The following is a 288358-nucleotide window of genomic DNA, read 5'->3' as shown; positions in this document are numbered from 1 at the left end:
GTTCCATCCATGCTGTCCTAAAAGGTAAGAGATCCTTTTTTACAGCTGCATAGCATTCCATGGTATAAATGTGCCACAGCTTTTTTATCCACTCATCTACTGATGGGCACTTGGGCTGTTTCCACATCTTAGCTATTGTAAATTGCCCTGCTATGAACATAGGAGTGCATAAGTACTTTGTGATTGGTGTTTTGAGTTTCTTAGGTTATATTCCTAGAAGTGGGATCACTGGGTCAAATGGGAGTTACATATTTAAATTTTTGAGGAAACTCCATACTGTTTTCCACAGTGGGTGCAGCAGTCTGGATTCCCACCAGCAGTGTACTTTTCTCACCCTCGCCAGCACTTGTTGTTTGTTGACTTGTTAATGGTAGCCATGCTGTAAGGTGTGAGATGATATCTCATTGGCATTTTAATTTGCACCTCTCTGATGATGAGTGACATTGAGCATTTTTTTTCATATGTCTCTTGGCCATCTATCTCTTTGGAGAAGTGTCTATTTAGGTCCTTTCACAGTTTTTTAATTGGGTTGTTTGTCTTCCTTTTGTTCAGTTGTATGAGTTCTTTCTTTTCTTTTCTTTTAAAATGTGATGGGTTTATTTTATTTTACTCTGATGCAAAACCAAAGATTCCACTACAGCACAAAGACCAATATATTAAAAGGTCATGGAAAAGTGGTGTGAGACATGCAGGACGTGATGTATAAACCAGAGGGTTGGGCCATTTTCTTTATAACACGACACTACACTGTCACTGAGGAACACGTTTAAAATAATACTCTGGAACTGAACTGAAATGTGGCACACACATGACAACTTCCAGGCATATCTCCAAGGACCTCCCTTAGGATGCACTTGCCATCTCTAGACTTCAGTGTGGGGAGGATTACCATTCTTTGGAAGAATAAAAAGTTCACACTTTTGAAATTTCAGAGAAGAATTTTAAGGCCAAAACATAGTGGTTTCATATTTCTTCACCTCTAGGGAGAAATGTGAGGCTTTATTCAAAATTGCATTAAGCTTCTAGTTCAAATCCCATCCCAACCTTGTGACCTCCTGCATTGAAGTTTTCATCGATTAAAGCTGATAAGGTCAGTTTGACTCCTGGTTGAAGAGCCTGAGCATAACCCAATGCAATCAGGCTGGCATTATTTTTTAGCAGATAGAGAAGTTCTACACCCCAACTTGTATTTAGCAGTGATGCCAAAACGGGTGTTGTTACTGCCAGCTGTCCAAGCAAGGTTTATTGATGTTTCAATCTTCTCATTAACCTTCTGGTAGATAGACCCTCCAAATTAAGTGCCATCATTCACATGAGTGTGCAGCTAGAAGTCTGCAGCCTTGTAACCCAGGGCGAAATTATTCTGTGACAGTTTGAATTTGGCTGTGTCAAAACTCATCTGATAGCCAGCAAGCCAACCTTCAAAGGCTAACACAGCCCAGCCATAAATGGTTGGGCCAGCAAAATCTATGTCAACATTACTGCCAAGACTGAAACAATCCCATTTATAGGAGGCCTTCAATTTCCCACTCTTTTTTCCTGTGTTTGGTACAAATAGGGTATCAAGCAAGTTTATACGGGCAAAAAAATGAAACTAGACCACCAAGTTTCACCATACACAAAAGTAAACTCAAAATGGATAAAAGACTTAAACGTATGTCATGAAACCATAACAATCCTGGAAGAAAACATAGGCAGTAAAGTCACAGACATCTCACTTAGTGGAATTTTCACTGATACATCTCCTAGGGCAAGAGAAACAAAAGAAAAAATAAACATATGGGACTACACCAAACTTAAAAGCTTCTGCACAGCAAAAGAAAACAGCCTCAAAATACAAAGGAACCCCACGGTCTGGGAAAACATATTTGCCAAGGATGTATCTGATAAGGGGCTAGTTTCCAAAGTGTACAAAGAACTCATACTACTCAGCAAGAGGAAGACAAACAACCCAATTAAGAAATGGGCAAAGGACCTGAATAGTCACTTCTCCAAAGAAGACGTACAGATGGCCAAGGGACATATGAGAAAATGCTCAACATTGGTAATCATCAGAGAGATGCAAATTAAAACCACAATGAGGTATCACTTCATATCTGCCAGGATGTCTCCATCAACAAATCAACAAACGATTCGTCCTAGTGAGAATGTGGAGAAAGGGGGCCCTAGTACACTGCTGGTGGAAATGCAGACTGGTGCAACCACGATGGAAAACAGTATGGACATTCCTCAAAAAATTAAAAATGGAGCTGCCTTTGGACCCAGTGATCCCACCTCTCGTAATATATCCTAAGAATTCTGAAACACTAATCAGAAAGAATATATGCACCCCATGTTCATAGCAGCACAATTTACAATAGCTAAGATGTGGAAACAGCCCAAGTGGCCATCAGTAGATGAGTGGATAAAAAAAGCTGTGGGATATATACACCATGGAATACTACGCAGCTGTAAAGAAGAAGAATCTCGTACCCTTTGGGACAGTATGGATGGACCAGAAGAAAATTATGCTAAGTGAAATAAGCCAGGCAGAGAAAGACAAACATCACATGATCTCACTTATACGTGGAATCTAAAGAACTTAATAAACTGGTGAACAGAATAGATTCAATGACATAAAAGTATAGATCAGACTACCGAATGTCAGAGGAGGGGGGTGGATGGAGGGGGAGAGAGTAACCAAAGAATTTATATGCGTATATGCACAACCCAAGTACACGGACGATGGTGGGGAGAGGGACTGGAGAGGGGGAGGGGATGGGATGGAATGGGTCATTGGTGAGAAAAAAGGACATTTGTAATATTTTAAACAAAAATAAACAACAAAATAATAAAGTGAATGGAACCCCCCCCCAAAAAAAGTTACTCCTTCCTTTTCCAACTGCAAGTTTCTGTAAGCCTGGATTGCATTCATCTACTTCAACCAAAATAATACATTGAAACAAATTAAATGCAGGAATAGAAGTTCTGGTCAAGACTGCAGCATAGGTAAATGCGGTAGATGGAACCTACCACAACCACATCAAAATTATAACTAAACTGGAGAACAACCATCTTTCAGAACCTAAGTCCTACAACTAAGGACTTAGGATATAAAGAAGAAGCAACACTGAGACTACTAGGAGGGGCAGAGACACCGAATGCAGTGGTGTGCTGGATAAAATCTGGAGGGATAGCTTGGCTGTGAAGGTACCCCTAAGCAAGCAGGTCCCAGCCCCACACCAGGCCCCCCAGCCCAGGATTCCATTGCCAGGAAGAGAACTCCCCATAACTCCTGGCTGTGAAAACCAGTGGGGATTGTGGCTGAGTGAGGTGGAGGCTGCTGGAGTCCTAGGCAGTTCCTCTTAAAGGGCCAGCACATGGACTTACTCAGACTCACTCCCTTTGAGCTCCAGCGCTGGGGCAGCGGCTTGAAAGGTACCAGGGACATACAGGGAGGTACTAAATTGTCTGGCATCAGAGCTGGAGGGGCAGCTTTCTCCCAGACAGAAATTGGGGCAGAGGCTGTTGTTCCTTTTCTGAGATGTTCCCACAGAGCTGAAAGGTGGGAGCCATACCTCTTTCCATTAACCTGTCTCACATTGTTTGCCCCATCTGGTGATTCCTGCTCCACCCAAGCCATTTCCAATGGCTTTTCCATATAAATGGCTTCTTTTGCTTAATGCTTCTGACTTTCCTAATCTTTCAAACAAGCAACACCTGGCCTTTGTGTGCCCTGTACTACTTGCTAAGTGGCCCCAGACCCTGCATTAGTGGCCTCCAGTCTTGGTTTGCAGCTTGGCCTCCCCTGGGCACCTCAAAGCCCAGAACAAGTAGCAGCCATCTGCAGATTTCTCTGTAGCTAGTGCCAGGTGGTCCCAGGCATGGCACAAGCAGTGGCTGACCTTGCACATCCAGGGGGCCCCAGAGCCAGGGCACTCAACAGATAGCTTCAGAACATGCTGGATTACAACTCTACCACCTCCACAAGTGACATACTCAAGGGGAAGACTCAGGGGGCACCAAAACCCCAATGAAGGAAGTCCTGGTCCGTTGGATGGGACCCTGCACAGCATCTCTTCCTCTACAGTTGCAGCTGTTCCTTGCAGCCAATGGGCCTGGCTTCAATCTTTGCCAGTGACATGCCAAAGCAACCAAGGCTTAACTACAACAGGGCAGTCCACACAATGGGCACACCTAGAGCACTCAGCTCAGTTGACTGGGGAGGCTGCAGCACTGGACCCTACAGGACATCTACTACAGAGACCACTCTACCAAGTCTGGGAGATGTAGCAGCTCTACTACCTAAATACATAGAAACAAACACAGGGAAGCAGCCAAAATTAGGAGACAAAGAAACAGGTCCCAAATGAAAGACAGAAGAAATCTCCAGAAAAAGAACTAAATGAAATGGAGGAAAGCTAACTACCAGATGCAGAGTTCATAACAATGGTTATAAGGATGCTTGAGAAACTTAGTGAACTTCAAAAGCACACACACACAAAATATATCAAACATATGGAAGCCATAAAAAAGTACCAGTCAGAAATGAAGGATACACAAACTGAAATGAAGACTAAATTACAGGCAATCAACTGTAGAGTAGACAAGCCAAACAATCAGCAATTTGGAATATAAAGAAGCAGAAAAACACCCAATCAGAACAGCAAAAAGAAAAAAGAATACAAAAAAATGAAGACAGTATAAAGAGTCTGTGGGACAACTTCAACCAGCTCACATTTGCATCATGGGAGTGTCAGAAGGAGAACAGAGAGAGCAAGAATTTGAAAACCTATTTGAAAAAATGACATAAAACTTTCCTAATGTGGTGAAGGAACCAGACATATAAGTCCAGGAAGTGCAGAGAGTCCCAAACAAGATGAACCCAAAGAGGCCCACAGCAAGACATATCATAATTAAAATGCCAAAGGTTAAAGACAAAGAGAGAATCTTAAAGCAGCAAGAGAAAAGCAGTTAGTTACCTACAAGGGAGCTCCCATAAGAGTGTCAGCTGTTTCTAAACAGAAACTTTGCAGGCCAGAAGGGAGTTGCAAGAAATATGCAAAGTGATGAAAAGCAAGGACCTACAACCAAGATTACTCTACCCAGCAAAGCTATCATTTAGAATCAAATGACAGATAAAAAGCTTCTCAGACAAGAAAAAGCTAAAGGAGTTCATCACCACCACACCATTATTACATGAAATATTGAAGGGTCTTCTTTAAGAAGAAGAAGGAATAAAAGATCATAAATATGACTAATAAAGAGTCATAAAAAAGAATGAAATCTTACCATTTGCAACAGTATGAATGGCCCTAGAGGGTATTATGCTAAGTGAGATAACGCAGTCAGAGAAAGACAAATACCATATGATTTCACTTATCTGTGGAATCTAAAGAACAATATAAATGAGCAAACACAACAGACACAGACTCATAGATACAGAGAGCAGACTGATGGGTGGCAGAAGGAAGGAGGGTTGGAAGCCTGGGTGAAAAAGGTGAAGGAACTGAGAAATACAGATTGATAATTACAAAAGTCATGGAGATGTAATGTATAGCATAGGATAGGTAGTTATTAATATTGTAATAACTATGTATGGTGTCAGGTGGGTACTGGAAATATCAGGAGGAACACTTTTTAAAGTATAGGATTGTCTAACAATGATTCTGTACACCTGAAACTAATATATAATAATAATGAATATAAACTATAATTGAAAAAAAAAAGAAAAAAATGCACGAAAAGATATAGGAAAACAGCTATTCAAGAGATTTGAAAAAATATAAGACAATGTCTTTTATCTCACTAATTTTTTTATTTTGAAAATGTACTTATTTTCACACAAATACATTTTTTATGTGAACTTGTCGAAGATTTATTCTTTTAAAATACAAATTAATAGTATATGTTTTAAAAATGTCTGAGTTTTAATCTCAATTACGGTAGCTATTCACAGTTATACTCTACATAAACAAAAGCTCTTTGGAATTCCAAATAATTTTTGAGAGTGGAAAGGGTTCCTGGGACCAAGGCATTTGAAAACCTGCTCTGATAGATGCAAAGAGGGTGGCGACAGGGAGTGCTGTGTCTCCTCCCCAGGGTTTGGCCGTTTAGAAGAAAGAGGCCGATTTGAATGGCAGTCAGCATGGATGAGGGGCCAACCCTGGGAGAGTTATACATTTTCCTATGGGTTGAAGCAAGGCTCTAACGTTATGAGTCGAAATGGGCTTGTTAGAGGCCCACATGCCCATTTTCTTCAAGAGAGGTTACCGGCACAAAATAAATACACATTCAAACATTTCTAACTACAGAATGGAAAGAATGCTGCTCCTGATAGGCCGTGTCCTTGTCTCCCTGATTGTTAGATGCATTTGCTCTTTAGTGCTACACATATAACATATTTTCCTCAAGATTTCACTAGTTGGAAACTTTTGGAGATTTCTGGAGTCCCTTCTGTCCTCCCTCCCCACTGGAGTGGGCTGCAGCCCGCGCTTGTGCATGTTCCCTCCCCAGCACTGAGCTGGGCACTCAGTGGGTCTGCAGAACACGGCTGCCAAGCGAGTGGATAACCAGAGCTGCATTGCTATTCAGGATGAAGATGTTAGGCGTGTTTGTCACTTAATGTTTATTTTGCATGTCATTTCCCCCATTCAGGGGTTGCTGCTTTTGGGAACACAGAGCCCAGTCTCCCACAAGCCAAGACTCAGCTGGAAATTTCTGAGCAAGCCCTGGTCTTGGAGATAGGAGGCTGGGCATCTGGTCTGGGTTCTGCCCCTAATTAGCTGTGCCTTTTGGTCCCTTTCATTAGATGAAGATAGAAAATTAGATGGACATGTGCTCTCTGGATACAGGAACAACCACACAGACAAACATTTTGACAGCTTGCTTATCTGAAGTGCTATAGTGCCTGGGTTGTGAATTGGCCTTTAGAAAGGCTTATATTTCAAAGTTGAGAGTCAGGGTAAATTTTAAACACCATTGACTTTTGCCTGCATTTTCTAAGCAGTAAGTAAGTATTGTTGAGAAGCAAAATAAGACCGCAGTGGGACTGAGAAACTCCAATGTGTCTCACCTTGCCTTCAACCAATGAGATTTCTGTAGTCAGGTTACAGGTGTGTATTGATCACTGTGTGCCCAGGTGCCAGGACTGCAGCAGAGCCTGCTGGGTTCACTGGGTGAGCAGATTCTGCAAGGGCCTCACCTTCCCTGGAACTGTTTCCTTGTTTGTAAAGAAAAACTTAGAAAGCTTGCTGCTCAAGAACGTGCCCAGGTCAAACATCTGTGATTTTCACAAGCCAAGGAAACATTTCTCTGCTTCTCCTTTAACAACGTATTGAAATCTTGGGTAATGGAATTTAAATATTTTGAGATTAGACTAGATTTGAGTCCTGCAAAACTCTGCACTTTCTCAGAAGATGAACAATGAGATACTTCAGTAATGGGGGAAAGAACAAAAATTTTGGCAAGTCTAAAGATCCGTGTTGTGCATGGTTGCCTCAGCACCGAGTCATCTCCAGGCAGGACACATCGGGTCTTGTCCTCAGCTCTGAAGCTCATCCTGTTCTTTACGCATTGCTCCATTTGAGGGGCTGAGTGATCTTCATGCTTGCAGTTCCCTACTTAGCCCCATGCAATGACTTGACTGGAAAAGGCCTTTTATAAATCAATTATTTTTAAGTCCTACTATTTTATGAGCTGCTGGGACACCATGGATGAGGCTGATCATTAGTCTTGATGGTGAAGCAAAGCAAAGCACTCTGTGTTCTCACGAGCCCCTCCCCCCCTTCCTTCTTGGATGGCTTTGCTAGGCTCTGCCCTGCTTCCCATGGCATTTAGGATCCAAGATCTGAACATTTTTGAAGCAGCGTAAGAAGTTATGAAGTAAGGCATGAGAGCAAAGGGCTCCTGACTTCATGGAGCCAGGAAAGAATCTAGTTTCCAGAGACTGGTTTGTCACTGGCTTAAAATAAAAAAGTTCAGTACAAAGAATGTCGTTGACTCCCAGGGTCGACTCAAGTCTGTTCGGTGAAGTAGCTGAGCTTTTGAGGTCTCCGGAGGGAGATGAGTTCTGCAGACCTGAACCAACTTCACTATTTTGAAAGGACGCAAACCTGAGGCTGGCGCACAGAAGGGGAATTTTCTCCACCTTTTAAAGAGAAAAATGTTCTCCTTTGAAGTAGCATGTGATCCCCTTTAGGCCCCAGTCCCCTTAGTTCAATGCCAACATTTTTCCTGTTTATTTTCTTTTTGAACTTTAATGTTTAGATGATACCACCTACTGTTGAAGGACATGAACTGTGTTTTCTCCGTCTTTGTGTTCCTGGTTAGTCCAATATATATGGTACCTGGGAAGCTCTTTAAAAAATGCCAAAGTAGCCTGGCCGGTGTGGGTCAGTGGTTGAGCTCTGACCCCTGCACCGAGAGGTCACTGCTTCGATTCCTGGTCAGGGCATGAGCCTGGGTTTCGGGCTTGATCCCCAGTAGGGGGCGTGCAGGAGGCAGCCCACTGATGCTGATTCTCTTCCACTGATGTTTCCCTCTCTCTCTTCCTGTCTCTCTAAAATTGATGAAAACATACTTAAAAGACTTCTGGCTCTGTTTTCTAATATGGTGGCCCTTGTTTTACTGAAAGGAAACGCATGAGCAGTGTGGAATTTGGGCAGACTTAGACTCCTGATAACTTCCAGGTGTTAATTACAGAGCAAAAGCTGTTCACTCAGGTAACAGGATTCTGTAGAAAAAACTTAGCCTGTCTTACAACCAAGCTACGTAGCTTCGTTAGAACAACAACAAAATAATTGTTGCCGCTCACTGAGGGAGGTACTGCCTTTCCTGGAAGTAGCTCCTCTTCATCCATTTATCAAAGATTTAATGAGCACCGACTGTGTGCCAGGAACTCTGATGGGTTCTGAGAATGTAAAGTTAAGTAAGACATGATTCTTTCCCCTCAAATTAGGGTGCTGTATTAGGGTTGAAGATTTAGGAATTTAAAAAGTGCCCAATTAAATTTATTTTAGAATATTTATAATATAGTATAAACCCCATGCATATTTATATTAATTTTTTTTCTAGTGTATGTGAAACTCAAATTTAACTGGGCATCTTCTACTTTATTCTGTATTCCAGTGGCACCCACTGTAACGGTCACATGAATAGCCTGTTGTCTGAGTTCAGGGGACAGGCCCAAATTCTGCCTGAGGGAGCCAGGAAAAATTTCTCAGTCGTATTCAAACAGTAGGTATCAACTCACTTGATCTCCCACAGTAGTTACTATTCTGTCATTTTCAGATGAGGAAACAGCCAGAGGTTAAGTGACCTGCTGTGCTGGGGTTGATTGCAGGCAACCCTCAGTTCTTAGCCCTCACTGAACTATCCTGCTGCTCCAAGTCACCTGGCAGAACAATGTGTCCGTGTTACTTGCCATTCGAAGCATTTTTGTGCCTGTCAGCTTAAATCCCTCACATGACACATGGAGGGACTGAGAAACTCAGTGCCAAGACACCAGCCTCGGGCAGTGAGATGGATGTATTCACCCAGCATGTGATTCCCGAGCCCTGCACTCCTCGCAGCAACCTTGTAAGACCTGCTTGCTGCTGTTCCCCACTTGTGCAAATGGGGACACAGAAAGTAGGTAAATTTCCTTTCAGGACAAGTTTGTTATCTTAGCCATGCCTGGGACTCCTAGGCGAGGCCTCAATCCTACAGCAGTTCTGCCTGGTGGGTGCCTGTTTTTCTTTCAATAAAGTACAGGCAAAATGGAGGTAAGTCAAACTACTACGTGGAGATCTTAATATTCATCAAAGTGTAGAATCTCCTTCTTTTAGGCCTTTAAAAAAGAAAAATGACCTTCCTAGTGGGAGAAAGCATGGTGCAGGGCCTGGGCGTCACCCTCGAGTGGCCATCAGGTTCCCCTGGGAGGCTGGCCCCACCACAGTGTTTCTGAGTCAGCAGGTCTCGGGCCCTGGGAATGTGTTTCTGACCAGTTCTCGGGCTGTGCTGCTGCTGCTGGCCCGTGGGCCAGGCTGGGAGTGAGACCCACTCGAGCAGGGAAATGAACCTGTGAAGTCGGAAAGCCCGGGTCTGATTCCCAGCTTTTAGCTGTGAACTTGCCAACTTACGCAGCCTGACTGAGTCTCCGGTTCTTCATCTTACAGGCTTTTGGAGCCTTTCTGAGGGTTAAATGGCATAAAGTTGATGCTCATTTGTCTGCCCTTCCTCCTTTGGGGACAGCACAGCTGTGCCCCTGTGGGTGCACGTGGGCAGTGGGCAGTGCATTGCCCATGCTGACTGCCTTGCCTGCCCTTCTCTGAGGAACGGAGCCATTGGACGTGGTCCCTGACTGACTGGGGGTGGGGGAAGTAGAGGAATCTTCTTTGGCCTGTTGCTCGGCCCAGGGGAGAGTCCCAGGGTGGCTGGGGTTGCACCTGTGTCCCTGCAGGAAGTCCCTGGGAGGTAAGACACTATACTCTTGTCTGGGTTTCCTGGGAGCAGATTTAGAGACAAGGTGCAAACAGTTGTTTTCTGGGGTGACCCTGGGAACCTGGTAGGAGAGTGGGGCCGGCTGGGCAGGGAAGGCGGGCCCGGGGTGCAGGACAGCTCAGGGGCCACTGCTCGGCACTGGCACTGGCAGGAGGAGTTGCAGCAGTGTGGCGGGGCTGTCATCCCTGGTGACACCAGGGCCTTCCCAGCAACATTTCAGCCGAGCACATCGTGGGAAGGCAGCACTTCTCTGTTGTCCCCAGTTGTTCCCTCAGCTGTCAGCACCTCTCACATCCTGTCCTTGCCGGACTCAGCTTTTCCCCAAAGACGGGCGATCCCTCCCGCACCCTCTGCCGCTCCCTGTCGTGGCTGCGGGCAGCTGTCTCACAGAGATCTGGGGGTGGGGACTCCCCTGGGTCCCCCGGGCCCTCTGGGAGGATGACGGCACATCTGCAGCAGCCATGCCCCACCCCACACATCACGTCTTATCTTTTTTAAAAAAGTTATTTATTTATTTATTAAATTTATCTTTATTATTGAAAGCATTACAGATTTCCCTTTTCCATCACATCTTTCCCGTGGGGTTTGGCCTCGTGTTTATTATTGCTGAACTAAGGTACATATATTCTACTCTCTTTTCATCACCACAGCCTGTTCCCTTCACTTGAAAATGTGCCACAGCTTTGTCTACGTAACATGTATGTACAACTTCGGTGTGTGGGTCTCTCACGTCTCTTGGGCGCACGCCTAGGAGTGACATTGCCGGGTCCCACAGTAACTCTATGTCAAACTGGTTTTCCAAAGCTGTGGCACCATTTTTACTTTCCTACTAGTATGTCCTGAGGGTTCTAATTTCTGATACAGAGCTGAGCAAAGGTAGGCTTACAGGTGTTGGCTTGGGAAAGACATGCAGGTTACCATTAATACAAGAGCTTCCTGAGCTCAAAAGGAGGTCACAAGGGCACAGGAGACCTACCACTGCCCACGCCTGTTTCCACATCTTCCCCAATATTTCTTATTATGTGTCTTTTTCATCACAGCCAGTATAACACATATGAATTGGTAGCTGTTTGTGAAATTAAAACCACCAATTCCCATTCCTCAGAGATTAAAATTCTATTACACACAAAAATCTCAATTATTTTACGTGTAAATACAGGGTTTTCTTAAAAATTTTCCCTTTTAACTGATTCATTAGAACGCTTTGTCTTTCAACTGACATACATAGTGAATATAAGAAATTCCAAGTTCCAAATAATATTCCAAATTTTGGACATGAAGAATTGGACCTGATGAAACAGTCACCATCAAGCCAGCAGGGCAAGGTGCCAGGAACCTGAAACAGTAAGAAAGCTAAGGTTACCAATAAACATCAAACGTGGGGGGAGGTGTCAGCTCCATTCACCTGTAAATGGTTTATGCCCTTTCGCATAAACCTGGGTGTGACAGCATGTAGATATTTTTAAAACTGATTTTTATGTTTACTCGTTAAGTTTTGCATTTAAAAAACTAGTGTTTTCCAGCCACTATCTTAAACATAACATGCAGACATTTCTTTCCAGATTTGGTCATGAGTGAATCAAGGATTCTTATCATGGTTCTATCATAAGTTCAGTTTCAAAGTTAAAAATTAAAATGAAAGCATTGTATTTGGCCTCATAAACTTAGTTTGCTGGAACATGGTGCTTAGAAGGTCAGGGTCACATGTTCCTTGTCCATAAAGTACATGTAAGCTATTCCCTAAGTAATTATGAGTGTGATGTGACACTGACCCAAAATTCCCGGGACATTTCTGGACACTTTCTTACAGAGAAAGCCAAACTACCACCACCACTTTCCTAACTTACTTCCTTCCTTCCTTCCTTCCTTCCTTCCTTCCTTCCTTCCTTCCTTCCTTCCTTCCTTCCTTCATCTATCCATCCATCCATCCATCCATCCATCCATCCATCCATCCATCCATCCATCCAAGTAAAGGTCTTTTAAAGGAAACAAAAAGCAGATGGACTGTACTCATCTGAACCAATGACTTGAAATTTAAAATTTTAACTTTGTGTTAAAGGGAAATACCTTTCCCTTCACTTACCCTTTCCTTGGAGAGGCTAAGTAAAACAAGTACTCTACCTAGGTCCCAGAGGGTGAGAAACATCATTTGCATATATAAGATAAATTTATATTAATCATAGTTCTTTGTAAACAGAACTAAAATGAAAAGCTTCATACACACCTTGGTCAATTTTCCTGAGGTGAGCCTTGTGAATGCCCCTTCCCTTCCCTTTTGCTCATTCCAGTCCCTCTCCAGGGACAACCACATCCCTCTTTCCTGCCTATAAAATCCCCCCCATCCTTCAAGGTCTAGGTTCTCTTCTCCAAAACCTTCCTGAGCCTGTAATTAATTTCTCCCTCCTCTGAGCCTGAAGTTAATTTCTGCCTCCTCTGAGCCTCCGCAGGGCTTGGAGTCCCATAGCTGCTATGTTCTGCCACGGGGACAGTTCCCAGCAGCGCCCACCCCGCAGGGTGCTCTGAGGGTTACAGGAGGGGGTGCCCCGGCTTAGAGCTGCATAAACACAGGCCTTGTTACATGTGCACAGGTTTCTCCTCTAGCCCCATGTCAGCTCCCACAGTACCTAGGAAGAATGCCTTGCACCTCACAGGTGCTTAACTTCATTCAACAAAGGAACAAATACCTATTGTTTATCCTTCCAAACAGTTCATCTTTGCATCTGAGACCTTAGAAAACTGCACCCTAAACACCTCACACGCACAGACCGGCCACTCAGAACTGGGAAGCATCGTGTAAACACAAACAGCAGGAGCTCAGAGGACCACGGGGACTTCAGGACTTGTGTTCTAGACACGTGTGGACACACACAGCTCACAAGGGTGGGGGCCGCTCCTCTGCCACACCCGGTGCCCTCTCACTGAACCTCTGTCTTGCTTTCAGATCTTCTGATGCCACAGAGGGTTAATGCCGGTTCTTAGGGGGCAGTGACACGGGAACTCGTGTGGCAGGGAAGAAATACTAAGGCAATGAAAAGTTGGATGAAGAAACATTAAGTGAAATACACTACAGACAACTAATCTTATCAGAAGAACACAGACAACTTCTCCGTCCCTGCCCCCTGTAGGACTGACACAGGGTCTGGAACCCCCGGCCTCACTGCGGTCCCTTTCATTCCGGTCTTGAAGGTCCCTGGGCGGGATGTCCCAGTCCCCTAGGCCTCACCCTTGATTTCATCTGAAGAAAGCAGGGCTCTCATTAACACAGTGGGAGCTTTCATTTCTCAAAAATACTTCCTAAATGTTATCTTTTTGTTTTCAGCAGAGAGCACTTTTTATAATTGAACTCTGAAGTCCAATGAATTAGATGATTCATAGGAATTATAATTTTGTCGAGTCAGAAACATGAGTCAAAGTGCTCAAAGGACATTGAATAATCTAAAGATTATAATTGAAATCCATATTTTCTGTGCTAAACATAATTATGTAGTTTCAGAAACACACTTCGACAGCCTTGCCTTAGAGATTAGTTGCATCCCACCTGACGGGTAAAAGAAGCTCCTGTTTCATTCCATTCACTCAGCAGATGACTCACCCGGGAGGAAAGGTCCATGTTTGGGGCTTTTTAGGTTGCCATGTGGCTCTGACTATGAGAAGATTGCTCAAAACTGAAATGACATTTTCCCATTTGAAATCATGTAGAAAGCTCCCTGGAAGATCAGGAAGCTTCCACGCCCCAAACAGCTAACAATGACGACGCTGTGTGGAGCAGAGGGAGAAGGGATCGCTCACTTCTTTGTGCAATTCTGTCATTTCTTTCTTTGAATATCAAGGAATACATAACTTTTAAAATGATTAACAAGAAACAAGTTTTATAGGACTTATTTATTGGCTAATCCTCACCCAAGGGTATTTTTTCAATTGATTTTTAGAGTGGAAGGGAGGGAGGGGAGAGAGAGAGAGAGAAACATTGATGTGAGAGAGACATTGATTGGTTGCCTCCTGCATGTGCCCCGACCAGGTTTGGGGATGAACCTGCACCCCAGGTATGTACCCTTGACTGGCAATCGAACCCAAGACCCCTTGGTGCTTGGGCGACAGACTAACCATTGAGCACACCAGCCAGGACACAGGACTTATTTGTAAAACAGAAAAGGAACTAATAAAATGAATCAGACTCTGACCTTGGCACTAGTAATAAATGATATCAAGTGCAATACTTAATATCTGAGCCAGGTTTACCAGAAAAGTAAGTGACATTTCAGCTACAAACGACCTTTCAAGAAACGTGACCTGTAAGAGCATTTCATGTGTAGTCCATCACCCTGTCCCACAAGGCTTACAGCTCAGATACGCGGTTCCATCTTCCTCAAGATCTCAAGGCCCGTAAATTATATTCTTCTTGCAATTTATCTCTTATAAAATGCTACTGCTGAAGTTAGTCCCTCAGCATACATAAAACAATGAAACACAAAAGGAGCCAAAACTGTAAAGACTAATTCAAATTCTGTAAAGTTACAGCTAAAATTAACATCTTCCAAAGGAACAGGTAACAATTTTTATTTTCAATAAAAATATTTTAGTATAGCACTTTAAAAACTAAGTTTTAAAAGTAATTAGAAACATGTCATTTTAGGTCACATTCAATTCCCTGCCCTCCAAGTCCCTATGGTAGGCAGTTAGCCCAGTGGTTTTGCACATAAGAAAGTCCTATTTCTTTCAAAACCTAATACACATGAATTTATTTAAACTCTCCCTAAAAGAATATATACTCTTAGCATGGACTCCTTCTGAGTATTACATGGTGTTTAAGGTGAGGCTGCATTTTATTTATTCTAAGGTCCCAGAGAAGAGAGTTTGGAGCTAAGAAGTATCAGAGAAAATAGTGGCTGAAAAACCCCAAATCTGGCAAAAGACATAAGCTACAGATTGAAGAAGCTCCACAAACCCCAAACAAGATAAACCCAAGTAATCCACACCAAGATACAACACAAACTTCTGAAAATTACACACAAATATCTCGAAAACAGCGAGAGAGAAACACCAGTGCTATTAACTGATAGGGAAACAATTAGAATGACAGTGGATTCTCATCAGAAAACCCAGAGGCCAGAAGAAAAAACATCTTTAGTGTGTGAAGAGGAAGCAGAGAGATTCTCAGACAAAAAAACACTAAGAGCCGGCGGCCAGCAGCCTACAGGAAAGGTGGGTTAAAGAAAGTTCTCTAAACAGGAAGGACTCGACAAAAAAAAGGGATCTCTGAGCATCAGGAAGGAAGAACCATGGGGAGGGTCAAAATGACGGCGAGGCCCTGACAGTTCTGGCTCAGTGGTTAGAGCATCAGCCCTCTGACTGAAGGGCAGAAGGGTCTCAGCTTCGATTCCCAGTCAAAGGCACGTACCTCAGTTGAAGGTCAAATCCCGGGCCTGGTCGAGGCATGTGCGGGAGGCAATCAATCTCTCTCCCTCTCCTTCTCTCTCCCTCTCCTAACTCCCTTCCATCTCTCTAAAGTTCAATGGAAAAAAATACCCTCGGGTGAGCATTAAAAAAAAATTAAGGGTGAGAACAACGGCTTTTCTCTTGAGGTTTCTAAATTATGCTTGGTCGTTGAAGCAAAAATTATAATCCTGTGCGATGAGGCTCTCGGTGTATGTATGGAAGGCAACTAGTTGAGGTGATTCTATTTAGGAGGAGGGAGGGGAATGACAATTAAACGGAGGTGAGGTTTCTGTTTGTGACTCAAACTGGAGTGGTGACACTAGCAGGCTGGTGAGTCTGTGTGAACAACTAACACCCAGAGCAACCACTAAAACGCTGCGCGGAGGTCCCCTCAACAGCGCGACAGAGGGTTCAGAAGGGACCGTGCGAGTGCATACGTCCAAGCAACACCAAGGCCGGAAAGGAAACAGATGGACGAAAAAGAGGAAATAAAGAGAAGACCCCAGCAGACTAATGATTTCAGAGTCCTCTCCAGTAACCACCTCCTTTTAGATGCTTTTTGGTGCCTTCAGACAGTTGCTTTTTGTATGTCGCCAAAATTTACATTTGTCACCACTGGACTGGATGAGTTGTTCCAAGAGAAGCCTACTCAGCCACTGTTGGAAGCAAGCAGTGTCTCGTTAATCAATTTTACAAAAATGCTTTTTATCTGTGATGAGCCTTAGATTTATTAAAGTATTCAAGTCGATAGCTTCGGTATGTGTTCTATAGCTTCTCAATTTGGAAAGCTGACATAAATTGACTTCATATATTCTACTATTCTTATGTAACGTAACTTCTATTATTCAGGGTGAAAGTCCAATCTTTGTTTCATGTTCTCATACATGAGAGCAGGGAGGGGTAGAGGGGAAAGTGTCAAACAGATCCAAGGGGAAGGAGGCCATCCATCTTTTCTTGGGCACTGACGACACCTAGTGGCTCCCTCATGGCAGCGGCAGGAACTGTGCAGAGTGGACGTGAGGGAGGGTCCCTGGAACACAAGCTCATCTGCCCCAGTTCAGATGAAAGGGCAGCTGGAGCCAGGGCTACTCCAGGCAGGCTGGCTCCAGTATTGATTTTATGGAAGTGACACTTGCTGTCCATTCACCACCAGTGTGCCACTGCCGCCAAATGTCTACTCAGACATGTAATAGCTTTTCAGTTTAAGAAATGAGAGCTGAATGAATATTTAGTTCTCTGGATACCAGTTCATGAAATCAAATGCCATTTATTTCAATACTAGTACACTAAACAGACCAAATATGACATCTTTGTTGATTGCAATAAAATACACTTAATACAAAGAAGGCTCCAGGCAATACTAGGGTAGAGAGAAAAAAGGGCACTGAAATTCTGCACCTCCCCTCCCCACAAAACCTGCCCACAGTGGGGTCTTTTCTCCCCCCTGGAGGCTGTCTGGGAGAAAGGGACAAGTGGCAGGGAAACAGGAAGGGGTGACGTGCTCCAATGCGGCGCTGCTCTGCTAAAAAGTTGGAGAGGAGAATGTTTTTCCGGTTGGAACAGTCGAGAGAATATAAAATAGGCTAACTTTGCTATATTGCCGATAACAGAGTCCAAAATCCACCTTCTCTCAATGTCCTAACTTTTCTAGTAATTAAACAACTTTGGCACCACAATGAAATAAATGAAAGGGGGTTTTCCATCAACCAAGCCCCCCCCCCAAAAAAAAGGGCGCAGGAGCGGCAGCAATTCCTCGGGAGACAGTGAGGGGCAGAGGTTTGGGTAAGGAACTGGCTCATGGGACTGTGGGGCTGAGTCCACACCCGCAGGGTGGGTGGCGGGCTGGGGACCTGGGGAGAGGGGAGGCTGCAGCTGGAGTCCAAGGCATGTGGAGGAGATTCCTGCCTGCTCTGGATGGTGGTCTTTTGGCCGGAGACCCAGGCACATTATGGAGGGCGACCTGCTTTACAACCTAATGCTAATCACGTCTAAAAATTACCTTCCCAGCAACTCCTAGACTGGTGTTTGACCAATAAGCTGGGTGCCATGGCCCAGCCAAGTGGGCACATAAAATTAACTGTCTCCTTCTGCCAGAGTCTCCCTCTAGGGTCTGGGCCTGGCGTGTTCAGGGCGTTTTGGGTTTTTACCATCCTGCCTGCCCATAATTGTGTATTTAAACTCCGACCCCCTTCAGTCTGTTTTTAAAAATGGCCACAGGAGCAGTGACAGTGGTGAGTGCCAAGAGCTGGCGCTGTGGCCACACTTCTCACTCATGAGATGCTCACGTCAACCATGGGATGTGGCACCATTATTGTGCTCACTTCACAGGCAGGACGCCAACTAGTCATGGTGACACATCCAAGACTTAAACCCCAGGGCACCTTCTCCAGACCCTGAGTGACAGGATGGCTGGGCCCACTTTTGAGGTGTCCTGGGGAACCCCATGAGCCCACCTTTGCCCCCCCCTCCTGACTCTCCCAAGTCACAGCACCCTTTGTTTCCTTGATGGCCACCTCTGGTCACCTCACCCCTGGACCTCTGCATGCCTGAGGGCAGCAAACAGGCTGCAGACAACTGTGAAATCCGCCCACACTCCAGATGCCCACTCCAGGAACCCACAGACAGACTGAGTGGGGCAGGAAGGAAGCGGTGTGAGCCCAGGGCACTCCTGTTTGTCTCATCCCAAACCCACCTGCTTCTTTCAGCTGCTGGCTGCCCAGCTAACTCTGTCCAGGTGCCACATGCACCTGCAGACCTGCTGTGCCTCTAATGGTATCGGGTTATCTCCAGTCAGTCTCTCCCCTAATGCCCACCCAATCGGAGCCCGTGTTCACCCCTGGGAACCAGGATAAGGAGCTCAGAGAAGACCCCCAGTTTGTTCTCGGACTCTCTGGGTCCCCCATTGTCACCCCAACCCCCAGCACACACAGACCCTCCCAGGAACATTTGCACTGGTGCTGGTTGTTTTAGTGTGTGGCACATGTAGTCTCTGTATGTCCCCACGTGAGCCAAGATTTATGTGACTACTGAAAACTGACATCTGGATGTTGCCAAAGGCCGGCTCTCAGGGGCGGGGGGCGGGGGAGGGCCTGGGCCTGGCAGGAAGTGTGGGCAAACCCCAGTGAGTGCCGTGAGCTTGGCCATGGCATAGGTTCTGCACCTGGAGTCCTTATTCTTAGAGTAACTACCCCAGAGCTGTGAAGGCAAAATGAAATCCGTGGTCCTTTCAGACCGTTCTACGCTCTAGGGCAAAACCCCAGTGTTTCTGGGTGCAATTGAAATGGCCTGTCCTGGACCATGGCAGGAGATGGTCCCACAGGTACAAGTCTTTTCCAAACACTTGCTGAGTCTCCACCAGCCAATAGGTCTGGCCCGTGGCTCATCCTGTGTTCAGATCAGGTGAACTCCAGGTACACAAGTCACCTCAGGTCCTCATGAGTCCAATCTTTTGTCCACTCAAATTTTTCTGCCCTTGGCCCCTTCCTAGGTCCACAGCTTTTAATGCTGAAAGCTTGAGTTCCCCTGGGTTTCAGGAACCTGCTTGATTAAAATCAGTAGGGACAAGTTTAAAAAATATTGATGCCTAGCCCTGGCTGGTGTGGCTCAGTGGTTAGAGCATCAGCCTGCGCACCGAAGGGTCAAGGGCCTGATTCCCAATCAAGGGCATGTGCCTGGGTTGCGGGTTTGGTCCCTGGCCCCATGGGGGCATGTGTGGGAGGCAGCCAATCAATGTATCTCAAATGATGTTTCTCTCTCTCCCTCCCCTCTCCCCCTCCCTCCCTTCTATTCTCTCTAAAAATTCAATGGAAAAAATATACTCAGGAGAGGATTAACAACAACCAAAATATATATATTGATGCCTAAGCCCCAACCCAGAGCAACTGAGTCAGAATCTGTGGGTGAGGCAGACATCAGGATTTCCAGAAAATCCCAGGTGACCTGATGGGCAGCCAAGGTCTGCCCAGAGGCTGCCCAGCCCGGTCCTGCTCGCACCACCACCAGCCTGCAGCAACTCCATTCATTACACTGAGCTCCCACAGGGTGCTGGTCCCTGCCCGTGTAGTGGGGAAGACAGACAATAACTCAGAACCTATCACAATGAATCATTATAAATGTCACCAGCCCTGCAGAAGCCAATAATGAAAACACAAGGGCAGGGAAGAACCTGTTTGGAGTGGGGTTGGGGAGGCCTTTGTGAAGAGGGGCTTGTTCCCACAGAGACCCGGAAGATGGGAAGGAGCCAGGTGGAGTGTTCCTGAGGCCTTCTTTATGGTTGAACCCTCAGGCAGGGGCTGGGCGAGTCCTCCAACCACATAGAATTTTTAAACCAACTTCAGTGGGCAATCACCTTGCTCCTTTCCCCCTCCCAAAGCCCAGAACAGCCCCCAAACTCTAAGAACTGCCAAGGTCTTATCTGAAACTGCCAACGTAACCTGGAGAGATAGTGAGACCCCCTATAAAATCAGATGATGGCAGACAGGGCTCCCAGCATCTCCCTGCACATCCTGTCCAACTGACTCTGTGCTGGCCCTGGCTTGGGGACACAGGTCCCTGTGCTTCTGGTCCTGGGCTCTGGGCTTGATGTTGTGTTTTATAATCTGCAGAGTGGGTGGGAAACTCCTTGCTCTGCTGGGTGGGTCCACTGTGGCCCCACACTAGGCCGCTGCTGCCTTTTGGAAATGAGTCATCAGGAGTGGAGGCCCTGGGAGTCCCTGCAATGGGAAGGAATGGGAGCCATGGGAGGATTCTAAACAAGGGACAACACAGCCAGGCTCATCTTCAAGTCCCATTCTGGCTACTAGGAGGGAAGCAGCCCTTACTCATGTGTTCATTGTAGGTGAGGAGGGACCCAGTTAAACCAAGGCCCAGGCTCAGGTTGTCCACCTGGCAGCATGTTCCCAACTCACAGGCATTAAAAGAGTCAACCTGTTCAGAACCAACTCTGACTGCTAATTCACTGGACTTACTCCTAGGATACCTGGAAATTATTTCTAAAAATATGATGGAAAAACCTCATTATTGTTAATATAAAAAAAAAAAAATTGTCTTCTATTCAGCACTTTAAGAAAGTGGATCAGAATAACTTTCTAGATTTCTGGTCAAGATGGCAGCGTAAATAACCACAACCACATCAAAATTACACCTAAACTACAGAACAGCTATCATTCAGAATCGCCTGAAACTGAGCCGAATGGAAGACCTACAATCATAGAATTTAAAAGAAGCCACATCGAGACTGGCAGAACAGGCTGGCCCCACACCCACATGTGACCGACAGAAATCAAGAGGGGTATCTCAGCTGCGGAGGTCTCCTGAAGAGAGAGGGGTCCCAGCCCCACACTGGGTCCCCCATCCCAGGGTTTCAGTGTCAGGAAGAGAAGTTCCCATAACTTCTAGCTATAAAAACCAATGGGAATTGAGGCTGAGGGAGACAGAGGCTGCTCCAGTCCAGGCAATTCCTCTTAAAGGGCCCGTGCACAGACTTCCTCTGACTCACCCACTCTAGGCTCCAAGGCTGGGCAGCAGCCTGAAAGGCACCAGGGATACAGGGGAGAAAGTGAATTGTCTGGCATTGGGGTGAGAGATGGAGCACTTTCCCAGACAGAAGTGCTGGCAGAGACCATTCCTTTTCTGAGCCCTTCATCCACAGAGCCAGCAGGCAGTGCCACCTCTGAGACTCCATCAACCCAGCTCACACTGTTTGCCCCACCCTGGTGATTCTGGGGACCTACCCCATCCAAGCAGTTCCCACAGGCTTTTCCATATGAATGGCCTGTCCTGGCTCATGCTTCAGATTTTCCTAAAATCTCTCAAAGCAGCAGCATCTGGCCTCAGCATGCCCCAAACCTCTCACTAAGTGGCCCCAGGTCCAGCACTAGCAGCAGTCAGCCTTGGGTCACAGCTTGGCCTTGCTGGGCACTTCCAAGCCCAGCACAAGTAGAAGCCATCTGCAGATCGTTGTGTAGCTCATGCCAGGTGGCCCCAGGCAGGACACTGGCAGTGGGACCTGGTCTGCACCTCCTGGGAGGCCCCAGATCTAGTGCACCCAGTGGACAGCTTTAGACCATATCGAAGCACCACCACCACCCAAGCCTCTTTGCAAGTGACACACTCAATGAGCGGACTGAGAGAGCACCAGGGCCCTGCTGAAGTAAATTTTGCTCTGTTGAGTGGGTCCTGCACAGCTGATCCCCCAAGGTCAATGTTTTATGGTTGCAGCCAGTCCTTGCAGCTGATCGGCCTGGGGGTAAATCTCTCCCATTGACGTGCCAACAGCAATCAAGGCTCAACTACAACAAGAATGTGTACACAGCCTACAAGGGAGGGCACACCTCGAGTGCCCAGCTTGGGTGATCCAGGAGGCTGTGGCACTGCACCCTACAAGACACCTACTACATTAGACCACTCTATGAAGCCTGGGAGACTTAGCAGCTCTACCTAATACATAGAAACAAACACAGGGAGGCTGCCAAAATGAGGAGACAAAGAAACAGGTCCCAAATGAAAAAACAGAACAAAACTCCAGAAAAAGAACTAAACAAAATGGAGACAAGCAACCTTCTAGGTGCAGAGTTGAAAACATTCATTATAAGGCTGATCAATGAACTGAGAACTTCAACAGCATAAAAAGGGACGTGGAAACCATAAAAAAAGAACCAGTCAGAAATGAAGGATACACTAACTGAAATGAAGAATAATTTACAGGGAGTCAACAGAGTAGATGAAGTCAAGAATCAAATCAGCAATTTGGAATAGCATAAGGTAGCCAAAAACACCCAATAAGAACAGCAAAAAGAAAAAAAGAATCCTCCAAATGAGGATAGTGTAAGGAGCCTCTGGGACAACTTCGAGTGTACCAACATTTGCATCATGGGGGTCCTGGAAGAAGGAGAGAGAGAGCAAGAAATTGAAAACCTATTTGAAAAAATAATGACAGAAAACGTCCTTAATTAGGTGAAGGAAATAGACTTAGAAGTCCAAGAAGTGAAGAGAGTTCCAAACAAGATGAACCCAAAGAGGCCCACACCAAGACACATCATAATTAAAATGCAAGAGGTTAAAGACACAGAGAGAATCTTAAAAGCAGCAAGAGGATAGCAGTTAGTTAACTACGAGGGAGCACCCAAAAGACTGTCAGGTGATTTCTCAACAGAAACCTTCCAGGTGAGAAGGGATTTGCAAGAAATATTCAAAGTGATGAAAATCAAGCACCTACAACCAAGATTACTCTACCCAGCAAAGCTATCATTGAGAAAGGACAGATAAAGAACTTCCCAGACAACAAAAGCTAAAGGAGTTCATCACCACCAAACCAGTACTATATAAAATGTTAAAGCGTCTTCTTTAAGAAGAGAAAAAAGATAAAAAATATGAACAATAAAATGGCAATAAATCCACAATTGAATCTAAAAACCAAAATCAACAAACAGAACAGAAACAGATTCATAGATACAGAGAACGTTCTAATGGTTGCCAGATGGGAGGGGATGTTGGAGGGATGGGTCCGAAAGGGTGAAGGGATTAAGAAGTGCAAATTGGTTGTTACAGAATAGTCATGGGATATAAAGTGCAGCACAGGGAATATAGTAATTATATTCTACTAACTATGTACAGTGTCATATGGGCACCAGATTTATTGAGGTAATCCCTTACTAACTTAATTGTCTAATCACTGGGATGTACACCTGAAGATAATATACTATTGTATGTCAACTGTAATTGAAAATAAAAAATGGTTAGAGAAAAAAAGAGAATAACTTTCTAAAAATTATTTATTTGTGACATATGCCCTGCTTACTTCCAAAAACCATTTGAAGCTATTGTTATAAAGCATGAAAGCAACGGGACAAATTGAAGTTCTCCCTGGGAAAATGTTGATGGTATATTGTAGTGTATGTTACAGCATTACTTTGGGAGGAATACACCAACATTTAAGTGTTTTAAAAGCCCAATTTGTTTTAAAGGTGGAGTTTAGCTTCACACTCAGCCTCATCCTGGGCCAGGTCCTGGAAATGCCCTCACCATTACCCACTTTTATTTCTCCTCTCCCCTCTCCCAGTGCCTAAGAGCCCCCTTTGCCAGGTTTTGCTGCTCACTAGCACCCTCACCAGACACTGATCAGACAGGAAGGACTGAAATGAGCCTGGGTCAACCGATTCACTTCTTCCTCTAGGTGGCTTTGAGGGATGGTTTTTGTGTGTATCCATGAGTGAGCATGTGTGGAAGGGGGGGGTTTCTCTTGCCCTGGAATTGCCCACTGTGTCCAGTTATGGACAAAGAGGCACTAAGCGCCAGCCCCTCAGCAATGGGCCTGATCACTCCCTTAGGGCTTCTACATCCTAATCTCCACCCCCAACACTCACACTCAATAGTGGGGAGGGCAGAGTGGGAACTTTACAGAGGGGGAGCAGGATGGGTTCAGCCCTGAAAGGGGCATGGAGGGAGCTGCCTGGAAGGTGGAAACCAGGAGTGAGCTCACAGGACTTTCAATGAATGTTTGTGGGAGGAAGGAGTGAATGACTGAGCGACTGGCAAGTGTGAGCTCTGGAGAGCTGTCCCAGAGGGGAGAGAACCATGAGAGAGAGGCTGAGAGCTCCAAGGAGTGACTGGCCAGGGGTCAGATCCTGCAAAAGCCTGCACGGGACACAGCCTGCAGGTGCCGCTGGTCATTTTGGCTCAAAGCATTCTTGGTGGCAGTTCCTGCTGAGCAGTCGGCTAGAACAGACTGCAGAACCTCAGGAAAGGGGAAAGGAGGCACGAGGGGACACTTGTACAGAAGAGGTTTGGTGAGGAAGGAAGGGACATGGAGGCAGCAGCTGGACAGAAAACCATTAGAAGATTGGGCCCGGTGAGGATATTTACATGCCTTCCTCCCACCCCCACCTTTGAGCATCTATTCTGAGAGGCCTCCAAGGCCTCAACTCCAGATCTAGCTCTCCCTGGTGGAAGAGCCTTGGAAAAATCCAAAGGATGACTTAAAGCTGAGTTCCTGTTGTGAAATAAATCCCGTATCAAAATGGGATTAGACTTACAGGAACTTAAACACAGGTCCAGAAAAACCCGCTGCATGGTGAACAGGAAAACAGCACTTTCACATTCTCTGACCTTGTGGCAAAAGAAGCTGTGGATTCCAGGGTCCAGGAGACTGGGGGCTGACGCAGGGAGTCCCGAGAGCTCAGAGAGCCCGACACCCGTCAACGCTGCCAGGGACTAGCAGTGGGGACAACTAGGACTCAATTCCACTCTTTCTCATATTATTACAACTCCACCCTTGTGTCCAGCATGAGTGGCTATTTAATACAAACTCCAAAGCGCCCCTAAAATTGACCTTGTTAACATGCCCATTTCTTTCCCAGCATATGAACTCAAAAGGAAAAAATCTTTATAAAACCAAAACCACCAGGTTTAGTACGTTCAAGAAGAGCACCTTTAGTAAACAGGAAACTGTGTCAGGAACCTGGCCAAATACACACGGCAGCAGGTGAGGCTCCCCGTGGCAAAGTTCAGTGGAACATAACTATAGGGTGTCCCCCCAAAAAGTTTCCACAGTTGAGACTCCTGATGGGAGTCCTTTCAGGACACCGCGGGCAAACGGAAAGAAGGCCGTCGTCAGAAGGTGTGTGGGTGGTTTTAAGGCTCAGGAGCTGCTGGTCCAGGAGAGCATGGTACACAGCCATACTCCATACTGTTCCACACTGTATGTTGGCCCACCCGGCTCTGGGGACACCGGCCTGGTGCTCTTTGACTTGTTCCCATGACTGAAGTCCTCAGGGACCCAGCTGGCATGGGGAGCCAAGTGGGGAGGCCTGCCCGGGCTCCTGGCAGGGAGCCCCTCCATGGCCCTGTCCTGGACCCATCATGCCAGCTGTAGTAGGTAAAGTCCTGGAGCTGGGAGTTGCTGCCACCACCGCCAGTGGCAATGGCTGGGGCCGTGGTGGCTGCTGCGGGGGAGCCAGCCTCTCCTCCTTTGGGGGAGCCAATGAGAAGCACCTTGTGTTCAGTGGTCGGCTTCAGGGCCTTGGGCCCTGACAGGAGCTAGCAGTCTCTCCCACAAGTGGGGTTCTCTCCTGGGCTAGGCTGTGGGAGCTGGGGGTGTGGGGCTTTGTGGGTGTGGCTGCATATTTCCCTGTGCCCTAAGGTCTCAGAATCCCTGGATTCTCAGGGGGCTCCAGTTTGCAGGCCTCTGGACCACTGGCCAGAAGTAGGGTGGCTGAGGCCTGACTGAAGGCCCAGCTCAGGGACACACTCTGGCTGGCAGGCATGTGGGAGGTTGGGGGCACTGTGGCCTGCTGGGGTCTGCCCAGAGACAGGCTCTGGCAGGCTGGGCCTGCCTCAGGGGGCACTGGGTGGGGCCTCAGACTCAGCAGGTCTCAAGTTGGGCTTCACACGCTGCTCCAGTTCCAGTAGCTTCCTCTCGGAGGTGCTGACAACCATCTTGATGGTGGGGCCACAGAGCTGGTGGGCATCCCAGCCCCTTCCCTCCTGGCAGGTGGCCCTGGCTGGCCTCGGATGGTTGGGACATCGGCCTTTCTGAAGAGGTAACATAGCAGGTCATCCCGGCAGCTGAGAGTGTCCTACAGAGAAGACAGGAAGAACTGAGAGGCTGGAGCAAAGGCCAGGAGGGTCCTGGAAGAGTCTCATCCACCCAGGACACACCTGTGCAGGCCATGTGGCCAGGCCTGAAGTTTCTGGCTCCTGCTTGGCCCTTCCACCGCCTAGCATCGCCCCACCACACACACTGCCCATGGTCAGGATGGTGGGGCTGGGGCCATACACGGATCAGGAAGAAAAGCCAGGCAGCCCCCTAACTTCACCAGCAAGAAAACAGACCCAGAGAGGGAGAGGACTTTCCACAGACGCTTCCACTGGATGGGACGGTCAGGGCCGGAAGCCTGAGCACAGCAGTGGTTTCCATCTGTTCCTCATTCCCACCAAGCAGAGCCTGGAGGAGCCTGGTGGAGGTGTCTCCTGAGGCAGATGGACACCATGAGATGAGGAAAGGCAGTGAGTGCATGCAGAAGAGGAGTTGGGGTTCACCAAGGATGGAGTCAGACCCCGGCCCGCTGGACCCATGTCAGGGAGCGTCCGTCTGTGGGACGGCTCAGCAGCCCAGAACCACCTGCACCTACCAGCAACTCCTGGCCCAGGAAGACATCTGGACGCTCAACTTGACAGGGACACAATCTGCTATTTTGCGTGCAGGTTGGGAGTCACATATCCAGGGTTTTTGTACAGTGAGACCTGTGGTCATTAATATCAACAGGTAGCACGTATCAGCTGCTTCCCATGTGCCAGGCACTATGCTAGAAACCACAGGTGTAATCGCAAGAGAACGAAACCACCCCCCCTCCTTCCCCCCGAACCTCATTCAGTTCTCAAAGCACCCTTGCAAGGCTGTACTAGGACAACCTGTAATAGGTAAGGCAACGGAGGTTGCAGAGGTAAAGCAGGTCCCACATGGAGAGAGTGACAGATTGAGGACTGGAACCCACAGCTGTCTGACTCTGAAGCCGTCTTCCCACCACCCAGCCCCTCTCTGCACATTTCTAAACCTTTGACACCCAGCTTCATGAGTCTGCCCTCTCTGACCACCCAGAGGGCCCATCTTCTCACACCCCTCCCAGCATCAACACTCACGGAGTGGAGGCCTGGCACGGGCACCATTGTGACTTCCACGTCTTCAGGCCTGTTCAGAAAGGGGGGGCGACAGGTTAGTGGGGTGAGCACAGTGGGGAGATGGAGGGAGGTGGGGGCGGCTCTCAGGAGAGGAGCATACGTTTCCACAACCAGCTCCTGCAGGGAGGATGCTTTGGTCTCATTTAGGCTGAAAAGAACAAGCCATCATCGGGGCACTTGGCAGGAATGCAGATTCTCAGGGAGCCCCCCTCAGCGCTCCTGACTCAGAAACTGCAGGCCGGCCTGGGTCCAGGCAGCCCAGGGGAGTGTGGCTCAGGCCTGCGTGTGGGGGCCACGGCTTCAGACCGTGACCTTCCTGAGGGCAGGGCTTTGGTTTTTCTGCAGCTCCGGGCGCAGAGTGCTTTGTAGACAGAAACAAATGGAGAGCAGGGACCAGGATACATATTTCCTTTCAGGCTGACACAGGACCAGGCACAGGGCGAGTCTGTGATAAAACTTGCTGACGAGCCGGTTTACTCTGTTGTTTTGAGAGCAGGCATCCCCCGGGCTGCCTACACACAGGACACGCTCCAGAAATACCGACTGAACAGATACTTTGAATTCGCTGTGTCACTGGGCTCTACTAACGCAGGCCACAGAACTTACAGTGTGGCCAGAGAAGGTCCCACTGTGTGTGTTTAAGGGAATGAGACTGTAAGGCACGCATTTCATCCATGGGGTGACCCAGAAGCGGTGACCCCACAGCTCCTGGCCAGAACTGTGTGAGGTGCCCCTGCGGCTGCAGGAAGCTGCCCTGAGCCGGGAGGGTGTCCCCACAGCTGACGGCCGGGGGCAGAGCTGCAGCACAGACCTCAGGGCGCTCGAGCTGCGGCCACCTCTGGCTTGCGCCTTGTTTTTGTACGGCCTGTGAGCTAAGAACAGTTTTACATTTTAAATGATTAAAATATTTATTATCTGGCCCTTTACAGAAAAGATCTGCCAAACTCTGCTGGTGAAGGTTCAGAATAGGTAGGTGTTCACGCTCTGCCACACACCTAGTGGGAGAGGCTAACTCTCAAGCGGGTGCTGACCACATCTTCAGGGGAGCTCCAGGGGTGGGCGCACACCCTCCCACCCCCATGCTGGCAACACAGTTCTGCCGCTCACTTCACAGGGGAGGAAACAGTCTCCTGGTCTGGGCTGGCTGACAGCACGCTGTGATTTCCTGGCTAGTGGTTCTGCTCCCCATCTGAGCCAGGCTGCACCACCCCCAGTCCCATCCCTCTCTGTGACTTTGTTGTCAAGGTCCCTACCTCTGGTCCTGGTCCATCTGAGGGAGTGAGGGAGGAGAGTGCTCCCAGGCCTCTCACAGCAGCGGAGGAGCCCTGGTCACTCTCCTCCAGGAACTCCTCCAGGGTGAGCATCTCACTGCTCTGCTCAGGGAGGTACAGGGCTGCACCCAGGCCTGGGGCTGGGCCGCACCCCTCTTCTGGATGCCCTGCTGGAGGAGAGGTAAGTTCCAGGGTGGCTGTATTCCTGGCAGCTGAGGGCAGTGCGTCCTGGGGTGCTGGCATCCCGGGGCAGGGTGGCTGTGTCCCTGCTGGGAGTCAGGTCTTCATGCTGAAGCTCTTGGATCTGCGGTGGAGCTCATCGGAGGAAACTGGGTCAGGGGAGGCGACACAGAGGAACACACTTCAGTCTCCTAATCTCGCTTGCAGGCCTCCAGTGGGCTCTGTGCTGCCTCTGGCTCCCTGAGCACAGAGAGAGCCCTGCCTAGGAACCCAGAGCACACTTCTCCCACACTGGCATGGTGGGTGTCCAAGGCACTCTGGAATTCTCTAGAATTTACACTGGCATTTAAAAACAAAATAGCTTGGGATAAAAGTGGAAAGTTCCTTCTAAAGCTTAAATTATCAACAGCTGTAAGTACCATGCTCATTAGCCTGGGACAGTGCAGACCACTTTCTGCACCAAGAAACAAACTTTAAACATCAAAAAGGAATCAAAGTCACTCACTGTGTCTTCTGCCCACCATGGACTGGAACTGCTGGCACTGTCCCCATCCCGAAGCTGAAGTGACTCAGACTCAGAGGATGGGTTGTTTTCCCAGGTGCACAGAGCTGGTCAGTGGAGGAGAAGGGATTTGAACCCAAATCTGTTCAAACCCCCAGGCCTGAGCTTGAAGTTGCGTGATGTGGCCCTATGAATGCAAACGCAACGTGCTTTGAAGAACCTCATTAATTGTATTTTTTAAATCACACAAATAATATACACCCAGAACCAAAGATCCAGGTCCACTGAAAAGCACACAGCAGGCAAGCTGGACTTACCCTCAGGCTAGGAGGGGAACTGTCACTGGTCCAATTCCAGCTGCTCTCTAGGCTACCTGACCAGGGCACTGAAAGGAAATGACGACACTTAACCTACAGGGCTGATGCCAAGTACAGCCCAGACTAAACCATCCAATCTGGAAACAACTATATAACCAAATGATCCTGCCCAAGTTCTGGCAAATGGCCTCAGGAAGGACAGCCTTCGAGTTGCTCTCGACTCTCCCAGGAGGAGTCCAGCCTCACCTGAGTGCTGGGTACCACGCACAGTGGGCTCTCAGGAACAACAACTTCTATCTATGTGTGTGAGGTCTAGGGCTGTGGCCTCAAACAGTTTTGTTAATACAGAAAATCTCACATAGAACTCCAGTATAGACAAAAGGTCTGCTCTGGGTAAGCGAGGGGTTGGGGGTTGGGGGGAGCCCACCATTATTACCGCATGGAGCTTTCTGGAACACAGGTGGAGACACCCTGCCTAGACCAGGACAGTGTCTCCTGGTGAGGGCAGGAGCCAGGACATGGCAGGTCATGTGTCCACGTGTGGACAATGTAGCCTGTGTCGTGCACAGGCCACTTCCCCTCCGTGGTCCATGGGGGCGGGACAGGGCCCTCAGGAAGAAAGAAGTCTGCACTCTTCTTGGTTGTTCGCTGCTCTTCAGCTCCTCTCTGTCCCACGTTTACATCTGTCCCAGAGGGGAAAGAAATCAACCTTCACAGTGACGATTTGGGGGAACCAGGCTCACCCTCTGCTCCCTCGGGTCAGAGGGTGAGCACCAGCTGCAGGGAGGGGGCACCACCCCCACCAAAGGCAGGCTGTCCCTTCCAGGCCTGCAACCTCCCCTCCCGGCCCACTTCTCCAGCACACGCAGAATCAGGGGCCTGCCCCAGGTATCATCAGTGTCTGTCCTGCTGCACACGGACAGCTGGGGGACAGGGACACGCTTCATCGTCCCTGCTCACAGCTGGTGCAGAGCTGAGCTGCACTGAGAACCGGGGACTCACCAGGAGATGCTCTGCTTCCCGGCCCACCAAGCAGTCTGCTCTGGATTGACCGGGTCCACAGGGCACCCAGGTCCCAAGTGCCGGCGGGCCCCGCAAACAGCAGGCCTCTGGAAAACACCTGTTAGCAACGGCGCGTGGGGCTGAGCCCCAAATACTTGGTTTTCCTGAAGCGCATAGAAGCAGAGCAAGTCCCCTCTTTGAGAAGGGAAAGTTTCAACTAAAAAATCCACCTTTCTCTTTGAAAAGGACTTGACACTGAAAGGCAACCGCGATACAAATCAACGGGATCCGAAAATGCCTGTTTGTCCGAGCCCTTGCTGCAAAGCCCTCTGCTGCCTTCTCCTTTCCTCAGCTGATGAAGCATGAACCTGGCTGCTCGGGAAGCTCACGAGAGGGGAGGCAACTCCTCTGTCCTGTTACCCTCCACCCAGGGCCAGGAGGGAGGGCTCCGTGGTGTCCAGCAGTTTCACCAGAGCGTGCCCTTGCCGGAAGCTGTAAGTGTCTATGTCTGAGTGATCAGTGCCAGCACCATTCACCGCTGCAGGCAATGGAGAGGGCAGGTGAGGACGCTCGCTCCTACGCTTACTGTTGATCACTCCAGGAGCTGAGTCCAGTGTGAACTCTCTGAGGCTTTGTTTTAATTAAAAATTTAGCTTCCCACCCTTCTAGGAGTTTGTTTTTCAGAAATTACAAAAACCAAAGCAACTTAATTTTTGAGAAGGCTGGTCTAATTCACCATTTCCCTTCTGCAGAAATTGACAACATGCCTAAATCAGATGGCAAGTGTTTCTAACAATTTCTGAGATCGAATTTACAACTTGGAGCTACTCTGGGCACCTAAACTCCAGGTGAGGATAGCGTGACCTCCATGCAATCAGTGCGCTCTGCATGGGTCACATGACCTTTCTTCAAGCAAGGGCAGCCAGAGCCTTCAGAAGTAGGGCACTTGGTAGGTAGTGACTTCCCCATCACTGGAGGTATGTAAGCAGAAGCTACATGCTTAGGCCCATAGGAGGGCAGGGAAGGAGTGTTGAGGAACTGTGGGTCCCCTATTCCCACTTCAACATAACAGCTCCACTTGCACCTATTTTGTGTATGGACTTCCACACAGAACAGCTTGAAGGACAAGTCCTGTTGATGAAAACAGGTCTGAGAACCCAGGCTGAAGGGCACATGCACCAACTACTCACTGTGCTGCCTGTGGCTGGTGAACTTGAGCTCCAGGGACCACTCACAGAGCTGCCATCTGAATTCTAGCCTATGGTGAAAATAAGGCTCAGTCAGGGGACCTGGACCACCCATGGGGAAACTGAGGTCCTTTGTCAGAGGCCACCTCTGACTCCTGCCCAGCACCTGAGTGGTGGCTGTGTCCAGCGCCTGGAAGAGGGAGACCTGTGGACCCTTAGGACCTGCCTGTACTCTCGTCTGTACTCTCCCTCCCCCATTGCTCCTGCTGGGACAGCCTGGCTCTCTGCCTGTGCAATGACTGGGACAGCAAATGGAAGCAGTGTCTGGCCTGAGGATAAAGCAGCAGAAGGAGCTGATACTAAGTACCCTGGGAGCCCCACCAACAGGGAGGGGGGCTGCACCTAAAGCAGAGGCTGTGAAAGCAAAGCTCTCCCGGGGCCTTGTTCTCTTCAGGTGGCTGGAGGAAGCAGAAGGAAAGAATCCACCACCTGAGGGAGGATGCTGGGTCCCTAGAGAGGGAGCCCTGCACCAGCAGCTGCTAATCAGAAACAGACGGAACCCATAGGCCACCAGGCACTGCTCTTCCCTGGGAAGGACTACACTGCCCTGTGCTGACAGCAGCCCCGGATTTCCTCCAAAATGACACCGGGGTCTCCCCCATTTTGCAGACAGTTCTGCGTCCACCTGAGCATGAGAACCATGCTGCCAGGGAATCACAGTGGGCAGCGCTTTGTTTGCAGTGTGACAGGCCCTCGGACAGGCTCTGCAGGCATATGAACAAGCATGGGCTCTGGCTCACGGTGGGATCCAGGTGGAGACAGCCTTTGGGTGAGCCTGGAGGGCCAGGCCTGGAGTCCCACAAGCTGCTGCAAGTCTGAGGGGAGGTGGTGCTCCCAGCTCCTGCTCCAGCCAGGCAGGGTTTCTGAACCACAGAGCCTGGGACACTGGGGCAGACTGCTGACTGCTGACTGCTGACAGTGGACACCTGAGCCTGGCTGCCCAGCCATACATGGCAGTTTCCTTGACACCCAGCAGCAAGGGACTGCCGTTCTCAGTGTCTGGTCAGGAGTGCAGGAGGACTGCCTGGTTACCTGTGCTCACCCAACTCTTCTTCTCCCAGGGGTGCTTCTGATTTGTAAACAGCAGGGACCAGGTCCTGGAGCTAACCTAGGCTTGCCTTGAGGGCAGGGGCCCTATCTTTGCTTGGCTTGTCAAACCAGGGTTCTGCAGGCCATAGTTCCAAGAATCCAGTGGGTGGTATCATTATGAAAACTAATGCCCCTTCATGTTCTCATCAGTTTCTAACACCCCAGGGGCAATCATTTTCAGCTCTTCCTGCTGTCTTCAGATATTTTCATCTCTAAGTTATAAGCAGAGTGTCTCTTTCAGTTTTAAGCTTTATTTTTCCCTTTCTGTTTGCATATTTTAAGTGCTTTTCCCCGACTGTTCCATTTAATAACATCCAGGTGGAGTTCCTGGGAGCATCAGGACAGTGCTGCTCTGCACAGTGTCCTGCTCCAGGCATCTTAAAGCTTTTGTCTCTGACCATGACTCTGTCACCTCTCACACTGGTTTCTCTCTGGTGTTGCAGGTCCTCTGGTGTTGGGGTCCCTGAACCTTCATGGGCTTCACCTGGCAAGATGTGACCAGACTCTTCTGCTGGGACTTTCTCCATCTACTCAGGTGACTTGAGGAGCATTTGACTATCACATCTACAGGTGTGAACACGCATGGCTACGGCATCCTGGGAGACGTTCAAGTTGTAAACCCTTCCCTGAGTCCCCCCCATTTTTCAGTTTAGGACACCTGCCCTCCACTCTATCAACCGACCTCCAGTTCAGAGATGCTGCTAGGTCTCTTCCCTGGAGAATAAACCTCCAATGCTGCCTGAGTTTAGCCCAAACTCTGGCTCACCTCCGTTCTGGAGCTCCTTGGTGCCACCAATTCCTGTGCAGCGCAGGTGGGTTCTGGGCTTTCCCACTAGGGGCTGAAGACTGGGCCTCCAGATGGTGATGTTATCTGCGCAAAGTCACACAGCTGCAGGCAGAGCTGAGGTCAGGACCTGTGTCTGTGTGACACCAAACCTGTCCACAGCTTAGCCCATCTGCTGACCACCCTTCAGTCTGAGAGACCCCTCCTGCCTCTGGGAGCTGGGGTCTCCAGGAATGACCTTGGGCCCCAGATGCTCATGCATCTTGGTTCTGGAGGGACCTGTGACTCACCTGGGGTGTGGCCTGGTCCCAGGAGATGGGGGTGGAGCTGGAAGGGGTAGTAGTCATGGCTGAGGATGAGCAGGCCTGGGAGCCCAGCTCTGATGGCCGGGGCTTCATGGTGGGGGAGCCAAGGCCTCCGTGCGGTGAAGGCTGCCTCTGTGCAGGGCCACTGGCTTCGGTATTAGGTCCCTGGGGCCTGGGGCAGAGAAAGACAGTGAGAAATGGGGCTGCAAGATCCCATGCCAAGGCGGGGCTGTCACCCCGAGTCCTGACAGCAGAGGCAGCTGGGCACACGAACCGCAGGGAGAACAGCTGGGCTGCGCCTCGTGGGCTGTGGTCTGCACAGGAGGCTCAGGCTGCAGGCCTGTGCTGGGGTCCCCGGGAGGCCGGCCTCGGCTCCAAGGATAGATCCCACTGTGAGCCCCGAGCAGCTGGGAGAAAATAAAAGAACAAACTCAAGAGGCTCAACAAAACACTGTTAAAATCCAGCACATTAACCATTGGGCACACCTGCTGTGTACCTGTGTGTCACTTGAATCCCTGGTTTAAAAGGACCTTGACAGGTAGGTGTCTGCTCAGGACCATGGTCAAGGCCCTCAAGGCCCAGAATGTGCACCCTGCCAACAGGCATCCATTACGATCTGAGAGAGGAGTTTGTTGCCACCCAGTAACTTGTCTGAGGTGTCTCCATCTGTGCATGGTGACACCAATGTCTCCATCTGTGCATGGTGACACCGCCTGCAAAAATGACATTTACCTTGTAGTTGTGCTTTTCTGCCATCTCTGAATTTCCTACTGTAAACACATACTCTCCTCAAAGTTAAATAAAACCCTAATTTAAAAAAACATTGAGGGATAAAACAAAAAGATCTTCACTACCTAATATCAGGAAAGGGGACGGGCTCTCCAAGTACAAGTCATAAGTTTCTGCAGGTGGAGTTCCTGGGAGCATCAGGACAGCGCTGTCTGCACAGTGCCCTGTTCCACGCAGCCCATGGGCTGTGGACCCAGAGCCACGCCAAGATCAGGTTCCTGCCCCTCCCCACCCTCTCCCAGGGACCTGTCCCCGCCCCTCAGCCACTCAGTGTCTGGACTCACTGGGAAGTCTCAAGCACCCAAGTCTCACAACTTGAAATCAAGGGAAAGTTTGGATTTTGAAAGATAACCTTGGTGGGAAGCAAGGCAAGTCTGGTGGAGCGAGTCAGACAGGCGTCCACTGGGTGAAGGTGACACGAGGAGCAGAGGAGAGGCGGAGATGGGCAGAGGCAGCGATGGCAGAGAAACCGCGCACTTCCCACAGCTGCTGGGAGACAGGCGGACAGACAGGTGGACGGAGGACAGGACGCAGCAGCCCAGGAGCCAGAGCAGGTGCGTGAGGCCAAGTCAGCGCCGCTCGACTGACTTCAACATGGTGTAAGTCATAAAATAAGTTTAAGTGGCAGCGAAGAATCGATTGCAGGGAAAATATGTGAGTAATCACAGAGGTGATACAGACATGCCAGAAATCGCGAGATGGCACAAGGATGGTGACAGGAAACACTGCAGGAGCTAGTGGCCCCTGTGGACCGTGTCCCGGCCCTGACGGTGACCACGTGCTGATGCTCCGTCTGTCCCTTGCAGCTCTAACACCTGCACCCAAGATGTCAGGGGACCTCAACAGGGCCATACAGTCTCACTCCGGGCTGATCAGTTCTGCATTGCACACGGCCGGGCAGGACATACAAGCCGGCCGGTGGGAGAGAGGGTCAGCGCCTGGCCAGGGGAGTGACTGAGCATGGACATCCCGGCCCGAGGACCTGTGGGTGATGTCCCGAGGCTCCCCTAGCATTGTGCTGCGCTGGAGCACGATCCAGAGGGTGACAGCTCATCTTCTTTGAAATCGGAGTCCACACTGGCTGCTCTCAGCTTGGCTGGGAATTGGGGCCAGGAGGAGGGGTCCACTCTGTGTCATCTGGCCTTTAGGTACTGATGTGTCGGGTTTTTTGAATTTCAGAAATGAAGGAGGGGACATGAGAAGACACTGGTAGAGGGAAATATTGGAAATCTCCAGTGTCTGAGGAAGGGAGAGGCTATTAAGAGGAGGCTGGCAGGACAGAAGCCGACCAGAACCGGAGCCGTCTAGAGAAAGTCGGGCGGGCCGCTGGAGGCTTGTCTTTGTCCTTGGGTTTGCCTCTCAGAAAGGGACTCTTTTTGCGCCACGTTCCTACATTGTCATCCCCTGGATAAGCCAAGAGAGGAAGGAAAAAACACACAAAACGGCAAATAAATGAAATGAATAACAGCAAATGCCACTACATTAGCTAAGTGTGCAGGGAAATCGGAATCCCGTCCAGCCCAGGAGAGAAGGAAACGCCGCCCAGGGCAGAGCCAGAGCCAGGGCCCGGGGCCACTGCTGCCCGGGCTCCGTTTAGTGAGTTCACCGGCGTCCCGGAGCCTGTGCTTCACTGAGCAGCGAGGGGAACTCCATGTTCCCCAAGGAGCCGACCCGTTAGGCTATTTCCAGTCCCAATGTGCTGAATTACTGAATGAGAACGCATATAAATTTAGGACCTGACTTTTCCTTCTCATTTGTTTTAATGACAGGCTCCCTGACAATTCAGCTCACACACAACTGGCTCCTGCTCCTGGTCCAGACCTTGGAACACTTTGTGATATGTTCCTGGCCTGCTGCAATGAGAGAGTCCACCTGAAACTTTCTCTAAGAATTCTTTTTTTTTTTTTTTAATCCTTACCTGAGGAAATTTTGTTCTATTGATTTCTAGAGAGAGTGGAAGGGAAGGAGGAGGAGAGGAGAGGAGAGGGGGGGAGGGGAGGAGAGGGGGGGAGGGGAGGGGAGGGGAGGGGAGGGGAGGGGAGGGGAGGGGAGGGGAGGGGAGGGGAGGGGAGGGGAGGGGAGGGGAGGGGAGGGGAGGGGAGGGGAGGGGAGGGGAGGGGAGGGGAGGGGAGGGGAGGGGAGGAGAGGAGAGGAGAGGGGAGGAGAGGAGAGGAGAGGAGAGGAGAGGAGAGGAGAGGAGAGGAGAGGAGAGGAGAGGAGAGGAGAGGAGAGGAGAGGAGAGGAGAGGAGAGGAGAGGAGAGGAGAGGAGAGGAGAGGAGAGGAGAGGAGAGGAGAGGGAAACATCAATGTGAGAGAGACACATCAATTGGGTGCTTCCGGCAAGCACCTTGACCAGGGACGGAAAACCTGCAATGGTGCATGTGACCTTTACTGGGAATTGAACCCACGATCCTTTGGTCTAAGGGCCCGCACTCTAACCACCGAGCCAAACCTGCCAGAGCCACTAATAATTCTTGTACATCTAAAATAACTTCTCATGGCAAGATGAATTTGAAAATGATGAAAATACCTCCTTTTGATACCAAAACGCCCTCAACATTTAGACCCCTACGCATCCTCTAATCCAAACCTACACTTTATGACCTTTAAATTAGTCTTATCAGAGCAGACAATTGGTCTAACTTCCTGAACCTGGTCTAGCTTTCTGAACATGCCCTATACATTCACATAACTGATTTATCCCATTTCTGATTTAGGATTAAAGTCCATGGTGAAACCTCTTGTTTCTTTCTCCACAGCACCCCTGGTGGCCACAGCTCACACCACAGGATAAGGGACAGACTTCAATGCTGGTGCCCAGGTCTGTTCAGCATCTTCAGGGACCAAAGCAGCTTTAGCTGCAGGCACTGCCCACAGTGGTTAAGAGTTCAGGCTCCGTAATCTGTCAGACCCATGTTCGGACCCCGGCTCCAGCACATATTCTCTGGGCAAGTGCTTAACCTTGTCAAGAAGGGGATAGTAAGCGTGCCTGCCTCACAGGGCAGTTAGGACTGGATAATAGATACAGCGCATAAACGAGCTAAAGGGGTGCTGAGCCCAGAAAAAACACCCATTCCATGGCTGCTGTTACTAATATTTACCACTAACCTGCTCCCTCATGGACCCAAACAACAGTTTGGCTCAGTCAAGCATTTTTTTCTCTGAAAGTTTTGCTAACTCAACTAGGCTGCTTATAGTTCACTAGCTCACCTTAGACAATACACAAGTTGAGGTGATAAACGTAAAAAAATTTAAGTAGCCAGCATGAAAACCTGAGGCCACAGAACCGGTCTAGATAAAACTAATGCTAGTAAGCTTCAACCTGCAGTGAGTGTTTTAACCAGTTCATCTCCTGTAAAGACCGGGAATGCAAGCATTAGTCCCCAAACTGTGTGTTTGTGTGCATGTTTCACTTTTGCATTTTGAGTGACACACCAGGACTTGAAGTGGTGAATGTCATCTAGCAAGGCGTGTGCACATGTCACACTCAAGAGGCAGCTTGTCACCAGCCTTTGGGCTGCAATGTCAACCCCTGAGAATGCACTAGTCTCAGGCATGGGCCTGGTCTTCAGAAAGTCCTAGTGTCCTTCATAACATTTAAATTTCTCAGGGTGCACGTTTGGCAGGTTTATAGGTAAATTATCTATAAAATGATATTTAAAAGTAAATTTCAAAATTAAACCATGTTTAAGGCAATGGCTTTGTTTAATCGATGGTAAGATGCACATTGTTTCCCCAAGCCTTAGCCTCTCTGAAATCAGGACTTAGCTTCGAGCATGTCCTGCAGTCACTGTCGGCAAGGTGGCAATTCTGACAAAACAGTCGCTGCCACGACCAACTTATTTTCTTCTCATGTGCGCACAATTGCACGGCTTATAACTGACAGCCTCTTAGATTTAGTGAAATACACGCAGCACATTTCAGAACCTCTGGCAGACTCCGGATGACAGCCCTCAATGACAAGGTGCCTGCACCCCATGGTGTCAGGACCAGAAGACAGATCAGGTGGGAGAAGAAAACCCGACCTGCTCTTCACTGTGACGACAAGGTCAGAGCCACACATGGCCTTGCTGAAGACCTTGCGTATGTCCATTACGTGTTAAATGCACCGGGATCTCCCTTCAGAAACGCTTATTCTAGGCCTGGCAGACACGAGGAAACCCAAAAACACACACTATGGAGCCTGTCTCTGCGGTAACTTGTGGGCACCAGCTCTGGGTACTCACGTCCCTACCACAGTGCACACCGTGCGTGAGGCTTCTCATGCTAAAGTGACTACCTTGCTCTGGGACCGAACTGCCACAACACTGTGGTGGGTTTGTATTTCCTAATTCATTGTTAACATACCTAAGGAGCCAGATGTGCCTGCATGGAGCACACCCCCTTCAGGCTCCTACGCACACGTGTGCACCCCCAGCACGCCGTCCCGTTGGTTCTACCCTGCCCAGGAGGGGGGCCCGCGACCCTCCCCTTCACTTCACCTGCAGCGAGTCAGCCCCTCCTACCTTTTCTGGTGGGCTCGCTGTGGGCGTCTTGCTCTTCTGCCCAGTGTGAGCACGACGGGGTGGCCTCGAGGGGCTCCTGCGGACACGCAGCACTGTCTGGGGGGGACTTTGGTCCTTCTCTGGAACGCTTTTTCTTTGGCTTGATGAACTTGACAAAAGCTTTGGCTTTTGTCCAGCGGGTTTTCCTAGTTAGATGTAGATTTTTAGGTCACAGCCAACCCTGGCCACCCCTCCAATGGTCACTGGGTGCCCTACAGTGAGCTGGGATTTCCATCACCCGCCTGGGAAGTTGGCTGTTAATTAGGGGTTCAGAATGAGGGCCCTCTTTGCCATCACCACAATGATCGTATCTGGGGCTCAGAGGTGGAACCTAATTTGCCGTTAATGAGCACAGACCCAGGATGGGGAGAAGCGTTCATCGTGGCAGAAACCCACGCTAGCCTCTCGGGAGACAGAACCTCAAACACAGCCCCCAGCTCTTGGCTGCCTGTGCCGAGTACAGGACCTGGTTCTGCGCTAATCTAACCCATGTTTGCTCCAAGTCCCCAGCAAAATGCCACTTTCAGGAAGAGCCAGGGACCTTCTCATTTGCTGCCATGGTTAATAATAAGTGCAATAGGCTGGGATACTCTGCCCATTCCCGGCACTGAGGAATCTGGGTGGGGGGAGAGGCAGGGCAGATTGGGCCGTTTGAATTGAAAACAGTGCCCCTTGCCCATCCAGCGTGGCTCAGTGCTTAGAGTGTCGGCCTGTGCGCCAATGGGTAGTGGGTTCAATTCCCAGTCAAAGGCATGTACCTGGGTTGCAGGTTCAATACCGGGCCCTAGTCAGGGTGCATGGGAAGCAACCAATGGATGTGTCTTTCTCACATCGATGTTTCTCTCCCTCTCTCTCTCTCTCCTCACTCTGCCTCCCTCCTTCCCTCCCTTCCACTCTCTCTAAAAATCAATGAAAAAAAATCCTCGGGTGAGGATTAAAAATAAATAAAATAAATAAAAACAGTGAATTTAAGGGTAATACATTGCAGTTGACTGGAAATGGAGGCCCTCTGACCTAACAGAAGAACCTCATCTGGGTTTGAATCCTGGCTCTGCATGAAACAGCACTGTGTGCACACAAATCACTCTATTTCCTCATCGGTGCCTCAATTCCTGTCAACAGAGGGGTCAGGAGGAGGCTCTGAAATTCTGTGGTTCTGTGACTTCCACCGAGAGGCCTTGCAGGACTCATGGGGATCCGACTTCAAGGTTGGGCTGGGGCAGGGCCGTCTGAAGGACCAGCTCCTGGGGCTCAGGCCCGGGGCCAGGGGAAGCCCTGCTGGACAGGGACCGAGCCAGCCCACAACCAGCCTACTGTTCTCTGGAGAAAGGAAGTGTTTGTGGAAACCCCTGGGGTCCCATGAATCCAGAGGAATTTAGGTTCAAGGCCAGGAGGTTCCTGTGTCTGAAGATCATGTGTGCTGATTCAGGTGTCTGACCGAAGCTTCCTTCCCAAAACAGAAACATGGTTTTCTATGTCCTGAAATCTTGAGACAAAACCTGACACTCCTGCTTTAATGGCTCTAAAACCAGAGACCCCTTTCCCCCTTACACAGGCTCATGGCCAGCTGGCATTTGCCATCCCCCGTAGGATAGCCATGAGTATGGAGGGTGGGACTGAAAGAAACCTTAAATCCTGTCTGTGCTGGGAGGGACCTGCACACAGGTGACCTGTCATACAGTGGAAGACACGGGCCCACCCACTGGCCACCGCTCCAGGTGGCTACAGCGTCCCCTCCTCGTGAGAGAGAAAGCCCTCTCTTCTGTTTAAGTCACTGGAACTTAAGTCAACTCACTGCTTTGGAGCCGGATCAGGGAACTGATGCTGAGGCGTGAATGTCTCTTCTAGGTTTTCCCTTTGTCTCTCTAAGGCATCTATTTTGTCTCTAAATAGAGGAGAAAGAAAAAACAATCTGGCTTTTAAAATAAAACACATGAATTGACCCATCAGCCCAGCCTGGGACCTGGCCCAGAAGTGCCCGTAGTTTTCTGGGGTTCAGGCATCATGGTGCGCATGACCATCATGGTCGCAGAGGTGGGGATGTGTGAATGGAAGCGTCAGACGTGGTCCAGGAACCCTGACACCTGGAGGAGACCTGCTGGAGCACCTAGGACCAGGCTGTATGTCATCTTAGGAGAGCAAACCCCGGATCACCTGAAACTTCAAGCTTGGAAACCCCGAGGACTCTCAGGCCAGGTCAGTTCAGGAAATTGTGCACTCAGGGGCAGATACAGGGCTAAGCTGGCGCCTGCAGGTGCAGACTTACAAGACCTTCCGTGGTGGGGAGAGGTCTGCCCTCAGTCAGTTAGATGGGCGCGAAGGTTACAAAAGTCAGCTTAGCAAAGTCAGACCTCTGACCTCAACCCATTCCAATGTTGGTTTCTGATAACACTCCCACGGAAGCAAACTCAGAGCCTCTCTGGGGCCAGACAGAGGAGGAGAGGAGCAAATCGGGCCTGGAAGGACCAGGCAGAGCGCTCGGTGCTGCGTGGGACTGAACTCAGCCCCTGCAAAGGAGCGCTGCTCCCGAGGAGGCGGAACTTCTGGTCATTTTCCCAAAGGATCCAGAAACCCAGGGTGTGAAGCAAAATCTCTTAATATCTAAATGCTGGAAATCAGTTCACATTTTCAAAAACACAGAAAGGACAAAAGAGGGCACCCTGCTCATGGGGAGAGGGCGCCTGGCCTTCCTGAGGCAGATGGCCTGCTTTTGTTCTACCCTGTCCCCAAGTGGAGCACGTGGTGATATCCATACAATGCATCCCAGGGGGCTGCTGGCTCCTGTCCTATCCCTGCCTCTTGCAGCTGGTGTGGCCTTGGCAGCTCAGACCCCTGGTTTCCTTGCCTGAAAATGTGTCCTCTGGATCGAGGCAGCTGCTCAGGTTGCTCCAGTCATGAAGCTGCCACAGTCCTGCCTAAACCAAAGGCGTTCCCAGGAATTCACTGTGGGTGAGCACCCTTGAAAAGTGGTAGCTCGCAAGCCACAGGGCCCCCGACCATCGATCCTGCTCTGCTCCCAGCGCCCTTGGCTCCACATCTGCTATTCTCGTCTGTGTTATTCTGCTCCCACAGCTATGCTGCTTGGCCTTATGCTAGTGCGCTTTCCTGTCTGGGTTTGACGGCCTGCCCCCTGCCCCCCTGCCAGCTGCACAAACTCATGGAGGGCAGACACCGCAGCCCTCCCAGGGCTGGGGAACAGTCTGCTCAGAGCGGGCTCAGGAAGCCCTGGCCTCCTGCAGATACCCTCTAATGCAAAACCATCGCCAGATCATCCCCTTGGGTACCAGGTTCCCTCATGAGTGCCCCCCCCACTGGCTAGCCTTCCCCCATCCATGTCAGCAGCAGCACCCAACTCCCACCACCACACTTCCTTCTACGCCCCCATGGAGCCCCTCAACACATGTCAGGTGTGTATGTAGCTCTGCTCACATCCCGTCTCCCATTCTGGTTCCTGGTGACCAGGTAATTAAATTGGTCCTGTGCACCTTGTAGGGCCTCCGGCAAACCCAGGACCCTGTAGATATTGGCAGAGGGAGGACAGTCACAGCGCACCACAACCCATTCCACAGCCCATGAAGGAAAAGCGGACATAGGAAGGGCTCAGCCTTCGACCTGAATTCCTTCCCTGGGGGCCTCTCTTTGCTGCTGTCCTATTTTTTAAAGTGAACTTCATTCCAAAAGCAGATCACGAAGCATCTGGCAGAGGGCAGTGTCTTTGAAAAGCAAAGGCCAATCACCCCACTTGCAGAAACCTAGGACCATCCCAGGGAAAACGAGAGAAGGATGCCGTGGTAGCATGGTCTGTCCCCTAACCCTGGGGATGTGATGCGCCCCAGGGGTTCTCTGCCCTGAACGTCAGGGTCTAGGCTGGAGCTGGAAACCAGGACCCCTCTGTGGACAGGTGGCAGCCAGCCCACACCCCTTACATGTTCTGCTGCTCCTCATGGTACTGAAGTTGATTATCCAACTTCTGCTCCAGAAGCCTCAGGTTCTGGTCCATCATCTGGATCTTTTCCGAGAGGCAGTGATTTTCTTCCTCCAAGTCCCCCTTGAGATCAAACAGCATCTAAAACACAGATAGACAATGTCTCAAACGCCATGCTCCCCATGACTCGTGCTGGGAATCTACTTCCAAAGAGGAAGAGAGCCACGTGCACAAAGATGGCCATTTCGGTATTTTCTACGCCAGTCAGAATGACTAATACAGTCAATGATCTGGGGACGGCCAAGCCTTCTGCCACTGCACCGTCCAATCAGGCAGCCGCTGGCCACCCATGGCGGCCGAGCTCTCAAAATGCAGCCAGTCTGAGCTGAGATGTGCCATTAGGCAAAATATACAACAGATTCTGAGGACTTAACAATTTTAAAAAATAATGTTACAAATCTCATTAATATGCTGGCGGCTGGTGTGGTCCAGTTGGTCGAGGACTGTCCCATGCACCAAGAGGTCTCAGTTTGATTCCCAAGTCAGGGCACACGCCTGCACTGCAGGCTGGATCCCCAGTAGGGGGACGTGCAGAACTGACAGACAGGACCCGGGTCAGCACTGAGCAAAGTGCTCAGCTGGAAGACAGACATGAAGCAGTACTGGGCTGTCTCCATGCACTGCCCGACCCTGCAAAGAGCCACGGTCTGATGAAAGGTGTTTCCTAACACATCCCTGCCAGTCATGGAGTTCGTCCCTTCAAATACTCCTGGCTTCCCCTCGGCCTCTGTGTGACATTCACACAGTCTCTGAGCACAGACCCCAATGAAGGCCCATTCCCACCTGGCCGAGACCAAGGCTGTCAGCCCAGGGAACTCAGCCCGGCGTCCCGAGGCCCACCAGCCCCGGGCCTCACCTCGCATTGTTTGCGGGCCTTGGTGAGCGATGTTTCCGTGTCCTGGTGCTGCTCCTTCAGCTCGTGGTACCGGGCCTGCCAGCGGTCCACCTCCAGCTCTGAGCTGTCCAGGGAGGCTTGCAGGTCCTTGTTGCGGGCGCTCAGCTCCTCCTGCTCCCTCCTCTGCTCTTCATACTGAGCCTGCCAGCGGTCCACCTCCAGCTTGGAGCTGTCCAGGGAGGCTTGCAGGTCCTTGTTGCGGGCGCTCAGCTCCTCCTGCTCCCTCCTCTGCTCTTCATACTGAGCCTGCCAGCGGTCCACCTCCAGCTTGGAGCTGTCCAGGGAGGCTTGCAGCTCCATGTTATGGGCGCGCAGCTCCTCCTGTTCCTCCTTCAGCTCTTGGTACTGGGCCTTCCAGTGCTTCGACTCCAGCTGGGAGCTCTCCAGTGAGGTTTGCAGCTCCTTGTTGTGGCTCTGCAGCTCAAGCTCCTTCTTCAGCTGCTGGTGCTGGATATCGACCCTGGGGATGGAGAGACACAGGGGCAAGGGCTGAGGAGCACTCCCAGGCTCTGTCCCAGCTGTACAACCTTACTCAAAACCACAACCTCTCTGGGCCTCAGTTTTTCTCATGTGTAAATGAAGGCTGAACAAAATCAGCAGTTTTCAAATTGTCTGTTGGGGTTCTATAAGGCTGCCCCTGGTGTCCCACTGTTGGCTTGGGGGACAGGACAGGCAGGCTCGGACACCACTTCAACAGAGCGTCACTATTAGCATTCTTTATACTTAAGGCATTGGCATCCCTGCCTACCTGGATAAAGGGTTCTTCTATTAAAACACTTTTAAAAAACATTGAGCCAGAATAATTTTGCTCTAAAACTCTATGTCTATGCCCAGCTCTTCTCCCCAATTCCAAGTCCCTTTCTAATTTCAACTCCTGAGATAAATGAAATATGAGATTCTGGGTACTCTGTAAACCCAGTGAAATTATCATGGTCATCATAATTACCCCACTGGGTTTCCTGGGGGAAGATTTATACCGGAAACTCCAGTTACCAGAGGCTCATGGACTCAGTTTGAACACAGATGTGTCCAGTTTGGCCTACACAGTTGTTGTTTTTAATTAATTGGTTTATTAAGATTTAAAAATTTTTAAGTTTCACATCAACATTCAGATGTCTAGCTTCTTGAGGAAAAAAAAGCATAAACAAAAGCCCTGGGCCAGCCTCCCATTTGATGCCTTCAGATGGTGTGTGCTGTCCATGAGGGTCTGGTCTGTCGCTGACACTTCTCCCTCATGTCCTGGACCTGCCTGATCACCAGAGGCACCTGAGTTTGCAGCCCTTCAGGACGTGTTAAAACAAGGCTGTGGGGAGGAAGGCTTCCTACAGTCACGACTCTGGATTGAGACAAGACCTGGACTCGAAACCTGACTGTGTCAACTAGGAGCACTGACCTTGAACAAGTGACTTAATCTCACTGAGCTGTTTCTTCGCCTGTTCAAGAGCTCAGTCAATTCCCATGATTCCCAGCATATGTTCTATCATCACCGTGAACACAGAATCAGTGTACATTAAACCTGTTCCCAATGTCCCTATAAGTCTCAGGGCACACTTTTGTCAACTGAACAAGACATAAAGATGCCTGTGTAACATACTTACAGCAACAGCACTGTGACTCCTGCCTGCATGAGCCTTATCTACCACTCGTGTCCTCCCTGTGAGGCCCGGTGCAGCACTGCACATGGGAGCACTAGGCAGCACTCAGCACTCCATTTGGGGGCCATTTCAAACAGCAAAATTGCCACCAAAAAGCACAAAACGAGAAAATCATGGCACTAACTGGGCCATGAGCAGGACGCTCATTTGCAGTGTGAGCACTGGCACAAGGCAGGAGTCAAAGGCCTTGTCGGCCTCAGCTGCAAATGTGCGCATCAGTCAACACCAGTGTCCTGCCCTCTGGGCACATCCATGAAAGGCCACAGGTGCCAGTCTGGGGTTACAAGGACATTTCAGCCAGTAGGTGATTCATACACAGGGATTTCGTGAATGAGGACTGGCTCTCCCTCCCTCCCTCACGGGACCGATCGCTGGAGTTAGAGGCTGAAGGTGCCCGGGCCTGATGCCATCATCACCATCACCAGTGTGGGAGGTGAGGCTGTCCAAGCCCAGACAGGGCACCATCCCAGGTGTCCCTAGTCCTTCCATCCCAGCCACCAGCTGGAGTCCCCTTTTACCTTCTTACCATCCAGCAGTTAACATGACAGGGTTGGTAAAAATACACCATCACCAGAGGACTTTCTGGAGCTTTGCTCAGCGGGTGCTGAGTGAGTTGGTCTGAATGAAACCCTGGCAGACGCCGCTGCGTGGGGCGGGGCGGTTACCTGTCCAGCTCTTCCCGCAGCCTCCGGTTCTCGTCTGTGACGTTGTCGTTGACCCTCTGCTCCAGCTGCAGAGCCTCCCGCTCAGCGCTCAGCAGCTTCTCCAGCTGCCCCAGTGCCGCCCCGTGTCTCACCATGTCCTGATGCCTGTGGAGGGAACACACCCACTAGGAACAGACACCCCAGAAGACTGCAGAGCCTCCCCAAAGCAGCTTCTCTCTGCAGAGCTGAGGGGGATGCGGATGGGCAGGGAGTGGGGCTGGGCAGCTGAGAAATGGGAGAATGGCAGTTGGGACAGCCTGGGGCCAGCTCTGGGGGGTCTCCTCCAGCTGCGGAGCTGAGCTCTCCTCCTCCCACCTGAGGTGTCTCCATGGTCCCTTCTAGTCCCTGTCACAGCAGCCTCCCTCTGCTAGTCTGCTGAGAACACCACGACTGACCGGAGGCTTGCCTGGTGGGGCCCAAGCAGCTGCCAGGGGCGAGTTGCACATACACATGCACACACACAGACACATCCTGCTCCTCAAGGCACTGCCAATCCAGCCCTTAACCTCCCCCATAACTTCCCCCTCCGTTTGGGGCTTTTATTTTCTTCCTGCCTCAATCTTCATTACAGAACAGTGTCTCTGGAGGGCAGTAGAGCACAAGAGGGAGGCCCTGACCAGCCCTTGGCCAATCCTCTAGTGTCCAGGGACAGCCTGATCCTCCTGCCCGCTGGAACCTCTCATGCCCAGGGAACCTCTTGTGTCCAGGGATGGCTCAGGAAGCTCTCCCCCAGGCTGACCTTCCTGCCTGCTGGAACCTTCCAAGTCCAGGGATGGCTTGGGAGCTCCCCACTTCCAAGGTGTTGACTGAGTCGTCTGCAGCCCTCCATCCCCCGTCTCCCCCCCCCCCCCCATCAGCTGTCCTTGTACCATCTGCCTGGAGCCAACACTTGTGGAGACTCAAACTCGGAAACCTGCTCAGGCGGCTGTTTCAAGACAAATGTGCGTATGGCCTTTAGCCATGGGCAAAGGCTGCCCCGAGTGGGAAGTGAAAAGTGGGGGTGGGCTCTGCCTGGCTTGCAGGGTGGTGATCTTTCTCATCCAGGCTAACGATTCTGGAAAAACTCATCCCCATTTGACAAAGAGGGCCATGGACCATTAGGGTCCCGACTCCTGCCTCCCAGTTGTGTCTTGGACAAGCACACTGGTCAAGCATATTCCAACCATTAGTAATTGCCCTGCTGCAGGGAAGACACTGAGTGAGTCTTGCTCCCATTGAATCCCTAGTACGGGGTCTGACATCAGCCAGCGTGTGCTGGGGAACGAGTGAGTGTCCGTGTTGTGTCAAATGGAACGAATGCAGAGCCATCATCCCTGTCTTCCAGGCACCTGCACCACAAACTTGTAGCCCTGCTGCAGACATACCAAGGGGTCTCTAGCTATCTTTCCAACCAGCAAAACCTACAGAGTAGCACAGTAGGTCTGCATGTTTTATGGAGCAAGAAGCTACAGGAAAAACAGCAATGAACTCCTCCTTCAGAGCCAGTCAGATTCCACCTGCACAAACCTTCCCGGTCTGAACAGACATTAGGTACATCATGACACAAATATAACATTAGGTACATCATGACACTGTTATAAATATAACAGGACATTAGGTATATCATGACACTGTTATAAATATGACAGGACCTTAAGGATGAGGCCTGTAAGCACCTGGTGAGGGGTGGGCACTGCACCAGTTTCCCATCATTAGTCAGCTGGGTGCATTCCCGCCACATCTAGACACAGGACCCACATCCAGTAGATGCTCACTAAGCATCACGTGAACACAGTATGGGTGCGGGAGGAGGAGATGGAGATGCCAAGAGGCTCATGACGCTCATTTTGGCTGGAAGGAGCAGGCCTAATAGGAGCAGACATGCCAGCACCCCCGAATGATGGAGACCTGTGTGGAAAAGGGGGTGGAAGGCCCCAAAGAGAGTCAACAGGAAGTGCGAGGTAAGTGAATAAATGAGTGTCATCACCCCCAGGCTCACGACATCATCAGATGCCCTCACCAGGCTTGGCTGGCTTAGCGGCCTCCCTGGATCCCTGCGAGGGAAACTCCTGCCCTTCAGCTGCTCCCACTAAAGACCTAGCATCTGCTTCACATCTTGAGAGGCAGAGTCACGGAAAACACCGTCAGCAGGGACGTCTCACAAGCACAATGTGTGGACGACAGCTCCCTCCTGCGCTGCTCCAGGTGTCTGAGAGGATCCCCCCCTCTCCCGCCTTTGAGTCCCATGCACATCCACCTCCCCCAGGCTCTGGGTCCTGCTGCACCTGTCCCGGGGCCTGGCGCAATCAGGATCTGCCCGGCAGGAGCTCGGGTCATGTTGGCGGACTGCATGCACACAAAGCCCCCATTTGTCAGGAGCACAAAGTTAAGATTTATGCATTTCAGCATACATCAGTTTTACCCCAAAGAAAAGGCGCATGGAGGTGGAGAGGAGGTCACGATGAAGCAAGAAAGGCAGTGTTGACAAGGACTGAAGCTGGTGATGGCACACAGCGCTTTCACTGCACTATTCTGTGTATTTCTATCTATTCAAAAGTTTTCAAAATTAAAAGTTAAAAAAAAAAGCCCAGACTTTGAGATTTTGACAGGGAAGAACAGGCCCGGGAAGCTAGGGAAGCACATCACTGCAGACAGGCAGCTCGGTGAATGTCCCCCAACATTCTTGGTTTGGAGACAAAAGGAAGAGGGAGTAGGAATCCTCAGGGGAGCAGGGCCCCCAAAGCTGACACGTGGTTTCCCTGAGCTGGGAGTAGTGTGCACACCCTTCCCCCTGGGGACCCTCCTGCCCCTGTCTCCAGCTGCACAAAAGCCACACCGCTGAAGGTGAAGCTCGATGTACTTCTATTCACTGTGAAGCAGCAGGTCCAGAGGAAACTCGAGGGGCCAGAGCGAAGGGGGAAAGGAGCCCAGGGGAGCCCGCCAGTCTGCCCGTCAGCAGCCGGCACGCACCTATCCTTTTGAGACTTGTGCACCAGCTCCAGGGTGCGATGCAGCAGCGTCTTCTGGCGGCTATGCTCGTCCTTGAGGGCCTCGTACTCCCCTGACAGGTGCTCGTGGAGCGAGCCCAGGCACGTGTGCTCCTGCAGCAGGGCCTCATAAGCTGCCTCCAGCTGCGCCTCCTCCTCGGGCCTCCCCAGCTGCTTGGTGGCGAGCTGCTGGGCCTCCGGGCCCTGCTGCAGGGCCTGGCTTTCCGCCTCCAGCTCCCCAAGCTCCTGCTCCTGGGCCTGTGACTTCTGGCTGCTGCTCTCCAGGGTCTGCTGCAGCCTCTGGTTCTCCAGTATCAGGCCCTGGTTCTCACACTCCAGGGCGTCGGTGGCTGTCATCAGAGAGGACACCTCCCTGGCCAGCTTCTCCTTCTCCTTCTCCAGCTCCGCCACCTGCTCCACCTGCTCGGTCATCTGCTCCAGGTCCCGGTACAGCTGCTGCTTCACCAACTGCAGCTTGTTGAGGCTGGTGCTGGTCTCTGCCACCGTCTGGTGGAGGTCTCTGCTCCCCTTCTTGATGTCCTTCATGCAGGCCTCACTGGTGACCTGGGACCTCTGCCGCAGAGACCGGACCAGTTCGTTGAGACAAACCCTTATTTGATCAAGATCATCGATCTGCACGAAAACACAATGAAAAAGACACAGGCAGCTGTGTGAACACATTTCAGGGGTTTGGGTCCAAGCTGGGGGACTAAAGTGTAGGCCTGGAAAGACCACCCCACCGTGGACCCAACAGAAGTCCTAACATTTCCCAGAGGCCTGATATGGACACAAGGTGAAGGGCACGGAGATCCTCACTGAGACAGTTCAAGTCAAACACATGCACAAGAGCCAGGCTGGTTTAGAAACATAAACTACATCTCCTCCTACTTAACACAGTGAAAGTGATGTCCCTCGGTTCTTTCTATCCTGGTCGGCAGGGGCCCGAGGAGCTGGCCCACCCCTGTGGCGTCTCCTTAAGACACTCTCCCCACAGACATTGCATGTGACCTTCTCTCTGCCTTGAACACACACCGCCCTCCAAGCTCCGGCCTTCAGCATCACGGGCTCCTCTTCACCCTCCAGGGCTCAGTGTGCGTCAGCTCGTAAGAGAAGCCCTGCACCACTATTTAAATGTCCTGCACCTAGCAAGGCTCTCCCAGGACTCACGCACATTCCCTCAATAGCACACGTCTGAAGTTACCTGGCTTGTCACCTGTCATTCTGACTTCTAAACCATAAGCCAGATCAGGGTGAGGACCGCGCCTGCCCTTGCATGATACACAGCACCTTGTCAGCACCCTCTTCAACTCCATGAGAGAGGCTGAAACTCAAGTACTTTATACCGAGCCTCCCTTGCAGCTAGGGCTAGTCATGTGTTGGGTCTGGCCAATGAGATGTTGACAGAGGGTCCCGGGGAGACCTTCCCTCGTACCTTCACCCTCTACCTTCTTCCTGCCCATTTCTGGGGGAGGTACAATAGCCTCTGCCAAGACCAGCACAGCACAGAGAAAGAAGCCTGGCTCCTGATGGCCTCACTGAGACCCTGCCCCAGCACTGGACTGCCTACCCTGGGACTTCTTGTGGTGGGAGGCAAATCAGCCCTGGAGGTTTGCCAGGGTGACAAATGCTCAGTGTGACACTGGGCATTTGGAGAAAGTTCATTCTTTGTCCTGTGGGGCTGACCCATAAGCTGCAGGACACTTAGCAGCATCCCTGGCCTCTACCCACCATAGCCAGGAGCACCTCCTCCCTCCTCCAAGTCATGACTATCAAAAGGAAGATGGCCAGTGTCCCTGGGAAGCAACATCTGCCCCATCCCCCTGCTGTGGCTGAGAATTGCTGTCTGAGCTGCAGCTGAGTGAGGAAACCAGAAACCCATGGATCACTGATCAATTACCAGGACATGGCTATGATCCTGGACTCTCCCTCTTGCAGGCAGGAGCTCCAGGGGAGTTGTTCACTCTGGAGGACCTACCTGTCTGGCCTTGTCAGCCTTCAGGGTCTCCATGTGGCTGTGCAATCGTTCTCTGTCTTCCATCAGCTCTTCACTGAGGATTTCCAAATCCTGGCTGCTCTGCTTTTCTTTCTGCAGCTCCATCTGCAGCTCTTCAATCTGCAGAGCCAAAGACCCAGCCCATGCAAAAGTCAGTTTCATGAAGTGAACTGTGATTTAAAGCAAACCCCAAAGCAGTGACCCTATAGAACACTTTGTTATTATTTTTTAAATTTATCTTTATTGTTTAAAGTATTACAGATGTCCCCCTTTTTCCTCCATTGATCCCCTCCCCCCTGCACCTCTCCCCCCAGGCCTTCACCACACTATTGTCTGTGTCCATGGGTTATGCATATATGCATGTGAGTTCTCAGATAAATCTCTCCCCACCCACCCCGGCCTTGCCTCTGAGATTCGGCAGCCTGTTCCATGTTTGTATGCCTCTGGATCTATTTTGTTCATTGGTTTATTCTGTTCATTAGAATCCACATATGAGTAAGACCATGTGAAATTGTATTTCCCTGACTGGCTTATTTCACTTAGCATAATACTCTCCAGGTCTCACCATGCTGTCTCGTAGGGTAAGGGGTCCTTCTTTTTTATAGCTGCATAGTATTCCATGGTATAAATGTCCAAGAAGATGCTTGATATGATTTCAATATTCTTGAACTTGTAAAAACTTGTTTTGTGTCCTAACATGTTGTCTATCTTTGAGAATGTCCCATGTGCACCTGAGGAGAACGCGTATTCTGCATCTTTGGGGTGAAATGTTCTGTAAATGTCAAATCCACCTAATCTTGTGTCTCATTTAGAATCACTGTTTTCTTGTTGATTTTTTGTCTGGAAGATCTATCCAGTATAGTTAGTGGGGTGTTAAAGTCCCCTATTATAACTGTATTGCTGTTGATCTCTCCTTTAAAGTTTCCACAAGTTTTGGTTTTGTTTTTCTTCAGCCTGTGTGTCTTTTGTTCTGAAGTGGGTCTCTTGTAGATAGCATATGTTTGGGTCTTGTTTTCTTGTCCATTCAGCTACCCTATGTCCTTTGATTGGAACATTTAATACATGTATATTTAAGGTTATTATTAATAGGTACTTATCTATTGCCATTTTAATTCTTTATGCCTATGTTTCTCTCTCTCTATTTCTACTTCTCATTAAAGCAGTCCCTTTAACATTTCTTGCAATACTGGTTTGGTGGTGATAAACTCCTTTAGCCTTTTTTTTTTTTTTTTTATCTGGAAAGCTCTTTATTTCACCATCTATTTTGAATAATAGCCTTGCTGGATAGTGTAGTCTTGGTTTCAGATCCTTGTTTTCAATTACCTTGAATACTCCATGCCATTCCCTTCTGGCCTGTAGAGTTTCTGATGAGAAGTCAGCTGACAGCCTTATGGGAGCTCCTTTGTAGGTAACAGATTGCTTTTCTCTTGCTGCCTTTAAGATTCCTTTTCTTGAATTTTTGGCATTTTAATTATGGTGTGTCTGGATGTGGGCCTCTTTGGGATCTTCTTGCTTGGGGCTCTTTCTGCCTCCTGAATTTGTGTGATATTTTCCTTCACCACATTTGAGAAGTTATCCGCCATTATTTCTTCAAACAGGTTCGCTAACCCTTGCTTACTTTCTACATCTTCTGGCATTCCTATGATTCAAATATTATTATGTTTCATGGTTTCCCACAGCTCCTTTAACCTGTCCCCATTTTGGGTTGGTTTTTTTAAAATATATTTTTATTGATTTCAGACAGAGGAAGGGAAAGGGAGAGGGAGATAGAGATAGAAATATCAATAACAGAGAGTCATTGATCGGCTGCCCTTTACATGCCCCCACTGGGGATCGAACCCACAACCCAGGCATGAGCCCTGACCAGGAATTGAACCTCAATCTCCTGGATCATAGGTCAATGCTCAACAGCCGGGATATGCTGGCAGAACTGTCCTCCTGTTTTTTAATTGTTTTCTTTTTGGTTCTCTGAGTGATTTTTCCCTACACTGTCTTCTAATAAGCCTATCCTCAGCTTCCCCTAATCTGCTGTTTATTTCTTCCAATGATTTTTAAAAATTTCTATCTACTATGTCATTCTTAATTTCCTTCAATATCCATTTATTTCTCATGCTGTTGAGCATCCTTATGATCAGTATTCTGAACTCTATATCTGATAGATTGCTTATCTCCATTTCATTTAGCTCTTCTCCTGGAGAATTCTTTTGTTCTGTCATTTGGGGCTTGTTTTTTTGTCTCCCCATTTTGGCTGACTGTTTGAATTTGTTTCTATATATATTAGGTAGACCTGCTAGGACTCCCAGTCTTTTTGGAAGGTCTCTGGTGCAGGCCAATGTCAGACGCTGTTTGTGACTGGCCTTGAGTACCATGATTGAAGTTTTCCACACTCCACAACTTGTTGTTCCCGCTGCTGGGGCTGGATGTGTTTGGACAGGACCAGGATGTGCATCAAGGCCTGCTTTTCCAAGCCCTGGGTCCAGAGAAAATTTGGCAAAGACTCAAAGCACCCAGATGCTGATTGTTATTAAGTATCTTAATGAGCCTCAGGCTGTAGAAACTCCACAGCGTGGGGTGGGAGGATTTCCAACAGAGTGGGGCAGTTGCTTCTCCCCCCTCCTCCAGGCAAAAGCTGCTTGGAAGGCAAATGTCTGCCTGAGAAAAATGTCCTCCACTGTATGGGGAAATGATTCAACCTAAGAATACAGATGGCTGCCCTCTGAGCTCTATCCTCTAAGCCAGCACCCCTACATTCTCCTCACACAGCTCTAGTTCACTCTGCCCTCCCTCTGCCACAGCCCAAGGTGAGTGGCTGCACAGGAAACTTTGTGTGCTGGCTCTTTAAGAGGTGCCTGCATTTCCAGCTGCTTCTCACTGGCAGACAGAAACCCTGCTGGTTTTCACAGCCAGATGATATGTGAGCACCTTTTTAGGTTCTTGTGCTCCAGTCTGGGAAGCCCATCCTAGGGTTTAGACCCCAGAGTTCTCAGTGGAAAAACCCTACAGCTGAAATATCCCTCCAGATCTTCAGCTGCTGCCTGTGGGATCCCAGCCATCCCTCTCACACCTCCCCACTTCCTACCAGTCTCTATGTGGTCTCCATTTTTTGTCCTTGGTTATGAGGGTGCTCTCCAACTAGTCTTCAGTTGCAGTTAATTATTCAGGATGGTTTTTCTATACTTTAGTTGTAATTCCAGTTTGGTCCTGGGAGAGTGTCAGTGCAGCTTCCACTCAATCTACCACCATCTTGGAATCTCCCCCAACGGGCACTTTAACAGGCCTTTCTCAAGGAAAACCCTTCTTCCTGCCCATTTCTTGGGGAGGTACAATAGTCTCTGCCAAGACCAGCAGAGCACAGAGAGAGAAGCCTGGCTCCTGATGGCCTCACTGAGATGCTGCCCCAGCACCGGACTGCCTACCCTGGGACTTCTTGTGGTGGGAGGCAGATCAGCCCTGGAGGTTTGCCAGGGTGACAAATGCTCAGTGTGACACTGGGCATTTGGAGAAAGTTCATTCTTTGTCCTGTGGGGCTGACCCATAAGCTGCAGGACACTTAGCAGCATCCCTGGCCTCTACCCACCATAGCCAGGAGCACCTCCTCCCTCCTCCAAGTCATGACTATCAAAAGGAAGATGGCCAGTGTCCCTGGGAGGCAACATCTGCCCCATCCCCCTGCTGTGGCTGAGAATTGCTGTCTGAGCTGCAGCTGAGTGAGGAAACCAGAGTCCCGTGGATCACTGATCAATTACCAGGACATGGCTATGATCCTGGACTCTCCCTCTTGCAGGCAGGGGCTCCAGGAGAGTTGTTCACTCTAGAGGACCTACCTGTCTGGCCTTGTCAGCCTTCAGAGTCTCCATGTGGCTGTGCAGTTGTTCTCTGTCTTCCATCAGTTCTTCACTGAGGATTTCCAAATCCTGGCTGCTCTCCTTTTCTTTCTGCAGCTCCATCTGCAGCTCTTCAATCTTCAGAGCCAAAGACCAAGCCCATTGAAAAGTTAGTTTTATGAAGTGAAGTGTAATTTGAAGAAACCCCAAAGCTGTCAGCCCCACAGATACTTTAACAGGCCTTTTCTCAAGGAAAAACCTTCTTCCTGACCTTGGGGATGTCCAACGGCCACTGCCAAGGCCAGAAGAGCAGGGAGAAACAAGCTGGCTCCTGATGGCATCACTGGGCCGCCTCCCCGCATCAGGCCTTGTTCTGCAGTGATCTCCCCACACCCTTGACCACTAATTCTCAGCCCACAGATTGCACCTTCAGCTCATGGTAGAGAAAAAGTTCATGGCCCCCATCGGTCAGCTTCCCTCCCAGCTCACCACTCCTCACTCTCTCTGCTTCCATCTTAGGTCCTGTCTACTACTATCCTTGGAGCCAGGTCACATGTCCTGGGACCAGCAGCCACACCCACTGGATATCCTGGAGGTACTCCACCTGGTTGGGGATATTCCTATTCACCCAGCTTCTCGGAGTGGCCCTCTGCCATGTCTCTCCTTCCTCTCACCCTCCAAGTAAATGTGTCCCCAAGGCCTGTCCTCTTTCCCCATGTGGCTCCCTGCTCCACAGCCCACTGCCTGCCACAGACCACACCACCTTCCATCTTGCCTGGACAATGGCCCAGTCACCAGCCCCGCAAAAAGTTCTTCTGCTGGGACCCACCAGTGCCCAACCTCCCTGAACAGGAACGGCCAAGATCAGCACTTCTCTCACACTGTGCCTGACACCTCAACAACGTGATGGACAGAGACTCAGACTCAGGAGGCCAGGGCGGGACCTGAGGTTCCGCTCCCAGGTGAGGCCCATGCTGCTGTCCTTCCCATTGACACCAAACTCATCACCCGCTGGGAGGTGGGAGAAAGGCTTGCTTCCTGCTACCAATGTGACCACAAGTGGGTTTCCATAACTGACACAGGGCCAGCAAGCAACAGGCATCATCAGGAGCCTCTGTCAGTGTGAAGTGCTCAGCACACAGCTGGCAGGTGGCAAGCAGGAGGAAACAACTGATCCCTTGTGAGAGCCCTGTCCTCCCCCCCCACCAGGGCTTCTGACATAGTCGATTGGGGCTGGGGTCCAAGAATTTGCATGTTGACTTGTGACCCTGATGCTGCTGGTTTGGGGTGACTGCTCTAAACAGTGGATCTCCAAGGTCAAAGATGGTTCTCAAAGCCTTTAAAGACCCCAGGCCTCAGGACACCAATTAAAACCTCTAGGGGTAGGTCTCTTAGACCCCCAGTGACCCAGTGGGCAGCCAGGACCAGGAGCCTGCTCTCTTCACCTGTCTGGAGTGTGGATGGCACAGGTAGGTTTACAAAGCTCCCAGAAGGATGGCTGTTCTAATGTCAGCTCTGCCCTCTTGTCTGGGGGAGGGCCACCCTGCCTTTCTCTCACAGGTAAAGGTTTCTGTCTCCAGACTCCTCTGGAAACAGCAGCCAGGCTCGCTTCTTCCCCGTGAGTGGAGAGGGCCAGGCACATTGGGGCTCCCATTCATGTCCTCACATCCCCCTGTCAGCACACCAAGCCCCCTGACCCAACTTGGGGACTCTCCAATGGGGGAGCCTCATCCAGCCAGAGCCAATAGCAACATGCGCTACAACATGCCACGTGTCTGAGTCTTTCTCAGAAGAAAGAATGTCTTTCTGGTCCTTCCTCATCACTGCCTCACTTCTTAGCACAAGGCCTGGGCTCAGCAGGGAACCAGGCATCTCCTCAGTGGCAGGGCCCATACCTGAGAGTGGCTCTGAGGGGGAAGGCCCTGGACAATTGTCACCAACCATCATTCAGGGAAGGGTACGGGGTCAGAGAAATCGAGTAATTTGTCCAAGCCCCACAGTGAGGATGTGGCCGAGCTCCACTTACAGTGGTGGGCCGACCCCAGCCCTGCTGTCATTCAGCCGGGGCCTGTGGAGTATGCCCCCAACCCCCACCTCGCTCACCCCCCTTACTGTGGATACTTCACCCTGCCGCCCCTTCCCTCCCAGAGAAAGAACGTTGCTCCAGCCTTTGTGTATCTGACTGTTGTTGCTTCTGGCCTGAGATGTGACTGCCCCACGTCACACCCACACTGCTAGACACCCCCACCTTTCTCTCTGTCTGATCCTTTCTGCCCTGGACTGGAGCCCTTGTTCCTGTCGGTCCCTGAAGGACTCCATTCCCCTAGGAGAGCTCGCTGGGCTGAGATGAGAGCTGGTCCCACAGGGTTTCTCGTTCTTCCCAAAGACTTGGGCTCATGGGGTGAGGCTGTGGTCCCCAGAGCACGAAGGTGCCAAGGACCGGCCTACCAACCCCTGCGCTGCCCTACTGTTTCCATGACAGGCCCCCAAGGGGCTGCCTCTCTTCCTCTGACAACCAGGGATCCTGGTTGAAGAAATGAACTCTTGGGATATCAATGCAGTTAGATGTGGGAGAGGCACCTCCTCTAAGGTCCACAGAAGTGTCCTGAGTTACAGGGAAGAATGTTAACTTCGGGAACTGGGGTTTAGAGACATTCAGACCAAAGTGAGCCTACAACCTGGGTGATACTCTGAGTGGTGGGAGACCAGAGCTGGCACCAGGGGGCAGGGGACTCCAGAGCACAGGGTCCTGGCTGACCCTTTTCCCTCCTTCTTGGACACCTCCCAGAGTGGCCATGCTGTCTTAGATTTGTCAGAGGCTGTGCCTTCCATCAAGGGAAGCCCGCAGGATGGAAGGAGGAGCCCTCCACAGAGCAGAAGGACCGCCTTCCCAGGGCTCCTGGCACCTGGCACAGGGCAGCTCTGGTCTGGAAACTGTGGCCTTGCCTCTCTACCAGGGACTCTGAGCCAAGACATGGCTCCCGAGGGCTGTGACAGGACCACATGGTGTCCTACCAGGGAACTGATGCAGAGAGGAAGCATGGGTGGGACCCGAGAGATGGGGGGATAAGGAGCCGTGCCAGGGTGACGGCACCCACCGCCAGCCCTGCTTGTGCAGAGGAAGGACTGGAGTGGACCCCGAGGGAGGAGAAGCACCAGCGGCATCTCTCGGGCCTGCGGGCGCTGGGCCACAGGTCACATCGCAGGCCTTCTGCAGCAGACCCGGGAGGACCCGCCGAGTCGGAGGTCTCATCTTTCTAACGGAAAATTCTTGTTATCTCGGCAGAGGTTGGACTGCCATTTAGAGACATTTCCTGCGCCAGGCCCACGTGAGCCTAAGAACCCCACACTGTCCAGTGGCTTTCCCTGTGCGGGCTGCACCGAGGGACACGGCATGAGGCAGGCTTCCTACTGTCCCACAGAGAAAGGACAAACTATTTGCCAGCTACTGTGCTGCAAGGCACACAATGCCTCAAGGGGACAGGAGACTGAGTCATGGAACCTTGGATGTTCCACGGGAGGCCTGGGCAAACCACTCCACAGGAGGGGCTGCCCTGAGCCTCACCCAGAGATAAAGTGCCAGCAGAGCTGGACCCAGGTCTCCTGCCTGTAGCCCGTGTCCTTCCTGCTGCCGATGCAGCTTCAGCAAATGACACTGGCGGGACTCATGGGTAGGTTGGGGCAGACACCCAGACACCTGAAAGCACCAGTCCCACAAGGCGGTCAGCAAGCAAGAGTGCCCTTGCCCCCCCCCCCATCCAGGATGTGGTCAAGCTGTGTGCAGAGCCCACAGTGCCGCCCTGCCATCCGCAGCGTGGCTGTAGGAATTGATCCCCAGACCCAGAGTGGCCAGCACAGGAGGCCATCCTAGCCTCTCCCAGCCCTCCTTGCTGTGGGAATGGGGTCCTCCTGACTGTAGGACCAAGCCTGGTTTGTGAGCCTGCCTGTCCCCCAGATGTCCATGTTGTACTGTGCTGCTGGGGAGACCCGGGGGCTGTCCAGAAAGGAAATGCAGTCCAGCCACCTCCCCCCTCATCCCACCGACGGGAAGGGGAGTGAGCACGGACCTTGTTTACCCACAGCAATGCCCCGATACGGCCCATCAATGATCCCACACGCAGGTGCACATCTCCCATCACTGCTCCTTTCCCACGCCCACCCGGGGCTCTTGAACAGGGCGCTGCTCTCTTTCCATTAACCGCTTACCATGTGCTGGACCCTTCATCTACACTAACTCACACGACCCTCACACCACCTATTAGGTGGGTCCATAGTCAACCCCATTTCACAGATGAAGGCAACAAGGCACACAGAGGTCCATCTTGTCTGGTCACTTGCTGCAGGGACACATCATGATGCCTCCTGACTCTTCTCAGGGATTAATTGCCCTTGTCCCTGTGCTACCCCGTGGCTGCCCTGGATTCTGCATTTCTCACAGCTGCGCAGCCTCACAAGCACCTGGGGGCTCCACCTGGCCACCTGCTTGCCCGTGGGTTCCAGACACCACCCATGGTTACCTTCTGGCTGAGCTGCTGGTTCTCCCTCTCCAGCTCCTCGCACTTGAGGTTGCTCTTCTGCAGTGCCAGGGACGTGTCCTGCAGCCCCTGGGTGGAGCTCTGGAGGCTCTGGCTCTCCTCCAGCTTCAGGATGTTACTGGAGGTGCATTCCTTCAGCTCAAATTCAGACTTCCTGGAGGCTGAAGTTCAAAGTCGTGTCAGAACCCAGATTCCAGGGGCCTCCATTTCCCCTCTCTGCCCCTGGGCTCAAGATAGCCATCAGCCCGAGCCCTAGGCTTGAGGGGTTGGGATGGTCTCCCACAGGTCATCTGGGTACCCTCTCTTTTTCACAGTGTGCTGTTGCGATCAGCACCTGAGGGTTCCTCAGGCCACTATGGTCCCCTGCTGGCTCAGCTGATATCTCCCAGGGGGGCGACCCAGAGCTTAGGAGGAAAGCAGGTGACAGTGAAGAAGCCAATGCAAAAGTTCAAGGCCATGGAACTGCTGGAACCACTTTTACCAAGTTCTAACCTGACTGTCAAGTCAAGGATTTCAGGGACTAACAGAGATGGCAAACAGATGTCATTTTCTGTGCCAGCTCTGAGTGGTGGGAGTCTGGGTAGGTCAGCTGGGGGAGGGGGGGGCACAATAATTGACCATTATGTCCGCCAGGGGTGGTAGAGGCTACGGGGTACATATGCCCACTACTTGCCATCCCCATATAAGGTCCTTTGGACAGAGATTTCATTTTGTAATTTCACAATTACATTGGAAAAGGAATGACATAGTATATCTAAATTGCTTTAAAAATCCTAAGCGGATAAAAACATAAGTTAAAGATAGAAAACTTTACTTTGCTTTTAAACAGCTTAAATGCAGAATAGAAAAGGGAGCACAGATCCAAGGAGTATGGGGGTTCTGGGCCCTTCCTGCCACACCAGGTGCGTGAATTTAGGTAAGTCCCGGGGCTTTTTCAGGAAGAAAAAATGAATGTATATGAAAGCCCTCGAAGGAGGGGTCAGGGTTGTTCCCTCGCCTGTCCCTCCAGCGCCACGTGCTCAGCCCTGGGAGCCTATCACACTGTATTGCTAATAGTGCGGCACCTCCACCTGCTGCTGCTTCACCACCCTAGGGGCTGGGAGAACACAGGGGCGGCTTTCACAGCAGGCACATCAAGCTGGAAACAAAATGCGTGTGCCCAGCAACTCTGGACCATCACAAGGACAAAGTGTCTGCATCCCGCTCTGTTTTCTCATCTCCCAGCAAGGAGAGCAGGGCAGACCCAAGAAGCCAGAACATGCTAAAGGCCCAGCAGCAGGTAGCTCAGCAGGGCAGCAAATGAGCCGTCATGGTCCTGACTGTATCCCAGCGCTGACCACACACAGACACGCACCATCAACACAAGGAGACACGTGAAGGGCTTCGTCCTGACAAGGCTACAAACGATGTTAACCGACTAAAACACCTGTAATCCACACACTGCCGTCATTCGGACAGTACCTCTGCAGCATTCACTTTTAAAATAGCATTTTTTAAAACTGTGGTGAAATATGTTCAACACAGAGCTCACTGTTTTAACCACTTTTAAGCAAGCAGTTCTGGGGCATTAGATACATTCCCACTGTCCTGCAACCATCACCAATGCCCACCCCAAGCTTTTCCATTGTCTCACCCGAAGCTCTGCACTCATGGAAATCATTGTGAAGGTTCTTCAGGTACAACAATGGAATTCACTGCAAGCCTCATTTCCTCTCCCATAAAAGCCAGTGCCTCAGGCTATTATGATGACAGCAGTTTATTGGGAAGACAACCGATGGTTCTTTACTGGGTGCTGCGCTCATGAGCACCCCAAGAACCAGGGCAATGGGATATCTTCTACTAAGGCAGGGCGATAAGAGCAGCCTTCTTTGGTTGGTGCCCGTGGGCCAGGCACAGCGTGTGCTTTGCTGTCTCCTCTCAGAGGATATTCACAGCAACCCTGTAAGGCAGCTTCATTGCCCCTATTTTGCAGATAAGGAAACAGGTTTAAAAGGGGTCACCTAGCTAACAAGTGGAGGAGCCAGGACTCTAGGCCAGGCCTTTCTGCCTCAAAAAGTCACATACCACCCACGCAGAAGTACATTCCACTTTGTTCATGAGCTTCCAGAGAAGGAGTAGAAGTGGGAACATGGAGAATAAATCACTGCCACTGACCCGAGGGGCTCACAAACTACCTTGACCAGTCTGAGTCAGTGAGGCTTTCCAGCCCCACCAGCCACCCTGGTCTCTTACAGAAACACATTGGGTCTGAGATGGTCCCTGCCAGCTGGCACCACCTCTGTTTGCCTCCAGGGGACAGGGGTCCTCCCGGATGAACCTGAACTCCCAGACCCCGAGGGACTCCCTGTTTTCCCGAGGGACTCCTCGGCCCCAGGACTGCAGCCACATAAACCACAGAAAGAACTAACTTCTCACACAGATCAATAGATAGTTCGATGAACTGATTTTAGGTTTGGAACTGATGGGACCCCTGCAAGAGAAGAAATATCCAGCTGCTTTCAACAGCCTTTCCATTAGGCTTAGGACTGTTTATCAGAATTGAAAAAGCAGCCCCCTCCCCAAACCAGCCAAGAGCCCTCCTGCTCTGTAAAGTTCTCAAAAAACATTCCTTGCCCCCTCAGGTGCATGTTGCTATGTTTGAAACCAGGAACTGGCTATTGTTTGCCAGGCGCTGAGGCTTCCTGACGCACTGGCTGCCCTCCAGCCACCTACCCCTGGCCAACTCAACACCTCCTCTGTCGGGGGTGTTGGGCAGGGCACAGACACAAGAGGGAGAGAAAGAGGCCTGGGTCCCTTGAGAAGCAGCCACTTAGCAACCCCTACCCAGGGAGACAGAGAACAGACAGCATCCATCTTGCCCAATTATGCAAATGAACAGAGGAAATAATGCCCAGGGGACATTTATAGTGAAGATCAGTGACCCCTGGGATGTCTCCTGCCCTCCAGAGCTTTCAGTCACCCATGGGTCGATCTGAGACATTCTCTGCAGTCAGCTTGCTGTAGTCTGTGAGCTGCTGGCACTGTCCATATGGGAAGTGAGAAATCTGGCAACACTTTGTATTGCATGCCAGACCCTTCATGTTCTCCTGGGGAGAACTGTGAGGAAACAGTTCTAAACGACCCTTGAATAGAATCCTATGTCCTTGACATGAGGATGGGCTGACACATAAGACTCAGAGCCAAGGGCTCAGCTCCCTGAATGAGGGAGGCACCACAGCTGGGCTGGCTCCTGGGCACCTGGGGCTGCGGCCTACCCTCCGACAGGGGTGCGTCCTGGGGCAGCTGCTCCAGCGCCAAGCCCAGGTGGGCGGACTCACTCGAGCTCCCCCGCTGAGCAGTCTTGAGGACTGTGATCTCCTCCAGCAGCTCCTCGGTGCGCTTGTTGTGTGCATCATTGTCCTAATGCAGGAAGAGAGGTGGCGTGAGGATGCAGCCTGGGGCAGCCCCTGGACAGGCCCCAGTCCCTGTGCATCCACCCTCATTCCCCCAGATGAAGGGCCTCCGTGCACCTGCTCACTTCCCAAAACACAGCTGCACAGAAATGACTCCTGCAAGGCCCAGCTGTGAGAGTTACAACCACTAAGAGATGTTGAGCCAGGGACCTGGGTGATGAAGACACCTGAGGTCTCTAACTGAGTGGTGTCTGAACAAAGTAGCTACAGCACAGGCCTTAAAGCAAGTAATGTGATGAAGGCAGCTTTGAGGCCCCTGAGCAGGCCTCGGGCCTAACACACCTCGGAAAGGCCATGGGACTCACAAACCACAGCTCAGCCCGCATCACACACACCAGCAGAGACCCTTTTTGCAACAGACACCCATGTACATCCATCCTTACAGAAAAGCAGCACAGCGGTCAAGCCCTATCTGGTTGGGGGACCCTAAGTGGTGCCCACTCAAGCCGCTGAGCTTAGCAAGCGTCTCTCTCAGTCAGCGGGTCAGCTTGTCAGCAGTAGCACCAACCCAGTAGCTGAAAATCAGAGCAGGGCACCGCATAACCTGACACTGCCCCAATCTGTGTTACATGGGTCACAACAGCTCGTAATACCAATTCCAGGTCCCGCAGCTTCCGTGTCAGCTGCAGGTTCTTCTCCTCCAGCTGGTAAAGTTCGTCACGCTGGGCCCGAGCCGCAGCCAGCTGCTCCTTCATGATGGACTTGGTGTCCATCAACGTGAAGTTATCTTGTACCAGTTCCTGGTCAGCAAAAACATACACGAAACCGTCAGATTAAAGCCCTTGCTTCATGATGACAGCGTCCTTCCAGGCATCTGGGCCCAAACCAACAACCTAGGGATAAAACTGCCACCACAGGAAAAGTCTGTCTCCACTTTTGAGCCCCTGCACCTTTTCCACGAGGCCAAGCCAATGGACTTTCTCTATGAAAAAATCTATGAATCAAGAAGCTATTTAAATCCGGGAAGGAAACCCTTCCTCAGTGTCCCCTTTTTGCCAGCCGAGGTGTGAGAGTGTCTGACATGTGTAACCTCTCTGGTTGGACAAGTGCACCTGCTGACAAGAATAGGACTTCATTGAGCCTGGTTCCTTAACAAAAAAGGGCTGGGGCTAAGAGTTGCTCCCGGGTTTCAGGGCTGAGTCTGGACCTCTCTATTCAACATTCACCCCACTGATCTGGGTCCTGGAAAAAAAGGGCTATTCAGACAGGCTTTCGTTCCACACACAGTTCCTATTTGAACATTTTACACACGCCCTCGGGAAACCAACAGCTCTCCGCAGTTTCCTGGAAATGAGGAGTCTGTAAGACACAACAAACAAATAAGTACTATGGGCCTACTATGTGTCAGGCACATGCTGGGTGTGGAACACAAAGGCTTGTCCCTTGCAGGCCCCTCCCAGGAGGTGTCTGCTGGACTCACTCCTGTCTCAGGTGCCCAGCACATGGGGGAGCCGTTCAGTTCCTCCCCGCATCTCTGCTCCCTAACCCCGGAGCCCTGCCTTCACCACTCAGGATCTTAGGGGCACTGAGTCTCCCCTGAACGCCTTCACAGTCTGCAAACATGCATACACGGGAACCTGTCCCTTTCTCTCAGTGGGCAGTTTTCCAAGGCTTGCCCCACTTATGGGTTATAACAACTAGGAGTGGCCGGTAGCTCCTGCTTACCCGCCACCTGTTCATTTTCTCTGTGTGGGCCAGAATCCAGGGTTCTTAGTAGAGGGGAAACCATGCACCTCACCGTCAGTGGACATGGTTCTGATCAGAGCCTGGCAGCGGGGAGGGTTTGGTCATTAGGACTCTGGATTCACCAGAGTGCCCTCTCTCTGCCTGTCTTTGGCCCTGCACCAGGCATTCTCTGTCCCTGCCTCATCCACTCTTCACAACAGCCCCGAGAGGGAGGCAGGGACAGTCACTTCCTCCACATGAAGAGGCTGACTTGGGTAAATTAAGGAATAAGCCCCAAGTCACAAAGCCAGCAAGGGGTAATGCTGGGGCTTGAACTCAGGCTGGGGAGCTGAAGACTTGTGTTCTCTCCACTGCCCTCAGCTGCCTACAACCCATCCTTAAGGAGCCCACATGGGTAAGAAGCCCCAACTATTCGGCGATGTGAGCTGGAGCACATAGAGGGGCTCTAAGTAAGGAGAAGGCCCAGCTCTCCCATTTTGGCCACTGCCCCAAGCATTCTCACCTTGTGCTCCAGCTGGCCTACCCACCAGTACTCACCCCAATCACCATACTCTCAGGCCCTGAGCTCCCATAGCACAGCCTGCCCCTTTATCCTTACAACCAACTCCTACTCAGCCTTTAAAACCCAGCCAGAGTTGTTCCCTCTGAGAAGTGCTTGCAACTCCACTCTGTCCCACCCACTGAGTCAGATGCTTGGGCTCCCAGAGTGCCCACTATGAGGCAACACTGAGCTGGCCTGACCCCCCCCCCCCAGGCTAGTCCCACAGGGAAGGACTATTCCACTTCTGTTCTCGTGGGCCTCCCAGAAGTATTCAATGACACTGTCAGCTGAATCATGCCATGAGGGGCAATCAGAGGTGGCATGTGAGTTGGGCCCTGGAGGATCTGGAGACAGGCAGGGATGGACAAGTGTCTAGAAGCAGAACGCAACATGGAACAAAACGATTTATAGCCTGGCCAGGCGTCGCTCAGCCGTTGAGCGTCGACCTGGGATCCAGGCGATCGGGGTTCGATTCCCGGTCAGGGCACATGCCCGGGTTGTGGGCTCGATCGATGACTCTCTCATCATTGATGTTTCTCTCTCTCTCCCTCTCCTTCCCTCTCTCTGAAATCCATAAAGATATATTAAAAAAAAAAAAAAGATTTATAGCTACTATTCAAATATGTCTCAGTTTTCTGGTGGCATCAATCTTCACCATGTATTGGGCAACAGAAACATCTAAACTTGCTTTGGAAACCCCACCACCTCAGAAGTGAGGGACTAGACCCCAAGAAGCCTGCCTGAGTCCTAAAGTTGGCAAAGAGCTCACCTGCAGGAGGGAGGAGCCACACCTCTGGCAGCTGCCCACAGCCACCACCTCCCAAGGGCCTGACCCCAACTGAACAGGATGCTAGGTTTGACCCAGCCCAGCGAACAGCTGAGGGACTACATTTAGGAAGTCACAGGCCAGGCCTGACGGTTCCTGAGTGGCCCAGAGCTCTCATGGTGACTGGGAGTGACTGGAAACGTGGGCTGATGGGCTCTCACTCCTGGGCCTGCCACGTGCATGGTTAGCTGTGGGACCAGAAGCAAGTGCAGATCCCTGGACTGTGGATCCCTCCTTCCCACTATGGACATGAAAACGGGGCTTATGTGTGAAGATGTAACGCGACAATGCACGTGAAATGCCCTGCGCTCGGTGCCTGAGGCCCAGCAAACAGGCGGGTTGCCCATCACCGTCACTTCCTGTCCCTATAAGACACTCACCGAGCAACCATCTACCAAGCAACAGACAGACCCTCGTTTTCCGGGGGGAGATCAAAGAAACAACTGTTTCCTCACCACACCCTGGGCCACAGTACCCAGGGATGTCCAAGGTGTCCAGGGCAACCGAAAGCCAGCCCAGGGGTGTCCTCAGAGGAGGGAGATCGCCCCTCACTAAGCTCCACCTGCTCACCGGGTTTGCTGCCATGCAAACGTGGGTCTGTGAAGGACCAGGGCGTAAATCCTTCTGGCTTTTCAGGTCGTGAGTCTTTTACAACTACTCAGCTCTACGGGTGTAGCAAAAGAGGCCAGACAATATGTGGACAAGTGGGCATGGCTGGGTTCCAATAGGCCTTTACTCATAAGAACTGGTGGGGGCCGGGTTTCACCCCTGGACTGAGTGTGCAGCTCAGCCATCCCTGAGCTAGACACGTGCTGGCACCAAGAACTCGAACTCAAGGCCAAGAATACAGTCTCTCTCTTCAAGGAGCTCCTGGTGTGGGTAGGGACAGGCAGGAAGATACATCATGACAGCGCCACGTGACGACCATGCCTGGAGGTAAGGGATGAACAGGAAGCGTGAAGGAGGAGTCTGGGGGATGCAGCCTGCAGAGTTTCGCCCACCTGCCCCGAGCTGGCTTTGCACTTGGGGAGGTGGGGTGGGCGGAGGAGGCCTCAGTGGGCACCAGGACACCCCACGGGAGCTCGGTGTAGCTGGATCAGAGTGCCACTGGGGACTGGAGGCGGGTGAGTGCCAGACAAGGGCGGAGTGTGGAGTTTACCTAAGAGCACTGGAGAGATGCCTGAGGAGCTTAGCAAGGCTGCTCCGGCGTGAACAAGAGGAGACGGAGGCATCGTGGCCAGTCCAGGTATTTGCGGAGCCCCTGCACTAGCGATACTAAGGCTCCAGGGCAGGCACTGGGCCAATCTGAGCAGAGGACCCGAGGCCAGCGCCGCAGCCACACTCACTCTCCCAACACCTGCCTCGGGCCAGGGGCATGCTGGGAGATGGGGAGGTGGGCTCTGCAGGTGGGGAGCACCTGGACCCATGGGGTGGCACAGGGAGAAAGAACAACCAAGGTTCACAGGCTCCGGATTAAGTTCCTGGGTGGGTGGGTGGTGACTGCAGCTTAGCAACAGCTCGGCAGGTTTAGGGGAGGGTGACCATGCATTTGGACAGCTACCTTGGGGGGAGGGGTCCAGGCCACACAGAGGTGGGGAAGGGAGGCTGGAAGCACTCACTGGACTTGAATCCCGATCCTCAAGCCTGGCTGTGGTTGAGTGTGTGTGTGTGGGGGGTGGTGCGGAAAGCCAGAGAGGGCGGGGAAATGCAGGAAGCAGTGGTATCCCTTCCTCCCAACAGGCTCGGAGGGGACTGATTTAGCTGGGGAGGGACTGGGCAGAATGGGGACGGTTTTGTTTTCATTAAGGGGGGAATGCCTTGGAAATCTTAAGGATCCGATTGAAATCAACAAATATATCTTGAGCACCTTCTACTGAAGGTGACAGAGAAGGGTTTAGCTGTTGGATCCCCTGGGTGCAGTGCGTGACTATGCCTTGGCTGGAGGATGAGTGGAGCTGGGACCCCATCTCCCAGGGCCAGATGGGCAGGAAGACCAAGCCCACAGCACATCTTCCCTCCCAAACCTGGGCACAGGGGAGATTTCTTAAGAGTGTGTGACCATGCCCTGGCCAGTGTGGTTCAGTGTTGCAGCATCGGTCTGTGCACCAGAGGGTCTTGGGTTCAATTCCCAGTCAAAGACACATACCTGGGTTGCAGGTTCAATCCCCAGTTGGGGCACATGTGGGAGGCAGCCAATTGTTGTGTCTCTCTCACATTGATGTTTCTCTCTCCCATCCCACCCCTTTCCACTCTCTCTAAAATTCAATGGAAAAAATATCCTCACTGCTCGGGTGTGGATTGACAACAAAAAGGTGTGTGAGCACCGTACCCCAGGCCCCATCAATAACCCAGCTCCTAGCTGCCTTGCCAACAACCCGCCCAGCCCTGCCCTGCATGGATCAAATCCGGGGCCCCGTCTCTGTGGACAGGGATTTGCCAGGACAAGCTCACTAGAAACGATACCTAAGCTCCCACCTAAGCCACACGATACCAGGTGCGAGGTGCTCAGAGACACCTAGACCACCACTGCTTTCATAGATGGGGACAAGGCTTGCCCAACACCCAGCAAGTGGGGTGACAGCTGGGACTGTGCCCGGCTAAGTCACCGCCTCTGGAAGCAAGCACTCCCCAGGAAACTGTAACTGTTCCGGGGGGCTGAGACAGGGCCCCCTGGCCCTCACCCTGCTCAGGATGCACCTGGCACCTGCACGTCTGCCCTTTGCTCTCGGGAATTTCAGCCAATGACAAAACATGGGACGAGAGGACCCTTCCAGGCAATCTCTCTCTGCCTGTGTCCTCCAGCTTGTGCCCTGGCAGCAGAGGTGGGACAGCTGTTTGCAGAGGGAAGTCAGGGACCGTCCTGTGCACCCCACTTCCCACTGCGCCTAGGGTCGCCCAGGCCGGGTTGCTCGCTGCTCTGGTTGTTGTTTTAACCTTATGTAAACCAGACTAGGAGCCACACAGAAGCTGCCTGAAGGTTAAGAACAAAACAAGGGAATCTGAGCTCATTTTTCTAACCAAAATTAACCTTGTCCTGGCCCTGAACCCCAAGCTCTTTTCCTCCCACATGGTATCGACACCTAATCCCTTTCATGTGTTTCTCAGTGGCGACCCTGGCCAGGCTCTTGAGCAGGTCCCCGGGCCATCTGTGGCTCCCCCGGGACCTGGAGGAGGGCCCCTGCGTGGCGGGTGTCCACAGATGTGAGCCAGCTCGGCAGTGACAATCATGCTCGCTCTCTGCTCTGCTGCCCATCACAGGAACACTGTCACCATTCCCAAGGAGACAAAACCTCATAGCTTTTCCCTTTCCTGATCTCCAGGCTGCAAGTCTTTTCATTGCTGAGAGAGGGGTTTTTACTTGACTTGTGTGGTGACTACCACGCACCTTGTGCACCAGGCCCCAGGGACACAGTTGGAGACCTTGTCCCTGCCCTCAGGGACTTGAAGTTCACACAAGACATCTGGCCAAGCAGGGCTGCAGGGAGGGCTGCTGACGTCTGCAGGGCTGTGGGGAGCTTGTACATGGCTGTCTGTGACTCTCCCACCTGTGGCATTTCCAGGACATGATGTGGGCCATGTCCCAGAACCTGTCTGTGCTGAGATCTGTGCTTTTGTCACCAGCAGGGCCAGGGGACCATTTCCAGGACAAAGCCGAGAGCTGGCCTCCCACTCCCACTCTGCTCGGGCAAGGCGGATTTGGCACAGCACCCAGGGTGCCTTCTCCACAGGGGAAGGGCGAGTGTGTCACTAACATTTCTGGGAGACCAGACACAACTCTGAGTAGGTGGGAGAAACAAGCCCGGACCACAGCCATCCGCAACCCACTGTCACCTGGCCCAGGGACCCCAGGGCCTGTGTGCAGCAGGAGAGCATGTTGAGGTCTCGGCCTCCAGCCGCCGGGCAGGGAGGACAGCCTGTGCTCCCCAGACCTGTGTTCAGGCCCCTCCAAAGCTTCCTGGCTGGCAAAGGTGATGATTTCTTCCGATCCAACAGGCCCACTCAGTGAGCTGGCACCCTGACTTCACCCAGCTCACTCACACTGCCTCTACACCCTGGGATCTGAAAAGGGAGCAAAACTCCCAAATCTTTGGAAACCAGGGTCTGGAGCCAGCTGCTGACATGATGCAGTTGGGGTGAGTGGTCAAAGTGTCAAGTAACCTAGCCTGGGTCTCAGTCTCTGTCCCCCCTCAGCACTGACACCCTCCCCTGAAGGGACCCAGACCTTGCTGTCAGAGCAGGGTAACCACTGAGAGCTTAACATGGGGCTTGCCGAACACCAGGTATTTCACTGTAAGAGCCTCATGAAGTAGTACAATTATCTCTCTTTTATAGATGAGGAAACAGTCCTGCCAAGGTTTAGCCAGAGAAATTGCAAGAAGTCTTAGAAAAATAATTTGTGAATAGACAGATCGTCCCTGGGCCATGAAGCAGGAGAAGGAAAATCCTAAAAGAACCAGGGCCCTTCGACCATGCTCCCGCCCCCGTTCCTCCCACTAATAGGGGGAGGCCCTCGGGGGTCCCACAGACAGGCTGAGTGCAGGGAAGGGTCAGCTGGAGAGGCACTGGCTCCCCTTCCCTGGTCCAGGACAGGGATCTCAGGCGGCTGGGGCTCACCTCTATGCGGGCCTGGTAGAAATCCGCATCTTTCAGCTTCCCCTGGAGGTGTGCAAGCTGTGTCTCCAGCCTCCCCACGAGGCGCCCCCTCTCCCTCAGGGAGTGCAGCTCACCCAGGTGGGCACCAGCAGACTGGGCGCTGGCCGCAAGCTGGAAGTTCTGGAAGGTGGGCAAAGGCAGGGGTCCTCACTCAGGGCACCACCAGGGAGGGAAAAGGGGCCAAGTCCCTGCAGTCCCAAGAAAAGACAGTTCCCGGTGGCCAAGAGGCTCCAGCTGCAGGCCGCTGCATGGGGGCCCCCATGCTGTCACTAAAACACATCACCCCCACAGCAGCTCTCAGGACACCTGGCTCTCAGGCAGGGTTGCATTGAGCAGGAAGGAAACAGGTCCCGAGGTTACACTCCTGGACCTTGGGCCACAGTCACTGGGGTGTCCTAGCCCCCACCCTCTCCACACACGACAGGCTCCCGCTCACCTCCTGCTTGAGGTGCTGCAGCTCCAGCACCAGCTGACCCACCTCATGCCTGGTGGCCACCAGCTGCTCTGTTTTCTGCTCCCTGAGGGCAATTCAGAGGACGCTTGGTGAGGGCTTCCTCAGAAGCACCCAGAAAGCCCACTATCTTGGGAGACCACAGAGGGAAGGAAAGGGGACCTGGCTAATGGGGATGAGGAGAGAGCTTGTGGGGCTCAAAAAAGCTCCCGACTCAAATGTCACTTTTAAGTTTTCAATGCCTGCTCTCAGACTACACACATCAGACACTGAGTTTTCCTGTGAGGGTGCAGGACAGGCCAGGAGCGCCCAGGAGCCACTGTGCCCCTCCACCACCAGGCAGGCAGTGAGGCCCACTGGCAGGGAGGTAATGGTTGGCAGCCCCCCAAGACGATGGGCCAGGTGACATCACCAGCTGCAGGAAAGGGGAACAGGCTCACCAGAAGGGGCGAGACACTTCTCCCACCAGCCAAGGACACATACCAGTGTGTGGCCACTGGAGCCCCACACAGGGCCTGAGGGCAAACAGCAGGCTGCCTCTCTAAGCCTGTAATGTCTGGACTGGCAGGAGCCCAAAGCCCCCGAAGAACCCCTCCTGTGCTGCACGGGGTGGGAGCTGACTCGTCCCTGGTCAAACAGGGACTGAGCTCGGAGGAGGACCCAGGGACTCTGGGCTCAAGACAGAGTTCTCCTGTCCGCTGCACCGCATGGCAGTGACCCACATGTGCTAGAAACGTGCTGGTGACACACACACAAGAGCAGACAGGCCGGGGCACTGGAGGACTCACAGCTCCTGGCTGACGTGGGACAGCCTGGCCTTGGTGTCCTCCAGTTCCAGGGCCAGGTGATGCCCGTGTTCGCTGGACAGGACACTGGTTGGGCCGGGTGCGGACTCAACACTGGAGGCCTGGAGGGGGCAGGGCAGCTGCTGTGCCCGGAGGCGGTCCCGCTCCTGAGTCAGGTCCACGATTATCTGCAGCAGGGCAGAGAGGGGGTCTCAGTGCGTGCTCCTGTGCCCGGCACAGTGCCCGCTCTAGAACTTGGTGAAAAATGACCAAAAGAGAGTGAAAGAGAAGATGGCAGCCGACACCGACACTGCAAAACCAGGAGGGAGGCAGGAGAACAGTGCTGAAACTTTTAAAAAAGCGATGACATATTTAGTGAGACAGAGACGTGAATGGAGCAGGGTCCCCAAGTTCAACTTCTACCCTGATGCAGGTGATTCAGAGGTAACTGTGCACTGCAGGGAGAGTGCCCATGTCCTGTCCCTGAGGAACCTTGGTCAGGGGTTGGGGTGGTGTGCGGGATTGAGAGGGAGAGTGAGGGTGAGGAGAGTGGCCCATAACCAGGACCCCAGGCCCAGGCCCCTCCCCACCTGTCCCACCAGGCTGCTGGGCCCCCTGCAAACACACCTCCCTGTATTCGTCTCGCTCATCTACGAGCCTCTTCACGTGAGACAGCATGTTCCTCGAGGAGGCCTCCAGCTCCTCCCGGGACACATCTGGAACCTCCAAAATCTTCAGGTCCAGCACGTTCTTCTGGTGTTGGGTCACCTGAGAGCACACATGGGACGGTGCTGCAGCGGCTGGGCAGGGAGCAGCTGCGAGGGGCCAGGAGCACCTGCCTCCCAAGGGCAGCCCTGAATTTCATCATCCCTCAGGACTCTTTGGGCTGCATTCCAACCCCCTTTTATTACAAATATCCTACTGGCTGAGTAGAAAAGACAATGAGTGGCAGACCTAGTCCCCAGGTACATACATTTTCAAAACACGTGGACACACCAGGAAAATCAAAAGGCAGAATTGTTCTTAGGCTGACAGGTGGCCACTTGCCCACATGAATGGCTAAGTGTATTTACCACAGTGCTGACTTTCCCCTAGACTACAGCAAGCTGCATCCATCTCCTGCTCCAGTGCTGACTCAGAACCCAGAACCCAGCACCCATGGTGCCTGGAGGCTGGGGACCCATCAGCCCAGCCTGTCCCCGGCACCGGCATAGGGGACTGTGTTCAGCTGCCCCTGCCGGTCACACACCTGCTCCTATGTGCTCGTGCTCCTGTCTTTTTCATGCCTTCATCTCACCTGTCCAATCAGACTGAAGGCTGAACCTCATCTCCTAAGATACTTAAAACATACAAGGCTGCTTCTGGAAGGGAGGGTGTGGGAGTGTCAGGGAAACACATTTTCAGGTAGGGGCTTGCCCCACAGGCCCAGTTTCCAGTTACCACATCCGACAAGGTCAATGCAAAGGGGCCGTCCTCACTGCAGAGCCCTCCAGGCCCCACCCCAGGAGCAGAGTCTATGGTGACAGCCCTTCTGGGACCTGGTGGTTCCTAACCTCCCAGGTGGTGGCAGCCTGTTTCTCTCATGTCACTGACACAGAGCATCTTTCTCCATGAAGATCAACCATCTGAAGCAGGGTGATATTTGCCAGAATATATTTTCAGGGCCTGTAAATCAAATTTGGAGCCCAAACCACTTGACACTACTTAAAAGTAGTCTGATTCCATATTAGGCAAGAAGAGGAGGCAGTAGACTTGACTGAGGAGGTTTTAAAGAACGTTTTAATCTTTACCCCCATTTTATTTTAGCTTGCTGATGACTAACCTTCCAAACAGGATCCACATTTCTGTGGTGTCTGAAACCTAAACTTAGAAAAATCACCAATGGGTGACATAGTCTTTAAACTTTTCCCTGGTGGAGAGAGCCTACCTCCTGTCTTCATGGGAGCGGGGTCCACAGCTGAGCCCCACGAAGCCAGCGACACACCTACCTCCTGAATATGGGCCATGATCCCGGCCTGGGTCTCACTGTCCAGCTCCTGGATCCGGTTTATATACTCCTCTCTCCTCTCACACTGTGGAGGGTAACCCGTGTCAATGGGAGCATTTTGCCAGTGAGGCAACCTGGGCCCAGCGCAGCACAGAGTTTCCAGACCAACTGCCCGCCCAGCCCCCGGCTCCCTCCTGTATATTCCTCCGAGAATGTGTCCTCCCTACCGCCCCTGAGACGGGTTTCTCTAGAAGTTGCTCTGAATGCCTACATCTGAATCACCTGGGGTGCTTGTTTATTAAAAAAAACACATCAGGTTGAAGACATAGGGTGAAACACTAAAATATGCACGTGAAACGAGCTCTCCAAGAGATTCTTAAACAATAAAGATCAAGAACACTGGGTTTAAGCCTGGGAGCGGCAGCCTTCGTCTTCAAAGGGCTGGGTGGTAAAAGTATCTTGGAGTCTGCGGGTCGTTCGGTGTCAGCTCTACCGTTGTGGTGCGAGAGCAGCCAGAGGTAACACATGAAGAAACCAGTGGGACTCTGTTCCCATGAAAGTTTATTTTTAAAAACAGGGTGGGTCAGATTTGGGCCCCCAGGCTGTGTGTAGATTCTGACCTTTGCTCTAGGTGTCTCTATACTGGGGACAATTTGCTAATGGCACCCTGGGCTGAGGAACCCCCACCTGCTTGTTGCCAAAGGTGCCCTGGCACTAGCATTGACTGCCACCTATTGAGTGGTCCCTTCTCTGAGGAAGCCAGGAATGTGTCGTGTTGGGCTGAAGGCAGCTTCACTCCTACCTCACTAAGGGGGAGCTTTGTCCCCACAAACCCAAATACGAGGTTGCTGAAGGCAGGCCCCCTCCACCCCTGCCCAAGCCCTACCTGGACAGCAGAGCCCAGCACCAACACCAACAAGTTCTTGACTTCCTCCATGCTTCTGCCTAAATCCAAAGAGCAACATATTTTATTAGGCTTGTCTGTTCATAAAATCTCATTGGTGAGACACCAGTCTGCTGGGGAGCAGGGGGCGGGGGACCAGATAAACTTAAAAAAATCATTTCTCTACCCATGATTTCGACTTGGGTGTACACATTCCGTCTGTTTTCCATGTATTGGTTTGTATATTATTTAAGCCAGATGAGAACTCTGTACATAGCTATCTGTGGTCCTTTTCCACTCAAATCTGTCATCAATATTGTCCCAGGATAACCCATGAACTTCAGCATCAGCATCTCTTTTTAGTGAGTGTGGGAAGCAGCGCCCAGTGGCAGAGGCCTCTCCGCAGGGAACACTGAGCCGACTCTAGAACCGGGATGCGCACAACTCTGCCTTTCACCGTGCCCACTTCAAACAGACCGGCCCCAGGCCTGGCATCCTGCTCCGGCCTCCCCACTCTCACATCTACCCTGCCACGGCCTCCTCCCGCTTCTGCGTTTCCATGTTTGGCTGGAATGTTCCAAAGAAAACCCCAGACAACATACAGACATCACTTTTGATGGCCTCACACTTACATTGTACAAAGGCCACGGACTTACTCAACCAATCCCCTTCCAGAGGCTCAATTTTTCAATGTTTTAATCTAAATGATGCTAAACACCTTAGCGGCTAGCTAATTTTTAAGAAGAGGGAAGAAAATTATTTTTAAAAATATATTTTTAAAGCGAGAGGGAGAGAGAGAGAGAGAAAAGACGAGCATGGATGTGAGAGCAGAACATCAATTAGCTGCCTCCTGTACGCCCCCTGCTGGAGATAGAGCTGGAAACCTGGGAATGTGCGGGGACCGGGAATCGACACAGCAACCTTTTGGGGGCATGAGATGACACCCATCCAACTGAGCCACACTGACCAGAGCTTAAAGGCAAGTTTTTAATGCAGATTCTTATTTACTTCTTTAGGAAAAACTCACCCTTTAAGCTTCTCCTACTGCCAAATTGCCCCACAGAAACGCTTTACCATTTTACTGTCTCAAAAGCAACATGCTTATAAGTCCTATTTGCCCGGACCCAGACCAGCACTGTCTTGCTCCCCTTCTCAGCTCTGCCAAGCAGCCCAAACATGTCCTCTGTCATCATTTTACACTGTCTATCTGATTATGCATCTTCATGTGCTTATGAGAACCAAACACTTGATAAACAGAGTCAGATGCTGCGGCTCTAGACTTGGCTTGGTTAGCAGGAGCAGTATGACCCCAACAAGCTGTACTCTGTCCCCCATCCTCAGTTTCCCCATCTCTGAAATGGAGGCAGCTGGCCTGGGTGATGTGCAGAGGGGTTTTGGGGTAAAAAAAAAAAAAAAGTATAGTTTTCTAACTTTCTAATCATATCCTGCTCTATTTGGGGGAGAAGGAAAGTGCCAGAAATGGCATTGTCTTCTTGAAAGACTTACCCACACCCACTCACACTGTGCTAAAATGGCCCAAAGTATTGCCACGGACCCTGGGATGAAAAACACAAACTCATGTCCCTAAGATTAGTGCTGTGGGTCATTTAGGGTGCCTGGGTGTAAGGTGTGGATGGAGTAACAGGCGGCCTTGTCCCAATACCTCCCAAATGAGACATCGCTAAGAGCAACCTTCCTGAGATGGAGACACTATGGCTGAGTCTCAGAACTGAGGACTGGGCATTCACTGACCTAAACTGCACCCTCCTTGCTGTCTCCCAGCCTGGGGAAGGCGGGAGGAGTGGGAACCGGACCACAGGGTCCCTATGGACCATCCAGGTTCCGCTCTAGCATATTAGGAATATGCTGGATACAGGTGGGTGCTGCAGATCCATCCCCTCGGTCAAACCCTCGCCTTGCTAAGTGTAGAACCTCCTCAGTGTTAGGAATGGAAAAGCCTCAAAGACTCCTATGAATTCTTTTCCCTTGAGGCTTTCATTGGGCCTAGGAGGCTCCAATCCATAGTCATTAAAAGCCTCCAATCAGCCTCACCAACATCTTTCCCAGCTACAGTGCTAGTACCCAGCCCATATGCCCATGTGACGGTCCCTCCCGCACTATCAGTCCCCTCCCCTAAGCCCTTGGTGGATATTACAGGTACAGTCCCCTCCAGCCATCACCAGCTCCTCTCCCACAGTGATTCACCTTTCCCAGGCCAGGAACTTGGTGCTGTAACCAGCAGAGCTGATATAAGGGAGAAAGTGTTTGGAGGGCTTGGATCAGCCGAAAAAAAAGGCAGAGTTCATACAGAAAATCTTTATGTATTCTGTCCAGAGCAGAGGCCACGAAGGATCTATTATACCATACTTTAGAATAACTTAAACAGCCCTGACGACCCATTTTCCCAGCCACAACTGATGAAAACAGTATTAAAAGTGGAAACAGGTGTTCGGTAGGCCCACTGCTAGTAGCAAGAGCGTAAGCAAGGAGACTAGAAAAGCTGTACATACAGTCACACACACAGTTACACAGACACACAGACACAGGAACACAGACACACAGACACACACACAGACACACACACATAGACACAAGCTCAAAATTACAGTCTGAGGCTGCTCAATGAAAGAACAAAGGGTTCTGCTCCCTTAGCACCTGAGTCACATGCAGTGACAACCATGAGCCATGTATTCATTCATTCATTCATTCATTCATTCATTCATTCATTCATTCAGTTCATTCGTTCACTCACACCCATTAGGCATCAAGAGAAGCTAAATCCGACCCAGAGCACTGTTAGAAAGGCACGGAATTCCTGTTTGCTGAGTTTTGTTAGCAGAGGGGGAAACGGCTTAAAGGTAGAGAATTAATTTTAGAAAAATCTTCATGGACAAAAATTATTCAAAATAAACTCTTGGGCCATAAGCAAGGCACTAGGAGATTCTGCTCTGCCTCCTCTGGGTGGGGCAGCCCTGTGCTTGCTCTCACCAGGCTGCGTGAGTAAAAACATGCGCTTATCACAAACGCATCCTGTGATTTTTATCCCTACAGGTTCCTATGAAACTTACAAAAAGAGAGAGAAAAGCTGAAGTTCCCTCATTTCTCATGGGAGGCCAATGCCCAATTTCTCTCCAGGATTTCAGGAGTAAGAAAAAGTGCTATTTTCATAAATCTACCAGATTGTGGGTTTTGAATAGTTTCAAAACATACAAGAGACTGTCTACTGGGTTCCTGCCAGCGATATTGGCTCAGTGACACAGTTAAGCACGCAAAGAAAAGAAACAAACCTACTGATAACTCCCTTTCCAAGCACCCATGTGGTCTGGGTGCTGGGAGCTTTGTCATAATCAACACAGTCCTCTCAGCTCAGACCAAGGAAATCAACAATTTAAAAAAGCTGAAGCCCAGCCGGTGTGGCTCAGTGGTTGAGCATCGACCTATGATCCAGATCGCAGTTCGATTCCCGGTCAGGGCACATGCCCAGGGGCGTGCAGGAGGCAGCTGATCAATGACTCTCTCATCATAATGTTTTTTTCTCTCTCTCCTTCTCCCCTCCTCTCTCTGAAATCAATGAAGATATATTAAAAAAATAAAAACTAAAAAAAAGGTGAAAAATGCTAAGGGAACCTGGAAGGAGGACATCTAGTCTGCAGTAAGAATCAGGCAGGGCTTCTTAAAGGAATGACCTCTGAACTGAGACCCAAAGGATGAGGAGAGATCTAGGATGCAGGCGAGCGAGAGCATTCCAGGCACAGGGAACAGCATGTGCAAAGGCCCAGAGGTAAGAGAACGTGGTGTTTGTCCAGGAGCCGTGGTGCAGGCAGATGCTCACAATGCGGCAGGGAGGAGATCTGCCGCTCTGTTTAACTCACCAGGGAGCTACCTGACAAGTACAAATTAAGCTCCGACTTTCTAGAAGATGTCCAGGAGCACATTTCATTCAGTCTTTCAAGGTCACAGTGAGTATGCGAGACTAGAACTTGGAACCCTTGCCCTCTCGGGCCTCAGGGCGCAGTGGGAGACATGGCAGGATTCCTGGTGAGGCCTACCACAGACTGAAAGAGCATCACAGGGCCCGTGGAAGGGAGATGTGAGCTCCCTCAACAGATTCGCGTTTTTTTGTTAATCCTCACCTGAGGATATTTTTCCCATTGCTTTTTCAGAAAGAGTGGAAGGAAGGGAGGGGGGAGAAAGAGAAACATCGATGTGAGAGACACACTGACTGGTTGCCTCCCACATCCACCTCAACCAGGGGTAGGAGACAAACCCACACCCGGGGTAGGTGCCCTTCTTTGGGAATTGAACCCTCGACCCTTCGGTGTGAGGACTGACACTCCAACCACTGAGCCACACTGGCAGGGCCCTCAACAGAGTCTTACTTTCTTACCAAAGGGCACCCATCCCGTGACGGTGACATTGATTCCACATATACTAAGGAGGAGAGACCCTGGAGAGCCCACCGCAGCAATGGCCTTGCATGCCTCTGCACTTGGACTTGGTCTTAAGGAAGAAGTGTGCCCTTGGCTTCATGCCTCAGAGTAACAAACCCACCCTTTAAAATCGCATCGAAATGATGCCGTGTTTTCACTGTGCTGGCTCCAAGCTGGCAGCTGGAGCTCCGTGTCCAACAGCTGCCCAGAGCCAATGGCACTGCCAAGCACCCCGGAGGCAGCGTTCACTCACCAGACAGCGGGTCCTTGCCGATCACCACGACATCGGGCAATCTCATGAGGATCACCTGCCTGAGAACATCCTACAGAAACAAAGAGGAAAAGGTACCAATGAGAACAGGAAACAAAAATAAAGGACTAAGATGACCGGATGAGCGTGCAGCCACTACGCGGCGACTTTAACACACTATAGAAGAGGAAGGTCTACTTAGGATACAAACAAATGTGAAACGTCAAAGCTAATTCACGTCTGCCTCGATCGTAACCAGGCAAGCCTCATGTCTGCTTCTGCACAGAGACCTTGGGGAGAGAAGACACTTTACACATCAGGGTGGCAGGGGCAGGGGTGAGTGTCTGTTTAAAAGATGTCTTTATTTTTACGGTATGGTTTGCTTGTGGAATTGAAAATACAGAGTGAAAATGAGAGAGATGCTGCTGGGTCTCCATAGCCTGATGACCCAGGATGCTGGCGCCCAGCAGGTCTCTGGTACACGCTATAGATGCGGATACTTCCATCCTGTACAGCAGCGACTTCCCTGGGACAGGGATAGGTCACAGCTAATCTGCACCCGTCAGAAGGGTGGTGTGGGAAACAAGCTGCCTTCTGGCCCTCACACCAAGGGCCTTTGACAGCGGGGCCAGGCACTGGCCGTCAGCCATGCCCATGCCTGGGCGTCTCTGACAAGCCCTCCTTGGAGTGTGCGGGCTCGCACCCAGACCCACCACTGCGTTCCCAGAGCGCCTCCAGAGCAGGTTGTCTTCGCTGTCCAGATGGGCCTTGGTTTTTACAAAGCAGAAGATAAAAATCTAATTTTACAGGAGACGAGTAAGGGGGGAGGTTCCAGAGTATTCTTGGCCTTACGAAAGTGGTCACTATAGAAATTGTTGACCAAAAAATCTCTTCTTAAGCCATTTAAAAAGGTTTCCCACTTTCCTCAGGAGTCCCCCTATTGCGTAGCTCACTGCATCTCTGCATTCAGCATCCTGCCAGCGAGCACTGGTGAAGAAAAGGCCGATTACACAGCCGGCCCAGCGGAGCAGCCCAGAACTCTCTCTGGATCATCCGATGAGAATGGCAGCCTGGACACGCAGGCCGGGGGGATGCCAAAGCCACAAAACAGCTTGTGCATGGACTCCATCCCCCCTCTTACTGTCTTTCTGTGGCTCCTGTCTGCACCAGAACTTGGGGGGAGGGATGCTACACCATGAGGTGCACCTCACCCCAACACAACGGGCCCCTCTCTACTTGGTGTTGGAGGCAGTTTAACTTTATTGTCTGGGGTCGCATGTCGCCACATCGGAGAGGCTGGTGTTTTCCTAAGCATGTCTCACTGGTGAATACCTGGCTTGGACAGAAGTCTGAGCTGTGTAACAGCCTCAGCCCTCCTTCAGGCCTTGGGAAAATTCAACATGAGAAAACTGTCTCTCAAGTGAATGGCTCATGAAAGTATTCCACAGTCCCACCCAGGGCAAAACACGCACCACGAGCAAAATCAGCAAAATCCACTTTCCAGCTGCTCAGTCAGCACAAGGAAGGACTCCTGCCACATGAGCCCTGAGTCCTGGAGGCTCTGCCCCCCTCTTGCCTTCATACACAACTCAAGCGCTCAGCGCAGCTTCCAGAAGGCCCACGTGTTACCGATGCTTGACCACCCAGAGCCCCGTCTGGTCTTGGCTGCTTTCCCCGACTGCCCCCGTGCAGCTGGAGTTAGGAGTCTTGTCTCTGGCCCTGTCAGCACAGTTTGCCTCCCCTGGCCCTTAGCACAGAGCATCAAAAGCACTCACTCACCATGAATGGTGCCTGCAGCCAGGAATCAGGTGCCTTCCATGCCCAGGCCCAAGTTCAGTGGCAACACCACCCCCTTCACCCAGCTGCCCCCGCCCGTGGCCAGCACAAGGGCGGCACTAGCCGAAACCCAGCAGCCTATAACATCCCGGCCCTGAGTGTGGCTCCCCTTGGCCAAAGAAATGAAGCCACTTCAGCCCCACAGTCCCAGCTCTCCCAGGACCCACCTCGACCCCCAGTGCCTCCTCAGTGCAGCTGGCATTTCTAACTAAAAGGATGGGGCCGGCTGTAAGCCTCCTAGAGGTTGCCCAGGGAATCACGGTGCTGTGGTGCCAACAGGCCATGGAATGAACACAGCTGAGCGCTAAGAACAGGTCCCAGGCACAGTCTGGCCCAAGATCTCAGTGGAACCCCAGGGTGAACCTGGGACATGTTACTGAGCACTCAGTGGTTCTTGAACCATGTTTCCTGGGGTCCCAGGAACCCACAGAGATGCCCTGGAGGGAGAGGAGAGGGCTGAGCAGAAGGCACTAGGGTCCCCCAACCCCCACATCAATCAAAATCATTGAACTTCACCTCAGATCTTAAAAAACTTCATATGGGTGAAAAAGTTTCAGTGCCAAGAAAACCAGGGCCCTGGGGGACAGTTTAGGTCCATATTGCTTCAGTGCTGGCCATATAAACACCATAAACATCAAAGATTTCACCCAACCTTCCCAAGGCCCTTCCCCATCAGGCCCTCCTACCCACTGACTATCTGCTAATGAGGTATGGTGAGCACTGGACAAGTGGACACTCCACACGGTGAACTCTAGAGCTCCTGTGTGCAAGCTCAGGGCTCATCAGTTACAGCCCCAAACCCAACATAACCCTTCTGTGCTCCCATATCTCCTTCAACCCCTTGAATTGCTGCTGTACAAAGACTCACTGAGCTGTGGACAAGAACCACATCAGGGTGCCCATCCCAGAGCCCATTGCAACCACTCCCAGTGCAACTGGTGCTTGGGTCACAGTGGTACCTGAGGCTCATCTTTGGGGCTCTGTCAGCACCAGACACTAATACTCTGCACATCGCTTGAAGAAAATTCCCTGGCCAAAGTAAAGCAATCCAACACCCGACCCTTCTCACAATGCAAAAAAACAACATGCAAGTGAAAAAAACAAAGGAAGTGTCAGCACATAGGTGTCTGCCCTTGAACCCAATGTCCTCCCAGCTTCCTGTGGGGAAATCATGTGAGTGACAACACTGCCAGGGGCACAGAACTCCTGGGGAACTGAGAGCTGCCCTCACCTGGTAGAAGGTCTTGATATTTCTGACCAGGATGCTCAAGTTCTCAATCCGAAGGTTCGCATTGTTGTTGACATTCCGGTGGATGGGCTTCTTTCCAGGCCTGGGATCACTGGGGGAAGAAACAGGAGAATGGAAATGGCATCTCCCAGCTTTGCCACACCTCCCTGCCCGGTGGCGGATAGTCCTCTCCAAGTCTAGGTGGGTGTGAGGCTGTAACGAGTGTGGCTCCAGTAAACCTAATTCTGCCACTGCTGAGCCGTAGACTTGGACGAGCCCCATCACTCCCGCCCCACAACAAGGCCCTCAACCTCCTCAGGCCCTTAATCAAAGTCACTGCCATTCCCACTGTTAACAGCACCCACAAACCACCAGCAGTGCAGACCCCAAAAGTTACACCGTGTAAAAATCAATAACCTACCCCAAGATATATTTCAAGATTAAAAGGATTAAAAACTGAACATACCAAAATGTATGAACTATCAAGAGAGAAAAGGGGGAAAAAAGGAACATTTTCTGATTTACATCAGTAAAAATCATTCATGTTCCACTTCACATGAGTCCTCTCCTCTGTCACCAGCATGGGTCTTGGGCAGGTCCTGCCTGTGATTTTACATCCCAGGGACACAAGTCACCTGGAAGAACTGGCATCATCAGAACTGGGCACTATATGGTGCCCAGAGCAGCCTACGAGAAATGCTAACAGTAGTTGATGTGGGAAGCCCCAAAAGTGTCTTTTACTTTCCGCTCTCAGGCAAAAGTCTAGTCTGGTCGTGATGAGACTAGAAATCTGAATCAAGTGACTTATAATTCCACTCATCTGTATATGTGCAGGATATTCCTCAAAATTCTGTGTCAAAAGAAGGTTTCCTATCTGAAGAGAACGGGCTCAATAGGACCATTTAGCTGCCACATCTGCTTTTCATGACAAAGCCATCCCCCCACGTGACTGTCCCAAGACACAGGCAAGGATATCTAATTCAAATGAGGGCTGTGTTCACGGTTCCATCTGTCCTCCCAGCCCTGTGATAACAGTGCTGAGAAATTTCATAAGGTGACACGTGTGCTTCTTAACATAGCAGAACTTAGAGAACATGCAGGGCTTTTCTGTTTCGTTGTTACTGTCACCTCAGCTTCCCTTTAGGTCAGACGGGACCACCCCAGGTGTGCCAGGAGCCAAAGGGCCTCATCAACACACACCGGGATGCTGGCTGCACCTAAAAGACACTACACGCACCCAGGGTAGGGCCGGGCTCTGACCGCCTCTGCTTCCCCCATCAGTTCTGAAGGCAGCAGCTAACTGCAACAACACTGCAAAAGAGCCCCGCCATTTACTGTGCGAGAGGCCCTTCACTGAATTTAGCCTCAGGCCAAATGTGAACTGGCAATGAACTGGCATTTCTCAAAGGAACGGCCAGCAGGCTTTCCTGATTTACAGGCAAGTGGTAAAAGCTTCAGGAATTCCAAAGGTCAGGGAAGTGCCCGGCCGGGCATGGCTAAGTGGTTGAGCTTCGACCTGGCATCCTGGCAATCGGGTTTCGATTCCCAGTCAGGGCACATGCCCGGGTTGTGGGCTCGATCAATGACTCTCTCATCATTGATGTTTCTATCTCTCTCTCCTTCTCCTTTCCTCTCTCTGAAATCAATAAAAGATATATTTAAAAAAAAAAAAAAGGTCAAGGAAGAAAGAAACAGTGCCCGGCCTTTGTTCTGCCTCTGCCTGGGTGTAAAAGCTGAATGGAAAGGCTGGGGACACTGCTAATGTTCTTAATTAAACAGTCCTGGGCTTGGGTAAGGGCGGGTTGAAGTTTCACTCATCACTGCACCAATGGAATCCAGTAATTTTCAGGGCCTAACAGAATGGGGGGGGAGGTAGCCAGAACTGGACTATCCAGGGGACAACCTCAGGAAAACTCATTTTCGCCAATGGTTTTGGAGCAGTGCTGCCAAAGCTAATAGATATGTCATTTAGAACCTAATCACAGGCTTCTGAGAGCGAGACCTTAGTCACTCACAGATGCTCCTGACCCACCGACTCCTCTGTAACCAGACACTGTCTGTTACTCTTCCTGGATCCCCAAGAGGTTTTTGTTTTAATTTCATTGCTTAAACCACATTCAGTACCCGAGTTGGAAGTTAATTGCTCCACCTACACCAAGTGTTTGACAGTCCTTCAATTCCAAATTCCCGTCACCAAACAAGCTGCCAGCCGCTGTCCGGGAGCTCTTCTCGCCCCAAGGAGTGGCAGCAAAGGCACTCGGACTGAGACGCCCCCGGGCCAGGGGAAAGACCCTCCCATAGCAACCGCAGGTCCCATTTCTACACCCTTAAGGCAACACTTTCGTAGACAACTTACATTTGTAGCATGACCTGGTTCAGAAAGATGCCATCCACCAGTTTCATGTAGAAACTCAAGTTGTCGCAGTTGCCGCTTCGGAATGGGTCCAAAGTCTGAACCTGCGAGGAGGGGTTGGGGAGAAGGCAGCACAAGTCACCCCGAGCACATCCTAAAGCTCTGCAGACAACCACAGGCCTGCGGGCTGAAGGGGTCCCCCAACGCCCCCCATGCTTCAGTAGGCGCAAGGCCCCCTTTCCCCAGGGCCCCTCACTTCCTTCTCCAGGCGACAGACAGGAGGCAGCAGGAGGAACACCTTCCCCCCACTTTTCTCCAGCACCCAGAAGGGGAAAAACAAAAGTAAAGGGGACTTTTCAACAAATTTCTCCTGTCTCTGATCTATTGGAAGTCACTGTGCCCACCCCAGACTGTACACATTCCCACTCTGAGACCCCCAATCCCACCCATCACGGCCATTCAAGGGCTGGTCTTGGGTTCAAAAACTAACTACATGAGGATATTTGGGGAGAGTGAGCCCTATTCTTGAGTGGTCAATCCACAGGGGCCACGGCGACCACATCGACCCTGTCCACTCCTGGACTGGCAGCCCAGCACCCCGGTAGGGACAGGTGTACCCACGGGCCAGGGCTGGGGCACTGAAGGGTCCTACCCAGGGAGCACCGGCTCCAGAGTTGGAAACACCTCCGGACCCCAGGCCACTGTCCGGACCCCAGCTGGGAACACCTGCTAAGACCCCTGAGTCCCCGGACTGCCTGCCACCCGCAGCCCCCACCCCGGCGGGTCAGGTCTGCAGTGACCCGAGGGGGGTGGGAGAGGAGCCCGGGCACCAACACTGGGGCTGGGAGCCAGGGGCACTCACCCAGGTCACCAGCGGGCTCTGCAGGAAGAGCTCCATGAGCTCTGAGACGGTCACATCCATCCCGAGGCTGCGTCCAGTCGCTGCGCCCACCGGCTCTGTGCCAACCGGCTCTGCGCCTCGAACTCTAAACGGCTCTGCGCCCCGAATTCTAAACGGCTTTTCACCCCACATTCTAAACCGCTCTTCGCCCCGCATTCTAAACTGCCCTTCACCCCACATTGCAAATGTACAGCGGTTTGGGCCCAATGCCAAGTGCTTTGAAACATGCAAAAATCATGACACTCTCCCTATGAAACTTAAGGCCTATCTGGACACATAAAATATAAAGGTTACATATCTACTTTCTACATGATTATTAATGGAAATTAACCACAGACACCTAATTTTGTCTATCCCCATTTTTTAAAATTATTTTTTTCCATCAGTCGAATTACAGAAATGTGATCAGTTCCTTTGAGGCAACAATACACTCACTTTATTTTGCTAAGTCTTGCCCAGTATCTCAGCTTGGGAATTCTCCCCATCGGCAGGGAAAGGGGATGCTCCGGTTAGCAGTTCATCCGTCAGGACAGCTAAACTCCACCAGTCAACTGCCTGCAGAACAATGTGATAGAATAGTAACTAATATGTAATTTATAGGAAATAAAAATGAAAAAAATAAACCTGTATATTTGGAATATGTATTTTTTCCATTGCTTTTCAGAGAGTGGAAGGGAGACACACACAGAGAGAGAGAGAGAGAAACATTGATGTGAGAGAGACACATCAATTGCTCGCCTCCCACAAGGCACCCAGACCTGGGCAGGGGATTGAGCCTGCAACCAGGGCACGTGCCCCTGGCCAGAATCGAACCTGGGACCCGTCAGTCTGAGAGCTGACACTCTAACCACTCAAACTGGCTAGGGCTGGAAAATGTTTTAACAAAAAGATTTTGTACATAGCTTTCCATTTAAGGAGTATTAAATTAGCACATGCAAGGAAGACATTTAGAGAACAAATATGCTGGTACCTCAGAACAGAACTTAAACATTTAGGCCATCAATCAATGAGATAAAAGTGTTTTAATCATTTTCTAAACCAGTAATGGTTTTACTTTGGTTAATTAAATTTTAATTTAAAATAAATTTGAATTATTAAGTAAATGAAATCTTTGGACTTATGAGAGAGGTGAAAAAAGTACTGATTAACATTTTTATTAATTATCCAGCTCCAATAAATACTATAAAATTACTTAAAGTCAAAGAACAGAAATGAAAAAAATCCCACTTTAAGATGTTCTTTTTTCATAACCACCTAAATCAATTCCTTTTGTAAAACCTATCCCATAAATCTAACAGTCTTCATTTGCGGGAAGCATGATGAGATTTAAAATAATGTACATCAAAATATGATCCAAATGGGAAACAAATTTATAAATGTAGTTAAATCATTAGCTGTGAACTGAGGACACAGCTAATTATACCGCCTAGGGAAATGGCCTGAGGTTCCCTATGTTCAGCCCTTTTCTTGAGCTCCACCACTACCCTGAACTCCGCTCCTCCTGCCACATCCTTTGTGCCTCCACCTCCAGGCCCCTAGAACCTCCAGAAATCCCTGATTTGCCTTCTTCTGAGCTCACCCCCCTCCACAGGGCTGCCGCCTGGGTTTAACCCTTTCTTTACTTCAAAATCACAGGCACCTGGAGTGAGACACTTATTTAGCAGTCCTGCTACTATCAGAAACTGACTCATTACCACCCAAACCTTAGCATGTTCTCCCTAAGGGTGTAGTAAGTAGAAAGCCTGTTAGAGGAGTCCTTTGTGTCTGTTGTGAGCTGAGCACTTTGGGGATGCATTTTATCCAGCAGACAGCCCCAGACATCAAAAGAAAATTATATAAACTAGCCTTAGGACCCCAGGCTCCCGCTGACCAACTGATAGAAATAACTTCCAGTTTTTAACAACCAAAACAGGGCAGAGAAAGAGCAAGAAAGCCATCCTATAGCAACAAGCAACTCAGCTTTAAGCCATATGTCACCTCAAGGGCCATGCCCCCTCTGTCACAAGCTCGGCCACTGGAAGGTGGACTGTCTTGGGGTCTGGGAGTCCCCGGGACCAGAACCTAACCACACAATGGCCTTGAACTGACGGGACCCAACGATCCAGTTGGCCCCCCACTAAGAACATCATCTATGAAGGGATGGAGCCATAGGTGACACTTGATGTGACAGGTAAACCCATTACACTTTTATTTTATTAGACTGCTTGCTCTGCTCTGACCCACTCGCCAGGACCCCTTTCTTCCAAAACCTGTTTGGTCCCTGGGGGATGGGGATCCTCAAGGCTACTCAACCCCCCAACTGCAGCCTCAAGAATCTCACTTTTAGTCATGTCTTTCTAAGCCTCCAGATAATATAATTAAAGAAAAACTTATAAAAATAAGTCTCTGAAATGCTCCAAATTCTCCCAGAAGACCGGAGTTGCACAAGCTGCAGAAGCTGCAAAGAGGGAGGAGTGCCGCCCTCCCCTGGTAAAGGAGAGAAGTGTCAGCTTTAAATCCAAAGTGCAGGAGGCCTGGGAGCTGCAGCTCTCGGGACAAGCTGCCTGCTAGGCCTGTCTGCTCCTTCCCCTGCCTTTTCTTAATTTTCCAAAGTCTTTGGTAACTTAAAAACGTTGGAGCATTGCTGGGTTAAATAATAAAAGTTATGAAACATCTAGATATTTTAAAATAACATGAAATACTGAAACATTGATTGCTAGACAAGTTAAGTTCACCTGCTTTTAGCTTACCACACAAAATCTAAATGGATTTGGAACTGTTGATGTAATGTCTTGTGCTTTTTTAAAGGTGTGCTTGAAAATAAGAGTATGTTTAAGTGTATTCATACACGTCAATCTGAGAAATGCTGGTTGTTTACTTTTTGGTTATCATTGGGAAATTAAGGTTTCTAAAAATTAAGAATTCAAATTAAATGAGAAACATTATATGAATTTAATAATAGAAAGCACAAAATATAAAAACACATATTTTCAGGACAAGGATTGAAATTAAGTTAGTCTAATGATGGTTATTTCTGAATGGGTAAAATGTTTGTAAAAGGTTGTGAAGGTTGTAAAAGTTTATGAAAGTTTGAAGTCTGAAGGAAGACCCCAGTCAGGCCCTAGTACCCTCCTCCACCTAATTTCTCTCTGGTGGACCTAGAGTTGCTTTCATTGCACTTTCTCTCCCGCTTGTCGGTGTGGGGAAAACTTACCTGTCCAGCTACGGAGTAAGTCCTTTATGGAGACACACGTCATCAATGTGGAAGTGAAAGAAATCTGCCCTCTGGACACAGAGTCACCCGCCCACATGACTGACACCTGGGTGACGGGGCCCAGTGAGCCAGGACCTGATCACCCCGATATCGAAGGGACCCCTTCTCTCCTCATATTTCTAACAGCCCCACTCTTGTCATGTCACATCTTAGGTCACTAGGGCTCTGACTTGTAAGTTTCCAAAGCAGCCCTGCCCGGGCTCTCTCCTGTTGCTTAAGGCCTTCGATTGAAGCCTAGACTTTCTTTATTTCCACTGCTCATTCACAGTCCTTGACTCTTACATTGAAAGTCTCAACAGGTCTTCCCGCTTGGTATTTAGGAACTTCTCTCCCCTTTTCTAGCCTTCTTAAATGTTATCAGAGGCAAAGGGAAAATCTTATTTCTTCTCTACAAAAATTAATAATTTAAATCATGCATATGGTCTTCGTGTATTTGTCTGTATGTGATATATAATGTGTTTTCTGCCTCTGGATGGCACCACTAGGGTATAATGTTTTATTGGCCTACAGAGATTAAATACTTCTATAAATTAAATAGGATCCTATAGTCTAGACAAAATGTTTAATATCAAAACTGGTTTAAGTTTAATTATATCTTTTAAAGTTATTACCATAATATATATACATGTGTTTTACCTAGATTTACAAAAGATTTATAATATAATCTTTTGGTTAAGTATATTTAACAGGCTTCCCAGAGTTTAAATTTCAAAAGATTTTTTTAAACAGACAAATGACTTTGAGTTATTACAATGGGCCCTGAAATACCTCAAGGATTCATTTTCTCTCTTATATTTTTAAACTAATTAAGCCTATTTAATATGCTTGAAAATAACCTGGGAAGCTTTGCCAAATAAGAATTAATAATAATAATAATAATTATTATATATATATGATGAATATATGATGAATATATATATATATATGGGAAAATTGGACACATATATGCAAAAAAAATGAAACTAGATCATCTTCTTACACAATACACATTGCTCCTGCCCTCCCCCTAGAAGGCTTGGCTGACCCTGACGACCACCTCCACCCCCACCCAGAGAGTCCCATCTTTCTCAGAAGTCCCCGGGACCCTGAGAAATTCTGGCCTCAAACCATAAACAGACACACACAGATCCGTGGTCTGACCCAGCTGTTCACATGGGCGATGTGAGGCCAGGGCAGGAGAGGATGTCTGCAAGGCCTTCCAAAGTGTCACCTGTTCACGTATTCATTGGATGTTGAGGAGTGCTTCCTGCCTTGGGCCAGGCGCTCATCCCCACCCTCAGGCTCTTAAGGACACTGGAAGAATGTTGAAACTGATTTTAACATGTAGACACGGCCCTTGTGATATGCCAGGTGTTCCCACCGTTTTTCACACATTAATTTTTAACACTCTCCATAACCTCAGAGAGGGTAGGGTTTTTTTTATTGCTGAGTATCAGATGAGGAAACTGAGGCACAAACAACACTGCTCTCAAGCCTTGCATCTGTAAAGCACAAATGTTAACACCTCACAAGTGCTGTGGACCAGGCTTCTGGGCACGGTTTGGCTGGGTGCCTCGGCCTCAAGGTCTCCATGAAGCAGGAGATGGGTTTCAACTGAGGCTCGACTGGGGACATATTTCCTCCCAAGGTCACTCGCCTGGTGTTCATCAGGGTGCGGTTTGAACTGAGAGCCCAGGTCCAGCCCATTGGCCTGGGCCCTCCCTCGGTTGTCTCCTATGGGGCCTGTCCATAGGGCAGCTCAAACCATGGGCGCCTTCTCTCCCTGTTCCAGAGACATGACAGAGACAGAGAGACAGAGAGACACATACAGAGAGGAAGTGAAATAGAGGCTGAGAGAAAGGAAGGGAACTCAAGGATGAGTGTAGGAGAGAAGTGACGGGACCTGACATCCCGTCACCTGTGAAGGCCGCTGTGAAGGCTCCCACCACATGGACCCACTTGGTCTGATTCTGAGCCTAACAAGAGACCACTGGGCCCTGGCCAGTGTGGCTCAATGGTTAGAGAGTCGGCCCACGCCCAAAGGATCTTGGGTTTGATTCCCAATCAAGGGCACATACCTGGTTTGCAGGTTCGTCCCCGGCTCCCCAACACCCTGATCTGGGGTGCATGCTGAGGCAAGCGATCTATGTGTTTCTTTCACATCGATGTTTCTCTCTTTCTCTATCTCTCTATTTCTGCCTCCCCCTCCACCCCTTCCACTCTATAAAATCAATGGAAAAAATATCCTCGGCGAAGATTAACCAAAACAAAAGACAGCACTGGAAGGTTTTAGGCCAGTGAATGACAGTATCTGAATTTCCTGTCATTTCAAACCCTTAAAGGAGCAGGCTTGAAAGTGAGGCCAAGGTGAGCAGTGACTCCACCGAGACCACACGCTGGATCCAGGCCTGTTTTGCAGGGGGTTCCCTGCCAGGTCCCCTCATTCTTGTCCCTCTTCCACCTCTACCCTTGTGCAGCAGATTCATGGGAGGCCAGCCCACAGGTGTTAGGGACCTTGTGTCATGCACACCTGATGGTGTCCTTGGGAAATGGTGTTTAGCGTCATCCTCATTGTGCGGTTTGGGAGACTGGGGAGGCCCTGAGAGGCACAGAGGCGTCCCCAGGACACGGAACTGGGGGGAAAGGAGCTGCGAGCTCACCTTTACCCTCCAGCCGGGCCCTGGCCCATCCCCAGGGAGCTGCGGGAGGGCTGGGTAGGTGCTGGGGTGCGGGTGTGGACAGGACCTGGGAGAGGAGGGTGAGGGGTCAGAAGCCCAGAGGGGCTCTGGATGGCTCTGATTGGAGGAAGGGGACCACGTCACGGAACCTTGAGGGGTGACCTCGTTTCTTTGGTGGCAGATCCCCAACAGTAATTAGAACTCAGGTAACCAGGTATCCACATTCCAGAGATGTCTCTCTGTTGCTTCCCGTCCTTCAGAGGCTCTGGGCACAAAAAACCCCAGAGTGAGAGATGTTTCTGTTGCTGTAGAAATTGGTGCAAGCGTCACCGCCAACACCCTTTGCCCTCTGGCCTGAGGCCCCCTCAGGTAACCGCAGGCAGCCCAGAGCAGGCAGATGCCCCTCTGTGCCTGATCTGGGGAGTAGCATTTGTGGTGGCATCTCCCCCACTGGCAGTGCCCAGGGAGGCCCCTGACGCCCCTGGCCCGGGACTGGGCTCTGTCTCTGCAGAGCTCCAAGGAGGGTGTCATAGAGGAGCTGGCTGATGGGTTCACTTACGCCATCAACCGGTACCAGGTGCAAGAGCGCCAGGCCAGGAAAACCGTCCAGTTCCAGTGCCAGTGCGGGTCTGAGGTGAGAGCAGGCCCACAGCCAGGCTCCCAGGTGACTGGGGTGGGACCAGAACCCAGGCTCAAATCGGGGACCTCAATGTTTCCACTCCCAAAGAAATCTGTACCTCCAGCCCTCCCGACCAGGTCCCTGGTAGAGTAGAAATCCAGTCTTCACGTATCTGCTGGAACAGTGGAGAAAATATTCTTGCTGTCCTTGCATTTTGCTCCTTTCATTGTTTAACTCCCTGGGGAGCAGTCAGCTCAGCGGTCCTTGGAGACCTTCATACATCATCACACTTGACTGGGTGGTTTTAAAAAAATGGGAAGGGATGAAGGTACTGGATACATTTCTCTGCCACTTGTCCTCTCAGAGAGCATGGCCAACCAGTGTAGGAGTCAGGTCAGGAGCTGTGGCCTCACTCACCGCCCTCTATTCCCACAAAGGAGCAAGTTTTCTTCAGTGACCCAGCTTTTCACTGTGGTTGGACCGTGACATGGATCAGTTGTGCTGCTAGTTCAGCAGGGCTGCTGGGGACATCCTCACTGTGTGCTAATTGACAGCATGCTAGTTTGCTAGGCCCCTCATAAGATAGAACCGCAGGCGGGGTGGAGGGTTCCTGATGCCTCCTGGCTCAGTACCCACTCTGTCTTTGCAGAGCTCCCAGGAGGACATCATTGAGGTGCTGGTCCGAGGGCCCCACTACGCCACCTACCGGGTCAGGGTGCAGGTGCAGCAGGCCGACAACCCCGTCCAGTGCTGGTCTCAGGTGAGAGCTGGCCCAGGTCCATCTCCACACAGAGGACCCCAAGATGACCAGGGAGGGCCCAGAACCCAGACTCACATCTGGGGATCTCCAGAGTTTTCCCATCAGAGTGACCACAGTCCCATGAAAAGGAATCCGGACCTCCGCTCCTCCCTCCAGCTACCCAGGAAAGCGAAAAATCACTCCTCCCATACTTGTAGGAATATTAGAGAGAGAAAATCTATAGTTTCACTTGCCAGGAGGCCACGAGCACATTTACATTTGCTGTTTTCTTGTTTGAACTCCCTGCCTGGGTATCCTGGGGAGCAGTCAGCTCCAGTGTCCTTGGAGACCTTCTCTGAGCCTCACACATCATCACACTTGACTGGGTGGTTTGTCAAAAAGACGGGAGGAACAAAGTATTGGATACCTTTCTCTGCAACTTGTCATCTCCCAGAGCTCAGCAAAGCTCTGTAGGCCGGCTGGTCTGGAGCCGTGGCCTCACTCATCTCCCCATCACCCCATAAAGGACGTAGTTTTCCTCAGCGACCCAGCCTTTCGGGGCTGTTCACTGTGACATGGTTCAACGGTGCTGCTAGTTCAGCAGGGCTGCTGGGAGCATCCTCCTGTGTCCTAATAGACTGTATCAGTTTGCCAGGGCGGCCATGAGAGAGACCCACAGAGGGGGTGGAGGGTTCCTGATGCCTCCTGGCCCGGTACCGGGCTCTGTCTCTGCAGGGCTCCAACAAGGACATTGTCGAAGAGCTGGTCGGCGGGTTCAACTACTCCACCTCCCTAGACCAGGGGAAGGGGCATCAGGTCACAGACACCATCCAGTGCCGGACTGAGGTGAGAGCTGGCCTCGAGGGTCTCGGCACCCACAACCCCGAGACGACCTGGCAGTGCCCAGAACCCAGACTCAAATCTGGGGACTCCCCAGGGCCCTCCAAGGGCTCTCCCTAGAGTGTCCACAGTCCTATGACAAAGGAATCTGAACCTCCACTCCTCCCTCCAGCTACGCGGGAGGCTAGAAAGACACTCCTCACGCATTTGTAGGAATATTAGAGAAAAAAATATATATTGTTTCACTTCACAGTAGATCATGAACACATTTGCATTTTGCTGTTTGTGTTGTATAAACTACCCACCCAATATCTCGTGGACCAGTCAGTTCCTTTGTCCTTGCTGACCTTGTCCAGTCACAGAGGTCATTTGTCACAGCGATGCGGCCTTTCAGTACTGTGGACATCGCCCTAATTCAGTTCAGCTGCCAGGTCGGCAGTGCTGCCGGGAACACTTCAGTGTGTCCCTGTGGACTGTGCTAGGTGCTCGGGCTGCCAGGACACAGGACCACACTGGGTGGTGTGAAGAGCAGACATTCATTTGCTCACAGCTCAAGAGGCTAGAAGTTAGGGCTGAGGACATCAGCAGGGCTGTTTCCCTGAGGGGTCTCTCCTAGGCTTGTAAATGGCCATCTTCTTCTCTCTCTGTCACATGGACTCCCCTCTGTGCTTCCATGAGTCTCCCCCTCTTCTTCTAAGGACACTGGTCATACTAAATTAAGATCCACACCACTGAACTCACTTAACCTTAACCATGTGCTCAAATACAGGCACATTCTGAAGTCCTAAGGGCTCCAAAGTCATGGAATTTGAGGGACACAATTCAGACCACAGTGTATACGCTCCTCCACTGGAGACATGTGAGTGCTGCTGGTGGGAGGACATGCACAGGATTATTTTTATGGTTTACAGTCAAATTTATTCTGGGTTTACCTGCACATTTAACATTTTCGGTCCTCATTACTTTGATCCTGGATTACTTCCTTCTTCCCGGAGGGCCTGCATGATAGCTTTAGAATTATTTTCTGGGCAGGTCTACTGGTTGTATATCCTCTAAGTTTTGGTCTAAAAACGTATACATTTCCTTTTCCTTCTCAAAAGGTATTTTCACTGGAGAATGCTGGATTGACAGTGATTTCTTTCAGCAGATTGAAAAGACCATTCCTCTGGCTTCCCTCGGTGCTGTTGTATAGTCAGTGTGTTTTGAAAGTAGTCTTTTTTCTCTGTCTTTGGCTTTCTCATCAGTATTCTCTATTTTACATTTATCTCTGTAATATTTTTGGAAATTTCTTTTAACCAATAGTCCACTTCACTTAGAATCGAAGGACATAAAAAGAACTTTCCAGACAAGAAAAAGCTAAAGGCCTTCATCACCACCAGACCGGTATCACATGAAATATTAAAGGGTCCTCTTTAAGAAGAAGAAAAAAAAGAAAATTAAAAATATGAAAACAAAATGGCAATAAATACAAATCTATCAACAAATAGATTTTGAATCTAAGAAACAAAATGAACAATCAGAAGAGTAACAGACTTGTAGATACAGAAAACATTTTGACGGTTGCCAGACGGGCGGGTGGTTGGGGGGTGAGTGAAAAAGTGACGGGATTAAGAAGCACAAATAGGCTGCTGCAGAACAGTCCCTGGGATGTAAGGTTGGCACAGGGAATACAGTCAGTAATATTCTAATAATGCTGGATGGGTCAGATGGGTATGAGATTTATGGGAATGATCACTTAGTAAGTTCTGTAATGTCTAATCACTGGGTGGGACACCTATAGCTAATATAATAATGTTTGTCAGCTGTAGTTGAAAAATAAAAATAAAATAGAAGAAAAAAAAAGAACACAGAAAGATAAAGGCCAAATTATGGAAAAGACATACCAGGCAAATAGTAACCAAAAGAAGGCATGTAAGGAGATTTCAGGCCAAAAGCATAGAAATGAGGGACTTTGCTGCAGGATGATAAATGACTCCGTTCACTGGGAAGACGTATGATTCTAAATTTCTGTGTACCTCCTGAATTTGCCTCTAGCCTCTTACAAAACCAGGCAGACAGGATTAAAGGAAAAACTTGTCCAATCCATCAGCTTTTACACACTTACAGTAGATCACCCACTAATCAGTACAGCAAATGGATCCCCCAAAGGAAAAAATAGACAATGTGAGCCATGTAACTCTGGAACTCGAGCTAATGCACTTGACTGCCTCTGATGTCTGAGAAAGAAAGACACGCTCCCTTCAAGCTCACCTGGAGCGCTGGCCAAGGCTCACGCACCTGGTGACACGCTCCCTTCAAGCTCACCTGGAGCGCTGGCCGAGGCTGACAAACCTGGTGACACACTCCCTTCAAGCTCACCTGGAGCGCTGGCCAAGGCTGACACTCCTGGTGACACGCTCCCTTCAAGCTCACCTGGAGCGCTGGCCAAGGCTGACACTCCTGGTGACACGCTCCCTTCAAGCTCACCTGGAGCGCTGGCCAAGGCTGACACTCCTGGTGACACGCTCCCTTCAAGCTCACCTGGAGCGCTGGCCAAGGCTGACACTCCTGGTGACACGCTCCCTTCAAGCTCACCTGGAGCGCTGGCCAAGGCTGACACTCCTGGTGACACGTTCCCTTCAAGCTCACCTGGAGCGCTGGCCGAGGCTGACACTCCTGGTGACACGTTCCCTTCAAGCTCACCTGGAGCGCTGGCCGAGGCTGACACTCCTGGTGACACGTTCCCTTCAAGCTCACCTGGAGCGCTGGCCGAGGCTGACGTACCTGGACATAAAGCTGGGGCCTCAGTACACGCCAAGGGCCGGGGTCCGACCCATCCCATTTCCTTTCCTACGATGCAGTTAAGCTGGGAAACAAAGCCAACAAGGTAATTTAAAAATGCATTCACTTGAAAATCTAATACTTATAATCAGCTCATGGGTCAAAGGAGAAATTAGAATCAAAATCAGAATATTTCATCATGCAACTTTTCACATCCAACTTATGGGATACAATACTTGGAAGGCAATTTAAAGTGCTGGTTCTTTAAAAAATAAGGCTCAAAATGGAACTGAGACCTAATATTAAAGACCCATAGGTGCAGAGGCAAGGAAATTAAAAGAACAGAAATTCATGAGATAGAGAAGCACATAAAGAAGAGACCAACAAACAAAAACTACATGTTGGAAAAGATAAGATTCATTTTTTTAAAGGCACAAATAAATGGAATGAAAAAAAAGATCATTACCACAGATGCTACAGAGAAAAACAGATAAGAGGATATTAAGGACAATTCTCAACACATTTCAAAACATTGATATAATGGATGGTGACATAGACAGATAGAACTTTGCACAACAGATCAAGGAGAAAGACAAAATTAAAATAATCCTTTAACTGTAAAAGAAATGCAAGCAATAGTCAGACATTTCATCATGAAGAAAGCACCTCACTCAGGTGGCGCTGTCTGAATGGTGCTGAACGTCTGGAAAACAGAAAATTCCATTCTTACCCAGAGAATGAAAAAGAAAACATTCACAAACATGGATGCAAAGAACCTGGACCAGCACAACCCAACGAGATCCAACAACTGAAAAGTCATGATCCAGTTAGTGCATTCCAGTCATTCAGCTGATTAATATTATAATTTCATTGGTAAAACTTACTACATTAATTAAAAAGGAAAAGTTACATTATCTCAAGACATAAAGAATCTGAAATTCAACATCCACATATGACATTAAAAATTTCTTAGCATATTTTTAAAAGAATAGAAATATGCTTAACTTGGTGAAAGACATCTACAAAAATATAAAGCAAACGAAGTCTATGGGGCGACATGGGAGGCACCCCTCTGAGATTGGGAATGAAGCAAAGACGTCCTCTCGTCACCTTCTCCCTCCTAAACACTGGTGGAGGCTGAGCCAGCCCAGGGGTGGTCGAGAAGAAACAGGAGTTTTAGGGGTGGGAATGGAAATAGTGCAGCCGCCGTGGAAAATGTGTAGTGAGTCCTCAAAAATTAAACAATTACCGTATGATCCAATAATCCCACTTCTGGGCATGTACCCAAAAGCACTGAAAGCAGGGGCCCAAAGAGAGAGTTGCGCACCACTTTCACAATCGCGAGAGGTGACAGCAACCCAGGTGTCCATCAACAGACGGGGGGTCACAAAGTGTGGCCTATACATGCGATGGGGCATTATTCAGCCTTAAAAAGGAAGGAAATCTGCCACCTGCCACAACATGGGTGAACCTGGAGGACAGTACGCTAGTGGAATAAGTCAGTCCCAACAGGACAAATCCTGTAGGACCCCACTTATGCGAGGCACCTGGAATAGTCCGGTTCATAGACAGCGAGCAGAACAGAGGGTTTCGGGGCTGGGGAGGGGAAGGGGGTTGGTATCTAACGGGACAGTTCCAGTTTGGGGAGGTGGAAACGTCTGGAAATGGGTGGTGGTGATGGGGCACGAAACGCGAATCTAGTGTCTCTCACGTCGGAGTTTCTCCCCTAGCCCCCCCTTCACACTCTGAAAATCAGTGGAGAAAATATCCTCGGGTGAGCATTAAACAAACAAACAAACAAACGTGAGTCTACTTAGTGCTGCTGAACTGTACCCTGAAATGGTTAAAATGGCAGATTTTGTATTATGTGTGTTTTGCCATAAATTTTAAGAAGTTGTAAGGATTCCAAAGGAAGGAACAAAGTGACTACAGTGAGGTGTTACCATTGTCCACACACAGGCTCCCGAGCCAGCGCTTCCTACGGCCCAGGGGGCTCTGTGACCTGGCTCCTGGGTGGGGCTGGTTTCAGAGACACATGGGAAATTATGTGTCATTTTTCGGAGAAAGAACAAACACACTTCATTAGAACAGCGATTCTCACCTGCAAGAATTTCTAAAACTTGCAATACCTGACTGTTTAATCAGGGGCACTGACCTCGTTTCCCTTGGATTGTCAAATAAAAAAATGACAGCACCCAACAGCCAACACAATAGCTGTTCAGTGAGAATGAATAAAATCAGACCTATTTTTTTGTGACTTCAACAAAAAATATATTTTTCGGTGCACTGCAGAATTTCAGTAATTAGTTTCTGTGCCATGAGATGAAAAAGGCTGGAAATTGCTGCATCAGACTGTCAGAGGGGTGTGTGGGCCTCAGAAGTATGAGAGCCATTCTGAGGGGCTGCCCCCCCAACAGTTCAATCACCCCCACCCCACCCTACCCCACCCCACCCAGCATCCCTGCAGGCACCCAGCAGACTGTGACCAGAGGCCCCTGATCAGCGATGCCCCAGGGCCTTTGGGGCCCCCCATCTCCTTCCCACCTTCCTCACCCCCTCTCCCCTCCCCAATCAACTTCTCTCTTTTATGCACTCAGGCGATTGAAGTACGATGGGAAATATACTCTTAAATCTTTCTTGAAGTCATTGGACAAGGTTAATTTTTTAAAGATCAGCAGGGTTCTGAAATCACCCAAACTTCAGGGTTGTTTCTACCACTGTTCATGTCCTGATGATAACATTAAACAGGCCCAGCTCTGGCTCAGGGCCTGGAGCCCAAATGCCTACCTCTGTGACCTTAAAGAATGTTCAGCTGAGCTTCCTGGCTGGTTCTGTATCTTGCATTTAATGTGGACTGAATTTTAACAAAAGGAAGACCCCTGCTGAGTCCCAGGGTCGCCTGGGGGTGGTGACATTCTTAGAAGGTTCCGCTGGGGTGATGACAGAGAGAGGCCTCTCAGGTGACGCCTCAACTCTACAAACACCCCAGTGATGAAAACTGTCACCTGCTTAATTTTCATCCAAATCCATTCTGAGACTTTTCTTTTTAACAAAATGCTTTTATTGCTATTTTTAATGAAATGCACTGTTAGGTACTTGCATAAACTATCAAAAGGGGTTTATATTTGTTGTTTTAACTCTTCCTTTCTGGTCACAAAGTGGGCCCGAAAGAGTGGCTGAAGCAAAGCACAGCAGGAGCCTCTGAGCCGGGTTAGGAAGAGGAGAGAGGACCCTCCTGGCCTCTGCACAGACGGACACTGGTTAGTAGTCGTCATAATTGCCGCTGGCTCCTTGCTGAGAGCTGTCGGGGCTCTGGGGACCGACGGCGGCATCCTCATCTTAGTGACGGTGGTAATCCTACTAGTCGTGTCCATTCTGATCATTTAGCCAGCTGATGACACCTTCCAATATCTGGAGAAGAGAGGGAACCATAGAGAGTGGGTTTAGGCCACACCCTGGCCACATGTCACCCGGCTTTCTCTGGGGTGGTTTTTCCTCAGTGATTAACAACCCAGGCTGAGTCCCGCTGAAGGACTCTTGTGCCCAGAGGTCACAGCAGCCAGGACGGGGCTCACAGAACATTTTCCTCAAAGCAATCCACACCCATTCCCATAAAAACTTCGGTCCTAAGAAAACTTCTAGGCACATCTCATACGTCAACACTTCGCTTTTTTGGTAAATGAAATGGGCATCTGCCTGATACAGTAACAACTGGGCCCGATGCCTGGCACATGCAAGTCTGACTGTGGCAGACACTGTGTTCCTGTCACGTTCCTGGGCCAGGCCCACTCTGCAGGTCGTGGGGGCTTCATCACTGGGGGCTGAGTGACTCCGCATGGCACTGGCCCAGCGTGGCATGGGGCAGGTGGGTTTGGGTGCTCCTGACACCTGCGGTGCTGCTTAGAGCCCTCACGGGCCTGGTCCATCCCTCAGACACTGGTGCAATGGACACAGCGTGCAGCCATTAAAAACGGTCTCACCCTGGCCAGTTTGGCTCAGTGGTTGGAGCGTCGGCCTGCAGACCAAAGGGTCAAGGGTTCGATTCCCGGTCAAGGGCAGGTACCTAGGTTGCAGGGTTCGATCCCCAGCCCAGTGGGCGTGAGTTCAGGAGGCAACTAGTCAATGTGTCTCCCTCACATCGATGTTTCTCTCTCTCCTCCCCTTCCCTTCCTTCCACTCTCTCAAAAAAGTCAGTGGAAAAGAAGTTTCCTCCCGTGAGGATTAACAAAACAAAACAAAAAAACAAAAATAGAAAGGTCTCCTTGGTTCCCCAGTCCACTTTATAATCAGATTGTTTTATTGCTCTTGATTTGTGTGAGTTCTTTATATATTTTGGATATCTGCCCCGTATCAGAGGTATTGTTTGCAAATATTGTCTCTCACTCCATGGGATGCCTTTTTGTTTTTAGTTGATGGTTTCTTTTGCTGTGCAGAAGCGTTTTAGTTGGATGTAGTCCCATTCATTTATTTTTGTTCTGTTTCCCAATAAATTTAAGAATGATGTCTCTAAAGAGTTTGATTTGTTCTCACCAATTGCAGTATTTTGTATACACCCTTGATTGACAACATGAATCATGGCCCATGTGGAAAAGCCCTTCTGTTTGCTCTCGGAGAGGCGGCCCTTCATCTGCTCCCTGCTGGGTGGGGCTGAGCGCTCTGCACCCTGAGCCTCGCACACTGTGCTGCTCCCAGCGGCAGCCTGGCTGTCACTCTGCAGAATTCTGTGCACTGCCATCCCCACCTCCACCCTGCACTGTCCTACCTGCCCCTGGTCCCCAGCTGGGAGTCTGTGATTAGAAACATTTTTTCCTGTAATTGGGTGAATATGTCCACTCTCATTACCTGGACATGTGAACCGAACCATCTTTTCCTGTAAAAGCATTGACAAATTATCCCCAAAGCATTTGCAAAGACCCATCTCTCTTTAAAAGCCAGTTTCCATGTCCTTCCATTGTCCTCTTGGGTCTTCGCATTGACCTTGTTGTTTCTCACATTTTTTGAAGTAAAGCTGAAAATGTTTTGGGGTGGTTGTGAGTTATTTTAAGGACACCCAGGTAGAGTTGTTAGAACTATTCCTAGGAAAATCAGACTTGATGAATCAGTTCCAGCCAGTTTGGGCAGTGACTTCTCTGGAATTCCGCTTCCCAAACACGTTGGGAGGGCTTCCCATCTGAACCCAGTGTGATGGACAACTCCAGCTGCTGTCCCCATACTGATGGTCATGTAACCCAGAGCCTGGATAGCCTTGCCATGGGGGGGGGGGTGCTTGTCCTTTTGGAGCCAACAATGAAGCATTATTTTCTGTGCCTTGTTTCCCCAAGCTATCCCCAGCGCGCGCACACACACACACACACACACACACACACACACACACACACACACACACAGTGTGGGAGCAGATACCCACCGCCTCGTCGAAGCCCATATGGGGGAGCTGCTGGTTCCACTGTGGGTCCCACTGCGGATACCATGGTTGGTACCACTGTGGGTACCCCTGCTGGGTGTTGGACCAGGTCGGGTCCCACAGCTGCCATCTCTGTCGCTTCAGGCTGCCCAGGAAGTTTTTGGCTTTGTTCTCCTCAACAGCCAGGTCCGTTTTCTTTGGAGCAGGTGCTGAAAGAGCAATTCCCACCCAGAAAGGAAAGAGCATGGTTTGCTCTCCTGCTGGGCGAATCACTGTCATACATCCCACCAGGTGCCCAGGGGAAGAGTGGTCTGACTCAGCGTCACTGGTACATTGAGTCCTGTTAATAAGCTCGTCTGTCTGGGACCAGCCATGTAAAAGGGGTGGCTGACCCTCAGCTTCTCAGGCCCAGGGTGGAAATGAAATTCAGCTCATTCCCTGCAGCTCTCCCGTGCTCAGAGCCAGGCCTCACGCAGGGCTGATGGCTCCCCCCGGGCTCTGCATTCAGGAGACGGGTGTCTAGTCCTGCCCTGGTGCACATGCACTGTACACGCAACCAAGAGAGCACCGGGCTTGCTCAGGAAACCAGGGAGTGGAAAGGCCAGGAATGATGAGCCCTGGGGGCTGGACCAGGCCCAGCGCGTGGTGTGGCCAGTGCGCACCCAGATTGCTGGGACACACAGTGCCACCGTGGGCACCATCTGTGCCTCGGATCACTGGCAGCCACTGAGTCTGGGAGGGTCCCGGTGCTGCTGTCCCAGGCTGCCTCCCGTCTGTCTGCGTGGTCTCAGCTGCTTAAACAGCAGCCCCTCGGCAGGGAGCCGCCGAGCCACTGGGTCTGCCCGCTGCCTGGTTGAGCGGGTCCCTCCTATGAAGCTGGGCTGCCGTCCCTGCCTCTGTGCTGCTATGGAGGCAGCGGGGGTGATGGGAGTGAAGTGCCTGTGTGTTCGTGGTCAGGTGGATAAATACCGGGGGGTTGTTTTCACTCTTGTTCATGTCTAATTCCCTCCGGGCCTGTTACAGCGTTTGGTACACAGTAGGTGCTCCATCTGTATTTCTTGGCTTGAAGTGAATCAAAGTTGAGGATGTACACCCTCCGAGATGCCCCAGAGACTGTGGAGGGACCCGGGGCCGTGGGAGCGGCTGGAAGTGCTGGGCAAGATGCCCCAGGAGCCCCCGACCCTGAGAGGGGCGCCCGTGCCCAGCACCTGTGGGATCCCTGAGGGGAAGCTGGAGGCCCCTTTGGGAGCCCACTTGAACCTAATTTCTAAGTCCAGTTAATATTACAGGTGAGATGAAGTTCCAGGAGGGAAATGGCCTTCACAGACCACAGCGTTGGTCCCATGGACGGAGCTGATGACAGCGGGCCCAGACTGCGCTCTCCCTAGACCCTGCGCGGCTGTCCACCACGTTACCGAGGAGCGTCCCACCAGGTGTCAGTGAGAAGACGTCTTTCCAGCTGAGCCCCCCAGGAGCTAACTGCATGTGGGCCATCGGGACGGGGCAGTGCCTGCTGCCCCCGAGCTCTGCTGGCTCCAGAGTGTGCTCTGGATGAATGTGCTCTGACCGGCCCACGCTCCCGCACAAACAGCACCCGGGTCACACTGCAGCCGGCCGCTCTCATTTCCGAGTCCACACTGACAGCTTTCGGGAAACAACCTTCAGCCATCTCCTGGCAATAATACTCATCTAATGAAACATCGCACCCCACACCCACAGAATACGCTCTTTAGACTAAACACGCCTGATGCCCGAACACGAGGCTCCGGTGAGCACGCTCGGAGTGACCATTTCATTTAATCCCGGGGAGACCGCAACCCTGACCCATGGACGTGTATTTACCTTCCCGTCTTTGAAGCACCAGCCTGAGCGTATTTCCACTTACGGCACCTAAAGGAAGGAAGACAGAAGTCAGGTTGCGCCCACCTTGATCTGGCAGCTTGATAGTATCACACTGTTTAGGGCTGTGGCTTCCCTGTTGTGCAGCAAAAGCAGCTCAGGCTGCCCATGGCTCAGCCTGGAGACAGTGACCGTGGCTGACCAAGGGCAGGACAGGATGAGCTGGTCCCTGGGAAAGGTGACATTGTTCTTTCAGCCCTTACGTCGTGTTATGAGGGCTAGCCATCTGTCACAGGTGCCCTCCTGCAGGCTTTCTCTCTTCGTGGTAGAGTGGGTGGAAGTGCCCCCCAATTCATGTCCACCTGAAACCTCTGAATTGAACTTTCCTGGAAATAGGGTCTTTGCAGACATTTGAATCAAAGCCCTCGAGGTGCTATCACACTGAATCCAGGGCAGGCTCTACACCCCAGGACTGGTGTCCTCGCCCGAAGCCGAGAGGATGCCGAAGAGGTGCCGGCAGAAGGCAGGGGCGGCAGACGTTGGGAGCTGTGCTGCCACAAGCCGACGCCTTAGCTCTAGAACTCAGCCCGGTTTGTAGCTTATCCCGATCTCCTTATAAGCAGACGTAATTGCACCATTTGCTCTTATTTTTATTCACTTCTAAAAATGTTTCTCAGCAGCCCAGTCCTTTCAATGGAAAACAACGCGTCTGGCCTGATAGGACCCCTCCGGGTGTGAGGACCCGTCCACGCCTCTGGTCCTTAGGTGCACCTGTCAGCACAAGGCCTGTCCTCTGAGGGGAACAAAGCCCCGGGACAGCCCAGCCTCTCAGGTAGGGAGCAAGGTAGCTCCAGGTGTCAGGAGCTAGTCTGGCCCCAGGAAGGAGACAGGCACTGAGGGGAGGTGCGCACTTTCTTGGGCAGGTACTCAGCCTCCCTCTCTCTCCATGGTCAGGCCCAAGGCCTGGATTTCTACCTGCAAGGGTACAGTTTTCTGGGGAAAGAAGCCTAAGCTCTCCGAAGTGTCTGGCACCCACATGAGATTAAGGACCCTGCTGAAAGAATTTGCTAGGTAGTTCACTAGGGGAAAAAGAATACATTTGGAGGGAAAGGTCACAGATTGGCTGCCCACAGCTGAACTTTTCCTGCAGGTATGTTTTACTGGGATGCCCAGTGTTCACAGAATTTGAATTGAACATCTCTGGGTCTACATCACTCAGCACACCCCCTGGTCCCCAAACAGCCACTCTATTAGCCCCTGTAAGCATCTGAATTTGGGTGATACCCAGCTTCCTTTAGAGTAGGTGTGCCAGGCAGGGAGCCGGCTCGGGAAGACTCTCGAGACCACATTACAGCACTGGGGGTGCGGGGTGGGGAGCGGCTGCCCTGGTGTCTCCACAGGAGGGCTGGTGTCTGCTGCACAGTGCGCCCAGGTAGTAGCACAATGTGCGGTGGCCTCTGGAAGAACCCAGGGGTTTCCATCGTCTGTGCGCGCGCCAGTCTACGGTGATGTGATGGTTTAAAAAGCAATTGCCATTTTAGACTCATTAATGACACGGTGGCATCCTGCAGAAAGGAAGCACTTGTCCTGTCTCTGTTTTCTCACTGCTCTGATCAGACCACCCCTCTGTCATCTGGTTCAGTTCAGAACATGACTTTCAGAAGAGCCCAGAAAAACTGGAGTTGTGGTCAGAGGGAGAGTCCAGGGAGGACAAGGGCCCAAACGTGTTATATGAGACACAGTAAAAGAATTTAGATGTCTAACCCGGAGGAATAAAAGCTCTGGGAGGAAAGTGATGGCTCTGAGGGGCCACAGGGCCACAGATTAGGACGTGAAGTAAGGTTCCCAACACCTGGCAGCCCTGCAGCACTGGCATAGGTCGTGCCAGGAGGTTTCACATCAGGAGCCGCTGGAGGCTCCTGAGCATAAATAAGCAGAGAGGAGCCCTTGAGGAGGCTGCCGCAGGCGGGATTCCTTAGAGGGCCCGCACGCCTCTTACAGGAAGGAATCAAAGAAAACGCTTCCCAAAGCAGACAGCTGTGTTCCCTGGCACTAGTGGTAGCATTCAGTACGATCTTAACACTCCTCCATCTCCAACTCCTGTGGAATTAAGTCCCTCCAATGCTGGCCTTCTGTGAAAGCTGAAAACTGCTCTGATATCTTGGTACTTTTAAAATGTGTCAACTTTCACTCTCTTTAAGTGGAGTCCTTGACAAAGTTGCTCTACTGAGGTTACAACCATTTTTCTTGCAATGGTTTAACAGGTTCCCTCCGTTTCTTCTGGGAGCCGTTTGACAGATGCGTCCTCAAATGAAACCAATGTTAGAAATGCCGTCAGAGTTTCATCAAACTGAAGAGCAGGGAAAGGTTTGAAGAAGCCTTTGTAACCCATTTTGTCTTCTAGATGCAGAGCCCAGAGATTTTAGAACACAGGCTTTCCCTCATCATGGCCCCGTAGCCCTACTATGGAGGCAAATCTGTCTCTACCCTCACTTCAGGGGTCCATCCCAAAGGACCTGTTGGTTTGTCTGTCCTAAAGGGTTAGGACAGCAAAGTGGATGGACGGACGACCCGAAATTCTGTCTTAAGGGTCACGTCTGACTGGTAAGCACATTTTCAAAAACAAGCTGACGACTTAGTTTGCGCTGAAGGCTGGAAGAGGTTTGGGCCCCTCTGCTGAGCAGACCAGGCCCCTCTGGACCCTCACGGGCTGAGCCTGGCTTCAGTGATGCGCCACATCCATGAGCTGTTTCTTCTCGGTCCTACTTACCACAGATACAGGGGAAGACGCCTCTGATTTTTGGTTATGCACTCAGTGCTTTGCCCGGGAAAGGCAGGGAGAAACCGACCACAGGAGCAGCGGATCCAGTGTCCGACCCGTCTGCCCTGTGCTTTGCAGCACAGGGTTAGCTGCCCCGCCTTGGCCATTTGGCAAACCTCTGCTCGGGCTTTGAGACTTATCCCAAGCAGAGTGTACCCCACAATTCTCCTGACTCCCTCAGGCTGGGAGATTCTGCATCTTCAGTGCAATTACTTTCTTCCGCAAACCCTTACTACGGAGCAGCCTGTATCACACTATATGGCAACTGTTTACATGTTTGATGCCCTCCCCTTAAACTAGACACTCCCTGAAGACACAGGTACATTTTTCTATCCCCAGCACTAATTATAATGTCCGGCTTGCAGCTGTCTTGATACACTTTTCTAGAATGAATGGACAGACCAACAGCCAGAATCTGAGATTCTCTGCCTCTGCTCCTGGTGTCTGTGCCCTATTGCATTTTTTAAACAACAGTCATTTTTTAAGGCTCCCAACTTTGGGGACAGGAAGTCAGGCAGGCACAGTGGGCGCTGTCCATCCTGCCCCAGGGCGCCGGGGCCTCAGCTGGACTGGACCCAGACCTGGCCCTGGCCCAGACTGGCGCCATCCACCTGGAGTGCCAGTTCCGGGCGTCCGCTGGGTTCCTGGATTCTTCTCCAGGTCGTGCCTCCGAGGCCATGTTGGCTCCTTTGTTCCGATGTCAGGGGCCTGGCCTGTGAGGCGGGACATGTGAGACTGGCGGACCCCCCCTCACAGCGTGGGGGTGTCACCGGAGCAGACCACATGCTAAACCCAGATGGGTAGCCCAGTGTGTTTCATCTTCCTGGGACACACGTGGGTCTAAGGCTATGGGAAAGGAGGGAGGATGTGTGCTGAGCAACGCTCCTTCGGTTAAATATAAACTCTCATGGCCCGTGTCCTCACTGTCATCAGGTTCACTCGGACCTTACAATGGACTGTGCTAAAGTTACTGCAACCAGATCGAAGTCTTATGCACCACCTGGCACCCGAATTAGCCCCTTTTAAACTTAGTCTCTGAGGTTTTTTATTGTGTTATTTTTTATTTTTGCTTAAAAGACACTGGCCCTGGCCACATAGTCAGTTTGTCAGGTTATCATCCCAATACTCTAAGGTTGTGAGTTTGATCCCTGGTCAGGACACATACAAGAATCAGCCAAGGACGCCTAAATAAGTGGAACACAAATCCATGTCTTTCTCTCTCTGTGTGTGTGTCTCTCTCTTTCTCTGTCCCCTTTCCTCTCTCTCTCTCAAATCAATGAATTTTTAACAAAATAAAAAGCAAAAACAGATTTCTGCAGGTGTTTTCAGAAACAAATTTGCCATAGATTAAGTTTAGTTTGTGACATTCCAATTTATATATTTGAAAAGAACATACATCAGACTGCGAACAGGGAGAAGAAACCTTCCCAACATCTGCATGCTGAGAGCATCACGTTTCCAGTGGTTACTTAATAGAGCAACTCAGAATCTGTGGTATCGGCAAACAGGTTGTCCTGTGTAAAATGAAACCACTGCACAAAAGCCACGCTTTCACTGGCACCTTTCCTGCTCTTAACTAGAATTTCCCAGGGAAATGTGCACTGTGATGCTTTGCATGCATAAGCTAATACCCACAAAAATCTGATGATATAGTAAGAGGAAAGCCCCTCGGGAAACTCTCCCCTCAGGACCCGGCTGACCTCATCACATACGGATTCTGCCTTTTCCTGGGAACCAGGGGATGAGCACACTATCTGCTGTGGCCTGTTGTGAACAAGGTCTCTGCCCTTCCCCAGAAGTACCTGGGGAGGAGTCTAACATCTGCAAAGTCTGCTCAGCACTCTTCTGGGTGGAAACCATGCCCTCCTGACATTTCGTGTCTCTGTACAAGGACAGAGAGAGACTGGCCCCTCAGAGTCGTCAGGGAAGGAAGAGGGCTGTGACTAGGAGCCATTGTAACCAGGAGTCTGGGGGAGAAAGACAGGAACAGGGTCAGAAAATCCATGCTCCCTGCTGGTGCCCCCAGGGCCCCGACAGAGGGCCAGTCACTGAGTGAGCCGTGCCAGTTGTGAGATGCAAGAGAAGTTGGATAATTAATTATAATTAAGTATTAATAGATAACGACCAACAATGAAAGGTCCCCTACCTTCAGGCTGTGGGCTGGAAGCAGGACTGAGCTGAGGCAGGTGGAGCCTGAGACATAAAAGAAACAGTAATACTTTTTCCAAAATTTCTGATATTTTATCATAGGATTTTACAAAAATTTTATTTTAAAAATATCCCATTAAAATATTATTAATCTTGATTGCTGAGTGTTTGGTGTCCTCTTAAATTTGGCACCTTTAGCAAGTGCCTTACTCATCTCCCCCCAGCCCCGATCTTGTGCTAGAAGCAATGTGAGGGGTGTCTACATCTTGCTTGGCCTGCCCTTGAACGGGACTAAAGGGTGCCCTGGCTGGTGTTGCTCAGTGGTTGGGACATCCTCCCGCATGCCAAAGGGCCTCCAGTGTGATTCCTGGTCAAGGTACATGCTGGGTTGCAGGTTCAGTCCGCACCCCAGTCAGGGCATGTGCAGGAGGCAGCTGACTGATGTTTTTCTTTCTCTCTCTCTTCCTTCCTCCCTTCCACTCCCTCTAAAAAAAAGAAAGAAAACCTTCAATGGAAAAATACCTTCTGGTGAGATTTAACAGAAAAAGGGGGACTAAAGGGAGAACCAAACAGTTGGACTAACATCTCACCCTTGGTGTCCTGAAATTTTCAAATCATTGAGATCACAAAAATCCAATTGCAGTCTGCTCTGGAGATGAGAGACAGCCCCGTCTGTGTGCACCGTGATCACCCCATTCTACAGATGAGAAACTGAGAGTCTCTGCACGCGGCAGAAATCCCCAAGATGGGCAATCTGGAAAGTAGCAAGTGAGGACCTGAGTCAGGCTGTGGGTACTCCATAGGCTGTGCTCTCAGCCACGGGGCTCTGAGAAATTGCCCCCTTGCTCTGTTTCCCATCGTTCCCCATTGAAAAAGATAAATCAGGTATTTTTTTGCACTTAACAGCCAGTAAACGGTTATGACAAAATATCTTCTAATAACTTTTATTTATTTTTTAAATATATCTTTATTTATTTCAGAGAGAGGGAGAGAGAGAGAAACATCAATGAGAGTTCTTTATCGGCTGCCTCCTGCATGCCCCCGACTGGGGACCGAGCCCGCAACCCGGGCATGTGCCCTGACCGGGAATCGAACCGCAATCTCCTGGATCCTAAGGCGATGCTCAACTGCTGAGCCACGGCTGGGCTCTCTAATAACTTTTAATAACTTGCATTCTTTTTTCTCTTAGGGAAGTAATATATATTCACTGAATAGAAATTAGAAAATACACATAAATGAGAGTAATCGAATCACAGTCCCACCCGAGCCACCAGTAGCACTTTGTTACATATCTCTCCAGGCTTTATTTTAATAAAAACAAATTATATCCTTATGATTTCAGAATGAAACTATGCTACACATGCAGTTTAAAACCACTGTTCTTTCTTAACAGTGTACCCTGAACGTCTTTCTTTGTCATTGCTTTTTTGCAGAGAATTTCTAATGGCTTCATAATGTGTACTCATCTGTTCATGAATCTTTACTGAGGGGCTGCTGCTTTCCAGGTGCTGAGCTAGGCACGGAAGATGCATCAGTTAACAAAACAAAGACTTGGGCCCCCTAGAGTTGACATTTAAGTAAAGGGAGACCTTCAAAAATAAATAACTGTGTGTCAGCTCATAGGGACACTGTTTCAGATGTGTGAGGGAGTCTTCTCTGGTAAGAGGCTGTTAAGGGCTAAACTGTGTTTTACCACCACCACTCATCTTTTAAATTCATATGTTGAATTTTAAATGCCCAGTACCTCAAAATGTGATCCTATTTAAAGACAGCGTCTGTACGGGAGTAATAAGCGAAAATGAGACCTTTAGGGTGACCCCTAGTCCATTATGACTGGTGACTTTTTAAGAAGAGAAAGTTTAGACACAGACACATAGGGAGGATCATGTGAAGGCCCAGGAAGGAGACAGCTGTAGCTGTATATGGGGGTGAGGGGGAGGGAGGGAGGGGGGGGAGGGAGGGAGGGGAGAGGGAGCTGGAACAGGTTCTTCCCTCCTGGTCCTTGGGAGATACCCATCCTGCTAGCACCTTGGTCTTTAACTTTCAGTTTTCAGAACCGTGAGAAAATTAATTTGTGTTGTTTAAGCCACCCGGTCTGTGGGACTTCGTATGGCAGCACTACACACTCACACAGAGCAGAGAAAGGTCTGAATAAGGGGAGAAGGTTCATGCTTCGGGGCATCTGGGGAGCAGTGAGTGCCAAGGCCCGAAAGTGGAGCTCGGGTGCTTGCAGCAGAGGGAAGCAGGGGTCCAGGTGTCATCCAGAATAGTGTCTGAGGGGTGATGGCAGGAGGGGGGCTCAGAAGGGAGCAGGGTACAGCTGGGTCCTAAAGCTCCCTGCAGGCCTTGGAAAGGACTTCAGATTATATTCTGGGAGGAATAAGGAATCACTGGAGAACGACTGAACCTGGCATTTTAACAGAGGTACTTGGCTCCTGTGTAAAGCCCAGACATATCAAAATGTTTGTACCCCTCTTATTAATCAATAAAATTATTTAGCAGTGCCATTAAAAGTTCTGAGAAGCAGAAAAAGGTCTTCAGGGACAAAGGCCCCACATCCTAAGCCCTCGTGGTGCCCCTGCCATCTCACTCGACCACCCTACTGCCCAATCTGATAAACTGGACAAACTCATTTTAAACAAGCGTCAGACTTTTCCATGAGTTCTCCATGGCGTCATTCTTACCCCATGGTAAGGCCAGCTGGTTGCCACCCCTTCCCCTCCCTTATGTCTGTTCCCTCGTTCTGTGTCTTACACCCAAGTTCCCAAGCTTCAGGCTCCATCCACTCCAACTGAAGGGTCATTGGTACCAACCAGGGCTTATTTTTTGTTTTTTAAACTCATACTTCTTTCCTGTTCTCTTTTTCTGAAGTTCTGAGCCTGGATGATCAGGAAAATAGTTTTGTCATTAGCTGAAGTAAATCAAATTATATTTAATTTTAAATCCTGAATGATCAATGCCACCAAGCCATGCACTAATACTCCTTCTCAAGAAACAAGATATCCTTGGCCAAACCCTTTAGAGTCATGCTGAACTCTTCTAGTGCTCATTCCTTGGGAATCCACCATTAAATCCCGTTGGCCTTACCTTCCAGTTATAGCCCAAATCCCACCACCTTCAACACTCTCACTGCTATCAACTATCATCATCATCTCATGCCTTCCCCTCTCTCTCTCTGCCTCCACCCTTGTCTCTATAGCTGTTCACTTTCCTTGTAATGGGCACACTTACACCTTAAGGCCTTGGTAAAGGGTGTGTCCCAGAAATAAGCACAGTTCACTCTCGTCTTTAGGTTTTGCTCAGATGTTTCAATCTCCGAGGAGTCTACCCCGAACTCCTCACTGATGGTCTCCTCCCCTCCCACGTGCCCATTTTCCAGTCCCCTTTGTCCTGCTCTTTTTCTATCACCTCACTCACCCTCTAATTATTCACGAACTTGTTTGTCTGCCAACACCAGACTTTGAGCTCCAGAATGGCAGAGATTTTTTTTATTACTTACTTTGCTCACTGGTCTATCCTAAGCAACAGAATAGTGCCCAGCACATAGTAGGCCCTCAGTAAAGAAAGAACAACTGAGACAATAAATTCAGTAAGCTCGGTTACCAGGCTTCTAGCACACAGCCGACCTGAGAAAAAAATACAAGAAAGGGTGGGACACTGCGTGAATCAACTGTGTTCTTGGATCTGAGCCTATGGCGGTCATTGGCCTGGGTAAAATAGCCTGGAGGGTCCTGCACATGCTGTCCCCTCCATGGAAAGCCGTGTTGTACGTTAGCATATCATCACTGTAAGCACCTCCGTGTAACCTCTTCTTGAACAGCTAATGGCTGATGAGCTGTGCTGCTGAGGAGGCTGGAGCCCATCAGGCTCAAGACTCCAGCTTGCGGTTTCCGCCCACAGCGAAGGTCCTTTTAAACGGCAGCTTCTGTTTCAGGTTTCGGAGACTAAGAGGGTCATTCCTTCCCTGCACGGAGACCTCTTCCAGCGGGGCCAAGAGCACAAAACAGTTCCTTTCACAGTGGAAGCACTTCTTGAATCTTCTTACAAGTTTGGAGATGCTGTTGTTTGGGCTGCAGGAAAGTCTCTCACTCTGTGTGGACTCAGTGCACACAGTGGAAAGGTGAGTGCAAATGCTGAATTGATTTGGGGGAAAATCAGAATAAGTAGGGATAGAAGAAATTTCTTAAACTATACCATTACTGGTTGAGGCTTATTACAGTTTTCTCCCGAGGAAATCATTTGTTTTAATGAAAGAACTATAAAGTAGAAAGGGGAAAATGTTACTAAGAGAAACTAAATTTACCTACAATAACAGAAGAAATGGCAGAGGTAGGACAGCAGCAGGAGGGAACACATACATTCTGCTCTGTGTCAAGTGCATTACTGTGCATTATTCTGAAATCCTCACAGTGCTCCGAAGGGTTACATATTTTTGTCTCCACTTGGACAGACGAGGAGCCCTCCAAGGATTAATAACAACCTGATAAGAATAGTCCTACTCATTTATCTAGTTGGCCCTGTAATAATAGGATCCAAGAAGAAAGTCTGTACTCATTTCAAAGACGAAAAAACTGAGACTTGAAAAGCTTCAGAAACTTCCAAGGTCAGATTTGACTTGATCTGTCTGACGCCAAGGTCATGCTGTTAAGACCTCGGCTTTGTCCCTTATTAGCTCTCAGGATGTGATTATAATCCGCTCCTAAAATAGTGTCTTGCAGTAAAAATCCACTATTAGGAATAACCAATTTAAAACATTTTTTCAGGAAGGTAAAATCTTTTTTTAATCCCTTAACGTGTGAATATTTTGTGTAGAGACTTAAGACTAAAACAAGGAAGGAGAGAAATATTATTTTCAACCCCCGAGCTTCCCAGCCTTGAGCGATTCCTGTCAGGCCCGTAGCACTTGCTGCAGGTGCTTTTCTGCTCCACCCGACTCTGCAGCGCGCTGAGGCCTCTCGTCCTCTGTGTTCAGGGCTCTCGTCTGGAAACACTGTGATGGCCCAGCCCCTCGGTTCTCTGATTTGAGGAGCTTCTGCAAAATCCTGCTGGTCTGGCAGGTGTGCTTCTTTCTGTGACGACTCTAGTTTGGGTCATCCCAAGGGTCCTCCTTTCCCTTTTAATATTTGAAGGAGGTACTTTGAAACACTGCAACTATTACAAGAGGTTCAAATTTGTAAAATCCAACTATTTCTGTTATATGGAATCTCTGAGGTTGATTTTTTTTTAATTCATCTGTAATTTTATTGATATTGTTATCACAACTGGTTATCCATTTCTTCTTGTATATTCCATGGAAATGCTCAAGTAAGACTAAAATTACTTAAGTCCTTAAAGACATTCCCTGAAGTATGCATTGCTACCTTTATGGTTCTAAATAACTCATTTTAGGAGTTGGCAATTTAACTGATGCTTCCTAATACTTGGGTACTTACACATTTCCTCATTTCTTAAATAATTATAGAGATTCCTTTAATGGATCCAGTCTCCTGTAACTTATAATTTTTCTTAATTTTATATGTGCTTTCAGATCAGGTAGATCTGTTCAGCTCTGGGTTGTCACTGATGGGACGATGATGAAATGGAACAAAACGACATCCTGCTTCTGCAACACACCCAGAAACCTGTTAGAGCTGTCGGGCCTCCAGTGGCAATGAGAAGTGTGTATTCAGATCATGTTGCTGCCCCTATTATTTAGAACTACCAAGACCAAAATTCATTATGTACTGTTGTTAGACTATATACAAAAAAAAGTTTCTTTCTCCTTCACTTCTCAACAAATACTTGATATGTGTTGTATTTATGACATTACATAGGTTATTCTGTTGTCCCAGTTCCAGAACTAAAGGATTCTTCAAAACCCCATGATTCTCTCTGGAATGAGGATTGTACTTTCCAACAGCTTGGAACTTACATTCATTCTGTAAGAGACCCTATCCCAAAAGAGCAACTCTCCTAAATATATGCAGATTAGGTGGCTTTCCCAGAAATATGGCTGTCATTTCAAATTTATCAGAATATATAATTTTTTCTTAAAATTTAAAGCAAATATTTCTCATGATGTTAAAAATCTCGCGTTGTTTCTTTGCACTATTTGACTTCGAAGTAAGTCTCCTCAACTTGTTAAAAGTTTCTCTGTTAAAAATTTACTGAAAACAGGGCCCACCTGCTGGTCACATGGCCCTCTTCTGCGGGTGCCCTCCTCGCCGGCCCCACCGTGCTGTTGCTGCTTTTTTGGACGATGTGCAGCAGATGAGCAAGCGGAATGGCAGCATGGAGACTGCACTTCCTAGAGATCTTCTCTTTCTAACAAATCAAGTTGAAGATCCCATACGAGTGGGAGAAATTGTTTTTTTTTAGAATAGAAGGAAGAGAGATTCCTAGAGTTCAAGTCTCGAAGATTCATGAAAAGCAAAGTGGACTCATCAAGCTTCTGACCAAAGGAGACAATAATGGGGCTAATGACCAAGGCCTCTATAAACAAGGACGTTGGCTACAGAAAAAGATGTCGTGGGGAGAGCGAGGGGACTCGTTCCTTATGTTGGGATTGCGCCGATCCTCATGAGTGACTATCCTAAAGTTAAGTACGCAGTGCTCCTGCTGGGTTTACTTGTGCCTGGTCCTGGTGAGAAGCTGCCTTGCTGCTCCTGGGAGGGGCGCACTTGGTGTTACCTGTTTCCAGTAGGTGCTGGTCTGACTCCTGGAGTGGGGCGCACACGCTGGCCCTTCTTGGTAGCCCTGCTTTGCATTAGTTCGTTTCCACCCAGAGTCTGTGTGGGCGGGTGTGTGTGCATCGCTGTGCGCGCTCTGGTGAATCTCAATCAGGATTTCATATGTTGTCATTGTCACACTTTCACCTTTTTGTACATCAGTGAATTTTTTATATTAAAAGGTTGAGCCAAAAAAATTATGAAAACAAAACTTGTTCAATCAGTTGAATGTCATATTGATATGATTTTTGTCTTTCCCTTAAAAGTTAGTCAGAGCACCCTGGCCAGTTTTGCTCAGTGGTTACAGCGTCGGCCCACAGACCAAAGGGTCTCGGGTTTGATTCCTGGTCAAGGGCACGCACCTGGTTTGCAGGTTCAATCCCCCACCCCGGTTGGGCTCATGTAGGATGTGTCTGTCACAACGATGTCTCCCTTTCCCCCCACTCCTCCCTCCCTTCCACTCTACCTAAAAGCAAGAGAAAAACATCCCCGGGGGAGGATAAAATAAAAAATAAAAGAAGTTCCTTCAGACAAGACTGCAGAGGCCTAAGCAGAGGCAACTCTGAGACAGAGAAGTCAGGGAGGCCGTGGGCCCAGGGAAGGGGGTGTCTGACCCTCAGCTTTGCACGTGTCACCAAGGGCAGAGGGGACAGAGAGGCAGAGAATGGCAGGAAGCCAGGTCTTGGAGACAGAGTGTAACCTGATCAAGGCCAAGCAGTCAGGTTACACTCGCAGCTGGGAACCCCTGGTGCCATCCATTTCTGAGATGGGCCCGGGGAAGTTTGGCGTAAGGAGTTAGGCAAACCTGACTCAGACGCAGCCCAGAAGCTTCAGAGTCTGAGGGTCGCTAAGCCTCTCCCGGCAGCACGCTGGCGAAGTGCCTCGGCCTGTACTCTGCTCAGTTAGGCTACACTCAAATTTGATCATGTTTCTTCCAACACGTCCTCCTGTTTTATTCTCACCTGCCATCCCTAAACCTGCACCAACGGGAACATCCTAGTTTGCAGAAAATGATACATGGCATCTTCACTCGGCATATCAGCCCTGCCGCTGATTAGCTCTCTGGCCAATCACTTAACCTGCCTGAGGATTAACCTAGTTAGCTGAGAACACACAGTCAGCCCTCAGCCAGTGCCAGGGGTAGTGGCATTTAACAGAGAAGGTACAAGACAGGTTTCCAGCAGCACAGGACCATCTGAAATGCAGCAAATCCTGTATTCTCTTGACCCAGGTGAGCTACCTCATTCCCCAATACCTGACCTTTTCTTCGAAGGATCAGCTACTATATGGACATAAAAAGACAAAACTAGATTATTCCTTTATATCTAATTGGGATAAGTAACACTCAAATGTTAAGACTGAGTGAAGTGATTAACAGCACAGCTTTCTAATAGGCCATGCTGATTTCTCCTTCATTTCCCAGCATAAATTCTCTTAGCAACAATCATACATTTATATATTCTAGATACTAGACTCTTACAAGACATATGATTTGTAAATATCTCCTCCCATTCTATGGATTGCATTTTTACTTTCTTAAATAATCATAATTCAGCTTTTGATCAAATCTTGCTGTTACACAAATCTACAGGTATAGTCAACTTAAATTTGTTAGTTGGTTTTTGAAGAAATTATCTGTAAATTTAGCTATAACAGTATTCCTTATAAAAACTTATTTTATTGTATTAAAAGATTCCCATTTTCAGATAGATATTTCTTATAGAATGTGGTCTGCATAGAGAAGTGTAAAGCTAAGTTAAATGTGACAGTTACTTCTGATTCTGTCACTTCATCAGGGTGTCATGGTGGAAAGTGGAGGTCACAGGCCACCACTGTCAGGCTGCTTTCTGTCTCATTTCGCCCAGGAAGTCATAGGTCTGCTCTGAAATGTCAAAAGGTTCATGGACGCCCCCTGGTGACAGCAGAGCTTGGAGGGCACCCTGGTTTTCTTGGTTCTGCTTCAGGAAGTCAGTGATGACTTTCCACCTGGCTGCTTCAGTCTCCTCCTCTGCCCAGCGGAAGGGGGGCAGGAGTGTCCCGTGGAGGAGGGGGACCACGCAGTCGTGGTAAACCAGGAGGAACATGGCCTTCCGGAACTCTGGGTCTCTCTGGGAAAACATTACAAGTAAAAGTGAATCAATCTGCAATATTATTTATTAAATTAGATGAACTCTGTTAACTAAGAGCCATTAAGAGGGGGGCGGAGGTGCCACAGGGCCTGATAGGTGATCGGATCTGCAACAGGGACACAGTCAGGAAGTAGCCCCTCTCTGTGGGAAAGAGTCATCGAGCCACCGTGGAGCAGAGAGGAGCAGTGTTCCCTGAGCGTCTCCGGGTGACTCCTGAGACCAGGGCTCTCCTAAGCCCACTGAGGGTGTCCCACACATGCCACCCAGGAGAACGGGGTGCTGAACGAAGTCTAATTCAGGTGATAAGGGTGTGGGTCCAAGTAAATATAAGTAAAGCACAATGTGAAGTCACTGTAACCCCTTAATTCAATTACAGCACAGCAAAGAATCATCAAGGTTTTATAAGGGAAGGGCAGCAAGTGCTCTGTGTGAAATTCAGAGAAAGGACACCCAGGAGTAAGGATACACTGTTAGACCCTTCCCACATAACAAAAGGACCACAGTGCAGACACTGTCCCTCAGCCCCGACACGGACAGGCTGAGTGGGAATCACAGGGCATGGCAGTCTGAAGATGGAGGCATCCCCACACGGCGGAGTCTGCACAGAGATGCTGCCCTCCAAACATACCCTGTGCACAGGGGCATTTCCACAGGCCTCAGGCCCAGCACCTTATCCACGGCTGCACCGGAATAGCATTAAACCTACCAATTCCAGCAAAGGTCAAATGTAGATGAATCGATCAAAAGGAAGCTCAAATAAGGATACAATATGTATAATTTTTTTTCAATTTTTAGGGTTTTTAATTTGTTTGTAGATAATTTAGAAGTCCAGAAACCACGGCCCATGGGCCCATGTGGGCACTGCCTCTTTTTATAAACAAAGTTTTATAGAACAGCCCCGCTCAGATGTTTACACACTGCCTATAGCTGCTTTTGTGTTTCAATGGCAAAGTTGAGTCACTGACAGACTGCAGCCAAAAATATCAACCATGTGGCCCTTTCCAGTCATGTCTGTCGAGCCTGGAGAGGAGCAGCCAGGGAGCTGCACGCTGAGGGGCAGGCACTGCTGGTCGTGATGACCATGCTTCTGTGAAATGGGAACACACACCCTGTGTTTCCCAATGTACGAAGCGGCTCGGGCCAATTGTCCTTTCCCTTCTCCTTACCTGGTACACACTTTAAGAACTAGAGGAATTTTTTTAAAAAAGAAAAATTTAATGGTCAACTGGGAGACTTTGTTTAGAATTTCCCCTCAACTAAATGACGCTCAGTGATCTGAAACGACTACTGATGCAGTCTGTTCACAGAGGGAATCAGCCCCCAGACACTTCCTGGAGCGTGTCTTTGCAGCCGTCATGACACAGTTTAACTGATGAAGAGGAAGATGACTACGGCTGCTTCAGCTAAAAAAGAGCCATTAGAATGTGCGAGCGCACACTGATACTGAGAATATTAAGTGCGTGTGAAAAAGCATCCTACCTTCTCTGATCTTTTTAATGTACTTTCTTTCTCAGCCCACGAACTCTGAAAAGGAAACAGAAATGTTATGTTAACATGAGGATTCACCAGTCTTTGCCACCCATCTGTGACTTTACTGTAATTTAGCCTGTGGATGGGGTTTGAACACGGTAAGAACCGCCAGCGTAAGAACTGACGTCTGTGGGAGCTGCTGCTAAGGACCCAGTCAGACGGGCCAGGCAGGAAGAGTCTCAGAAGCCCGTGCTGCTTACACGTTAAAACTAATTTCAGACCAGAATCAGTGAAACATGAACACACACATTCAAACTGCACACACACAGCACCTGAACAAAACACCAGCAAGCTCTTAAGGTGAGCCGGTACAGACAACAGAAAACTGGAATATGACACTTGTCTACAGTTCTGTCTGCTGGGATGATGACAGTGGTCAGGGTGACAAATGCAGTACAGCTTTGCAAATAATATGTCAATCAATCTATCCAAGAGCTTTTTTAAAGAAATAAAAACCCAGAGTTCAATTGGCCCCAGAAGTGGAATCAGAGCCTCCCAGGGACAGCTCTGCTCACTGTACTGAGGGGTGCCCAGCTCCAAGCCACCTATTCCTGGGCCTCAAGTTGCGCCTGTTGGCAGGTATCCTCCCACTGGCACCTGATTTCATGGGTTCCGTGGATGCATCGGCCCTTCCTCAGTGGGGAGGCCCTGGGGTGAACAGTCTCCACAAAACAAAGGAGAAGCACCCCGTCAAGACCACAGCCATACCCCACACGCGCCATGTCCCAGAGGCTCAGTTACTCCCAGGAAGACCCACCTTAGGGGGTGTGAGCCCCCACTGCTGGCTGTGGTGCCTCGGGTCCTGGAGAGTGTGACAAGGAACCCTAGAGGCCAGAGGCTTCACTAACCAGGCCAGGAGCCATTATTATCATCAAAGCTCCAAGGACAAACTGGACTTGCTAAGTGAACAGTAAAAGGCTCACACACATCACAGCGTAAACTCTGCAAGGAATCTGGCTGAAAACAAATAGCACTCAGGACTTCAGACTCACCGGCTGGACTATGACCTTTTTAATGTATTGCTGCATCCGGTTTGCTAATATTTTGTTGAGGATTTTAGAGTCTATGTTCATCAGGGATATTGGCCTATAATTTTCTTTTTTTTTAATAGTGTTTCTTTATCTGGTTTTGGAATTAGGATAATGCTGGCCTCATAAAAATAGCTTGGAAGTCTCCCTTCCTCCTGAATTTTTTGGAAAGTGTGAGGAGGAAAGCTGTTAGTTCTTTGAATGTTTGGTAAAACTTGCCTATGAAGTCATCCAGTCCAGGACTTTTGTTTGCTGAGAGTTTTTATTATTACTGCCTCAATTTCATTAGTTGTGATCAGTCTCCCAGTCTATTCAGGCTTTCTTATTCTTCCTGACTGAATTCTGGAAGATAGTATATTTCTAGGCATTTGTCCATTTTGTCCAGGTTGCCCAATGTGTTGGCATATAGTTGTTCATAGCATTTTCTTACAACCCTTTGTATTTCTGTGGTGTCAATTGTTACTCTGCCTCCTTCATTTCTGATTTTGTTTATTTGGGTCCTCTCTTTTTCTTGATGAGTCTGGCTAAAGGCTTGTCAATCTTGTTTAACTTTTCAAAGAACCTTTTGTATTATTTTTTTTAGTCTCCATGTCATTTATTTCCGCTCTGATCTTTATTATTTCCTTCCTTCTGCTTACTCTGGGCTTGTATTGTTCTCTTTCTAGTTGTTTTAGTTGTAGGGTTAGATTGTTTATTAGAGATTTTTCTTGTTTTTCAGGTAGGCCTTTAATACTACGAACTTCCCTCTCAGGACTGCTTTTAGTGTGTCCAATAGATTTTTAGGTTGTTGTGTGTTCATTTTCATTTGATTCCAGGTAATTTTTTATTTCTTCCTTGATCTCATTGTTAACCCATTCATTGTTTAATTACATGCTATTTAACCTCCATGTGTTTGAATGTTTTTCAGTTTTTTATTGTAGTTGATTTCTAGTTTTATGCCATTGTGATGATTTCAATCTTGAATTTGTTAAGACTTATTTTGTGTCCTAACATGTAGTCTATCTTTGAGAATGTTTCACGTGCACTTTAGAAGAATGTATATTCTGCTGCTCTGGGATAAAATGGTCCGTAAATATGCATTAAATCCATCGGAGCCAATGTGTCATTTAAGGTTGCTGTTTCCTTGTTAAATTTTTGTCTGGAAGATCTATCCATTGAAGACAATGGGGTGTTAAAATCCCATACTATGCCTGTATTGCTGTCAATTTCTCCTTAATGTCCACCAAGATTTTCTTTATATATTTAGGTGACCCTATGTTGGGTGCACATGTTTACAAGAGTTACATCCTCTTGTTGTATCTATCCCTTTAGTATTACGTAGTGACTTTCTTTGTCTCTTGTTATGGCCTTTGTTTTGAAGTCTATTTTGTCAGGTATAAGTATTGCTACACAAGCTTTTCTTTTTCCATTTCCATTTGCACAGAATGATTTTTTTCCATCCCTTCACTTTCAGACTGCGTGGATCTTTTATTCTGAGCTGGGTCTCTTGAAGCCAGCATATATATGGGTCATGTTTTCTTATCCATTCAGCTACCCATGTCTTTTGATTGGAGCACTTAATCTATTTACATTGAAGGCTATTATTGATAGGCACTTATTTATTGCCACTTTATGCCTACGTTCCTCTCTCTATATATATTTCTTCTTCCTCTTAAAGCAGGCCCTTTAACATTTCTAGCAATACTGGTTTAGAGATAATGAACTCCTTAAGCATTTTTTTTTTTTTTTTTTTTTGGTCTGGGAAACTCTTTATTTCACCTTCAATTTTAAGTTATAGACCTGCTCAATAAAAGTCTTGGTTGCAGGTCCCTACTTTTGATTACTCTGAATATTTCATGCCAATCTCTTCTAGCCTTAAGTGTTTCTGTTGAGAAATCAGCTGACAGCCTTATGCAAATTCCTCTGTAGGTAACTGTCTCTTCCTTGCTGCCTTTAAGATCCTTTCCTTGTTTTTAACCTTTATCATTTTAATTATGATGTGTCTCAGTTTGTCTCTCTTTGGGTTCATCTTGATTGGGACTCTGTGTTTCCTGAGCTTGTGTGACTTTTTCCTTTGCCAGGTTAAGAAAGTTTTCAGCCATTATTTCTTCAAACAAGTTCTCTATTCCCTTGCTCATTCTATTCTCCTTCTGGTACCCCTGTGATGTAGATGTTAAGCTTAATGAGGAAAGTCCCTTAGAGTTTCCTCATTTCTTAACATTATATTTTCTTTCTGATGCTCTGTTTGAGTGCTTACTGTTATCTTGTCCTCTAAATCACTGATTTAACCCTCTGCTTCATCTAACATGCTGCTGATTCCTTCTAGTATATTCTTCAATTCTGAATGGTTCGGTTTTTTTTTTATGGTTTCAATGTCCTTTTCAATACTTACTATCTCTTTGTTTAAGTTCTCACTGAGATCATCCATTCTTCCCCTAAGGTCCTTGAGCATCCTTATAACCATTGTTATAAGGTTTGGTTTTTTATTGCTTCCATTTAATTCTTTTCTGGGGATGTATCTTGTTTTTTCATTTGGGGCCTATTTCTTTGTCTCCCCATTTTGTCTCTGTGTGTTAGGTAGATCTCCTATGACTCACAATCTTGCTATCATGGTTTTATGATGGTGTTTTGTTGGGCTTAGTAGCACAATCTTCCAGATCACCTGAACTCCTTGCTCCAGGGATGTTTTTTTCCTGGGTTATGTGCGCCCTCCTACTGTAGTTGTCTTGAATGCTGTTGGCCCTTTTGTGGGTAGAGTTAACCCTTCAGGCTGGTAGACGCTGTGTATGAGACACTGTGCAGAGGCTGTCCCCTAAGGTGGAGTTGTTCCTGGGAGGGTCTGGTGCCTGCCCTAATACCCCTTTGGGTGTGCAGCTTGTGTGGCTACTTGGATCAAGCTCTGGTGTGGTCTGAAGCCCACCACTGGTTGTGTTGGTTCTGGGTCCACTTAGGCTGCGTTCAGGTACAGGTCACTGTCAGCTGTTGTGTGTAACCAGCCTTGGGCAACCTGCTTGGACTACCAGGCTGTTCACTGTTTGTAACTGCATCTACCGGATCTGTGTGGGAGAGGGGTCTATTTGTGTATAAGGGTCAGCTTCCTCCAGGTTAGAGCTGGGAGCAGATCTGTAAAAGGACTGAGGCTCCCTGAGGTCCACTTCCACCTGTCAGCTACTCTGTCTCACTGTGAGTTTGCCTGGACTTTGTCCAGAGCCTTCCAAAGAAAGACTGAAGAGTGGGCCCAGGCTGGCCACAAACCACAGCCCCTTCCACAGGTTGCCAGCTCAGTAGGGTGGGGCAACTAGGACTTGGCATACAGGATTAGTGTATCCCCGATTTGGGGATCATGCAGTGAGGCACCCAAAGAGGAAAAAGTGGCCCCTACTTCAGAGCCAGAACACTCATTCTTTGTCAAGTCTCCAACTCTAGCTCCCCCTAGAGGAGCTCCCAGGTTGGGTTCAACCAGCCACCCTCTCTGCAGGAGCAAGCTAAGCCACCCTAGGCTCAGGCAGACAGATCAAAGGAGTCTCTCATTGTGGTGATGCCAGCACGGCCCACAGGAGGGGGCTAAGCACTTTGTCCCAGTTCCAGGGGCTTACACTTTGAATTCCCAGCTCTGAGTCACTCTCCCTTTCCACTGGAGAACCGAGCCCAATGGGGCAGGGTATCCAGAAAATGGCAGGGCTGATCCCAACAGTTTCCCACTGGGGGGGTGGGAGGGTACCCTGAAGCCTGTAGGAAGGGAATAGGCACTTTTTGCCCTTCTTGGAGTAGCAGGAGCTAAGATCACCAGGGACATAGGAGTGGTCCCCTCCCATCCCATGATGTAGCCACACACCCTAGCTCCTGCTCATCTGGTTCCTGGACAAAAGCTTCCACAGGAGACTAGTCTGAAAGCCCCAGCTCTGCACGGAACTCTGGTCCCCCTGTACCACTGAACTCAGCAGGGTCTGCTGAGTGATTCAACAGGTGGGGGGAGGGGTGCTGGCTGTGTGCTCAAGGATGGGCAGATGAACCCTCTTTCCAAAGTCACAGTTTAGTCACTGTCTCTGCCAAAAGCCTCCCTAGGAAAAGAGGTCCCCAAGAGTTGCTGCTGGGTGCAGCCAGCAGATGCCTCTGCAGGACCCAAGCATGGCACAGTTCCCTTGCCAGCAGTCAGAGACCTGGTGGTGCACTCCCCAGGGTGCTGCTGTAACAAAAGGAGTGCTTGTCCCTGGGAAGGTGGCATCTGATCCCCACTGATCCCCACTAAATCCCCACTGATTTTCACCACCAGATGCTATGTAGGTTCCTCTTCTCATCTCTGCTGCTCTGGGTTGGAGATCCCTGCTTGGGGTTGAGACCCCATGTTCCTGGGGGGTAGTTTTGCAGCCACAATATTCCTCCAGCTTCTCAGCCGCCACAACATCTGGGTGCAGGAGCCAGCCCTTTCCATGTCTCTGCCCTTCTTACCAGACTCTCTATGGCTTCTTCTGTAAATCTGTGATTATAATATTTCAGTCCAGCTAGCCTTCAGTTGGTTATTCAGGTTAACTGCTCTATAATTTAGCTGTAAATCCAGTTTGGGGTGGGAGGCAGGTGACTGTAGCTTCCACCTGCTCTGCAGGCATCTTGGAATCTGTCCTGTAATGTCTTCCACTCCTATCTCAGCATGCCAAAACTTGACTTGCCCCAGCATGCACTAGGTCCATCTCATCCAGGACCTCTTCAATGGAACAGTGCCCAACCCTCATTTGCTGCTGCCTTTAACTATCCAAGGACCTGGGTCATGCTTCCCCTGTGGCACCTGCCATGCTACCTGAGCATATGCCTTGTAGGCATACAGGTCTTCTAATATTCCTTGACCCTGATTGATATAGTTAAACTTTAAAAAACTCACATTTTGAAGGTCAAAAAATGCTGAAAATTGGAGATTTCATATGGTTCGACCAGCTGCTATTTCATGCAGCAGACAGGATATGTCAAATTAAATACAAAATGATATACATGCCCTGACTCTCCCCTGAGAACTCAGTCCATGTATCTAACAAACCATTTTGGATTTTTGCTCTTAGGCCACAATTAGTGGCCATCTTAAGTCAAGGAACAAACAACAGATAAGAGATTGCAACAGTGTTTACAGCATGCACTCCACCTGCTTACTGGGTGCTGGGAAGCCTGGGAAAGTAACCCTCATGCTAAGAAAGGAACCCAAGTCAGCTAGAAAATGGAACACAGATCAGGATATATCATCCAAATAGGAGGAAAAAACCCTAGAGCAAGGGTCAGAGCACACTAATGTGCTGTGTTTAACTGCTTCCAGAACCCACCAGGTTCCCATCATGCTGCTACCCACCCTGAGCGCATCCATCAGGTCAGGCTGCTCCAAGAGCTTAGGGAAGGTGGCCAGTACGGGATTACTGATTAAATCTGAAACACAAAGACCAAAAGGATCTTACATAAACTTTATCCAATATGTTTTACTGCAATAGACATAAAAGCATTCATTCAGATTAGAATCACTGTGTCACAAGATTTGTTGACAACATATTCTAACACTTTCACCTCTAGGAGCTCAAAACTGTCCCCTCAACCTCCACCCTCCCTACACTCATAGCCCAGAGGGTTCTGGAATGAGCCTTGTACCAAGGAGACAGAGCTTTTAGGGTGGGAGTATAGTTGCTCTCAACAGAATGACTAGAAAATTGTGTTCTTTTTTCTACGTTTTTTAACAGCCTCACTTTCCTCATGCCTATGGTGTGGTAAGAGGAGTCAGGAAGTGCCAGCGGAAAGGAGGCTGCCCGGGCCTGACTCCAGTCCACCAGTGCTTAGGGAAGAACCCTGGTGGCTGGGGTTGAGAGATGGTGAATGAAACTGGAAGGAATAGGGAGCCAGGGATTCTGGCCACGTGCCTAAAGACTATGTGGGAGAATACTGATATTCCACAGTAAGTAATGGCACCTGAAAGACCTGTGCGAGGAAGCCCACCAGGAAGAACGCTTTGGAAATGATCCTGTGTCCTTAGCAAAAAAAAAGGCCTTTCTCTAGATTTTTCTAGGTTTATTCTGGTCAGGTTCAAATGAAGTCAGTAATTCTGAGTAACCTTCTCCTCATCTACAGGACAACTAATACACTTAATCCTTTGTAAGAAGTCATGTCATTCATGAATTTTTTCTAGAGTCATTGAAATAAATTCAAAGGTCAGTGATGATTACAAGGCTTACCTGTCCTTCTCTTACTATAATTACTCCTTGAGAAATGTCTGTGCTTCTCTAACTCTGAGTTCCATCTCCACATTCCTGGCAGAGGATCCCTGTCTAACCATGAACTCTAGTCGTCCAGAGTGCTGAGGCACCACAGGGCTCTCCCTCTCACTCCCTCTGCTCTAGCCACACTGGCCTGCTTTCAATGGCAATCCCTTCAGCATGCCGTCTTCTTGCTTTGGGTCTTCAGACATGCTGGTCTCTTATCCAGAAAGGATCATCTCCTTTGTACAGTAAACTCTAACTCCTCTCTCAGGTCTTATCTTAATATTACTTGCCCGGAGACTTCCCTCACCCTACACATTAATTCAGGTCTTCCTACTGCATGCTCCCATTGTGCATTTTTCTTCCAAGCCCTTATTTTAAAAGGTGAAAAGGATTGCTCATGTAACTTTGTGTTTAAGTTCTGCTGCTCCAGCAGGGTAGGGATGACTGAGCCGCCTCACGATGCCTGGCATACAACAGGCGCTCGATACACACCTGCTTTCTGATTTGCTGAATCACAGAACATCCAAAAAAGTTAAACTTCGCTTTAGAGACAAGTTCAATCATGTGTGATAATTCATTAATTTTTTTATATTATTTTTTAACATTTTACTTGGAAGAATTTCAAGCTTAAAAAAGTTGCAAGAATAAAAATAGTACACAGAACTCCTGAATACCTCTTACCTGAATTAACCAATTTTAACAAATCCATTTAAACTTTGTGCTTTAAGAACCTTTATTGTGGCTGATTTCAGTCTCTTCCCAAAAAGATGATATGAATACCAAATACATGAGAAAAACAGACTATTCAGGGACAGCAGGGAAAATATGATTATATCTGTTTTAGGATCTCAAATCACCAGAATTTGAAATGTGAAAGTACGTGTATTGTAAAGAATTAAATGTGTTCTGAGTTCACCCTGAGCACAATGCCTTGCATTTGCAATAATTTACTGACTTTGATGCTATTTTTAAATTTTTATTTCAAATGTCACCTTCGGAAGCAGAAGATCCAGGTTGATGTAGTTTACACTTACTCAAAGCACGATGCATTACTGTACAAAGGAAACTGCAGACCCCTTACCAGCACTTTGCATGCTCATCCGGTCTTTCAGGAGAACATCTCCAAGAATTTGGCGATAAAATACCAACAGATGAATGTAGCATGTGCTTCCAATTAATGTTTCTGGCAGGAGACTATTAAAAAAGGAAAAAAATGTATTCACTAAACAATCTCCTATACTCCAGCCTGCAATGTTTTTAAATGTGGCTTCTGTACGGAGCCAGCCTGCGCCGGGGCCAGCCACATCAGCAGGGTGCCCGACCCACACTCACACTATCAGGAATATATGTTTCAAGGCAGCACTCAAGTTTCCCTGTGGATTCTAGGAGGAGAGGAGAGCACACACCCCAAGGCAGGCAGGTGGGAGTAGGGGTGGGAGAGGGGGCAGGGACAGTGGAAGCAGAGCTCAGCTCCTGAAATGGTGCTACACCAGCAGGAAAAGCTCTCCCTTGAAATTCTTTGGCAGAGATTTTCCGGTGCCGACTGTGTGCTGTAATCATACACGTGCTTCTTCCTGAGGTCTGGGGGCAAGGATTCGGGAGCCTTCTCTACAAGCCCAGAACTCAGAAAATGTCCCACGTCCCCAGCTTTGGAAGAAGGGGCTGCCTACCCAACCTCTGCACACCCAGTCAACTGGATCTCTGGATTATAAGAAGTGTCTGCAGCCAGGACCGGGACCAAAGAAACACTCCTGAGAGCTGTGCTGAAAGACACTCAGGAGAGCTCTGGGCTCTGGGAGGCTCATCAGAGAGGGGGCAGTGGGGGCAGGGGGGGGAAGGAAGCCAAACAGGACACCTTGGCTTTTCTGCTACAAAGACGGCTACTGTGTTTCTTTTTCTGATCTTGATAAATAACTTTCCAAGGAAAGATTGGCCAAAAAGGAATTTACAGGCTCTATAAACATCCAAGGGGAAAAGCCAAGAGAATGACTAATACCCATGAACACATTATTAACGGTCGCTGGGAGATTTAACTGTTAATACTGTCATTATAAAACACATTTCAGTGTTGGAGATCAGAGCAAGGGAAGGTCAAACTCAGAGCGGATCCAGAATGAGAAAAGCAACCGCTCAGAGAGGTGGGACAAGTTCTCACTCATCACCTGGCTTCTTGGTGATCTGCAACAGGAGCAGGTTCTGCTGGGACAGTCAGGGGTGCCCCAGTCTCGTCCCGGTGCCCTGCTCCCCCTGCACCCCATCCACCATGCGCCTCTGTGGAAAGGGCCTCTCCTGCGCATCTTCACGGGGCACATCTCCAATCGTTCAAAGCCCACTTCAAATGACCCCTGGTCTTACCAGCTACATAGCACATCTTCACTGAGATGAATTTTGTGACGTACTGCACCAGCCATCTGGCATTATATTCACATTTATTTCTATACATATAATCACAAGAGTAGTCAATTATTAGAGCTCACACTGACTGTGCTCTACTGTGTGCCATGCACTATAAATACTAAGTGTTTTATATACTGTTGTTGTTTTTCATTAAACCTCATTACAACTTGTGGTGATGATATTTCTACTGTGCCCATTTCAAAGATGTAGACAATGAGACCCTGAGAAGATGATTCTATGACTTGTCCAAGAGGTTCCTGATTTAGAAACTGATAAACCTGGATTCTGCTAATGTAAAAGCTCCCTGCAGAAAATGCAAATCAAAAACCCTAAGATACTACTACTCACTTATTAAAATGTCCAAAACAAACAAAACAAACTGAGAATAAAAAGTGTTGTCAAGAATATGAGGTAATTGGAACGCTCATACACTGCTGGTGAAAGTGTAAAATGGGGCAGTCATTTTGGAAAACAGTTCGGCAGTTCCTTATAAAACCCCACTCCCAGGTGTTTATACCCATGAGAAATACAAACATATGTCCACATACAAAAAGTTCACAGGCAAATATTTAGAGTGAGCTTTATATCCATAATTGCCCAAAATAAGAAAAAACCCAGATGTACATCAACTAGTTTATGGATAAACACACTATGATACACCCAGCCAGTGGTATACAGGCACACCTCTTTATTTCAAAATACTACGTTGTGGTGTGTGTGTGTTTTTAATTTTTCTTATTTTCTTTAGAGAGAGGAAGGGACTGAGAGAGAGAAACAGCAATGTGAGGGAGAAACATCGACTGGTTGCCTCTTGTACGCACCCTGACCAGGGATCAAATCCACAATCTTGGTATGTGCCCTGACTGGGAATCGAATGTGCCACCTACTGGCACACGGGATGATGCTCAAACAGAGTCACACTGGCCAGGGTGACACTGCATTTTTTACAAATTGAAAATTTGGCCCTGGCTGGTGTGGCTCAGTTGGTTATCATCCTGTGCACTGAAGGGTTGCTGGTTCAATTCCCTGGTTCAATTCAATTCTGGGTACATGCCCAGGCTGCAGGCTCGATCCCTGGTAGCAGCCAATCGATGTCCTGTTCTCACATCAATGTTTCACTCTCTCTTCCTCTCTCTCTAAAACATCAATTAAAACAGAAAGAAAAAAAAATCAAAAATTTGTGGCAGCCCTGAGTTGAGCAAGTCTACTGGCCATTTTTCCAACAGGCTCAGATAATGGTTAACTTTTTGAAATTAAGAATATACATTGTTTTTTACACATAATGCTATTGAACACTTAATAGACTAAAGTATGGTGCAAACATAACTTTTATATGCACTGGGAAACCAAAAAAATCGTGTGAGTCACTTTATCACAACATGCGCTCTATTGCAGTGGTATGGAGCTGAGCCTGCAAATAACCCCTGTAAAGTTTAAAACAAAAGAGAACAAACTGCCAATGTATGCATCAGCATTGCTGAATCTCAGAAGCATTAGGCTGAGTGAAAGCCTGACTCACAAGGCTACATACTGTGTCATCCTATGTGTAAGACATTCTGGAAAAGGCAAAACTGCTGGGAAAGAAAAGAGAGGAGTGATTACCTGGGGCTGGGGTGTTGAGGACAAAGACAAAGCAGGGAGGTAACTGTTTAGAGTGACAGACACATTCTCTATCTTTTTAAAAAAATATTCTTTAATTGATATTTAGAGAGAGAAGGGAGAGGGACAGAGAGATAGAAACACTGATGAGAGAAAAACATCATCTGTCAGCTGTGTCCCGCACAACCCCTACTGGAGATCAAGCCCGCAACCCGGGCATGTGCCCTAACCGGGAATCGAACCAATGACCTCTTGGTGCACGGGTCAATGCTCAACTACAGAGCCACACTGGCCGGGAGACACATTCTCTATCTTGACTCTGCTGATAGTTACATGACTGTATACATTTCTCAAAACTCAAAGAACTGTAAGCTAAAAGGAATAAACTAAATTATAACTCAACAAACTTAACATTAAAAAAAGTTCTCTGTCCTGGCCAGGCGTGGCTCAGCGTTTGAGCGTTGACCTAGGATCCAGGAGATTGGGGTTCGATTCCCGGTCAGGGTACATGCCCAGGTTGTGGGCTCGATCCCCAGTCGAGGGCGTGCAGGAGGCAACCGATCAATGACTCTCTCATCATTGATGTTTCTCTCTCTCTCCCTCTCCTTTCCTCTCTCTGAAATCAATAAAGATATATTAAAAAAAAAAAAGTTCTCTGAAGATAGGCTCACGGTGGGTAAGCCTACTTAGTCAGAAGTTTTCTACACTATTTCTGACCAAATCTATCTTTGTGCTAACTAATAAGTAGAAGAGTAAGCTAATCTGAACTTACTTTTCCATTTCCCTACTGATCTTTGGCAGATGAGTTAATGAGGAAATAATAACCAACAAAAGATGACCAAGCAGGAGCAGCTGAGAGCAGAGATGATACACACATGCAGAGTAACCTGAGTCCCCCGACAGGCAGAAACTGCAGAAGCCATACTAACCTTAGTATGTCTCTTGATCTTCTGTTCAAAGACCTCAGTTTTACTAGAAGCTGTGGCTGCCTCCTCATTGTCATCATCTGATGAAAAACACTCCCATGAGCTTTAAAAAATTAATAAATTTCAAAACTTTAAGTGCTTGGGACAGTGAGTATAACACAACAAAGCATCTTCATTTTAATTAAAAAGCACAGTATTTTGCTATCATACAACAAAGCCTTTTTAGCACCAGTGCTAGCCCCTGACAGCTGCATTCTTGTTGCTGAATTACAAAAAAAGGGAGGGGAGTTTAAGAAGCATTTCTGGTTGGCATTGGTGGTATAGTGGTAAGGAGACCTGCCTTCCAAGAACCATGTCTGGGAGAGTGATGTCAGAGGAATGGAAGTGAGAGATCCTTATGGTCTCTCTCCCTGAAACTTTAACAAGGTTATCAACTATATAACTCAACAAGGATTCCCTGCTCAATATAAAGACATGCCTGAGACACCTGTGCATTGAAGTATCTAAAGGTGGGCAACCAGGAACAAACAGGGAGGTGCAAAGGAAAGAAGTAAAAGTGTCACTTTTTGCAGATTACATACCATATATAGAAAACCCTAAAGACTCTACCAAAAAACTATTAAACAATAAAAGCAGTAAAATTGCAGAGTACAAAATCAATGTACAAAAATCCACTGCCTTCCTATATTCTAACAACGAAACTTCATAAAAAGAAATGAAAAAAACAATTCCTTTAGCAACTGCAACCAAAAAAATAAAATACCTAAGAATAAACTTAACAAAGGATGTGAAAGACCTATATACTGAAAACTATAAAGCATTATTAAAAGAGATTGAAAAAGACACAACAAAATGGAAAAATATCCTGTGTTCATGGATTGGAAGAACATGGTTGAAATGGCCATATTACCCAAAGCAATGTACAGATTCCATGCATCCCCATCAAAATCCCACAGTCATTTTTTTTTAAAGAAATAGAACAAAAAAACCATCAGATTTGTATGGAACCACAAAAGACCCCGAATAGTAAAAACAATCCGGAGGAAAAAAAACAAAGGCAGAGGAATCACACAACCTGACTTCAGATTATACTACAGAGCTACAATAATCAAAACAGCATGGTATTGGCAGAAAAACAGATACACAGATCAATGAAACATAACTGAGAGCCAGAGAGATATAAAACCACATGTATATGGGCAGAAATTTTTGACATAGGAGCCAGAAACACACAATGGAGTAAAGAAAGCCTCTTCAATAAACAATTCTGGGAAAACTGGAATGCTACATGCCAAAGAATGAAACTAGACTATAGTTTGTCTCCATGTACAAAAATTAATTCAAAATGGATCAGAGGCTTAAATATAAGATCTGAAACAATAAATTTACACAGAAGAAAACACAGGTACTAAACTCGTGAACCTTGGTCATAGAGAACATTTTATGAATTTGATGCCAAAGGCAAGGGAAGTAAAGGCAAACATAAATGAATGGGACTGTATCAAACTAAAAAGCTTCCGCACAGCAAAAGAAACCAACAGCAGAACAAAGAGGCAGCCAACCAAATGGAAGATGATATTTGCAAACGATAGCTCCAACCAAGGTTTAATAGCCAAAATATATAAAGAACTCATAAACCACCACAAAACAATCCAATTAAAAAATGGGCAGAGGACCTAGACAGACACCTCTTCCAAGAAGACATACAAATGGCCAACAGATATATGAGAAGATGCTCAACCTCACTAGCAATTAGGGAAATGAAAATAAAAACTACAATGAGATACCACTTCACACCTGTTAGTATGGCTATTATCAACAAGACAAGTAATAAGTGCTGGAGAGGTTGTGGAGAAAATGGAACCCTCATTCACTTCTAGTGGGAATGCAGACTGGTATGGCCACTACAGAACTCAGTCTGGTGATAGCTCAAAAAATTAAGAACACTTACCACACGCCCCAGCAATCCCTCTCCTGGATATATACCTGAAAAACTTGAAAGCATGTATTTGCAAAGACATATGCGCCCCTATGTTCGCTGCAGCATTATTCACAGTGGCCAAGACATGGAAACAACCAAAGTGTCCTGCAATACAGGACTGGATAAAGAAGATGTGGGACATGTACACAATGGAATACTACTAAGCCATAAGAAAAGACAAAATACTGCCGTTTTGACAACATGGATGGATCTTGAGAATATTATGCCAAGTGAAATAAGTCAGGAAGGAAAAGCTAAGAACCATATGATTTCACTCATACATGAGATATAAAACTGAAACTCGTGGACACAGCTGTGTGGAAGGGGGTGGGGGGTTAGGGGGTAAAGGGTCCCTAATATATGGTACAGAAAATTATTTAACTTGGGTGGTGGGCACACAGTGCAATACACAGATCTTGTAACATAGAAATCTACACTTGAAACCTATGTGAACCTATTAATTAATGTCACCCCAGTAAATTTAATTTTTAAAAAAAAGCACATCTGACTTTAGGTCAATCCACCTGCATCCCAGACCTCAAACTCCTTCCTGTCCCAAGGAGAGGGGGCTGGTACTGCCATGGCAGCAGCAGTGTCCTGAGCTGTGAAACAGTGAGGGCAGGTCTAAGGAGTGAAGGGGGAGCTTCAATACTGTCAGGCTCTGCGCTGCACGGGGCGAGGCCCACTGCCTGCATTCCCACCGCCCAGCACAGCGCCTGGTCAGTGAATACAGCAGAAGGTGCTCGATATTTCTGGAGGGGAAGTGGCATATACAACACAGCTGCTAATATCTACACCCTTTGACTAGCCATAGACCATCTCTCAATTAGCCTGTTTATTAACTTAGCCGAGCATCCAATGACGAACAAATGTAGCTCCTCACACTTCCTCATTTTCCACAGTAGAGTCTCATGTGTGCTACCAAGAAAATAAGCACTCAGATAATATCAAGGTTTTAATATTGAAAGACATTTTAAAATATGAATTTACTATTTACGTATTAGAATATATATATCTTCTCTGATGCCTCCCGTTCGCTGATCTCTAAGGAAAGGAAGGGAGGTGAACCGTGAGAGCTGTACCTCTTCTGGACACTGAAGGGTCCACTTCCACACCTTTTTCATAGGGGGCACCACCACTCAGTAAGAGCTCGTAAGTCCTACAAAAGAAGAGTGCACTGTGACCGAGGCCTGAGATGGATGTTCTAAAGCACTGGACTCACAAGTCAATTACTTTTTAGCAGATACTTCTACAGACATTTATGTTTCATTGACAAGTGAGAATGAAAGCTGATCCTTCTATGGGGCATCATCTCAGTAAATAAGTCTTTTCCTTTCTTACCTATGACCCACAGAAATACATTTGCCATATTAACATGAGAAAGATTATTGATGTCATTAGTCTTTTGTCATTTAAATGTTTTGTATCATCATTTGAAGTAAAGCCAATATGAGTTTATATTACTTTTAAAATACAAAAGTAACATGCAGACTGCTGCAGAAAGTTTGAATGGCATAGAAATAATAAGGGAAAAATGACAGCTACCCCCACCCCCCAGTATGGCAGTCCCTTGCCCTATCTTGTTCTAGGCAAATGCAAACATACAGTCAACAGTCAATCTCAAACTGAGCATGCTTTCCTTTAAAGTTGCAAACTGCCAAGGTGTGGAAAGCAGAAGGTAAAAGGCCTCTCTCATTCCACTGCGCCAGCTCCCACTCCTGCTCCTCAGGGCAGCCTCCAGGAACAGTTCACATAAACCCACCCACGTATGTGCACAAACGCGGTCCCCATGAACCAAAGTGGAGTCACAGTATACATACCACCCTGCTACCTGCCTTTCTCATGTAAAAATATACACACTGGAAATGTTTCTCTATCAATACACAGGCCTCCACTTCATTTGAAAAACATAGCTGTGACTTTAGGAAAGATTGAGAAGAAACACCTTTCCCTTCTACTAAGTACAACTAAAACCCTGAACATTATTAAAAACAAAACCCCCAAATCATAAAACCCTGGGCTTCTACATCTACTGGGGGAAGGTAAGGAGGGTGGGGTAATAAAGTGCCTTGCCCCCTTTTGCCCAGCGAGGTCAGAGGAAGAGTGCAGCCAGGAATTTCACCTCCGTCCTGCAGTGTCAGCAGAGGTGGAGGGGGGAGCATGACCCGAATTAAAACTCTGGAGTTAGAAACTATGATAATACTCCATTCTAAAATTGGAGAAACTGTGGCTGGGAGACTTACAGTTAAACAGACTCAGTGGGACAAGAGCCCTGAACTTGATGCAAATCTGGAGTCTCCACCCTCTTCCTCCTGACTGCGCACCTGTCTCTCTGTGAATTTCTTGTTTATGTGCTAGACTTAGATTTCTGGGTGCACCCACTTTAAAACGTAATTGTCTTCACCCTGGCTGGTATGGCACAATGGTTAGAGCATTGGCCCACACACAGAAGTGTTGAGGGTTCGATTCCCAGTCAAGGGCAGGGACCTGGGCTGCAGGTTCAATCTCCGGCCCTGGTCAGGGCACCTGCAGAAGGCAGCCAATCCATGTTTCTCTCTCTCTCTCCTTTTTCCTTCTACTCTCTCTTTAAAAATAAAAAATATTGAGTAAGGATTAACAAAATAAAAAAAATTGTCTTCTCAATTTTTGAGAGCTCGTTTTATATTAGAGATGGTAATCTTCTGTTATGTATATAAGGGTGCGGCAAAACTAGGTTTACAGTTGTTCATATAGAAAAAATAATAAGTAATACAGGAATGAACTGTTTCGCATACTCAACACTGTAAACCTTCTTTTGCCCCCATCCTGTATTGTAAATATTTGCTACCAGTTTGCCTTTTGGTCCTCTTTTTTTTTTTTTTTGCCATTAATTCACTTTTATTATTCAATTACAGTTGACATATTATATTAGTTTCAGGTGCACACCCGTGATTAGACATTATATAACATACTAAGTGATCATTCTGATATATCTCGTACCCATCTGACACCATACATAATTATTAGACTATTACTGACTGTATTCCCTATGCTGTACTTTACATCCCCATGACGAATTTGTATTTCTTAATCCCTTCACCTTTTTCATTCATCCCTCCAACTCCACTCCCATCTGGCAACTGTCAAAGTGTTCCCTGTATCTATGAGTCTGTTTCTATTCTTGTTCATTTATTTTGTGTTTAGGTTCAATTGTTGATAGATATGTATTTATTGCCATTTTATTATTCATATTTTTTAATCTTTTTTTCTTCTTCTTAAAGAAGACTTTAATATTTCATATAATACTGGTGTGGTGGTGATGAACTCCTTTAGCTTTTTCTTGTCTGGGAAGCTTGTCCTCTGATTCTAAACAATAGCTTTGCTGGGTAATCTTGGTTGTAAGTCATTGGTGTTCATCACGTTGAATATTTCTTGCCATTCCCTTTTGGCCTGCAAAGTTTCTGTTGAGAAATCAGCAGACTGCTATTCTCTTGCTACTTTTAAGGTTCTCTGTCTTTAACCTTTGGCATTTTAATTATGATGTGTCTTGGTGTGGGCCTCTTTGGGTTCCTCTTGCTTGGGACTCTCTGCACTTCCTGTACTTGTATTTCTATTTCCTTCACCAGATTAGGGAAGTTTTGTGTCATTATTTTTTCAAATAGATTTTTCAATGTCTTGCTTTCTTCTCCTTCCAGCATCCCTATGATGCAAATGTTGGTATGCCTGAAGTTGTTCCAGAGGCTCTTTATACTACCTTCATTTTTTTGGATTCCTTTTTCTTCTTTGCTGTTATGATTGGGTGGTTTTGCTTCCTTATGCTATTTCAAATCACTGATTTGATTCTCAGCTTCATTTACTCTAGTGTTGATTCCCTGTAAATTTTTCTTCATTTCAGTTAGTGTAGCCTTCATTTCTGACTGGTTCTACTCTATGGCTTATATGTACTTTGTCATGCTGTTGAAGTTCTCACTACATTTCTTGAGCATCCTTATAACCATTGTTTTGAACTCTGTCTGTTTGCCTCCATTTCATTTCATTCATTTTCTGGATATTTCTCCTACTCTTTCATATGGGACCTGTTTCTTTGTCTCCACATTTTGACTACTTCCCTGTTTTTGTTTCTATATATTACCTAGAGCTGCTGTGCCTCCTGGACTTGGTAGAGTGGCCTTGTGTAATAGGTGTCTTATAGGGCCCAGTGGTTCAGCCTTTCCAGTCACCCGAGCTGGGTGCTCCAGGTGAGCTCCTGTGTGGACTGTATGTACTGTCCTGCTGCAGTTGAGCCTTCATTGCTGTTGGCGTCACTGGGAGAGAATGATCCTCAGGCCAACTGACCACAAAGATTGGCTGCAACTACAGCAGAGGATCTGTAGTGCAGGAGCAGACCCCATGGAGCAGGACTTGCTTCAGTGGGGCTTTGGTGCTCAATGAGTCCACCCCTTGAGTGTGTCACTCGTGGAGGTGGTAGGGTTGTAATCAGCATGGTCTGAAGATGCCCACCAGTGCACTGGCTCTGGGGCCTCCCAGGAGGTGCAAGGTCAGCTGCCTGTGTCCTGCCTAGGGCCACCTGGCATGAGCTACAGAGTGATCTACAAATGGCTACTACTTGTGCTGGGCTTGGAAGTGCCCAGGAGAGGCCAAGCTGCAAACCAAGGCCAGATGCCACAAGTGCCAGGCCTGGGGCCACTTATTGAGAGGTACAGGGAATACCAAGGCAGATGCTGCTTATCTGCAATTTGTGAACCTTTGAGAGATTTTAGGAAAGTCCACAGCAGGAACCAAGACAGGCAGTTTGTATGGAAAAACCACTGGAAATGGTTTAACACAAGTTGGGTGGGGGAGGGTCTCAGGGAATAACTAGGGTGGGGTGAACAGTGTTAGGTTGATGGAGACTCAGATATGGCACCTGCCTGACGGCGGCTGTGGGGGTCTCAGAAAAGGAACAATGGCCTCTGCCAGCACTTCTATCTGGCAGAATGCTGCCCCTCCAGTTCTTGCCCCGATGCTAGATAATTCAATTCCTCCCCATATGTCCCTGGTGCCTCTCCAGCTGCTGCCCCAGTGCTGGAGCTTAGAGGGAGTAAGTCTGAGTAAGTCTGTGCACAGACTCTTTAAGAGGAACCTCCTGGGACTCCAGCAGCCTCTGTCTCACTCAGCCACACTCCGTTAGTTCTGACACACAGAAGTTATGGGGACTTCTCTTCCTGGCACTGGAACCCTGGGCTTGGGGGCCTGGTGTGGGGCTGGGACACCTCGCTCCTCAGGGGTGACCTTGGCAGCCAAGAAATCCCTAGTTGTAGGACTTCCATTCAGCCAGATTTCAGGTGGTTCTGAATGATGGTTAAACTGTAATTTTATTTGTAAGTTTAGTTGTCATTTTCATGTGGTTGTGGGAGGAAGTGAATACCACATTTGCCGACACCACCATCTTGACTGGAAACCTGCCTTTTGGTCTTAAGTTTTAAATTTGCCTACTGTGCCCAACTGGGGTCACTCAGTTGGTTGAGTGTCATCCTATGGACCAAAAGGTCACCAGCATGATTCCTTGTTAGGGCACATGCCCGGATTTCAGGCTTGATCCCCAGTAGGGGGCATGCAGGAGGCAGTCGACCAATGTTTTTCTCTCACATCGATGTTACTCTCTATCTCTTCCTCACTTCCCCTCTCTCTCTAAAACCATAAAAACATATTTTAAAACAATAAAATAAATTTGCTTACTGTGGCTGCCACAACAATGTCAATGTACCACCTATAGTGGAAAGGCAGAGTCAGAGAGGACCTGAGGGCCCCAGAATTACTTTTCCCTCTCTTTGGAAGGAACTTGGCTGTTTCAGCACTGTGAAAACTGCTAATCCCAGAGGAAATCACTGAAGAACATTCTCAGCAGACAGTGGTGCAAACATCTCTTAAGTTCCCTTTTCTATGTGTCACTTCCCCTCCCTAGCACAAGACTGTACATGCTGTTTTCACATACTACCTAAAGGAAAACATAAAATCAACATTCAAAGCCCTCTCCCCACAAGTTACTGATATGCTTACAGAACATACATTCTGAAAACCTGAGGTACCTAGATTCTAATGTATGAATTTCTACAAAATTACCCATGTGGAAGGAATATATAGCCAACTTACTTTGCTGCAATAGGAATTCCACTGTCATCAAAAAGTTTAAGAAACACCCAGCCACAGCTTAATTCTCCTCTTTCACCAGTTGACTAGGAAATAAAAATGAAGATGAAACAATGTCTGAAGCAGTCAAATTTATAAGCACATAAAAGGTCCTTTTACAGAAACTAAGTTAGTATTCACTTTAGACTGAACACTCTTCACAGGAAAATAAAGTGAAGCACAGGGGGTCCCTTTGTACTCACAGAGCTCCTGGTGATGTGCAAACCCCATCCAGTTAAATTGCTCTTGAAAATCCCTAGACCTGAAAGGCCCTGGTCAAGTAGCTCCATTGTTTAGAGCATCAACCCAATAAACCAAGGTTTCAGGTTTGATCCCCAGTCAGGGCACATACAAGAATCAACCAATGAGTGCATAAATAAGTGGAACAACAAATCAATGTATCTCTGGCTCTTTTTCTCCCCCCCTCTTCCTTCCTCTTTAATTCCAAGAAAAAAAGAAAATCCCTAGAACTAACTGATGATGTGCTCAAGTCTCCTGAGTGATACATGTGATGGACTAGAACAAGCTCAAACACATTGACAGCACATGAGCTCAGGAAGCCTTGTCTCCCTGACAGATAAACGAGCAAGTTAAAGCATTCAAGGGTCTTTCCTGCTCAGAACTTTGTCCAACTGTCAATTGTCAGAGGCCAGTGGGGCCCAACTGGGGGCTCTGCTCCTCTCCTGTCCTACCCACACTACACAGATGATTGAATTTGCCTTAGAGAAATGAAAGGATGGAGCAATACCATCAATGTGGGAACAGTGGGCTCTCTGGGTTATCATGAGGCCCAGTATATATACTACATCTTTCAAGCTATTGGACTATGGAGACAATTACTATCACAGAACCACACCCACTGGTTCAATAGTTTATATGATGTGAAGTTAATCCAAGTTTTCTGTGTTCCATTTAAAATAATCACCATTGTGCCAGGTCCCTTCATTAGAACCTTCATTCATGAGGTTAAGTGCCCTCTTACTCTAGGATGGAAGGAAAACGCTGTGCTGGAATCCACCAAACATCTTCTACCACTTTCTGCAGAGTCCCATCCTTTCCACAGCTTCATTTTTTAAAAGCACTGGAGTTCACTAAAGCTATAACTGTTAAACAAATATACTCTTATCTATTTATTTATTTATTCATAAGGTTTTTTCCCTGCCAAATATTCTTTCCCCTTTCTTTCACTACAACAACCTTTTTTTTTTTTTCAAGCAGGAAAGGCAATATGCCCAGCTAAAAAATACTTCCTCTACAGATTCCTTTTCAGCTAGGGTGACCATATGTCCCATCTAGCTATTGAGATACAGATGAACATTTTGAGTGGGGCCTCAGGAAACATTTTTTATGGGAATAGATTGCTTTATTTTTTTCACCTTCTAACCTCTTAGTTATATTTAGGATTACAGGAAATAGCCGTTGAATTGTGGCACATTTCATCTAGGTATAAATTTTATATTATCTGCCAGGTAACCTTGAGACCTTGAGATATGGCTTTGTTGCCACTATTTAGTTTCTATATATATGCAGCTTACACCCAACATGAGGTTGTTTTGCTTCTTTCAAAAGGGGATTGTTTTTTTTCCCTTTAGTCACAAATCATGACACAATAGTAAGCTTTCCTGCTGTTGCCTAGTAATTATCGATTTTTTTCTTTTCACCTTAACACCTGCCGCCCCTGGCAACCACCAATCTGTTCACTGTATCTATGAGTGTGTTTGTGTTTTTTTAATTCCATATATAAGTGCAATGATATGGTATCTGCCTTTCTCTGTCTTATCTCACTTAGCATCATGTCCTTGAGGAGCATCTATGTTGTTGCAAATGTCAAGATTTCATTCTGTTGTATGTATGTACCACACTTTCTTTATACAATTGTCTATTCATGAACACTTAGGTTGCTTCCATGTCTTGGCTATTGTAAATAATGCTGCAATAAACATAGAGATACATACATCTTTTTAGAATTAGTGTCTTGGATTTCTTCAGATTAAATACCCAGAAGTGAAACTGCTGGGTTATATGGTAGCTATACTTTTGATTTTTTTTGAGGACCCTCCATACTGTTTTCCATTGTGGCTGCACTAATTTAAAATTCCCACCAATAGGGCACCAGGGTTCCCTTTTCTCCACTTCCTCACCAACACTTGTTACTTCTTGTCTTTTTGATGACAACCATTCTGATAGTGGGAGGTGATATTTTGTGGTTCTGATTTGCATTTCCCTGGTGATTAGTAATGTTGAGCATTACACTTTAATTTTAAATGCTACTGAATAAGTGGCAGTACATATAATACTAAAACCACTAATTCCCATTCCTCAAGGGTTAAAATTCTATTACATACAAAAATCTCAATTCTTTTACTTGTGAATACAAGCTTTTTTTAAAAAAACAAAACTTCCTTTTTAACTGATTCATGAGAAAGCCGTATTTGTTAACTGACATACATTGCGAATGTAAGAAATTCCAAGTTCAAATAATATTCCAAGATCTGGAGATGAAGAATTGGACCTGATGAAACAATCACCATCAAGCAAGCACGGCAACGTGCCAGTAACCTGAAACAATAAGAAAACTAACGTTACCAATAAAAATTAAAACTGGGGGGAGGTTTCAGCTACATTCACCTTTGATGGTTTATGCCTTTGCCTCATAGTAAAGGGTACTGTAAGGATTACAGAAGATAATACACTGGGTTAGAGCTGCATAAACGCAGGTATTGTTATATGTGCATAGGTTTCTTCTCTAGTACCATTCAGTTCCCACAATACCTAAGAAGAATGCCTTGCACTTAACTGATGCTTAACTTCAAACAAAGTAACAAATACCTATTATTTATCCTTCCAAACAGTTCATCTTTATATCTGAGAAGACATTAGAAAGCTCCACTCTAAACACTTCATATACACAGACAGGCCACGTCAGAACTAGAAAGCGTTGTGCCAAATACAAGCAGCAGGTGCTTAGAGGAACACAGGGACTTCCAGGAGTTGTATTCAAGACAGGTGTGGACACACACAGCACACAAGCGTGAGGGCCATGCCTCTGCCACCGAATCTCTGTCTTGCTTTCAGATCTTCTGATGCCATAGAAGGGGTTAATGCAGGTTCTTAGAGGGCAGTGACACTGGAATTCATATGGCAGGGAAGTAAATACTAAAGCAATGAACAGTTAGAGGAAGAAAAAGTGAAATAAACTACAGACAACTAATCTTATCAAAAGCACACAGAAATCATAAAAATAAAATATAATTATAATGCACGAGATGATCCTAAATATGGCTGCATATGTATGTACTTATATTTAGAGAGAGAGAAAGGAAAAAGGGCCGTGGCAGCTGTCAGTGGGAGCTGGGGTGGTCGCACAGCTAGGCCATGGCTTCTCCTACTGACTGTAAACATTTCACGGAACACCAGCATTAGAACAGACTTCTCTGTGACTAGGATGGAACAGGACAGAGACAGGACCACTTTATAACCATGTCTGAACACAGACAGAAACAAACAGAAAAAAACAACAACAAAAATGATCAAGCATGGCCCTCTCCCAGCTAACATCAGTGACTGCTGTTCCCTTTCAAGCAGAGTTTTAAGCTCATTTGTTCCTCCTGCATCCCAGATAAAACATGTTAAGACAGATTCCAAGATGGCAGTAGATTGAGTGGAAGCTAAACTGACACTCTCTCAGGACAAAACTGAAATTGCAACTAAAATTTGGAAAAACCATCTGAATAATCAACTGAAGACCAGCTGGAGAGCACCCTCATAACCAAGGACGTAAAGCAGAGACCACATAGAGACCGGTAGGAAGTGCAGAGGCATGAGAGGGCTGGTGGGGCTCCCACAGGCGGTGGCTGCATGCCTGGAGGGTTATATCAGCTGTGGGGGGGTTCCCACTGAGAACTCTGGGGTCTAAATCCTAAGCCCAGAGCACCAGAACTGAGAAAGGTCCCCACATAACATCTGGCAGTGAAAAGAAGTGGGGTTTCCTTCTGCCAGGGAGAGATGGCTGGTTATGCAGGCACCCTCTTAAACGGCCAACACACAAAGTTTCACTTGCAGCCACTCACCTTGGGAAACGGCAGTGGGAGGGCAGAGTAGACTAGAGCTGTGTGACGAGAATTCAGGATTGCTGGCTTTGGGGATAGAGCTCAGACGACAGCCATCTAGATTCCTGTGCAGAGTCATTCCCCATATGGCAGAGGACATGTTTCTCAGGGAGACATTTACCATCCAAGCAGCTTCAGCCTGGGGAGGGGAGCAATTGCCTCACCCTGTTGAAAAACCTCTCACCCCACCCTGTGGAGTTTCTACAGCTTGAGGCTCATTAAGAAACTGAGTAACAATCAGCCTCTAGGCATTCTGAGTCTTTGCCTGATTTGCTTCTGGACCAAGAGCTTGGGAAAGCAGGCCTTGGTGTACATCTTGGTCCTGTCCAAACACACCCAGCCCCAGCAAAGGGAACCACGAGCTGTGGAGTGCAGAAAGCTTAAAACAGGATACTCAAGGCCAGTCACAAACAGTGTCTGACACTGCCCTGCACCAGAGACCATCCAAAAGACTGGGAGTACTACCAGATCTACCTAATACATAGAAACAAATTCAAACAGGAAGCCAAAATGGGAAGACAAAAAATAAGCCCCAAATGACAGAACAAAAGAATTCTCCAGAAGAAGAGCTAAATGAAATGGAGATAAGCAATCTATCATATATAGAGTTTAAAATACTGATCATAAGGATGCTCAACACCATGAGAAAAGATATGGAAACTATGAAGGAAATTAAGAATGACATTGTAGGAAAAAATCAACAATATTGGAAGGAATAAACAACAGATTAGGGGAAGCCAAGGATAGGATCACTGAATGAGAAGACAAGGTAAGGAAAAATCAATCAGAGAACCAAAAAGGAAAACAATTCAAAAACAGGTCCTAGCCAGTTTGGCTCAGTGGTTAGAGAGTTGGCCTGTAAACTGAAGGGTCCCGGGTTCAATTATGGCCAAGCGTACTTACGTTGGTTGCAGGCTCAATACCTGGCCAGGTCAGGACAGGTGCAGAAGCAACCAATCGATATCTCTCTCTCACATATATGTTTATCTGTCTCTCTCTCTCCCCTCCACTCTCTCTGAAAAGTAATAGAAAAAATATCCTCAGGTAAGGATTAAAAAAAAACACACCAAAAAACCTACCAGGAGGACAGTTTAAAGGAGCTGTGGGACAACATGAAGTGTAACAATATTCACATCATAGTATCAGAAGACGTGGAAACTAAGCAAGGGTTAGAGAACCTGTTTGAAGAGAAATAGCAGAAAACTTCCCTAACCTGGTCAAGGAAAAAATCACACATGTTCAGGAGGCACAGAGAGTCCCAAGCAAAAAGAACCCAAAGAGGTCCACACCCAGACACATCATAATTAAAATGCCAAAAATTCAAGACAAAGAGAGAATCTTAAAGGCAGTAAGAATAAAGCAATCTGATACCTACAAAGGAGCTTCCATAAGGCTGTCAGCTGCTTTCTCATCAGAAACTCTATAGGCCAGAAGAGAATGGCATGAAGTATTCAAGGTAATGAAAAGCAAGGATCTGAAACCAAGACTACTCTATCCAGCAAGGCTATCATTCAAAAGAGATGGTGAAATAAAGAGCTTCCCAGGCAAAAAAAGGCTAAAGGAGTTTATCACCACCAAACCAAAATTGCAAGAAATGTTAAGGGGACTGCTGCAGTAAGAAGTACAAATAGAAAGAAAGAGAAACATAGGCATAAAGAAATAAAATGGCAATAGATAAGTACCTATCAATAATAACCTTAAATATAAATGGATTAAATGTTCAATCAAAGGACATAGGGTAGCTGAATGGATATGAAAACAAGATCCAAATACATGTTGCCTACAAGAGACCCACCTCAGAACAAAAGACTCACACAGGCTGGAGAAAGAAGAAAAAAAAAACTTCTAGAGGACTTTAAAGGAGAGATCCACAGCAATACAGTCACAGTAGGGGATTTTAACACCCCACTAACTTTACTGGATAGATAGATCTTCCAGACAAAAAAATCAACAAGGAAATAGTGATTCTAAATGAGACACAAGATTAGATGGATTTAATTGACATTTACAGAACATTTCACCCTAAAGCTGCAGAATATACATTCTCCTCAAGGGCACATGGCACCTTCTCAAAGGCAGACCACATGTTAGAATACAAAACAAGACTCTACAAGTTCAAGAAGACTGAAATCATATCAAGTATCTTCTTAGACATTTATACCATGGAACACTATGCAGCAGTAAAACAGAAGGACCCCTTACCCTTCGAGACAGCATGGTGGGACCTGGAGAGTATTACGCTAAGCAAAGTAAGCCCGTCAGAAAAAGACAAGTATCATATGATCTTACTCATATGTGGAATCTAACGAACAAAATAAACCGATGAAAAAATAGATCCAGAGACATAGAAGCATGGAACAGAGCGACGAATCTCAGAGGGAAGGCAGGGATGGGTGAGTGGGTGGGTGGGGAGAGATTAACCTAAAAACTTATATGCATATATGCTGGACACAGAAAATAGTGTGGTGAAGGCCTGGAGCGCGGCCGGTGCAGGGTGAAGGGGATCAATGTGGGGAAAAGGGGATATCTGTAATACTTTCAACAGTAAAGATAAGTTAAAACAAAAACAAAGCAAACAAAACATGTATTAAGATAGCAAATTATAGAATTGCTCCAGTTTCTGAGAGTGCCCAATTCAAAGCTTCACTAGATTCTCAAAATCCTAACACAAGGTCTAATCCCATAACAAGCTCTTCCTAACATCCCTTTCCTGGTTCGCCATGTTGGATGTTTTCTCTTCTTGCAGAAAGCACCAATAAATACACTTTAACTACAAAATAACATAGACATCTTCATCTTCACTGCCCTCTATGTTGTACTGATTCAGTTGTTTGAAACCTCCTGGCTGCACTCCAGGCCTTTTTGTTCCAATCCTAACAGTCCCTGAATGCAATGGACCAGTACCCGAGGCATCACCCTTGATTTTTATCTGAAGAAAGTACAGCTTGCGTTTACACAGATTTCATTGTTGAAAAACACTTCCTAAATGTCATCTTTATGTTTTCATTTTTCATCAGAGGGCATTTCTTTTACTGTTGAGAGTATTACAGATGTCCCCATTTCCACCCCCTTTGCCTTCCTCCACCTAGCTGCCCTTCTACCCAAGGCCTTCACCACACCATTGTCTGTGTCCAGGGCCTATGCATAAAAGATCTTTAGTTAATCTCTTCCCACCACCCACCACCCCCTCCCAGCTGTCAGTCTGTTCCATGTATCCATGCCTCTGGACGCATTTTGTTTACCAGTTTATTTTGTTCACTAGATAATACATATTAGTGAGATCATGTGACATTTTTCTTTCTCTTTCTGGTTGAATTTGATTAGCATAGTAATCTCCAGGACCATCTATACTGTCGCACGGGGTAAGATCTTCTTTTTTACAGCTGAGTAGCACTCCATGGTGTAAATGTCCCACAGCTTTTTATCCACTCATCTGCTGATGGGCACTTGGGCTGTTTCTAGATCTTAGCTATTGTAAATAGCTCTGATATGAACATGGGGGTGCAAATATTTTTTCTGATTAGTGTTTCAGGATTCTTAGGATATATTCCTAGAAGTGAGATCATGGGTTCAAATTGCAGTTCAATTTTTAATTTTTTGAGGAAACTCCATTGCAAAACACTTAACAAGTAAAAGAAATTCATGTTTCATTCCATTCACTTAACAGATGACTCACCTGGGGAGAAAAGGTCCATGTTTTGGGCTTTTTCGGTTGCCATGTGGCTCTGACTGTATGAATGTTGCTCAGAACCTGAAATGAGATTTTCCCATTTGAAATCATGTAGAAAGCTCTCTGAAACATCACCACTCCCACACCCCAAACGGTTTAGAGTGACTATGTTGTGTGGAGCAGAGGGAGCACGGATCTTTCACTTCTTACTCTGAGCAATTCTGGCATTTCTGTTCTTTTAACATCAAGTACATATACAACTTTTAAAATGATTAACAAAAAACAAGTGTTAAAGCACTTACTTATAAACCATTGAAAGAACTAATGAAATGAATTCAGACTCAGATCTTTGCATTAGTAATAAACGATATTAAGTGAAATAGTTAATATCTGAGATAGAAAAGTAAGTTTCAGGTACAAACGATCTTCTAAGAAACATGACCCAGAAGAGCATTTCATGTGTAGTCCATCATCCTGCCCCTGAGACAGACAAGACTAACAGCTCAAATACACAGTTCCATCTTCTTCAAAATCTCAAGGCCCATAAATTATATTCTTCCTGCAATTTATCTCTTATAAAATGCTACTGCAGAAGTTAGTCCCACAATATACATAAAACAATGAAACATAAAAGGAGCCAAAACTGTAAAAATGAGTTCAAATTCTGTAAAGTTAACGCCAAAATTTACATCTTCCAAAGGAACAGGTGACAATTTTTATTTTCAATAAAAATATTTTATAGCACTTCTAAAACTAAGCTTTAAAAGTAACTAGAAATTACCCCAAACATGTCATTTTAGGTCAAATTCAATTCACTTCCATCTAAGTCCCTACTGGTAGGCAGTTAGCAGTATCTTATGGACAGCCAAGTGATTTTCAAAAAAATCCAAGAAGGAACACTTTCAAGATCTTTTTATGAGGCCAGCATTATCCTAATTCATAAACCAAATAAAGACACTACATAGAAAGAGAATTACCAGCCAATGTCCCTGGTAAGCATAGGTGCTATAATCCTCAAAAAAATATTAACAAATCAGATTAAGCAATATATTAAAAAGATCATACACCATGACCAAGTGGGATTTATTCCAGCGGTGCAAGGCTGGTACAATATTTGCAAATCAATAAACATGATGTATCACATAAACAAATTGAAAGACAAAAATCACATGATCATATAAATAGTCACAGAAAAAGCATTTGACAAAATACAACACCCATTTTTGATAAAAATCTCAGCAAACTGGGAATAGAGGGATCATACCTCAACATAATAAAGGCCATATATGAAAAACCTACAGCTAACATCATACTTGATGGGCAAAAACTAAAAGGATTTCCCTTAAGATCAGGAATAAGAGAGGGCTGCCCTCTTTCACCACTCTTATTCAACATAGTACTGGAAGTCCTAGACACAGTGATCAGACATGAAGAAAAAACAAAAGGCATCCAAATTGGAAAGGAGGAAGTGAAACTGTCATTATTCACAGATGACATGATATTGTAAATAGAAAACCCTAAAGACTCCACTAAAAAACTAAGAGATTTAATAAATGAATTTGGCAATGTAGCAGGATACAAAATTAACATCCACAAATTGATGGCATTTTCTTTCTTATTAAATATATCTTTTACTGATTTCAGAGAGAGGGATGAAGAGCGATAGATAGAAACATCAATGAGACAGTCATTGATCGGCTGCCTCCTGAATGCCCCTGAATGGGGATCGAGCCTGCAACCTGGGCATGTGCCCTGACCAGGAATCGAACCTTTATCTCCTGGATCCTAGGTCGATGCTCAACTGCTGAGCCACGCCCAGCCGGGCTCTCTCTCTCTCTCTCTTTTTAAATTTACTTCTTCAGTCTTACTAATTAGGCATCTCAAGTTTATTAAGCTTCTCAGAGAAAAAACTTTTGCCTTTTCTGATTCTCTCTCCATTTGTTTCCTATTTCATTAGTTCCTACTCCCACCTTTACTACTCCCTCTGCTCTGTTTCCTTCTGGTCTAACTCACTCTCCCTTTCCATTCCTGAACTCATAGGCTGGATCACTGATTTTAAACCTTCCTCCCTGTTTGGCAGTATATGAAATTAAAGCTCTAAATTTCCATCTAAGCACCGCTTAAGATGTTGTCTCACAAACAAATCATTTTAATCTCACCAAGGATGTTTTTATTAATTTTAGAGAGAGAAAGGGAAAGAGAAAGAAAGAGAAACATTGATGTGAGAGAGAAACATCAATCGGCTGCCTCCCCTATGCACCTCAACCAGGAATGGACCCCACAACCTAGGTATGTACCCTGACCAGGAATCAAACCCGCAGCCTTTTGGTGCATGGGATGATGCTCCAACCAACTGAGCCACCCGGCCAGGGCCAAATCAATTGATTTTTTTAGGAGTCATTTATATTCTTTGTTTGGTACTGAGTAAAATATATTCTCCAAGGTTCAGGGAGGAGTCAAGTGGGAAAGGACACAAGGAAGCTCTGTAAGGGAGAGGAATGCTCCACATCCTGACTGGGGTGCGGGCTATACAGGGATGTGCGTTTGTCAGGAATGCAACTCTGTGCACATAAGTCCTGACCTATACAACTCTAGAGGGAGGCAGGCCTAGTGCCTTTTGTAGGTGAAAACTCTAAGGCTCAAAAGAGCTAACTGTGATATGTGAGCCAACGTAACACACGTGACTACTGAAAGAGCCAGAGTGAAGCCCATGTCATCAGAGCCCACGGGTTTGCACTCTACCACGTATTACCTTATAAGTATGTACACATGCATATACATACACAAATACACATACACATACGAAGAAAGAGGGACTGAGAGAAAGACACAGAATCAGACAGGCCCCTCCAAGGACATGTTTAACGTGACGCTAAAAAACTTTTCCATCCTGATGTGAGCCGCCGTGCTCCTCAGCAAGCTCACCTTACTGCCATCAAACAGACAGAGGCGCACGTGTCTGCTGAGAACCTGGATGCTCACTCCCGGAACTGGAATCATCTTACAGCTCCAGAGCGTGAGAATCAACGAGACACGACTTGCCCTTGACCGAATCTGAGAGAAAAATTACAGAAAAGGTTTACTTTTGTGACTAAGACGACAAATTCATTTTCAAAGAAATTTTCATAAATACATAAGAAAATGTACATTAGAATAATGTACAAATAATAAAAGGAAAACTTTTACACACAAACATACACCCACAAGAAAACCATCAATAGTATGATTAATTTAAGTCAAAATTTTAGGTAAGTTTTCTATGAACATTTATATTTGAAGTATTTGCATTTTGGAGGAAATGTGAAAAACTGAGGAGAGCAGCCCGTACAATCTGGTAACGTGCGTGCCAACCGAGGAATCGTGTCCTTGGGGCTCACGCACATGGTCACGCCTCCACAGTGGGGGTGACGGTAGACGGTGTCGCCAGCGTCCGTAGTCGCCAGCTCCTCCCCAGTTTAATTACAAGCACTGAGCTACACTGTTCCTTAGCTGCTTATACAGGTGTTTTGACAGAGAGAAGGCACGGACCATGGGATGTGACTGTTCTGTTCTCCTTCATGGGTACAGTGTAGAATGTTCACAGATAAATTGGCATCTGGTTTCTAATTTAAGAACATCTTCCATTCTTAACATTCTGCTTTATGGTCATGGTTCCTTCCTTTTAAATAACATGTCATTGATAAAATAATACAACATCTAAAAGCCTGTCACCTTTTCCATTTAAGAAATGAGAGCTGGGTAAAGCTCATAGAATTAAATACCATTTATTTCAGTACTCCAGTACTAGCACACTAAACAGACCAAATACAATATCTTTGTTGACTGCAATAAAAGATATTTAATACAAAGAAGGTTCCAGGCAATGCTCGCGTTGAGAGGGAAAATGGCACTAAGTCTGTGCTACTCTTCCACACAAAACCTGCCCACAGTGGGTCTATACTCCCCCTGAGGCTCTGGGGGAGGGAGGGACAGAAAGTGGAAGGTAAACAGGAAGGTAAACAGCTCCAATGCGGTGCTGCTCTGCTGAAGCTGGAGAGTAGGAGGAAATCAAGAGTGTTTCCTACTTCAACTACTGGTGATACAGGAATCCTTTACTCTAAGGAATCCCAAAAAAGTATAATCAGAAAGTACTCATTCCTACTTAGTTAACATAATATTACTACTACTACTGATAGTAATCATGGGAACACTGAGTTATCATCATGAGCCGGGCACTGTTCTCTGCCCTTCACACACCCAATTTTTGCAATAACTCTATGTGGAAAGGATTATTATTCCCTTTTCACAGGTGAAGAAACTGAGACAAAGAACAACTGAGACAGTCACTATTTCCTTTGTGACAATGAGAGAAGAGAGCAGTGGAGGAGAGAAACAAAATAAAGTCACCAAGTAGCCAAGTTTTGTCTTAGCTGTGAAACCATCCCTGAGTACTTCAAAATCACAATACAGAAACCATTTCTCTGTTTCCCATAACACATTGATCAATTTACATGTTACTGGCATAATGGCAACCATGACACAATCTGGAAACCTTGTACCTTAGTTACTATATTTACCGTGCCTGACTTAGCATCCCACAGGAGATCCCTGAAGGCCAGCTGTGAAGGAGTAAGCTCCGGCTGTAAGAAGGTACTTGCTCGAAACTGAGCCCCTGCAAAAATAATTATTTTCTTACAAAGAAAGAAATTAAATTCAAAACCAAAATTACATGATTTTTACGCTACAAACTTAGGAAAAAGACATCCAATAGGTCCAGCTGCTTCCTGGGAACCGGTTTCCTAAGACAGAGGCACCAACAGGGATTTATAGACAAAAACAGCAGAGGAAATACGAAGATGGAAACACAAGAGCTGATCGCCAAGCTGCTTAAAGAAGGACCTGAAAGACTCTTAGGCCAATAACATGCCCATGATGAAGATGATCCATTCAAACATTTTTGTAAGATTTGGGAAAGCTGTAAATATTTTTTGGAAATTTAGAAAAACATATAAACATTAATTTCACTTCTTAAGACAAAACCACTTTTATACTGTTCTTCCAAACTTTAATCATGAAGACTACTTATTGAAATATCATATATTCATTTGAGGAATCATCTTTGAGCTCCTACCCTGTGCCAGGTACTATGCTAGGACCTGGAAATCCAAATGAGAAGAGTGAAATATAGCCCTGCTCTCATTCATTTACAGTTGAGTGGGGTAACCATTTAAAAAATAAGTAGATAAGAGAATAAATAATATAATCTGACCCAGACCCATAACGGCTGCTCAGGTGGATGGGAGTAGAGGGAATCTACATGACTCAAGGAAGCCTTCTGTGGGAAAGTGGAATTTACTGAGACCCAAGGAAGAGAAGGAGCAGGGGGGGGGCATTCACGGGGCTCAGAGGGGCCTTCCCAGCAGGGGAGCTTCAAAGCAGCCCTTCCACAGGTAACTCCACAGCTTGGGCATCAGGCAGCCCCCCCACCATCGTTCCTCTTTAAAATGCACTTACGGACAAATGTCAGGTAGAGGGAACTCGGAGAACAGTCAAGAAAACAGAAAAGGTGAAGGGAGGTAGCTGGAAAAGTCTTGCTGTGAAGAAAAGCAGAGAAAGGGACAGGGCTGGAGAGGCTGGCTCAGGGGGGGAGGTACTAGGCTGCCAGTACCACTGATGAGGGAAGGGCGGGGGGCAGCGAAGATATAGGAAAGGCTGACAATTAAGAGTCATGTTTCTGGAATAAAGAAAAGAGGCTGGAGCCCAGAGCACAGGGAGACAGGCTGGCCTGTGATCAGATCAGGGTCCTTCCTCCACTGTCACGGAGATGAGGAAAAGATGAGCACCAATGAGATGTGAGGTTCACCACCTTTTTAAGCAACTTGTTTTTGGCTAACACAAGGAAATTAGACTCAAACCTTAACTAAAGGTCTGTGGTGGCTGGGAGACACCTGTTACCTTCCTCCAGAAGCTGGAAGAGTGTGGAAGGCCTGAATCCGGCAGGAATAGCTCCCATCGTGGTCAACACATCAACAGTGTTTTTCTGCTGAAGATGCTAAAAACAAATTGATTCGCTGTTTTCATTCGTGTTTCCCTCACCTCTACAATACTCTCATTATCATTATAGCAACTGCAACCCAGAAAAGGAAAACACAATGTGCAGATGTTACTAAACAAACACAGTAAGTTAACCTCAAGTTCCTGAGAGGAGGCCACCACTGAATCCTGGTGTCTCCCAAGACCCTAAGCCCTGCACCATGCCCAGTGGGCAGAGCCCTGTGCTCCTGCACATCCCTCATCAAAGTGTCCTCCCTCCTGTCCCATCCCACAATGTACTGCCAAGCAACAAACCAGTTAATATCATAAACTGATATACATTGACAATTCGATGGCTTTTTTGTGTGTGTATGTATATATATATGTGTACACGACACCCACACCCACACAAGCATGTCCATGTAAGTAAGACCCAGGGTAAAAAGTCAAAAAGGATAGTCACTAAACTGTTAATGGTGGTTACTTATGGGGGGAGTCAATTTTCATTTTGTTATGTAATTTTTAAAATGATATGATTATGGATAATTTACTTTTTTGAGCTTTCTGGAATTTTTCATATTAACTAAAATTTAACAGCAGTCTTTACCCAAATGATAGAAAATTCAGCCAGAATCAGTGAGAGATATTACTAAGCCCTCAAATCTACTCTCCTTACAGAAAAGACATAATGAGAAAAGCTACCTAGACCACAGGCTCACTAAACCAGAAGCGTATGTTTCGTGCTCTGTACAGTCCATGCCCTGCACCCTCTTTCAGATCCAACGCTATCTTCAAAAGTCCCATCCTGTTCTGAATCTGAACTCCAGCAGAACTACTAGGTGAGACATCACTGACAAGACAGGAGATACCAACCTCTGAGAGAGCTTTCTGGACAGCACTCCAATGAGAATCGGTTCTGGGAGACAAAACGGCAAGGTGAGTGCACAGACATTCACTTGGTTAGGGAACTTCATTAACCAAAGAACAAAGCACATAACTGTCAGTAAGTCGTTTTTTTTCTTTTCCAAAATTTCGAGAGAGCAGGTGTGTTTTTAAAATATGTTTTTATTGATTTCAGAGAGAGGAAGGGAAAGGAAGAGAAAAAGAGAAGCATCAATGGTGAGAGAGTAATTGATCAGCTGCCTCCTGCATGCCCCCTACTCGGAATCAAGCCCACAACCCTAGCATGTGCCCCAACCAGGAATCTCAAACTCTTGGCTCATAGGTCGATGCTCAACCTCTGAGCCATGCTGGCCGGGTGGTGGGGGTTTTTTAAGAAAGGGGAGGGGAGGGGAAGAGGGGGGGACATCAATTTGTTGTTCCACTTATTTATGCATTCACTCTTGTATGTGCCCTGACCAGGGATTAAACCCACACCCTTGGCATATCTGGATGATGCTCTAACCAACTGAGCTACCAGGCCAGGGCTGTCATGAGTTCAGAAAAACCTACAGTATCCAGATGAAACCAAGAAAGAATAATCATGAAACTCAAGTAGAAACGACCTTTAAGCAAATAGGAACATGAAAAGCACTGTTCGCAAACTGCAAGCTGTCTTCCTTGCAAAAAAATTCTCGAATTATTTAGGATAGTAAAAATAAAGTTTCCTAAACCTTTGAAGATTTTACTTTGCTATCCCATCATGCCTCCGTACCTTTGTTCACCTGGCGCGCCCTCTGCTGCCTCACCCCCCACCTCCACATCGCCTTCGCTTCCTTCTTCACTTGACTCTTGGCCTTCCTTAGGACAGGGCTGAAAAATGAGTGAGATACAAGGTGCTTTTTACCTAATGCAAAAATCAACCAATAAAAGACTTTCGGAGAAAATCGAGTGTAGTTGGGAATTGACATGATGGGCGTATAAAAAACAGTGGGGAAGATTTCAACATGTGGTTGGTCATTTCACTGTTTGAAAATTATAAGCATAGAGGTAGAGAGCAAGTTTAATCAAAATAAATTCCAGGTGGAATTTACTCAAATGGAAAAAAGGAAGTAAAGGTAGAAAGAAAAGAGCTCTACGAATAGCACTAGAAGAAAATAATCCTGAGATGGGAAGCCCTTTCCAATTATGATGCCCAAACCAGAAGCCATACATGAAAACAGTGACAGACTTAGCTAATAAAAAATAAACATGGCTGAAAGTCAACAAAAAGAACATCTGTCACAAATTTCCAAGAGTTAATATCTTTATTATTAAAATATTACAAAAACTCTAATAAATCACTAAGAGTTTTTAAAATCCCTTAGAAAAATGGTCAAAAGAACTGAAAAGGCAATTTACAGAGAAGAAACAGAAATGGTCATAAAGCATATGTACAGATGCCCAACCCTGTCTGCAGGACAATGAATGCAAATAAAAACAATCAGAGACTTTTCTGCCTATCACACTGGCAGAAAGACTGGCCACAGCCGTGACTGAAAAATGTGTGGGTAAGTGCATTCTCTCCATACTGCGGTTGGGGTACAAATAGGCCTAACTTTTCTGAAAGGCAAAATGGCAAATTCAATAAAAATATAAAGGTGTAAGCCCTCTGAACCAGCACTGAGCACCGGGGACAACCCATGGGGAACAATGAGGGAGGTCTACAGAGATGCCTGGACGGACTGAGCCTTACAGAGGCTGCGGGATGCCTACCGCTGAATCCCCACTGCTCCTTTTCTAACAGAACCCCTCATTTGAGCAGGGAGCAGGCAAAGAGACTACAGTTTCCAAGCCCTTCTTGCCGCTAGATGTTGGAAAGAACTAAATTCTGATCAGAAAGATATAACTGAAGTTTTTTGTGTAACGTCCAGGGCAGCTCAGGCCTTTTGACTTCTTGGTCCCCTTTCCTTCTCTTTTGTTGCTTGGAATTGTTAAAAGATCTAGCGGTCAACTTTAACTACAGAGATACCCCGGGAGAGCGGCCCCACCTAACCAGAGTGAAACATCAGATGGGCCCCCAGCACCCTTTGACTGCTACCTCCACACCTCTGCCATGCGCTAGAGAAATGTGCTTCAACCTAATTTAAGCCACGATCTGGGGATCTCCTGTAACTCATAGTGGAAGCTAACCATAGCTTCTTTGCCACAAAATTGATAGCTATGATAGGTTGGCAACAACCTAAATGTCCATCTGTGAAACTGGAATACTGTGCTATCACTGAAAAAGGTGAGCTAGGCCTGGACTGTGCTTACGACAGCCACTCGCCACCTGTGGCTGCTGACACTTGAAATGTGACTCCTCCACATTGACATGTGATATTTCAGTTTAAAATACACCCAGGAATTTGAAGACAGCATTACAAAAAAATTTTTTTTTATTATTGATTATATGTTGAAATGGTAATATTTTTGATATGTTGAATAATATAAAATATTAAATATCATGTCAACTATTTCTTTTTACTTTTTTTAAATGTGTGGTATAATGAAAAACATATACTTGGTCTTTAGTCGCAGTTCTTGGCCAGAGTTCCTAAAACTCCTGGAATTTCCTAAGTGACAGGAGTATCTTTTGCTCTTAATAACAAGCCCCTTTCAACCACACTTGAGTTTATGCTAACGAGGGAGTAGGAGGGGGTATACTGTTTGCCAGAGAAACCAACCCTGTGATTAGGGGATTGGAACTTTCATCGCACCTCCTCCCACCTTCAGGGAGCAGAAAGGAGCTGGAGATTGAATTCAATCACCAATGGCCAAGGATTTAATCTCATGCCTATATAATGAAACCTCTATAAAACCCCCTGAAGGACAGCATTTAGGGAGCTTCCAGGCTGGTGACCACTTCAAAGTGCCTGGGGAGGGGGGCACTCCCTCCACCTCCCAATACCTTGCCTTGTGCACCTCTTCCATGTGGCTCTTCCTGAGTTGGGTCCTTCATAATAACGTGATAAACACAAGTACGGTGTTTTCCTGAGTTCAGTAAGTCCCTCTAGCAAATTCTCAAACCTGAGGAGGGCTGTGGGGACTCCTGAATTTATAGCTGGTCACTCACAAGTACCGGTGGCCCCCAAGACTTGTGACTGGCACCTGAAATAGGGCAGTTTGTGGGACTGAGCCCTTAACTTGTGGGGTCTGCTAACTCCAGGAGTTAGTGTCAGAACTGAACTGTTGGACACCTGGTTGGTTTCAGACAACTAGTGTGAAAAACAACACATATTTAGTGTCAGAGAAAAATCAAAGAGTTGGTGTTAGAAGTGGTGTCGGGGGAAAAAGACATCTCAATGTGGTTACTAGAAAATTTTAAATTAATTTGTAGTTTGTGTAGTCTCTATTAAACAGCACTGATCCAGACAGATTATCTATGTATATTGGCATAGAAAATAGCCATGCTATTGCATGAAATATGAAAAATAATAGGTCACAAACATGAATGTACAGGATGTTCATATCCTAGTACAGATCATCTATGTGTGGGAGTGAACACAAAGTTCACTGTGGTTTTGTTTTACCACAAACAATAAACACCTACTAATTTTTCTGATCAGCACTAATCCACAAAGCATCTTCACTGTGAGATAACATTCCAGGACTCGCCTGCATGAGAGCAATCACAGGTCACAGGGCTGTTAACACGGTATTTTCCCTATGTCCCGTCCCTCGACCATGAAAGCAAATTCTACACAAGTCACTCACAGTTGATCCAAGAATACAGCTTGACTTCTATGAAAAGTGAAATGGTGCTGAAGGAGGAAAAGGAAATCATAAACAAGCACTAACCTCCAGGTAGGTTCTGGGAACGAGACCTTTGTTTCCTTCGGCATTCTTAGCCATCCACCAACCATCCGGGTTTTTTTCAATTATAAGGAGAATTTCCCCTTTCTTAAAGAAAAACAAAGCAGTCAATTAAATTTTACCCCTCAAATAGGAATTATCAACATTAAAACTATTTTTTAAAATATAATGAAGGAAAAAGCTATATGATCATATCAATAGATGCAGAAAAAGCATTTAACAAAATCCAGCACCCATTTAGGATAAAAACTCTGTCAGCAAAGTGGGACTATAGGGAACATACCTCAATATCATAAAGATCATATATGACAAACCCATAGCCAACATCATTCAATGGGAAAAACTAAAAGTGTTTCCCTTAAGATCAGGAACAAGACAGGGATGTCCACTTTCAGAAGAGAAGAGTAGAGATGAGATAAGATCAGACAAAACAAGACATAAAAAAAGAAAATATCCTACAAGGCTATATTAATCAAAACAGCATGGTTTTGGCATAAAAACAGACACACAGATCAATGGAAGAAAGCAGAGAGGCCAAAAATAAACCTATGACAACATGGTCAATTAATATATGACAAAGGAGGTGAGAACATACAATAAGGTAAAGATAGTCTATTCAATAAATGGTGTTGAGAATACTGGACAGATATATGCAAAAAAATGAAACTACACACCTTCTTACACAATACACAAGAATAAACTCAAAATAGATTAAAGACTTATATGTTAGAGCTGAAACCATAAAAATCCTAGAAGAAAACATAGGTAGTAAAATCTCAGATATTTCTCATAGCGATATTTTTTCTGATATATCTCTGCAGGCAAGGGAAACAAAAAAATAAAATAAATAAATGAGACTACATCAAACTAAAGTTTTTGCATAGAAAAGGAAACCATTAACAAAATGAAAAGACAACCCACTAATGGAAGAATATATTCACTCATACATCTGAATGGATAATATCCAAAATTTATAAAGAACTTATGAAACACCACCAAAAAACAATCCAATTAAGAAATGAGCAAAGGACCTGCATAGACGCTTCTTCTAAAAGGACATACAGATGGCCAATGGACATGTGAAAAGATGCTCAAAGTCACTAATCATCAGAGACATGCAAATTAAAATCACAATGAAATATCAGCTCATACCTGTCAGAATGGCTACCATCAATAAATCAACAAACAACAAGTGCTGGCGAGGGTGTGGAGAAAAGGGAACCCTCGGGCACTATTGGTGGGAATACAGATTGGTGCAGCCACTGTAGAAAACAGTATGGAGGGTCCTCAAAAAATTAAAAATAGAACTGCCTTATAGCCCAGCAACTCCACTTCTGGGTATATATCCGAAGAAACCCGAAACACTAATTTAAAAGAATATATGCACCTTATGTTTACTGCAGCATTATTTACAATACCTAAGATACAGAAGAAACCCAAGTGCCCATCAATAGATGAGTGGATAAAAAAGCTGCAGTACATATATATACAATGGAATATCATTTGGCCATGAAAAAGAAAACCTTACCATTGGTGACAGCATGGATGGACCAGAAAGTATTGTGCTAATTAAAATAAGTCAGTCAGAGAAAGACAAGTACCATATGATTTCACTTACATGTGGAATCTAAAGAATAAAATAAATAAAATTGAAACAGACTCTTAGACACAGAGAACAGACTGATGGTTGCCAGAGGGAGGGGTTTTGGGGGATGGGTGAATAGGTGAAATAGGATTAAGTAGTACAAAGTGATGGTTACAGAACAGTTACAGGGATGTAAAGTACAGCATAGGGAATACAGTCAATAATATTGTAATAACTATGCACAGTGACAGATGGGTACCTGAAATATCAGGGTGGCTACTTGTAAAGTACATGACTGTCTAACCACTATGCGGTACATCCGAAACGAATACCAAGTAATATTGAATGTAAACTGTAACTGAAAAATACAATTCAAAAAAATAAAGTCATAAAAGGATAATGAGTAAATAAATAAAAAGTAGAAGAGTATTACTCTTTTACCATTTTACTACCATGTAACCTTGATAACAATTTCACAAGACTACTGCCTATTAATCATTATTATGACTTAGTTTATTTAAACAGGTTGGCATCAGGAACATGTAACACAGGTATACAGGCAGTCTCCTCATTCTGTTAGGTGTGCAAGTTGATCTCGAGGTTGGTTAGGCTCCAGCCTTGTGTCTACCTGCCTTAAACGTAAGGTCCCCGGCTTGCTGCGCAGTGAAGTCTCCAACAGCAGTGTAAGCTTTACTTGCTGCCTCTGACTGAGAGTCGTGTTCCTCTTTCCCTTCCTCTTCCTCTTCCGTTTCCTCTTCCTCCCCCTCACTTTCCTCACTTTCTTCTTCGTCATCATCGTCTTCATCTTCTTCAGAAAAATCACCTTCCTCTCTTTCAGTAACTGCCTCAATTCTGCAAAAACACAACTACAATGAGGATCACATGCAATAGTATTTAAGAGCAGATCAAGCCCAGCCAGGTGTGGCTCAGTGGCTGAGTGTCGACCTAGGATCCAGGTGATTAGGGTTCAATTCCTGGTCAGGGCACATGCCCGGGTTGCGGGCCCAATCCCCAGTCAGGGGCGTGCAAGAGGCAGCCGATCAATGACTCTCTCATCATTGATGTTTCTCTCTCTCCTTCTCCTTTCCTCTCTCTGAAATCAATAAAGATATATATTTTTTAAACCCACAAAACTTTAAAACAAAAAAAAAAAAGAGCAGATCAAGCATCTTCTATACATAGGAGGACTGGACCCTATTTCATGCTGAAAATAAAGGAAATAAGGGGAAAGCCCAGCTAATAGTTTCTGCCATCTAGCTAAGAATGGGGACTTGCGGGACTGAGTGGTGGAGTCCTATAGGAGGAAAAGGCAAGTGACAGGGTAGAACATGCACTGGACCAGACGAGAGGAGACGTGTGCGCTAGTCTTGGATTCATCCACTCAGCAGACACTGCTTGAGCTTTAGCACACAGCGCTTAGCACGGGCTCCAAGTTTACATTCTGGCTGTACCCCTCCTCACAGAGTAACAACTATGACTTTCAGGCAGTAAATCATAATAAGCTCTTCATTTCTCATTGATAAAGTGGAGATAATAATAGCACCTGCTTCATGAGGATGAGATGAACTACTGACTCCCAATGTTTGGAACAGTGTCTGCCCCACAACACGCTTTTAATAACAGTCAGCTCTGATGATGCTGGTCCATGTCAGACACAGAGGCTACAAAGGTAAACTAGACACAATTCCCTGTCCTCAAGGAGCTTACAACGAGAATCTAGAAAATGGATAATCACTCCAGAGTTCATTACGTACTACAGCGGAGGTATACACAGGATGCTAAGGAAACACGAGATGGGTACCTAACCTCGACTGCATGGATGGGAATCAGGAAAGACTCAGAATTAGGTATTGAGAGATGAGTTGGTGTTAATCAGGTAAAAGGAAGTAGCAAGGAGAGGGAGGGAGCGGAGAAAGGAGGCTCAAGATCAGGGAACTCAAGGAGGTCATGAACGGCAGGACAAGGCTTGGAGAAACGAGAGGTGAGGCTGCCAAGAGGTGAGCAGCATGCAGCCCACATGGGTGTCATCTCTATGGCAGTCCCTAAGAACAAAGTAAGGGAGGGAAGGATCCACTCTGCACTTTAGAAAGACGGCTACAACGCAGGAACAGACTGCAGGAAGGGTGGAAGGAAAGATGGCTGTTAGAGTGACACATGACAACAGTATGGACTAAGGAAACAGCATGGGGGGGAAGAGAAAGACATTTTGGAAAGATATGAAGAAGGTAAAATGGAAGGTGAGGGAAGGGAGGGGAGTTCATGTAACACTGGGGGGTAAGTCACTAACTCTCTCTGAGCTTTATTCATTCATTCAACAATCTCGAAGTCACCATGTTTTCAGGGCACCTACTGTGTGACACACACTATGAGCTTGGGATATAATAAAACAGGTCCTTGCTCTCCTACAGCTTATATCAGAGAAACTTACCTTTAAAATAATCACTTTTAGGATTTCATTTTATAGTTTGTTTTTTTAGCTGCTTCTTTATCTTATTTGGTAGTGGTTGTTCTGGGTATTACAATATGCATCCCTAATTCATCATGGTCTAGCCTGGATTAATATTACATTTCACCCAAAATGAAAGAACTTTAAGATGAAATCATCCCATTGACCATGCCAGCCCTTTTAGCTACTCCTGTGCCTCTGTTGTCACATACCTGCTTCTGCACAGAATCAATTCTCATTACTTGCAGATTCTGTATTTGTAAATTCATCAACTTGCTAAAACTTGTCTGGTACCCCCAAATTAACACTTTCAGTGCTTTTGTGGTCATTCACAGATGTGTGCAAAGCAGCAAAAAATCTGAGTTGCCCAATGCACATGCTCACAACTGAGGTGGAACAGGCGACATTCTGCCTTCTTGTTTCAGCTCTCATACTGAAACCAAGTGTCCTTTTCCAGTCTATTTAGTGCCAGGGAGTTTGCATTTTTGTGCTTTTTGTTGACAATTCTGCCATTTAAAGTGGCCCCTAATATACTGCTGAAGTGTTCCTCAAAAACAAAAAGCAGGAAGTGTGAGATCCCATGAGAGGTGGAAAGAAGGGAAGTCATAACAGTCATAATTTTGCTCTCAGGTAATTTATCATCTAGTTGGGGAAACAAAGCAGAGATCTGAAAAACTAAAGAAACAAATGTGTGAAAATGTATGAAAATAAAGATCCTGCCTTTAATGTCAATGTTCATATGCAAAAAAAAAATTATTTGGATCATCTACTTGCATATTTCTTCCATTCATAAATAATCTTTAAAAACTGGAGGCAGAAACATGCACCATTTTTCTACTGGAGTGGATGTGAACAGCCTTTGTCAAGTAGAAAGAAATCTTAATGGTCTAAACAAACCCAATTCATGGGAAGCAGAAAATAAAATAAAAACTACTCAGACTCTTCAAATGCTGTTCCCTTGTATTTATACCAGATCCTGAGGAAATGCTAAGGATATAGGTGCGAGGGCTCTAAAATGTCCAGGGATTTCCTGTGCTGAGAATGACAAAGTAGCTGGTATTGGACTTAACCTTCTAACCAGAAACAGCTCTAAAATCTGAACAAACATACAAAACAGCTGTTTAACGTCACTGAACATCAACCAAGCAGGACTGAGGTCTTACATATCTCCTGGGCTCTTGCACTTTCTACTATACTCAGTGAACCATGTCGACAGATCCTCCTATCATGGCCACTTGTTTATATCTATATGTTGTGTCTGTGTCCTGAGTGAATCATTAAAACTATGGCCACGTAACATCTGAAGGAAGGAAGGGGAGACACATACTCAGTTCTACTTTCTCTGCTTATGGACCCGGCAAGTTCCTGCAGCTGGTGGGTCAGCTTGTCCAGGAGACCAAGCACCTCCGCCTTTTCCTGATGACGGTTCCCGACAGGTGCAGGTTCATCGGCCTAGGAGAGAACGAGTACCTTTCACTAAAACTTTGTCTCCTGTTATATTTACTTTAAAAGAAAACTGACTCAATATGTGCCAGCAGACAAAGTAAATACCAGTCCAGACCAGCCCCTCCTTAGAGGAACAAGATGAAGAGAAATGTAGGTGATGGGACTGGAAAGCCAACCAAACGAGAAGTGAGATGAGAACATGCTTTCTGTCTAGTTCCCGTCTCGGTCCCGAAGGCCCTCAGTGGTTGGTAAGGGCTACATTCCAGGCAGAGTGGCTTTGGTCATAAGCACAGGCCCCAATCCCAAGGCCGCCAATCTGGCAGTGAGACCTTGGGAAAGCTGCTCTACCTATGAGCACCTGTTTTCTCATCTGGGAATGGGGGTCACTAGGTTTTCAAGTGGAGGGTCAGTCTGCATGGAAATGTCCGTGCAAAGAGATGTTCTGGAATATGAGTGACTCTAATACTTACTTTGTCCAATTTTTGAAGAGCATTTTTATTGTCATCGATTGCCTGTTTTAATTGGACACATCTAAATTTTTAAAAAGAGAGAAAAAAAGTATTGATTTTCTATTATCAGAACCAGAAAGTTATTTTGTAAAATCATACAGAAGTCTTTAAACAAGCAAGGCTGTTAGCAATCGTATGGCTTATGTGTAAAAATGCTCATGTAAATGCTTTTCCACCCATTATCTCGGGATCCTCACTGGGGCTCTGCAGCCCGGCCCTGAGGTACACAGACGTATGACAACCAAAGCTCAGAGAGCTTATGTGACTACGGGCTTCAGTGTCCGGCCTCTAAAATACGGACAGCACCGGGCTTGAAAATGCCTCTCCCACCCGCTCTAAAATCCACAAGCCTAGGACCCAGCGAGGAGGACACTAAGAATGAGGGTAACAGCTAACAGGGAGTGTGCACCAAGCGGGATGCTAAGTGTTCACAGGCATTGCCTCATTCGACCCCCAGAACCCCCCTCCCTCCAGATGGAGAAAGTGGGGTTCGGAAAGGTGAGCACAGCCGGTCCATGGTAGAGTAACCAAGCAGAGGCAGAGCAAGGATTCTGCAGCTGCCTCATCACATCCCAGTGCACGGCCCCTGTGAATGCAGTCTACCCAGCCACCTAGTGTGTTATTTCACAGACACTCATATCATTTAGCTTAAGTCCTAGACATCCAACTGAGAGGTATGAAAACCACCAAAAATTGGCTACAGCTAGGCTTGCTTAATATATTATTATGTCATCTTATTTATATTCTATTGCATTATATGAATTAAATCACGTCTGTAACATATAAGCTATAAAGAGGAAAGTCAGTCTGAAGGCACTCTAAGGCCTATTATTCAGAGAGAGTGAAGATGTTGATTAAGCTTAGATTTAGTTAAGGTCCTCTTATAATCTACTATTAAATAAGTCTGTTTACAGAGAGTCTGACAGTTAGCTCCCCTATCCTGTACCTCCCCCCTCTCTGCTCTCCCTCGTCACCAGAGGACTCTGCTCTAAAAAAGTTCATGACTTGGGGAGAATTCTAGGTGCTAAAGAACCTCCCTGCACCCCAGATTACAGCCCACCCTACTCTGGCACTGGGGCTCCACAGGCCAAAGGCCCATTCCCAGCCCCTGGAAATCCCTGTATACCAACAGAGAACTTCATTCTCATACAGGGGTAGCACTAGGAGAAAAGAGACCTAGATGTACAACAGTAGAAAAACCCACAATGGCGCTCTAGAACAATCAACCTAGTCTCTCATTCTTAAATAAAATGGATAACCCAAGGGCCACCGGGCGTAAGAAAACCAGCAACATGGAAGATAATACTTAACACTAACCAACATTAAATAAAGGCAACTCAGAGAACAGAAAACTTTGAAAAAAAATCTCCCCCTGGCCGGCATTCTCAGTGGTTGAGTATCGACCCATGAACCAGGAGGTCACGGTTCAATTCCTGGTGGTCAGGGCACATGCCCGGGTTTCAAGCTTGATCCCCAGTAGGGAGCATGAAGGAGCCAGCCGATCAATGGCTCTCTCTCCCTCCCCCTTCCTTTCTCTAAAATCAATAAAAACATATATTTTTTAAATCTCCTAATCATGAAAGTAGTAAGGAGATAATCTGAAAACGGGAACATGATGCTATGGAAAAAGAACAAGGAAAAACACTTGCAAGTTGCCAATCCATCTAATGAAATCAAACATTCCACAGGAAGTTAAAAGAAAAAGTCAAGAGCATCTCCCAGGAGAAAACAAAACGACACAGAAACAAAACTATTAATGGGGTGATAAGAGACCAAGAAAATAGTCCAGGAGGCTCCCTGACTCAAAGGTGTTTCAGGAAGAAAAAGACACACTAAAGTAAAAAACTTACCTTTTAATGAAAGAAAATCTCCCAGAGCTCATGAGAGACACAAGTTTTCAAACTGAAAAGGTGCCCTGGGCCCTGCCCGGTGTCTTAGTTGGTGGGAGTGTCGTCCCATGCACTGAAAGGCTGCGGGTCCAATTCCCAGGCAGGGGACATACCTAGGTTGGGGGTTCAATCCCAAGTTGGGGTGTGTATGGGAAGCAGTGTTTCTTTCAATCTACGTTGCTCTCCCTCTCTCTTTTTTTCTCTCTCCCCCTCTCAAATCAATTTTAAAAACATGTATCCTTGGGTGAGGATTAAAAAAAGAAAAAAGATGCACTAAGGGCGAGCAAGATAAAAACAACAAAGACACCCTGATAAAATTTTAAAACACCCAGGCTGAAGAGAAAAGCCCCAACACGTCAGTTAGAGAGGAATGGTCTTCAAACTTAGCATCACTGGTGCAAACAAACCTGACAATGTCTTCAAAGGTTTAAGTAGAAATTATTTTTACTCTATCTCCTGCCAGCCAATTATTAATCAAACATAAGGGCTAAAATATGTTTTCAGACATACAAACCTCAACGTGAATTTGTTAAATGGCTGTGAGGAGGTTTTTTTATACACTGAGAAGACTATTTTATGGTTACTTGGGTTTAAAAAGAATTAGTTTATTAAAATAAAAGTTAAAAACCTAGTTTTCCCTGGGGCTTCAAATTCAGCCTATAGATCTTACCTATTTTTAAATCTAGTAAAGCAAGTACAATCACCTCCACTTTCTCTTTCATTATTGTTTAATTCAACTTGACCTAAACTCCTTAATCAATCTGACTAATAAATGTAGTTAATTAAATTCCCTTGGACATTTTAAAATTCATATAAACTTAATTTTGCTATTAAGTGCTTTGAATACCTGACCTAAGTAAAAGTTGTTCAAATGATTCCAGTGAACCATTTAAACTAGTAGAATGAATTTCATGTTCTTTTGAATGTTATAAACTCTTTCAATACCCCAAACATACAGATTATCTCAATGATGTCCTAAACAAATACAAAAGTATTAATAATCCAATTCAATTTAGTTTATCATGACTATATAATTTTAAACTCTATTTAATTTTAAACTTTTCCAGAGATTACCAAAAAGAAAATAGTCAAAAGAAAACAAAAACACTTATCCACGAAGAGAACAGTTTTCCACCTTAAGGGAGTTGGAATTGTTAATAGACAAGAAATTTCTGACCAGGTCACAGGATCTGGGGCTACACAGGCTGAGGACCTCCCAGAATCCTGCCTAAGCCACCGTGGTTCACTCTGAGCAGTTTTTACAGTTGCTGTCACAAAGGCAAGTCCACAGCCTTCAGGTTCAGGGTGGTTTCTCCGAGATCAAGTTAGGCCATGATGTAATTCTTCCACTGGATTCAAATGGACTGAAGCCTGCATCCTCACTGCAACTTCATAACGTTCCTTCTCCTGCTTGACTGAATCTTGCATGTCTTAGCAAACTGACATTTTTATTGCCTCTCCGCTTCAATGTCTTAGAGCAAAGTAATGTTAGACAAATTAACTAACCACTGTGAATCTTAATTTTCTCATGGTATATTGTGAAAATTAATTAAGAAAAGTTTTTAGAGTGCGGATCACACTTGGTACATACAGAATACAAAATAAAGTTGCCTCTTTTTAACATTTGTAATCCTCAATTTAATCTTATCATTCCAAAATTTAGACCTGATATAGAAAACTGCAAGAAATCTTTTTAAATACATTTTGAAAATTTCACTGTTACTTCAATATTATTCTCATTGTTAGTGTTTTTAATTGTACTAATAAAAAAAAAAGGAAAGAAATAATGCCTCAAACAGTTTCAATGCTGTAAACACAGCTCATTGCAATGCAAGCACAGTTCTTGGAAAGCTTATAACATTTTGTATGCTTTACCTTTGGTAAATATCTCGCCTTTTACTGGCTTCTAGAGCTCCTTTCAATCGACTCTCGGAAAGCAAACTATCAACCTACAATAAATAGAGATTGTTTTAAATATCATACTCTTAAATACCATGTAACCTTAGGAAATAAAATTGTAATCTTTTCCTCAATATTTTAGGATGAACATATACAATAAAGTAAAAAATTTTACAGTGAACACCCATATACTCACCAGCTAGATTCTACATTAACATTTTACTATACTCATACTTATTTGATCCATGTGTTCATCAGTCTTATTTTGTTATGTATTTCAAAGTAAACTGCAATCATTAATGCATTTCCCCCTAAATAATGCCATGGTATAACTAGAGTTCAAAATTTGGTGTAAAATTTACATACAATGAAAGGGACAAATCTTAAGTATACATTTGTATACATCTGTGTAACCAAACCCCATCAACATATAGAAAAGTACCTTTACCCCAGAACACTCCCAGGAAGTATGGACTCTTTTGTATAATCCTTTCACAGCGTGTTTCTGAGATACTTCCATATCGTTTGTTGCGTGTATCATTAGTTTATTCCTCCTTGTTGCTGAGGAGTATGCACTGTATGAACTCACCACACCTTTGCTTACCCTCACTCACTCTTTTTAATCCCCACCAGAGGATATATTTTCCATTGCTTTGCAGAGAGAGTGGAAGGGAGAGAGAGAAGCATCGATGTGAGGGAGATACATCAATTGGTAGCTTCCTGTACCTGCCCCAACCAGGGCCCGGGATAGAGCCTACAACTAAGGTATGTGCCCTTGGCCAAAATCGAAACCAGGACCCTACAGTCCGCAGGCCAATGCCCTAACCACTGAGCCAAACCAGCCAGGGCCGTCCTCATTCTTACATCTTACACCTTGACTCAGTATTTTCCAAACACTACAGAGAACTTTGCCAATGTCCTCACGAAGGAGCCACGTACCTCTGCTGGGTTCTTTTCTATAAATGATGTGAACAAAGTGTGTGACAAAGAGAGAAGCTCTCTAGCTTCTCTGCTCTTGCTATTCTGCATCTTGTCAAGGGCATGATTGAGCTGGGCTCCTGTCCCCTGGACACCAAGTTGGAAATCTGTTCCACGTTTTGCTTTAGGCGTCCTCTGTAGGGACAGGGAAGAATGAGCTCACACTATCCAAGGGCCCTTCTCAGACGCAGGGCATTAAAGGCTCCTGAGCCAATTCCTCTCCAGGCTGACAATCCTTGTTAGCAGCTTGTTTTCATAACAATTTCTGTTATTCTCCCAATATCACACTAAACTACAATCAAATACAGAACCATATTAAATATACAGCCAAAGCTCAGCGTAAGTCCGTGCCTCATCACATTTTATTTTTATTTCCACCAGAAGAGTATTTTGTTTTTGTTGCACCACTATAATTCCAATAAAGTCACATAAAAAATATTTATCCATCAAATCTTTGGTAGTTTTTAAATAAGAGTCCAAACTGGATAAAATATGAGCATTCAGTAAATCTCTTCCAGAGATAATAAAATTATTTTATTTAGTGGAAAGAACACTTGGCAATTTTTTAAATGTAAAATTAGCAAAGTTAAATAGGAATTTCAGAAAATAACCCACTCTTTTTTTAAGTAACATATATTTGGTATTCAAAATCATGAAAATATCAAAATGGAGAGAAATGTAATAATCATCAGCATCCTACCAGCTACCATCCTAGCGTGTTTCCTTCTTTTTTCTACATATATAGGGTGTTCCATAAAAAAGCTTACATACTTTTACAGCTAGTAGCTCAATTTTGAAAATGAAATGTATTTTCATAAACATGGACTTTATAATTATTCAAAGTGTGTGTATACATTTTTGGGGACACCCAATATATAAAAAATTTATTGAAATACTGTATTAAAATTTATATTTCTCAATTCCTCTTTCTCTCTAAAACCACTAGAAACATTTAAAAAGTAAATAAAATTAAAATGTCCGAGATTTTTCCTTTGCAATGGCTTGGTTATCTTTGAAACTAACTTTCCTCACGCCCCGCAGGTACCTGTGTGTGGGCTTTAGTCCAAGCCCCTGCTCTCACGTGTACACACGGGGACTGTCCCCTGACTGGCCCTTCAGCCCGAGGTCACGTGAACAGCAGCGGCAGCCCCGCAGGCGGGGCGGAGGGCGAGGGGCCGGGAGCGGAGCGGTGCCGGCGCAGGTGAGGTGGCCGCGGTTACGGTTAAAAGGCGGGACTGGGAGGTGCGGCGGGTTGAGGGCGCTCAGGCCACCGTCATGTTTCCGGAGGCGGGGTCCCCGGGGTGTGGTGGGCGGCACGAGGGGCAGCCCCGGGTGGCTGAGGGACGCTGGGATGGGGGCCGTACTGCGGGGAAGGTTGAGGGTCAGGGCTCCCAGGACTCGGACCCCCGACTCTCGCCCCGCTGGAGCCCGGCCGCCCCGCCACCCGCCCGGAGGAACAGCCAGAGGTACCTGCTGCCTCAGCTCCCGACCCCTGCGCAGCAGGGACGACAGGGGGTCGCGCGGCCGCCGCGCCAGCATCTTCTCGCCTCGGCGCCGGGCGCGCCGGTCACCAGGGAAACCGCCGGAGCGGCGCTGGCGGGTGACGTCACGCGGTGGCGCCATCAGCTTGCGCGGGACTCACAGCCAAGAGGGAGAGGTGGCGGCAGGGGGAGTGGGACTTGCAGCGCCTCACCCAGGAGGCAGGGAAGGCCCACCTTGAGCAGGGACAGAACCTGTGACTTGCAGGGATGTCACTGCTGTGATCAGTTTTACATAAAACTCCTTAACAGACTGCAGACTCTCCTGTGGGCTTGCTGAAGGAAGCACGCATGTTGGAGAAGCTCAACTAGCAGAGCCCTGATGTGGCCTCTAGAAACGCAGCCCAGATGGCGAACAGCTCCACTAGATTCCCCAGCATCCAGGACAGTGCCTTCTATTTGTTTGTTTTTTGAATATATTTATTACAGTAAGATATACACAATGAAATTTACCATTTTAACTGTTTTTTGATGCACAGCTTGGTGGTAAGTACATGCATACTGTTAGGCTGCCTCACCATCATCTCCATCACTGTTCCCATCTTCTCCAACTGAAACTGTCCCCACTAAACAACTTCCCATCCCCTCCCCCACCCCTGGTGCCCTCCACCCTACCTTCCCTCTCTGACTTAAGTGGCCAAGGGATCACTTATGAGTGGAATCACACAGTATTTGTCTTTTTGTGACTGGTGAGCAGAATGTCCTCAGGGCCCATCCAGGTTATAGCATGTGTCACAAAGTCTATCCTTTTTTCTAAATTTAATGTATTAGGGTGATATTGTTTAATAAAATTATATAGCTTCCAGGTATACAATTCAATGACATGTCATCTGTATGTTGTGTAGTGTGTTCACTACCCCATGTCAAGTCTCCCTCCATCACCGTTTATCCTTTCTATGCCCTCTTCTGCACACCCCTCCCTCTTTCCCTGAGCTAATCGCCATACTGTTCTCTGTTTCTATGAGGGGTTTTTTCTTTGCTTAATCCTTTTACCTTTTTCACCTAGTCCCCCAACCCCAATACCCTCTGGCTGCTGTGAGTCTGTTCTCTGTATCTATGTGTTGGTTTCCATTTAGTTTGTTAGTTTATTTTGTTCATTAAATTCTACATATAAGTGAAATTCTCTGGTATTAGTGTTTCTTGGCCTGCCCTATTTCACTTCTCATAATACACCCCAGATCCCTCCATTCTTTCACAGATGGTGAGATTTCCTTCTTTTTTACAGCTGCGTTGTAGTCCACGGTGTAAATGCAGCACAGCTCTTTATCCACTAATTCACTGATGGGCACTTGAGCTGCTTCCAAATCTTGGCCATTGTAAATAACACAGCAGTGAACATATGGGAGCATATATTCTTTCAAATCAGTGTTTCTGGTTTCTTGAGATATATTCCCAGAACAGGAATTGCAATGTCATAAGGAAGTTCCATGTTTTAAAAATGTGTTTTTATTGATTTCACAGAGAGACAGGGAGAGGGAGAGAGAAACATCAGTGAAGAGAGAGAGTCGTGGATTGGCTGCCTCCTGCATGCCCCCTACTGGGGATTGAGCTTGCAATCTGGGCGCGTGCCCTCACCTGGAATCAGACCAATATCTCCTGGGCCCTCACCTGGAATCAGACTGAGATCTCCTGGATCCTAGGTCAATGCTCAACCACTGAGCCACACCGTCCAGGCAAAGAAATTCCATTTTAAGTTTTTTGAAGTAACTTCATACTGTTTTCCATAGTGGCTGCACCAAATGCATTCCCACCAGCAGTGCACAAGGGTTCCCCTTTCTCCACATCCTCGCAAACACTTCATTTGTGGATTTATTTATGGCAGCCATTCTGACAGGCGCGAGGTGATATCTCATTGTGGTTTTAGTTTACATCTCTCTGATGATTAGTGATGTTGAGCATCTTTTTATATGTCTATTGGCATCTATATGTCCTCTGTGGAGAAGTGTCTATTCAGGTCCTTTGCCCATTTTTTCATTGGATTGTTTGGTTTTTTGGTGTTGAGTTTTACAAGTTCTTCACAAATTTTGGATATTAAGCCCTTGTCACATGTATGTGGGCTGTCTTTTCATTTTGTTGATGGCTTCCTTTGCGGTGCAAACATTTCTTAATTTGATATAATGCCATTTCTTTATTTTTCTTTTGTTTCCCTTGCCTGAGGAGATATATCAGAACAAATATTGCTAACAGAAATGGTCAAGATTTTACTGCCTCTGTTTTCTTCTGGATAATTTTTATGGTTTTGAGTCTAACGGTTTAAGTCTTTAATCCATTCTGAGTTTTATCTTGTGTATGGTGTAAGAAGGTGAGCTTGTTTCTTTTTTTCCATGTATCTGCCCAATTTTCCCAACACCATTTATTGAATAAATTATCTTTACCCCATTGTATGTTCTTGTGTCCTTTGTCAAATATTAATTGACCATAAATGTGTGGGTTTATTTCTGGGCTTTTTATTCAGCTCCATTGATATACATGTCTATCTTTATTGCCAGTACCATGCTGCTTTTATTACTATGTCCTTGTAGTGCAGTTTGATATCAGGTAGTGTGATTCCTCCGACTTCGTTCTGCTTTCTCAAGATTGCTGTGGCTATTTGCGTGCGGGGATGGATGGAGGGGCTGTTCGTTTTTTGTCTGTCTGTTTGTTTTTTGGTGGTACCATATAAACTTTTGGAATATTTGTTACAGTTCTGTGAGACTCCATTGGTATCTTGATAGAAATTGGTTGAATCTATAGATTGCTTTGGGTAGTAGGACATTTTAATGATTTTAATTCTTCCTCTCCATGAACATGGTATATGCTTTCACTTATTTGTATCTTCTTTCATTTCTTTTTTTTTTTTCTTTTTGCTAATCCTCACCTGTGGATATTTTTTCCATTGCTTTTTTAGAGAAAGTGGGAGGGAAGGAGGGATAGCTGGAGAGAGGGAGAGACAAGAAGAGAGAAACATTGACATGAGAGACAGACATCAATCCATTGCATTCCACATACACCTTGACCAAGGCTGAGGATCGCAGCTGCCACCCAGGTATGTGCCCTTGACCACAGAATCAAACCTGTGACCCTTAGGTGCTCGAGCTTACACTCTAACTACTGAGCCCACTGGCCAGAGCTTCAATTTCTTTCTCCACTGTCTCATAATACTTGGAATACAGGTCTTTTACATTCTTGGTTAAGTTTATTTTTAGGTATTTTTTTGATGCAATTGTAAATGAGATTGTTTTCTTAGTTTCCCTTTTGATAGTTCACTATTGGTGTACAAAAATGCAACTGATTTCTGGATATTTATTTGTACCAGCTACTGTACTGAATTCATTAATCAGTTCTAGTAATTTTTTGGGTTCTCTATATACAGTATTATGTGATCTGCAAATAATGATAGCTTTACTTCTTCCTTTCTTATTTGAATGCTTTTTATTTCTTTTTTGTTGCTAAACTCTGTAGCTATGTCTTCCAGCAGTATGTTGAATAAGAATAGTGAAAATAGACATCTCTCTCTTGTTCCTGATCTTAAGGGAAACACTTTTAATTTTTGCCCATTGAGTATGATGTTGGCTGTGGGTTTGTCATATATGGCATTTATTATGTTGAGGTATGATCCCTCTATACCCACTTTGCTGGGAGATTTTATCATAAATGAGTGCTGGATTTTGTCTGTTATTTCTGCATCTATTGACATGATCCTGTGATTTTTATTCTCTATTTTGTTCATATGCTATATCACACTTATAGATATGCGGATATTGCACCAACCTGGCATCCCTGGAATAAATCCCACTTCATCATGATGTATGATCATTTCATTGTATTGGATCCAATTTGCTAATATTTTGTTGAGGATTTTAGCATCTATGTTCATCAGGGACATTGGCCTATAATTTTTTCACAGGATCTTTATCTGGTTTTGGAATTAGGATAATGTTGGCCTCATAAAATGAACTTGGAAGTCTTCCCTTGTCTTGAATGTTTTGGAATAGTTTGAAAAGAATAGGTATTAGTTCTATGAATGTTTGGTAAAATTCATCAATGAAGTCATCTGGTCCAGCAGTTTTGTTTTATGGAAGCTTTTTGTTGTTTGTTAATCCTCACCTGAGGATATTTATTCCACTGATATTTTTTCCTTATTAGAGAGAGTGGAAGGGAGGAAGGGAGGGGGCAAGAGAGAGAAAGAGAGAGAGAGAGAGAGAGACCAATCTGAGAGAGATACAATGATTGGTTGCCTCCTGTAGAGCCCCCAACCAGGGCTGGGGATTGAACCAGGTATGTTCCCTTTACCACCAATCAAACCCACGACCCTTCTGTGCGTAGGCCAATGCTCTAACCTCTGAACCACACTGGGCAGGGGTGTTGGGAGGCTTTTGATTACTGCTTCGTGTCATTAGTTGTAATTGGTTTATTCAGATTTTCTGCTTTTTCCTGAGTTCTGGAAGATTGTATATTTCTAGGAATTTATTCATTTTGTTCAGATAGTCCAATTTATTGGCATACAGTTGTTTGTAATATTTTGTTACAATCCTTTATATTTCTGTGGAGTCAGTTGTTATTTCTTCTGTTTCTTTGGTGATTTTATTTATTCGGGTCTCTGTCTTTTTTTCTTGATGACTCTGATAAAGGTTTGTCAATCTTGTTATCTTTTCAGAGAGCCAGCTCTTGGTGTCTTTGATCTCTCTGTCTTGTTTTTATTTGCTTGTTTGTTTGTTTTGTTTTTGCTCCTTCTCACAGGTCTCTGAGAGTGTGGGCTCCGGTGTCCAGTGTTCATCTGTCCTGCCTCCAGGCCATGTTTCCACTGGAGGCACATGTTTCAGGTCTGTACCTAAAGCACATCTCACAGTCTTTCATCTTTGTAAATCCTACCCTCTCAGATATTATTTCAAATGCCAAATCACAGAGTGATCTTTAAAAAATCTACATCAGATCATGTCATTTCCTGCCTCAAAGCCTTAATGGTTGGGATAAAATTTTCAACCCACCCAACTGCATCTGCAATCAGTTTACTTTGGGGATCATTCCCTTGGAAGTGGGGTGGGTCTGTTACTGAGCTGAAACCCTTAGGAGTGAAAATTAAGATTCCTTGGTAAAGGGAATTCTGCCTCAGATCACAGTGTAAAATGTTGCTGTTTTTAGCCTGCTGGCTTGCCTTATGGACTTCAGACTTGTCAGCCCTCATCATGACAAGACCAGTGTCCAGCCCCTGTCTGGCTGGATGGCTTCGCTTTGATCGGCTTCCCTCTGGCTGCCCTGGTCGGCTCCGCTCTGCTCTGGGGAGATGGCATCAGGGTCTCAGCTCCAGTCCAGGACCCAGTCACCTTCAGGGGAAAGTGCGCCCTCCCGTCCAGAGGGGAGCTGACACATAGGGACAGAAATGCCTGCCCCGGGACTATAGAGGGGAGGACCCCAGAGCCTGCTGGCCACAGATAAGCATCACCCCTCCTGTGGATGAAGAGGCTTGGGGAGAACTGTGGGGAAGTCGGCGGTGCTGTCCTCCCTTCTGGCCTCCAGGGCGCACCAGTAAGACGCCCCCCCCCCCCCCCCCCAGTGCTCCTCCTTCTAGGGCAGCAGCAGCTGCCCAGTGCTCCCAGGGCCCAGCTGTGTCCCCACCGGTGATGAAGAGGTTGCTCTGCCACCTGGACACTCACTGACACTTGATGTTCTTGACCAGAGTGTTCAGCTGGCCACCTGATGTTCTTGATTTGAGTGTTCAGCTGTCTACTTGCTGCGCTGCTCTTAAGAGGAATGTTTTGTACTGTCCAACTCATAAACTTCCACCTAAGACCTAAGAGTTTCTGTGAAGAGAGATTTTGTATCCAAACATGTTTTCTGTTTTTAAAACAATTTATTATTGACAGTATTACAGAGGTCCCCTTATATCCCGCCTGACCACTCCCACCCCACCCCCCTCACTCTCCGCCCCAGGCCTTCACCACAGTGTTGTCTGGATCCATAGGTTACACATGTCTGCATATAGATTCTTTGCTTAATCTGTCCCCACCCCCCCGCCCCCACCTTCCCTCTGTGATCGTGGCGTCTGTTCCATCCTTCTGTGCTTCCAATGAGGACAAAGTTCATGAAAATGGGGTCATGTTAAGACTCATTTCCACTTTTGCTGTCAATCATTCACTGGCATCCTTTTGTCTCAGAATAAGTTCTGAGTGTTCATCTAGCCAGCTAGGACTGGGGCCCCAGCTGGCAGGACGGGAGGTAACTGCAGGACAGAGTGCCACCTGTGAGCTCCCAGGAGCCACACCTCAGGTGTCCCCCCCCAGTGTCAGGTGCCCTAGGAGGTGCTACACAACAAGGTATGGTGCTGACCAGGGAGCCATGGACACAGGTTCCCTGGACTGGCCATAGGGAGAGCCCACCCCTGCCCTTGCCAACCCCTGCCCGACCTCACCTCTCCTTCTCGCTGAGCTGCTCCAGCGTCCGGAACCTGGCCCCAAATTGCTCCTCAGGCTCTATTTCATAATTCTCAGCAGCCTCCTGCAGCTCCACGATCTCCTCCATTACCTCCAGTTCCTGGGGCCAGAGGGAGAGAGGGTGCACACACAGTGCCAGTGGGGGTGGGGAGTGGGGCAGGGGATGGGTGCTGGTTCTTTGTACACATAGGCACTGTCCTTCCCCTAATTCCATTCAGGTCCTACCTGGGCTCAGAGATGAGCATCGACAGCCCTTCCTCCAGAAAGTTGTCCTTGATGCCATACCCCTACCCCAGCCACCAACTGGCGGGGTCTCCCTCCTCTGTTATAAAAGCAACAATGTGACAGGGTGCGCCTCAGACGACTAGAAGTGAAACCACATGGTTTGGAAGTGCCAGATGAACATTCCTTGGCCTTTGTTGTACGCTTCCAAAGGACTGACGGAGTGAGTTTAATAGTACAGATAACCATTGCAAGGCTTTGCCTGAAGAAGATTTTCAGTGGTGTCTTTGTCAAAGTGACCACCCAAACCATAAAAATGTTGTGTATAGTGGAACCTTATGTGACCTGGGGATTTCCAAATCTGAAGTCTGTCCAGGAACTCATCTTGAAATGTGGACAAGCCAAGGTCAAGAATAAAATCATCCCTTTGACAGACAACACAGTGACTGAGGAGCACCTGGGAAAGTTTGGTGTCATTTGCTTGGAAGAACTCATTCATGAAATTGCCTTCCCAGGGAAGAATTTCCAGGTGATCTCAGGGTTCTTGTGCCCTTCCCATCTCTCAGTGGTCCGCCACACTATCAACAGAGTAGGCTTCCTCAAGGAAAGGGGCTCACCTGGCTATCTAGGTGACTGTGTTGATCAGCTCATCTGACAGCTGAACTAAACCTGGAATATTTGAAAGCACAATGCATGAGTTTTTGTTTTTTGGAATTATCCAGTATCTTCAAAGAATATATTGATATATTTTTTGCTATATCTTCAGAGAGTGGAGAGGAAGGGTCAGGGAAAAGATAGTGATGTTCCTGGCAGGCACTTCTCATCGCAGCCCACTTCCAAAGGAAGAGCCCAGTGTGTTTTCCACGTGGGCCACTGCTGCCACCTCTGAAATTAGCAGAGGACTCATGCCATGGAGGAGGGGTCTTGCTTCATCACATCTTCTATCCAGGGGTTCAATACTGATGAATGGGTACCCAAGCATGAATACAAGACGTCAGTGAACCAAGCCCAGAGGCATACTCTTAAACCTGAGGGTTCCTAAGGCCTTGTTTCAGAAAGAACTTGAAATACATTTAGAAGAGCACACATACCAAAAACAAACAAACAAAACTTCCAGTTAGCAAAAGTCCTGGACCAGATGGTTTCATAGGCGAGTTCTACCAAACATTCAAAGAAGAACTAACACCTATATTCCTCAAACTATTCCAAAAAATTCAAGGGGAGGGCAGATTTCCATGCTCTTTTCACAAGGCCAGCATTATCGTAATTCAAAAACCAGATTAAGACACTACAAAGAAAGAAAATTACACTACAAAGAAAGAAAATTCCTGATTAAGATGGATGCTAAAATCCTCAACAAAATATTAGCAAACCATATCCAGCAATATATTAAAAAGACCATACACCATGACCAAATGGGTTTTATCCTGAGGATGCAAGGCTGGTATAATATTTGCAAATCAATAAATGTGATACATCATATAAACAAAATGAAAAATAAGAATCACATGATCATATCAATAGACACAGATTTGATAAAATCCAGCACCAATATATGATAAAAACTCTCAGCAAAGTGGGAATAGAGGGAACATACCTCAACATAATAAAGGATATATATGACAAACCTAGAGCCAACATCATACTTAATGGGTAGCAACTAAAAGCATTTCCCTTAAGATAGGAACAAGACAGAGATGCCCACTTTCACCACTCCTATTCAACATAGTACTGGAAGTCCTAGCCACAGCAATCAGACATGAAGAAAAAATAAAAGGCATCCAAATTGGAAAGGAAGAAGTAAAACTGTCATCATTTGTAGATGACATATTGTACATAAAAACCTTAAGGACTTCCAAAAACCAAAAAAACTGCTAGATTTAAGAAATGAAGTCAGCAATGAACAGGATACAAAATTACCATCCAGAAACTGATGCCATTTGTATACACTAATAATGAATTCTCAGAAAGAGAAACTAAGAATACAATCCCATTTACCACTGCAACAGCAACAAAAATAAGATACCTAGGAATAAGCTTAACCAAGGAGGTAAAAGACCTGTACTAAAAAATTATTGGACATTGAAAAAAGAAATAGAGGAAGATACAAACAAGTGGAAGCATGTAACGTGTTTATGGATTGGAAGAATTAACATAATTAAAATGTCCATACTACCCAAAGCAATCTATAGATTCAATGCAATCCCTATGAAAATACCAGTCATATTTCACAGATCTAGAACAAATAATCCAAAAATATATATACCCACAAAAGACCCCAAATAGCCACAGTAATCTTGAGTAAGAAGAACGAAGTTGGAGGAATCACAATACCAAATATCAAACTATACTACAAAGTTATTGTTATCAAAACAGGATGGTACTGGCACAAGAGCAGGCATAAAGATCAATGGAACAAAACAGAGAAACCAGAAATCGACCCAAGCTTAATATTTGACAAAGGAGGCCAGACTATACAATGGAGTAAAGATAGTCTCTTCTATAAATAGTATTGGGAAAATTGGACAGGTACTTACTTGCAAAGAAATGAAAGTAGACCGCCAGCTTACAGAATACACAGGAATAAACTCAAAATGGATAAAATATTTAATTCTCAAAACCATAAAAATCGTAGAAGAAAACATAGGCAATAAAATCTCAGACATCTCATGGAGCAGTATTTTTACAGATACATCTCCTAGGGCAAGAGAAACAAAGGAAAAAATAAACAAATGAGACTACATCAAACTAAAAAGCTTCTGCATAGCAAAGGAAACCTTCAACAAAATGAAAAGGGAACCGACTGCATGGGAGAACATATTCTTTAATGATACATCTGATAAGAGGTTAATTTCCAAAATATATAAAAAACTCATATGACTCAATACCAGGAAAACAAACAATCCAATTAAAAAATGGGCATAGAAGTGGACATACTGATAGTCAATAGACATGAAAAAGTGCTCAATGTCACTAATCATTAGAGAGATACAAATTAAACTACAATGAGGTATCACCTCACACCTGCTAGGATGGCTACCAATCAACAAACACAAGTGCTGGAGAGGATGTGGGGAAAAGGGAACCCTATTACACTGCTGGTGGGAATGCATACTGGTACAGCCATGGTGGAAAATAGTATGGAGTTTCCTCAAAAAATTAAAATGGAACTGCCGTCTGACCTAGCAGTCTCATTTCTGGGAATATATCCTAAGAATCCCAAAACACCAATCAGAAAGAATACATGCCCCCCTATGTTCATAGCAGCGCAATTTACAATAGTTAAGATCTGGAAACAGCCCAGTGCCCACCAGTAGATGAGCAGATAAAAAGCTGTAGGACATTTACACCATGGAATACTCTGCAGCTGTAATAAAGAAGCATCTCTTACCGTTTGCGACAGCAATGATGGACCTGGAGATTATTATGCTGACTGAAATAAACCAGACAGAGAAGAGAAAGACAAATATCACATGATCTCATTTATATATGCAATCGAATGAACAAAATAAACTGATGAACAAAATAGAGACACAGAAACATGGAACAGTCCAGGGGACTGGATACATGACCAGATTGGCAAATGTCAGAAGGGAGGGTTTGTGGGGGTTGGTAAGAGATTAATCAAAGAACATACATGCATATATGCATAGCCCATGGACACAGACTATAATATGGGCAAGACCTGGTGTGGTGGAGTGGGGCTCTGAGAGGGATGCAAAGGGGGAGAGGAGATGGGGGACATCTGTAATACTGTCAACAATATATTAATAAAAATTAGGTGGGGAAATGTGGTACATGTTAAACATTAAAAAATATTACAAAGAGCCCAGCTGGGCATGGCTCAGTGGTTGAGCATTGACCTAGGATCCAGGCGATCAGGGTTCAATTCCTGGTCAGGGCACATGCTCCGGTTCCAGGCTCTATCCCCAGTAGGGGGCATGCAGGAGGCAGCTGATCAATGTCTCTCTCATCACTGAAGTTTCTATCTCTCGCTCTCCTTTCCTCTCTCTGAAGTCAATAAAGATATATTTAAAATATATATATTACAAAGATATTTCTTTTCAAGCTGGGATCCCAAAATTTAGCAGAATAAAATGTACGTAGTTCTCATTTTTCACTAAAAACTCATTTTCCACTTTTAGGTAATGTGATTAATTTTAACATATTTGGATGGCCGAAAATGTTATATCTGGTTAAGTTAAAATAGTGTGCCTTAAATAGAAGACAAGTTTAAATGGTATTGAACAGGAAAACGGTCGCTACAATATTAAATATCAATTATGTAGTACACCCTTTCCTTTTTTTGTTAACCAAACCAGTTTTTCTGGAAAGGAACTGGCATGTAGAGAGGGGATAGAGAAGGGATATCAATCAGGAATCTGCGCTTTCGTTGCTAGTTCTGCCACTTTCCAATTCAACCTGGACGGTGCAGGGCTGACCAAAGCCGCGGGACCACAGGCTCGCCAGATGCGGGCCCCGGGCTTTCATAGAACAGACCGCATCGCGCCCTGTGTGCTGCAGCGGGACCGACCTGGGAGGCTCCCTGTCACCCGGCTGCGGCAGGAGCGCGCGCCAGTCTCCCAGCGCCCAAGAGCAGCTCTGGGCAATAACGAGATCACCACTGAACATGGGTGCAGAACGGTGCCTGATCACTGGGGAAAGTGGTACAAAGACTTGGCAGCAAAGCCGCAGGTGTTCCGGAGCTTTGGGAAGAGGCAGGACATACAGGCCTGCGCATGCGCCCTACGTCCAGGTGTGGCCTCAGGCAGCCACGAAAAGAGCAAGAGCTAAGTCGTGGAAAAGGTGTGGCGGCTGGTTACTAGGAGACGGGACGCTTCTTTGGAAACTAGGCGCTGGGGCGGGGGCGTGCGCCTGCGCGGCGCGGATGGACGGAGAAGAAGTCTTCCCTAGGCGCCCGCCACGGCCGGCAGGTGGACATACGCCTCGCTACGACCGTGGGTGCGCGCGCAGGCCTCGTAGTCCCCGCGAGAGGAAGGGTCGAGCCAGGTACGCGTGCGCAAAGAGACTGGGGGCGCGCGAGACCGAAGCGGAGCGAAGGCGCCGGGAAGATGGAGGACAAGACCCCCTCAGGTACAGAGCGTAGGGCGGAGTCGGCGGCGGCGCGGGCCCGCACTAACCGCCCCGCTTGCTTCCCGCCAGTTTTCCTGTTTCTCCTCCTCCACCGGGGCGGGGCCAGGTCGATGTGGGGGTGGGAAGGGAGGGAAAGGGGCGGAGGATGGAGATGGGGTGGGACCTGGGTCCGTAGGTGAGGCCGGGGGCTGGCAGTCGCAGGAATGAGCTCCGAGGAGGTCGCGGGGCTGACTAGCCCAGGGAGGGACCCAGAGCTCCAGGTAGAAGCAGCGGAGATGGGCCGGTTGGGGTAAAGCAGCGTCTGGGCCGTAAGGCCTCTGAGGAGGCAGCTGCAGGAGGGAGTGTGTGGCGGGGGTCGGAGCTGTGAGGGACCCCAGGAACTTTGTCTCCATTGCCATTTCTTAGGAGCTTAGGGTTGAGCCCAGTTCCTGTGCTGCCCGCTTCGCTTCCTGCCGCAGCTCCGGGTCGGAGAAACGCTCTGGACCGGGGCTGAGGAATTTGGAAGTCAGAGACCTGGGAGTTCAACCCGGCTCATCCTCCCTCCCAGCCTCTCGCTTCTAAGCCTGTGCAGACTCTGGGAGGTTAAGGGCCGAGGTTACATGGCATTCGCATGAAAGTCTCATAATTTCAGTACCCAGGAAAGGCGGGGAAGCTGGCTTTTGTTTGAAAAACTAGTTGAGACAAATTGAACAACTGAGGCAGTCATGGATCTGATACTTAAGTACGTATAGGAATACATATATTAAAAAAACCCTCAAGGATCGCGGCTTCAGGAAAAGTTTGCAAAGGTGTCCCAGAGCTTTCTTCCACTACATGCCCTTATATCTCAGGATATTCGTGTGTTAAATTTCATCTACTGACATTTCAACTACACTTTTGTTGTTTTGTTTTACCTGTAAGTAAATGAGTAGAATAACAATTGGTTTTTTAAGTAGAGGAAAACAGGTTAGTTATAAAAGGAAAGTGTCACATCATTCAAATCTGCCTCCAGGATAAAACTTACTCTTGTATTTTAATTAATCCATGCACTAATGAACTAAATCAGTCTTAATTAGTGGGAAATAATTAGGAAGTTACTTCAATGAAGTGTTTGTTTTAAATAATAAACTTTGGCATTATTTAAACAGCAGTTTCCCAAATATAATTTTGTTTATCTTCTGGGGAAAAAAAATCACTGATTTAACCCAGTATGTAATCAGTTGTAGAGATTTTCTGGGCTCGTTCTGTCTTCTTTTTCTGTAGCTTAGTGCAGTTTTTTTTAGGATAATTTGCTTTTTTTTTTAATATTTCTTTATTGATTTCAGAGAGAGGAAAGGAGAGGGAGAGAGAGAGACAGAAACATCAATGATGAGTCATTGATCGAGCCCACCACCTGGGCATGTGCCCTGACCAGGAATCGAACCCTGATCGATTGGATCCTAGGTCGACGCTCAACCGCTGAGCCATGCCACGCCTGGCCAGGCAGGATAATTTGCTTTTAAAGTACTCCAGATACAGAGGCAGAGCAGGTGCTATTACTTGCTTCCTTTTCGCATCAGACACCCTTCTCCCTAGATGTAGCCACTATGGTAGCTACCCCCTTGCTTTTCCTTATAATTCCTCCATCTTTGTGAACATGCACGTTCTAATTTGACTTTTGAATTGTATATAAATGAAATTTTACTAAGTATTTCTTTGCATTTTGCTTCTTTACTTGCCATTGTTTTAAGGTTTATCCTTGTTGTTGCTTCTAGTTTGTTGTTTAGTGTCCTAATGTAAGAATATACCACAGTTTATCTCCTCTTTCCCTGATGGACATTAAGGATTTTAGTTTTTGGTAAATGTGAACAACACTGTTGTGAAGTTGCTTATACATTACCCCATGATAATCTTTTTATTTCCCCATGGTAATCTTTTGAAGTGAGCTAGTTAGTAAGGCAGTTCCATGTCATAGTTATACTACTAATATCAATTTACATTTTATTAAATATTTAAGTTCAGAAAAGCCTCTTAAAAACAACTATTTAACCCCTTGTGTTTCCAAGAGGTCTTGATAAGTGATACCTCTCCTAAGGCCATTTTTATGCACTTTTAAAACACAAGCTATTTCTTTACTGTATAATCTGATTTGAAGAGAAGTGAGGGAGGGCTTTGGGTTTGAATGGAATCACTAGGAAAGGTTATTTCTTTTTCATAAGAAAGGTTATACATTGTGGCTTTACTATTCTGATTGAAGTGAATTCCCAAAACATTTATTCACTGATTTTATTATAAATACAAAATACCTATCTCAAAATTATTCATAAAATTTTGTGTGGTTCTCTATTATATCTTTCTGTTAGTGAGGCTACTCTTCCTTCTTATTTCAAAGTGTCTATCAGTCTAAACATTTGGGGACAGTTTTATAAAAAGAAAACAAGTTGACCTTTTGCGGAACTAGAATTCAGAATCCCATATAAAATATTTCAGTATTCTGTAAAAATATTCAGTAGACATTTGTTGAGCACATATTATATACCTGATATTTTGCTCAACACTGATGATACTTTTTAGCACATGATCTTACCTCCTTTTTCACTGAAAAGTTAAAATTCTACCAGGCAGTAACTTCTTCAGATTTCTACCTCTTATCTTAATCTTCACCTGACCTTGCTTTTCTCTTTCTTGGCTCCTAGGGCAGTGCACAGCTTGTACCTGTGTTTCCTCTTGTTAGCCCAGTGGCCTTTCTCCATTAGTTAGCATTAACCCATGTCTTAGAATCTTTATTGTGTTTACCCTGTAGGGCTTTTTAACCTGGAGCATGAGAACTTAGGGAGTTCTTGAACCCCTGAAATTGTAAAGTTTTGTATGTGTTTGCATTTAGGACGGACCCAGGGCTTTTGTTTAATTCTGAAAGCTTTCCTTGATGTAAAGAGAATTAAGAAACAAGTTTTTCTTCTTTTGTAACGACCCTTCAACAACCTTGGTTGTCTTCTAACTTTTGCTCTACCTCTCTTCTCACAGTCGTGCTTCCTAAAAGAAATGTACATTTTCTATTTCCTTTTCCTTACTACTAATTCATTTATTAGGCCTCATCAAACTTACTTCAACCCCTTTGCTACCATTAAAACTGCTTTGCTCCAGTCATCAAAGTTGATTATATTGAAAATGTTTTATTGAGTACCAGTTTTGTGCTGTGCACCTTTCTAGGCATTAGAAGTATAACAGTGACCAGATAGAGTCATTAGATCTCTTGGAGCTTACCTTCCAGTAGGGGGAATAAACTAGTGAAGAAATAAATGATGTAATTTCAAATAGTGTAAGTGTAAATGACCGAGTAAGAGAGTGACTGAGAGAAAGGCTGCTTTAGGTAAGAGGTCAGGGAAGACCCTCTGACATTTCAGCCAAAGAGCTGAGCGGAGGCTCAGATGGAGCCAGCCATGGGCTGGGCCTTAAAATGGAATGATGTTGGTACAGTAGAGGAACAGGAAGAAAACCGATCTAGCTTGTGGGGGAACCAAGAAGAGACTGCTGGTTCTTTAGGGAAGTGAAGGCAGGGGCCAAATTACATAGAACTTTAAAATGTATGGATTTTATTCTGATTGCAGTGAGAAGCTATTGGAGTCTTTTTGAGCAGGATCTCATTGTTTTAAAGTAACTGTTTTGATTTCAGTTTGGAAAATAGTAGGGAGCGACAGTAGAAGCAGAAAGACCAGTTAGGAAACTGTTGCAGTAATCCATGTGGGAGACGATGGTGACTTGAACCATGGAGGCGGTAATAAAAATGGAGACAAGTGGGTGGATCTGGAGTTAGAACCAACAGGCCTTGTTGATGGATTTGATAGGGGTCAGGGAAAGAGGAAACAAAGAGGACTCCTCAATTGTTTGACCTTGGGCACTGCCTGAATGATAGTGCCACTTGACATGGGAAAGACTGGGAGGGAACATAGAGGAGGTGGGGTTGAGAGCAGACTGCAGGTGGGAGAATTAGAAGTCTGTCTGCATGTGTTAAAGTTGCAGTGGCTGTGACATCCAATAAACAACATAATGTGTTATGTGCTCCAATAGGGTATGTTCATAGCTTTTTGGGGACATGGAAAATACATTCTGAGTCCTTTGGAGGGAAGTAGAACTCAGAAATACTCTTTTGTAGTCCTTGTCTCTCTATCCCCTTAGCATCCATGTGCATTCATTCCTCTGATGTGCACTAATCCTGCTGTACTCTAATTTCTGATTTATTTGTTCTGGACTTCCCTAGATTCTTTGAGGTCGAAATTGTAGTTTTTTATTTGTTTCTCATCTTTCTACCCCCAGAATCTAATATTGGTTCATCATTATTCTAGCTATTTACAAATTTGAGAATTGAATAAGTGTGACCGTTACAGTCTGATAGCATGAACTGAAACCGTGGTAGGGATGGAAGAAATGTATTTGAGAGAGATTTAAGTGAAAAGACCAGTAGGACTTGATGGCCAGTTAGATAAGTTGAGTCAGTGAGAGGAACTAGTAATAATAGTAATGTATATAGCAGTTTTTTTAGCCAGGCACTTTTCTGAGTGCTTTACGTGTATGAATCCTCACAACAGCTCTTTGAGGCATGTACTGTTATCATTCCTATTTTATAGGTGAAACCTTGGCCACAGAAGTAACTTGCCTATAGTCATGCAGCTGAGAATCGGCAGAACTAGCATGGTGAACTTGAGCAGTCTGACACTAAGGAGCGTTCTCTTAACCGCTGTGTTGTGTTACTTCCCAATTGAGAATGATTGTGATTCTAGCTTGGATGTTCATGGTAACAGTTTGCTGCTCGCACAGTACTTTTACTTGCATTCTCTGGGATCTGTACAGGAGCACACGTTCCATTTCTAGTTCCATTTAGAGATCGTGGGAATATGGCAGATGTTCAGGTGGCAGGCTAGGCATGAGCATTTCAGATACATTGATTTCTCTCCTTTTTTTACTGCCTCCAAAGCTAGTGCAGGGAAAGTAGCAGCTCTAATATAGTTGCTCACAATTGTCAGGTCATCTCTTGGCCTCTTCTTCCTTCTAATTCTAGATTAGTCTCTTAGGTAATTTTATAGAATCCCTACTTGACTTGAGTTTACCAAAGAGAAGAAGGAAAATTCAGTTTTATCTGCTTTAGTGTATACTGCTTCTTTATCACCTCCACAAATTTTTATGACACCTTCCTATTATACAGACAACTCTGTGCCGTTTGGGGCACTACAGAGAGCTCTAGGACATAGCTTGTTCTTAACATTTTAATGACTGTGTGTGGAAGATATATGTCCAGGAAAACCAAATTGCTACATAATTTGTTCTGTAACTAATATATACAAAAGTCTCAATGAAGAAATGATGACTATTCAGTGGAGAAGACGGAGAGAACCTTCTAGAGAACATGAAATTCAAGCCGAACCTTAGAAGTGTCTTTAGTTTAACAGAGAAGAGGGTGAGGGGAAGGCTTTTGAATAAAAGATAACGTTTCTGAATGTATAAAGAATGGGTGGAATAGTTTGGAATAGTTTGTCTTTAATAGAGGGATACTTGGAAGGGTCAAGTAGGAGATACATTTGGAGACTGGGAAGGGGCCAGATTATGAAGAACTCTGAATGCTAGGCAGGTTTAGACTTTAATTTCCCTGAATTAATTTTGGCTGGGGCCCATTTAAAATAAGAAGATGGAGAATAAGTAATAATTCAGTGCTCATTTCATGGTACACTCTATGGGTCTAGTTTCTGTACTAGCCAAATAAGGATCACTGAGCAGCTTTTAGGAAATTCAGTATTTCAGGCGTGTTGTGTATGAAAATCTGCATTTTCACAAGATTCCCAAGTGATTCATATATTCACTAAAAATTGAAAAATAGCATGGTGAGGAGTCATTTGATTCTCTTATTCTAAGTCAAATGTTTATATTGAGGAACGTATTTTTTCACAGAAGCTGTGTAAGGAATGATAGTTAGGATTTCAGCCTACCCCATAAAGGCCTAAATGATTCATCATTAGAAATACTCTGTGGGATCTAATGCTAAGTTCCAAGTGAGGCAGTAACTGGTGGAATAAAGAGCAGAAACTCAGACTTGCGTCTTGTTTAGGGAAAGAGAAAAGAGGTAAATCTGTCACACTGCTAAGCGGGGGATCAGACAAGGTGTGACTCAGAGTCAGCGACTGGGATCCTGATCCTGTACTTTCCTGAGCACTAGATTTTGGAGAACAGCAGTGTTGCCAGGAGAGACCTATGGTGCTTGTAGCAATTTTCTCTCCTTAACATAAAGGCAGCCTGGAGTCAGGGAAAGAACAAATTATTTTCCTAAATTACACAATTTCTATGAAGCACTGTGAAGTAAAAAAGCACAATATGGATTAGTCTGTGTAATATATTAAAGTGAAATATCTTGTTTTTTTGCACGTGTATAAATATATACATGGGAAGAAATCCTAGAAATGGAATTCTTTGTACAGAAGCCATGTGCATTAGTATTATTGCTGGATTTAATTGTTCTCCATAAACATTGTGTCAGTTTACACCTCCACCAGTGATGTATAACAATCTTCCTCATGTATCCAACTGTTTTATCTTTGCCAGTGTGAAAGGATAAAAAGTGGGGTCCACTGTTGCTTCACTGTGCATCCCTGTAACTGGTGAGAGTGAATATCTTTAAATCTATTTAAAAGCCATGTATGTGAACTATCCATATTTCTTTGCCAGTTTTTCTACTAGGGTTTTTCTTTTCCTTTTTTATTGATAGAAATTATTTATATATTAGGGAAATTAGCCCTTGGTGATATGGGTAGCAAAACTTTTTGGGAAACACAGGCCTAGAGGTAGACTACTTAATTTGCTGCTGACCCAATATTGCCTTAGTATGGTGATTGCCAAGGGGATAGGATGGAGTATGTCTTTTTTGAAAAACATGTTCAATATTATAGTTTTATATTTGGAAAACACAGAAAAAGTTTTATAACATAAAATGTTAAGAAAGTAAAGCTTGGTGAAATCCTCTTTATTGGTATAAGGTTAAAACCAATTGAAAATGTATCTAAGAATGTTAATTTCCAAAATTTATTGACGGTTGTGAGATATCACAAAACTGTTTTAAACTGAATGTCCTGGTATTATTCCCATTTTTTCCACTAGGTTACCACCAACGAACATGATTTTGGTCTAGGGGCTCCAGTTTCTGAAGCTGGAAAATACCAGAATACTCTCCAGCTAGAACAAGAAGTGAGAACTCAAGATAAATTCCTCTCTACACTAAAATTACAGGTTGCAAATTTACATATGTATTTATTTCTCTGAATTAGTTTTGGCTGGGGCCTATTTAAAATAAGACAGAGAATAAATACTAATTCAGTGCTGGTTTTATGGTTTTTATTTTATGGGTCTACAGTAATTTCATTTTTATCTTAACCATTTTGATACACATAGATTCAGAGTCAGTGAGTGCAAACTAAGTGTTGTATTAGGTGCTGTCAAGTACATAATCTTACTTCATCCCAATCTTGTGAAACTGTTGCTACTTCTGTTTTACAGACATGGAAGCTGAAATTCCAAGAGGTTAAAGGATTGTGATACTGGACTAATGAGTGACAGAGCTAGGATTTCTCTGAACTCCCAAGTTAGCTAGGATTTGAACCTGTTCTCTCACCTCCAAGTTCAGTATTGTTTCTCTTCCGGTACCTGATCTGTGGTGTAGCTATTAATAGAAATCGCCTCTTCTAGGAAGTAGACTGACTTCCCCTATTCCTCCTACTAAGTACAGCTAAACCCCCCGAACATTATGTATAAAACAAACATAACACTGAAAGGTGGGAAGAAAGAAGACTGATCTTACAATGAGCGACATGTTAGTGAGTTCCTAGATTTTCTTTTTGCTCTATATATTCCAGACAGAGTGCTGGAAAAACTTGCCCTCAGAAACAACAATGGGTGCAGACCAAATAAAAGGTCTCAGAAAAGCCATCTATCTCTAGCCAAAGGACTAGGAAAGGACAGCCTAGCAAGGCAGACTACTTTTAGACAACACAGTGGGAAAAACTGTAACCCTGTTCCTGCCAGCAAAGGCTAAGTAAAGAGCCTAGACTTCTACCCTTGCCAGGCTATAACAAGAAGCCCCACCTGCACCTCGTACTCTCCCCGTGATCCCCCACCAAGTTCTCCATCCTGACAAGGTGGTATCAGAGAGGATGGCTGAGTTGGGAACCAAGACTTTTCTGCCCACAAGGCAGTCAGTAAGGGAAGTTTGCAACCCCATATGTGTGTAAACCACATGGGGAGCCTGTACATCTACCCCCACCTGGTAGTATGAGGTGCCCCCTTTCCTCCTTGCTGGAGTTGTCAGAGGAGACAGTGCAGAGTTAGGGCTTTTACCATGACCCAGCATTAACAAGTCCACCCACCTACAGTGGCTGTGGAGGACAGGAGAGAGCAGTAATGAGGCACCTTTGTTTTTCCTAGCTGTTATCAGCATAATCCTAGTGAGGAGCCTGAACTTCCATCGCTGCCTAGTAGTACAAGGAGCATCACCTTCTCTAGGTGTCCATGGAAGCCTTAGGTAGAAACTGGACTTCCATCCCAACTAGCAGGAAAAAGGCAGTGTCCCTGTTTTCTAGTTGGAGCAGTGTCACAGGAAGCCCACTAAAACACAAGAGCTAGAGTATTAGAGTACCAGGTTTCAATAAAAAAAGAAAAAAAAAAAAAAATCACCTCTCAGCCCCAGAATCAGGAAGATCTAAATTTCAATGAGAAAAGACAAGATATAGCAACACAGAGATGAATTATATACTACAGTTATCTTACAAGGATTTTAAATTAGCCATCTTATAAGTGCTTTAGCAAGCAATTTTGTGAATTCCTGAGACACACAAAAGAAAATAGAAAACCTCAGCAAAAAAATAAAAGATCCAAAGAGATATAAAGAAGAACCAAATGGAAATTTGCAAGTAACCAGGTTCTTTCATAAGTGAATGGATAAACAAACTGTGGTGCATCTGTAGAATGGAATTGTAAAAGGAAATGAGTTATCAAGCCACAAAAAGACATAAAGGAACCTTGAAAGCATATTGCTAGGTGAAAAAAGCCAATCTGAATAGGTTATATACTCTGATTCCAACTGTATAATCATCTGGAAAAGACAAAACTTAGAGACCTTAGAAAGATCACTGCTTACCAGTGATTTTGAGGAAGTGAGTGATGATGAATGGAGTACAGGTGGTTTTTAGAGCAGTGAAACTTTTCTGTATGATACAATAATGATGATTACATGTCATTATACATTTGTTAGAACCCGTAGAATCTACAACCCAAAGAATGAACCCTAATATAAACTATGGACTTCAGTTAATAATGTATCAATATTGGTTCATCAGTTGTAACAAATGTACCACACCATTATAAGATGTAAATAAGAGAGTAAAGTAAGTGTGTGTGTTTAGGGGTGGCAAAACAAAACATATGTGGGAAATCTCTTTAATTCCCTGTCAATAATTCTATAAGCCTAAAACTGCACTAATTTTTTTAGTACAAGTCTTTTAAAAACTTAAAAAAATTTTTTTTTAAATATGTTTTTATTGATTTCAGAGAGAGGAAGGGAGAGAGACAGACAGAAACATCAATGATGAGAGAGTCATTGATCAACTGCCTCCTGCTTGCAACCTGCTGGGTATCGAGGCTGAAAGCTGGGCATATGTCCTGACTGTTAATTGAACCATGACCTCCTGGTTCATATTGTTACTTCATTGTTGGTGTATAAAAATGCTGCCAATTTCTGAATATTAATTTTGTATCTAGCTACTTTGCAGAATTATTTATTATATCTAGTCATATTTTGGTGGAGTCATTTCTATGTACAATATTATGTCATCTGCAAATAATGACAGTTTTACTTTCTCCTTTCCAATTTGGGTACTTTTTAATTCTTCTTGTCTGATTGCTGTGGCTAGGACTTCCAGTAACATATTGAATAATAGTGGTGAAAGTTGACATCCCTGTCTTGTTCCTGATCTTAAAGGAAATCCTTTTAGTTTTTGCCCATTGAGTATGATGTTGGCTGTAGGTTTGTCATATATAGGCTTTATTATGTTGAGGTATGGTCCCTCTATTCCCATTTTGCTGAGAGTTTTTATCATATATTGGTGCTGGATTTTATCAGATGTTTTTTCTGCATTTATTAATATGATGTGATTTTTATTTTTCATTTTGTTTGTCACATATCACATTTTTTGATTTGCAAATACTGTACCAGCCTGCATTCCTGGATTAAATCCAACTTGATCATGGTGTATGATCTTTTTAATGTATTGTTGGATACAGTTTGCTAATATTTTGTTGAGGATTTTAACATCAATGTTCATCAGTGATATTGGCCTATAATTTTCTTTCTTGGTAGTGTCTTTATCTGGTTTTGGAATTAGGATAATGCTGGCCTCATAAAAGGAGCTTGGAAGTCTTTCCTCCTCTTCAATTTCTTCAAACAGTTTGAGAAGGATAGGTGTTGGCTCTTCTTTGAATGTTTGGTAAAATTTGCATGTGAAACCACCTGGTTCAGGACTTTTGTTTGGGGGGGCTGTGTGTTTTTTAAATTTTTTTTATTACTGTTTCAATTTCATTAGTTGTAATCAGTTTATTCAGGTTTTCTTAATCTTCCTGATTTACTTTTGGAAGATTGTATGTTTTTAGGAATTTCTCCATTTCACACAGGTTGTTCAATTCTTTGGCATAGTATTTTCTTACCATCCTTTGTATTTCTTTGCTATTAGTTTTTACTTCTCCTCTTTCATTTCTGATTTTATTTATTTGAGTCCTCTCTCTTTTTTTCTTGATGAGTCTAGTTAAAGGTTCATCAGTCTTGTTTATCTTCTCAAAGAACCAGTTCTTGATTTCATTGATCTTTGGTATTTTTTTTCCATCTCTATGTCATTTATTTCCATTCTGATCTTTATTACTTCCTTCGTTCTACTCTGGGCTTTGTTGTTTTTTTCCTAATCCTTTTAGGTGTAGGGTTAGATTATTTATTTGAGATTTTTCTTACTTCTTGAGGTAGGCCTGTAATGCTATCAACTTCCCTCTCAGGACTGCTTTTGCTGTGTTCCATACATTTTTGGTTGGTTGTGTTTATTTTCATTTGTTTCCAGGTAATTTTTTATTTCTTCCTACATCTTATTTTTAACCCATTCATTATTTAATAACATGCTATTTAGCCTCCATGTGTTTGACTGTTTTTTATTATAGTTGATTTCTGTTTTCATGCCATTGTGATCCAAGAAGATGCTTGATATGATTTCAATGTTCTTGAACTTGTTAAGACTTATTTTGTGTCCTAGCATGTGGTCTGTCTTTCCGAATGTTCCATGTGCTCTTGAGAAGATTGTATTTTCTGCTGCTTTGGGACAAAATGTTTTGTAAATATCAACTAAATCTACCTGATCTAGTGTGTCATTTAAGGTTGCTATTGCCTCATTGATTTTTGTGTGGAAGATCTACCCATTAATGACAGTAGGGTGTTAAAATTCCCTACTATGACAGTATTGCTGTTGATCTCCCCCTTAATATCCACCAAGATTAGCTTTATATATTTAGGTGCTCCTATGTTGGGATGCATTTATGTTTACCAGGATTATATCCTCTTGTTGGATCCATCCTTTCAGCATTATCTAGTGACCTTCTTTGTCTCCTTTATGGTCTTTGTTTTGAAGTCTGTTTTGTGAAATATAAGTACTGCTACCCCAGCTTTTGTTGTTTCCATTTGCATGAAATATTTTTTTTCATCCCTTCACTTTCAGTCTGTGTGTATTTTTTGTTCTGAAGTGGGTCTTTTGTAGACAGCATATATATGGGTCACATTTCCTTATCCATTCATGTACTCTTTATCTTTTGATTGGAGCATTTAATCCTTTTACATTTGAGCTTATTATTGATAGCTACTTATTTATTGCCATTTTATTCTTTATACCTATGTACTTCCCTCTCTTGATGGCTTTTTCTTTCTTCTTCTTAAAGTAGGCCCTTTTTCACTTTTTGTAATATTGATTTGGTGGTAATGAACTCCTTTACCTTTTTTTTGGGGGGGGGCGGTCTGTGTAGCTCTTTATTTTCACCTCAATTTTAAATTATAGCCTTGCTGGATATGGTAGTCTTGGTTGTAGGTCCTTGCCTTTTTTTTAATCACTTTTAGCATTTAATGCCAGTCTCTTCTGTTCTGAAGTGTTTCTGTTGAGAAATCAGCTGACATGGGAGCCCCTTTGTAGGTCTTGCTGCTTTGAGGATTCTCTCTGTGGCATTTTCATTATGATTGTTTTGGTGTGGGGATCTTTGGGTATGCTTCCTGAGCTTGTGTAACTTTTCCTTTCACCAGGTTAGGGAAGTTTTCAGCCATTATTTCTTTAAACAGGTTCTCTATCCCTTGCTCACTCTTCTCTTCTTCTTTGTCACCCCTATGATGTGGATGTTGTTAAGCTTGATGTTGTCCCAGAGGTTGCTTAGACTTGTCTCATTTTTTAAAATTCTGTTTTCTTTTTGATGCTCTGCATGGGTGCTTACAGTTACCTGGTTTTCTAAATTGCTGTTTTGATTCTCTGCTCTTTATTCCTTCTAGTGTATTCTTTTTCTTTTTTAATTCTCACCTAAGGATTTTTTCCATTGATTTATCCATCCTCACCTAAGGATGTTTTTTCCAGAGAGTGGAAGGGAGGAAGGGAGGGAGGGATAGAGAGGGAGAGGAAAAAAAACGTTGATGTGAGAGAGACACAATGATTGGTTGCCTACTGCACACATCCCGACCAGGGCCCAGATGAAGCCTGCAGCCAAGGTACTTGCCCTTGACTGGAATCGAACCCAAGACCCTTTAGTCTGCGTGCCAGCACTCTTAACCACTGAGCCAAACCAGCTAGGGCTCTTCCTTTGTATTCTTTATTTCAGATATTGTAATCTTCATTTCTGACTGCTGCTTTTTTATGGTTTCTATGTCCTTTTTAATGCTTACTATCTCTTTGTCTACATTTTCACTAAGATCATCCATTCTCCCCCTAAGGTTCTTGTGCATCCTTATAACCATTGTTTTAAACTCTGAATCTAGTGTTTTAGTTGCTTCCATTTCATTTAATTCTTCTGTGCTGATTTCTCTTGTTCTTTCATTTGCGTCATGTTTCTTTGTCTTTCTATTTTGTCTCTATGTATTAGATACATCTACTATGAGTCCCAAACTTTTTATGATGCTTTATGATGAAGGTGTTTTGTCAGGCTCAGTGGCACAATCTTTCATATCACCTGAGCACCATGCTTCAGGTATGTTTCTTGTGGGTTATGTGCACCCTCCTATTATAGTTGAGTCTTGAATATTTTTGGCCCATTTGTGCTTTGAGTTAACCCTTCAGGCTAACTGGATATAAGGGTAAACCTTGATCACTGTGTATAAGAAGCTGTACAGTGGCATTCCTCCCAAGGCAGAGTTGTTCCCTTCAGAGTCTGGTACCTGCCCAAATCCCCTTTTGAGTGTGTGCCACCTGTGTGGCTAGTTGGGTCTAGGTCTGGTGTGGTTTGGAGCCCACCGCTGGTTATGTTGTTTCTGGGTCCACTTAGGTGAGGCTCACATACAGGTCAATGTCAGACTTGGTATTTAATCAGCCTTGGCTACCTCTTTGGAGCTACCACACTGTTCACTGTTTGTGGCTGTGTATACTGGACCTGTGTATGTGTGGGAGGGGTCAATTTGTGTATAAGGGTTGGCATCCTCCAGCTTAGAGCTGGGGACAGAGCTGTAAAATGCCCGAGGCTCCCTGAGGTCCGTCTCCACCTGTCAGCTACTGAAACTCCTGAGGTTGCCTTGTCTTCCTCCAGAGCCTTCCAAAGAAAGATTATAGCATGGGCTCAGGCTGGCCATAAACCAGAGACCCTTCTACAGGTTGCAAGCTCGGTATGGTGGGGAATCTGGGGTCGGAAGGACAGGGCCAGTGGGTCCCCTGCTTGGGGGTCACACAGGCACTTAAGGAGGAGAACTTTCAGAGCCAAACCACTCAGTCTCTGCCAGAGTCTCCAACTCTAGTTCCCCCAGGAGGGGCATGCCACAGGTTCGGGTTGGGTGCAGCTAGCCATCCCCTCTGCAGGATCAAGCTCAGCCATCCTGAGCTCAGGGTACAGAGAAAAAGAGTCTCCCATTGGGGATGATGCCAGCCCAGCCTGCAGAAGGAGACTAAGTACTTCATCCTGGTTCCAGACAATAACCTCCAAGATCCTTACACTTAGCTCTGAGCAGCTCTCCCTTCCCCCTGCAGAACAGAGCAGTGGGGTGGTGTATCTGGGACTTGACAGCCTTGGTCCAAACAGTCTCCTGTTGAGTGTGGTGCCCACAAGCCTGTAGGAAGGGGGTGGGCACTTCCCCTTCACAGGGTAGTGCAGGCTGAGCTTGTAGGGGAGATTGGAGTACCCCCCCAAGCCCAGCATTATAGCCGCACACCCCAGCACCTGCCTGTCTGGTTCCCATTCAAAAGCTTTCCCAGGAAACATGCTCTGAAAGTCCCAGCTGTATGTGGCACACCAGTTTTCCTGTGTGGGTGAACTCAGTAGGATGGGGCCCACCAAGTGATTTGGCATATGGGGGGAAGGGTACTGGCTGTGCACTTAAGGTAGAGGAGACTAGCCCTCTTTCCAAAGCTGTACATTTTAGTCACTGTCTGAGTCTCCTCCAAGAACCTCCCCAGAAAAAAAGGGCCCCTAAAGTCAGTGCTGGGTGACTCCTCTGGACAATCTGAGTATGCCACAGTGGTCTAGCCCACAGTTGGAGACCAGGCAGTGCACTCCCCAGGCTAGTGCTGTAACAATAGGAGTGCTCACCCCTGGGAAGGTGGCATCTGGGTCTCCCAAGTGGACTGAATCCCCTCTCATTTTCACCTCCAGATGCTATGTGTGCTCCTCTTCCATCTCTGTTGTTCTGGGTTTGGGATCCCTGTGTGGAGTTGACACCCCAGGCACTGGGGGAAGGGAGTTTTGCAGCACGATACCCTTCTGGCTTCTCAGCCACCACACCTGGGTGTGGAGGCTAGCCCTTTCCATGTCTCTGCCCTTCTTACCAGTCTCTATGTGGCTTATCCTGTAAATACTTGGTTATAATATTTTAGTTCAGGTAGCCTTCATTTGGTTATTCAGGACTATTGCTCTATAATTTAGCTGTAAATCCAGTTTGGGGCCAGGAGCAGGTGTGTGTAGCTTCCACCTACTCTGCAGCCATCTTGAAATCCACTTTTAGTCATTTTTCAAAGGTCAGCTTTTTAAAGAGTAACTTCTTCCATCATTCCATAAAAATGTTTTGAATATTTACTATTGTATTATCTATTGCTATGTAACAAATTACCCCTAAACCTTAATGGCCTTAAATGACAAACATTTATATCTTGAAGTTTCAGTAGTAGCAGCTTAGCTGAGTCATTCTGGTTCATGGTTTCTCGTGAGTTGTAATCAAGATGACGGCTAGGCTGCAGTCATTGCTTGACTGGTACTGGAATTTTGCTTTTAATACCTTGCTGACTGGTTACAAGTATACTCATGTTCCCATTCCCAAATGTCATTGACAGGTCACAAGATAACTCGTGTCTGCACTTACATTAATTTAAGTATCAATGTAGAGTCTTGAAAGAGTGATCTAGACTGTTTCTAAGTTATCTTTGTTTAGGCTCAGATTATAAGAGCTGCGAGATCATATATTACAAAACATAGTAACCAGTGGTAAAAAAAATCCCGTTAGGTCGTGTAAATTATGGTCTTCTAAGGGACACATAGTGAAACACAATATGTATGTAAATATTAACACATATGCAACACGTTTAATTTTGACATATGGTAATATAAATACAAAATATGACTAAAATACATTTAAGTTTATTCGAATGCTTTCCTTTAATATTCAAGTGTGGAAAAATATACTGCCTCATGGGCGAGTCTGGCTCAAAATAGCTGTTCAGCAAGGTGTGGCTTACTCAGATGGCTGTTGGCTTTTGGCAGGAAGCCTCGGCTCCTTGCCTGGTGGACCTTTCCCTGGTGTTCTTCAATATATTCTTTATGGCAGCTGGCTTGTCTGCAAGCCAGTGATCCAAGAGAGACAGCAAGGAGGACTCTGTAATGCCTATTATGATCCAGTCTCACGTTATACACCACCACATCCTTTCATTAGATGTGAGTCGCTAAGTGCAGCCCATACTTAAGAGGAGGGCAGTCAGGCTCCATCTTTGGTGGAAGAGATGTCAGAATTTGTGGACATTAAAAACCACAACTATATGCCTCCTTTTGTCTTCTCATTTTGGGTCATTTATCATTCATGTCTTAAAACAATGTTTCCCAGATGATTGAACACAACCTTTTGAAGTATGAAGAAGCAGAATTGCAATTTCACCAGTACTAGTTTCTTGATAGAATTTATGTTTTTAATTCACATAGAGGCCATTATTAGACTGGCTCTCTGGTAGCTACTGTCATTATTGTTACCTTTTGTATGTGGTTCAGTCAATGAAAATATCTCAGAACCTACCATGTAGAAGGCAAAGGTAAAGCTTATTTAAGTTTTAACCCCCCCTCTTACACACACACACACACACACACACTTTGCTTTATTTTTCTCTGTAGCCCTTTCCTACTACTTATCCCTCCCTCCCTCTGCTCCAGCCTCACTAGCCTCCTTACTATTCCTTGGAATTTAGCAAACATCTTTGGCCTTAGGACCTTTGCTATAAGCTGTATCTTCTGCCTGGAATGTTCTCTCAGATTTTTATCTGGTTGCCTCCCTCCTTTAAGTCTTTGCTCAAAGGGCTCCTTTCATTGATTTCCCTGGTCACCCTATTTCAAATTCTAACCTCTTCCTCAAAACACCCCTAATATCCTTAACTCTGCTCTTTTTTTCTAGTGTACTATATAATTTATTTGTTAGGTATTTTTTATTGTCTATCAGCTGGAATATCAGATCCCCAAAGGCAGGAATCTTGATGTATTTTGTCTACTTCTTTTGTAGGTGAAGTGCCTACAACAGATGTGAGTGCTCATTATATATTTTTTGAATGACACAATCACTATCTGGCATATATTTTGCCTAATATATTTCGTTTTTCTCTTTTGAACTAGAATGTCAGCTCCATGAAGGCAGTTTTTTGTCTGTTTTATTCCCCCCAGACCTAGCATTTAACACGATGTCAGGCACATAGTAAGTCCTCATTAAACAACTGTCAAATAAATGAACACACTAGGTTAGCTATCTTTTCACCTGGGCCAGTTATAATTTGTTTTTCAGAGTGGAATCAGCATTATGTTTTTTATATGTAAAGTAATACATATCTATTATTAGAAATTTCAGCCTATATAAAATAACATCTGCTGTAATCATACCTTGCTATAACTAGACATAATCCATCTTCCTCAGTTTATATATTGTTAGTTTTCTTCCATCTGCATCTGGGATATGTGTGTATAAATTTATTTTTTACAAGAATATAAAATGTTATTCAGAGAGAGTAGAAGGGAGAGAGAAAGAGAAACATCGATGTGAAAGAGACACAATGATTGGTTGCCTCCTGCACACGCCCGACTGAGGCCACGGATTGAGCCTGAAACTGCAGTACATTGCCCTTGACTGGAATCGAACCCAAGACTCTTCAGTCTGCGGGCTGACGCTCTAACTACTGAGCCAAACTGGCTAGGGCACACCTTCTGCGGTTTTTATACTAATTTAGTATGGACATCTTTACACATAATTCAATATATATCCATTTTTTTAGTGTCTATATAGTAGTATAAAGTACTGAAAATTGCCTACCCAAATAACTAAGTATAAGCTTAGCCAAATGTACATAAATTATGTCTCATACCATAATAACCCTTAGTATTTCATAAAAATACTGACTGCTAGAGAAATCTTAGAAAAGTACTTTGGTCAAAAGAACAAATGAGCTTGGCCAGGAGTGGCTCAGTGGTTGAGCGTAGACCTAGGATCCAGGCGATTGGGGTTCGATTCCTGGTCAGGGCACATGCCCAGGTTGCGGGCTCAATCCCCAGTCGGGGACGTGCAGAAGGCAGCTGATCAATGACTCTCTCATCATTGATGTTTCTGTCTCTCTCTCTCCTTTCCTCTCTCTGAAATCAATAAAGATATATATATATATATATATGTGTGTGTGTGTGTGTGTGTGTGTATATATGTATATATATATATATAAAAGAACAAATGATATGCAGTAATTCCAGAATATATTTAAAATATAGTGCATTTTAGTTTAGAATAATGAAGGGGAGGTTTATGAATTGAGAAAATTATTAAACTAACTTGCCAACTTTTAGCAAAGACCATTACAGCTTTGCATAAAAACAGTCACTGGCCTCTAGGAACATACAATTTAGTCATACACTAAATATATAACTATGAGTAACTATACTATGAAACTGGGTGTGTTTGATGTCATAAATCTGATACAAAAAGCTTTTGTGGATTGGATTGAACTAAACTGTTAAAAGTTCAGAGGGAAAGACAATCCCTTCTGACTATGGTGATTTGGGGAAGCTTTTAAAATTCTAATGATTCTTTTATTCCCTATTACCATCTTCAGGATTATAATTAGTATTAACATTTTTTCCAGTTTGTGGGGAATCATTTGGTAAAATACAATCAATATCTTATACAAGACATTAGATAATGTAAAGGAACTGTCAAAAGTAGGGAAATGTGAAGAAGTAGAGTATTATTTCTTTTGTAAAATATTCACTGTTTGTATGTTTTTATTTTTAAGTGGCTTACTCTTTTGATTCTCTTTTTCCAGTTAAATCAGTTTAAACATTTAAAATCCAAATAATTTTTTTCTGGCTTGATTTTCAGATTGAACTCGTTTTCCAGCAAAATAACATAACAGTATTGGAAGATACAATAAAAAGACTTAGATCTGTAAGTACATTTTTCTTAAATATTTGTGAAGGAATAATTTTTATTTTTGTTAGTATAGTAAAACAAAGAAAAATTGTACATATGTTTTGACTCTCATGATTTTGTGAACAATAAAACATGTTTGTTTTCTACACTCAGCCCTGATGCTGGGCTTGCTGTTTCATTGTTACTCCTTTCTCTCATGGAGGGGGAGAGAACTTTTGGTTAGTTTTGTTAATGCCCTTAGCTGTTAATTGATTTAAATTGATAACTGAATAATTTCATTCTCAAAATGTAAAATGCATTTGTCTACACATTCATTTTGATTTTTCTTAGTAATAAATACCTGTCAGTCAGATTTTGTTGTTTAATTCTAAGTAATATGTTTTCTTTGTCTAACAATGTGAAATGAAAACTGCTATTTAGACACTGTAATGTTATTATTTAAAATATTTGAAATACCTTCTCTGTAAGTATCTCTATCATTTCCTTCCAGTAAAGCATTGGTAAAAGAAATGTTGTAAAAGAAATGTTTCTAAATATACTGAAGTGAATGGGAATGCACTTGAAAGTTTATATAAGTATGGAATATCCAGCATTCGTTTAATTTATTCATTCCTTGAACAATTATTGAACAAAACTTAGATGCTATACAACTTTTTGTAAGCAAAGTAATTTTATTTCTAGGATTTGTGACTAGATCTTTAGACATTCCTGGCCTCTCTGAAATTTCTTTACCATTTTTTTTTTTCCAAAATTATTGAGTAAATTTAAAGGGTACTTTTAGTTAAATAAAAATATAGAACATTCAGAAATGGAGGAAAAGAAAGATATCTAACTGCTTTTTTAAAAAAATATACCTTTATTGATTACAGAGAGAGGAAAGGAGAAGGAGAGAGAGAGAGAAACATCAATGATGACAGAGTCATTGATCAAGCCCGCAACCCAGGCATGTGCCCTGACCGGGAATCGAACCCAATTGCCTGGATCCTAGGTCGACGCTCAACCGCTGAGCCACGCCCAGCCGGGCTCTAACTGCTTTTTTTTAAAGTATGATTTTTTAAAGTTATTTTTAAAACACCACAATTATTATTTTTAAGGATCCTGCTTGTGTTCAACTTCATGTAGAAAATGACGGTGTAGTTTAGCTTGAAATAATGGCCTAATTTTTTCTCCCTGGCAAGATAATTTTAGAGATTGAAAAAACACAAAATAAATTTTTTTTCAGACTTGATTCCTTTATCAAGACTTTAGAAGCAGACAGAGATTACTACGAGAGTGAAGCTCAAAACTTGAGAAAGATGATCAGAAGTAGATCTAAAAGTCCGAGACACCCACCTCCATCTTCCCGGGTAGGTTTTGGAAAGTTATACATATTTTGGGGTTTGTTGGTCAAACACTGACTTTTATTCTTTGATTTACCTAATCTGAAAATAATTCAAGTTGATTGACATGAATTGGTATATCAGAGAGTTTGGGAGGCATACATAGGTCTATTTGATGGACAGTGGATCATTGAAATTGGTTCTTTATCCCAGCATTAGTAGTGGTTGGGAGCTAATCAGACAAATATGGAGCAATCTGGGATGAAGCTGTTTAAAAGAGAGGTGACTTTTAAACTTGTTTATCATTTCCGTTTACTATATCATCATGTTTGCTTAAGTACTTAGAGACTGTGTACTGCCATCATGTCGAAGAAGAACTTCACATTTCTTATATAATAATTGTAGGTTACAACCTGTGATGTAGACCTTTTGAGGACAACACGAGACCGCGAAGAGCTTAAGTGCATGCTGGAAAAATATGAGCGACATTTGGCAGAAATTCAGGGTAATGTCAAGGTTCTTACATCGGAGAGAGACAAGACCTTTGTCCTTTATGAACAGGTAAACTTGGTTTTAAGGAAACAAAATATGTAAGTAGTAATAGTTAATTCTAGATACACAATTTGTTAGGTATGCTTAAACCTGCCAATCAAATTCATTTAACTACCAGTTAAGAATTACCTTTGTTCTTAAGATATTTTTAATGAAATATATTTCCAATACAGTATATGTGTACACACACATATCTTATCCCCATAGCCATGAAAGATCATATACATAGAAAATAGTCTGACGTTTGGAATAAGATACGGAGAAAAATGTTCAATGGAAGGGTATGTTGAGTTCAAGGTAAAAAGATTTGAATTTGGAGAGTAAAAAATAGTAACATATTTTGATGTACTATCAATCACTTAAGAAACTGCCATATAATTTGTTTAATTTCAGAGAGTAACATCAGTTTGTAGTTTATCTCTATTTTTAGCTTAAAATTAATAGCTCTATTAACCAAATAGTTTCTTTAATCCACAAATATTAAACCCCATACATTATCAACATAATTTCTTTTAAAAATAACAAATTTTTTAAAGAATTACAGCAAGTTTGTGCAGGATGATGGGCTAAGATGGAGATACTGGTGGTTTTTTTTATTTTTTGTTTCAAAGTTTTAAAGTTCACTTTAGTGGATTTTATTTTAGTTTGAAGTCAAGCTTAATGACCTGTTTTTAAATAACTAAAGTGACTTTGGAGACCATGATTATAAGGCCTGTTTGCTTCATTTTATATGTGAGAAGGCAGAGCTGATGAGGTTAACTGATTTGCCCAGAAACATCAGGATTCAATCCAGATTTCCTGACTCCTGTTTGGATCTGCTCTTTGCCATTTAATTAAGCTTGTTATAGGTGAATTTGCCCATGTGGAAATGGATCAGTCTGGGCATATATCTTAATATATAAAAGAAATGGTCAGTGTCTACTATATCATAGCATGAAATCCTTTTGATTAAATCACAGTACTGTCTTCTTTCACACACTATTCTCAGTCTTGTTAATTTCTGCTCCTCAGCAGTCTTAGTAAGATCTTACTAAACATTATATTAGCTATTTAATGGATGATACACGATATTCTCCTCTATAATTAGCTTTACTGTTTTTAGTTAGATGAATTTAAAAAGCAGCTACCACTTCTAAGTGTGTGGGGTAATTGCTTCGCTTTGATTCGAATTCCCGTTGTCTGAAGTGTGGGGGTGATTACTTGGCTTGATTAGAATTCCCTGGTGTCTGTGTCTGTGCCTGTGCCATGAAACCTGAGTCAATGTACGTACCCATGATTTTTGGGCCAGGACAGCTAAGGGGTGGGAAGGTCCTTTAATGAGAAGCCTTGTGTGCATTAGTATAAAGTATGAGATTATTTTATTGAAACCTCTGCCTTGAAAATCCTACACTTGCATAAGTATATTATAAGTTAGTGATTTTCAAATTTTTGCCATATTCCTTCTCTTCAGATTATTTTATATTGAGATTTGATGTGTAAATTAGTTAATGAGAAGCTGCCTCATTAAGCCGTGGAGTGCCATGAAACACAGTTTAAAAACATTCACAGACATTGGTTTCTATTTTTGCAATCTTGTTGGGGAGATAAAGTATATTGTCTTTATTTTTTGTTACTGTAGCATAAGTAGTCTAGAAGGTATTGTAAAAATAAAATAAATGGGTATTTTTCTTTATGGTGATCACGTAAATCTTTGCTAGACAATGTTGAGTTTGAGTCCTGAGGGAGGTATGAATGGGATTTCTGTTATCTTGAAAGGGATAGGAAGGAACATTCAGATTAAAGGAATGCTGTGAGACAAATTGATAAAGGCAGGAAAATCAGCAGATAAGTGGATCAGTTAAAGACTAGAACCAAAGGTATGAGTCAGTGGAGGAAGGGGGAGCTGAGCTTGAGAGGTAGAGCAGTCTGCATACTTTTTTTTTTTTTTAATCTTTAAATTTTATTTTTGTTTAAAATATTACGGTGAAGGCCCAGATAATAAGTATCTTTGGCTCTGCAGGCCATGCGATCTGTCACAGCTATTCAGCTCTTGACTTTGTGGTGCAAAAGCACCCATGGACAATACATAAATGAATACATTTGCTCTGTTACAATACAACTTTATTTATGGACACTGAAATTTGAATTTCATATTATTTTACTTGTCATGAAATATTTTTCTTCTTTTGATTTTTTTCAACCATTTAAAAATGTAAAACCATTATTAGCTTATAGACCTACAAAAAACAGGAGGCAGGCTCGATTTGGCCTGTGAGCCAGTGTGGTTTACCAGCTTCTGGACTATATGGTGGAGCCTGGTCACTGGGCCTTACAAGAGGTTTATACTTTGCTTTATAAGTAATGGGCAGTTGTTTCTTTGTTTGTTTTGTTTTTAAAACAGAAGAAATGTAACTAAAGCCATACTTTTACAATTTTAACCTGGTAACAGTTTTATATTATCTCATACATGGATTTTATTTCTTTAATTTTTTAAGTTTATCTTTATTGTTGAAAGTATTACAAATGTCACCTTTCTCCCCCATTGACCTCCTCCATCCTGTACCCCTCCCCCCTTCACTCCCTATTGTCTGTGTCTGTAGGTTATGCATATATGCATATAAATTCTTATGTTAATCTCTCCCCCACCACCCACCCACCCCGGCCTTCCCTCTGAGATTCCTCAGTCTGTTCCTTGCTTCTGTGTCTCTGGTTCTATTTTGTTCATTAGATTCCACATATGAGTAAGATCATGTGTCACTTGTCTTTCTCTGACTGGCTTATTTTGCTTAGCATATTACTGTCTAGGTCCCACCATGCTGTCTGAAAGGGTAAGGAGGGATCCTTAGTTTTTACAGCTGCATAGTATTCCATTGTGTAAATGTTTGAGAAGATGGTTGATATGATTTCAGTCTTCTTAAACTTGTAGAGACTTGTTTTGTGTCCTAACATGTGGTCTGTCTTTTAGAATGTTCTATGTGTACTTGAGGAGAATGCCTGTTCTGCAGCTTTGGAATGGAATGTTCTGTAAATTTCAATTAAATCCATGTGATCTAGTGTGTCATTTAGAGTCACTGTTTCCTTGTTGATTTTTTATCTGGAAGATCTATCTGGGAAAGTCAATGGGTGTTAAAGTCCTCTATTATGCCTGTATTGCTGTTGATCTCTCCTTTAAAGTCCTCCAGAAGTTTTGTTTTTGTTTTTTTCTTTCCAGCCTGTGTGAGTCTTTTTTTCTGAGTTGGGTCTCTTGTATCAGCATATATTTGGGTCTTGTTTTCTTATCCATTCAGCTACCCTATGTCTTGCAATTGGGACATTTAACCATTTATATTTAAGGTTATTATTGATAGATAATTATTACTGCTATTTTATTTCTTTATGCCTATGTTTCTCATTCTCTTTATTTCAACTTCTTATTACAGCAGTCCCTTTAACATTTCCTGCAATGCTGGTTTGGTGGTGATAAATTCCTTTAGCCTTTTTTTGTTAAGAAAGCTCTTTATTTCACCATCTATTTTTGAATGATAGCCTTGCTGGATAGAGTAGTATTGGTTTCAGATCCTATTTTGCATTACCTTGAATGCTTCCTGCCATTCCCTTCTGGCCTGTAGAGTTTCTCATGAGAAGTCAGCTGACAGCATTATGGGGAGCTCCTTTGTAGGTAACAGCTTGCTTTTCTCTTACTGCCTTTAAGAGTCTCTCTCTGACTTGAATTTTTGGCATTTAATTATGATGTGTCTGGGCATGGGCCTCTTTGGGTTCTTCTTGCTTGGGACTCTTTGTGCCTCCTGAACTTGTGTGACTTTTTCCTTGACCAGGTTAGGGAAGTTTTCTACCATTATTTCTTCAAACAGATTCTCTAATCCTTGCAACCTCTTCTGGCACCCCTATGATGCTAATATTGTTATGTTTTATGTTGTTCCAGAGCTCCCTTAAACTGTTCTCTTGTTTTTTAATTGTGGGGGTTTTTTTGGTTCTCTGATTGAGTGATTTTTTTCTACCCTGTCTTCTAATTTGCTGATCCAATCCTCAGCTTCCCCTAATCTCTGTTCATTCCTTATAATGTTTGGTGTGTTTTTTTATTTCTACTATGTCATTCTTAATTTCCTTCATAGTTCCCATATCTTTTTTCATGCTGTTGAGTATCTTCATGATCAGTATTCTGAACTCTATATGTGATTGATTGCTTATCTCCATTTCAGTTAGCTCTTCTTCTGGAGACTTCTCTTGTTCTTTCATTTGGGGCTTGTTTTTTTTTGTCTCCCCATTTTGGCTGCCTGTTTGGATTTGCTTCTATGTATTAGGTAGATCTGCTAGGACTCCCAGTCTTTTGGATGGTCTCTGGTGCAGGCCAATGCCAGATGCTGTTTGTGACTGGCCTTGAGTACCCTGTTTAAAGTTTTCCACACTCCAGAGCTTCTAGTTTCGTCTGCTGGGACTGGGCGTGTTAGGACAGGACCAAGATATACACCAAGGTCTGCTTTTCCAAGCCCTGGGTCCAGAAGCAAATCAGGCAAAGACTCAAAACACCCAGAGGCTATTGTTATTCAGTGTCTTGATGAGCCTCAGACTGTAGAAATTCCACAGGGTGGGGTAGCCAATTGCTATCAGTCTCTTAAGGAGCCTTAGGCTATAGAAACTCCATAGGCTATGGCCAGAGGTTTTCCATCCTGGTGGGGCAGTTGCTTCCCCTCCAGGCAAAAGCTGCTTGGAAGGTAAATGTCTGCCTGAGAAAGATGTCCCCTGCTGTATGGCGGGATGACTCAGCACTAGGGTCCAAATGGGTGCCGTCTCAGCTCCCTTCCCCCAGCTATCCCCACTGGATTCTCCTCACACTGTTCTAGTCCACTCTGCCTTCCCTCTACCAGCCCCCAAGGTGAGTGGATGAACAAAAAACTTTTTGTGTTGGCCCTTTAAGAGGGCACCATTATTTTCAGCCATCTCTCCCTGGCAAACAGAAACTCTGCTTCATTTCACAACCAGATGTTATGTGTTCACCTTTCTCAGTTCTGGAGCTCTGGGCTGGGTAGCCCAGCTTGGGGTTTAGATGCCAGAGTTCTCAGTGGGTACCCCCAAGAGCTGTGAAATCCCCCCAGACTTTCAGCTGCTGCCTGTGGGAGTCCAGCCAGCCCTCTGGCACCTCCATACTTCCTACTAGTCTCTGTGTGGTCTCCACTTTTTATCCTTAGTTGTGAGGGTGCTTTCCAGCTCGTCTTCAGTTGCATTTGATTATTCAGGATGGTTTTTCTATATTTTAGTTGTAATTCCAGTTTGAACCTGGGAGTGTCAGTGTAGCTTCCACTGAGTCCGCTTTCACCTTGGATCCTCGCATGTAGTCTTTATATGTTATCTTCATATTTAACAACTTTTCCTTCAAGAAAACTGAAGGAAGGAGAAACCATGGACTCTTTAGAAGACTGTTGCAGTAGTACATGGATGAGGTATTAAGGGACTAAACTAGGATGTTGTCAAGGAAGACTTGAGAAGATTTGAATCGAGAAAAAATGAGGGATCAATGGAAATGTCTGAAGTTCTGTTTTGAATTGTGGTAATAGAAAAAGAAATAGCAAAGTCATTGGTGATTTGATAGAAAAGATGTTTGCTTTCAGAAAGATAGAGTATATTCAGGTAATAATCACCATGAACAGTAAGAAATTTGTGACTGGAGTAGGGAGAAAAGCAACAGCTGAATATGTAGATTTAGAAGTCATCTGCTTAGAGGTGAGTTTTGAGCCTTCAAAAGTGGATGAGTTCTTTGAATGAGAAAGCTATAAATAGAGGGTCTTGGGAAGTTTTTTTTATTTGAAAGAGAAAAATAAGACAGGAAACAAAGGCAGAACAATGTTATAAGACCAAGGGAGAAAGAAATTTCAAAGAGGGTGTTGAAAACAATGTCAAATGGTACCAAAATATTAAGAACAGGAACTGAGAAAAGGCCATTAGGTATGGGCAGGTCATTAGTTGAAATTCTGCAAAATGGTGAGTGTGGGAGCCAGGTTACAGTGGGGTGAGAAAATGGGTAGTAAGGAACAGGCCGTGGTAGAGACACTTGAAAGAGAGAGTGGCATAAGATGGTAAATGGGCACAACAGGATTAAGTGACAATTTTTCAAGATTTGGGAGCCCTGTGCATGGTTGAAGTCAGGGGAGAAAGAGCCAGTGGACAGAGTGCTATTCAAAGTGGGAGGAAATAATTATAGTTTACTTTGGGATATCTTAGAAGACACTTCAGGAGATGAGGCCCAGGAATCTGGTGAAGGCTTAGCTCTGGAAATTGGGTTTGCATTTCTCTGAGACTTGGAGACTAGCTGAATAGATACTGATTACAATCTTATACAGTCCAAATTATATCATTATCCCATTCCCTGCCTGTTGATAATAGGTTTGGGTTTTAATTGGCTGGATATAAATAGCTATATTTATGTCTGTTCTAAAGCTTGTTCAACAGGAGTCTATCTGTGTATTTAAATAATAGGCGCAGGAAGAAATTGCCCGACTTCGACGAGAAATGATGAAAAGCTGTAAGTCTCCTAAATCAACAACAGCACATGCCATCCTCCGGAGGGTGGAGACTGAAAGAGATGTAGCCTTCACTGATTTACGAAGAATGACCACAGAACGAGATAGTCTGAGGGAAAGGCTAAAGGTTTGGAAGAATTGTATCTGTGTGAACATTTGTGAAACACAATGCAGTGACATTGAAAGCACTTTGTTTTGTTTCTGTTTTTTCACCAGATTGCCCAAGAGACAGCATTTAATGAGAAGGCTCACTTGGAACAAAGGATAGAGGAGCTGGAGTGTACAGTTCATAACGTAAAGAAAAGTCACTTTTGCACTTTGGGCTATAACCTGTCAATGGCTTTCCCTTTTCCTTTTTATGTTCAGAGAAGTTCTATTATTTTTCTAAGATAGGGCTTCTAATCCTAAAGTACTTAAGGTGGTGTGTATATGGTGTAAATTGTCAATTCTTCATTGTTTATTCCCTTCTAAAAATGGGAGTAAAATCCTTTTTATGTTAGGTTGCAAAGTGTGCTCTTTTAAAAAAAAAAAACCATTAGGGATGCATTCTCAGGAAATTTAGCAAAACTTTCATCTCTGTGTCATTAAAGAAAACATTGCCAGATACAGGGAAACTGAGGTAGTCTACTTAAAGAGTAGATAGGGGAGAGAAAATTATGTTGAAATGAAAATTAATGAGAAAAATATATGTAAATGAACTTAATTGGGAAGCATCACCTATTTTACTAACCAAGGATTTGAGGTGCTTTATTTGAGATATTATGACTATATAAACAGAATTAAGGGAATGTGACTTTCTGTTACCATATTTAATTGAATATTTATAAGTTTATCTGCATTGTGTTTTTATAATGAGTAGAAAATTGCAGTAGATGGGGGAAACAATTTTTTTCATAATTCCACTTTATAGCTATAATTTGTTAATGTTGAACAACAAATAAGAAATTTTTTTGCAAATAGGATATGTATGCTAAAGTCAAATTGAACCAGATGGAAAATGTAGATGGATATACTATTCTTGTCCCCTGTCCATGCAGCCTTCCACAGCGTTCAAGCCTAACCTGATCATCTCATGGTATAAATCTTGTCCTATACAAGTTTTACAAAGGGAAGATGTCTCCTTAGGAAGATCACTAAGACTTTCTTAGTGATGGTAGTAACCTTGTCATTCTACTTGTATAGCTTGATGATGAACGTATGGAGCAAATGTCAAATATGACTCTGATGAAGGAAACCATAACCACTGTGGAAAAAGAAATGAAATCACTAGCAAGAAAAGCAATGGATACAGAAAGTGAACTTGGCAGACAAAAAGCAGAGAATAATTCTTTGAGGTAAACTAAATTGCCTTTGAACAACTAATAGTTTATTATAAATAACTCTGCTTTTTGTAGTGTATTTTATAACAGTAATTAAATTATTTGTTGACTTTAATTTTGGGGAGGGTTATTACCAAGCAGCTGTAGAAACCTCAGCACACATTAAGTGATTTCCCCAAGATCAATCACAGATTGGCAGTGCCACACTTCACCAGAACTCAAACTTTAGTCATCTCAATCTCACCTCTGGAGAAAGCCTCAGTGCTTAACTAGAATAGCTTTTACAAAGCCATTCTGGGTACAGCACGTTGGGCTTTGGCATTTGATTGTTAATTTAACTTTATAACTTAAATTATGTTGTGGAGTTGAACACACAAAGCACAGGCTTTACACAAAGCTTAGAAGAAGTGTGGTTTAGAATATAATAAAAAGGCGTAGCAGAGAAACAGGAACATGTAATGGAACTTTTCAACTGGCCGCCGGCTGCTGTGCTTAGCCCTTCCTGCATGCTGGTGCTGTAGCAGAAGAAAGTCCAGGAAGGTGGCCTACAGGCACTAAGTGGAAGGGAATGAGCTTCTGATGACCCCCGTGTTCATGGTTTTGTTTCCCTTTTAGTTTCTGTTGATGTGGAAACTAGAGGTTCTGCAGATGCAGTGAGGTTGCTTTTCAGTGTGTCTGTGAGCGTCTGAAAAATAGTAGCTCACGTATGTGTGAAACAAATTACTAAGTTATGGATAATACTTGGTTCACATATATGAGTTCCCGGAGTCTTCTCTGTGATCTTTCAAGGGTCTGTGGTGTGTACATTGGAGTCACTTGTCAGGGTAGATCATCACTCAAATTCCTCCCTTCATCTTTGTTAATTTCTGGCTTAAAAGGACATTGAGGTTTCAGGTAAAATAAAAATAATAATGAAATAAAACAACATCAACAAAGAAAGCCTTGGAAAATCAAGTGTAAAGGAAATCACCCATGATTCCATAACCCAGGGAAGACTATTATTAATGTAGGTCTGTTTCTAACCAGAAGTATTTTTATCTGTGTGTATAAACATTCTGTGTAATTGACTTCATCCTATATTCAGTTATATATTTGAGCAGTTTCACTTAATTGTGTACCATAAGCATTTTCCCATCTCTTCAGAAGTTCTTTGAAAGCATTTTAGCAGTTTATTAAAATACTCTAACAGGTAGATGTAGAATTGGAGACTTTTTTGGTTTACGTTTTTTTTTAATAGTATTATTGAAGTTTGGTCTATTTTGACATATGTATGTACCTGTATAACTGTCACCCCAATCAGGATAGTATCCCTAACCATTGCTCCCAAAAGTTTCCTCATGGCCTCTGTCCCCTGTCCTGTACCTTGCTAATCCCTAGGCAACCACTGATTTGCTGTCTGTCATAGAAATTTGTTTGTATTTTTAAAAATGGTATATAAATGAAATCATACCGTATACTTTTGTTAGGATATTCTGAGATTTATCCCTGTCATCACATATAAACAAGAATTTATTTCTGTTTATCACTGAGTAGTATCCATTGTATGGATATAGGTCATAGACATTTTGGTTGTTTGCTGTTTCGGCCTAAACAAATAAAACTTATGAATGTTCTTCTGTGAGTCTTTGTATGGACATATGCTTTTATTTCTCTTGGATAAATCCTGAAGAGTAAATAGAGTGACTGAGTCATGTGATGGATATATGTTTAACTTTTGAAGAAACCATTAAACTGTTTTCCAAAGTGGTTGTCCTATTTTATTTTACATTGGCACCACCAGTGAATGAATGTTTTGGTTGTTCCATATCCTCACCAACACTTGGTGTGTGGTATCTTAATTTTAGCTATTCTAATAGGTATATTATGGTTTTAATTTGCTTTTCCCAGTGACTAACGATTTCACGTTTCTGTTCATATGCTATGGGCCTTCCATATATCTTCCTTAGTGTCTGTTCAAATGTTTTGCACACTTTTATTGAGTTGTGATATAATTATTAAGTCATGAACATTTTTTCAGTATTTTAGATATAAGTCCTTTGTCAGGTATATGTTTTGTACATATTTTCTCCCTGTTTGTGGCTTGCCTTTTCATTTTCTTGACAACGTCTTTTAAGGAGCATATGTTCTTGATTTTCATTAAATGAAATTTATTCATTTTCAGAAATTCAAATCCCACTTTTTGTGCTCTTTTAAAGAGATCATTAAACCTAAGGTAACTGAGATTTTCTTGCATGTTTTCTTCTATCAGTTTTATAGTTTTAACTCCTAAATTTAAATCTGTGATCCATTTCAAGTTACTTTTTGTGTATAGTACTAGACATAGATCAAAGTTTACTTTTTTGCATATGGATATCTAATTGTTCCAGCACCATTTGTTGAAAAACTACCCTTTCTACATTGAATTGTTTTCTACCCTTGTAGAAAGTCAGTTGTCCATACAAGTGTAGGTTTGTTTCTTGGTTATCTATTTTGTTCAATGGATCTATTTATATATCTTGATGCGAAATACAACTCTCCCAATTAGTTTGTTTTAAGTCTTCAAATTAGGTAGTGCTAGTCCTCCAACTTTGTTCTTTCTCAAAGTTCTTTTGGCTATCCTGGTTCCTTTGCAGCTTAATTTTGGAATTAGCTTTGAATTAGCTTCACAAATATACAAATAAGCCTGATTGGGAATTTAATTGGAATTGGGGGAATGACATCTAAAGGATATCAAGTGTTCCCACTCATGAACACAGTATCTCTCTCCCTTTTCCTTAGATCTTTAATTTCCCGTAGGATATTTTATTATTTTTAGTGTACAGGTCTTATGCTTCTTTTGTCAGATTTATTGTTAAGTATTTCCGATTTTTTGATGCTGTTGTAAATGGAATCTTAAAACTTCACTTTCTGATTGTTTATTGCTTGATACGAAAATACAGTTGTTTTTAAAATAAACTTTGTGTTTTAGAACACTTTTAGATTTACAGAAAAATTGTGAGGATACTACAGATTTTCTACATTCCTCATACCCAATTTTCTCTGTTATTAACACCTTACATTAGCATGGCACATTTGTTATGATTAATGGACCAGTATTGGTACATTATTACTAAAGTCCATACCTTATTCAGATTTCCTTAGTTTTCCCTAATGTCCTTCTTTTGTTCCAGGATCCCATCTAAGACACTACATTACATTTAGTTGTCATGTCTCCTTAGGCTACTCTTGGCTATGACAGTCTCAGACTTTCCTTATTTTTGATGACCTTGACAGTTTTAAAGTACTGATCAGGTAATTGGTAGAATATCTCTCAATTGGAGGTTGTCTGATGTTTTTCTCATGATTGGAGTGGGTAATATGGTTTTGAGAGAAAGGTCACAGAGATAAAGTGCCATTTTAGGGTACATATATATCCAAGGTATCGTAAGCACATACTATCAATATGATTTATCACTGTTGATAACCTGGCTGAGGTAATGTTTGACTTTCTAGAATGTCATATAATTTAAATCATGATATAATTATATAGCTTTTTCAGGCTGGCTTCTTCCTCTTAGCGATGTGCATTTAAGGTTCATCCATGTGCCTTGATAGTTCATTTCTTCTTAGCATTGAATAATTATCAATGTTTGTACCACAGTGTGTTTATTCATACACTTATTGAAGGACATCTTGGTTACTTCCAGTTTTTGGCAATTATGAATAAAGCTGCTATAAACTTTCTCGTGAAGGTTTTTGTGTGGAAATAGTTCTCAAATCAGTTCAGCAGATACCTTGGAGCACAATTGCTGAATCATATAGTAGAATTATATTTAGCTTTAATGCCAACCTCTCTTCCAAAGTAACTACCATTTTGCATTTTCACCCATAATGAATGAGTTTTTCTTGCTCTACATCTTTGTTAACATTTAATATTGTTAAATATTTTTGTATTTAGCCATTATAATAGGTGTATAGTGATAGCTCGTTGTTTTAATTAGTAGTTCTCCTGTGACAAATGATGTGGAACAACTTTTCATGTTTATTTGCCATCTGGATATCTTCTTTGGTGAGGTGTCTATTTAGATCTTTTGCCCATTTTTCAGTTGTCTTTTATTATTTTTGAGTATTAACAATTTTTTGTATATTTTGGATACAGATTCTTGTCAGAAAAATGTTTTGCAAATATATTCTCCCAGTCTGAGCTTTGGATTTTTATTTTTTTATCAGTGTTTTTTGTAGAGCCGACAATTCAAGTTTTGATACAGTTCAACTTGCCAACTTTTTCTTTCATGAATTGTGATTTGGGTGTTGTATTTAAAAACATCACCAAACCCAAGGGCACATATTTTTCTCCTCCGTTTTCTTATAGAAGTTGTATAGGTTTTGCATTTTATCCTTAAGGTCCGTGATCTATGTTGACTTAACTTTTGTGAACGATGTAAAGTTTGTATATATATTCACTTAATTTGCATATGGAAATCCTGAAATTGTTCTACCAGCATTTGTTGAAAGACTGCTCTGTCTTTGTTATCTTTCCTTTGTAAAAGATCAGTTGCCTATATTTGTTTGAGCCTTTTTTCTGGCTCTTCATTCTGTTCCATTGATCTATTTTGTTTATTCTTTTGCCAGACCATGCTGTCTGAAAGAGCTGCCATAACCTGCAGTGAACTTTGTCTTCTTCAATAGTGTATTGGCTATTCTGGGTGTTTTGCTTTTCCATGTAAACTTTAGAATTAGTTTCTTGATATTTATAAAATAGCTTTCTGGGATTTAGATTGGGTTTGCATTGAATTTTAGATCAAGTTGGGAAGAATTGACATCAATATGGAGTATTTCAATCCTTGAACATGGAATAAATCTTCATTTATTTAGATCTTTGATTTCTTTCATCAGTTTTTTGCAGCTCTCTGAATATAGATTTGGAGAGTTCTAGGTCATTCAAATATTTCTTATGCTCTTTTCTTCTTTTCTCTCCTTCTAGTATTTCAGTTATACCCACAGTTCCTGGATATTTTGTTCTATGTTTTTCATTCTTTTTTTCCTCATTGTATTTCAGTTTGGGAAGTTTTTATTGACCTGTCTTCAAGCTCAGTGATTTATCCTTGACTATGTCCAGTCTACTGATGAGCCCATCCAGGGCATTTTTCATTTTGGTCACAGTATTTTTTTCTAGCATTTTTTGTTATTCTCTCAGACTTTCTCTCTGCTTACATTATACACCTGCTACTGCATGTTGTCTACTTTTTCCATTAGTGTCCTTAACCAGTTAATCATACTTATTTAAAATTTTCTGTTGCATATTTCCATTCTATGTAATATCGGAGTCTGTTGTGTACCATATCCTTTCCACATTCTAATGTCCACAGAATCTGTAGTGATTTTCTCTTTTTCTAGTCTGTTGTTTTTAGTAGCCTTTTCAAAGGACCAATATTTTGCTTTGTTGATCCTTCCTATTGTTTGTTTTATTATTTCATTAACTTTTGTTCTTTATTATTTCCTTCTGTTTTCTTTAGATCTATTTTCCTTCTTTAAGTTTCTTTAGATGAATGCTTACATTATTACTTTTGAGGCTTTCTTTTTTCTCATATACATATTTAAAGCTATGAAATTTCCTCAAAATACTTTTTTGAATGTATCATACATATTTAGTGTACTTCTTTCTTTATAAAATATTTTCTAATTTCCATTATGACTTCTTATTTGATTAATTGGTTATTTATTTATAAGTATGATTTTAAGTATTCAAAAACATAACAAATTTTTATCTTTTTGTGATTGATTTCTTGCTTAATTACATTATTTTTCAGAACATATTGTTAGATTTCAAATTTCTGAAATTTGTCCTCTTTTATGGTCAATTGTTGGTAATGATCTGTGTATACTTTAGAAATTATAAATTAGGAAATAGTTGAGTACAGTGTTTTATATGTATCCCTTAGTTCATATTTGTAATCATGTTATTTAAATATTCTATATTTGTACTAAATTTTGTGTCTCATTTACCAGAATTTCATGGAAAGAGTTGTCTAAATTTCTGGCTCCAATGTCTCACTTTTTGTTTGCTCTTGAACCTACTGTAATCTGCCTTTCTCCCCACCATTCAATCAAAACTTTTCAAAAGGGTAATATTTACTTTCATGTTGCTCCATCCTCAGTCTTTATTTTATTTGACCTATCAGCAGCATTTGACAAAATTGATCAGTTGTGCTCTATTGATTTAAACACTCTCTTCACTTGGCTTCTGATATATCATGCTCATTTGATTTTTTTTGTTTTTAACTCTTTGGCTTTCCTTCCTTAGTTTCTTTGCTATTTCTTCCTCACGTCCACAACCCCCACCTCTTAGAGTGTCCCTGTATCTATGTTCATCCCTTAGTGATCTAATCCAGCTTCATGTATTTGTTCTTGACTCTCAATTGTATATCTATAGCCTAGAATTCTCTCTTGAACTTCAAACTTGAATGTCCAACTATCTCCTTTCATCTTCATTATGATGTCTATCTAATAGCCATCTCAAACTGAACATTTCCTAACCTCAGTTTCTCCTCTCCACTACCCTTTTCCCTCTGGCACACACAAATCTGCTCTTTTTCAGTTTTCCCATCTGAGTAAATGGAAACTCCATTCATATCATTCTTGGCCTGAAACTTGCATTTTTATCCATCCATATCCAATCCAGTTGATCCTACCTTCAAAATGTATCCAAAGCTGAGCATTTTTACCAGCTCTGTTGCAACCTTACTGATAGGGAAAGATATTTTGGTAGGTATAGAATTCTAAAGGTTGGGAATTATATTTATTTTAACACTTTGACAATACCTTCCACCATCTTCTTTCATTATTTCTGCTGAGAAGTCAGCTGTAAATTTCTTTTTCAACGATCAATATTTTCTACTCTATAATGCATTCACATTTATCATAGGTTTCCTATTTATATATACAAGAGAAAGAATGATAAAGAACCTATTTAGGAGCTGTATAATCCAGCTGCATTCTATATTGTTGAAATACTGCTGTCCCTGTTCTCCATTTTGTCAGTTGATGAGAAAATTACAAGTTTGATTCCATGTGTAAACTCTAATTATTAGATGTTGAGTCCTGAGCACAGTTCAACATGTCTAGATTTCAATATCTCTAAATTGAATACAGCATTCCAGGCCAAATCAGCCAAAACAAAATGCATCCATTGCTGTTTGGGTTTCACTGCTGATAACAAAATCCCCAGGGTTTCAAAACCAGTACTCATTATCTGTGTTTCTATACTGCTTAAATAAGCTTTGTAAACAAGTATAGTAATTTAGTAGCAGAATTTTTCTGTTTTTATTTCCATGTCAGATAAATTAACACTTGTAAAAAGCTGGTGTGTTTTCAGAATACTTCCTAGAAGCAGATTAAAAACAAAAACCAAAAAAACTGTGTTTCTGCATCTGTGCATCAAACATCTCGAGGTCCAAGAAGTTAGAATTCTCCATGCAGTTGAATGGCTGGTAGAGATATGTGTTAATAAAAAGTTAGTTTATGTCTCTGTGTTCAGTTATTCCAAGACAGGTTTAATATGAGTTTGGGTACTTGAGCCTAAAATGATTTCAGTGTTAAAACCTATGTGAATAAAACTATAAAACTCTGGTGAATAAAATCAAAGGAGAACTAAATAAATTAAAAGATACTTCATGTTTATGGATAGGAAAACAGTATTGTCAAGATGTCAGTTCTTCCCAGCTTGATCTACAGATTCAATGCAGTGCTAATCAATATCACAGCAAGTTATTTTGTGGATACCAACAACTGAATTCTAAACTTTATATGAAGAGTTACAAGAATCACCAACACAATACTGAAGAAAAACATCGGAGGAATGACACTACCCAACTTCAGGTCTTACTGTGAAACTATAGCAATCAAGAAAATGTATTGATTAAAAAAACAACAAAAACATCAATGGAATAGAATAGAGAGCCCAGAAATAAACCCACGTAAATATAGTCAATTGATTTTTAACAAAGGTGCAAAGGTAGTACAATAGAGCGAAGACAGCCTTTTCAGCAAATGGTACTGAAACAACTAGACATCCATGTGCAAAAATAATAAAAGACATAGTCATCACACCCTTCAGGTGAACTCAAAATGCATCATAGGCCTAAATAAAACGCAAAACTCTTAAAACCTCTAGAAGACAATGTAGGAGAAAACGTAGATGACCTTGGTATGGTGATGACTCTATAGCACCAAAGGCAAAATCCATGAAAAAAACTGATAAACTGTACTTCACTAAAATTAATGTCTTCTGCTATGCAAATGACAATGTCAAGATTATGAGAAGACAAGCCACAGATTGGAAGAAAATACTTGTAAAAATCCCATCTAATAAAGGACTATTATCTAAAATATATTTTTTAAAAACCTTTAAAAAGAACTATAAAACAACCCAATTAAAAAATGGGCCAAAGACATTAATAAACACCTCACCAAAGAAGAAATACAGATGGCAAATAAGCATATGAAAAGATGCTCCACATCACAAGTCATCAGGAAAATGCAAATTAAAACAAGACTTAGAATGGCCAAAATCCTGAACACTGACAACAAATGCTGGTGAGGATGTGGGTCAATAGGAACTCTTATTCGTTGCTGGTGGGAATGCAGAATGGTACAGCCACTTCATAAGACAATTTGGCAGTTTCTTACAAAACTAAATGTACTCTTAAGCTTTCAGTCCAGCAATTGTGCTCTTTGGTATTAACCCAAAGGAGTTGAAAACATGTTCTCACAAAAGCCTATATCTGATGTTTATAGCAGTCTTAATCATAACTGCCCAAACTTGGAAGCAACCAAAATCTATTCTAGGACTCTGGGCTGTACTAGAGGGCAACTGTGTCAAATTCCATATTAATGTCAGACTGAGGACCTTTATTATGTGATTTCTTGCCCATCAAATTACCTACAGGACATTTTCCAAAATTACTTTAAAAATCTATCACTTGGTTCTGATTATGTCATGTTTTGTGACGGAATCATCATATTATGTGCACTGAAATTTATATTAGGTGCAGATTTCTCATCTTGAATTTTAAGTCTTAGAGTCATTTTGAGATAAAGCATGCATTTCAGTCTCTGTTAATAAACTGTTGCTTGTAATATTATCTGTTAAAATGCTGTATGGTAAATGGAAACAAAATCCATCACCACATATTATAGCTTGGCTTATCAGTGCTGTCATCTGCAGAATTTTGTATTTCATTCATTTGAGTTTCTCTGGAGATTCCACCTGACTGTAAACAATTATCTGTAAAAGCATTAATTTGGGTATCTCTGAATGAAGCTCTCTCAGGACTGGCAAAAGAAATGTATACATCTGAGCATTAATGGAAAGTGTAACTTGAGAACCAAATGGCAGTTTGGTTTGAGAATAAGACCATACGGAGGGATTGGGAATCCCAGGGTGTAGAAGGTGTAAAGTTTTATGAAATACAAGACATCTGTACAAGAAATGAAGAAACAACATTCTTTTGACTGTTTTTCCTCATTGTAAATATTAAATGGACTTTTACCCCTGTCCACTTGTACACTTGTGCTAATTGGCTCAACAGCGTTAGGATTTTCAATTATTGAAAGAGGTTAGCTCTTCTTAGAAAGCATCTGAACCTAACCAAGGATCACAGTTGCTATTGACAAAAGAATTAAATACACATAGCAGCATCCTGGTTTTTAATACTTCCTACCAACGTTGCCCAGAGGAGTTGGTTGAAAGCCCCAAAATGGGCTTCTAAATTCCTATTAGGTAGTGAAAGCCTTCTAAATATGTCTTGGAGGAGTTTTAGAAGTCTGTTTTCTGACATGGCAGTTACTTGAGTCTGGTTCAGCTTTATTTCCAAAGTGCCTATTTCTTGGATGTCTATTTTAGGTGTGGAGTTATTGGTCAGTGATTTAAAGGTCTGATGTGAAAATTTCTGATTATGCATGTAGTTTTCCATTTCCCTTTTTCTTACTAGATGGATTCCTGTGTAGTGGAAGAGTCTTTTTATTATTTTGGAAAATATGTAGCTGCAATGAAGTTTAACAGCATAAAGATCGCCATGATGTACACTGGAAGGTTTTGCCATAATCCTCTGCTTGCCTTTTTAGGACTCATTCATTATCATTTGAATTGATACATTTATTACATTTATGCTTCTTATTTTAGCACACATTTTTTAAAAGTGCCGTTTTACAAAAATAAAATAAAAAAGCTAAGAAAATAGTCTTTTAGAGCATTTGAAGGGATTCTTCAGTTGTATTGCAGTAGAATTTCACTACATTTTCAATTTTTTCTTACTGTTGACTTATTATGCCATCCTGCAGGTAGTGATTTTCCCCCCAGATGCATGCTGGATGAGGGTTACTAGGTAGGATCTTGTAACAGTCCATTGTGGTGCACAGGATATTGGTCTCCACTGTCCAGGGCAGCTCCACCAAAAGCCAAATAAGCTTCTGTGGTAGCGCCAATGTGACTCCTATTGCCTTGCCTCCAGGGACAGTGTTGTTGGCTTTACTAATAGCTTCCTGGTCAGCCAGAGGGCTGCTACTTAGCTCTCTGCTGCTGCTGCAGGAAAATTGGTTACCTTTTTATTTCTTCCAGTATTTCAATATATATAAATTATCTAGATATTAGCAGTTTCCTTGTCTTTTTCCTACAATATTATTAAAGTATAATTGACATACGGTATGTGACTTAACTGCACATGTTTAAAAGATACAATTTAATAAACTTTGACATATGTATACACCCATTAAATTATCCCCATAATCACTATAATGAATATATATCATTTCCAAAAGTTTTATTTGTGATCCTTCTCTCATGTTGCCTCCCATCCATCTGCCACCCTATATTCAGGCAACCACTGATCTGCTTTCTGTAATTTTTTATTATTTTGGATTTTCTGGAATTTTATCTAAATGGAATTGTACACCATTTACTCCTCTGTTGAACTACTTTCACTGAGCATAATTATGTTGAGATTGATTAATCCATGTTGTTGTGTGTATCAGTAGTTGATTCATTTTTTGAGTCGTATTGCATTATATTGATACACCAAATGGGCATTTGGTTTATTTTCAGTTTGGGGATCTAACAGAGTTGCAAATGCAAGTCTGTGTGTATATATATGCTTTCATTTCTTTGGGGTAAATACCCAGGATTAGAATGGCTGAGTCATGTGTTGGATCTATGTCTAACTTTTGAAGAAATTGTAAAACTGTTTTCCAAGATAGTTTTGCCATTTTACATTGTTACCAGCAGTGGGTGAGAGTTCCAGTTTCTTTATATCCTTGCCAACACTTGGTATTGCCCTTATAATTTTAGTAATACAAGAGTAGGTGTGTAGTATCATCTTGTGGTTTTTATTTGCTTTTCCCTAATGATCAGTGATATTGATCATGCATTCTTTACTTATTTGCCATCTATATATCTACTTTTGTGAGGTGTCCAAATATTGCCCATTTTTATTGGGTTGTTTACTTTTTATATTTAACTTAAAAAAGACCTTTATATGGTCTAACTAAAAATTCTTTGTTAAATATGTTTTGAAAATATCTTTTCTCAGTGTATGCTTGCCTGTATCTTTTGATGAACACAGGCTTTTAATTTTGATGATGTACAATTTATTGAAATTATTTTTATTTATATCATGCTTTTTATGTTCTATTTAAGAACTTTTTGCCAAACCTGAGGTCACTAAAATTTTTTGCTGTTTTGTCCTAACAGTATTACAGTTTCAGCTCTTACATTTAGGTCTATGATCCTTTTTTAAAGTAATTTTTGTGTAAGGTATGAGATTAAAACTAGAGTGTTTCATTTTTTTATTTGGGTATCCCATTGTTTCTTATTTGTTAAGATTATCCATTCACCCATTGAATTGCTTTGGCATCTTAGTGGAAAATTAATTGATATATATATATATGTGAGTCTGTTTCTGAATTCTTTTCTCTTCCATTGATATGTTTTTCCATCTTTATGCTGGTATCACTCTGTCTTAATAATTGAAACTTCATAATAAGTCAGAGTCAGATACCGTAAGTCCTCCCACTTAATTTCATTTTAAAGTTGTTTTGCCTGTCCTAGGGCTTCACATTTTCATATAAATTTTGAATCATCTTTATTGGAATCATTTAGCTACAAAATGTTTATTGGGATTTTGATTAGAATTATGTTGAATCTATAGATCAATTTTGGAAGCATTGTTGAAGAACATATTGAGCCTTGATCCACCTATAAACACAGAATATATCTCCATTTATTTCGGCCTTTAAAAATTTCTCTCAGCAGTGTTTTATAAATTTTCAGTGTAAAAATATTGCACACCCTTTGTTATATTTATACCTAAGTATTTCATATTTTAATGCTTTATAAATGTTTTTTAATTTCAGTTTCCTATTGCTTTTTGCTAGTATATAGAAGCAAAGTTTATTTTTGTGTATAGCTCTTATATTTTTCAATCTTGTTAAACTCACATATTATTTGATAGTTGTGTTTTGTTTTTTGTAGATTCAATAGGCTTTTCTACATAGATTATCATGTTGTCTGTGAATAAAGAGAATTTTACTTCTTCATTTCCAATCTGAATGTCTGTTGTTTCTTTTTCTCACCTTATTGCAGTGGCTAGAATTTCTGGTATAGTGTTAACTAGAAGGATAAGAACACTCATTCTTGTTTTGTTCTTGATCTTAGGTGGAAAGCATTCAACCTTTCAATATTGTGATCTTTGTAGATGTCTATTATCAGGTTGTAAACATTCTCTTCTATTCCTAATTTGCTGAGATTTCTTATCAAGAGTGGATATTGGATTTTGACAAATGTCTGTTCTGAATTTATTGAGCTGATGATATTTTTTTTAACTTTTTTTAGTCAGTTAATATGGTGAATTACATTAATTTTAGGTTGTAAACCAACCTTGCATTCCTAAGTTAACTTCACTTGGTCATTATGCATTATAATTTTTATATATTGTTGGATTAGATTTGCTAACATTGATTAAAACTTCTTACATGTATGTTTATGATTTCTCCCAAAAGCATTATCATTTTAGCTTTTATGTTGGGTCTTCTATATGTGGTGTGCTCTAGGGGTCAAGATACAGTGTTTGACCACATGGGAATCCAATTGTTCCAGCACCAGTTGTTTCCTTTCCTCACGGGATTGCTTTGACATATACGTTGAACACTAATTGACAGTACATACATGACCATATATATATTCTGCTATTTACATCATGTATTTTTTATTTCAACTATTACATTTCTCATACTTATTATATCTGGTTTTTTTCTTGGTTCTTTTATCATATTGCTAATATCTTCCTCTTTCTTTTAATATGTGTACTAGTCTAATTTAATTTTTAAAATTTATTTATTCTCATAGATCTGTTGGATTTTGTAATCAGTGTGATTTTTTTGTTGTTGCTGTTTTTGAAATGGCTGGCCTTTTCAAATGTTTTGTGATTTTGCCCCACGAACACAATTTTTCCACAAGTATATAAGATATTATGTCAGCCACATTAAATTTAGAGAATGGAGGACTGAAGAGTCCAAAGATGAGAGAGGCACTGTAAAATTGCAGTCACTCTTTGTCTCACACAACACCTGCTTTGTCACTTTTTTGCTTGTTGCCTCACTGGGTTAAGCAAACTAGAAGGCACTTCTTAACAAGTGCCATTTGATTGCACATTGGAATCAAATGGTGAGCTTTTAAAAAGTAGTGATTCATAATTCCTGTCCTGAGAGTTTTATTTACCTGGTTTAGTTGTGCAGCCTGGATTTAGGATCTTGTTTTACTTCTTAGAGTTAAAATTATAGATTCACAGGAAGTTGCAGAAATATACAAAGAGGTTCCATGTACCCTTCACCCAGTTTCCTACAATTAAATTTTGCATAACTATAGTACAATATCAAAAGCAGTAAATTGACATTAGTACTATGTGTACTGCCACATTCAAGATACATCTACACAAAGATATCTCTTGTTCTACCCCTTTACAGCCATACTTTTCCTCCTCCCAGCCATCACTGACTTCTGGCACTCACTAATCTGTTAGCTCTACAGTTGCATAGCTGTGACTTTTGAGATAGGCTTTTTCACTTAGAATGTCACTGAGATCTAAGTTGCTGCAGGTATCAATAGTTTGCTGCTTTTTTATTATTGCTGAGCAGTTGAATGTACCATGGTTTGTTTAACCATTCATCTCTGGAGGGACATTTTGATTGTTTCTAGTTTTGGCTATTACAAATAAGGTAGACCTGATTTATGCGTTTAGTGGAATCCTTAGTGTGGCAGGGCTCACGTCTTCTATTTATATTTATTTGTTTGTTTGTTTATTCTCTTTTCCCCTTGTTTTTCTTATCTCTATTTTCTATTTTTTGCCTTTGTGGACTTGCTTGAACTTTTTTTAATACATATTTTTAAATATGTTTTTATTGATTTTTAGAGAAGAAGGGAGAGGGAAGGATAGAGAGTTAGAAATATTGAGGAGAGAGAAACATCAAGTAGCAGCCCCTCATTCCCCCTGCTAGGAATCAAGCCCTAAACCTGGGTATGTGCCCTGATTGGGAATCAAACCAGTGACCTCTTGGTTCATGGACTGACCCTCAACCACTCAGTCACACCAGCCAGGCTGAACATTTTTTTAGTATTCCATTTTAATTTACCTATAATACTTTTGAGTATCACTATAGATGTTTTCAATGGTTGCTCTAGGTATTACATTATACACACAGAACTCCTTGCAGTCTATTGGTATCACATTTTATCAGTTTAAATGTAGAAATATTGCCTTCCTTTAAATCTTTCCACCTTCCCCTGTTTGTCCTAACAGATACAGATTTATTTGTTCTGCCCAGGACTTAAGTTCCTGTAATGTTAGTGGTCAAGTTTTTCATTGATGTTTGTTTAGTCTATGATTTTATATATTAAGTTAGCTATTATTTCTTTGAATATTGTATTTATTCTCTCCTTCTGGTATTTTGATTAGGTGAATATTGGACCTTCTCAGTCTATTCTTTATATCACTCCCCCCTCTCTCTCTCTCTCTCCCTCTCCTTTTTTTCTGTGCTTTGTTATAGATAATTTCTGCTGATCTGCTTTTTTCCACTTATTGTCCCTTCCACTATGTCTGTTGTGGTCCTAACTTGTCTATTGATTTTTTAAAAATTATTTCAATTCTTTTACTTTAATTTTTTAAAAATTCTCTATGTTTTCTTTTAATCTTCTGGTTCTTTTTTCTTTTTATTATGTATTCTATTACATATTTTACATATGTAATACATATTTTATTATGTATTCTATTACATACGTATTTCAGTATTTAAACAACCTTTTTTTTTCTTCTTATCCTTATCGAATGACATATTCATTGATTTTTAAAGAGCGGAAGGTGGTGGGGGGAGAGGGAGAGACAGAGAGAGGAAGAGAGAGAGAGAGGAACATCGATCTGAGAGAGAAACATCAATTGGCTGCCTCCTATTGAGCCCCAACCAGGGATGGAACTCCTGAGCTAGGTATGTGCCCTGAGGATTTGAACTCAAAACCTTTTGGTGCATAGGACAACACCACCAGGGCAACACAACTGTTCTTAAATTTCTATTTGAAAATAGTACAATCTGAAGTTCTTGGGGATCTAATTTAGTTTGACTCCCACTAACTTTGGGTTATTAAAGTGTTTTTAAATTTTGATTTGTGAGCTAATTTTCAACATGCCTTTATCTGAGGTATAGTTCTTTGCTTGGATTGAGGGTATGTCTCTCCAGAAAAGTTTTATGTTTATTTCTGCTAAGTGTTCTAGAGTATATGACCAACCTGGAACCAGATTTTATTTTGATACCTCATCTTGAGATTAAGAATTGCCAAGGAAGACTGTTAGTTGTTGTTATTACCCTGAGCCTAGCTGTGGTTGGTTGACAAGCTGATTTTGTCTAGTCTGACCTTTTCACTTATGTTATAGTCTTCAGTGGCTTTATATAGGGGACCTTAGTTCTAATACTTCTCTTTCAGGCATCTCTATGGCCTCATCTTTTGTTTCTGAGTTAAGACACAAGACCCTAGACAACTGAGACAGGAAAACCCCAACCACATCTAACATAACATCAGTTCAAAGTCTTACTGCTCTAATTTGGCTCCAGGAGACTTCCCTTACAAATTCTTACAAGTTTTGCTACACATTTAAAACGATGCTTCTTTATATTATAGGATGCTTCTTTATATTACAGGACTTTCAGATTATCTAGTTTCTATAATGTTGTAAATTGTATATTCTATTTGTTTATTGACTCTGAACTCAATGAGGTTCACTAGAGATTCCTCAACACCTAGTGCCTTGTACATACTACACACTTAATAAATGTGGAATGGCCCAACCGGTGTGGTTCAGTGGTTGAGCATCCAGCCAAGGACCTGGAGGTCACGGTTCCATTCCTGGTTAGGACACATGCCCGAGTTATGGGCTCTATCCCCAGTAGGGGGCGTGGAGGAAGCAGCCTATCAATGATTCTCTCTCATCACTGATCTTTCTATCTCTCTTTCCCTCTCCCTTCCTCTTTCTGAAATCTATAAAAACATACTTTTTATAAAAAAATCCTTAAATGTGGAATTAATGAAATGCTGTTCATTAAAGAATTATTTGTAATAGTGAAAAACTGAAGTTAACCTAAATGTCTAATACTGAAGTAACTCTTTATTTAAAAGTAGATGGCTATTGCTCATATTAATATTTTTCAGCCAGAAAATGATGATTTTGAGGACTGTGTTATGGACGGAAAATTATTCAATATTAAGTGTAGGTGAAAAAAATCAATTCAATTTTAAATTTATAGTATGGTAACTTCAAAATATTCATAACAGTGAGTAAGAAAAATACGGAAAAACACTGGATAGTGCTCACCCAAATGCTAACAGTAGCTTATGTTGGAGTGAGGATCGAGAACCCCTTTTACCTTTTATTCTTTAAACTTCCTATAACGTGGCTTTAGGGAAATACTAAAAAGAAAAATGTTGGTTAGTGTTCTTAAAAGTTTTGAGATTTAAATGCACTAAGAGATTGATAAAACATAAAAATTTCAGAATTAGTTTTATTATTAAAATGTTTACAGAGTTTTATATGAAAATACGGAAAAAGACCTTACTGATACTCAACGACACCTTGCTAAGAAAAAATATGAGCTACAGCTTACTCAGGAGAAAATTATGTGCTTAGATGAAAAAATTGGTGAGTTATTTTTTTCCTGATATTACTTTTCCTTTAAGTCTGGTGGAAAAATGTTTTCTTCTCTCAGTTATAACATAGATAAACCTGGAGATAGGCCCTTAAGTTAAAAGTTTAAGATGCAATCATGGAAAAATATGTTTTTCATTGATAGTAAACTTTTAGCTTAGCACCATAAGTATTTAGACATGGCTTCACATTTTTCAGAGAAGAAATAGCTAAACAAAGCAGCAACACCTCCTAATTTATGATGGTCACTTTTAAATTTACAAGTTTTTGTGTAAAATTGTGGCTTGCTCTTGGCTTCATAATGAAACATAGTACACATTTATATTACTCTAGGTGGAAAGTGTACATATATTTGGCTATGTCTGTGATATTACCTAGGATTATAAAGAAAATTATTTTTATAAAGTTTCCTATTTATGTTTCTTGCCAGTGATCTCTATGAAAATATGGTCATAATTTAATCTTTTTCTAACTGTAAAGTCAAATTTTGATAAGGACTATAAAGGGCCATTTTAAAACAGAGGGAATATTTGTAACATTTGCTATAACGTAGTTCAAACCTGTCTGGCGTAAACAATTTGGTGGGTGGAGGTGCTTTTTATTGAGATGGAACATACTAAAAAAGACAAATATAAAAGGGGAATACTGAAGAACTCATTTTTGGATATTTTAAGTCCAAGCAAAAATGTAAGGTAAGCAGTTAAATAGATAAGTTTTTATCTCAGAAGGAAAACCTAAGCTAAAGATACACATTTGGGACACATCAGCATATAAATGACATTTTAAAACCATGAAATCGCCTGGAGAAAATACAGAGGCGAAGAGGGTCCAGGACTGAGTGAGAAGAAGCCAAGGAGGTAGGAAGAAACCCGTGAGTGAGTGTTACTGGGGAGGCAAGAGAGCAAAATGTTTTCAAAAGGAGCTGAGCTTCAGATGCACTCGGGAAGCTAAGTAAGATGAGTTTGAAGAAATGTGGATTGGCTTTGGAACTTTGGAGGTTTTGGTAACACGGACAAAGTCTGGATAGTGTTGAATGTGGACCAGGGAACAGGTGGAGGAAGGACTGGGCATGAGGAGGTAGAAGCAGGAGACAATAGAAGACTCTTAAGAAGCTTGGCTGCTAAGAGTAGCAGAAAAATGGGCTAGTAGCTTAAATGGGATGTGAGGGAATTTTTTTCAAAGGAGCTCCTAGAGCTGTTCCAGAGCTTTCATGTCCTTACTTTATGCCAATGGGAATGAACTCAGATATCAGAACACCCAAAACATGTGGTTTGCCTGAAAGACAGTCCTGCATGGAAAAGGGAATTGATGTATTCCCAAGCACAATATAGATCATCGCCTTGGCAGATGACACTGCCTCTCAGTGCTGCGCTGGATGGCCGTTGGCAGGGATTAACCTAGGGGTCTAGTCTAGCAGAGCTTCCCTAGTAGAGCTGTAGACCAGTGGTTGTCAAACTTCGGTGTGTGTCAGAATCGGCTGGAGAGCCAATAAGACCACTGGAGCCAGGCTTCTTGGTGTAGAATATGGCCAAAGCTTTTGTATCTTTACCAGTTTGCTCAAGTGGCTCTCAAGCTGTGTTGTGCATTAGAACCACGTGGGCGGGATGCTTGCTACAACATAATTGCTCTGGCCACTCAGAATTTCTAACTCAGGAGGGCTGGGCTTCCCAGGTGATGCTGATGGTGCTGGTTGAGGAAGCACAGTTTGAAAACCACTATTGTATACCTATCATTTAGGCCACAGCATCGATACTGACTTGCCAGTGTTTTCACAATCAAGTCAGGTGTCTTGGGATGATTATTTTCTAGGAATTTTTAGGGAAATTTTTGGAAGATCAAAATATTAGAAGACATTAGATTCTGAATGTGACAATTGAATATTTTATTAAGATCTGATAACATCTTATATACAACAGTAATTCTAATCTAGAGACAGGGGCAATTAAGGGGGAAATGATGGCTATAGTATTCCACCCAATTTACCCACCTACACTCTCCTCTCCAACAGGAATGTAAATGTACTTTGAGGACTTGTATATAGAGCTTTTCTTTGCTATTCTTATTCAAATATGTTAATTCTCCTCTACATTTATGGGTCATTTAGAATTTCATGATTCATCTTAGTTTTTAATCACTAACCACAGAAGCCATGTTTTATTTGGGACATGGTACTTATTTTTAGTCATTGATTAAAATATAGGAGATCTTCCTTTGAAAAGTATTCCAGTCTGCTTGAGCTGGAAAAAAATTATCTTGATTAAAAAATGCCTTTGTGATTACATATTTAGATAATTTTACAAGGCAAAGTATTGCCCAGCGAGAAGAAATCAGCATTCTTGGTGCAACCCTCAACGATATGGCTAAAGAAAAGGAATGCCTGCAAGCATGCTTGGATAAAAAGTCGGAGAATATTGCATCCCTTGGAGAGAGTTTGGCAATGAAAGTATGTTCTGAAAACTGTGGTTTAAAAGAAAAGTTTGAGCTTGAATCTGAATAAAATAATAGGACTCTCTCAAATATTTTCTAGAGAGCTGAAACTTTAAAATCTAATTTTGAAATATATTAGGACAGTCTAAAGAAATATGTACTTTCTGTCATTAATTTGTGATTAACATGTACTGACAATAACTAATTGAAATACCAAATATTCAAATTAAAAAGGAAGCAGTGAGACTGATTTCTTTATAAAAGCTCACCAGAACTTATATCTTCAGGTAGCCACCTTGGGAGGCAATATGTTTGTTCCATTAAAACTGCCTTTGTAATTGTGTTTAGAACTAGATGCTCGTTTTTACGTCGTCTTTAGCCATTGAGACTAGACCATATGGAGCTGATAAATAAAGCTAGATGATCATCTCCATCCCTCAGTTTTTGTTGTTCGAACAACATAAAAGGCATTGCCAAAAAAGCAGGGAAATATTCATACCCCTTTCTAGCTCATAAAGTGATTCTGAAGGCAGTTCTAAAACTGTTTTCCACAAATGCCTTAAGCAAAGGCATCCTCATTGGAATAAGGCCTTGCCCCTCACTAAGGGAACTAATTCATTCATTTATCTATTCACCCATACAAGAAGCATTTCTTGGCCCATTCCAGGTGTATTCTGTTAGAAACTGAAGAGAAGTGGGCATGCCTTCCAATGCCTGTAGTGTAAATAGGAGAAAGAAATAAAGGTGCTTTTGTGATAGAATGTGCTAAGTGCCATAATGATATATGTACATTGTGCGGTAGGAGTTTGGCAGAAACGCACATGATTTAACCTGGGGGTTGGACTAGGTGTGGAAGAAGATCTAGAAAGCTTTCCAGGAGGTGATGGTGCCTGGGCTGCCCTGAAAACTGACAGGAATTAGCGAGGAAAAGATTGGGAGGAAGGGTACAGTGAGAGAAAGGGTGACCAGACAGGCAGAACGCCTTTAGAGAAGGGAGTCGAGACAGGCAGAGCAACTCATAGGAGAGCCCAGTGGCTTTCATAAGAGAATGTCGTGGGATTTCTTGATAGTTTAGTACGTCCAGAGAATAGATTGCAAAGAGGCAAGCATGGGGTGGAGGAAGGGGGTAATAGATGAGATGGGAGAGGTAAGCAACAAATTATAAAAATCTAATAAATGTTGAGTTTAAACTGTCATCATCAGTATAGGGAATCAATGAAATAATGTAAACAAAATATTACAGTTAGATCTTTATTTTAAAAGAAACATTCTGGCACTTGTTAATCCACATAAAAGATGGGTTATAGGGAAATGAGAATGGTGACAAGGACACTAGTTAGGAGTGAAATGAGAAGAACTGTTTTAGGATAGTGGCAGTGTCTGTGGGGGAAACATCTATTCTGGGAGTAAGACTGACAAGATGTGCTTTCTGACCGAGGCGCCACGTGAATCGTTGTCAGGCATGAAGTAGGAAACACAGAACAGAACGGGCTCAGAGAGGAAGGTTACCAACATCTTTTGGACATGTGGTTGAAATACTCATAGGCTCTTGGGCTTTTAGGTTTGGAGAGAACTTTGAATTGAATTTAATAGATTTGGGAATCGTGAGCCTAACTGAAGCCATCAAAGTGCACGAGATGGTAAATTTTGGTTTAGTTGTTTAAAAGGCTGACTTACTGCTTTATAAGTTATACCTTAATATTTTTGAAAATTCTATGGCTTTGGGGGGGTAGAGTTTTTTCCTCATACTTAAAAACTACTTTTTGGATAGTGAACCATGGTTTTCTGTAAAAACATTAGCACTTAGAAACAAATTATGCAGATCCTTCTGACTCTCGTTTCCCTCTGCTGTATCTGTACCTCACGTTTCTTCCCCTCTGCTCATCGTACCAAAATACCTTTTCCTTCACAAGGCAATTGAGTTGCAAGTCCATTTGAAATCAGGAACTGCATGTAATGTAAGATCATGAACATGAACACGTCTGTCCTCTGAGGGGGGAAAGCTTTTTAAAGCAGTGTTAGACATTCAAAGGAAATGTTTTCTACAGTGATATTTTAGAGCTCAATTTACAAGGACCTTATAGTGAAAAGCAGTAATTACACAGACTAATCTGGAGATTCCAGAAATTCCTATGGAAAAGTCTATACTCTAATGAATAAGGTGAACTTTTTTTATCTTTTTGGTAATCTAAAAAGATGCCCCACTGCTTACTACCAATTAAAGTTAGAAAACTCATAAGCAAGTGCACAGATTTTTGAGTAATAAAAGCCAGAATTATTTGTGTAATATTTTAGTTTGTTTCTTTTCTGTAAGTGGCTTTATGACCATCTTGTCCAGTTTGAATTTTTAACAATTAACTTCACTGCATGTCTCTGGTTGGACAAACATATTGAAGTTGTACAGAAATATTAAATTGGTAGTGATGGCATAGCTTTCAACAGTTGGAAATGGTGGTATTAGGGCAATATGAAGAGGAAATGGGGCTGGTAGGATGTATTACTGGATTCTACCCAATAATTTTGTTGCCCTGGATATTTTATAATTTTCTGAGACTATCTTACTTTCAAGATGAATGTGTATTGATAAAAGAAAGTCCTTTTAAGGTTTATAAACCATATTTAAGTTTAACCAAGTAATCACTTTCAGAAACACTAGAAGTCCAGTTAGTGTTTTTCAGAATTTAATTAGAAGCATATTAAATCGTATTTCAAAAGCATGTGTAAATATTCCACTTTAAGCAGTATTTTCTCTCTGGAGTGTTTCCTCTGTTGGCTTCTGCTTAGAGGGGTTGAACTGCTTTGCCAATGGGTATGTTCACCATATTCCAGTATCCATGACTGCCAGGTGTGGGACCTGTACCACGCTACTGGGAAGCAGAATGGGAAGCCAGAGCTAATACTCCCCTGGTGAGGAGCCCCATGAATAAAGGAAGCCAACACATACACATGTGCGCAGGCACATGCACACACACACAGCTAAGCTGTCTAATGAACAGGAGCAGAACTGGCTGGAAATACAGGTTTCCGTTTTCATCTTGTTTCCTTGCTTCCTAAGGGTTTCAAAATTCAAAGGGCAAAGTGAAATCTAGTTACATAGGGAAAGAACATTTTTCCTACTTTTTCAGGGCTAATGTTAGCCTGAGTGTGAACAGTGCCTGTAATTAGTTCACCATCAAGGAGAATTTTCAAAGGAATTGTGGGAATAGTATTGACGCATGAAGATGATCACACCCGTTTCAGTCTTGACTGGCTCCCCTCATCTGCCTCTCTCCACACCCTTGAAAAGGGACAGTATTGGTAGTTTATTTATTTTTTGCCCTAGGCCTAATGCTTACCTCCTTAAATATTTAACTCACACCTAAACTTCATAGTGTAAGTAGCTCCATTCTAACAGCTTTTTGAAGAGGCTCTTGATGACTAATAAAAATATCATCTCTGATCAAAGATACTGTTCTTAACAACTAAATTTAGTTTCACATGATTCACGTTCCTGGGTTTCAGAAGGTGGGGTGAGGAAGGGAATCAGCCCTGCCCCCCATGGAGATCACCCTAATGCAAACCAGTGGTTCGCCTCCTAGTACAGAGTGTGCCCGGGTTCCTGTGTTGCTGGGTGGCTGCCCAGAGCTTTAACACAGTGTTTCATATATTGATCTCATATCAGTCACCCAAGTGTAGTGTAGTCTTTGCTTTAATGAGCACAACCTATTGTTTTATGTAGTGCAAATATTCACATTGATATATTAGGCTTCAATTTTAAAGTGTAGGAAAGGTGAATAGAGCATAAATGTTGAAACCCAAATGGAAATCAAAAGGGGGAGGGAATTTCTTTTTGTTCATTCAGTTTTAGCAGAAATAAGTTTAAGATAATTTTTATGTCATGCTTATATTACTTTTCAAGGAAAAGACCATTTCAGGCATGAAGAACATCATTGCTGAGATGGAGCAGGCATCAAGGTAAACCATTCGTCCCACAAGAATTTGAGTATTTACTAGGGGCAAAGTACTATGTTAGGTACAAGGATAGGAAGAAACGGGGCTTAGTGTTATGTACAGAGTTATAACTCTAATATTGGAAGGAGGCCTAAGTCTGAGAAGGGAAGTAAAAGAGGGGTTGGCGTTTGCCAGGGAAAGAGGAAAGGAAAGAGGAAAGGGGAGGGGGTGAGGGGAGGGGAAGAAGAGGGGAGGGAAGGGAAAGGAGGGGAAGGGGCATTTAAAGGAGAAAGGAAAGCAAAGAACCACAAGACCACAGATAATGTTCAGGAGCCTCTTGAATGACTAGTAGGTGAGTGTTGGAATCCGAAGGGTGAGAGATGTGGAGGGAGGAAAGGCTGGACCCAGAGGCCTGTGCTGTAGACAAATGAGTCCTGCTTTTACCCTTTGGGAAATAAATCGTTAAGGAATTTTGAGGAGATTGTTGCGTTAGAAAGATTACCCAGGCTGAAGAATGGTGATAGACTGGGGCTGGGGAGTGGGGACCGTGGTGGGTGCTTGTGAGGAAGAAAAGCTAGGAAAATGCCAGGTTTAGGCTGGAGATGAATACTGGGCACGTAGAAAATATGGAAAAAGATGATTTTCCTTTGAATTGGAAGAGCCTTGAGCCCTTCTTGTAGATGCATCTCATAAGCAGTTAAATATAAGCGTCTGGAGTGTAAGGCAGAGGCCGAGGCTGAAGGTAATGATTTCAGAGTCATCTGGGGAGAGATGGGGCTGGGAGCCATGGATGTGAATAGTGTTTGTCTGAGTGAAGGCGCAGAGTAAGAATCAGGAGGCTAAGAGTTAAGCCCTCAGATTCCTTATGTTTGCAGAGGGCAGAGGGCAGAGGGCAGAGGGCAGAGGAAGAGGAAGAGGAACCTGCCTGCGAGGCAGTCAGGCAGCTAGAGGCGGGATGAAAGCTCTCCTAGTTGAATGTCAGGGCTTTGAAATGCTTGGCTGGTCGTTGGCCGTTAGGTACAGGTAGCAGCCCTCTCTCGCAGTGAGACGCGGGCCACATGGAGAAGCGCCGATGCACTGTTTTCACAGGATTTGTTCCTATAAATTTAAATGTGTTTAAAACTCTTCAGATGCTTCCGTGCTGCCTGCCCCTCTTCTGTCCTGTGACAATTTGTTATTCTGTTTTGGTACAATGTCTCTTCTTATGTACTGTTTGATTTGTGCAATAGACAGTCTACCGAAGCGCTAATCATGTGTGAACAAGACATTTCCAGGATGCGTCGGCAGTTGGATGAAACAAATGATGAACTGGCTCAAATTGCCAGGGAAAGAGATATCTTGGCTCATGAGAATGACAGTCTCCAAGAACAGTTTTCCAAAGCCAAACAAGAGAACCAGGTACATTTGTTCCTAGTATCTTTTTCTCCAAGAAAATGTATATTTCTTCTGAGGCTCAATTGTTCTTTCATTTTGAAGAAAAGCTCAGGCTTTGGAACCAGCCATTTTTTACCTTCATTACATAATATCCCTCATAATTTCTAAATGAAATTTAGAAATTTTATTTCTCAGACAAAAATGTTACATATCAAGGAACAGGGGATATAATAGATTTGTATTCAACCTTAGAATACATTTGTACTCAACAAATGATGATAAAACCTTCAGAAATGTGAAGAAAATGGTCGATCTATTTGACGGACTACTATTCTGAGTGTATGAACTTTGCCACAGTTTTGGGTTCTCTTTAGCACTGTAATTCTTTTCAGGACAATTTCCTTTATAATTACTTCCTCTCTAAACCAATATACTTTATCCACAGTTCTCATTTCCAACATCATTATTTTAATTTGACCATTAAAAAATTCTCTTTGGAAGCTTCCCTTTCCACTGAAAATTCTTCAGTCCAAATGATCTCCCCACTTTACTGTCACTCTCAATGTTTAGTTTGCATCTTAAAACTCTGTGTTTTTAACTGTAAATTTTGTTTTTTAAAGAGAAGTGACCTCTTTTTTTTTTTTTTTAACATATTTTTATTGATTTCACAGAGAGGAACGAAGAGAGGGAGAGAGAGAGAGAAACATCAATGATGAGAGAGTCATTGATCAGCTGCCTCCTGCACGTCCCTGACCGGGGATCGAGCCCGCAACCCGGGCTTGTGCCCTCACCCTGGGAATCAAACGGTGATCTCCTGGATCCTAGGTCGATGCTTAACTCCTGAGCCATGCCTGGCCAGGCTGTTAAATATTTTTAATTTATAAAAATAGATGTAAAGATGCAACATTTTGTAAATTATAAAAATTGCCTGACCTGTTAAAGTACTGTGTTAAAAAGTTAATGAACAATGGGATCCTGGAACAGGAAAGGGACAATACCTAAAAATGAACAAATCTGGGCCCTGGCTGGTAGCTCAGTCGGCTAGAGCATCTTCCCTCTACATCAATGTTGCAGTTTCGATCTCTGGTCAGGGCACATACAAGAATCAACCAGTGAGTGCATAAAGAAGTGGAACAACAAATTGATGTTTCCCCTCTCTCCCCTCCCTCTCTCTTTCTGAAAATCAGGAAATAAAAAAATGAAAGGAATCTGAAAAAAATGGACTTTAGTTAATAATGTTTCAATATTGGTTCACTAATTGTGATAAGTGTACCATACTAATGTAACATGTTAATTAAAGAAGAAACTGGATATGGGGTACATGTGGACTCTCTGTACTATTTTCACTACTTTTCTGTATATCTAAAACTATTCTAAAATAAAGTTTAGTTTTAAAAGTTAGTGAATAGCAATGAAAACAAAAGATGTGAGTTTATAATTTTGTGTACTCTGTATCTAGAGCAAATAGGATATAGGTAAACATAACCTATGTTTATTAAAAACTAGATTATAAACTTATTTTTACTACCCATAGTTAACTACTGTTAACATAGTTTTTACTAATTTTCAATGTATTTTTTAAAAATTTTATTTTTACATGAACATTTCATGTAGCTGGGATAAAACCGCATACCCCTTTATATCATGTTTTTTCTCCATGAGAAGGCAGTAGAGTGACGTGTTTAAGTCTCACGTGAGTTTGAATCCCCCTGCTTGGTAGTGTGATAATACCACCAAACTTCTCTCCTCATCTCTGTTCATCATCTGAAAAATGGAGAGTAAACCAGAACATGCCTAGCAAGCACTTACCAGAGAGTCCAGAATAATCACTTAATAAGTATTTTGTAGGGACATTATAAGCATTTACCCGCTTTGTTAAAATTTTATAAACATTGCTTATAATCATAAGAAAATTGGTATCATAACAGTTTTCATATGTTCAAGGGTAGTTTTTTTTCCCTCCTTTGGGTCATAGGCCTAAAGGTAGAAGATGGATTCCTTTGTGGACCACAGATTAAGAACACATATCACAGAAGATATGGAAAACAGAAACTTTAAAAAAATTTTACCCTCAGTACCACAATTTTTAACAAATTGCGATGAAGTATTTTTAATGTTTTATCCTAATTTTTTTTTCACTATAAATGGACATTTTCCCTGGTTATTAAAAATTATTCCAAACATTTCTCATGGAGGTATAATGTCCTATGTGGTTATAACATTATGTAGATGCTATTATTTGTTGCATCCTTCACTTAATGTGAATAAATATTGTTACTATAACAGATAAATGCCTTAATGAACATTCCTTTTGATTACATTTTGTTCGACTTAATTTCAAGTTGAATCAAAGCTTATAAAGTTTTCTTTAATTAGTGGACATTTTCAAATATAGTGAATATGAATGTATACATCTACCATCTGTAACAAAAGGCAACATATTTAATACATCACCAGATAGCAGGTCACAGATTTGCTTTTTGAAAATTTCTGTTTACTCCAATGATACATGGAAATGCCCATTCCTTGCTACAACTGAATAGCTTTAAATATTTGCTAATTTGATAGACAGATTTTTATTACAGTATTTTATTGTCTTAAGTAGGCAATAGACAGTATTTTATTGTCTTAAATAGTATTTCTTTGATTACTAGTAAGTTTTTAAATTTGTAAAGTATTATCCATTTGTGCTTCTTTTTTGTGAATTATCTGTTTGCGTTCTTTGCCCATTTACTGTTTGGACTCATATTTTCTCAATGTTTTTATATGAGCTTTGTATATTAGGTATATTAACTTTTTCATAATATTTTAAATTTATTTATGGTGATTTTAAAATAGAACTTTTAAAAAAATTTTTAAGTAAAATTTAGTTATCTTTTCCTCATAGGCACTGTCTAAACAATTGAATGATACTCATAATGAACTTAATGATATAAAACAGAAGGTCCAAGATACTAATTTGGAAGTTAACAAGCTGAAGAATATATTAAAGTCTGAAGTACGTATATTTTTTTTTCCTCTTTGTTCATGATACCCGAGTTTTCACTAAAGTTGATCAGTTACACTCATGGGGAAAGCTGAATCAAGTCTTCCTTGAATGCGTAGCATGTTTCAGTGTTGACACTGATGGGTTAACTGTATATTTAGAACATCACCAATGTCCAGAAAGGTAACTCAAGAATATGCCTCATTTAGTTTGGGTAAAGGAGAAGGGGCCAGAATCCACCTGGGCTCATTCATATTTGAAAATGGTCAAGATTTCAAGTACAAACTTTGACAAAGGAGGCTCCACGTGATTGTGTAGCAGGTCAGAATTGATCACTCTGGGGCCATGTATTTCTTAGGACCAGAAGGCAGATGGCTCTCCTCTGCACTTCTCTGTTAGTGACCATTTGACCAGGTGCATGGGTGAGACAGCAGATGACTGAAGTAAATCTGGGTGCACGTGTGACAGTCCTGGAATAAACAGAGACCTTGACCAAGGATGTTAGATCTGCCCATTTAGTAAATTATCTAAAATAGTGTAATTGGGTTGGTTAAAAAATATAGTTGGATTATAACAGGTTTAGTGTCGCCTACATACCTCTGAAATCATTAAAAGAAACTCCCCTTCCCCCAGAAAATCCTGTTTTCCTTATTTTATTTAACATATTATTTAATATCAGTCCACAAACATCTTGAGTATTTGTTTGTGGTGTTCATGACTGTTTAGGTCGTTGAGAAGTAGCGAGTTTAAGGACTCCTAAATTGAAATCCTTGCTTTCAGGCAATAAAGCAGCAGGTTTACGTTGACAAAGCAGGCATTTTCCTACACTTCTTGATTTTAAGATGCTAGCAAGGTAATATCATGAATGGACAAAAGCTCTGGAGTCAGATAAGTCTGATCCTTTCCTCCCTAATGACATGGACTTGGGTAGGCTACTCAGCCTCTCTGAGTCTCAGTGCCCCCTCTGTAATTAGTTAGAACACCCAAGTAAGTCAGATAGATATAGCACAGGGATCCATTTAAGTCTATTCTGGAATGGGGCAGAATATAACTAAGTGAATATCTGGGCAACATTGCGCATAGTGAACTTTGAATTAGTGGTAGACAGTTCCCCTTTTCTCCCTAGTCTGTCACGTTACCTGAAATGTCACCATTGAGGATTGGGGCTTTTAGATTCTGGAGTTGTGTTTTCAGACATCACACATCAAGCTTCTCTTAGCTTTTAGCATCCTAGCATGAGTTCTTTCATGAGATTTCATTTCACAGCATAGCTGGATGGATCCAGGCTCCCCTTCCCCCAGAGAGAACAAACCACAGGTAGTCCAGTAAGAACTGTCGGGTGCGTTCTCCAGTCACTCATTCATTCAGCAGGCAGTATGCTAGGTGCAGCGGTGCCAGACATGAAAAACTGAGAGGAAACAGAATGGCAGTCGAGACAGTGGGGACAACACAGGCAAAGGTGTTCAGGGGAAACAGTAGGTCACGTAGCTGGAGAGGTAAGAAGGACTTGTTTGAACCCCATTTTCAGGAAGTTTTTGTTGCAAAATAAGCACAGCAGTTATTTGAAGAATTGCCTTTTAGAAAGATTATTCTGGAGATGTTGGGAACAATAAATCAGAAGGGTGAGAAAATCAAAAGGAAAGAGAGCAATAGGAAGCTGTACCCAAAATTCAGTCAGGAAGGGCAAAGGATTCCAGCTGAGGCGGTGAGCTTTGTGGTGGTGGAGTGTTGTAATGAGCCCAGGGGACCACCAGAGGGAGGGGGGTCCCGGGGTGGAGGTAGCGCCAGAAAGGGGTAAAGACATCTTGAAAGAGAGCATTGGAGAAAACCAAGAAGCAGTTTAAGTTGTTGCCTGTCTTGGGCCCCACACTTCTCTGGCTTCTTTGGACAGATACAAAAAAGGGTAAAATATGGCCTCTTGGATGCCACAAGGAAGGGTCCCTAGATGGTTGGAGGGCAGGAGAGACGTTTTATGGCAATTCTTTTTTACCACTTGAACTTTGAACCTGTATTACCAATCACAAAACTAAATTTCTGTCTTTGAGGAATCCAAGGTGTTACTGGGGAGACTGTACTCCACACCTAGTTACATAAAGCTGAGAATGACATAGACAGTGAGTGCTACAGAAAGTTAAAGGGGAAAGACTGATGTGGGTAAAATTTAGTTCATGTGTATTGTACCATGTACCTCCCAAGTACATGCTCTGTACATACTGTTACTTTTAGTACAATAATTGAAAACACACATCATCCCTCCTGGCACATGTAGAATATGTGACTCTTGAAAGTCAGAACAGTAGTTTGGCTTGTGAACTTGTTAACTAACACTCTGCAGAGATCTTTCATGTTAGTCAAGTTACTATCTGGCCACAAGAGGGGCGATATTAACCGAATTTCGATCAGACTCATGCTTAATCATATTTTAGAGAATTTAAATCTGCTTTGCAAGCCCTACAGTGTGAGACATCTTTTATTGCAATTTGGTCATTTTATTTAGTCCAGTATTTCTAATAGGAATATGCACTGTTTATTCACAGGTAGGAGAGAAAGAGACCTAGTGCCTTTTTAATTAGTTACCAAAATTATAAATTATGTTCTAGAATGAGTTAGCCAAACCATACTACTAAAATATGTTTTTAAATATAGTCTGAAAATGATTGCTAAGTACAGGATATTACTTGTGGAGCTGTTTTCCTCTAGAAATAAGACCCTACTTGAGTCAATCCAAATATATCCCTACTTTAGTCAATCTGTCATGATGGACCTTTTAAGGGTTTAAACATGGGGTTCTATATTATATGCTCAGTATATGCCTGGATGTATATTTATGAATAGCATTTATCAACATAGGTTTAATATGTTGCTTCTGAGCCATTTCAGGCAATTTATTAGAACAGTGAGCAAACGTGGATCCTAGCACAGTCTATGATGGAGAAAACTAAGGTTGGGCTTCTGAATGAAAAGCAGGAATCACACAGGAAATGTGCCAAGACAAGTATCAGAAATTGATGCTTAAGATAGGCCAGCACTGAGAAGCTCTGTCGCCAGTACAGCTCAGAAAAGAGGTCAGGGAGAAGGCAATAGGCAGATACACAGGGTCAGGCCAAGGCAGGAGGTCCGAAAACGGGCCAGCAACTAGTCAGGAAAAAGATACATGGGAAAATGAAGCAATGAAGGATTTTGCTTGAACAAAAGGAAGTATAAGAACATATTCATCTGGGTCCTGAAGATAAGAGTAAGCTACTTCACTTGACTAGATGGGTGAGTGTGACTCAGGAGCCAGGGCAGATCCTGGTCCCACCTCCTTTTGTTAGTTCCAGGACAAGCAATTTTCCAAACTGAGAGTGTAGGTGGGATTCCTCAAGGTTATGTTAAATGATCCTTGTATGACTATTTTAACACCATATCTTAAATATTCAGGATTATTTTGAAATATACATATTAGCATAACCTTAATTGTTAATGAAATAAAAAAACTCTTCGCTTACCAAAAAAAAAGATCCTCGTAGCAAGTCAATTCCCAGTGATCTGACAAATGTTTAATTATATGCTGAACATTTTACATCTTTTCAACTACTACCTAAGATTTGCTTTTCAGGAATCTGAGAACCGGCAAATGATGGACCAACTCCGAAAAGCCAATGAGGATGCTGAGAACTGGGAAAATAAGGCCCGGCAAGCTGAGGCGGACAACAATACCCTCAAACTGGAACTTATCACCGCTGAGGCAGAGAATAACAGACTAAAAGAAAAGATAGATGCCCTCAGCAGAGAGGTAGAGCAGGTGAGTTTGGGAAAATGTGCTTGTAGTCAGTCCTACATCACGTTTGAGAGTTTTGTTTGGCTTTCCATAAATTAAATATGTAGGCAAAGACTTAAATTATTTAAATATACTGTGAATTGCAGCCTGACAACTGTTCTTATACCCACTCTGGTTCTTCTCTAATCTATTACCTGCCCTACAGTTAGAACAATCTTTAGCATTTTTAAAAATTAGGAACTGTTTCAAACATACCAAAGAAAAGTGTAAAAAACTAATATAAAAGACATGCTTATACCCTCCCTCCCAGATTTAAGGATGCTAACGTTTTGCCATATCTGCCTCGTCTCTGTTTAAAGAAGCAAACATTACAAGATCCAGTTCCTCAGCCTTTTCCCTTCTCCCTCCCGAGTGGCTGGTGTGTGTAAGGTTCCTGGTTGTTTAACTATTTTTCATATATTTAGACTTTTCTGTATATCACACTCAGATGATGCATAAAGTTGTTTTGTGTGCTTTAAATTTTTTAAAAGTGTTAATATACTATAGATATCCATTTCAACTTGCATTTTTATTCAGTATTATAATTTTGAAATTTATTAATTTTGATATAGTGTACATCTAAACAGTTGTACCTGTTTTCATTATATAAATATATTTTTTTAATTTATTCTTATATTTAAGGAAGTTTGAGTGTCTTCATTTTCTTAATAATAAAATGCTACAAGAAACATCCTTTTTCTCCTTGGATGTATATTTCTCTAGGTTTGTTCCTGGAAGCGGAATAACTGGATCAAATATACGTGCAATTTTAACTCTTCTCAGTATTGTCAGATTGCTCTCTAAAGTTTTACTCTTCCACCAGAAATCACATAGTTATCATTTCCTCAAATATTAATCAGTACTTGATATTATCAGACATTTAAATTCTTTCCATACTTTTCATTTTGTGTTTCCTTGATTGTAAGTGAAATTGAAGATCTTTTCATGTTTGTTAGGCATTCAGGATTCTTCTGTAATGAATTTTCTCTTGATTTTATGGAATGGATTTTCTTAAACTCTCCTATTTTTCTATTAAGTTGTTTCTCTTTTTCATGTTAATTTAAGGGAATTATGTATGTATTCTTGATAATAACCCTTTTAAAGACATAGCATTTATCTTCTTATCTGTGTCTTGTCTTTTCATTGTGCTTGCAGTAAGAACAGAAGTTTTATATTCTTCTGCTGGAAGTAGTCAACCTTTTATCATGTGGTTCATGCTTTTTTGTCTTCTCTAAGAAATCTTTTACCATCCCAAGGCCAGAAAGATATTTTCTTTTATTTTCATTTAGAAGTTCTAAAACTATGTGAAATTTTTCCCTCACATTTAGATCTTTAATTTACTTGAAATTGATTTTGTATATAGTTTAAATGTAGTTTAAAATAGAGCAGTGATTTTTTATTTTTGTTGATGGGTCTCTGCCATCCTTTCTTCACTGATTATAAGTCTACTTTGTCATAAAAAGAAGTTCCCATACATTCTTCTCCATTGGTCAGTTTATCTTTCTGTTTCCCAACAATACACTCTTGGAGCTTCTTTAGTTTTGTTAAGTCTTGATATCTGGTTGGATTCATGTACCCAAAATTGTTTTGATTGTACTTTTCCCTTATTAAACCCTCAAATGAATTTTAGAATAAATTGATCACATTCCATGATTTCACTTCTTTTTTATATGCATTTAAGAATGGAAATTTCTAAATATTTCTTTGGCTATATCTCACAAGTTTTGTTATAATGCTGTTATTTCCATTCAGTTTTAAGTATCACCAAATTCGCCCGGCTGGCGTGGCTCAGTGCTTGAGCATCAACCTATGATCCAGGAGATCGAGGTTCTTTTCCCGGTCAGGGCACATGCCCAGGTTGCGGGCTCGATCCCCAGTGGGGGGCATGCAGGAGGCAACCAATCAATGACTCTCTCTCATCATTGGTGTTTCTTTCTTTTTTGTAAAAAAAATATATCTTTATTGATTTGAGAGGAAAGGAGAGGGAGAGACAGAGATAGAAACATCAATGATGAGAGTCACTGATCGGCTAGCCCACAACCCGGGCATGTGCCCTGACCGGGAATTGAACCCTGATCGCCTGGATCCTAGGTCGATGCTCAACCGCTGAGCCAAGCTCAGCTGGGCTCATCATTGGTGTTTCTGTCTCTCTCTCTCTTCCTTTCCCTTCCTCTCTCTGAAATCAATAAAGACATCTTTAAATATATATATATATATATATTTAAATATCACCTAATTCAACTATGATTTATTTTTGATCCCTGAAGTTATTTTTAAAATTTTCAATGTACAGAGGATTTGAGATGATTATTCTATTTTTTATTTTTTATTTTGTCATATATTATGATCAGATAAAATACCTTATGTGATATTAATTCTATGGTATCTATGAAGACTTGCTTGGTGACAGGGGATACAATTTTGATAATAGTCCACATGAGTTTGAAAAGCATATGAATTCATTCACTTATTGTCAGATATGTGTGTGTGTGTGTGTGTGTATGTGTGTGTGTGATTATGCTTGTTAATAGTGTCAGTGGATTCTTATAAATCCTTACAAAGTTTGTATTTTTCACCTTTTACTTATTGGCAGTAATGTGTTAAGATCCTCCTTTATAATTGTGGATTTGTTTTTCACTGAATGATTTTCTCAGTTTTTCTTTTTTTGAGACTATCATTAGTGTAATAACAGTCTAATACTTTATATATCTCTAATAAAAATGTTCTATCTTTGTGTAAGGACTCACTTCAATAATACTTTTTACTTAGAAGTGTGTTTTATATATTAATATAGCTAGCTAGTTTGTTTATTGTTTATGAAGTACTAGTATATTGAATTTTTAATCAATTGTATTGAAGTATAATTTACATGAAATAAAAAGCACTCATTGTAAGAGAGTGATTTGATGAGTTTTGACAAATGAACACACTTGCACAGTCATCACTACAGTCAAGTTATAGGACATTCTCTCTCCTCCCTAATTCCCTCAAGCCCTTTTGCAATCAGTCCATGCCCACCCCTAGGCAAGTGTGGATTTGCTTTCGGTCCCTCTGGATTAGATCTGCCTTCCTAGAATTTTATATAAATGGAATCACACAGTCGGCACTCACTGTACTTGGCTTCTTTGGCTCAGCAGAATGACTGTGAAGTGCATGCATTGGTCCGTACTGTCACAATATTCCGAGTTTAGCTGTATCACAGTTTATTTGCCTGTTGACAGACGGTTAGTTTGTGTAGAGCAGCCGTAACAAAATACCACAGATTGAGGGACGTAAGCAATAGAGATTTACTTTCTCACAGTTCTAGAGGCTGGAAGTCCAAGATTCAAGGTGCCGCAGATTTGGTTTCTTCCGAGGCCTTGCAACTTGGTCCGCAGCTGGATGCCTTACTTCTGTGTCCTCACACATTCCTGTGTGTGTGCATCCCCGCTGTCTCTCTCCCTCTTACAAGGACACAGTTATATTGGATTAGGACCCCCTCCTTATGACCTCACTTAACTCCAATTACCTACTTACAGGTCCTATCTCTCAATGCAGTCGCATTTGGGGTTAGCCTTCAACATATGAATTTTGAGGGGACACAATTCAGTTTATAACAGGTTCTTTCTGTTTTGGGCCATTATGAATAAAATTGCTGTGAACATTGCATGTAAGTCTTTGCGTGCACAAAAGTTTTTATTTTTCTTGAATAAATAACTAATAGTGATATTGCTGGATCATATGGCAATTGTTCTCAGCTTTGTAAGAAACCCACAAACTGTTTTCCAAACTGGCCGTACCACTTTTGCATTGTATGAGAATTCCAGTTGCTCTACCTTTTTCCCAGCACATGGTATTGTTAACAGATGTGTACAGTTATCACATGTATGTTTAGTTCAAATTTCCTTCATGACTGATGAGGTTGAGCAGCCTTCCACATTCTGTGATTGTATATATAATCACTGATACATCCTTTGTGAACTACCCAAATCTGTTGCCCATATTTTTATTAGGGTTCTTGTTATTAAGTTGTAAGAATTATTTTGATTACTTTAGATGTTCCTTTGTGTATTTTTAAATATTTTCTTCCAGTCATTGGCTTGTCTTTTTATTTTCTTAATGAAGACTTTTTAAGAGCAGAAGTTTGAAATTTTTTATGAAGTCCAGTTTATCAATTATCTTTTATACTTTCCACTTCTTTGTCCTATCTAATAAATCTTTGCATACCTCAAGGTGCATAGATTTTCTTCTGTTTCTTCTAGAAATATTATGCATTTATATTTAGATCAATGATATGTTTTAAATTAATAGTTGTATATGATATAAGATGGTCAAAGTTCATTTTTTAAAATTCATTTTTCAGTTACACTTGACATGCAATATTATATTAGTTTCAGGTGTGCAACACAGTGATTAGACATTTATATGCCTTATTAAATGATCACATGTCTAGTAACCATCCAACATCATACATAAGTTATTGCACGATTATGACTGTATTTTCTATATTTGACTATGCTGCACTTTACATCCCTGTGACTATTTTTATAACTGTCAGTTTGTACTTCTTAATCACTTCACTTTTTTCACCCATCTCCCGCAATGCCCCTCTCATCTGGCAAACATTAATTTGTTCTCTGTATCTATAAGTTTGCTTCTGTTCTGTTTATTTTATTTTGTTTTTTTTAGATTTCACATATGAAATCAAATGGTATATGTCTATCTCTGTCTGACTTATTTCATTTACCATAATACTCTCTAGGTTTCATCCATGTTCCAAATGGCAAGATTCCATTTCTCTTTTATGTCTGAATAATATCCCATTGTATATATGTACCACATCTTTATTCATTCTTCTATTGATGGACGGTTTGGCTGCTTCCATAACTTTGTTATAAATAATGCTGCAGTGAACATAGGGGTACACAAATCTTTTCAAATTAATGTTTTGGATTTCTTCAGATAAATACCCACAAGTGGGTTTTCTGGGTCATATGGTAGTTCTATTTTTAATTTTCTGAGAAACATCCACACTGTGGTTGCACCAATTTACAATCCCACCAATAGTGCACAAAGGTTCCCTTTTCTCCGAATCCTTGCCAACACTCTTCTGTTGACTTATTGGCCATAGTCATTCTGACAGGTGTGGTTTAAATTTGCATTTTTATGATGATTGAGCATCTTTTCCTATGTCTATTGGCATCTGTATGACCTCTTCAGAGTAATGGCTATTTAGGCCCTCTGTCCATTTTTTAAATTGGGTTGTTTGTTTTTTCGGGGTTAAGTTGTGTGAGTTCCTTATCCAATGTGTCATTAGCTAATGTCTTCTCCCATTCATTGGGTTGTCTTTTCATTTTGTTGACGGTTTCCTTAGGTATGTTCACAGTTGCCCAGGGATGACAGGGCCTTTTTGACTCTCTTCCTGACCTCACTCAGCTGTTAAGCTCCACTAATTTCTGGCTGTTTGCTTTATTGTTTTCAACAACGCCCTCCAGCAGAAATTGCTTCACCAAGGGATTCAGTTCAATTTGGGTTCCTTTACAGGATCATTTTAGGGGTCAATATTTCAGTGTTTTTAAACCTGAGAACATTCTTCTTAGCAGTCTCTTTCCCTGATATTCTTTAGTAAACTAGCTGACCTATGGTTAGCTTATATCTCTAAAGATTTTACCAGTCTCTTTTTAATTTATTTTTTACTCTACCCTCCAAGTCTTTTCACCATACCCTTCACTGATCTTGAGAATACCTTAGGCTTGAAGTTTCCCACAGCCTGTTGCCAATGATGTAAGTTTTTCTTCGTGCTTTATGGCCTCCCTCTTTCCCTACGCAAAATCTCTGAGCCAGGGCTCGAGCTGGTGTGGGGACAGTGGTGCACTTCTCTTTGAGTGGCATGCCTATTTTAGGATCAGGGTACTTGGTAGAGACGGTAGGTGTATGGTTGTCGCCTCTGTTTCCTTCTGCTGGTGTGGAACCTCTCATGTCTGTTGGCCATCTGGTTTATCCTCTTTGGAGAAATATCTATTCAGGTCCTTTGCCCATTTTTTAATTGGGTTGTTGATCATTGGCAAATATTTCTTTTATACAGTGGATTCCCTTTTTATTTTGTTGATGGCTCCTTTTGCTGTGCAGAAACTTTTTAGTTTGATGTAGTCCCATTTGTTCATTTTTTTTCTTTGTTTCCCTTAACCTAGGAGATATATCGGCAAAAATGTTGCTACAAGAGATGTCTGAAATTTTACTGCTTACGTTTTCTTTTAGGGTTTTTATGGTTTTGTGACTTACATTTAAGTATTTTATCCATTTTGAATTTATTCTTGTGTATTACATAAGTCAGTGGTTTAGTTTCATTTTCTTAATGGACCTGTCCAATTTTCCCAGCACCATTTATTGAAGAAAGTATATTGTATGCTCTTGTCTCCCTTGTCAAATATTAATTGACCGTAAAGACGTGGGTTGATTTCTGGGCTCTCTGTTCTGTTCCATTGACTTTTATGCCTGTTCTTATGCCAGTACTAGGATGTTTTGATTACAGTGGCCTTGTAGTATAGTTTGATACCAGGTATTGTATTACCTTCAACTTTGTTCTTCTTTTTCCAGATTGCTGATGGTATTTGGGGTCTTTTTTGGTTTCATATAAATTTTTGGAATGTTTGTTCTAGATCTGTGAAAGATGCCATTGGTATTTTACTAGCAATTGCATTAAATCTATAGATTGCTTTTGGTAGTATGGACATTTTAATGATGTTAAATCTTCCAATCCATGGACATGGTACATGCTCCCACTTGCTTGTATCTTCCTCAGTTTCTTTCTTCAATGTCCTATAGTGTTCCAAGTACAGGTCTTTTACCTTCTTAGTTAAATTTATTCCTAGGTACCTTATTATTATTTTTGCAGTGGTAAATGGTATTCTTGTCTTAGTTTCTCTTTCTGATATTTCATTATTGGATTATAAAAATGCCACCAATTTCTAAATATTAATTTTGTATTTTACTATTTTGCCAAATTCATTTATTAGATCTAATAGTTTTTGATGGAGTCTTTAGAGTTTTCTATGTACAATATCATGTCATCTGTGAATAATGACAGTTTTACTTCCTCCTTTCCAATTTGGATGCCTTTGTTTCTTCTTGTGGACTGCTGTGGTTAGAACTTCCAGTACTATGTTAAATAAGAATGGTGAAAGCAGACATTCCTGTCTTGTTTCTGATCTTAAGGGAAACACTTTTCGTTTTTGCCCATTGAGTATGATGTTGGCTGTAGGTTTTTCATATATGGCCTTTATTATGTTGAGGTATGATCCCTCTATTCCTACTTTGCTGAGAGTTTTTATCATAAACAGGTGCTGGATTTTGTCAAGTGCTTTCTCTGCATCTATTTATATGATCATATGATATTTATTTTTCATTTTTTTATGTGGTATATTCATTTGCGAATATTGTACTAACCTTGCATCCCCAGAATAGATCCTACTTGACCATGGTATATGATTTTTTTAATGTATTGCTGGATCTAGTTTTCTAATATTTTGTTGAGAATTTTAGCATCTATGTTTTAGTGATATTGACCTATAATTTTTTTTTCTTTGCAGTGACTTTATCTGGTTTTGGGATTAGGATAATGTTGGCCTCAAAAAAAAAAAAAAAAAAAAAGCTTCCTTATAAAATAGGAAGTTTTCCCTCCTCTTGAATTTTTAGGGATAACTTGAGGAGGATAAGTGTTAGTTCTTCTTTGATTATTTGTCAAATTCACCTCTGAAGCCATCTGGTCCAGAGCTTTTGTTTGCTAGGAATTTTTTTATTACTGCTTCAATTTCATTAGTCATAATCTGTCTATTCAGGTTTTCTGATTCTTCCTGATTCAGTGTTGGAAGATTGTATGTTTCTAGTAATTTGTTTATTTAATGCAGGTTGTTCAGTTTGTTGGCATATAGTTCATAGCATTTTATTACAATCCTTTGTAGCTGTGTGATGTAGTTGTTATTTCTCTTTATTTCTGATTTTATTTATTTGGGTCCTCTCTTTTTGTTTCTTTTCTTTTCTTTCTTTCTTTTTCTTAATCCTCACCTGAGGATATTTTTTTCATTGCTTTTCAGAGAAAGTAGAAGGGGGATAAAGAAAGAGAAATGTCAATGTGAGGGAGACACATCAATTGGTTGCCTCCCTCATGTGCCCTGACTGGGGCCAAGCCTACAACTGAGGTATGTGCCCTTGGCTGGAATCAAACCCAATACCCTTCAGTACTCAGACTGATGCTCTAACCACTGTGTAAAACTGATTAGGGCTGTTTGTTTCTTGATGAGTCTAGTTAAAGTTTCATCAATCATTTTTATCTTTTCAAAGAACCAGTTTTTTATTGCATTGATCTTTTATATTGGTTTTTTTAGTCTCTATGTCATTTATTTTCTCTCTGATTTTTATTATTTCCTTTCTTCTACTTTCCTGGGCTTTGTTTGTTCTCTTTCTAATTATTTTAGGGGTAAGGTTATATTGTTTATATTCTGCTTCTTGAGGTAGGCTTGCTATGAACTTTCCCATCAGGACTGCTTTTCGCTGTGTCCCATAGATTTTAAGTTTTGTGTTCATTTTCATTTGTTTCCTGGTAAGTTTTAATTTTTTTCTGAGATCTCATTGGTAACACATTCATTGTTTAATAACATGCTATTTAGTCTCCATGTGTTTGAATGTTTTTTAGTGTTTTTCTTTGTAGTTGATTTCTAGTTTCATGGCATTGTGATCTGAGAAGATGCCTGATATGATTTCAGGCCTCTTGAATTTGTTGACTTATTTTGTATCCTAACATGTGTTCTGTTTTGAGAATGCTCTGTGTTTACTTACAAAGAATATATATTCTGCAGTTTTGGGATGAAATGTCCTATAAATATCAATTAAATACATCCAATCTAGTGTGTCATTTAAAGTCCTTTTTCCTTGTTCATTTTTTGTCTGGAAGTTCTATCCAGTAATGACAGCAGGGTGTAAAAATTGTCTACTTTGACTGTATTGCTGTTGATCTCTCTCTCATTGTTCACCAAGAGTTTTTTTTTATATACTTAAGTGCTTGTATATTGGGTGCATATGTTTACCAGGGTTATATCCTCTCGTTGGATTGATCCCTTTAGTATTATGTAGTGGCCCTTTTTGTCTCTTTTTAAGACCTTTGTTTTGAAGACTATTTTGTTAGATATAAGTATTGCTACTCCAACATTTCTTTTTTGTTTCCATTTGCATGGAATATTTTTTCCATGCCTTCATTTTCAGTCTGTGTGTATCTTTTGTTCTGAGGTGGGTCTCTTGTAGACAGCATATACATGAGTCATGTTTCTTATACATCCAGCTACCCTATGCCTTTTGATTGGAACATTTAATCCATTTACATTTAAGGTTATTATTGATGAGTATTTATTGTCATTTTGTTTTATATCTATGTTCCTCTCTATTTCTTCTTCTTCTTAAAGCAGTCTCTTTAACATTTCTTGCAATACTGGTGTCATAGTAATGAACTCCTTTAGCCTTTTTAGGTCTGGGAAGCTCCTTATTTTGTCTTTAATTTTAAATGATAGCCTTGCTGGAAAGAGTAGTTTTGGTTCTTGTTCTTGCTTTTTGTTACTTTGAATTCTTCATGCCTATTTCTTCTGGCCTAAAGTGTTTCTGTTGATAAGTCAGCCTTATGGGAAATTCTTTGTAGGCAACTAACTCTCTCTCTCTCGCTGCCTTTAAGATTCTCTCTTTGTCTTTAACTGTTACCATTTTAATTATGTGTCTTGGTGTGGGTCTCTTCGGGTTCAGCTTGATTGGAACTCTCTCTGGTTCCTGAACATGTGTGTCTTTTTCCTTCACACAGTTAGGGAAGTTTTCAGCCATTATTTCTTCAAGGAGGTTCGATCACTTGCTCACTTTCTTCTCTTTCTGTTACCCCTATAATGTGGATGTTATTATGGTTCATGTCATCCAAAGTTCTCTGAAACTATCCTTATTCTTTTTAATTTTTTTCTTTTCTGCTTCTCTGATTGGATGTCTTTTTCTACATTGTCTTCCAAATTGATGATTCTATCCTCTGCATATCCAACCTATTTTCAATTCCTTCCAGGGTGTTCTTGATGTCAGGTGTGGTATTCATTTCCAGCTGGTCCTTTTCATTGTTTCTATATCCTTTTTTGTTCTATTGTAGTTCTCTTAGGACAGCCCTAAGTTCTTGAGCATCCTTATAACCACTACTTTAACTCAAATTCTTCCCTTTTTTCATTTAGCTCTTTATTTAGAGAGTTCTCCTGTTCTTTCATTTGGAAACTGTTTCTTTGTCACCCCATTTTGGCTTTCTCTTTGTGTTGCTTTTGTGTATTTGATAGAACTGCTATGACTCCAAGTTTTCATGGGGTGGCCTATGTATTAGGTGTCCTGTGGGACCCAGTGGTGCAGTCTCCTTGATGTCCCAAGTTGGTTGTTCTAGAAATGTCCCTTGTGTAGTTTATGTGGGCCTTCCTTTTGTAATTGGGTTTTGATTGCTTTTGGCCTGTTCATCAGTAGAATTGACCCTTAAGCTGGCTGTGAGACTGAACCTTGATCACAGCATGAAAGCTGCTGTGCAAGCTCAGTCTCGATGTGTTTTGTTTTGCTCAGTGGCACAGTCTTTCAAATTGCCTGACTTCCATGTTCCTGGAATGTTCTTGTGGGTTATGTGCAGCCCCTGATATAGTTATGTCTTGAATGCTATTGGCCCTTTCGTGGGTGGAGTTAACCTTTCAGGATAGGTGGCTATAAGAGTAAACCTTGATCACCATGTATGAGACACTGTGCAGGGGCTTCCCCGTGAGGTGGAGTTGTTCCAAGGGTCTGGTGCCTGCCAGAATCCTTTGGGTGTGCCACTTGTGTGGCTAGTTGTGTCAAGCTCTTGTGTGGTCTGAAACCCACCACTGGTTGTACTGGTTCTTGGTCCACTTTGGTGGGGTTCAGCTACAGGTTGCTGTCACACTTTGTATGTAACCGGCCCTAGACTATCTGTCTATAGCTACCATGCTATTCACTATTTGCATCTACTAGACCTGATTGTGCATGGGAGGGACCAATCTGTGTAAAAGGGTCGGCTTATTCCAGCTTAGAGCTGGGGGAAGATCTATAAAAGGAATGAGGCTCCCAGAGGTCTACCTCCACCTGTCAGCTACCCTGTCTACCCCAGAAGTTGCCTAGTTTTCCTCAAGAGCCTTCTGAAGAGGGACTATTTGATGAGCTCATCCTACTTGAAGTAGGGTTTTAGGGTCCCCTACTTGGGAACTATGCAGTCAGAAACTCAATGAATGGAAAATAGCCTCTGCTTCAAAGCCAAACTCCTCAGTTTCTACGAGCGTCTCCAACTATAGTCCTCCCTAAGGAGGCTCAGTGCAGGTTCGGGTTAGGTATAGACTGCTGTTCCCTCTGTAGGAGCAAACTCAGCTGCCCTGGATCAGGGGGATAGATCAAGAGTCCCGCTGAGGATAATGCCAGCTCTGCCCACAGCAGGTGGCTAAGCACTTTGTTCTGGTCCCTGACAATAGCCTCTGATGGTCTCATACTTTGAATGTCCCCCCTCTAAGCCACTCTTTCTTTCCCCCATGAAACTGCTTCCATTGGGGTATCTGGGACTTCTCAGGTCTGATCCAAACAGTCTCTTTCTGTGGGTGGTGCCTGAAACCTGTAGGAGGGAGAAGCTGGCACTTCTTTTTCTTCAAAGGGTAGCGTGGGCCAAACTTGCAGAGGAGCTTGGATTTGCCTTCCCACAATGTAGTTACACAGTTCAGCACCCATCCATCTGGCTCCCATACAGAAGTCTCCTTGGGGGAGACAATGCGAAAATCACAACTCTATGTGGCTCCCTGGCTCCTCCGCACACTGAACTAGACAGGATGGGGCTGAAGGTCAGCTCTGTGTGGCACTGTGATCTTTCCACCTCACTATCCTCAGTAGGACAGGGCCAGAAGTCCCATGAACTCTGTGTGGGCTCCGAACCCAGCATGACAAGGCTGAAACACCAGCTCCCCTGCACCACTGAACCCAGTGGATAGGGCAGAAAGTCCCAGCCCTGGGCATCTTCCCTGCACTGACAAACACAGCAGGGAAGGGCAAGCTGAGTGGCTCAACAGATCAGGGGACAAGCACCAGCTGAGTGCTCAGTTGAGGGAGACTAATCCTCTTTCCCAGTCCAGGAAGTTTACTCACTAGGTCTCTTCCAAAAGCCTCCCCATGAAATAGAGGGCCCTTAAAGTCACTGCTGGGTGGAGCCAGCAGACTCCTCCACAGGACCTGAGGATGACAGCGTGGCCTTTCTAGTAGTTGGAGCCTGGAGTGAACTCCCCAGGCTGGTGCTGTAATTTTAAGAGTGCTCTTTCCCTAGGAGGGTGTGGTTGGAGTCTCCCAGGTGATCTGAATCCCCTCTGATTCACAAAGCCAGATGCTATGTGGCCTTCTCTTCCCATCTGTGTTGCTCTGGGTTGGGAATCCCTATGTAGGGTTGAGATCCCACGCTTTTAGGGAGAGGTAGTTCCACAGTCACAATATGCCTCTGGCTTCTCAGCCATGGCCACACCTATGTGATGGGGCTATCCCTTCCCACGTGTACACCCTTCTTACCAGTCTCTACATGGCTGCTTCCTTGGTTTTAATATTTCAGATCTGCTAGCCTTCAATTGGTTTTTCAGGTTGATTGCTCTGTAATTTAGCTGTAAATCTGGTTTGGGGCTGGAAGCAAGTGGACACAGGTTCCAGCTACTCTGCAGCCATTTTGGACTATTTTTTATATCCTTAAAACTTAATCATTACTATTTTTCCTATCCTTTCATTCAATGCATATTTGTATCCACCCACGTTTACAAAATTCTGTATTCATCATTGCTTCTTACATTCTATTTCCTCCAAGTTCACTTTTCTTTCTTTAAACTTTCTTTTGATTTGTGAGTTAATTTTCTCAGTCTTTGTCTGAAAATGCCTTTATTTTACCATCAATCTTGTATATTAGTTTAGCTGAATATAGAATTCAAGGCTGAGAGTTTTCCCCCTGGATAATCATGTTAAAAATAATTGTATTATTTTGTTGAGAAGTCTGTTATTGTAATTCTTTATAAGTCTGTTGTCATTGGTTCCTTTTAAGGTACTTCCTTTTCTTTGTGTGTAGTGTCACTGTTCTATGTCTAGGTATGGATTTTTGGGGAGTGCCTTTGGTTTTGTTGCACTTTTTCAGTCAGAGTATCCATGCCTTTTATTAGTCTGGAAAATTCTCAGGTGTTATTTATTTGAATATTACTGCCTCCACATTTACTCTACTGTTTCCTTTAACTTTTATAATATGCTTTTTGAATCTTTTAGCCCAAATGTTTACTAATATTTTTATCATAGTTTCCATGTTTACGTCTCTGTGCTTTGATCTGCCTTCTAGTTGATGCTTCCCTCTCAGGCTGCACTGGGCTGCTCTTTGGTGCAGTCATTAATTCTTCTTTCACTTTTTCTTTCTTTTTAGAAGTTCTAGTTGATTCTTTTTCATACCTCTCTTTTCAGTTTTTCTTTAATGTCTTTAAAACTTTTAAGCATATTTTTCCATGCCTCCTAAAATATTTGGTTCAATAATTTGAAGTTCTAGAAGTCTGATCCTGCTGTGTGTTACGTTACCCTGACTCTCACTATTTGATTGCAGTTCCTCTTAAGGAGGACTTTTTCTCCTGTAGACTCTTATATGGCCAGGGCGATGGGTGGGCTGCTTTATGTGGACAAACTTTATGTGGAACTTTATAATTTGGGATGCACAGTGTAAAATCTGACTTCAAAATTGAGTGAAATCAGACCTGAGGTTTCAATTTCTTACAGAAGACATTTTTTCCCGAATCCAGAGACTAGGTCAAAATAAATTTTGTTTGTGTATCTGTGAGGTTGAGGGGATTTTTTCCCTTTGCAGTGTCCTCTCAAGAGTCCCAGATTATTTAGAGGTCTCAGTTCCAACTCCCCATTAATCCTACATTCTTGTCTCCTGTCCTTGCTTGAATGTTGAAACATAAGCCATTCACTGCTAGTGGCTCTTTCTACCCCCAACTCTTAGCTTCAGGCTGTTCCTTTGCTTCTGCTCTGGCTTTGTTTTCTCTTTGTTTTTGGAATGTGATATTTTTTTTTCCTTGAAAGCTCATCTATGAATTAAAAAATAATTTTATGTTCTATTTTATCTTAGCCTTTAAGAGGTTTTTCTCTTAATCACCTATCTTACTGGAACCTGAAATATACAGAGTGATCTTTTCAAAACACAAAACTGATTGCACCACCTCCCTCTTTAGACCTTTCAGTGGATAAAGACCTGATTTTTAAAAGACTAGACTCTGTCTTATTAGCCTTGTATACCTTTTCAGCTGCATCCTCTATCACTCTTCCCTGTGGTCTCTGAGCTCCAGCCATACTAGCCTTCTCTCTCTCCTTGGCGCAGGTCATTTTCCCTCCCTTCACACACACCCTCCAAAGCTCCGCACTTAGCATTCCTGACTTGAAAAGCTCTCTCCAGCCCTTACCGTATATCTACTTACCTTTCAGACCTCAGTCAGCTCAACTGTCATTGCTCAGGAAAACTTTTCCTGGCTTTGCTGACTCAGTTGGTGTCACTTTCCTTTATTATACACTCTTTTCTCTAGAAATATTTGTGTAATATCTGTTAATATGTTCATCTGAATGATTAGTTGATGGATACATGACTCCTACATAGGCTGAAAGTTTTGCAAGAGCAGATACCACTTCGCTTACCATTGGATACGCATCTAAGCACATTGACTAGAACGCAGAGTACACTAAATAAATATAGAGTGGATGGATATCATAAATACACTAAATAAAAATAGAGTGGATGGATAGATGGGCGGGCGGGGGAGATGGATGGATGGATGGATGGATGGATGGATGGATGGATGGATGGATGGATGGATGGATGGATGATGACTGAAAGAATGAATGAGGAAGGGAGGGAGGGAGAAAGGCAGGAGTGAATTGTGACCAAATAATTTATTCTAGGAGCATTTTTTGTTTGCTTTGTACTTGTAAAAGGAGTTGTAAAAGCAGAAAAGTGTCTCTCTTTTCCTTAGTTCTATTATTGCCACATAATAGCAGATATTTCTGTGTAGGCAGTGTACTTAACACTTTTTTTTTTTTTTTTCTGAAAAAAGGGGGGTATTATCTTGAATGTTTGAAAGCATTTATATAACTTGTATCTCATATTACCATTTTTTAAACATGCTCTTATTTCTCATAAGATGGATGTATTCTTAATTTGTACATGCCCAGAGTCTTTTTCTCTCAGGCATTAGTCAGTGCTAGAGAGTTATCAGTCCTCATTTTACGATATTATGTTCAATATCAACATGTCTTTTAAGAATTGGAAAATGAGTATCACAAGAAAAATAGTGGCAAATGTTTCATTTGTCACTTTGTTGTTAAAGACAGCAATAATATTTATATTATAGAATCATAGAAACTGTAGCAAATACAGACAGAACCATAGACCAAACATGTATATATCTCAACCAGCTTTGAGACATTTAAGTGGGAAAAGTTGTTTTCCAAATATGACCAGTTGACCACCTTACTCATGGACTTTGTGTATAGAAATCTGAAACCCGAATTTATGTTTCAGAGTGTTTTGTACATATATTACTACCCATAGCATCTAAGGTTCCTTATAATGTAAATGTACTATCATTAAAAGATTTGCCCGATTTTGTGCTCCATCTCATAGTTTTTTCCTAGTTAAAAAAATAATAATTTTGTTTTTGCAGCACTTAAATGCAGAAAGGTCTTACAAGTGCCAGATTTGTACCTTACATAAATCTCTTGTGAAGATGGAAGAGGAGCTTCAGAAGGTTCAGTTTGAAAAGGTGTCTGCCCTTGCAGACTTGTCTTCTACAAGGGAACTTTGTATTAAACTTGACTCAAGCAAAGAACTTCTTAATAGGCAGCTGGTTACTAAAGATCAAGAAATTGAAATGGTATGTAATACACTTAAAAATAGTTATTTTCACATTTCCATTATATAAAATTACTACATTAGAAAAACAAGTTCTTTTTAAAAAAATATTACATTAAGTCTGTCTTTCATCTTTAGATTTTATTTTTTAAGTCCAAGAGATTAATTTGACAGCTATATTCCAACAATTCAAGTAAGTAACAGAAATCTTCCTTTGAGTATTTAATTTATATTTACTTTTGGCCACATGAATTATAAAACATTTACATACCAATCAGCAAAGAACCAAGAGGTTGAGGTTTATCTAGCTAAATTATAACTTGAATGACATTCTTTTAAGCTAAATTTATTTACTAATTGTGTTCTTTTAAACTGTAATCCAGTCCATCATATCTATTGTGTGCCTGGCATTGTGCTTGCTGCTGTGAATATAATGTTCAAAAGATACAGGCCCCTGCCCTCAGGGACCTTTCAGTATTGACTTATCAATAATTTGGGATGAATTAAGAAGTACTTTATTAAGAAGTACTCATGGTTTTAGAGAGGGAGTTCCTATTCAGCCTGTGGGTGTCAGGAAAAGTTCACAAGAAGGTACTAATGAGCACAGAAGAGATGAGGTGTTTCATTCAGAGGGAACAACATCATAGGGAATGTATGGAGGTAAAAATGAATTCTTAAGTGCGTAGTAATTTTCAGTGGCCAGAGCAGCATACATGGGTAGAAATGTCTGGGGAGCCCTGCCGGCATGGCTCAGCGGTTGAGTATCGACCTATGATCCAGAAGATTGCGGTTCAGTTCCTGGTCAGGGCACATGCCTGGGTTGCAGGCACAATCCCCAGTAGGGAGCATGCTGGAGGCAGCTGATCAATGACTCTTTCATCATTGATGTTTCTATCTCTCTCCCTCTCCCTTCCTCTCTCTGAAATCAGTAGGGACATATTTTAAAGAGAAAAAGAAAATGGCTGGAGATGCATCTGGGGAGATAGATGGAGTACAGATCCTAAAGGGATATATATGCAAGTTGCATAGTATAATTGAAATATCAACAAATTTGGTCATGTTTACATTTCTTTTATTTTCAAATCCTATTGAATTTTAGGTTTGTTAGTCTACTGTTTGTTAGGAGGATATGTTGCATTTGAGAACCATGTAGCTAGCTGGTTTCTGTAAGAATTCACTGTTTATATTTTATGAATGAAGTATATGCCAGTATTGCCAGACTCTTCCTTTAATTATTCTTTATTTCAGCAAGAACATTTTAATAATGAAATTAACTCATGAAAGATACTCACTGTAAAAATTCAAATAATATATCCTTAATTTTTAAAAAAAACCACACTTTTTATGTGGTATTTTGAAATTGGAAAAGTAATACTTGTTGTAATACATGTTGTAATAACTGAAACATTTTTTCTGTTTTAGTTTTTAGATTACTGACATTGAGCTTCTTTTCATATGTCTATTGGCAATCAGTATGGCCTCTTTGGAAAAGTGTCTATTCAGGTCCTTTGCCCTTTTTTGAGTTGGATTGGTTTGTGTGTGTGTGTGTGTTCAGTTGTATCAGTTCTTTATAAATTTTAGATGTTAACCCCTTAACAGATGTATCAGTGAATATGTTCTCCCCTTTAGAGGGTTGTCTTTTTATTTTGTTGTTGGTTTCCTTTGCTGTGCAAAAACTTTTTAGTTTGATGAAGTCACCTTTGTTTATTTTTTCTTTTGTTTTCCTTGCCCAAGGAGATATATCACAAAAAATTTTTCTGTAAGAAATGTTCAAGATTTTACTGCCTATCTTTTCTTCCAGGATTTTTATGGTTTTGAGCCTAACATTTAAGTCTTTAATCCATTTTGAACTTATTCTTGTGTATGGTATAAGAAAGTGGTCTAGTTTCATTTTTTTTGCAAGTATCTGTCCAATCAATATTCCCAACATCAGTTATTGAATACACTATCTTTACCCCATTGTGTCTTTTTGCCTCTTTTGTCAAATATTAATTCATTATAAGGTCCTGGGTTTATTTGTGTGCTCTCTATTCTGTTCCATTGATCTATATGTCTGTTTTTTATGCCAGTACCTTGCTGTATTGATTACTATGGCTTTGTAGTGTAGTTTAATACCAGGTAGCATGACTCTTCCAACTTTGTTTTTCTTTCTCGAGATTGCTGTTGCCATTCAAGGTCTTAGTTTCCCTTTCTGATAGTTCATTACTGGTGTACAAAAATGCATCTGATATCTGTATATTTATTTTGTATTCTGCTACTTTACTGAATTTATTTATCACTTCTAGTAGTGTTTTGGTGGATCTCTTTAGTGTTCTCTCTAATCAGTATCATGTCGCATGCAAAGAGGGACAGTTTTACTATTTTCTTTTCTTCTTGTCTGATCGCTGTGGCTAGGACTTCCAGTACCATGTTGAATAAGAGTAGTGAAAGCAGACATCCTTGTCTTGTTCCTGATCTTAAAGGAAATGCTTGTAGTTTCTGCCCATTGAGTATGATGTTGTTTGTGGGTTTGTCATATACAGCCTTTATTATGTTGAAGTATGATCCCTCTAATCCCATTTTGCTGAGAGTTTTTTCATAAATGGTGATGGATTTTATCTAATGCTTTTCTTCATCTTTTTATATGATCATCTGGTTTTTGTCCATTTGTTTATGTGGTGTATCACGCTTATCTATTTGCAGATATAGTACCAAACTTGTATCCCCAAGATAAATCCCACTTGATCATGGTGTATGATCTTTTTAATGTATTGCTGGATTAGGTTTGCTAATATTTTGTTGAGGATTTTAGCATCTGTGTTCATCAGGGATATTGGCCTATAATTTTTTTACATTGTAGTTTCTTTATCTGGTTTTTTAATTAGGATAGCACTGGCCTCATAAAATGAGATTGGAAGTCTTCCCTCCTCTTAAATTTTTTGAAATAATTTGAGAAGGATAGGTGTTAGTTCTTTGAATGTTTGGTAAAATCCACCTGTGAAGCCATCCAGTTCAGGACTTTAGTTTGTTGGGATTTTTTTTATTACTGCTTTAATTTCACTAGGTGTTTTTTTTAATCCTCACCCGAGGATATTTTTTCCATTCATTTTTAGACAGTGGAATGGAGGGAGCAGGGGGGAGAGAAAGAGACATCGACTTGAGACAGACACATTAATTGGTTGCCTCTCGCATGCACCAGGGCTGGGAATCCAACCTGCAACCGAGGTATTTACACTTGACTGGGAATCAAACCCATGACCCTTCAGTCTGCAGGCTGATGCTCTAACCATTGAGCAAAACCAGCCAAGGCATTTTCACTAGTTTTAATCAGTCTGTCCAGATTCTCTGATTCTTCCTGATTCAGTTTTGGAAAATTGGATGTTTTTAGGAATTTATTCATTTCATCCAGATTGTCCAATTTGTTGGCATATAGTTATTTGTAATATTTTCTTACAGTTTTTTGTGTGTCAGTTGTTCTTTCTCCTCTTTCATTTCTGATTTTATTTATTTAGGTCCTCTCTATTTTTCTCTTGATGACTCTGGTTAAATGTTTGTCAGTCTTGTTTATTGTTTCAAAGAACCAGCTTTTGGTTTCATTGATACTTTGTATTTTTTAGACTTTTTCTTGTTTTCTTGTTTTTCTTGTTTCTTGAGCTGAGTCTGTAATGCTATGAATTTCCTTCTTAGCACTACTTTTGCTGTGTCCCATAGATTTTGGGTTGTGTTCTCATTTTCATTTATTTCAAGGTATCATTTGATTTTTTTTTTATCTCATTATTAACCAATTCATTATTTAGTAATGTGTTATTTAGCCTCCACGTCTTTGTGTTTTTCAGTTTTTTTTCTTGTGATTGATTTCTAGTTTTATACCATTATGGCCAGAGAAGATAGTTAATATTTTCAATCTTCTTAAATGTTTTGAAATTTTTTTTGTGTCCTGTCATGTGGTCTGTCCTAGAAAATGTCCCATGTGACCTTGAAATGAATATATATTCTGCTGCTTTGGGGTGAAATACTCTAAAGATATCAATTAAGTCCATCTGATTTAGTGTGTCATTTAAGGCTGCTGTTTTCTTGTTGATTTTTTTGTCTGAAAGATCTACCCATTGATGTCAATGGGATGTTAAAATCCCCTACTATGACTGTATTACTGTCAATCTCTCCCTTCATTTCCATCATATTTGCTTTACATATTTAGGTGCTCCTTTTTTGGGTGCATAAATGTTTACAAGGGTTATATTATCTTGTTGGGTTGCTTCCTTTATCACTATGTAGTGTCCTTCTTTGTTTTAAAGTCCATTTTGTCAGATATATGAATTGCTTTCATAGCTTTTTTTCTTTTCCATTTGCATGAAATATCTTTTTCCATTGCTTTACTTTTATTCTATGTGTGTCTTTAATTCTGAGGTGGGTCTCTTTTAGACAGCATATATATGGATCTAATTTTCTTATCTATTTGGTTACCCTATGTCTCTTGATTGTTCCTTCTCCTCTTTCATTTCTGATTTTATTTATTTGGGTCCTCTTTTTCTTTTGATGACTGTGGTTAAATGTTTGTCAGTCTTGTTTATTGTTTCAAAGAACCAGCTCTTGGCTTCATTGATATTTTGTATTTTTTAGACTATTTATATTTAAAGTGATTATTGATAGGTACATATTTTTTTATATATATTTATATTTAAAGTGGTTATTGATAGGTACATATTTATTGTCATTTTAATTTTTATAACTATGTTTCTCTGGTGGTGGTGATGGTGGTTCTTCTTCTCCCCCTCCCCTCCCCCTCCTCTCCCTCCCCTCCCTCCTCCTCCTTCTCCTCCTCCTTCTTCTAGCAGGCCCTTTTACATTTCTTGTAACACTGGTTTAGTGGTAACAAACTCCTTTAGCATTTTCTTGTCTGGAAACCTCTTTATTCCTCCTTCAATTTTAAATGATAGCCCCACTGTGTAAAGTAGTCTTGGTGTAGCTCCTTGCTTTTCATCACTTTGATTATTTCATGCCAATCCCTTGTGGTCTGAAATGTTTCTGTTAAGAAGTGAGCTGACAGTCTTATGGGAGCTCCCTTGCAGGTATCTGTCTTTCTCTTGCACCTTTTAAGATTCTCTCTTTGTCCTTAACTTTTGCCATTTTAATTAGGATGTGTCGTGGTATGGGTTTCTTTGGGTCCATCTTGCTTAGGACTCTGTGCTTCCTGGACTTGTATATCTTTTTCCTTCACCAGGTTAGGGAAGTTTTCAGTCATTGTTTCTTCAAATAAGTTCTTGATCCCTTGCTCTCCCTCTTCTCCATCTGGCACCCCTATGATGCAAATGCTGTTACATTTCATGTTGTCCCAAAGGTTCCTTAAACTATTCTAATTTTTAAATTCTTTTTGCTGCTCTCATTGGGTGTTTTTTTCTACCTTGTGTTCCAAATCACTGAATCAGTCCCCTAATTCATCCAACCTACTGTTTATTTTTTCCAATGTATTCTTCATTTGAGATATTGTATTCTTAATTTATGAATGGTCCTTCTTAGGGGTTTCTATGTCCTTTTTTTGGAGATTTCTCCTGTTTTTGTTTTTGTTTTTGTTTTTATTTAAGGCATGTTTCTTTGTCTCTCCATTTTGCCTACCTCTTTGTGTTTGTTTCTATGTATTAGATACAGCTACTATGTCTCCCAGTCTTCGTGGGGTGGCCTTATCTAGTAGGTGTCCTATGGAGTCCAGTGGGCAGTCTCCTTGATCACGTGAGCTGTGTGCTCCTGGAATGTGCCTTGTGTGGTTATGTCATCCTACTTTTATAATTGAGTCTTGGTTGCTGTTGGCCTGTTTGTGTGTGGGATTGACCCTCAGGCTGGCTGGCTGACTGTGAAACTCAGTCCCAGCCATGGTGTACAAGCTGCTGTGCAGGTGCTGAATTCCTTGAAGCAGAAATTGCCTCAGCAGGATTTGGTGCCTGCCAAGATCTCCCTTGTGATATGCTGCTTATGAAGCTTATTGCATTCTGCTCTGATGTTGTCTAAAGCTGGCCACTGTGTGTGTTGGTTCTGGGCCTCTTGGGAGGAACTTTGCAGCAGGCCAATGTCAGATACGCCTGTGTCTGGCCTTTGGAAACCTGTTTGTAGCTCTAAGTGATCCACAGTTTGTGGCTGCTTCTGCTGCACCTAGGTGTGCACAGGAAGGACTAAGCTGTGTACCAAGATTGGCTTTTACCAGCACCGAGCTTGGCAGGTCAGAAAAAGTCCAAAGCCACTGTGACAGGATCTGACTTTGCCTGCTACTGCCTACCGGCTTCCTGTTAGGCTCAGTCACTAAAACAGCCTCTGTCTGACCTCCTCAGGAGGGCATAAGCTCTACAAGTGTGGTGAAAGGGAGTCCAGAGGGTGGGGCTATTGCTTTCCCCTAAGCTGATGCCACACAAGGAAAGTAAACCACCCAAGAAAGATGGCATCTTCACTGTGGGAGAATGACAACACAAGGATCCTGGTGGCCCTCCCTGAGCCACAAACCCCAAACTCTACTCACACAACTCTAGTCCACTCCACCCTCCCTCCATAGAATCCCAGGGTGAGTTGCTGTGAATGAAATTTTGTGTGTTGGCCCTTTAAAAGGGTGCCTGTATTTGTAGCAGACTGGTGTCTCTGCTTGGTGGACAGAAACCATTCTGTTTTTCACAGCTGATGTTATGTGGGTGCTCTGGGCTGGAGAGCCCTGCTTGGGGTTTAGAACCCACACTTCTCAGGGGGAACCCTCCACAACTGACATGTTCCTCTGGAACCTCAGCAACCACCGTAGGAGTGGGTCAGCCCATCTTGTGTCTCTGCCCTTCCTACTAGCCTTGATGTGGCTTTTTCTTTAAATCCTTGGTCATAAATAAGACTTCTCTTCAGCTAGTCTTCAGTTGGTTATTCAGGATAATTTTTCTGTAATTTAGTTGTAATTCAATTTTGGAGATGAATGTAGCATCCATCTACACCACCACCATATTGGATCTACAGCCTTAATTTTCTTTTACCAAATATATTTGGCATGATTTAATTCACATTCCATACAATTTAACCATGTCTTAGTTTTTTTCCTTCCAAATAAATATAGTATATCTGTCTACTTTTCATAAGCAAAACTGCAGATGAATTTAGATGAAAAATTCTCTAGAAAATAGAATCCAACAACATATAAAATGAATTTTATACCATGATGAAGTGGCTTTATCCCATGAATGCAAGGTTGGTTTAATACCTGAAAAACAACTAATGAAATATATCAATACAATAAGGAACAAACACCAATGATCATCCCAGTAGATGCAGAAAAAGCATTTGACAAAATTCAACACCATTTTATGATTTAAAAATCTATAAAGTAGGAATAGAAGAGAACTTAAACTGATAGAGTATCTGCAAAACAACCCACAACTGAAATCATACATAATGGTGACAGAGTTAATGTTTTTCCTCTTGTCAGTAACATGACAAAAATGCCCTCCTCAGCTCTTCTATTCAACATTGTACTGGAGGTTCTAGCATGGGAAATAGGCAAGAAAAAGAAATAAAATACACCCAGATTGGTGTGAAGTAAAACTATCTCTATATGCAGATGATACAATTTTAGATATAGAAAATTCTAAAATCCACTAAAAAGCTATTAAAACTAACAAATGCATTTATCAAGTTTGCAGGATACAAGATCAATATACAATAATCAATTATATTTCTATATGATCAGTGAACAATCCAAAAATGAAAATAAGAAAACAAATCCATCAAATGGAATTACACAAAAAGAGATAGCATCAAGGGAGGATAAAATACTTAGGAATAAATTTAACAAAGTGCAAAACTTGTACTTTACAAGACTTAAAATCATTATTAAGAGAAATTAAGGACCTAAGTAAATGGAAATATATTCCATATTCATTCATCAGAAGACTTAAATTAACGTTGTTAAAATGGCACTACTACCCCAAATTGATCTACAAATTCAATACAACACCTATCAGAATCTCAGCTGGCTTCTTTATAGAAATTGACAGGATGATATATAGTTAATTTGGAAGTGCAAGAGACTTAGAATAGCCAAAACAATCTTGAAAGAGAGGAATAAAGTCAGAGGACTAACAATTCCCAATTTCAAAACTCACTACAAAATGATAGTAATCAAGACAGTATAGTACTAACACAAGGAAAGACATGTAGGTCAATGGAGCAGAATTGAGAGTCCAGAAATAAACTCATATTTGTGGACAAATGATTTTCAAAAAATTTGTGCCAATACAATTTAATGGGGAAAGAACAGTTTTTCTAACAAATGGTACTGAGACCACATGGAAAAGAATGATGTTGAATTCCTATCATATACCATATGCAAGTGTTAACTTAAAATAGATTATAGGTCTGTATGTAAGCTAAAATTATAAATCTCTTAAGAAGAAGACATATAAATTTTTGTGACAGTGGGCTAGATAATGCTTTCTTAGATATATATAGAAAGCATAAGCAACAAAAGAAAGAAAAAAATGAAAAGGACTTCATCAAAATAAACAACTTTTGTGTTACAAATGATATCATCAATAAAGCAAAAAGGCATTGCACAGAATGGTAAGACAACATTTTCAGATCATTTATCCTATAAGAGAATTGTATCCAGGATATGTATAAAGAACTCTTCATGGATCAGAACCAAGATGATGGTGTAGTTAAACAAAACACGGTATTTGCCTCCTCCTCCAACAACATCAAAACTGCAACTAAATTACAGAGCAATCATCATTCAGAACCACCTGAAATTTGACTGAATGGAAGCCCCACAATAATAGAATTAAAGAAGAAGACAGGTAGGAGGGCTGAAGGTGTAACCAGGCTGATCTAACACCCACTTGTGGTAGTTTTAAAATTGGGAGGGAAATCTTGGCTTTGACTATCCCCCATGAGGAGCAAGGGGTCCCAGACCCACACCAGAACCATCAGCCCAGGGTTCCAGTGTTGGGAAGAGAAGTTCCCATAACTTTGGGCTGTAAAAAGCAGGGCCCAGCTGGATGTGGCTCAGCGGTTGAGCGTCGACCTAGGATCCAGGTGTTCAGGGTTCAATTCCCGGTCAGGGCACATGCCCAGGTTGCAGACTAGACAGCTGATCAATGACTCTCTCATCATTGATGTTTCCATCTCTCTCTCTCTCCCTCTCCTTTCCTCTCTCTGAAATCAATAAAGATATTAAAAAAAAAAAAAAAAAGCCAGGAATTGTGGCTAAGTGACAAGGAGGCAGCTGGAGAACCAGGTATTTCTCTTACACGGCCAGTTCACACACTTACTTGGACTCACTCCCTCTGAGCTCCAGTGCTGGAGCAGTAGCTCGAAAGGATCCAGGGACACACAGGGAGGATCTGAATTGTCGGGCAGCAGGGCAAGAACTAGGGGGGCTGTTTTCTCCCAGACAAAATTGCTCGCAGAGGTCACTGTTACTCTGCTGAGACCTCCCATGCCACAGAGCCCACTGGCAGGTGCCATACCTGAGTCTCCATCAACTTTGCCCACAATGTTGATTCCCTGAGACCCAGCCCCACCCAAGCTGTTTGCAGTGGCTTTTCCGTATGAACGGCCTTTACTTGTTCAGGCTTCACGCTTTCCTAAAATGTCTGAGACAAACAGCAGCTGGCCTCAGGGTGCCACATACCTCTCTATAAGTAGTCCCAGACCCGGGACTAACAGCAGCTTGCCAAAGTTCACAGCTGGACCTCCCCTGAGCAACTCCAAGCCCAAACAAAGTAACAGTAATCTACAGATCACTCTGTAGCTCTTGCTGGGTAGCCCCAGGCAGGGCACAGGCAGTAGCTGACTTTGCAACTCCCTGGAGGCCCTAGACCCAGTGTACCTGGTGGACAGCTTCAGAACATGCTGATTACAACCCTACCACATCCAAGAGTAACACACTCAAGGGGTGGACTTGGTGAGCACCAAAAATCCACGGAAGCAAATCCTGCTTCAAATCCTGCACAGCAGCTCTTCCACTGTAGTCACAGCTGGTCCTCACAGCCACTTGGCCTGGGAGTCAATTCCTCCAAGTGACACCAACAGTAATCAAGGCTCAACTATAACAGGACAGTGCAGACAGCCCACACAGGGGAACACCTAGAGTGCCCAGCTCAGGTTACTGGGGAGGTTGAACCACTGAGCCCTACAGGACACCTACTACACAAGGCCACTCTACCAATTCCAGGAGACATAGCAGCTCTACCTAATACATAGAAATAAACACAGGGAAGCAGAGACAAAGAAACATGTCACAAAGGAAAGAAGAGAAGAAATCTCCAGAAAAAGAACTAAATGAAATGGAAGCAAGCAAACTACTAGATACAGAGTTCAAAACAATGGTTATAAAGATGCTCAAGGAACTTAATGAGAATTTCCAGGAACTTAGAATTTCAAGAACATTAGTGAGAACATCAACAAAATAAAAAAGGACCAGTCAGAAACGAAGATTCCACTAACTGAAATGGAGAATAATTTACAGGGAATCAACAGTAGAGGACACTGAGAATCAAATCAGTGATTTGGAATATGAGGAAGCAAAAAACACCCACTCAGAAGAGCAAAAAGAAAAATGGATCCAAAAATATGGAGATAGTGTAAGGAATCTCTGGGACAACTTTAAGTGTACCGACATTTGCATCATGGAGGTGCCAGAAGGAGAAGAAAGAGAACAAGAAATTGAAAACCTATTTGAAAAAATAATGCTAGCCAACTTCCCCTACCTGGTGAAAGAAAAAGACAAGTCTAGGAAGCACAGAGAGTCCCAAACAAGGTGAACCCAAAGAAGCCAACACCAAGACACATCATAATTAAAATGCCAAAGGTTAAAGACAAAGAATCTTAAAGGCAGCAAGAGAAAAGCAGTTAGTTACCTATGAGGGAGCATTCATATGACTGTCAGCTGATTTCTCAACAGAAACTTTGCAGGCCAGAAGGGAGTGGCAAGAAATATTCAAAGTGATGAAAAGCAAGGACCTACAACCAAAATTACTCTACCCAGCAAAGCTATCATTTAAAATTGAGGGAGAAATAAAGAGCTTCACAGACAAGAAAGAGCTAAAGGAGTTCATCACCACCAAACCAGTATTACATGAAATGTTGAAGGATCTTCCTTAAGAACAAAATAAACTGACAAAGTAGACCCAGCAACATTGAAGCATGCAACAGACTGACATATCTCAGAGGGGCAGGAGGAGAAGGGAAGAGATTAACCAAAGAGCTTATATACATATATGCATAACCCATAGACACAGACAGTAGTGTGGAGAAGGCCTGGGGAGGGGGCGGGATTTCAGAGAGAGGAAGAGAGAGGGGGAGAGAGAGAGAAACATTAATGATGAGAGAGTCATTGATCTGCCTCCTGCCCACCTCCCCCTGGGGATGGAGCCAGCAATCCAGGCATGCGCCCTGACAGGAATTGAACCATGATCTCCTGGATCATAGGTTGATGCTCAACCACTGAGCCATGCTGGCTGGGCCCCAATGTGGTTTTAATTTGCATCTCTCTGATGATTAACAATGTGAGCATTTTTTCATATGTCTCTTGGCCATCTGTATGTCTTTGGAGAAGTGTCTTTTTAGGTCTTTCGCCCATTTTATAATTGGATTGTTTATCTTCCTCTTGTTGAGCTGTATGAGTTCTTTGTGTATTTTGGAAATTAACCCCTTATCAGATGAATCATTGGCAAATATGTTCTCCCAAACCATGGGTTCCCTTTGCATTTTGAGGATAGTTTCTCTTGCTGTGCAGAAGCTTTTTAGTTTGATGCAGTCCCATTTGTTTATTTTCTCCTTTGTTTCTCTTGCCCTAGGACATGTATCAGAGAAAATTTCACTACATGAGGTGTCTGTGATTTTACTGCCTACATTTTCTTCTAAGTTTTTTATGGTTTCATGACTTACATTTAAGTCTTTTATCCATTTTGAATTTATTCTTTTGTATGGTGTAAGTTGGTGGTCTAGTTTCACTTACTTGCATGTATTTGACCAGTTTTCCCAGCACCATTTATTGACTGCCTTTACTCCGTTATATGCTCTTGCCTCCTTTGTCAAATATTAATTGACCATAATGGCGTGGGTCAATTTCTGGGATCTCTTATTCTGTTCTGTTTATCTATATACCTGTTCTTGTGCCAGTACCAGGCTGTTTTGATTACAGTGGCTTTCTAGTACAGTTTGATATCTGGTATAGTGATCCCTCCAACTCTCTTCTTCTTTCCCAAGATTGCTATGGATATTTGGTGTCTTTTTTGGTTCCATATAAATTTTTGGAATATTTGTTCTAGTTTTGTGAAATTTGCTGTTGGTATTTTAATAGGAATTACCTTGAATCTATAGATTTCTTTGGGTTGTATGGACATTTTGATCATAGTAATTCCTTCAATCCATGAACATTCTTCCACTTGTCTATATCTTCCTCTATTTCTTTTTTCAGTGTCCTGTAGTTTTCTGAGTACAGGTCTTTTACCTCCTTGGTTAAGTTTATTCCTAGGTATCTTATTTTTTTAGTTGCAATATAAATGGGATAGTTTTTTAGTATCTCTTTCTAAGAGTTCATTATTGGTGTATAAAAAAGCCATCGATTTTGAGATGTTAATTTTGTATCCTGCTACCTTGCCGAATTCATTATTAAATCTAGTAATACTTTGGTGGAGTCTTTAGGGTTTTCCATGTACAATATCATGTCATCTGCAAATAATGACATTTTTAATTCCTCCTTTCCAATTTGGATGTCTTTTATATTTTCTTGTCTGATCACTGTGGCAAGGGCTTCCAATACTTTGTTGAATAACAGTGGTGAAAGCAGACAACCCTGTCTTGTTTCTGTTTTTTAAGGGAAATGGTTTTAGTTTTTGCCCATTAAGTATGATGTTGGCTGTAGATTTGTCATATATGACCTGTATTATGTTGAGGTATGTTCCCTCTATTCCCACTTTCCTGAGAGTTTTTATCAAAAGTGGATGCTAGATTTTGTTGAATGCTTTTTCTGCATCTATTGATATGATAATATGATTTTTGTCCATTTCGTTTATGTGATGTATCAATTTATTGATTTTCAAATATTATACCAGCCTTGCATCCCTGGAATAAATCCCACTTTGTCATGGTGTATGATCTTTTTAATATATTGCTGGATCTGATTTGCTATTATTTTGTTGAGAATTTTAGTATCTATGCTCATCAGGGATATTGGAATGTACGTTTCTTTCTTTGTATTGTCTTTATCTGGTTTTGGGATTAGGATAATGCTGGCCTCATAAGATACACAGGCATAAAAGGAAAAGGGGGCATTAAATAAGTACCTATGAATAATAACCTTAAACATAAATGGATTAAACACTCCAATCAAAAGACATAGGGTAGCAGAATGGATAAAAAAAACTTGTCCCATATATATGTTGTCTACAAGAGACCCACCTCACAACAAAAGATTCACACAGGCTGAAAGTAAAGGAGTGGAAAAAAATATTCTATTCAGATGGAAACAAAAAAGAAGCTGGGATAGCAATACTTATTTCTGACCAAACAGACTTCAAAATAAAGACCATAACAAGAGACAAAGAAGTCACTATATAACACTAAAGGGATTGATCCAGCAGGAGGATATAACCATTATAAACATATTTACACCCAATATATAAGCACCTAAATATATTTAAAAAATTCTTGGTAGACTTTAAGGATGAGTTTGACAGCAATATATTCATAGTAGGGGACTTACTATCATCACTTACCACACTGTCATCAATGGTTAGATCTCCCAGACAAAAAATCAAGAAGGAAACAGAGACCTTAAATGACACACTAGATCTCATGGATTTAATTGACATTTATAGAACATTTCAACCCAAAGCTGCAGAATACACATTCTTCTCAAATGCACATGGAACATTCTCAAAGATAGACCATGTTAGGACACAAAACAAGTCTCTACACGTTCAAAATCAAAATCTTAATCAAGCATCTTCTCAGATCACAATGGCATGAAACTAGAAATCAACCACTATTAAAAAACTAAAAGACATTCAAACACATGGAGGCTAAATAGCATGTTATTCAACAATGAATGGGTTACCAATGAGATCAAGGAAGAAATCAAAGAATTCCTGGAAAAAAACAAAGATGAACAAACAACAACCAAAAATCTATGGGACACAGTGAAAGCAGCCCTGAAAGGAAAATTCATAGCAGTACAGACTTACCTCAAGAAGCAAGAAAAAGCTCTACTAAACTATCTAACACTACAACTAAAAGAATTAGAATGAGAAAATCAAGAAAAGCCCAGATAAACTAGAAGGAAGGAAATAATAAAGATTAGAGCAGAAATTAATGATATAGAGGCTAACAAAAAATACAAAAGATCAATGAAACCAAGAGCTTGTTTTCTGAAAAGATAAATAAGATTGATGCACCTTAGCCAGACTCACCAAGAAACAGAGAGGACCCAAATAAATAAAAGCAGAAATAAAAGAGGTGATATAACAACTACCACCACAGAGATACAAAGAATCATAAGAAAATACTGTGTGTAACTATATGCCAACAAACTGGACAACCTGGGAGAAATGGACAAATTCCTATAAACATACAATATTCCAAAACTGAATCAGAAAGAATCAGAAAACAACTAATGAAACTGAAGCAGTAATCAAAATAGTCCCAGCAGACAAAAGTCCAGGACCAGATTCATTTATAGGCGAGTTTTACCAAACATTCAAAGAACTAACACCTATTCTCCTCAAACTATTCCAGAAAATTCAAGAGGAGGGAAAACTCCCAAACTTTTTTTTAGTGTTTTTGTTCTAATTTATATTTTTTTGATTATTCATAAGCATACATTTTTCCTGTATGTTTATTGATTAGTTACATTTTATACATTTTCTGTTCATATTTCTCATCAATTTGTATAAGTTTCTTATATTAGTATGATATTAACATTTCATTTTATTTACTGCATTTATTTTCTTCCAGTTGTTTGTTTTCTTGTAAATTTTAAGTTTACATTGACTATCAATATGTTCTTGTATGTCCAGACATCATTTTTTTAATTGTATCTAGTCTAGAAAGTTCTTTCCCTATCTGCCTACCCCTCCCCCAGTAATTTCATTTTTATTAAAATCTTTTTTTCTTAGAGTTTTATCTTTTCACATTTACCTTTATAAAATGTGCACATATAATTTATTATAGTGTTTACTATGAGATAATTTTAGGAAAATTTTTGCTAAATAGTAATGTCTGTTTTTCTACCTTTTGGAGAAACATTTGGCTTACACAGTGCATTCCAGGTTCAAGATAACCTTCAAAAAGTGAAGCTTTCCCAGGGTTTATGCAAGAGAGGGAACATATAAAGTCTCCTCATCTCCCTTAACAATGGATTGCAGTGACATTCCATAAGGTAGTTGGGTGTTCGTAACTCACCTAACTCAGTAAAAGCAGTAGTCACAGTATCACCATGTCAGTCTTGCTGAAATATAAAAATAAATATCAAAGCTGGAAATGGAAATAGTTTGCCATTTGGTATTAATAACTCATTACTTATTAATGAAATTTCTGATATGATCAAAGAGTTGGTGGAAGTGAAACTGTGTCTGTGTATTTGGTAAGAAGGACAATATTTCTAATCAAGAAATGAATAGGGCCCTAAACAGGTGGCTCAGTTGGTTGGTGTGTCTTCCCATATACCAAAAGGTGATGGGTTTGATTCCTGGTCAGGGCACATACCTAGGTGGGGCTTTGATCCCCAGAGGGGGCGCATACAGGAGGCAACCAATAGTTCTATCTGCCTATCATCTATATCTATCTATCATCTATCTATCATCTATCTATCTGTCTATCTATCTATCTATCTATCTATCTATCTATCTATCTATCTATCTATCTATCTATCTATCTATCTAATCATCTATCATCTATCTATCTATCATCTACCTACCTACCTACCTATCATCAGTCATCTATCTATATATCTTCTTTATCTTCCTTCCTCTCTCTCCGAAATCAATAAAAAAATTGGTTGAGGATTTAAAATAAGAAAAAAATTAAAAGGGGTTATTTTATTATATAATTCAGAAGTTTTGTGAGTATCGTACTCTATCAGTTAAGTGAATGGGAATAAGTATGGATATCTTCCTGTTGTTGTACAGATCGAGAATGAGTTAGATTCTGCTCGTTCTGAAACAGAACTCCTCAGGAGTCAGATGACAAATGAGAGAATCTCCATGCAGAATCTAGAAGCTTTGCTGGTGGCCAATCGGGACAAAGAATATCAGTCTCAGATAGCACTTCAAGAAAAAGAATCTGAAATTCAGCTTCTTAAAGAACACCTATGTCTGGCAGAAAATAAAATGTGAGTTTCTTAGCGATATAATAACAAAGTCTTATTCCTTAAATTTCTGATACTTTATAGGTTAGTAGAATTTTAAAGCTGGAATTCATATAATGTAAGCGTCTATAATTGGTCATCAATTAAATTGACGACCAGAAATACTGTGATTACAATTTAGTATTTCTATTATGTTTAGCTAAATTGATCTAAATTTAAGTTTAACCATCTCTGTTGTTTGTTTCCAATATAGCTTTGGGTATAATAGGATGTCTAATCTAAAATATTACCTTTAGGAATATTATAACCAGAGTAGGAAGAAAAAAAAACGCACTTTTGAAACCAGAATTTTTCTATTTATGGACCACCTGGTATTGCTCCCTCATCTTTCCATTTGTCACACAGTATTTTCTCATGTACCTATAATTGTACATCCTAGGTACCTGGAAGAACTCCTGCATTCGCAGACTACTGGAAACTTCCCTTAGAGCACTGACTGTGGCTGCTTCTTTTAGAATCCCCAGCAGCGCATTCCATGACCCTGGCTTGGAGGGTGGGGAGAAATACCTGCCTGGATAGTGACTGTTCTATTGTTAAACTTGGTCGCTTCTCACAAAAACACATGGGGACCCCTAACTTCTGTTCTTACCTGTCTCATCTGTAACAGTTTTTCATCCAGCCTCTACTCTGCCCTCCTGTCTGAGCTTGGCACCTGGGGAAGGATGGGAATCATGATCTCAAGAATCAGCCACTCACAGGAGCCCCTGACTAAGCAAAGTCTGCATAGCCAAAGCCAGTTCCTTCAGCAACTGTTTTCAGGTTATGGAGCTGTCACTGAGTCATTCTTTTTAGTCACTGCAGCTGGGCTGTGATACCTTCAACTGGTTTTGCAAGATCCCTTTCTCAATCTAGCAGGTGGAAATCTATCTTAGTGAAGTAAGGTGGGGGCCAAAACCCCCACCTTAAAGGCACCATTCTGTTTTAGACTGGCTGATAAGTACTATCCCTTAAACTGGTCAACAGGATCGACTTTTGTGTTCCTAGCCTCTAAGGTTAGGTTTCAGCAGTCTATAATGTGTCCTGGAAGCCAGCAAAGAGGGTAGAGTGTTCTGAACAATCAGCATTCACCTCATTACCTTCCCTGTGACAGTGTGCCTTGCTACAGGGGTTTTGTGGCATGATTTAGCCCTAAACAAGGTCCTGTTAAATTGAAGAGAGTGTGCAGTATATCAAATTCAATTATGAGTATACATAAAGGACTTGGCTGATTTCATATATAACAGACCATATTAATCCCGGTGCTAGTGAATTCCAGTTTTGATTATTTGGTTATACCATTACTTAGTGGATAATACTTCAGAGTACTTGTATAAAAATAATTTGCAGTAGATAGGGAATACAGATAGATAATAGATCATATTACTCCATGTAAACCCAGGGAAACTGACATGGAGAAGGTATAACTAGTTGAATTTGGCTGGCACACCTTAAGCTTTTCAAGTAGGCTACATTGTACATTTACTGCATCTAAAATTGGCATATACATCCATAAAGCTCACAATTTGGCTTGGCTCCAGAGGAGAAAACCTTGTCAACATTGTTTAGTGTACCCTAGGAGTCCTAGACTTTTTAAAGTTTAATCAGCTGTCGCTCTTACATTCTTTGACACAGGGCCATCCAGAGTAGAGATGTGGCCCAGTTCAGGAACGTCGTAACGCAACTGGAAGCTGATTTAGACATTACCAAAAGACAGCTAGGGACCGAGCGCTTTGAAAGGTAGGTTGGTCTCTCTGCAGCATTTAGCCTGGGAAGCGTTGTTTCTTAGGTAACAACAGGTTTGGGTTATTGCATGATGCCTAGGTTTTCGAGTTTGCATGGAACTTCAGTTTTACCACAGTATTAATAAGGCCACTGGATATAAAGTTTAAAACTTATATTTTAAACTTTTTGCTTTAGGGAGAGAGCTGTGCAAGAGCTTCGCCGCCAGAATTACTCAAGTAATACTTATCATTTGAGTTCTACAATAAAGCCAAATATAAAATGTCATTCACCAGAACGAGCTCACCATCGATCACCTGACCGAGGCCTGGATCGATCACTAGAAGAGTGAGTGGTTTAAGGATCCATTCTGTGGGGACCATACAGCAATATATACAGTGACTGTTTGAGGGTGGAAGGAGGCTCAGTAACAGACTATCATTAATAGTCCTATTTAAACATGATTAGTTATGTTCACATAAAAATAAAGTATTTTGATAACTAGTTTTATATAAATATTCTAAAGTGAAAGATCTCTTATCTGATTACATGATTATATTTTTAAAATCTAATTTTCTTTTTATTCTACATCAATTTTTATTAATTTTAATTAAATTAATTTAATGAATTTAACTTTAATAAAATATTGGTTAATATTTATAGCACCAAAAAATACATACGCTATAGAAAAGTAATAAGCTAATTTTTCAGAAGCAAAATTTTAGATATATTCCCGTATGTCACAAATTTATAACAACATTTTTATTTGGAAATAATTTCAAATTTACAAGCAGTAACAAAAATAAAAATAAATAATATAATGGACATCTGTGTACCATTTACCCATACCCTCTATTGTTAAAATTTTACCCCATTTGCTTGTTATGTGTTTGAAACAATACATGTACTGTATCACACACTCACACCCTTGCACATGTTCCCTCTCTTTCTCTGCACACACATTTTTACAAAATAACCAATAATTCCAGTTCCAACCCATCTTCATGGACTTCTCCCTTGCCTTCTTCCATTCTGTATTAATATGTCCTTTTTTCTACAGTGGGAACCCTGGCTCAACATCAGCACATAGTAGTTACTCATTTGCTCAATCCCAGAATTAATCAAAAATGCTTCAAAATTTCTCACCTATGTCACTATAATATCTTTTTTTTTTTTCTTAAATCCTCACCCAAGGATAGTCTTTCCATTGCTTTTCAGAGAGGGAGAGAGAAAAAGAGAAAGAGAAAGAAAGAGAACAATATTAGTTTGAAAGAGACACATGGATTGGTTGCCTCCCACATGTACCCCAGCCAGGGATCAAGCCTGCAACTGAGGTATGTGCCCTTGGCCAGAATCAAACCCGTGACCCTTCAGGTCCCAGGCAGATGCTCTAACCACTGAGCCAAACTGGCTATGACTAGGCCAACTTTTTTTTTTTTTAAGTCTGTTATAATTATTCATAACATTTTGGTTTTTGTTTATCCTACTTAATGAGGATGATAAATTATTACATCTGGAATAAAGGTATATTTTTAAGAATTTTAGTCTTTTCACATAAGTTTTTTGTTTTTATTTGCTTTGTACTTTTTTTTTCCTAATTCAAAATATTACAGACGTCCTGTTTTCTCCCCATTGACCCCTTCCACCCCCCCCTTCCCCACTCCCTCACCACACTATTGTCGGTGTTCTTAGGTTATGCATATATGCATATAAATTCTTAGGTTAATCTCTCCCTACACACTCACCCACCCACCCCACCTTCCCACTGAGATTCGTCAGTCTGATCCATGCTTCCATGTCACTGAATCTATTTTGCTCATCAGTTTATTAAGTTCCTTAGATTCCACATATAAGTGAGATCACGTGATGTTTGTCTTTCTCTGCCTGGCTTATTTCACTTAGTATAATATTCTCCAGGTCTATCCATTCTGTCCCAAAGGGTACAAGGTCCTTCTTCTTTATAGCTGCATAGTATTCCATGATGTAAATGTCCCACAGCTTTTTTATCCACTCATCTACTGATGGGCACTTGGGCTGTTTTCACATCTTAGCTATTGTAAATAGTGCTGCTATGTTCATAGGGGTGCATATATTCTTTCTGATTTGTGTTTTGGGATTCTTAGGATATATTCCTAGAAGTGGGATCACTGGGTCAAAAAACAGTTCCATTTTTAATTTTTTGAGAAGCCTCCATAGTGTTTTCGATTGTGGCTGCACCAGTCTGCATTCCCACCAGCAGTGTACGAGGGTTCCCCTTTCTTCACATCCTCTCCAGTCATTTGTTGATTTGGTGATTTGTTGATGGTAGCCATTCTGACAGGTGTGAAGTGATACCTCAATGTGGTTTTACTTTGCATCTCTCTGATGATTAGCGATGTTGAACATTTTTTCATATGTCTCTTGGACAACTGTATGTCCTCTTTGGAGAAATGTCTATTCAGGTCCTTTGCCCATTTTTTAATTGGATTCTTTGTTTTCCTCTTATTGAATTGTATGAGTTCTTTGTACACTTTGGAGATTAGCCCCTTATCAGATAGATCTTTGGCAAATATATTGTCCCATACCATGGGTTTCCTATGTATTTTGAGGCTGATTTCTTTTGCTATGCAGAAGCTTTTTAGTTTGATGTAGTCCCATTTGTTTATTTTTTCTTTTGCTTCCCTTGCCCTAGGAGATTTATCAGTGAAAATTCCACTCCGTGAGATGTCTGTGACTTTACTGCCTATGTTTTCTTCTAGGATTTTTATAGTTTGGCAACTTAAATTTAAGTCTTTTATCCATTTTGAATTTATTCCTGTGTATGGTGTAAGTTGGTGGTCTAGTTTCATTTTTTTTGCATGTATCTGTCCAATTTTCCCAGCACCATTTATTGAAGAGACTGTCTTTACTCCATTGTATGCATTTGCCTTGTCAAATATTAATTGAGTGTAATGGCTTGGATCAGTTTCTGGGCTCTCTGTTTTATTTATTTATATGACTATTCTTGTGCCAGTACCAGTCTGTTTTGATTTCCATGGCTTTATAGTATAACTTGATATCTAGTATTGTGATACCTCCAACTTTGTTCTTCTTTCTCCAGAATGCTGTGGCTCTTCAGGGTCTTTTATGGTTCTGTGTACATTTTTGGAGTATATTCTCTAGATCTGTGAAATATGCCATTGGTATTTTAATAGGGATTGCATTGAATCAATAGATTGCTTTGGGTATTATGGACATTTTAATAATGTTAATTCTACCAATCAATGAACATGGTATATTCTTCCACTTGTTTATATCTTCCTCTATCTCTTTTTACAGCATCCTCTAGTTTTCCAAGTACAGGTCTTTTACTCCTTGGTTAAGTTTCTTCCTAAGTATCTTAATTTTTTTGTTGCTGGCAAGTGGGATTGTTTTTTAGTTTCTCTTTTTGAAAATTCATTATTGGTGTATAAAAATGCCATCAATTACTGGCTGTTAATTTTGTATACTGCTCCATTGCTGAATTCATTTATTAAATCGAATAGTTTTTTGGTGGATTTTAGAGTTTTCTTTGTACAATATCATGTCACCTGCAAATAATGACAGTTTAAGTTCCTCCTTTCCAATTTGGGTGCCTTCTACGTTTTCTTCTTGTCTGATCGCTGTGGCTAGGACTTCCAATACCATGTTGAATAAGAGTGGTGAAAGAGGACACCCCGGTCTTGTTCCTTTTCTGAGCGGAAATGGTTTTAATTGTTCCCCATTGAGTAAGATGTTGGCTATAGGTTTGTCATATATGGCTTTTATTATGTTGAGGTATGATCCCTCTCTTCCTCTTTGCTGAGAGTTTTTATCAAAAATGAGTGTTGGATTTTGTCAAGTGCTTTTTCTGCATTTATTGATATGATCACAATTTTTCAATTTGTTTATGTGGTATATCACATTTATCGATTTGCAAATATTGTACCAGCCTTGCATCCCTGGAATAATTTCCACTTGGGCATGGTGTATGATCTTTTTAATGTGTTGCTGGATCCAGTTTGCTAATATTTTTGTTGATTTTAGCATCTATGTTCATTAGGAATATTGGTAATTTTCTTTCTTTGTAATATCTTTATCTGGTTTTGGAATTAGTCTAATGCTGGCCTTGTAAAATGAGCTGGTGAGTCTGTCTTTCCTCCTTTTGAACGTTTTAGAATATTTTATGGAGTATAGGTGTTAAGTCTTTTTTTAATGTTTTATGAAATTCACCTATGAAGCCATCTGGACTAGGGCTTTTGTTTGCTGGGTTTTTATTATTATTATTATTATTGCTTCAATTGCATTAGGTGTAATCAGTCTATTAAGATTGTCTGATTCCTTCTGATTCAGTTTTTGAAGATTGTATGTTTTTAGGAATAGATCCGCTTCATCCAGTTGTCCAATTTGTTGGCATATAGTTGTTCTTACCATTTTCTTACTAGTTTTTTGTATTTCTTTGGTGTCAGTTGTTAATTCTCTTTCATTTCTGATTTTATTTATTTGGGTCCTTTTTTTTTCTTGATGAGTCTGGTTAAGTTTCGTCAATCATTTCAAAGAATCAGCACTTGGTTTCATTGATCTTTTGGGGTTTTTATGACTATTTTTAAATTTCTATTCTTTATTCCTTTCCTCACTTTGGGCTTTGTTTGTTGTTCTTTTTCAAGTTCCTTTAAGTGTAAAGTTAGATTATTTGAGATGTTTCTTGTTTCTTGAGATTGGCATGTAACCCTATGAATTTCCCATGCTTTTTCTCCTCCTTCGGGCACCTCTCTAATACAGATGTTGATATACCTTGTGTTGTCCCAAAGATCCCTTAAACTAGCCTCATTTAAAAAAAAAAAAAAAAAATGATGCTATAATTGGGTGTTTTCTCCTACCTTGTCTTCTAAATTGCTGATTTGGTATTCTACTTTATCCAACATATTGTTTATTCCTTCTAGTGTATTATTTATTTCAGATATCATACTATTTGTTTGCAACTGGTTCTATTTTATGCTTTGTCTATTTTTATGCTTGCTATCTCTTTGTTAAAGTTATCACTAAGTTCCATGAACATCATTGTAACAATTTTTTTTAACTCTTTATCTGGTAAATTGCTTGCTTCCATTTCATTTAGCTCTTTTTTTGGAGGTTTCTCCTGTTCTTTCATTTGGGGTTTGTTTCTTGAGCTCCCCATTTTGTCTGCCTTTTTGTGTTTGTTTCTATATATTAGGAAGATCTGCTATGTCTTCTAGTCTTGGTAGGATGGTCTTATGTAGTAGGTGTCCTGTGAAAACCAGTGGTGCAGTCTTCTTGATCACCTGAGCTGGGTCCCTTGTGTGTGTTATGTGAGCCCTCTCATCATAATTGAGTTTGCTGTTGGCCTGTTCATGTGTGTTTGACCCTCAAGGTTGCTGACTATATTGATCCTTACCACAGTGTACAAGCTGCTGTGCAAGTGCTAACCACATGACGCAGAATTTGCCTCAGCAGGGTATGGTGCCTGCTGAGATCTCCCTTTATATATGCCGCTTGTTAAGCCAATTGGATCCTGCTCTGATGTCTGAAGCTGGCCACTGGGCCTGTCTATTCTGATGCCTTTTGTGAAGTACCCTGGTGCAGGTCAATGTCAGATGCTGCCTGCGACCTGCCCTGAGCAACCTGTTTGGAGTTACAAAGCAATCCATAGCTTGTGGCTAACTCTGCTGGGCCTTGGTGTATGTGGGATGGACGAATATGTCCACCAAGTCTGGTTTCCGCCAGCACCTAGCCTGAGGGTAGGTTAGCAAATGGTGCAAGGTACCTGGAGATTCACCTCTGCCTACCTTCACCTGCTAGTTGCATCTTAGGTTCAGTCACTGAAAGAGCCTCTGTTGGTACTCAAGTTGCATGAGGTGGGTCTCAGTGAGTCACCAGGTAGGGGCGAATGGTGTTCACCAGATTGATACAGGTTGAAACTCATGCCATTGCTGGGTCTGAGGCTACTCAGCAAATGTCCCTGGGTATATCAAGTGTAGCTACTCCCTGCCAAGTGCCTGTAGACCTTTGTGGGGGCATGGAGTCTCACGGAGTTGTCAGGATGAGGACAGATTTTATCAGACCCAAACAGACCAAGATTGGCTGTTTGAAGGGAGGGCTCTGCATCGGTTTGGCATGTGAGGGAAGATATGGCCCTTTCCTAGTACCACACAACTCAGTCTGTCCTAGATTCTGCCCAGACCTTCTCAGCAGGGCCAAGCCACCTGGAGCACGGTGGAGGAGAGGGGCACTGGGAGCCCAGAGGATGAGGCTAGTGTATCTCCCATGGAAGGAGGCACTAGTCAGGTTCATAGGAAAGGGGGGGAAGGGGATGGCCCTGTGCCAGAGACACACAGCTGAGTCCGAGTCAGCTCAGAACTCTATACGCTGGCCCAGAGAGATGACCCCTCAGCAGGGCATGAGCTCTGTGGGGTGAGGCAATAGGGAATAAAGATGTTGGGGCTATTGTGTCCCCCCAGGCTGATACCATGAGGAGGGAAGTGCTCCTCCCAAGAAAGATGGCATCTGCAGTATGAGAATGGGACTTAGCACTGAAATCCTGGTGACTGTCCCTTCAGCTCTCTCCCCAGAGCCATAAACCCCAGTTTCTTCTCATGGAACTCTAATCTGCTTCACCCTCCCTCCCGGGAACTCAGGGTGGGAGGCTGTGAACAACATTTTGTGTGTTGGCCCTTTAAGAGTGTGCCTGGCTCTCTCCTGTCCTTCCCTGGAGGACAGAATCCCCGCTGATTTTCACAGCCAGATATTATGTGGGCTCCTCTTCTGGCTCTGGTGCTCTGAGCTGGGGAGCTTGGCTTGGGATTGAGACCATCTGCAGCTGAGCTATCCCTCTGGAACCTCAGCCACCGACCGTGGGAATGGGGCCAGCCCTTTTCATGTCTCTACCCTTTCTACCTATCTTGATGAGGTTTCTTCTGTAAATCCTTGTTTATAAGACTTCTGTTCACCTAGTCTTCAGTTGGTTATGCAGGTTGATTGTCCTATATTTAATTGTAATTCCAGTTCTGTCCTCAGAGGAGGTGAGTATAACTTCCACCTACTCGGCTACCATCTTGAATCTCCTTACTTAACTTGCTGTTAGTTTTAAATGGTATCCTTGGATGGTCACCTATTATCTAGAAAACAGTAAGTGTACTTAATCTGCTTTCCTCCAACATTGGTTTGTTTCTTGTCCCTACAGTTTTGCCTTTTCCAGGATGTCATATAAATGGAGTCATATATGTAGCCTCTAGTGGCTGACTTTCAGTCAGCAGCATATTTTTGAGATTTTTCCCAGGTTGTCGTATGCATCAGATATTGTTGCATATCCCTTTTAACCGCTGAAAAGTATTCTATTGCATGGATGTACCAGTTTGTTTTATTTTCCTTTTTATTTGGAAAGAATTATTGTGTTACTGGTAGATGCAAAAATAGAGTTCCCCATCTCCTTCCCCCAGTTTACCAATGGCAACATTTTACAGTCCAGGAAATAGACATTCGTACAATGTTAACATAGGCCTCATTCAGTTTTCATGAGTTTTTGCATGCTCTCATTTGTGTGTATGTGTAGTTTTTTTTTTAATACACCACCCGTAATTCACCACCACAATCAAGACACTGAATTGTTCTGTCAGCACCAAGAAACTCACTCCCTCGTGATACCCTTTTATTGTCTAAGCACTCCCCCAGCAAACACTAATTTCTTCTCCATCTTTGTAATTCTATCATTTTGAGAATGTTATATAAATGGAATAATAAACACTATTTTACTTTTTGATATTGACTTTTTTTCATTTAACAGTGTTCATTGAAGTTGTATCTAATAATAGTCCATTGAAGTTGTATCTAATAATAGTCCATTCCTTTTTATTATTGAATATTATTCCAAGATATGGATGTATCAGAGTTGTCAACACTGGGCAAAAAAAATACATTGTATCTGTTTTTCTTCACAGAAGCTGGGTAAAAATCTTAAGTATTACTGAAGTATTGTTAGAATATGTTTTTATACATGGTGAAATCATTGAATTAAAAATATTAATCTGCACATTTTTCTCTCTCTCTCATAGGAATCTTTGCTATAGAGATTTCTGACATGCAAAGAGATTCTTCACATCCTTGGGAAAGGTCAAAATGTCACACTGATTTTTTTTTTGCTATATGATTGCATTTATCTTTTGAATTAATCTCTGTTCTCATGTGCCATATTGCAGTGGCCGGAGATGACTTATAAAAACAAAAGTGCATGTGGCTCTTTCTATCCATACAGTAATAGTGAGTGTAAAATCTGCTTACTTCACTATTGAACGCTGTCATGTTACCTATCCGGAGTAAATAAAGAAGCTTATAAAAAGGGAAAAGTGTTTTTTACAAAACTGATTTTCTTTCCTTTCTTGGTATCTCAAATAATTGGTTGGTTAAATTTTTTCTTTGTGATTTATGCTTTCTTGGCTGGAGAAGTTGTCCCAAAATAGGCACAGTTTACTGATACTGGCCTGGGTTCCATTATGCCATTTTGGAACCAACCTGACATAAATTCCAGGCCATAATCTGACTTTCAAAGCAGGAGATAGTAGGTGTGTGTCAGGATTTTTAAACCCATAGCATTGTACCACTGATTAACATACATTTTCTACAATTGTGTTTACCCCTACTATTTTTAGAAAGGTAGGTGATGCTTTATCTGTCAAGAATGTAAGATTTTTAAAAATCTGTATTTTTAATAAGTTTTCTTTAAAACATTAAAGTACTGCAATCAACTTAATTGCCATTTTATTTTTTATTTCTTTGCCTGTGGCAACTGTTTGTTATATAGAGCAAGAAGTCCAGTGACATTTCCTTATTTCCCCTAAAATCTCCTAAATCTCTTACCTTTTCTGTCCATTGGCTTTGAATTAAGAGCCTGAACACTACTGCATTTTACTGATATTAGCTATTTGTATTCTTGCCATTTTAATAAAAAAAATAAGTTTGTCATTCATAGTATTTATAGGATGTAGACAGTTTCTCATTTTATACAGTCACTATTCAGTATGACTACAGTAATGTAGGATAGCACCCTCATTTAGGTCTTGTTTAATTATTAGCACTCTGATATTTTACCATAAGGCCATGCTACATTCTCACTTGAGTTTGATTTTTTAAAACCTTGAGGTTTATTCATCTAGTTCAAGACATTCATTACAGATTGGTTTAAAAATTGAATTATTTAAAATATGTCCTTTTATAAACATTTTAGGCAATAATATACACAAAATTGTTCATGCTAATATTAAATAATTTATTAATAAATATGCAAAATTAACCTTTGGTAGGTGAGGCAGTGACCTAAGCACTAGGTCATAACAACATTAATTTAAGCTACCCACCTCCTAGATGAGCTGACAAGGAGGTGAGTGTCACCTGTCCAGATGTGCCCCCAGTCAGGGCCACAGCTACAGCTGCCTGCAGCCCAGCAAGCAGTGGGGCTGGAACCTGTACTCCCTAAGCCCCACCACAGAGGACCGGGCTTACGTCCCTGTGAGGAGAGAGGGAAGTGTGCGCACACTCGGTGCCAATGTCCTGGGTTCTGTACTTTGTGAGGGAATCCTGGGAGGCTCCCCAGGCTCCTTTCCTTATTCGCAGCGGCCAGGAACTCAGAAGTGGAAACTGTTTAGCTGAGTATCCCAGCTGCTTCCCTTTTGCAACTCCCCATCTCCTTCGCGGAAGCTTGCTCACTGCTAAAGCTCGGTCCTGGGGGTTTAGGGCGTGGCTCACAGCATAGCAGGGCTCCAGGCCGCTGCTCAGCTAAGGACTCCCCAGACTTCCACTTCCCTTCGTCTCTACACCCCCTCCATCCCTGCAATGTGGGACTGCTACTGGGAGAGGCGGCTTGGGAATTTCCCCTTTTCTAGCAGCTACTGAGCCCCAGGCCTGTAGGCTTAGGGTGCGTGGCTGGGATCTCGTGGGTCATGTGGCTGGGGGCCAGAAGGGACAGCAGGCACCAGCTAGCTTCAGGGTCTCCACAGCCATTCCCTTGGCAAACACACACATTGCCAGGAGGCAGGAGCTGCAGCTGCACTGGAGCTGCTCTAGTCTGGTCCTGCCATCTTCCCTGGCAACCAGGTTGCTAGGGCGTGAAGCTGCAGCCCCGGCCTGCTGCAAGAAGTAGCAGCTGTTTCAGTAATTTTGCCTCATGCAAACACAGCTACCTGTCTGTTAATGCTTCTTTTACAGATACAACTAGAGAAATGATTCAAATGTACAGGTGCTCAGAGAAATGAAAGGATTTTATTAACTAATCTTGAAGACTGACCCAATGTTTATTAATATCCCCCCAAAATTTTACTAATACCCCCCAAAAAAGCTAACAGAATTTAACTCCAGGGCTCTGATGTTAAATCTCTGTTCAACCAGGTCAACAGGAAATGTTCTCTCCCCTTCTAGGGAAGACTGTCTCACTTTGCTAGGCCTCCTGAAGGCCCAAGACTACTTGAAATATAAGGGACAAAGGAACAGGTTACTAGCCCAGCTACTAAAGGCCAGAGTTTTCCTACCCAAGACAGTAAAGGGTGGAAACCTCCAGTAAGGTCAGAGGCCCTCAGAATCTCTTGTGTGGAGTTAAGTAAATTCAACTATCAGGGTTGGGAAAACACATCTAAGCAAAACTGTGTTGCCACTTTTTGTCACTTGGAGAAGAGTCTCTGGCTCCAGCATGGGAGGGGACTTCGGGCTGTGGACTAATTCCAAGGCTGGCATAGGCAGGATGGCCATGGGATACCTCGGTAGCTAAGACGTAACAGACCACCCCGGATTTTGGTTTGTGACGGGCTAGGAAGCACTGAGGATGCTCATTTTCACTCAGCTACCAGAATCTCCCTCCAAGAGAATGAAAAGGTTTTAGGTTTTTCTCCCCACAGACAATAGGTGGTACAACCTCCATTCACAGTGCCTCAAGAGACTCTTTTCAGGTGCCTACTTGCCAACTGGCAAAAAACTGACTCTGAGTTTTTTTCAAGAAAAGGGCTGTCTTGCCCTGGACAGTTTTGCTCAGTGGTTAGAGTACTGGCCAGCAGACCAAAGGGTCGAAGGCTCAATTCCAGGTCAAGGACACATACATCAGTTGCAGTTTTGATCTCCAGCCCTGGTCGTGGCACGTGAGGGAGGCAACCAATTGATGTATCTTTCTCACATTGAGGTATCTCTTTCTCTCTCCTCCTCCCTCCCTTCCACTCTCTCTAAAAATCAATGGAAAAACATCCTCAGGTGAGGATTTAAAAAAAAAAAAAAAAGGAGGGGGGGCTGTCTTGAAAGTGCTAATACCTGATCTTCAAGAACTTTTTATCTAGACCATCTTTTAGAATGCAGATTTCTGGAAGAGGCTGTCTAAGCCAATCAATTTAACTTAGTTCACCTGTATAGTAACTTTCTAAATCAGTGAGTTTTATTATATAATAACTATCTCCATGGAAGTATGTCTC

At 43.6% G+C, this 288358-nt stretch overlaps 3 protein-coding genes, 3 long non-coding RNA genes and 2 pseudogenes across 14 annotated transcripts; 3 read left to right on the top strand and 5 right to left on the bottom strand.

Annotated features, from left to right (window-relative positions):
* Positions 1-1014: 1014 nt before the first annotated feature.
* On the bottom strand, positions 1015-9415 carry LOC107544273 (non-selective voltage-gated ion channel VDAC3 pseudogene; annotated as a pseudogene).
* Positions 9416-25527: 16112 nt separating this feature from the next.
* Positions 25528-86445, bottom strand: LOC148091705 (protein Daple-like). The gene is given in 31 exon segments (XM_087823773.1): positions 25528-25603; positions 25605-25733; positions 25735-26211; positions 26213-26345; positions 26348-26471; positions 28884-28952; positions 28955-29043; positions 29046-29132; positions 29135-29173; positions 29840-29911; positions 31273-31383; positions 32036-32103; positions 43532-43671; positions 44447-44608; positions 44774-44945; positions 46806-46949; positions 49794-50443; positions 55628-55765; positions 60145-60323; positions 63417-63561; positions 64208-64354; positions 71282-71440; positions 71757-71838; positions 72560-72744; positions 73184-73324; positions 74545-74628; positions 75430-75488; positions 80110-80179; positions 83174-83282; positions 85527-85627; positions 86386-86445. Coding segments are annotated over 31 exon segments (4401 nt in total).
* Positions 27055-28866, bottom strand: LOC148091706 (uncharacterized). Its single transcript, XR_015715558.1, has 3 exons — positions 28827-28866; positions 27535-27583; positions 27055-27138 (listed from the first exon to the last, which is right to left on the bottom strand). It is a non-coding gene; the product is annotated as an uncharacterized LOC148091706 (long non-coding RNA).
* Positions 86446-117526: 31081 nt separating the features above from the next.
* On the bottom strand, positions 117527-170974 carry NPHP1 (nephrocystin 1). Its single transcript, XM_016222754.2, has 20 exons — positions 170881-170974; positions 168409-168482; positions 164606-164666; positions 164017-164141; positions 160876-161095; positions 158644-158745; positions 155600-155697; positions 154819-154861; positions 153868-153964; positions 152490-152584; positions 150859-150987; positions 147940-148014; positions 142603-142713; positions 140119-140201; positions 135090-135166; positions 132030-132129; positions 128186-128298; positions 126210-126283; positions 119820-119864; positions 117527-118319 (listed from the first exon to the last, which is right to left on the bottom strand). The coding sequence occupies exons 1-20, from the start codon at positions 170947-170949 to the stop codon at positions 118047-118049; spliced, it is 2064 nt and encodes a 687-aa protein (XP_016078240.2). The 5' UTR covers positions 170950-170974; the 3' UTR covers positions 117527-118046.
* On the top strand, positions 170590-176473 carry LOC107544824 (uncharacterized). 2 transcript variants are annotated; one of them, XR_015715541.1, is made up of 4 exons: positions 170590-170611; positions 171201-173973; positions 175668-175750; positions 176070-176473. It is a non-coding gene; the product is annotated as an uncharacterized LOC107544824 (long non-coding RNA). The 2 variants fall into 2 exon arrangements; XR_001603944.2 differs by lacking the exon at positions 170590-170611 and having other exon boundaries at positions 171082-173973.
* A 948-nt stretch (positions 176474-177421) lies between these two features.
* Positions 177422-181526, bottom strand: LOC148091704 (uncharacterized). Its single transcript, XR_015715542.1, has 3 exons — positions 181444-181526; positions 180972-181013; positions 177422-177458 (listed from the first exon to the last, which is right to left on the bottom strand). It is a non-coding gene; the product is annotated as an uncharacterized LOC148091704 (long non-coding RNA).
* Positions 177522-179430, top strand: LOC107544823 (ribosomal protein uL30-like pseudogene; annotated as a pseudogene).
* A 1057-nt stretch (positions 181527-182583) lies between the features above and the next one.
* LOC107545544 (testis-specific gene 10 protein) lies at positions 182584-285653 on the top strand. Of its 8 annotated transcripts, XM_087823720.1 has the most exons (20): positions 182619-182674; positions 189773-189859; positions 190169-190289; positions 201477-201542; positions 202750-202873; positions 203252-203407; positions 209849-210019; positions 210109-210186; positions 211075-211226; positions 228288-228403; positions 230698-230852; positions 234735-234790; positions 235996-236164; positions 239028-239138; positions 242725-242910; positions 258672-258881; positions 274987-275189; positions 276837-276941; positions 277122-277271; positions 284969-285645. In XM_087823720.1, the coding sequence occupies exons 5-20, from the start codon at positions 202823-202825 to the stop codon at positions 284991-284993; spliced, it is 2094 nt and encodes a 697-aa protein (XP_087679846.1). In that variant the 5' UTR covers positions 182619-182674; positions 189773-189859; positions 190169-190289; positions 201477-201542; positions 202750-202822; the 3' UTR covers positions 284994-285645. The 8 variants fall into 8 exon arrangements, with proteins under 8 accessions (XP_087679844.1, XP_087679846.1, XP_087679845.1 ...); XM_087823719.1 differs by lacking the exon at positions 190169-190289; XM_087823716.1 differs by lacking the exon at positions 190169-190289 and having other exon boundaries at positions 189773-189901.
* The last annotated feature ends 2705 nt before the right edge of the window (positions 285654-288358 follow it).

The sequence above is a fragment of the Miniopterus natalensis genome, chromosome 13 (genome assembly GCF_054644295.1).
Source record: "Miniopterus natalensis isolate mMinNat1 chromosome 13, mMinNat1.hap1, whole genome shotgun sequence".
Lineage (NCBI taxonomy): Eukaryota > Metazoa > Chordata > Mammalia > Chiroptera > Miniopteridae > Miniopterus > Miniopterus natalensis.
The sequence above is the reverse complement of the archived record's forward strand: the minus strand, read 5'-3'. Positions and strand labels throughout refer to the sequence as shown.

Coding starts and splice junctions, on each gene's coding strand:
- NPHP1 (XM_016222754.2), bottom strand. CDS start 170,949: ATGCTGGCGCGGCGGCCGCGCGACCCCCTGTCGTCCCTGCTGCGCAGG. Junction 164,667..168,408: donor AGGCGAGATATTTACCAAAG/GTAAAGCATACA, acceptor TTAAAAATTTAG/ATGTGTCCAATTAAAACAGG. Junction 118,320..119,819: donor CATTAAAAAGATCAGAGAAG/GTAGGATGCTTT, acceptor ATGTTTTCCCAG/AGAGACCCAGAGTTCCGGAA.
- LOC107545544 (XM_087823724.1), top strand. CDS start 202,823: ATGATCAGAAGTAGATCTAAAAGTCCGAGACACCCACCTCCATCTTCC. Junction 202,874..203,251: donor ACCCACCTCCATCTTCCCGG/GTAGGTTTTGGA, acceptor TAATAATTGTAG/GTTACAACCTGTGATGTAGA. Junction 275,190..276,836: donor TGTCTGGCAGAAAATAAAAT/GTGAGTTTCTTA, acceptor TCTTTGACACAG/GGCCATCCAGAGTAGAGATG.